The sequence below is a fragment of the Salmo salar genome, chromosome 20 (assembly GCF_965601325.2).
Source record: "Salmo salar chromosome 20, fSalSal1, whole genome shotgun sequence".
Taxonomy (NCBI): Eukaryota; Metazoa; Chordata; class Actinopteri; order Salmoniformes; family Salmonidae; genus Salmo; species Salmo salar.
Window position 1 is genome coordinate 20,670,893 of NC_138310.1, and position 288,003 is coordinate 20,958,895.

The window sequence follows — 288,003 nt, forward strand, 5'->3', positions numbered from 1 at the left end:
TGATCTTCAGGTCAGAGCTTTAGAAAGAGGTGCCGACTTCCTGACTTGGAATTCCGATTTGGGTGACCATTCAAAACGTATTTTCTCAGTCGGAGCTTGTTTTTTTCCAAGTTCCCAGTTGTCTTGAACTCACTAAAGTCTAAGATTTCCCAGTTCCAAGTTTCCAGTTGTTTTGAATGCGGCAGAAGTCATGCTGGATTGACAGCATGACCAATGTATTCAACCTTTTATGGCCCATGGTGTTGAAAGTTTATCCTTTTAAGCTTGGAAAAGAGACCCTTAAACCCAGACTTGGACCACACACCCACGCCGCTTGCAGTTAGCCCCTGATTCCTTCCAAACCACTCATTGTTGAATTTGCGATTTCCAACTTGTTGTGTAATGTTTATGTCCAATGGCCGATGAGCACCGATGCATTTTAGCTATAATTTCTCTTCATATGACAAGGATTGAAAGGATTTGCCAGTAGATTGTCAACTTGATTCATCATGATGACTGCTAGCTAAGATTTTGAAAGTATGATGTTGATATGATCAGTGCAATCAAAGCTATGGTAGATATAATGTGATTTGATGTAATTTTGTCTGTGGGCAATGACCTTGAGCCTTCTTGGATGGGCACTTCTAATGTAACTCTATGGCAGCACTAAAGGGGCTTGAATTTTCGAGCTCTATCCGTAGATTTTGGGGTGACATAATGTCCCCAGGAGTGACAGAAAACTGAGCCAATCACGGCGCAACTAGAGAACATTACCAACCTCTACCCTTCATATTTTCTGCTGGTTGCCCCACCATCACAGAAAGCACTGAGCTAGGCATGTTGGAGCTGCCTTACTCAAGAAAGCAAAAAAGAGACCATGTTTATATGTCGCTTTATTAACTCAATTATTTTTCTTTTATTTACATTGTTTGCAAACTGATATGTGACACGTATTAATGCCAAAATAACATGCGAAACAGGCAAATAAAATAAAAAATTTAAAAATATTTTATTTTTCTAACTAAACAAGTGGGGTTCAAAACAGGTGGGACTCACATGCCCTCAATGACGGGTCGCCACTGCACACTGCATCCTTGCAGCCTTGCAGACAAGCATCCGCCCAGTGCTGATCAGCCTGACTGCTTACAACAACAACAAAAAATGTGTGCACAGGATTTGTGTGTGTGTGTGTGTGTGTGTGTGTGTGTGTGTGTGTGTGTGTGTGTGTGTGTGTGTGTGTGTGTGTGTGTGTGTGTGTGTGTGTGTGTGTGTGTGCGTGCGTGCGTGCGTGCGTGCGTGCGTGCGTGCGTGCGTGTGTGTGTGCGTGCGTGTTTGTGTGTATGAAGACGGCGAGGACTAAAGTTCTTACTCCAGCTGTCCTGCCACCCACAAATCTCTGTGAATTGTGGCCAGTGGGTTGAACAGGCAGAGGAATGCTTTCATTTTGCTGCCTATGTACTGGAATGGCAACAATCAAGGAATTTAAAACATGCCCCTAATTTATTAATAGGCATCTGTTTGCTATAAGAGAGTGCTAATTAACGGCTATGATTGTGGAGGAGAAAAGACTTTGAGAGAAACAGGGGAGAGAGAGAGAGAGGGAGATGTTCTGTTTCACTTGCTTTGGCAATGTAAACATATGCTTCCCATGCCAATAAAGCCCTTTGAATTGCATGGAATTGAATTGAGAGAGAGAGAGAGAGAGCGAGCGAGAGCCATAATGTTTGTATTTAGTATAAATTGCTGTATTTGTTTGGTGATTTGAAAGGCAGGATAAATAGAATAAAGAATTTACTTTTCTGTTTACATTAGCTGAGTAGTTAGCCCCATATGTATGTGCCACTACTACTTGCTCCAGTCCTATGAAATGCATGGAAATGATTAGACGAAAAATATGCACTGCGGTGGTCACAGTTATTCTGGCAATCAACACAGGGAAAAATATTCAGTAAAAAGCCTCCCCTTCTTCCATTTTCCTGTCATTATACCTGCAAATTCACATACACCCCAGTTTTTATCTTCCTTATATAGCCATATATTCAAATCTCATCTTCCTATTATCACAATCTACATTTAAATACCTATTCTTTATCCCATAACCATGTTCACCATGTCCAGCTTCAGACGCAATCGTTAGGCAAGGGTAATTTCAGTGTAGGAAAGGATGAAACAGCGTCTGTGCCACCAGTAAGTACAGATAGTAACATTAGTATAAATCCCCTCGCACGGTCCCCGCAGCCGGACAACTTTCTCATGGCTTCTGGAGGGAAATGCTGTAGGAATGCTCAACCAGTGTCGCTCATTCAGCCGACAGAAACTTTCAACCGGTTCTCCCCATTAAGCGAGTCGGAGTCAGAGTCCGAGCCTTCTCTGGCTTCTACTCCTCCCGTTACGGGGTCTGAGATGCCGAAGCTTCCCACCATTAGCTCTGACAAATTGAAAACCCTAATCATTGGCGACTCTATTACCCGTAGTATTAGACTTAAAACGAAGCATCCAGCGATCAAACACTGTTTACCAGGGGGCAGGGCTACCGACGTTAAGGCTAATCTAAAGACGGTGCTGGCTAAAGCTAAAACTGGCGAGTGTAGAGAGTATAGAGATATTGTTATCCACGTCGGCACCAATGATGTTAGGATGAAACAGTCAGAGGTCACCAAGCGCAACATAGCTTCAGCGTGTAAATCAGCTAGAAAAATGTGTCGGCATTGAGTAATTGTCTCTGGCCCCCTCCCAGTTAGGGGGAGTGATGAGCTCTACAGCAGAGTCTCACAACTCAATCGCTGGTTGAAAACTGTTTTCTGCCCCTCCCAAAAGATAGAATTTGTAGAAAATTGGCCCTCTTTCTGGGACTCACCCACAAACGACCAAGCCTGGCCTGTTGAGGAGTGACGGACTCCATTCTAGCTGGAGGGGTGCTCTCATCTTATCTACGAACATAGACAGGGCTCTAACTTCCCTAGCTCCACAATGAAATAGGGTGCAGGCCAGGCAGCAGGCTGTTAGCCAGCCAGACTGCCAGCTTAGTGGAGTCTGCCACAAGCACAGTCAGTGTAGACAGCTCAGCTATCCCCATTGAGACCGTGTCTGTGCCTCGACCTAGGTTGGGCAAAACTAAACATGGCGGTGTTCACCTTAGCAATCTCACTAGAATAAAGACCTCCTCCATTCCTGCCATTATTGAAAGAGATCGAGATACCTCACATCTCAAAATAGGGCTACTTAATGTTAGATCCCTCACTTCAAAGGCAGTTGTAGTCAATGAACTAATCACTGATCATAATCTTGATGTGATTGGCCTGACTGAAACATGGCTTAAGCCTGATGAATTTACTGTGTTAAATGAGGCCTCACCTCCTGGTTACATTAGTGATCATATCCCCCGTGCATCCCGCAAAGGCAGGGGTGCTGCTAACATTTACGATAGCAAATTTCAATTTACAAAAAAAACCAATGACGTTTTTGTCTTTTGAGCTTCTAGTCATGACATCTATGCAGCCTACTCAATCACTTTTTATAGCTACTGTTTACAGGCCTCCTGGGCCATATACAGAGTTCCTCACTGAGTTCCCTGAATTCCTATCGGACAATGTAGTCATAGCAGATAATATTCAAATTTTTGGTGACTTTAATATTCACATGGAAAAGTCCACAGACCCACTCCAAAAGGCTTTCGGAGCCATCATCGACTCAGTGGGTTTTGTCCAACATGTCTCTGGACCTACTCACTGCCACAGTCATACTCTGGACCTAGTTTTGTCCCATGGAATAAATGTTGTGGATCTTAATGTTTTTCCTCATAATCCTGGACTATCGGACCACCATTTTATTACGTTTGCAATCGCAACAAATAATCTGCTCAGACCCCAACCAAGGAGCATCAAAAGTCGTGCTATAAATTCTCAGACAACCCAAAGATTCCTTGATGCCCTTCCAGACTCCCTCTGCCTACCCAAGGACATCAGAGGACAAAAATCAGTTAACCACCTAACTGAGGAACTCAATTTAACCTTGCGCAATACCCTAGATGCAGTTGCACCCCTAAAAACTAAAAACATTTGTCATAAGAAACTAGCTCCCTGGTATACAGAAAATACACAAGCTCTGAAGCAAGCTTCCAGAAAATTGGAACGGAAATGGCGCCTCACCAAACTGGAAGTCTTCCAACTAGCTTGGAAAGACAGTACCGTGCAGTATCGAAGAGCCCTCACTGCTGCTCGATCATCCTATTTTTCCAACTTAATTGAGGAAAATAAGAACAATCCGAAATTTCTTTTTGATACTGTCGCAAAGCTAACTAAAAAGCAGCATTCCCCAAGAGAGGATGGCTTTCACTTCAGCAGTAATAAATTCATGAACTTCTTTGAGGAAAGGATCATGATCAATAGAAAGCAAATTACGGACTCCTCTTTAAATCTGCGTATTCCTCCAAAGCTCCGTTGTCCTGAGTCTGCACAACTCTGCCAGGACCTAGGATCAAGGGAGACACTGAAGTGTTTTAGTACTATATCTCTTGACACAATGATGAAAATAATCATGGCCTCTAAACCTTCAAGCTGCATACTGGACCCTATTCCAACTAAACTACCGAAAGAGCTGCTTCCTGTGCTTGGCCCTCCTATGTTGAACATAATAAACGGCTCTCTATCCACCGGATGTGTACCAAACTCACTAAAAGTGGCAGTAATAAAGCCTCCCTTGAAAAAGACAAATCTTGACCTAGAAAATATAAAAAACTATTGGCCTATATCGAATCTTCCATTCCTCTCAAAAATTTTAGAAAAAGCTGTTGCGCAGCAACTCACTGCCTTCCTGAAAACAAACAATTTATACGAAACGCTTCAGTCTGGATTTAGACCCCATCATAGCACTGAGACTGCACTTGTGAAGGTGGTAAATTACCTTTTAATGGCATCAGACCGAGGCTCTGCATCTGTCCTCGTGCTCCTAGATCTTAGTGCTGCTTTTGGTACCATAGATCACCACATTATTTTGGATAGATTGGAAACCCAAATTGGTCTACATGGACAAGTTCTGGCCTGGTTTAGATCTTATCTGTCGGAAAGATATCAGTTTGTCTCTGTGAATGGTTTGTCCTCTGACAAATCAACTGTAAATTTCGGTGTTCCTCAAGGTTCCGTTTTAGGACCACTATTGTTTTCACTATATATTTTCCCTCTTGGGGATGTCATTCGAAAACATAATGTTAAATTTCACTGCTATGCAGATGACACACAGCTGTACATTTCAATGAAACATGGTGAAGCCCCAAAATTGCACTCGCTAGAAGCCTGTGTTTCAGACATAAGGAAGTGGATGGCTGCAAACGTTCTACTTTTAAACTCGGACAAAACAGAGATGCTTGTTCTAGGTCCCAAGAAACAAAGAGATCTTCTGTTGAATATGACAATTAATCTTGATGGTTGTACAGTCGTCTCAAATAAAACTGTGAAGGACCTTGGCGTTACTCTGGACCCTGATCTCTCTTTTGAAGAACATATCAAGACTGTTTCAAGGACAGCTTTTTTCCATCTACGTAACATTGCAAAAATCAGAAACTTTCTGACCAAAAATGATACAGAACAATTAATCCATGCTTTTGTTACTTCTAGGTTGGACTACTGCAATGCTCTACTTTCCGGCTACCCGGATAAAGCACTAAATAAACTTCAGTTAGTGCTAAATATGGCTGCTAGAATCCTGACTAGAACCCAAAAATGTGATCATATTACTCCAGTGCTAGCCTCCCTACACTGGCTTCCAGTTAAGGCAAGGGCTGATTTCAAGGTTTTACTGCTAACCTACACAGCATTACATGGGCTTGCGCCTACCTATCTTTACGATTTGGTCCTGCCGTACATACCTACATGTACGCTACGGTCACAAGACGCAGGCCTCCTAATTGTCCCTAGAATTTCTAAGCAAACAGCTGGAGGCAGGGCTTTCTCCTATAGAGCTCAATTTTTATGGAATGGTCTGCCTACCCATGTGAGAGACGCAGACTCGGTCTCAACCTTTAAGTCTTTACTGAAGACTCATCTCTTCAGTAGGTCCTATGATTGAGTGTAGTCTGGCCCAGGAGTGTGAAGGTGAACGGAAAGGCTCTGGAGCAACGAACCACCCTTGCTGTCTCTGCCTGACCGGTTCCCTTCTCTCCACTGGGATTCTCTGCCTCTAATCCTATTACAGGGGCTGAGTCACTGGCTTATTGGTGTTCTTCCATGCCATCCCTAGGAGGGGTGCGTCACTTGAGTGGGTTGAGTCACTGACGTGGTCTTCCTGTCTGGGTTGGCGCCCCCCTTGGGTTGTGCCGTGGCGGAGATCTTTGTGGGCTATACTCGGCCTTTGTCTCAGGATGGTAAGTTGGTGGTTGAAGATATCCCTCTAGTGGTGTGGGGGCTGTGCTTTTGCAAAATGGGGGTGGTTATATCCTGCCAGTTTGGCCCTGTCCGGGGGTATCATCGGATGGGGCCACAGTATCTCCTGACCCCTCCTGTCTCAGCCTCCAGTATTTATGCTGCAGTAGTTTATGTGTCGGGGGCTAGGGTCAGTCTGTTATATCTGGAGTATTTCTCCTGTCTTATCCGGTGTCCTGTGTGAATTTAAGTATGCTCTCTCTAATTCTCTCTTTCTCTATTTCTCTATTTCTCTCTTTCTTTCTTTCTTTCTTTCTTTCTTTCTTTCTTTCTTTCTTTCTTTCTTTCTTTCTTTCTTTCTTTCTTTCTTTCTTTCTTTCTTTCTTTCTTTCTTTCTTTCTTTCTTTCTTTCTTTCTTTCTTTCTCTCTCAGAAGACCTGAGCCCTAGGACCATGCCTCAGCACTACCTGGCATGATGACTCCTTGCTGTCCCCAGTCCACCTGGCCGTGCTGCTGCTCCAGTTTCAACTGTTCTGCCTGCGGCTATGGAACCCTGACCTGTTCACTGGACGTGCTACCTGTCCCAGACCTGCTGTTTTCAACTCTCTAGAGACAGCAGGAGCGGTAGAGATACTCTCAATGATCGGCTATGAAAAGCCAACTGACATTTACTCTTGAGGTGCTGACTTGTTGCACCCTCGACAACTACTGTGATTATTATTATTTGACCATGCTGGTCATTTATGAACATTTGAACATCTTGGCCATGTTCTGTTATAATCTCCACCCGGTACAGCCAGAAGAGGACTGGCCACCCCTCATAGCCTGGTTCCTCTCTAGGTTTCTTCCTAGGTTTTGGCCTTTCTAGGGAGTTTTTCCTAGCCACCGTGCTTCTACACCTGCATTGCTTGCTGTTTGGGGTTTTAGGCTGGGTTTCTGTACAGCACTTTGAGATATCAGCTGATGTAAGAAGGGCTATATAAATAAATTTGATTTGATTTTGATTTGATGTACAGTCAAACTCCTCTCTTAAACTTCTCCCATAAACACAACCAAACCTGTCTTCTCTCCTTTCTCATCTGACTAAAACCTCTACCTAGACCCAGGGCTGTTATGGTGACCGTATTACCGCCAGACCGGCGGTCACATGTCATGACAGCAGTCAAATTCCACGTGACTGTTCAGTCACGGTAATTAGGCTTTTCCAAGCTCTGATGCTGCTGATGGTCATTAGTAGCCTACCAAACTTGACAACTGCCTTGTACACCACACTCTATTGTCCCTTGAATCAACCTGACATCAATGCACATTTTTTTATTTCTTTGTTTAAACTTTATTTAACTAGGCAAGTCAGTTAAGAACAAATTCTTATTTACAATGACAGCCTACCCTGGCCCAACCCTCCCCAACCCGAACGACGCTAGGCCTTATGTGCACCGCGCTATGGGACTACCGATCATGGCCGGTTGGGATACAGACCGGGATCAAACAAGGGTCTGTAGTGATGCCTCTAGCACATTTCTATAGACTATACAATTGCAAGAGAAAACAGAGTGATGGCCTCTATTAAAAAGAGGAGGATGCTATCAGCTTTCTATAGGTTAGGCCTAGTATATTTATTTTTCAAACACATTGCTTCTCTTTACAACAGGAGTATAGCCTACCTGGCTGGCATTTAAATGAACCACGTGAAAAGCCTCCTCCATTCGCTAGTTAAGTATCATAGATGCATAGATGACATTAAAAAAAATTCTGCTGCCCCTGTTTTGAAACAGGTGCATGATAATGGTCCATTCTAAATCAAAACTAATTTCACACATATATTATTTTGTATAGGGTAAGACAAGATTAACAAGAATAGTGTGATGGGTGACAATATTAGGCTATTGTGAATTATATATTATCATTTGTGAATGATGCCCATCTTAAGGCAAGAAACACAACATGCTTTTTTTGCGACTTTTTCAAATCAGAGTCTCACACCTCATGAAGCCTAACCCATAGGCCTATATGTTTTTATAAGGTTTGCACAGGGTTGGGGAGTAGCGGGTTCATGTAATCCGTTACATGTAAGGGATTACAAAAAACAGCAAAAATATTGTAATCAGATTACAGAAACTAGATGATTACTTTTAAATTGCGAAAAAAATGTTTTGACACTTCTATGTTTTCTCAATGACATTCAAATCAGCATTGAAAAACGGTGCAAGTTTAAGTTTGTTCCACTTGTGCGAACCTGACCACAAGTCAGAGACCACTATGATGACACGCCAAATGGGTTTGATGGATCGCTGGAAAAGAGAAGGAATAGGCTTTTGTAGGCTACAGTCCAAGTTATGTCTTCCAATGGTGTGACTGCTGTCGGCATCCAAAGATCCAACTTGAGTAAACGCTTGGTGGTAAGGATAACAGCAGTGGTGTAGTCTACAGCGATACGGATATCACTTATTAATGATATCTACATAGCGCATTGATGTGAATCACACTGCTGCTCTCTCATTTAGCAATTTGCGCCTTACGGATTGTGGTTGTTGTGGATGGCTGTTCACAAATCTAAATGTGTATTTGAACCCAATAATGGTTGAATTCAAGAAGTTTAAGCTGCCTATCAATCATTGTTTTTGAAACCAGTGGACAGCCAGTGAAAAATGTGCTCTTGCAACAGCTGCATAGTGCGGGTCCCAGCCTATGGAAAAAAGTGGGGCTTTTATTGCTCAATCTAATTCATGCTGATAAAACAAATCCATAGGCCTAATAGACACATGCTCAAACTCGTACACTTTTGATAGACTTAAAAGGGACAGTCTGTAGTTGCTACATCAATTATTTCACTTACAGACATACAGATATATATACACTGCTCAAAAAAATAAAGGGAACACTTAAACAACACAATGTAACTCCAAGTCAATCACACTTTTGTGAAATCAAACTGTCCACTTAGGAAACAACACTGATTGACAATAAATTTCATATGCTGTTGTGCAAATGGAATAGACAACAGGTGGAAATTATAGGCAATTAGCAAGACACCCCCAATAAAGGAGTGGTTCTGCCGGTGGGGACCACAGACCACTTCTCAGTTCCTATGCTTCCTGGCTGATGTTTTGGTCACTTTTGAATGCTGGCGGTGCTTTCACTCTAGTGGTAGCATGAGACGGAGTCTACAACCCACATAAGTGGCTGAGGTAGTGCAGCTCATCCAGGATGGCACATCAATGCGAACTGTGGCAAGAAGGTTTTCTGTGTCTGTCAGCGTAGTGTCCAGAGCATGGAGGCGCTACCAGGAGACAGGCCAGTACATCAGGAGACGTGGAGGAGGCTGTAGGAGGGCAACAACCCAGCAGCAGGACCACTACCTCCGCCTTTGTGCAAGGAGGAGCAGGAGGAGCACTGCCAGAGCCCTGCAAAATGACCTCCAGCAGGCCACAAATGTGCATGTGTCTGCTCAAACGGTCAGAAACAGACTCCATGAGGGTGGTATGAGGGCCCGGCGTCCACAGGTGGGGGTTGTGCTTACAGCCCAACACCGTGCAGGACGTTTGGCATTTGTCAGAGAACACCAAGATTGGCAAATTCGCCACTGACGCCCTGTGCTCTTCACAGATGAAAGCAGGTTCACACTGAGCACATGTGACAGACATGACAGAGTCTGGAGACGCCTTGGAGAACGTTCTGCTGCCTGCAACATCCTCCAGCATGACCGGTTTGGCGGTGGATCAGTCATGGTGTGGGGTGGCATTTCTTTCGGGGGCCGCACAGCCCTCCATGTGCTCGCCAGAGGTAGCCTGACTGCCATTAGGTACCGAGATGAGATCCTCAGACCCCTTGTGAGACCATATGCTGGTGCGGTTGGCCCTGGGTTCCTCCTAATGCAAGACAATGCTAGACCTCATGTGGCTGGAGTGTGTCAGCAGTTCCTGCTTGAGGAAGGCATTGATGCTATGGACTGGCCCGCTCGTTCTCCAGACCTGTATCCAATTGAGCACATCTGGGACATCATGTCTCGCTCCGTCCACCAACGGCACGTTGCACCACAGACTGTCCAGGAGTTGGCGGATGCTTTAGTCCAGGTCTGGGAGGAGATCCCTCAGGAGACCATCCGCCACCTCATCAGGAGCATGCCCAGGCATTGTAGGGAGGTCATACAGGCACGTGGAGGCCACACACACTACTGAGCCTCATTTTGACTTGTTTTAAGGACACTACATCAAAGTTGGATCAGCCTGTAGTGTGGTTTTCCACTTTCAATTTGAGTGTGACTCCAAATCCAGACCTCCATGGGTTGATAAATTGGATTTCCATTGATTCTTTTTGTGTGATTTTGTTGTCAGCACATTCAACTATGTAAAGAAAAAAGTATTTAATAAGATTATTTCTTTCATTCAGATCTAGGATGTGTTGTTTAAGTGTTCCCTTTAATTTTTTGAGCAGTATATATACATATATATATATATATATATCCATTGATGCTTGAAGAATATAACTTAGAAATGCCTCATGAGCTTAGTTAAACTGTCACACTCCATGAGAACCCAAAATATAAACTTGTTTTTCTCCAATGTTTGTAAACATTGTAAATGTAAACAAACACTGTATTCCCTCATAACATGGTTAAAACAATAATTTTGATATCATGGATGCCCAGTCCTTGCATCCATAGCTCTGTCTATTAATCTGAGAGTGGTTACATTTATCCAGGCCCATCCCTCAGCTTTTTACCAAAACAGGCAGGGTGCCATTTTGTTATTGTTTCATCTGTGGATTTGCCCTTAAAACAGCTGAATATTATCAAGATATCAAAGTGGCACCAACAAAAAGGTAAACAGTAGGCCTATAGCAAATGCAGCATATGGCATTCATTTTTCACACGTAAATAACACTTTTCAGTAGTGCTCAGAGCATGCCATTCCATGAGAGCAGCATTTATTTTTCAACTACAATCAATGAGCCTAATCAGTCCTCCATGACAACACAATCATAATCAACAGAATAGGGCTGGCTAATAAGTCCTTAGTTTTGGGGTTATACTCAGGTAAAACAATTTGGATAATCTATACTTCCATATTTCTTCTTGAAGGTCAAGGGGTATGACATTTATTGGATCGACTGGAATTCTGATAGACTTTGGTTTTTAATGTAAAGATATCATTTAATCATATTATTATATGTAGATGGGTTAGAAGAAGCCTACATGACCAACCCATGAAGTAAAATGTAACATCCATATATGGCCAGCTATGTAAACTTTAACATGGATTTATCCTGCAATAGATGTCGTTCAATTGGTAACATACATGTATGTCTTCTTCTAATGCCTCTAATGCTTCTTCTTCTAATCCAAAAGTTACGTTATTGATTACAATTTTGGACAGGTAACTAGTAACTGTAATGAATTACATTTATAAAGTAACCTACCCAACCCTGGGTTTGCATCACAACTAAAGTGGCCAAATAACTTCTTAAAATAAAGCACATTAATCCGCTTTATAACGGTGTAGAGCCTAACTGTATGCATCAGGTGGGTTTCAAGTTTGAGAATAGCCGCGCTCCCTCAAATCGTTTGGAGAAAATATCCTTTCTATTTCATTCAGCTATGTTCTACTATAAAATATTAGAAAATAATAAGCAAATCTTGTCTGCTAAATGAACTAGTGTGGCACACAGTCATTTGGCATAGTCAGATCAAGGCCTAAGATATGTCCAACTCAGAGTATGCTATTCTGTTCTTCTGAAATAGACAACAAAAAATCCTATCACGTTTCATTAGACCTGTTTAAAATAAATCATGGATTTATTGTGATGGTTTAGGCTATATTACATGGATTTATTAGACTTTTTCAAGTGTAATTGTTCCAAAGGTCTGCATCAGTGACTTGTAGGCTATGTATAAAAGCCAGGAGATGCTAAATGTGTTTATGTTAATCAACAGTCAATTACTTTGAGACCGTCAGTTATTTGCTTGACAATAGCCCAGCTGACAAAATGTCATGACTGCCACAGCTCAACCTAGATCCTACTGTATGTGGAGTTAATAATTCATTTTGAGAGAGGGAGAGAGTTGGCTCTAATGTCTACCCTAGAAGACCTTGACTTCACAGACAGAAATCAGGCAGTGTTCTGCCATCAATGTGAGGAATCAGCCATCGGCTCTGTGAGGAAGTAGTGTCTTGCCTTCCCATCATCCCCACAGAGCATCAGATTAGATCAGTTTCTCCAAATCAATCAAATCAAATCAAAATGTATTTTGTCACATGCTTCGTAAACAACAGGTGTTGACTACCAGTGAAATGCTTACATACGGTGAAATGCTTACTGGCACTTAGCAAATGATGAGCCAAGAGGAACACACCAGCAGACTTGGCCTGAGGTAGCTATAGCTAAAACTCTCTCAGGTCCACATCTCTCCCACCCACCCACCCAAGCTTCGCAGACCTCCTCAGAAACTCTCACACCACAGCTGCTAGAGACCCACTAGAACCCGTGTTTGCACAGCTGCCGTGTTTCTTAGTCATTCGGCGTATTCTAGATCAGTCTTCTTGCTCGGCCAGTGGAAAATAACAACAGCTCTGGAAGACCCTGGGTTGCAGAGCTTCTGCTCGGAGGTGGAATCTAAGTCACTGAGCCCCAGGGTGTTGACAGAGGAATATGTGGACGTCCCAGGGGACGAGACAGGTTAAAGAAGGATTTTGAAGCATTGAGACAATTGAGACATGGATTGTGTATGTGTGCTATTCAGAGCGTGAATGGGCAAGACAAATATTTAAGTGCCTTTGAAACAGGGTATGGTAGTAGGTGCCAGGCGCAGCGGTTTGTGTCAAGAAATGCAACGCTGCTGCGTTTTTCAAGCTCAACAGTTTCCCGTGTGTATCAAAAACGGTCCACCACACAAAAGACATCCAGCCAACTTGACACAAGCATTGGAGTCAAAATGGGCCTGCATTCCTGTGGAACACTTTTGACAGTTTGTAGAGTTCCTGCCCTGACAAATTGGGGAGGGGGGGGGTTTGCAACTAAATATTAGGAAGGAGTTGTTAATGTTTTGTACACTCAGGGTATATGTTGTCTAGGTCTCAAATGTAATTAGGTATTGATTTCTTCTCCCCATCTCAATCAAAAATGTCTTCAAATGAAGACTTTATTTCCAAATCGATATATCCACACATTTTTCACATTTGTGTTTTTTCATCTGAAAGTATTGCTTGTGGGTACCTGCATGTGCGTGTTAAATATTCGTATTCTCCGATTTTTTTATTAATACATTTGTCATCAGTGGCAGCCCGTTTTTTTCATTTTAGTCTTCCAAAAATAAAGTGTTCAAACAAGCTGTTGAGTTGCATACTGCTCTGCCATCACTGTATTCAGCCAATCAGCAGCCACCACTGTTTTAAATGTGTATTAAAATGTGTTTTTTTGCGCAACGATATACACTCTGTGGCCAGTTTATTAGGTACACCACCCTGTTCACGTGGTTGTGGCTTGCTATTTAAAGCAGACAGACAGGCATTGAGGTATTCAGTTACTGTTAGATTTAACGTTAGAATGGGCAAAACGAGTGACCTAATCGACTTTGATCGTGGTATGATCGTTGGTGCCAGGCGCGCCGGTTCCAGTATCTCAGAAACGGCCAGCTTTCTGGGCTTTTCACGCACGACAGTGTCTAGGGTTTACCGAGAATGGGGCGACAAACAAAAAACATCTAGTCAATGGCAGTCTTGTGAGCAAAAACAGCTTGTTGATGACAAGAAGAAGTGGCTCCAGTTGGCACGCAATCACCAACACTGGATAATTGAGGAGTGGAGAAACATTGCCTGGTCCGACGAATCCTGGTTTCTGTTGCGTCATGCTGATGGCAGAGCCAGGATTTGGCGTAAGCAACAACAGTCCATGGCCCCATCCTGCCTGGTGTCAACAGTACAGGCTCTTGGCGGTGGTGTAAGGGTGTAAGGAATGTTTTTATGGCTGTTATGGCTGAATTATGGCTGTTCTGGAGACAAAGGGGGTACGACCGGTATTAGTGTACCTAATAAACTGGCCATAACAGTGCATATCCATTGTTTAGCTGGATTGGAATGTTTGTATCCTGTATGTTTGACTGTGATATGTGGTTGTCTCACCTAGCTATCTTAAGATGAATACACTAACTGTAAGTTGCTCTAGATAAGACAAAAATGTTTTACATCCAAATCTCATATTACTGTATTGAATTATTTGTTTATATACACTGAGTATACCAAACATTAGGAACACCTTCCTAATATTTTGACCTCAGAACGGCCTCAACTCCTCAGGGCATGGACTGTCACAGTTGTGTCAAGTTTGCTGGATGTCCTTTGGGTGGTGGACCATTCTTGATACACACAGGAAACTGTTGAGCGTGAAAAACCCAGCAGCGTTGCAGTTCTTAACACAAACCGGTGCGCCTGGCACCTACTACCATACCCCGTTCAAAGGCACTTACATGTTTTGTCTTGCCCATTCACCCTCTGAATGTCACACATACACAATACATGTCTCAAGGCTTAAAAATCATTCTTTAACCTGTCTCCTCCCCTTCATCTACACTTATTGAAGTGGATTTAACAAGTGACATCAATAAGGGATCATAGTTTTCACCTGGATTCACCTGGTCAGTCTATGCTGGAAAGAGCAGGTGTTCCAAATGTTTGTATACTCAGTGTATGATTGTTTTTTTATTGCTGTCAGAAATGTATAATTTGTACAGTTCTTTATAAAACATTTAGTTATTTGTTACATTTGACTGTGTAACACCTATCAGTACTTATTTTGGAAACAAACTCTTCAAATACAGGTCAGAGTTGTATCATGCAGTGTAGTTGTTGACTGATTTTTTAGCTGTTCTTTTCATGTTTTGGAGGTGACAGACAGCTGTGGAATATGCCGTGAGAGAAAGACACAGGATAGTCCTCAGGACCTCAGTGATGAGAGACAAATAATAATCACTTATCAAGACACATTTCACTCAGAGGCCAGTAAGTCAGAACAGATTATCAGTGTGGGAACTGCCTGCCTGTCTGTCTGCCTATCTCTCAGTACCTGCCTATCTGTCTGCCTATCTCTCAGTGTCTGCCTGCCTGCCCTTTCTGTTTGTCTATCTACCTGCCTGTCTGTCTGCCTATCTCTCAGTACCTGCCTGTCTGCCATTTCTGCTTGTCTATCTACCTGCCTGCCTTTCTGCTTGTCTGTCTGAGTTGCCGTACACAGGAACAAGAACAAGAAAAATGAGAAGTTAATGGCATCCCATTAGTGAAGGGATAGCGTTGGAAAATGAATGCACTTCCAGCCCAACCACATCAATCACAAATAGCAGAGGTTTCAACACCATCTCTCAGTGTGCCTCCAAACCCTCCTTCCCTTTCCTCTGCTGCTCAACACAACATATTAGAGCTTGATTTTCCTTTAACAATGTGTACAAGTAGTTCATCAAGTAGCTTGGATCTGTATCTGAGCCGCCTGATACCCTTTTGACATAGCTTGGAAACACTGAAGCTAGTGTTGGTGGTTCAGTAGAACTGTGGACATATTTTCTGCCCTAGCTGCTGTTTGAGAGCACATTCCCTGGAGTCTACTGGGTTCTAAACTGCAGCAAACTCCCACAATCTATCTGACCTAACCTGTCTGACTTGAATCCAGTCAGGTTGTCTTTTCAATGCAGCTGACCTGTAAAACACTTGTACCAGATAAGGAGGTGAGAAAGGCCCCACTTGTACAGAGACGACTTGTGCATTTAGCTCCTTTCTGTGATTCTTATCAGGCGTGGGTAGTATATCAAAATAGACAGTGTGGCGCCATAAAGAGAATACCATAGCATTATAAAAACACCAGCATATCAGGAGACACCTGTCCCCCTGAGAACATAAAATGATTTACAGTCAGAAGCCAGGAATCAATGGCACCATCTAGAAAAGTATTCGGGTCAAAGGAATGACAATAGTAGATAGGCTTGGATTTAGCGTTTTCTGATAACACTATTTGGGGCAATTCATCTTGAGGAGGGAGGGAAGGAGGGAGGGATTGTGTGATAGGGACTGTTTACATGGCCTGCACCAGCCTGGCAGGGGAGTTATGTTTTAAAGGGGTTGTACCACGCATACTCAAGGTCAAAGTGCGATTAGGTTTCCCTCTCGGCCCAGACTGCTGATAGGTGCTGTGGGATATGTAAACACTGCCACCCCCACACATTCTCACACACACTATATTTGTCAGAGGTAATTATAGGACTCAAAATATTCTCTCTTCCAATTGAGCTCCTTGATGATCTATTTTCTGTGTGTACTGACAAAATGAATTGTATCCAAGCCTCTAGTGGTATCTTTCCATAACAATAACATATTTTTAGATGGTGCCAGTGATCCCAGGCTTTTTCAGTTACAGATATTTGTATATTATTTATAATGAGCCCATTGATGTCTTTAAAAAAAATATGTTGTTTAAGTACTAGTATATTTGACTCAAAGCTCATTGCTAATATTACTATATCCCCTGCCAGCCTGCCTTCCCGCGTGCCTGCCTGTCTTTTTTAGGCTGGCATGTTTAAACTGCAGGCTGTCTGCCGTGCTGTGTTGACTGAGTCTTTTGGTTGGCTGGTCCAATCCAGTTGATGTGTTTGAAAAGCAGGCGGCAGCAGTGACAAGGAAAGGCCTGGTAATAAATGTCCCACATGGGAGTTAACTTTAGCCAACATGAGCTGGCAACTACTAGGAAGGGACAGAGACAGAGAGGGAGCGTGGTAGAGAGAGAGACAGTGATGGATAGAATAAAGGGGTTAGAGAATGTCCCTGTGTGTGAGACAGACACATAGCTTTGTCATACAATCTGTCATCAACAGCACACCAGTGCAGTATCACGCTATCATCTCTCGCTCACGTATACAACTGGCATACATGTCACAATCCAGCTCTGGTCCTGTCTAGACACACAGAGACACAGTCCGGCCTCACATGGACAGTGAGATCTCTGGGAAAAGGAAAGCAGACACTGAGAGGATAGTCAGAAAACACACTCCTCTCCCAGGGAAACTCCTTAAACCCTCCTTGGTATGATAATGGATTAAAGAGGTTAGGTACTAATTCTTATCATTCCTTCCTGGTTTCTGTGTGTGTGCTTGTGTGTGTATGTATGTCTGTGTGTGTGTCAACCACTCTCCAGTATTTCACATAAGCCCTGCATCTCAAGCGAGCGAATGAACCCAAGATAAAGCCCAATCAGTCTGGATAAAAGTGATAATTTCACAACAGAGTAAATTCTTAATGCCTGCTTTGATTTGATTTAAAATCTGTTAGTCACCTGGCTTTTGTGTGACAAGAGCCCGAGTTTGGATTCAATATGTAATTATAAGATCCAGAGAAAGCTCAAGATTTAGAGCCAGAAACCCTGCAGAGTCCAAAAATTGTTCCCTGTGTTTGTGGGCTGTCAGTAGTGGTGAGGCCTTAGGCTCCCTCGTGACACAGATCTATAGTTTCCCCGGCAGCAGCAGGCAGAGGCCAGGATAGGCCTAGAGTGGAGGGGCAGGGGTGGGGGGGTTTATAGACTTGGCCTCTCTCTCTCTCTCTGTAGTCTGCAATGACAGCAGCAGCGCTATATGGCCTCTTCTTCTCACTCTGTAGGTCGGGTTTGAAACCCTATACTGGCAACAGGAGTCACCTTCCAGGCATGGCACCCGGTTTACCCCCACCACCATCCCTATGACCTGCAGCCATAAGACCCAGGCTGGGGAGGAGAGGGGTCAGGACAGAAGAAAGAGCTGCAGCAGTGGTGTAAAGTACTTAAGTAAAAATACTTCAAAGGACTACTTAAGTCGTTTTTTGGGGTATCTGTACTTTACTTAACTATTTATATTTTTGACAACTTTTACTTTTACTCCAAACATACAGTACCAGTAAAAAGTGTGGACACACCTACTCATTCAAGGGTCTTTCTTTATTTTGACTATTTTCTACATCTTAGAATAATAGTGAAGACATCAACACTATGAAATAACACATATGGAATCATGTAGTAACCAAAAAAGTGTTAAACGAATCAAAATATATTTTAGATTTTAGATTCTTCAAAGTAGCCACCCTTTGCATTGATGACAGCTTTGCACACTCTTGGCATTCTCTCAACCAGCTTCACCTGGAATGCTATTGAAGGAGATCCCACATATGCTGAGCCCTTGTTGGCTGCTTTTTCTTCACTCTGCGGTCCAACTCATCCCAAACCATCTCAATTGGGTTGAGGTCGGTGATTGTGGAAGCTAGGTCATCTGACGCAGCACTCCATCACTCTCCGTCTTGGTCAAATAGCCCTTACACAGCCTGGAGGTGTGTTGGGTCATTATCCTGTTGAAAAAAATGTATAGTCCCACTAAGCGCAAACCAGAATGGAAGGCGTATCGCTGCAGAATGCTGTGGTAGCCATGCTGGTTAAGTGTGCCTTGAATTCTAAATAAATCACAGACATTGTCACCAGCAAAGCACCCCCAGACCAACACACCTCCTCCCCCATGCTTCACGGTGGGAACCACACATGCGGAGATCATCTGTTCATCTACTCTGCGTCTCACAAAGACACGGCGGTTGGAACCAAAAATCAAAAATTTGTAATCATCAGACCAAAGGACAGATTTCCACCGGTCTAATGTCCATTGCTCGTGTTTCTTGGCCGAAGCAAGTCTCTTCTTCTTATTGATGTCCTTTAGTAGTGGTTTCTTTGCAGAAATTTGACCATGAAGGCTTGATTCACGCAGTCTCCTCTGAACAGTTAATGTTGAGATGTGTCTGTTACTTGAACTCTGTGAAGCATTTATTTGGGCTGCAATTTCTGAGGCTGGTAACTTTAATGAACTTATCCTCTGCAGCAGAGGTAACTCTGGATCTTCCTTTCCTGTGGTGGTCCTCATGAGAGCCAGTTTCATGATAGTGCTTGATGGTTTTTGCGACTTTCAAAGTTCTTGAAATGTTCCGTATTGACTGTCTTAAAACCTTTTTGGGCTAGGGGGCAGTATTTTGAAGTCTGGATGACAAGTGTGCCCAAAGTAAACTGCCTGTTACTCAGGCCCAGAAGCTAGGATATGCATTTAATTAGTAGATTGCGATAGGAAACACTCTGAAGTTTCTAAAACTGTTAAAAGAATGTATGTGAGTATAAAAGAACTGATATAGCAGCAAAAACCCGAGGAAAATCCATCTAGGAAATGTGATTTTTTTGAGATGTGAGTGGTTTTCCATTGAAAGCCTATTGACTTTAGACATGGTTTCAGGCTTGTTTTCTGAAAAACGCCAAAGAAAAATACCTTTTGGTCAGGGGTCTATGGAATCATGCAGTACTGGTTTGCGCGCTCTTCGTTCTTTTTCCTTTCTATTGAATACGCTATTGTCCGGTTGAAATATTATCGATTATTTAGATAATTGACACTCTGAGGATTAGTTATAAACATCGTTTGACATGTTTCGATGAACTTTACCGGTACTATTAGGATGTATTCGTCTGCTTGTTTTGACCGCCTTTGAGCCAGTGGATTACTGAACAAAACGCGCCAACAAAACAGAGTTTTTTTTATCGAACAAAAGGACCATTTGTTATGTAGTTGGGACCCTTCTGACTGCAACGAGATGAAGATCTTCAAAGGTAAGGGATTTATTTTACTGCTATTTCTGACTTTCGTGACTCCTCTGCTTGCTTGGAAAATGTTTGTATGTGGGGCGCTGTAAGCGCGGCGCTGTCCTCAGATAATTGCATGGTATGCTTTCGCCGTAAAGCCTTTTTGAAATCTGACAAAGCAGCTGGATTAACCTGTTGGGTCTAGGGGGCAGCATTTGCACGTCTGGATAAAAAAAATGTACCCGATTTAATCTGGTTACTAATCCTACCCAGTAACTAGAATATGCATATACTTATTATATATGGATAGAAAACACTCTAAAGTTTCTAAAACTGTTTGAATGGTGTCTGTGAGTATAACAGAACTCATTTGGCAGGCAAAACCCTGAGACATTTTCTGACAGGAAGTGGATACCTGATGTGTTGTATTGACTTTAAACCTATCCCATTGAAAAACACAGGGGCTTAGGAATATTTTGGCACTTCCTATTGCTTCCACTAGATGTCACCAGCCTTTACAAAGTGTTTTGAGTCTTCTGGAGGGAGATCTGACCGAACAAGAGCCATGGAACGATGATGTCCCATTAGACACCTGGCGCGCGAGTTCATGTTGGGTACCCTCGTTCCAATACGTTATAAAAGAGTATGCATTCGTCCACCTTGAATATTATTCATGTTCTGGTTAAAAAAGGCCCTAATGATTTATGCTATACAACGTTTGACATGTTTGAACGAACGGAAATATATTTTTTCCCCTCGTTCATGACGAGAAGTCCGGCTGGCTTACATCATGTGCTAACGAGACGGAGATTTTTGGACATAAATGATGAGCTTTTTTGAACAAAACTACATTCGTTATGGACCTGTGATACCTGGAAGTGACATCTGATGAAGAGAATCAAAGGTAATGGATTATTTACATAGTATTTTCGATTTTAGATCTCCCCAACATGACGTCTAGTCTGTATCGCAACGCGTATTTTTCTGGGCGCAGTGCTCAGATTATTGCAAAGTGTGATTTCCCAGTAAGGTTATTTTTAAATCTGGCAAGTTGATTGCGTTCAAGAGATGTAAATCTATAATTCTTTAAATGACAATATAATATTTTACCAATGTTTTCTAATTTTAATTATTTAATTTGTGACGCTGACTTGACTGCCGGTTATTGGAGGGAAACGATTTCCTCAACATCAATGCCATAGTAAAACGCTGTTTTTGGATATAAATATGAACTTGATAGAACTAAAAATGCATGCATTGTCTAACATAATGTCCTAGGAGTGTCATCTGATGGAGATTGTAAAAGGTTAGTGCATCATTTTAGCTGGTTTTATGGTTTTGGTGACCCTGTCTTTGACTTGACAAAACATTACACACAACTCTTGTAAATGTACTGTCCTAACATACTCTAAATTTATGCTTTCGCCGTAAAACCTTTTTGAAATCGTAAAACGTGGTTAGATTAAGGAGATGTTTATCTTTCAAATGGTGTAAAATAGTTGTATTTTTGAAAAATTTGAATTTTGACATTTATTTGGATTCAAATTTGCCGCTCTTGAAATGCACCTGCTGTTGATGGAGTGCACCACGGGTGGCACGCTAGCGTCCCACCTAGCCCCAAGAGGTTAACAAGAAGTTAATCTTTTAACAGATGTATAACACTTGTATTTTCACTTGTATTTTCATTAATCTTTTAACTGATGTATAACACTTGTATTTTCATGAATGTTTATTATTACTATTTATGTAATTTGAATTTGGCGCTCTGCAATTTCACCGGATGTTGTCGGGGTGGGTCACTAGCGACACGCCTTGCCCAAAGAGGTTTTAAAGTAAGGATGGACTATCATTTCTCTATACTTATTTGAGCTGTTCTTGCCATAATATAGACTTGGTATTTTACCAAATAGGGCAATCTTCTGTATACCACCCCTACCATGCCACAACACAACTGATTGGCTCAAACGCATTAAGACTGAAATAAATTCCACAAATTAACCTTTAACAAGGCAAACCTGTTAATTGAAATGCATTCCAGGTGACTTGGTGTCTGCATGAAGCTGGTTGAGAGAATGACAAGAGTGCAAAGCCGTCATCAAGTCAAAGGGTGGCTACTTGGAAGAATCTCAATGTAACATATGCGTAACTGGCTGCAGGGAAGTCAGGCGCAGGAGAGCAGAATTGGGTAGCAAACGGAGTCCTTTATTATGGTGAACAAAACACACGGCACTAAGAACACTAAACAAATACGGGTTGACATAACCCGGCGCAAACCAGTATGACGTGCACATACACGTAACAACAAACACAGACATGGGGGAACACAGAGGGTAATATACATTCAGTCTGATGAGGGAATGTGAACCAGGTGTGCGGGAAAACAAGAAAAAACAAATGGAAAATGAAAGGTGGAGCGGTGATGGCTAGAAGAACGGTGTCGTCGACCGCCGAACACCGCCCGAACAAGGAGAGGGATCGACTTAGGCGGGACTTGTGACAGTACCCCCCCTTGACGGGCGGCTCCAGCAGCGCGCCGACACCGGCCTCGGGATGACCCAGAGGGCGAGGTGCAGGGCGATCCGGACGGCGACGGTGGAACTCCCGCAGCAGTGAAGGGTCCAACACGTCCTGCACCGGAACCCAGGATCTCTCCTCCGGCCCGTACCCCTCCCACTCCATGAGGTACTGAAAGCCCCTCGCCCAATGCCTCGAATCCAGAATGGAACGAACGTCGCCCACTCCCCTGGCCGGTCCTGGCAATAAGACCTCAGAAACCTACCCACATCCTGGTTAACTCTCTCCACCTGCCCATTACTCTCGGGGTGAAAACCCGAGGTAAGGCTGATCGAGACCCCCAGACGTTCCATGAACGCCCTCCAGACCCTCGAAGTGAACTGGGGACCCCGATCAGACACTATATACTCAGGCACCCCGTAGTGCCGGAAGACGTGTGTAAACAAGGCCTCCACAGTCCGTAGGGACGTAGGGAGACCAGGCAGAGGGAGGAGATGGCAGGACTTGGAAAAACGGTCCACAACGACCAGGATCGTGGTGTTACCCTGTGAGGGAGGAAGATCGGTAAGGAAATCGACCGACAGGTGTGACCAAGGCCATTGTGGAATGGGTAAGGGGTGTAGCTTACCTCTGGGCAGGTGCCTAGGAGCCTTACACTGGGCGCACACCGTGCAGGAGGAAACACAAACCCTCACGTCCTTAGCCAAAGTGGGCCACCAGTACTTCCCACTCAGACAGCGCACCGTCCGACTGATGCCTGGATGACCAGAGGAGGGTGACATGTGGGCCCAATAGATCAGCTGGTCACGGACAGCAGATGGAACGTACAGACGCCCAGCGGGACACTGGAGGGGAGCGGGCTCTGCATGCTCAATGTCCGTGTCCAGCTCCCACACTACCGGCGCCACCAGGCAGGAGGCCGGGAGTAAGGGGGTGGGATCCATGGGCCACTCCTCTGTGTCATACAGCCGGGACATTGCGTCTGCCTTCAGGTTCTGGGAACCTGGTCTGTAAGAAAGGGTGAAAACAAAACAGTGAAAAACATGGCCCACCTTGCCTGGCGAGTGTTCAGTGTCCTCGCTGCCCGGATGTACTCCAGATTGTGGTGGTCAGTCCAGATGAGAAAAGGGTGTTTAGCCCCCTCAAGCCAATGTCTCCACGCCTTCAAAGCCTTGACAACAGCCAACAGCTCCCGGTCCCCAATGTCATAGTTTCGCTCCGCCGGGCTGAGCTTCCTCGAGAAGAAGGCACGGAGTGGAGCTTCGGTGGCGTACCCGAGCACTGAGAAAGCATGGCTCCTATCCCAGCCTCGGACGCGTCCACCTCCACTGTGAACACCAAAGAGGGATCCGGATGGGCCAGCACAGGAGCCGAGGTAAACAGAGCCCTCAGGTGACCAAAAGCCCTGTCCGCCTCAGCCGACCACTGCAAACGTACCACCCCCCTTCAGCAGTGAGGTAATGGGAGCCGCTACTTGACCAAAACCCCGGATAAACCTCCGGTAGTAATTGGCAAACCCTAGGAACCGCTGCACTTCCTTTACCGTGGTGGGAGTAGGCCAATTACGCACGGCTGAAATGCGGTCACTCTCCATCTCCACCCCTGAGGTGGAAATGCGGATCCCTAGGAAGGAGACGGACTGCTGGAAGAACAGGCATTTTTCAGCCTTGACGTACAGGTCATGCTCCAACAGTCGATCAAGCACCCTGCGCACCAGGGACACATGCTCAGCGCGTGTAGTGGAGTATATCAGAATGTCATCAATATATACCACTACACCCTGCTTGTGCAGGTCCCTGAAAATCTTGTCTACAAAGGCTTGGAAGACTGATGGAGCATTCATCAACCCGTACGGCATGACGAGGTACTCATAATGCCCTGAGGTAGTACTGAACGCCGTCTTCCACTCATCTCCCGCCCGGATAAGCGCTCCTGAGATCTAGTTTGGTGAAGAAGCGCGCCCCGTGCATTGACTCAATCGCTGTGGCTATGAGAGGTAGCGGGTAACTGTACTTCACAGTGATCTGGTTTAGGCCTCGATAGTCAATACACGGGCGCAGACCTCCCTCCTTCTTCTTCACAAAAAAGAAACTCGAGGAGGCGGGTGAAGTAGAGGACCGAATGAATCCCTGACGCAGGGATTCGGAGACATATGTTTCCATAGCCGCCGTCTCCGCCTGTGACAGGGGATACACATGACTCCTGGGAAGTGCAACGTCTACCAGGAGATATATCGCACAATCCCCCCGACGATGGGGTGGTAATTGAGTCGCCTTGTTTTTGGAGAAGGCGAGAGCCAAATCGGAATATTCGGGGGGAATGCGCACGGTGGAGACCTGGTCTGGACTTTCCACCATAGTAGCACCAACGGAAACCCCTAAACACCTCCCTGAGCACAGTCGCGACCACCCCGTGAGAGCCCTCCGTTGCAATGAAACAGTGGGGTCATGACAGGCTAACCAGGGTAGGCCTAGCACCACAGGAAATGCAGGAGAGTCAATGAGGAAGAGACTGATTCTCTCCTTGTGACCCCCCTGCGTTACCATACCCAGAGGAGCGGTGGCCTCCCTAATCAACCCTGACCCCAATGGTCGACTGTCTAAGGCGTGAACTGGGAAGGGCATAGCCACTGGAACAATAGGGATCCCTAAACTATGGGCGAATGATCTGTCTATGAAATTCCCAGCCGCGCCTGAATCGACAAGCGTCTTATGCTTGGGGAATGCAGGGGAAAACTCATGAAAAGTAACATACAAAAACAAGTGTGCAACAGAGGGCTCTGGGTGAGAATGGTGCCGGCTCACCTGGGGTGACGCCAGAGTGCCCTGCCTGCTGCCTCAACCCCCAGAGGAACCAACCCGACACCAACCGGCAGTGTGACCTCTGTGGCCACAGATGGTGCACATGAAGGAACCTCCTCCGGTTTCCCTGAGTGCTGCACCTCCCAGCTCCATGGGTATCGGAACGGTGGTGCTGGGGAATGGAACCGACAGATCCCGCTCTGGATGTCCGTGGGTAGCCAGCAGGTTATCCAGCCGAATGGACAGGTCCACCAGCTGGTCAAAGGTGAGGTTGGTGTCCCTGCAGGCCAACTCCCGATGGACGTCCTCGCGCAAACTGCAGCGATAGTGGATGATCAGGGCCCTGTTGTTCCATCCCGCGCCGGCAGCCAGGGTCCGAAAGTCCATTGTGAAGTTCTGCGCGCTCCTCGTCCCCTGCCTCAGGTGGAAGAGACGTTCACCTGCCACTCTACCCTCGGGCGGGTGGTCGAAGACTGCCCGGAAGCGGCAGGTGAAATCCTCGAAGTGGTCCAGCGTCGCATTTCCTTCTCCCCATACAGCGTTGGCCCACTCCAGGGCTTTCCCCGAGAGGCACGAGATGAGGGCGGACACCCTCTCACAGCCAGAGGGAGCCGGGTGGATGGTCGCCAGATATAAATCCAGCTGCAGCAGGAAAACCTGGCAGCGTGCTGCCGTCCCATCACACTCCCTGGGAAGTGCGAGACGAATCCCACTGGAACCGGGTGTGGAGGGGGTGAGTAGTGGAGACCCCTGTTGTGCTGGTGGGGGCGCTGGAGGGACTCTCTGTCTCTCCCAGCGGTCCATCGTCACCGCCATGGACCGCGTGGTCCATGGCGGTGCTGAGATGGTGAATCAACACTGTGTGCTCCCGGACACGCTTCTCGACTCCGCTACCAGAGGTACCTGCTCCTGCTGACTCCATACTCGGGTGTGGAATTCTGTAACGTATGCGTAACTGGCTGCAGGGAAGTCAGGTGCAGGAGAGCAGAATTGGGTAGCAAACGGAGCCCTTTATTACGGCGAACAAAACACACGGCACTAAGAACACTAAATAAATACGGGTTGACAAACCAGTATGACTTGCACATACACATAACAACAAGCAATTCCACACACAGACATGGTTGAAACAGAGGGTAATATACATTCAATCTGATGAGGGAATGTGAACCAGGTGTGCGGGAAAACAAGACAAAACAAATGGAAAATGAAAGGTGGAGCGGCGATGGCTAGAAGACCGGTGACTTCGACCACCGTACACCGCCCGAACAAGGAGAGGGACCGACTTCGGAGGGAGTCGTCACACTCAAATATAAAATATATTTTGATTTGTTTAACACTTTTTTGGTTACTACATGATTCCATGACTGGTACTGTACTTTTTACTCCATATATTTTCCCTGACACCCGAAAGTACTCGTACATTTAGAATGCTTAGCAGGACAGGAATTGGTCCAATACACACTTATCAAGAGAACATCCCTAGTCATCCCTACTGCCTCTAATCTGGCAGACTCACGAAAAACAAATGCTTTGTTTGTAAATTATGTCTGAGTATTGGAGTGTGCCACTGGCTATCCGTAAATTTTAAAACAACTGAAAATTGTGCCGTCTGGTTTTCTTAATATAGAGAATGTGAAATTATTGATACTTAAGTATATTATAGCAATTACATTTACTTTTGATTCATAAGTATTTTAAAACCAAATACTTCTAGACTTTTACTCAAGTAGTATTTTACTGGATGACTTTCAATTTTACTTGAGTCATTTTGTATTAATGTATCTTTACTTTTAATTAACTATGACATTTGGGTACTTTTTCCACCACTGGGCAGCAGACACACATGCAGACACCAAATGCAGCTTACATATCCTGAAAGCAGGTTGGGGGCCAACAGATACCATTCCTGGTTCCTGCAGGACAATCTCATGGCACATGATCTAAGAACATTTCCTCTCTCATTTTCACCTGACTTTGGTCGAGTGGGTTCATTGGATAGGCACTTCCGTGACCTCCCTTAAATTTGGTTGACCCCTCCTGCACCTCCCTCTGTTGCCCCATTCTAAGGATTCCATTTCAAAAGAGCTATGCAGTGGATTCCCTTCATGATCATGAGGGCAAATGAGAGACAAGAGCGAGAGGAAAGGAGGGAATGAAGGAAGAAGAGAGTGAAAGAGAGAGGGAGAGAGGGAATGAGGGAGTGAGAGAGTAATGGGAATAGAGAGAAAGGGAAGGAAAGGGAGGTGGAGAGAGAGAGGGAAAGCGGAGGGAGAGAGCGTCCTCTCTTTCCCTGGTGGTCAGGCACCCATATCCGGTGGGTGGGTGAGGTGGGGGCTTTTTGCTGACTGTGCAGACAGTGGCCCAGAACCTGAGCCCAGCTCAGACCACCCGTACTGCCTCCCACCTGCGTCAGAATAACTCCCCACTCCAAACACTACACTAACTGCCATAGAAGGCCACAGAACCACGTTCCAAATGTGCATAGCTCAACGCGTGTACACGCAAACTGAGTTATGCATTTACAATTCATTATTTAAACATGTCTGTTTATTTTCTATGGTTATGCAATACTGTGGCAACAGGAGCAATATAACTGTATGTTCAAAAAGTTGTCATACTGTAACTTAATCCCACCCAACCACATAATGTACTGTCCAGCACAGCACACAAACATACATTCCCTTGAGACAAAAACAGCTGACTATCAACCTGAAAGATTACAAAAATGTCACCCAATATTTAAAATATAATCTGCATGCCAGTACATGAATATGTGAGCTCTAAGTTTTGTCCTTTTGCCCTGTATGACCCCTAAGCTGGTAAAGGTGACATATGCTGTCACACTATCAGTCCGCAGTTGTATATTCACAGCCAGTGAGTGGTCCCTGATGTAAGCTTACAAACATTAAATTCCTCCGAGTAACAGAATGCCCTGAGCGGTGTGATGCAGTTGCCAGCCATGGTGAAGGCTGGGAGGGCTATAAAAAGAGCAGTGCAAGTGAAAGGGCACACCCTCCCTCTCTTTCCCTCTCTCTATCTCTCATCCTCTCGATCTGTGGAGGACACATGGATCTGTAGAGATTGTGTTCGAGACAGCTAACTGTCTATGGGCTGTCTCTCACTTAGACTATAATATTTTTGCATTCTGTACAATAACATGTACATGAAAAAAACTACTGAATAAAAATACTGAATAACCCCCTTTGCGTCCTAAACATTGTTCAGAGACATACCGGTAATTTCAACATGCACCATATTGGAGACTGGTATCCCTTGGCAATGTGCATGACCATATTGGGGGGAAAAACACAAAGTATTACTGTCTGTGAGGCAGTAAAAGAAAAGAAAACCAAGGTTTGTGTGACTAGGTCTACTGGGAAGGGGAAGAAAGAGAAAGCCCGAGAGCAAGAGAGCGGTAAGGGGAGAAGGAGAGAGGGAGGGGAGGAGGATCGCGCTGTCTGCTGCCCATGTGGGTTGTGTGGAGGTGTTGAAATGGCCCATTGTGCCAGAATGTCAGCTATACAGAGTAGATAGGACTGAACAGAGATCTGTCCACAGCTTACAGCACAACTCCTTACCAGCTCTCCTGCTAACACAGCTACTTCAGGCTCAGTGGAAACACTTTCAGGCTCATTAGAGCAGCAAAACATTAGCAGATACACTATAAATACAAAAGTATGTGGACACCCTTCAAATTAGTGGATTCGGCTATTTCAGCCACACCCGTTGCTGACAGGTGTGTAAAATCGACCACACCCATTCACTCTCCATAGACAAACATTGGCAGTAGAATGGCCTTACTGAAGAGCTCAGTGACTTTCAATGTGGCACCATAATAAGATGCCACCATTCCAACAAGTCAGTTCGTCAAATTTCTGCCCTGCTGGAGCTGCCCCGGGCCAACTGTAAGTGCTGTTATTGTGAAGTGGAAACGTTTAGGAGCAACAACGGCTCAGCCGCGAAGTGGTAGGCCACGCAAGCTCACAGAACGGGACCGCCAAGTGCTGAAGTGCGTAGCGTGTATAAATCGTCTGTCCTCAGTTGCAACATTCACTACTGAGTTCCAAATTGCCTCTGGAAGCAACGTCAGCACAATAACTGTTACGCGGAAGCTTCATGAAATGGGTTTCCATGGCTGAGCAGCCTACGATCACCATGCGCAATGCCAAGCGTCAGCTGTAGTGGTGTAAAGCTCACCGCCATTGGACTCTGGAGCAGTGGAAACGCGTTCTCTGGAGTGATGAACCACGCTTCACCATCTGCCAGTCTGACGGACGAATCTGAGTTTGGCGGAAGCCAGGAGAACGCTACATGCCCCAATGCATAGTGCCAACTGTAAAGTTTGGTGGAGCAGGAATAGTGGTCTGGGGCTGTTTTTCATAGTTCAGGCTAGGCCCCTTAGTTCCAGTGAAGGGAAGTCTTAACACTACAGCATACAATGACATTTTAGATGATTCTGTGCTTCCAACTTGGTGGCAACAGTTTGGGGTAGGCATGACAATGACCCCGTGCACAAAGCGAGGTCCATACAGAAATGTTTTTTCGAGATCGGTGTGGAAGATTTTGACTGGCCTGCACAGAGCCCTGAACTCAACCCCATCAAACACCTTTGGGATGAATTGGAACTAGGCCTAACTGCTCAACATGATTTTGGAAGGAGATGTTCAACGAGCAGGTGTCCATATACTTTTGGTCATGTAGTGTAGCAGTTCAACAACAGGCAGTATTTCTCTCACGTCAGAGTAAAACATTTACCATTGCACTGACACAACATGCAGTCTTTTCAAGTTTAAAGACGTGGACATACTTTAATCTTGGTTTCAACCACATTTTTGAATGTATTGGAGGTGGACATTTGCATAACAATAGTTTCTATTTTTTATATTTTCCTTGGACATGAACGAGACCCAAGTGCATTTGTCATACCACAGCAACATATTGATGGCCATTGTTAAAAAGTTACAGGAATCTGCCTCTCTGAAATGCCACAAAAGCTAATGAAAAAAAAACAAACACAGCCAACATTGTTCTCCGGCTCTGTAAAAATGCCTATGGAGACATTATTGAAGGAAACCCCCTAGGACTGTGGGTGAGGAGGATTCAAGCTGTCTGGCAGCGAGGGGAGAGTACTGTAACAATAACTACAGTGGTGGTGGGTGCACAGAGATCCCCTCACAAAACACCAACCTCTTTGAGACTTGAATAAAGGTACAGATAGCAGTGGCACTGTAGTATAACGTCTCCAAGTTGAATAAAACGTCTTCGACGCGTACTGTTAAAGTCTATTTCATATCCTCATTAAATACTAACATGTACTGTAATAAAGCAGCTCTGACATTTTTCAATAGCTCCACAAGCTGAGCACTAACCTTTGAAACAGAAATCAAAATGATCAATTTTATGTTCTGGGAGACAACTTAAAGTGTACTCTAAAGGCTTGATTTCTGTCACAGCATGAACAGAGCAGCTCAGGGTAGCCTAATATGCATGTTAACCAACACACAGCATTGTGCAACAAGCCACAAAGCCGGGACGCAATATATTAATGGTCTGATTGCCATTAACTCTTCTCATGAATTGAATTTTTGGGAATCCTAAAGAAAACAGAGAATAGCCCAGTCCCCTACCACACCAGTATCAGTCAAATCTGCAGCCTAGTTCACAGTAATCTGAGTGATACGAATCGTACAGCACAGCCTGCTTTGTGGTAGGAGGCCAGGCCCATCCAGACTACACTACAGCACACAGAAGAGCAGAGTGTAGCTGTGTACAGTGCACTCAGAAAGAATTCAGACCACCTCACTTTTTCCACATTTTGTTACGTTACAGTATTTTTCTAAAATGGAAATAAAATAAAACTCTCATCAATCTACACACAATACCCCATAATGACAAAGCAAAAAAGGTTTTATGAAATGTTTGCAAATGTATAAAAAATAAATAAATAATGAAATACCTTATTTACTTTAGTATTCAGACCCTTTGCTATGAGACTCAAAATGGAGCTCAGGTGCATCCTGTTTCCATTGATCATCCTTGAGATGTTTCTACAACTTGATTGGAGTCCACCTGTGGTGAATTCAATTGATTGGACATGATCTGGAAAGGCACACACCTGTCTATATAAGGTCCCACAGTTGACAGTGCATGTCAGAGCAAAAACCAAGGCATGAGGTCAAAGGAATTGTCTGTAGAGGTTCGAGACAGAATTGTGTCAAGGCACAGATCTGGGGAAGGGTACAAAAAATGTCTGCAGCATTGAAGGTCCCCAAGAACACAGTGGCCTCCATCAATCTTAAATACAAGAAGTTAGGAACCAACAAGACTCTTCCTAGAGCTGACCGCCCGGCCAAACTGAGCAATCGAAGGAGAAGGGCCTTGGTCAGAGAGGTGGCCAAGAACCCAATGGTCACTCTGACAGAGCTCTAGAGTTCCTCTGTGGAACTGGGAGAACCTTCCAGAAGGACAACCATCTCTGCAGCGCTCCACCAATTAGGCCTTTATGGTAGAGTGGCCAGACGGAAACCACTCCTCAGTAAAAGGCACATGACAGCCCGCTTGGAGTTTGCCAAAATGCACCTAAAGACTCTCAGACCATGAGAAACAAGATTATCATGTCTGATGAAACCAAGATTGAACACTTTTGTCTGAATGCCAAGTGTCACATCTGGAGGAAACCTGGCACCATCCCTATGGTGAAGCATGGTGGTGGAAGCATCATGCTGTGGGGATGTTTTTCAGCGGCAGCGACTGGAAGACTAGTCAGTATTGAGGCAAAGATGAATGGAGCAAAGTACAGAGAGATCCTTGATAAAAACCAGCTCCAGAGCGCCCAGGACCTCAGACTGGGGTGAAGGTTTACCTTCCAACAGGACAACGACCCTAAGCACACAGCCAAGACAACACAGGAGAGGTTTCAGGACAAGTCTCTGAATGTCCTTTAGTGGCCCAGCGAGAGCCCGGACTTGAACCCGATTGAACATCTCTTGAGAGACCTGAAAATAGCTGTCCCCATCCAACCAGACAGAGCTTGAGAGGATCTTCAAAAAATAATGTGAGAAACTCCCCAAATACAGGTGTGCCAAGTTTGTAGCGTCATACCCAAGAAGACTTCAGGCTTTAATCGCTGCCAAAGGTGCTTCAACAAAATACTGAGTAAAGGTTCAGAATACTTATGCAAATGTGATATTTCAGTTTTAAATGTTTTATAAATTAGTAAAAAAATCTAAAAAACTGTTTTTGCTTTGTCATTATGGGCTATTGTGTGTAGATTGATGAGGGGAAAAAACGATTTAATGCATTTTAGAATAAGGCTGTAAACTAACAAAATGTGGAAAAAGTCAAGGGCTATGAATACTTCCCAAAGGCACTCTATGTGTAGTGCAGCTCTAATGGGGGGAGAAACAGCCCTCTGTTTAACATAGAAATTATGGAGCTCCCACCAAGCTCCAGCTATTTAAAAGCCACCACAGTGTTTCAGAATGGAGCCAAGAGAGCCTCAGGCCCACACTTCCTGTTAGGATCAAACATGGCTGCTCTCTGTCGCTAATTAGCAGAGCTCACTTGCACTTAACCCTGAATAATTACCCCACCTGGGAACCTGAAATACCTGCACATCAGCTGATATCCAAAAAGAACCACCACATATCAACTGACAACTACAGAGAAGGTTTTTGTCCCTGTGAAGGACTCAAGCACACTCAAGCATCTCTTTACAAAAACATACTTGAAAAGGAACTTCTAAAGTCCAATCAATCAAAGGAAGCATTAGACGGTTCTATACAGACAATTCAAAGTTGTCACTCACTCAGGCACACAGAGAGAGCCCAGAGAACACCTGACTGACTGACGCTGATCCCCGTGATCCCTCTGTGTGTGGAGAGGTGGGCGGTCTTGGCCCTGGTCTTGGCCTTGACAGACAGAGGTGAGCTAGGTAGGACTGGTCTGAGCAGCCCCAGAGGGTGTGGCGTGGCCCGCGGCAGCTCAGGACGTGTCACAAGGTGTTCAGCCCCAAGCCAAGACAGGACAGAGCAAACACAGGGACCACATCAAAGACTGGCGGCCAGGCCGGCGTGTCCCTGAACATGGGTTTGTTATTCTCTTCCAGAGGTTAATTACAGTGAGCCTTCAAAGGCCTGGCCATCTGCAAGGAATTTGAAAGTTTAAGTTTTAAATTCCAACCAAGCCAAAACGACAAAATAAACAGACCAATCCATCAGAATGCATACATCTAAATTACACTTCCCTTAATTGTTGTTTGTGGGGTAATGGCGAAGAGGGACGTGGTTGACGCATCCCTAATCCAATCATCTTCATCCCTTACCTCCAAAGGTTACAGAAGGTGAATATAATGTGCAAAGACTTGTTTGTCTCACCCCCATTTTCTTGCACAATGTGCTGGTGAAACTGTAAAGTCACATTTGAATTTGGATAGCGTGTAGCTTTCTACTGTAAATCACCACCATCATTATAATAAATAGTGAAGATGAAGGGTGAGTAGAGGAGAGGTAAGAGGGGAGGGAAAGGAGTGAAGATGAAAGAGGTAGAGGAGAGAAGAACAAGATGAGGAGAGGGGAGGGGAGCTATATGGAGGCTCCCACTCCCCAGGCCGACGGTGGTTTAATGTCCCGGGACGGGCAGGCTGGACCGTGTCATAACTCTGAGAGTTGCAACAGTGTATTTCAGGCCCCACTGCTGTCCCCGGGCTCCCTGGCAGCTCTCATTAGTGCTATGAATAGTCAGCTATTTGTGTTTGTGTAACTGAAGCCTGGTTCCTTTATGACTGTTTACCATGGTGGGAGTCACACTAAGGGCCACCAACCTATTGGGTGTCAGTCAGTAAGTAAAGGCTGTTCACTGCCCTCAGGGCTCAGCGCGCTCACACACACACACACACACACACACACACACACACACACACACACAAACATTCACACACACATACCACTTCTGTTTCCCCTAATGAGACGCACAGAGCTTTGAGACAACCTATGGGTGTGTGTGTGTGTTTGTGAACATGTCTATTTTTGTGTTTATTATGGCAAATGAATATGGGGAGTTGGCACGCCTATTTCCCTGCACAGGTATGTGTGTGTGTGTGTGTGTGTGTGTGTGTGTCTGTGTGTGTGTGTGTGTGCATCTGTGTCCCCGTGCATCTGTGTCCCCGTGCATCTGTGTCCTAGTATATCTGTGTCCCAGGTGCATCTGTATGTGTCCGTGTGTTCTACTCTGAATAGGGGTTGTCTTATTGCCCCCCCCCCCCCCGAGCACTGGGTGGAGAGCACACAGAGTGAATTGAGAAGTGGGTCCCTTGCAGAGCAACAAACCCAACCTCTGAGGGTTTTAATGCTTCCTGCTTGTTGTTTTATGTTTTAGATTAAATGGTGCCACATGCTGTCAATGGACTTTGACACATGTGGAGAATATTTTTGGTTTCTGGAGACTCAGGAAATCAATAAATACTGGAAATCAATGAAAATCCAGACAGCTCTGGTGGATTCATGAAGAACATGCAGTACTTGTCTAGTTAAAACTAGGGTGAAGGCCTCTCTGTCTTTGACTAAAGGGACATGTGGACAGACAGACATGGCTAAAAATATGTTCTACCTGCGTCACAATGGGAGCTTTGCACAAACTGGGGTGTGGTGACAGACTGACAGGGCCTATGACACCCAGGAAGGCACAGGTGTCACAACGTTGGGTGTGTATGAGTCACAGTCTGGTTCCGATCTGCACACCACCAGCCCATGGATGTGTGCTTGGCACCCATAAAAAAAACATCAACATGACCTGCCCTAGATGCCTGTACTGGCATGTTCTGACACACCACTGTGTGTACAGTAAATAGAGAGCAACAACAACCCAACATGATGGAGCTGATTTGCCTGGTATTACATTAAACACAAAGTACCTGTCAACTGAATAGATGGGCTGTGACTCAAATGCTCAAATGAATAGCAATAGAGGTATAGTTTTGCTCAATTATAAGCATACGGCTAACTACGGGTTCTACTTTGTGTTTTGTTGGGGTTCGTTCCTTGTTCCTTGTCAATCATTGGCTCACTGGTGAAATTAGCATTCAGACAATATCTTTAATTCATTAAATCAAAAACATTTATTAATGCAATTGCAGACAGAAGTTGACAACAGGAACATAGCCCGCATTTTTCTGAGTAAGTTCTGCAAAATAGAAAAGGTCCCAAGTTATTTTATTAAACCCAGAGTCCAGCCTTAGTGATGTCACTGCATACGTCATTACCTTCTACTCATCAGACCAAGCCCATGCATACACAGCTGTACAAACTTGCAAGAGAGATACAATAGTTCCAGTGTTTTCTAAGGGCTAAGCAGTAAATGTCCACTCCCCAAGTTGACTTATTATGGAATGTCTGACTAGTCTCTTATCTCTTACACTCCCCTGCAGAGTTCTGTCTCAGTCACACATTTCTCAGACCGTTTCTTTATAAGAGGCAGCGAGACTAGAAAACAACTGTGGAACAATATTAAACCTCTATAATGAATATATATATTGTTAATCTGTAGTCTAGGACCCTATAAATGTAAGGAGGGAGGGGTCTTATAACCCCTCCCCTTCTATTAATACAACATAAGCATAATCAATTATTATAATACATCAAACATTTGGTACAGCCCCTATCATGACCCCTAGGTGAACCCCTGACAGTTTCAATAAAAGAGAAGGGATTTGCTGAGACGTTTGTCACTGTCACCAATGTAATGCAGAAATTTGTTTGTCTTGCATGTTGTGCTGAACATTCACTTTCCCTGCCTGTAGATGGTAAACAGTACCAGCCCTCCTTCAAGGCCACGCGCTACTACTATTTATTTAGGAACTCCCATACTCTCCCACCGCCAAAATATCACATTATTTCGCTTTGTGTAAATAATAATACATAACAGGATATCCTGGCCAAATGATTGAAATGTAGAGGAATAGAGGAGGAATAGATAGCTCTCTCTAGCTCGGACTCTTATCCATTATCACAGTCAGTGAGGCACATATAAATCAAAGGACACATCTTACAGCGATCAATCTAACCAACTCTCCCCTAAGGAGGAGATTTCAATGAGTTGGTTTTGGAAGAGTAATGGCTTTAAATATATCTATCAGCTGCATCAGTAGTAAATCTTCATCATGTTTATGGGCTCTGAGTGCTGAGAGATCTGAGGGGGAAGAATGTGTCCTTCAAAAATCCCTCGACTCGGCAGTTCTCTGCTGTCTCTCTTTTAGTGGTGTACTGTAAGCTGCAACGCTGCATCAGCCACAAAGGCCTCGATTTCAACAATTGAGCACAAATACAAGCAAATGCGAAAGTAAACATCTGTGGTCCTTCTTTGAACTGTAGATGGCTGAAACACACCCACATACGGTACATATTTGGTGTACAATAGCTGGAAAACACTTACTTGTATTTTGATTTCCCACCAATTTACAATTTGGAGCAATTAAACTCAGCATGCTGCACCATTTTTGGGGCTGTAAGGAAGCAATTTAATCTCTTAGGAACCATAACCCTTTCACTCAGAGCAACACACTGGGGAACAGCACACAGACACTGGTTAGTTAACACATTCTAACTGCACCTTCAATAGCAGCCAACACTTCCATCACACAGAGCGAATAAATATATTTAGAAGGCCTAACAGCACAGAGTACATATGTTAACAGATCATGTTTTAGCAAGTTAAGACATGTTGCATAGTCAGAAATGTACACAGTAGAAGTTGATGCCAGATATTCACTATAGAAATAAAAGGCTGTTCATTCAACATGACACTGCATGTCCTCAAGTTGCAATGTACAGAATGTACAGAATGTACAGAAGGTACAGAATTTATATAACACAGATTCATGGTTCTCTGTTAGAAGGTCAAAACATGAAATCTCTGCAGTTGAGGGGGGACCTAGCCTCGGAAAGCTGCCTGATCCCGCGAGCTTACAGTCATGGCCAAAATTTTTGAGAAGTACACAAATATAAATTTTCACAAAGTCTGCTGCCTCAGTTTGTATGATGGCAATTTGCATATACTCCAGAATGTTATGAAGAGTGATCAGATGACTTGCAATTAATTGCAAAGTCCCTCTTTGCCATGCAAATGAACTGAATCCCCAAAAAGACATTTCCACTACATTTCAGAGCTGCCACAAAAGGACTAGCTGGCATCATGTCAGTGATTCTCTCGTTAACACAGGTGTGAGTGTTGACGAGGACAAGGCTGGAGATCACTCTGTCATGCTGATTGAGTTCGAATAACAGACTGGAAGCTTCAAAAGGAGGGTGGTGCTTGGAATCATTGTTCTTCCTCTGTCAACCATGGTTACCAGCAAGGAAACACGTGCCGTCATCATTGCTTTGTACAAAAAGGGCTTCACAGGCAAGGATATTGCTGCCAGTAAGATTGCACCTGAATCAACCGTTTATCGGATCATCAAGAACTTCAAGGAGAGCGGTTCAAATGTTGTTAAGAAGGCTTCGGGGCGCCCAAGAAAGTCCAAATCAAGTGACAGGACCGTCTCCTAAAGTTGATTCAGCTGCGGGATCGGGACACCACCAGTACAGCGCTTGCTCAGGAATGGCAGCAGGCAGGTGTGAGTGCATCTGCACGCACAGTGAGGCGAAGACTTTTGGAGGATGGCCTGGTGTCAAGAAGGGCAGCAAAGAAGCCACTTTTCTCCAGGAAAAACATCAGAGACAGACTGATATTCTGCAAAAGGTACAGGGATTGGACTGCTGAGGACTGGGGTAAAGTCATTTTCTCTGATGAATCCCCTTTCAGATTGTTTGGGGCATCCGGAAAAAAGCTTGCCCGGAGAAGACAAGGTGAGCGCTACCATCAGTCCTGTGTCATGCCAACAGTAAAGCATCCTGAGACCATTCATGTGTGGGGTTGCTTCTCAGCCAAGGGAGTGGGTTCACTCACAATTTTGCCTAAGAACACAGCCATGAATAAAGAATGGTACCAACACATCCTCCGAGAGCAACTTCTCCCAACCATCCAGGAACAGTTTGGTGATGAACAATGCCTTTTCCAGCATGATGGAGCACCTTGCCATAAGGCAAAAGTGATAACTAAGTGGCTCGAGGAACAAAACATCGATATTTTGGGTCCATGGCCAGGAAACTCCCCAGACCTTAATCCCATTGAGAACTTGTGGTCAATCCTCAAGAGGCGGGTGGACAAACAAAAATCCACAAATTCTGACAAACTCCAAGCATTGATTATGCAAGAATGGGCTGCCATCAGTCAGGATGTGGCCCAGAAGTTAATTGACAGCATGCCAGGGCGGATTGCAGAGGTCTTGAAAAAGAAGGGTCTACACTGCATATATTGACTCTTTGCATCAACTTCATGTAATTGTCAATAAAAGCCTTTGACACTTATGAAATGCTTATAAATATACTTCAGTATTCCATAGTAATATCTGACAAAAATATCTAAAGACACTGAAGCAGCAAACTTTGTGAAAATTAATATTTGTGTCATTCTCAAAACTTTTGGCCACGACTGTACATTAAAATCTGATATCCGTGCAGCGTTTAATGTTGGCTCGTGGGATCAGGTGGCTTTGCGAGGCTAGGGGGGACCAACATTGGAGATAATCAACGACACATCCTATACCACCGTCCACAAACATTTTCATATGAAATGTAAATTACACAGTGGAGCGAGGCAGAGGGATGGGGAGCGCCCCAGGGGCTCAGAGTGGAAACATCACACATTTTCAAAGAAGCAATCATGTTTTGCTCTAACATAAAAAATGTGAAATGTTGCCATTCACTCAAAATTGAGAGATTGAGCAAAGGTTTCCATTGGCTGATTGGCTGAATTGGCCAGTCTTACAGTTTCAGGCTAAAAAATTTCCCATTAGTGAATTGCTGACTTGCCATAACAAGAAAAAATTAAGGTAAGGAACTTGTCTGTCGGCTCTGCATTAAGACCAAAATTGGTTAAAGAAAATAGTGATAAATAAAAATATATACCAGTTTAATTTAAGGACCAAAATATTGACAGCTGTGCCATATAAATTGCAAAATTGTTGGAAAGAGACTTTGGATGTACCAATTCCATGGCACATGGTTTATGAATTGACAGGCAAAACGACACCGGATTCAAAACTTAGAATTGATTATAAAGAATGATCGCAACCAATAGAAGGTTGGTATATATATCCCCCATATATATATGGGGGATACAACCTCCCCAGCTCTGCAGATTTTGCTGTGACGAGGCAGAGTCATTAGATCCTTTATATTGGTACTGTCCATATGTAGCTTGTTTTTGGCCACAGGTCAAGGAATGGCTGAAGAATTGCAACATTTGCCTAGAGCTAACGCTGCACAAAGCAATACTAGGTGATTGGAAAAGTCATAGTCAATCGATCAATAATATAATAATTATTTTAGCAAAAATGTTTATCTTTCATTTACAATCTGTAGAAACTATGAGAATAGAAAGGTTCAGAATTTTTGTGAAGCATCACAGCACAGTTGAACAATATATGGCAAATAGAAATCCAATATGGATGGTGTTAATAGATAGATGGGAGGGGTAGAATGGAGCTGAAGGGTGGGACTAATAACAACAAGATAAGAAATGTAAAACATACGAGGTCTGTAAAATGTATACCTTGACTTTGTTGTCCTTAAGCTATTTTGCCACAACTTTGGAAGTATGCTTGGGGTCATTGTCCATTTGGAAGACCCATTTGGGACCAAGCTTTAACTTCCTGACTAATGTCTTGAGACGTTGCTTCAATATATCCACATAATTTTCCTCCCTCATGATGCCATCTGTTTTGTGAAGTGCACCAGTCCCTCCTGCAACAAAGCACCCCCACAACATGATGCTGCCACCCCGTGCTTCACAGTTGGGATGGTGTCCTTTGGCTTGAAAGCCGCCCCCTTTTCCTCCAAACATAACGATGGTCATTATGGCCAAACAGTTCTGTTTTTGTTTCATCAGACCAGAGGACATTTCTCCAAAAAGTACAATCTTTGTCCCCATGTGCAGTTGCAAACTGTAGTCTGGCTTTTTTATGGCGGTTTTGGAGCAGTGGGTTCTTCCTTGCTGAGCGGCCTTTCAGGTTATGTCGACATAGGACTCGTTTTACTGTGGATATAGATACTTTTGTACCGGTTTCCTCCAGAATCTTCACAAGGTCCTTTGCTGTTGTTCTGCGATTGATTTGCACTTCTCGCACCAAAGTACGTTAATCTCTAGGAGACAGAACGCGTCTCCTTCCTGAGCGATATGACGGCTGCGTGGTCTCATGGTGTTTATACTTGCGTACTATTATTTGTACAGATGAACGTGGTACCTTCAGGCGTTTGGAAATTGCTCCCAAAGATGAACCAGACTTGTGGAGGTCTACAATTTTTCTTCTGAGGTCTTGGCTGATTTCTTTTGATTTGCAATGATGTCAAGCAAAGAGGCACTGAGTTTGAAGGTAGGCGTTGAAATACATCCACAGGTACACCTCCAATTGACTCAGATGATGTCAATTGGCCTATCAGAAGCTTCTAAAGCCATGACATAATTTTCTGAAATTTTCCAAGCTGTTTAAAGGCACAGTCAACTTAGTGTATGTAAACTTCTGACCCACTGGAATTGTGATACAGTGAGTTATAAGTGAAATAATCTGTAGGTAAACAATTGTTGGAAAAATTACTTGTGTCATGCACAAAGTAGATGTCCTAACCGACATGCCAAAACTATAGTTTGTTAACAAGAAATGTGTGGAGTGGTTGAAAAACAAGTTTTAATGACTCCAACCTAAGTGTATGTAAACCTTCGACTTCAACTGTATATGTGTGTATGTATGTATATATATGTGTGTATGTATATTTACCCCAAAATATATGCGTGATTGAAAATGATGCAGACAATTACATTGATGGAAGCTACAGTCTATCCACAATATTAAAGCTGATCCACCCCCTAAAAAAAGAATCAATCAATCAGGGACAGACGATTATCTGCTGACAGAGGTATATCTTTCATCTTCACTCCTACTGAGATAGATAATATCTCTCAATCAACACACACGTCAAAGACCTCTGAGTGACGAACGGGCTTCAAGTCTTCAAGTCACAACTAAAGCGTCATAATTCACTACAGGTCCTATTACTGCACAACAACAAGGTAGTAAATACTGTTAAATACAGTGTTGCAAGCACAGATATGGAAAGGCAAATTCATCACGAGAGGCTCATTGACAAATAACATCAACTCCCACTGTAAAGGCATGGCAGGCAGCACAAGCCATAAACATATTATACTTTTTAATCAGTCAAAAGAAAAAAATGAACGTTCCTTGCCAAAACCTGCATATTAAATTCATTAACCACGCTCTTACAGTAGAATAGCACACAGAGAGCAGCATAAAACTTCAGTGGTTGTTTGAACTCCTCCCGTCCCATTTTCTTTGTGGTATTTTGGCTTTGTGAGGGATAATAAAGGCCTATTAAAATGGATCAGGGAAATGGATTGACTGGCACAGAATACAAAGCAAATAATAAGAAAATACTCTCCTCCTCTCCAAATCAAATAGGGCCGGAGTTCAAAGACAGGCAGAGTGCACGTTGCCGCCATATTCTGAGTTCTTTACTGCTAGCTTATGCACCAATCCTATTATGAATTTCCTTCATGGCCACCAAGAGGCTAACCTACAACGTGTTGTGAAAATATTATCACGGTACAGAGAAATGACCAGAGAGAGTGAAAGTAGGAAAGAACTTCCCCAATCCCGATTCCTATCTTCCTGTACTGGCTGCTCACATGTTCCTTTCTCACCTCAGTACTCAGAGGGAAAGGAAAGGCGATGGAGAGAGCAGCTGCTGGCTCTGCTGCTGTTGGCTGCCTTTTAGCACTGTCCTGGGGTCAGTTAGGGTCAGTGTGGAGTGGTAGGACGGTGGTTACAGTCTAACCTCGGTCTAGACTCCAGCCCCACACACCAGACCACACTCACTGCCAAAACCAGCTACTGAGCTGGAGCTCGATTTTGAATCCTCATATCCTGTTCAAATAGAGGGCATACTGTAGGCAAAAGCCATATACTGTAGCTGTGGCACATACTCTCTCAATTATTCATATTAAATCTTAATTAACTAGATTGCTCAGGCTTGTGTGTGGTTTTGAAGCCAGTAGACAGGGCCGCTCTGTGTCCAAATTAGGCTCTGATTCGTTACCATCCAGAGGGCTTGACCAGCTTTAGCTGACTGCTGTATACATTTCACCAGGTCTCCAGTCCTCCTCCTACTGCAGAGGCCAGACAGATTTCACTTCACCATGGTGATGATACTTCTTGAAATATGTCAACACAAATCTTCATATCTCAGTAATGATGATCAAATAATTTCATGTGTTCATATATTTTTTTTGCCCATTTTCGTGATACCAAATTGGTAGTTACAGTCTCGCTGCAACTCCCGTAAGGACTCGGGAGAGGTGAAGGTCGAGAGCCATGCATCCTCTGAAACATGTCCGCCAAGCCGCCTTGCTTCTTGACACACTGCTCGCTTAACCCGGGAGCTAGCTGCACCAATGTGTCGGAGGAAACCGTACAGCTGGCGACCGAAGTCAGAGTGCAGGCGCCTGGCCGCCACAAGGAGTCGCTAGAGCGCGATGGGACAAGGACATCCCAGCCGGCCAAACCTTCCCCTAACCCGGACGATGCTGGGCCAATTGTGCGCCGCCTCATGGGTCTCCCGGTCGTGGCCAAATGCGTCACAGCCTGGGATCAAACCCGGATCTGTAGTGCCACCTCTAGCACTGCGATGCAGTGCCTTAGACCGCTGCCCCACTTGGGAGGCCCATGTGTTCATTTTAAAGAACTATTGTTTTGAAATGAAATATTTCCCATGTAGCCTGTTAACTTTGATTTAAAGTATTACAGAACAAAGTATTACACTGACTGCAAAGTTAATACATCAGTAATATCATTGTTGGCATACTTAAAAGTTTGTCATTATTTTTGATTGATGTACAGATTGTAATGAATACTCAGGGAGAAAAAGGTGTAGATATATACGCGCAGAGCGCGGCAGGTGTTTATTTCACCTTCGCAGAAGGCAGGAATCGTGGTCACAGGCAGGCAACGGTCATACACAGGTAGGCTAACAGGCAGGTGAATCAAAACTAGGACTGAAGGCTATAACTGGTTCTCACAAATGAGCTAGGAAAAGGATTAGTAGAGTCAAAACTTGCATCAGAAATCCCTGACATTTCCCAGGTGAACCGTAATATTTTCCAAGCATGGATATGAATGAAGGGGGGCTATGGGTTACGATACCTGGCATCGGAGGAGTAGGGATAGGCTGGCGGAGAAGATGGCAGATTTCCTCCATACGCTCCTCTTACTGGGTTAGGCGCCGCTGAAGCTCGGCTGAATCCATTCCGTTTTAGGTGAGGTAGATGTCCACCATTGTTCCTGTACCCAGGAAAGCAAAGGTAACTGAACTAAATGACAATCACCCCGTAGCACTCACTTCTGTCATCATGAAGTGCTTTGAGAGGCTAGTTAAGGATCATATCACCTCCACCTCACCTGACACCCTAGACCCACTTAAATTTGCTTACCGCCCCAATAGATCCACAGACGATGCAATCGCCATAGCACTGCACACTGCCCTATCCCATCTGGACAAAAGGAACACCTGTGTGAGAATGCTGTTCTTTGACTACAGCTCAGCGTTCAGCAACATAGTGCCCTCCAAGCTCATTACTAAGCTAAGGAGCCTGGGAATGAACACCTCCCTCTGCAACTGGATCCTGGACTTCCTGACGGGCCGCCCCCCAGGTGGGGAGGGTAGGCAATAACACATCTGCCACACTGACCCTCAACACAGGGGCCCTTTAGGGGTGCATGCTTAGTCCCCTCCTTTACTCCCTGTTCACCCATGACTGCGTGGCCGCGCATGACTCCAACACCATCATTAAGTTTTCCGACTACATGACGGTGGTAGGCCTGACCACCGATGATGATGAGACAGCCTACAGCAGGGATTCCCAAACTTTTTGTCCCACGACCCCATTTTGATATCTGAAAATTCTTGCGACCCCAACCATGTGAAAAAAATTATGTAGCCTAATTAACAGCCAATGTTCACTTTTTTATTTGGGGCTATGGCAATCAATAGAAAAACATTCTAACAGTATTTCCGATTGTCTTCTCAACGCACCACATAATTTTAAGGTGGGGCTATGACCGTCAATGGCAAATCTTATCTCACCACCACAAATGAGATTTTTTTTAATTTTTTGGTGGTGTGCTTGATGCATGTCGCATCGGAGATTGTCAAAGTCAAGTGGCATGGTCGACAGCTGTCTGATCCAACCTGGATTGATGTTTGGTTTTAATGCAGATGAGAGCACTGAATCCAGCTTCACACAGATATGAGCTGGCAAAGGGTACCATGAGTTTTATGGTGCTTTCAAAACAATGTCAGTGATCTTCAGGTCGGAAAGTCAGAGTTCTAGAAAGAGGCCCGAGTTCCAGAGTTGGATGATCATTCAAAACTATTTTTCCCAATCGGAGCTCTTTTTTTTCTTCGAGTTCCCAGTTGTCCTGAACGTACTGAAGTTGAAAGTCAGGGATTTACGAGTTCCCAGCTGTTTTGAACGCTGGAACAATACTCAGAGGGAGACAGCAGGGTAAACCCTTTGAGCCAGGAACCAAAACTCATCCGTAGTGACCAGTGAATGCATTCGGTCACATGACAGCTCAATCAGCTGTTCGATTTCACTTACCGGCATGACAGCAGAGCCAGGATCACAGCCAAACGGATTGGGAAGTAGGTCCCAAAGCACTCTTCCAAGTCTTGGAGGTGAGCAGTCATCACTCGTGTGTGACACTTACTGATGCTGTTTTCTGTTTGAAACATGCACAGTTCGCTTTAGAAAGACTCCATTTCCGATAAGAACTATTTAATCTGAATCCACTAATTCAGTCACTCATCGGTAGAATGTTTTTGTATTTTTTTTTACTTGCGTTCAGTAAATTCAGTTTCCCAAATACAGTTGAAGTCGAAAGTTTACATACACTTAGGTAGGAGTAATTAAAAATCGCTTTTCAACCACTCCACAAACTTCTTGTTAACAAACTATAGATTTGGCAAGTCGGTTAGGACATCTACTTTGTGCATGACACAAGTCATTTTTCCAACAATTGTTTACAGACAGATTATTTAACTTATCATTCACTGTATCACAATTCCAGTGGGTCAGAAGTTTACATACACTATACTACTGTGCCTTTAAACAGCATAGAACATTCCAGAAAATGATGTCATGGCTTTAGAAGCTTCTGATAGGCTAATTGGCATCATTTGAGTCATTTGGAGGTGTACCTGTGGATGTATTTCAATGCCTACCTTCAAACTTTGCTTGACTTCATGGGAAAATCAAAAGAAATCAGCCAAGACCACAGAAAACAAATTGTAGACCTCCACAAGTCTGGTTCATCCTTGGGAGCAATTTCCAAACACCTGAAGGTACCACGTTCATCTGTACAAACAATAGTACGCAAGTATAAACACCATGGGACCATGCAGCTGTCATACTGCTCAGGAAGGAGACGTGTTCTGTCTCCTAGAGATGAACGTACTTTGGTGCGAGAAGTGCAAATCAATCCCAGAACAACAGCAAAGGACCCTGTGAAGATGCTGGAGGAATCAGGTACAAAAGTATCTATATCCACTGTAAAACGAGTCCTATATCGACATAACCTGAAAGGCCGCTCAACAAGGAAGAAGCCACTGCTCCAAAACCGCCATAAAAAAATCCAGACTACGGTTTGCAACTGCACATTGGGACAAAGATCGTACTTTTTGGAGAAATGTCCTCTGGTCTGATGAAACAAATATAGAACTATTTGGCCATAATGACCATCGCTATGTTTGGAGGAAAAAGGGGGACGCTTGCAAACCGAAGAACACCCTCCAAACCGTGAAGCACGGGGGTGGCAGCATCATGCTCTGGGGGTGTTTTGCTGCAGGACGGACTGGTGCACTTCACAAAATAGATGGCATCATGAGGGAGGATAATTATGTGGATATATTGAAGCAACATCTCAAGACATCAGTCAGGAAGTTAAAGCTTGGTCACAAATGGGTCTTCCAAATGGACAATGACCCCAAGCATGCTTCCAAAGTTGTGGCAAAATGGCTTAAGTACAACAAAGTCAAGGTATTGGAGTGGCCATCACAAAGCCCTGACCTCAATCCTATAGAAAATGTGTGGGCAGAACTGAAAAAGCATGTGTGAGCAAGGAGGCCTACAAACCTGACTCAGTTACACCAGCTCTGTCAGGAGGAATGGCCAAAAATTCATCCAACTTATTGTGGGAAGCTTGTGGAAGGCTACCCGAAATGTTTGACCCAAGTTAAAATATTTAAAGGCAACTCTACCAAATATTAATTGAGTGTATGTAAACTTGTGACCCACTGAGAATGTAATTAAAGAAATAAAAGCTGAAAAAAATAATTCTCTATTATTCTGACATTTTGTCATTCTTAAAATAAAGTGGTGATCCAAACTGACCTAAGACAGGGAATTTTTACTAGGATTAAATGTCAGGAATTGTGAAAAGCTGAGTATAAATGCATTTGGCTAAGGTGTATGTAAACGTCTGACTTCAACTGTATGTTTGTTACATAGGCAAGGAGGCACATTTTATTTTTATTATACAGAAAGTCAACCGAGTCTGTTTTTCTTACATCCATTGTGAATGACAACATTTCCTCTCTCAACGCGAATAATCTTTCTAACACTCCCCCTCGATAACCACCAAGCCTCGGTGTGAAAGAAGAGAAGTCCGTCACTGGCCGCGGGCAGCGTTTGGTACACTAATACCCTGACTACAACGCTTGCGTCACGTGTGCTCGCGTTGCAAAATACATTTTGAAATCTATGTTATTCAATTATTGCACCCACACTGCTCACGCTGGTCAACGAGCGTCTGCGTTGCCAAGGGCTAGAATAGAAGTCCTTTCTATTTCTGACAGCAGATCACGCTGCAAGTCCTGCCTCTCCCATCTCCTCATTGGTTTATAGAAGCAGGTACCTACGTGCCATCTCCTCATTGGTTATACCCATGTGGGTGATTGAAAGACGAACTGTGTTGCCGGTTGTCGTGGTAATACTATGAAAGTTTAGATGCCAATCACCATATAAGTTCAAAGATGAAAAAGCCTGGAAGAAGGAGATATGGCTAGAAACGATTCGGTTGACCGTTATATGTGTGGATTAATTGTCGGAGTAGAGAACCTTGTGCATTTCAGGTAAAATAACAACTCAATGTTTATATCCCAGGACAAATTAGCTAGCAACAGCAATCTAGCTAAATAGGACAAATTAGCTAGCAAGTGCAAGCTAGCTAAATTGCCATACATGTTTAATGCTTTTCAACCTGTCCCCAAATTAATGTAATTGGTTCAGAGTTTGTTTTGATATTTTAACCTGCGTGTCGTGATCGCATTTGGTGTGGGGGGACAAAATACATTTAAGCACGATGGCGCATGATGGCGCCGGTTTGGGTTCCATGTAACACACACACATTCATCGCGCCTCCCTGCTCCGTTATCAGCTATGTTAACAATGTGGGTCAACACACAAGTTAACTTCCCTATCTTAGTACATACATTTCTCACTTTATTCTTACCTCCCGTCAGTAGCAGTTTATGGTATAAAGAATATACAGACAAGCGTTCATGTTTAATTTAAGCAACGTTTATTGTACTTATCAATGTTATGGATGAGCGCTTTGTTTGTTTGGTTCTGTTCCTCTCTCTCCAGCTCTGTAGCTTCCGGGTATGCTGGGATAAGGACCAGAGCTACGATAATTGGGCTGGCTTTGTGGTGCCTGTCCCAAATGGCTCGGTCATGTGAATGGGCATATTGGAAGACTCCATGACATTAGGGTTGGGATTTTGTAAATGTGGTATATTGTATCATGAGAAACGTGTTGCAATGTATATAATTCATTATGTTTAGCTGAGTGGAAAATGTAGGCTTTGATGAAGGTAATTGCTTAATTAATTAGTGCTGGGTATGTTCTGATGGGAGGGGCTTCCCCTACAAAAGGAGCCTCTCTTTCAGTTCAAGGGGGGACCATTTTGGATTGAACCAGCAGATACAGCCATAAAAGACCAGATGACTGAAGGAGTAGTTGGGGGACAAGAACCACACTCAACCATGGTAGCCCTTTCCAGCATCTTTTCACCTGCCTTGAGAGGAGGGACGAAGACCTCGAGCAGGAGTTCTGGGGCCTACGCCAATCTATCCTCACAGCTCCTCACCAAGCGGAACTCGTCAGTGAGAGCCCAAGATTGGGTCTGCCAACACAAGGACGACAAAGGCTCGATGCAACAGGGACTTCAACTCCACAGCAGGGGGAGGACATTGAAAACTTCCTGCTGAGGTTTGAGCGAATGGCTAAGACGTGGCGGTGGCCGGAGGTAGAGTGGGCCTGCAGGCTTGTCCCATTGCTCATGGGCAAGGCCTTAGAGGCTTACACAGCAATGGATGAGAGGTTGTCCAACGTCTGCAAGGGCTTGAAGGAAGCGCTGCTGTTGAAGTTCGACATCTCTCAGGAGACCTACCATCAATGCTTCAGAACTGCATCGACGCCATCGGGTGAGTCGCCGACAGAGACGTACCACCGCCTCAAGGGCTTCTACCGACGATGGGTACGAACGGAGGAGAAGACACAGGACAAGATCGGTGAGGTCGTCATCGTTGAGCAACTTCTACAAGTTCTACCACACAAGTTTCAAACCTGGGTCTGAGAGCACGAGCCCAAGGATGGGCTTATGGCGGCCAAGCTTGCACTGCAGTACCTTAATACACGTAAAAGGGGCCACCATGACCTGCAGCACCCTCTCCAAGGAGATTCCGAGACACAAGGGACATCAGAGATGCCAGAGATGGTGGAGGTAACTCTGGGGAGTATGTGTCTGGGAGGAGGGAGGTAAGGGATCATGCAGTTCACTCTGATGGCAAGGGGTCTGACCTGTTTTTACTGCCGACAGCAGGGGCACAAAGCTTCAATCTGTCCACTATGTAAAGCAAAGCTCTCATGTTAACTGTTATGTGCCCAGAGAGGGGGATGGTATTCAGAATAGACAGAGTGGGAAAGGGTCAGTCTTGGTACCTGTAAAAGTAAATGGTAAAAGTCTTACTGCAATGATTGACACCGGCGTGTGAGTATAACAGAACTGATTTGGCAGGCAAAACCCCGAGGACAATCCATCCATCCATATGAGGTCATTGGACTTTTCAATGCTTTTCTATGGGAAAGTCTAATAATTAGGACACAGATTGCAGTTCCTATGGCTTCCACAAGATGTCAAAAGTGTTTAGAAATTGTTTCATGCTTGTTTTTTGAAAAATGAAAAAGTATTCGTATTCTTTCGAAGTATCCCTCAGAAGGGCACTAATCTTTTGGCGCACGTGAATGGGTGCGCGCTCCTCGTTATCTTTCTTCGGTATTGAACACAGGTTATTCCGTCTTAAATTTGATCGATTATTTACATATTAGGGTACCTGAGGTTGGATTAGAAATGTTGTTTGAATTGTTTGGACGAAGTTTACAGGTAACTTTTTAGATTCCTTTGTAGGCATGTTGGGCGAGTTGGAACAGGTGTATTTCTGAATCAAACGCGCCAATAAACTGACATTTTTGGGATATAAAGAAGGACATTATCGAACAAAACGACCATTCATTGTGTAACCCTTTGGATTGCAAAAAGATGAAGATCTTCAAAGGTAAGTGATTTATTTTATCGCTATTTCTGACTTTCGTTATGCCTCTGCTTGGTTGGAAAATGTTTGTGGCGCGCTCCGGTGAGGGCACGCCCTTGGTTATTTATCTCCAGGAATGAACATACTATTTTCCGTCTTAAATTTGATTGTTTATTACATATTAGGGTACCTGAGGATTGATTAGGAACGTTGTTTGACTTGTTTGGACAAAGTATATAGGTAACGTTTGGGGAAACCGGTGGATTATTGAATGAAGCGTGCCAACTAAACTGACTTTTTGGGGATATAAAGAAGGACTTTATCGAACAAAACGTCCATTCATTGTGTAACTGGGACCCTTTGGATTGCAAAAAGATGAAGATCTTCAAAGGTAAGTGATTTATTTTATCGCTATTTTTGAGTTTTGTGACACCTGTGCAGGTTATGAATTAATGTTAATGCAGGAAGTGGGTGAGGCGCTGTCCTCAGACGATCACATGCTATGCTCTTGCCGTAAAGCCTAATGTAAATCCGACAAAGTGGTTCGATTACCAAGATTCTAAGCTAAAGAATGGTGTATAACACTTGTATTTTATTGAATGTTTAATATTACTACATTTGTTTTTGGAATTTCACGCTCTGCAATTTCACCGTATGTTGTCGAGGTGGGACGCTAGTGTCCCAATGATCCGAAAGCAGCTAACAATGTGGGTCGACACACAAGTTAACTTCCCTATCTTAGTACATACATTTCTCACTTTATTCTTATGCTGGGATAAGGACCAGAGCTACGATAATCAGGCTGGCTTTGTGGTGCCTGTCCCAAATGGCACGTTAATGTGAATGGGCATATTGGAAGACTCCATGTACTAGGTCCGTGTGGCTCAGTTGGTAGAGCATGGTGTTCGCAACACCAGGGTTGTGGGTTCCCACGGGGGACCAGTTGTGGATTCCCACGGGGGACCAGTATGGGGAAAAAAAATGTATGAAATGTATGCATTCACTACTGTAAGTCGCTCTGGATAAGAGCGTCTGTATCACGTCCTGGCCAGTATAAGGGTTAATTGTCATTTTAGTTTGGTCAGGACGTGGCAGAGGGTAATTGTTTTATGTGGTTCAGGGTGGTGTGTTAGTTAGGAGGGCGTTTGATTTATTATTTCCGGGTTTTGAGTTATGGTCTATGTTGATATATTTCTATGTGTAGTCTGGTTGATCTATTTCTATGTTGAGTTAATTGGGGTGGACTTCCAATTGAAGGCAGCTGTGTGGTGTTGCCTTTGATTGGAAGTCCTATATTAGTTGGGTGTGTTTGTCTGTGTATTTGTGGGAGATTGTTCTGTGTTTAGCCTTGTGCCTTGCCAGACTGTCTGTTGATCGTTCGTTCTCGTGTTTGTTATTTTTGTACGTTCATTCTGAGTTAATAAACGTCAAGATGAGCTTACACATACCTGCTGCGTTTTGGTCCTCCATTACCAACGACATTTGTGACAGTCTGCTAAATGACTAAAATGTAAAATGTCAGTAAGGGTGGGATTTTGTAAATGTCTTATATTGGTATATTGTATCATGAGAAATATGTTGCAATGTATATGATTCATTATGTTTAGCTGAGTGGAAAATGTAGGCTTTGATGAAGGTAATTGCTTAATTAATTAGTGCTGAGTATGTTCTGATGGGAGGGGCTTCCCTTACAAAAGGAGCCTCTCGTTCAGTTCAAGGGGGGACCGTTTTGGATTGAGCTGTTGATGGGGGCAACATTGTTTTTAAGGTGTCCCCATAATGTATACTTTGGATGGCAGTACTGTTGTTTTTCTTCTGGATTCACTATGTAAATAAAGACCCTTGCACAGAAGTACTTTTTTGGCTCCGCCATCTTTTGCGGCTCCGCCATCTATTTGATAGAGGTTAGGTTTTTCAGTTTAGCCTTCTGGCCTACTCTACGTGACATACAACCTTGAGTACATTTACATGCACACTAATAATTCGATATTAAACAGATTATGGCAGTAGGCAGATTATGCAATAGTCACGTAAACACCGTACTCTGTTTATCTTAATTAATCGACGTACTGTCAAAATCAAAGTATGCAACCATTTTCAAGTGTTGCCATAGATTTTCAAGTAGATTTAAGCCAAAACTGTAACTCAGGAGCATTCACTGTCTTCTTGGTATATTTGGCCTTGTGTTTTAGGTAATTGTACTGCTGAAAGGGGAATTCATCTCCCAGTGTCTGGTGGAAAGCAGACTGAACCAGGTTTTCCTCTAGGATTGTGTCTGTGCTTAGCTCCATTCCATTTATTTTTTCAACTTAAAAACTCCCCAGTCCTTAACGATTACAAGCATACCCATAACATCATGCAGCCACCACTATGCTTGAAAATATGGAGAGCGGTACTCAGTAATGTGTTATATTGGATTTGCCCGAAACATAAGACTTAGTATTCAGGACAAAAAGTGAATTACTTTGCCACCTTTTTTGCGGTATTACTTTAGTGCCCTGTTGCAAACAGGATGCATGTTTTTTATTACTTTTTATTCTGTACCGACTTCCTTCTTTCACTCTGTGTCACGGCTGTCAAAAGGATCGGACCAAAATGCAGCATGTTTGTAGTTCCACATCTTTATTTATTCGTGAAACGTAATGCAATACACTAAATACTTGAACTAACAAAAACAACAAACCGTGACGCAGAGAAAAAACACACTCCTCAAAATATAATCACCCACAAAAACAGGTGGGACAACATCAGCATAAATATGACCTCCAATTAGAGACAACGACAACCAGCTGCCTCTAATTGGAGATCATACCAAACAAAACCAACATAGAAATACAAAACTAGAAACTGAACATAGAAATACAAAAAACAGACAAACACCCCGACCATCTCTACCATAGAAAAGAACAACTTACTATGGTCAGGACGTGACAGTTCCCCCCCAAAGGGGCGGACTCTGACCGCACAAAAAAAAAAAAAAAAAACATCAAAACCCCCCCAACAACAAACCCCCCCACACAACAAACCCCCCCCCAACAACAAAACACAAAGGGAGGGTAGGGTGAGCAACTAATGTCTATGGCGGCTCATATGCAGTACCCAGAACATTCTTATCCTGCGCCTCCCCCCATGGAGGCGGCTCGGGTTCGGGGCATAACCCCCACTCCACCCACTGATCCCTCTGCTTCTTTACCACCTGACCGTGGATCGTCGTCGAAAGAACCGGACTGTAGATCATTGCTAGAGGTTCTGGGCTGTAGGCTGCCGCTGGAAGCTCTGGGCTGCAGGCCGCTGCTGAAGGCTCTGGGCTGCAGGCCGCCGCTGAAGGCTCTGGGATGCAGACCGCCGCTGAAGGCTCTGGGATGCATCGCTGCAGGCTCCGGACTGGGAGGCGTCGTTGGTGGCTCCGGACTGGGAGGCGTCGCTGGAGACTCCGGATTAGGGAGCGTCGCTGGAGGTTCCGGACTAGGGAGCGTCGCTGGAGGCTCTGAACTGGGAGGCGTCGCTGGAGGCTCTGAACTGGGAGGCGTCGCTGGAGGCTCCGGACTGAGAGGCATCGCTGGAGGCTCCGGACTGAGAGGCATCGCTGGACGCTCCGGATTGGGAGGCGTCGCTGGAGGCTCCGGACTGATAAGCGTCGCTGGAGGCTCCAGACTGAGGAGCGTCGCTGGAGGCTCCAGACTAGTGAGTGTCGCTGCAGGTTCTGGGCTGAGATCCATCTCAATAGGATCCGGACTGTAGGCCGTCTCAGTAGGTTCCGGACTGTAGGCCATCTCAGTAGGTTCCAGACTGTAAGCCGTCTCAGTCGGTTCCAGAGGTGATAAAGGATGAGCTAGCCACTCGGGGGTTGCTGGTGGACTCCATTCCTGCCTGCCCTGACCTTGAGCCTGCCTGCCATTCTGTACCTTTTGCCTGTCCACGACCATTCTCTTGCCTACCCCTTTTGGATTGTTAATAAACATCTTGGACTCTAACCATCTGCCTCCTGTGTTTGCATCTGGGTATCGCCTTGTGGCCTTATAGTACAAACTGGCCATGACAGACCCAGCAGACCTGGACCAGCTCCACCACGCTGTCTCCCTGCAGGCAGCCACCATTGGGAGGCATGAGGAGCTACTTCAGGACCTTCTGGAAGGGCTTCATTCCCTGATGGAACTCCATGACCAGGGGTTTAAGGCTATTATGGAGCAAATCAGGGAGTTAGCTCATAGGTATCCTACCACCTCTGAGAACCCCCAACCACTCAAACTTTTACCCTGTGAGTGGTGAGTTTGTACAGCCTGCCCCGGCTCCCCAAGAACCCCGCTTACCTCCTCCGGAGCGATACTCTGGGGATCCTGGTACCTGCCGGGGTTTTCTTTCTCAATGCTCTCTTATTTTTGAGCTACAGCCATCTTCGTTTCCTTCGGACCGATCTAAGATAGCATATATTATTACACTAATGTCGGGAAAAGCACTCTCCTGGGTGACGGCTGTTTGGGAGCAACAATCCGCCATTTGTCGTCATCTGGAGGATTTTATGGCAGAGGTGAGGAAGGTGTTCGATTCTCCGGTATCCGGGAGAGAGGCGGCCCATAAACTGCTGTATTTACGTCAAAATTCTCGGAGTGTGGCAGACTACACTGACTTTCGCACGTTGGCCACCAGAGAGTGCCTGGAATCCGGAGTCCCTTTTAGATACCTTCCTTCACGGACTATCTGAGGAGATAAAGGATGAGCTAGCCAACCGGGAACTGCCGGTGGACCTCGATTCCCTCATTGCCCTCACCATTAAAATTGATGGACTGCTTAGGGAACGCAGAAGTGAGAGGAGGTCTGGCCTGGGTCACACTTGTTCATCCACAGTGGCTCGCTCATCTTCAAAGGAATCTGGAAGTCCCCGAAGGCTATTTTTCCGAGAGCATCCGAAGCCACCCAAGCTCCCTCAAGAATCATCAGCGACGGGTGAGTCAGATACTCCGGAACGTATGCATCTGTGTCTGCATCTGGGTCTCGCCTTGTGCCCTTATAGTTTTGAAGTCAACAGCTTTTCATTTTTATTTAATTTGTACAAATTTAGAAAAACCTAATTCTACTGATATTATGGGGTATTGTGTGTAGACCATTGACAAAAAACTATTTAATCAATTTTAAATTCAGGTTGTAACACAACAACATAGCGAAAAAGTCAACGGGTGTGAATACTGTACAGTCGTGGCCAAACGTTTTGAGAATGACACAAATATTAATATTCACAAAGTCTGCTGCCTCAGTTTGTATGATGGCAATTTGCATATACTGCAGAATGTTATGAAGAGTGATCAGATGAATTGCAATTAATTGCAAAGTCCCTATTTGCCATGCAAATGAACTGAATCCCCCAAAAAACATTTCCACTGTATTTCAGCCCTGCCAGAAAAGGACCAGCTGACATGTCAGTGATTCTCTCGTTAACACAGGTGTGAGTGTTGATGAGGACAAGGCTGGAGATCACTCTGTAATGCTGATTGAGTTCGAATAACAGACTGGAAGCTTCAAAAGGAGGGTGGTGCTTGGAATCATTGTTCTTTCTCAGGAGGCTGAAGATATTTGGCTTGTCACCCAAAACCCTGACAAACTTTTACAGATGCACAATCGAGAGCATCCTGTCGGGCTGTATCACAGCCTGGTACGGCAACTGCACCGCCCTCAACCGCAAGGCACTCCAGAGGGTGGTGTGGTCTGCACAATGCATCACCGGGGGCAAACTACCTGCCATCCAGGACACCTACAGCACCCGATGTCACAGGAAGGCCAAAAAGATCATCAAAGACAACAACCACCCGAGCCACTGCCTGTTCACACCACTATCATCCAGAAGGCGAGATCAGTACAGGTGCATCAAAGCTGGGACCGGGAGCTTGAGAAACAGCTTCTATCTCAAGGCCATCAGACTGCTAAACAGCAATCACTAACTCAGAGAGGCTGCTGCCTACATTGAGACACAATCACTGGACACTTTAATAAATTGATCACTAGTCACTTTAAACAATTCCACTCTAAATAATGCCACATTAATAATTAACATATCTACATTACTCATATCACATGTATATACTGTATTTTATACCATCTACTGCACCTTGCCTATGCCGCTCGGCCATCGCTCATCCATATACGTATATGTACATATTCTCATTCACCCCTTTAGAGTTGTGTGTATTAGGTAGTTGTTGGGGAATTGTTAGATTACTTGTTAGATTTGTGTGTATTTGGTAGTTGTTGGGAATTGTTAGATTACTGCACTGTTGGAACTAGAAGCACAAGCATTTCACTACACTCGCATTAACATCTGCTAACCATGTGTATGTGACCAATAAAATGTGATTTGATTTTGACTGTTGGAAAAGCATTCCAGGTGAACTTGGTTGAGAGAATGCCAAGAGTGTACAAAGCTGTCATCAAGGCATCGGTGGTTATTTGAAGAATCTCAAATATAAAATATATTTTGATTTGTTCAACACTTTTTTGGTTAATATATGATTCCATATGTGTTATTTCAGAGTTTTGATGTCTTCACTATTATTCTACAATATAGTAAAAATTATGAAAAACCCTTGAATGAGTAGGTGTTCTAAAACTATTGTCCGGTAGTGTAGATGTGGTTGTGTATATGTGTCAGTGTGTGCATAAATGTGTGTGTGTTTGGAATGGTGCAGTAAATAAGCCCACACCGTGTGCATGAGTGTGTGTGATGTGGCAGTGTATCTGTGTGTACAGGTTGGGACCGGGGAAACATCTAAACACAGGCTGTTTACCCACATCTGTGTTGAGCAATAGCTGAGGGATGTCTGAGTGCAGATGGGCCTCTTACACATTGGATCCTGCCCTAAGGGCCTGCCTGGCTGGGGGAGTGACTGGAGAACAACTGGGTGTATCAGTAGAGAAAAGCCTGACAAGATCATACCAAACCAAACTACACCTCTGGCACTCCTAGCAGTATCAGATCAGACCAGTCATGATTGTATACACAGTATGTTCGTCATGATGCATCACCATTTTACTTTGATATTCAAGAAAACTCAACATCTGTATGACTGTAATGATGCTGGCTCCAGGCAGGTTGAGATCTATGAGGGGTTTTAGTAGGCCCATGCCTTGTGATGTTTGGAGGTTTGTGCTATTGGCCCACTGCTTCCAAAATGTGATGGTAAAGACTTGAGGAATTTGCTTTCCTTTCATGTTTTTACTTGGCAGAGCTTTTCCCCAGACACTTCCAGTCAAATATGCCACTGAAAGGAAAGGCTTCAGATTATCTCTCTTTTCTACCACAGTCTGCAGCTTAACTGGCAGATAACAAACACTGAGGTACGAAGCCTGACACATGGAACCCACATATGGACAGAAAGACAGAGAAAAAAAATACATGTATTTCTGCTAATACAATATCCCTCTTCACATGACAAGAGACATGACAAGGACAGGAAGGAAGGGAGCATCAGAACCAGAGGACAAGCAAACAATACATCCCTGAGTTCAGAGGTCACACTGAAGGAGAGAGAGAGAGGTTTTGACAGGGGGACTGAGAGTGATTAGAGAGCCACCACTAGCTCTAAGGGATCTAACAGAGGGCTCAATCAGCTCACAGCCCATGCTGATTCAGTTATTCTACTCCAACTCATCAGTGGCTCCTTCAAAAAACACTCTGTGCCACCACCCACAGCTTACAGCTCGAAAGACTTTCAGAAGACTTCACTGTGGCTTATGGTGCTGCAGTCTACAGTAACTTTGTTTCTTAGACTAAATAGAAATATTGCATTGTTGCATCATGTTACAAATATACACGATATATGCAACATTTCTGGACTCGGCTATTTCGGCCCCACCCGTTGCTGACAGGTGTATAAAATTGAGCACACAGCCATGCAATCTCCATAGACAAATGTTGGAAGTAGAAGGGCCTTACTGAAGAGCTCAGCTTTCTATTTGACACTGTAATAGGATGCCACCTTTTCATCAAATTTCAGCCCTGCTGGAGCTGCTCCGGTCAACTGTAAGTGCTGTTATTGTGAGGTGGAAATGTCTTGGAGCAACAGCTCAGCCGCAAAGTGGTAGGCCACACAAGCTCACAGAATGTGACCGCAGAGTGCTGTCCTCAGTTGCAACATCCAAATTTCCTCTGGAAGCAAGGTCAGCACAAGAACTGTTAGTCGGGAGCTTCATGAAATGGGTTTCCATAGCCGAGCAGCCGCACACAAGCCTAAGATCACCATGGGCAATGCCAAGCGTCTGCAGGAGTGGTGTAAAGCTCGCCGCCATTGGCCTCTGGAGCAGTGGAAACGCGTTCTCTGGAGTGATGAAACACACTTCCCCATCTGGCAGTCCGACAGACAAATCTGGGTTTGGCAGATGCCAGGAGAACGCTACCTGCCCCAGTGCATAGTGCCAACTGTAAAGTTTGGTGGAGGAGGAATAATGGCATGGGGGTGTTTTTCATGGTTTGGGCCAAGCCCCTTAGTTCTAGTGAAGGGAAATCTTAACGCTACAGCATACAATGACATTCTAGACGATTCTGTGCTTCCAACTTGGTGGCAACAGTTTGGGGTAGGTGCATTCCTGTTTCAATTTGACAATGGCCCAGTGCACAAAGCGAGGTCCATACAGAAATGGTTTGTCGAGATCGGTGTGGAAGAACTTGACTTGCCTGCACAGAGCCCTGACCTCAACTCCATCGAACACCTTAGGGATTAATTGGAACGCCGACTGCGAGCCAGGTCCAATCGCCCAACATCAGTGCGCGAACTCACTAATGCTGTGGTGGCTGAATGGAAGCAAGTCCGCATAGCAATGTTCCAACATCTAATGGAAAGCCTTATCAGAAGAGTTGAGGCGATTATAGCAGCAAAGGGGAGACCAACTCCATATTAATGCACATGATTTTGGAATGAGATGTTCAACGAGCAGGTGTCCACATACTTCTGGTCATGTAGTGTATATTGCAAATATACATTTTTATTTTATTTATTTCACCTTTATTTAACCAGGTAGGCTAGTTGAGAACAAGTTCTCATTTGCAACTGCGACCTGGCCAAGATAAAGCAAAGCAGTTCAACACATACAACAACACAGAGTTACACATGGAATAAACAAACATACAATCAATAATACAGTAGGAAAATCTATATACAGCATGTGCAAATGAAGTAGGATGTTTAATGTGAGTCTTGAAGGAGAGTTTACAGTCTAACCAGACACCTAGGTATTTGTAGTTGTCCACATATTCTAAGTCAGAACCGTCCAGAGTAGTGATGTTGGATGGGCGGGCAGGTGCGGGCAGCGATCGGTTGAAGAGCATGCATTTAGTTTTACTTGCATTTAAGAGCAGTTGGAGGCCACGGAAGGAGAGTTGTATGGCATTGAAGCTCATCTGGAGGTTAGTTAACACAGTGTCCAAAGAGGGGCCAGAAGTATACAGAATGGTGTCGTCTGCGTAGAGGTGGATCAAAGAATCACCAGCAGCGAGAGTGACATCATTGATGTATACAGAGAAGAGAGTCGGCCCGAGAATTGAACCCTGTGGCACCCCCATAGACTGCCAGAAGTCCGGACAACAGGCCCTCCGATTTGACATACTGAACTCTATCGGAGAAGTAGCCAGGTCGATGAATACGGCTGCATAGTAATGTCTCTTATCGATGGCGGTTATGATGTCATTTAGGACCTTGAGCGTGGCTGAGGTGCACCCATGACCAGCTCTGAAACCAGATTGCATAGCGGAGAAGGTACGGTGAGATTTGAAATGGTCGGTAATCTGTTTGTTAACTTGGCTTTCAAAGACCTTAGAAAGGCAGGGTAGAATAGATATAGGTCTGTAGCAGTTTGGGTCTAGAGTGTCTCCCCGTTTGAAGAGGGGGATGACCGCGGCAGCTTTCCAATCTATGGGAATCTCAGATGTTACAAAAGAGAGGTTGAACAGGCTAGTAATAGGGGTTTCAACAATTTCAGCAGCTAATCTTAGAAAGAGAGGGTCCAGATTGTCTAGCCCGGCTGATTTCTAGGGGTTCAGATTTTGCAGCTCTTTCAGAACATCAGCTATCTGGATTTGGGTGAAGGAGAAGTGGGGGAGGTTGGGCGAGTTGTTTTGGGGAGCGCAGGGCTGTTGACTGGGGTAGGAGTAGCCAGGTGGAAAGCATTGCCAGCCGTAGAGAAATGCTTATTGAAATTCTCAATTATAGTGGCTTTATCGGTGGTAACAGTGTTTCCTAGCCTCAGAGCAGTGGGCAGCTGGGAGGAGGTGCTCTTATTCTCCATGGACTTTGCAGTGTCCCAGAACTTTTTTGAGATTGTACTACAGGATGCAAATTTCTGTTTGAAAAAGCTAGCCTTAGCTTTCCTAACTGCCTGTGTATATTGGTTCCTAACTTCCCTGAAAAGTTGCATATCACGGGGGCTATTCGATGCTAATGCAGAACGCCACAGGATGTTTTTGTGCTGGTCAAGGGCAGACAGGTCTGGAGTGAACCAAGGACTATATCTATTCCTGGTTCTACATTTTCTGAATGGAGCATGCTTATTTAAGGTGGTGAGGAAGGCACTTTTAAAGAATAACCAGGCATCATCTACTGACGGGATGAGGTCAATGTCATTCCAGGATACCCCGGCCAGGTCGATTAGAAAGGCCTGTTCGCTGAAGTGTTTTAGGGAGCGTTTGACAGTGATGAGGGGTGGTCGTTTGACCGCAGACCCATTACGGATGCAGGCAATGAGGCAGTGTTCGCTAAGATCTTGGTTGAAAACAGCAGAGGTGTATTTGGAGGGTGAGTTAGTTAGGATGATATCTATGAGGGTGCCCGTGTTTACGGATTTGGGGTTGTACCTGGTAGGTTCATAGATAATTTGTGTGAGATTGAGGGCATCAAGCTTAGATTGTAGGATGGCCGGGGTGTTAAGCATGTCATTTTGATCATAATACTGTAGCAGCCTTGTCAAATTAGATGTTGTTTATTCTTTCTGTTTCTCTCCCTCTTAAGGGAATGTCTAATCTAACTGACACCCAATACATGCACGCACACACAGACAGACATTTCTTTCTGAAACTAGGGGAATTCCTCCAATCACATGGAGCCCATGGCAGACATGGGTGGTATTTGCTTGTCATTATAACCCTGCAGGCTGGAGTGCAAACACAAAGCACCCTGGGAAGCACAACCAGCCTTATGCAACAATATATGTGTGCTGTCAATCTGACACAAGACAGAACATTAACCCTCAATGAAAACAAATTATTTCACAGAGGTACAAAATAATCTTCAAGACAACATGTCTATAATGTTTTTAAAATGTTTAATGTAGGGTTGAGCTTCACAGATCCATGCCATAAATCAGAATAGGAAGTAAAATCACATGATTTGTTATGTTTAAACTAAGGGCGGAATCCTTTTTGAGTATCTCTGTCAGATGAATATTGCCTTACACTCCAGGGACCACAGTAACAACAGTATCATCAGGGGGGCAAATTTGGTTTTAGAAGTGGGGGGGCATATATATTTATTTATTTTGTATTTATTTATCCAGTCAGATAAACACTCCAAACAGCCTACCCGACAGCTCGGAGGCGTCCGCATGGTCATAAAGCACACCGTTTCATCATTTTGTATGACATTTCAATGATAAAATTGTGGGGGGGGGGGGGCAAAAATGCAATTTCAGAATGTGGGGGGACATGTCACCCCCGTCGCCAGTGAAAGTTGCGCGCCTGAGTATCATTAATGTTATACTTGTTGGGCTGGGAGTTCTCCATTGACAAACAAAAAGAGTGATTTGTTTCCCACCCTTGGCTACCTGAGTCGACACCCACACATCTCCAAACAGAGAACCTGTGCAAACACATTGAGAAAACAGGCCGTGCCATTGTCAGGAGGAGGAACAGTGGGAGTTTGTTTCTGTGCATACGGAGCCGGGTGAAAGGTACATACCATTCTGTGGAGATATGGAAATGAACATGTTTTAATGGTAATGAATGAAAGGGAGAGGAACTGAATTTGTGTTCTTATACAAGCACCTATTATCTTTCTGTCCTTTCGGCCCCAACATGGACCACGTCACCTCCACTACATTCATCTCAGTCACATGGTACAGTTGTATTTACTCTCCTGCTAATCCACACACCTCGCTTTGTCAACCAACCACAAAGTCCATCATTCCATTTCCATTTTTTAGATCTAGACGTCTATTGAGTTGACACTCCTGCATTGAGGGCTTTGTTTGGTCACCACAGCCACAGTACATTGACGTTTGTGAACTGACTGTGAGGACCTAACTAAGTACACCATTGGTAACTAATTGCACATAAATGGTAATTAGTTGTTGACATTTGGTACCTAAAAAAGTCCAAAAACCAACATTGCAAATTCAGAACATACATTCTTATACCAAATCACACTGTGAAAGTTAGCTGTGTAAAACAGACAAACCCAACTGTTTTTTATATCCATCTCTTCATTCAAAGACTCAATCATGGACACTCTTACTGACAGTTGTGGCTGCTTCGTGTGATGTATTGCTGTCTCTACCTTCTTGCCCTTTGTGCTGTTGTCTGTGCCCAATAATGTTTATACCCTGTTTGTGCTGCTACCATGTTGTGCTGCTGCCATGTTGTGGTGCTACCATGTTGTTGTCATGTTGTGTTGCTACCATGTAGTGTTGTCATGTGTTGACGCCATGCTATGTTGTTGTCTTAGGTCTCTCTTTATGTAGTGTTGTGGTGTCTTGTCCTATATTATTTTTTTTATGTTTTATCCCAGCCCCCGTCCCCACAGGAGGCCTTTTACCTTTTGGTAGGCCGTCATTGTAAATAAGAATTTGTTCTTCACTGACTTGCCTAGTTAAATAAAGGTTAAATAAAAAAAATTTAAAAAAAAACTGTAACACAGTAAATAAAGGCCATTCCCTTATTGACCTATTCTCTGTTCAAACAAAATCACAGGAAGCGGTCGGTCAACAGGTGAATCACTGACTACAGATAAGTGTGGACGAGCTCGTTGCATGCGACGCGAACAGCTGTGAGGCCTGAGGGCACTGCTCAGCTCAGCTCTGATGCTATAAAGGGGAAAAGCAACAGGGCATGGGACACAGCACGCAAAACAATATGCTGCCATCAATTTGCTTTGTTCCGCAGACATAATTTAGAATAGATATGTTTACAAGTCAGTTAAAACACATGGTTGTCTACTCTCAGTGAATGAATATAACTGTCAGATACTCTACTGTTCATACACAGGTAAACACTTAAACATTTAAACACGCCCACACAGTCAGATACAGGAGAGTGCATACTTGCAAACAACAAGCCAGCTCTGTGCGGTAGGCGTATGGTCAGGGCTGGATCTTCTCTATAGAAAGAAGGGGTGGGGGGTGTTTTGTTGATGAAGGGGGAGTAGAGGAAAGTCAGGTTAGCGTTTTTTGTCATGAATATTGTTCTGGAGGCAGCTCTGCAGAGTGATCACTAGCTGGCACAGCCACAAAGACATAACATCTGATTTTAAACCTAACCCGAACCTTAACCACACTGCAGCTGGCCCATCTAGCGGAAATTGCTCAGTTCTGCCTCAAGGATAAGACTCATCCCAATAAAAGTCACCCTGCAGAGTACAGAGTATCCCCAGCCCAAAACTTCCAGCTCTGCCCAGGGGTCTCCAAACATTAAAACCAGATGCACTATCCAGAGCAGGGAGGTGCATTGTGAATCGGATGGTATATTTAGAAAGTGCCAGTGTCATCCATCATGGAGTCAGTTTTAGATTACACTCTGACTACTGCTCCTTATACATCAATCTACTGTGTTCACAACAAGCTCTCCGTTTCAGACTTCAACAAGTGGGTCAAACAGTGTGGTAGTGTGCAGCCACACCACACAGGCTCCAATAGAACAGAGGTTCACACTGAACAATCGACTAGTGTTATGTGTACATTGTGCGAAAAGCAAAGTCTAAAATGAACACCTGTATGCTACATGCCCAGGATACACGACTGGACAGTCTGAAGAGAGAGGCACGCTGTGTGTGTAGAAACCACAGTGACGTCGCCACTGGTTGAGCCAGGATGGCCTCGCAGTGGTTTGTTTACATTGACAGCTATTCCAGACAGCACATGCATGTGCATGCACGTGCGCACTCACACACGCACACACTCAAATTCAAGCCTTCACTTTTCTTACAATTATCATTTATTATTTCTCTGGTATTTTGTCACTCTCACACACAAACACACGCGCACACACACACTCACACAAACTCACACACACACATTTCTAAAAACATGTTTTCACTTTGTCATTATAGGGTAGTGTGTGTAGATGGGTGAGAGAATAAAATCTATTTAATCCATTTTGAATTCAGGATGTAATACAACAAAAATGTTGTTGTAATAAGTCAAGGGGCACGAATACTTTCTGAAGATACTTTAGATGCCCCCCCCCCCCCCCCCCACACACACACACACACACACACACACACACACACACACACCACACACACACACCACACACACACGCACACACACACACACACACACACACACACATACATATGCCTGTACTGTGTTCCAGTTCCACCTCCACACACTTGGCTTGGCACTTGGCTGTGAGCACAGACAGTGGGCTAGCTCAGTGAGAGTGATACAGAGCGCGCGTGTGTGTGTGTGTGTGTGTGTGTGTGTGTGGTGTGTGTGTGTGTGTGTGTGTGTGTGTGTGTGTGTGTGTGTGTGTGTGTGTGTGTGTGTGTGTGTGTGTGTGTGTGTGTGTGTGTGTGTGTGTGTGCGCCAGGGGCTGTGAGGTGGGGAGCAGGATGTGAGTGATTGCCCTGAGAGCGCAGGAGGAGGGATGATGGAGCACACAGGGATGAATCACTAGCAGGCTGCCTGGCTTCATAGCTTCATGGTTTCACTCGCCCCCCCACCCTCTCTCCTCCTGTCGGAGACAAATGTCAAGCCCCCCCAGGGTTACCCCCCATCTCACCCCCCGGTTCCCCGGTTTGGAACCCAAGAGCAAAGGTCCTATCCTGTATCAAAAACTCCACTCCTGATTCTAGACCAAAACCGCCCCTATCATAGCCTGCACAATCTGGTCAGAGACATCTGCGGCCAAGTAATGAGCTACTCCAAATACTTTTAGTTATACTTTTTCAGTTTTAAAGCTTTCCCACTGCTGTGTTGCTACCACAGGCTGCGGAGGGGTATACAGTACAGAAGACATTACATACTGTACTTCTGTCCAAACATAACAGTCTGCATACAGCATACATACCTAAGTATGATGCCCACAAAACATGCTCATATTCTGTGTGCAACAAGATCTCATAGTTTCCCTTCAAAATTCGACGTATTATGGATGAACGTTTATTTTTTTACTCATTAATTCTGCATGGTTACAGGGTTGAAACAGAAACAGCTCAAAGGGTTTTAAGTTTAGCTAATAATTCTGAGTGATTAACCCCTACGGGACAGTTGAGCTAATGTAGGCTGATGTGATTAGCATGAGGTTGTAAGTAACAACAACAACAACAAAAATCCCAGGACATAGACATACTGTATCTGATATGGGCAGAAAGCTTAAATTCTTGTTAATCTAACTACCCTGTCCAATTTACAGTAGTTATTACAGTGAAAGAATACCATACTATTGTTTGAGAAGAGTGCACAATAATGAACTTCAAAATGTATTTATAAACCAATTAGGCATATTTGGGCAGTCTTGATACAACATTTTGAACATATATGCAATGGTTCATTGGATCAGTCTAAAACGTTGCACATACAATACTGCCATCTAGTGGCCAAATAATACAGTATGGCCTTTCTCTTGCATTTCAAAGATTTTGGTACAAAAAAATATATTTTACAAGATCTAATGTGTTATATTTGCCTACATTCATTTCACATTTCCACAAACTTCAAAGTGTTTCCTTTGAAATGATATCAAGAATATGCATATCCTCGCTTCAGGTCCTGAGATACAGGCAGTTAGATTTGGGTATGTCATTTTAGGTGCAAATTGAAAAAAAAAGGGTCAGATCCTGAAGAGGTTAAGGGAGCCTTTTCAAATGCCCGAAATTGCCATCTATTTCTAGTTATAAGCCTGCTGTGTCTTGGTGCATTATGGCTAATCTGTGTCAAATCTCTTGTAATCTTTTAAAAGCATGGGGATCACTGGGATGCGCTCTTTTGAACATGGAATACCTGTATGATGACATGACGCTGCCACAAAGACACACCTGACACAGTGAACTCCTGACTACTCCCACAGCAAAGGCTACACTTCCTGCCACAGCTCCACTCCTTCACAATAATACTAGGAGTATGAAAACACCCATAAGCAAACAAGTTGACGTGTGCAAGCTTAACATTCATCTAAAATCATAGATCTTAGACAACAAAGCAAAACACAGATTTATCATAGTTTTATAAGGACCCCAAAACACATCATGCATGATTTCCTGGCAATCTGCTGTAATCACCATGGAGAGCTGCTGAACCATCAAAGACACAATCAACTTCCCTAGACACACACTCCCTCTTCTGATGCTCTGAATTGTGTATTTATGGTCTGATTTCCATGTTGGCAGGGTTGATGTTGGTAAGAGTAACTGTATGCCTATGGGGGCACAGACATTTATGCTAGGGGGAACCTTCAACAAGGGTTCCATTCTTTATCCTGCTGGACTGTGAAGACTATCCTGACGGTTAGAGCTCTCAGCTCCTCGGTAGCTCCATACTCATATAGTTACTGGGAGACATACAGCGTTCCCACCCTGTCCCCACCCAGTCCTGAAATATACTGGGCAAGACATTTATACAGTATACACACACAAATGCACACACACACGCATGCACACACACAATTTGAAGAGAAAATAGGTCATGCAAACTATCAGGTGCTGGCATAAGATGCCAAATGCAAATGCTTGTTTCCAAAGGAGCATTACTCTTGGGACATTGATTTTGGTCATGTCATCATACAAATACAGTAATTACTCCACTAAATACCTTCGTCTTGTGTCTTCATCTCCTCCTTCACCAGTCTATAGGGTTACAGAGTCCAATCTCGTCATGCTGCTTCTATCCTGTGAGAAGAGTGGACAGGTATTTCCATTGAATGATACACATTCACCTCATTTAATCTGACTCTAGGGGACTTGCCAGAGTTTAATGGCATTCTGGATATTTGTTCCACGGTAATAGAGAACAGAAACAATGCACAGAAAGGTATAATATAACAACAACAGACAAACAAACAACTCAATGTATCCATACATGATATGGTCACAAGAGTTTAGAGTGATAGTGCATTATACATTTAAAGGCATGAAATTAACACAATTGATCAATTCTTTTTGTAGTAAATTGCACTGCTTATTGTAGCTCATATGCTATTCACGACATGCTCTCTTTATTGTATAGCTACCCTCACAATATTCCCACTTTCCCTGAGTTACTGAGTTATGACAGTATTATAATACAGTATGCTATAATAGTGTAGTCAGCATCAGTCAGACAGCCACAACCAGCCTAGGAGGAGCAGTGAGGACGTACGTGCTCGCCCTGTCGGCGGTGTCTGGAACTGATCCAGATCATCAGGGCTGGATTTGCTCCAGGTGCAAAAATGCTGTCAGGCTCATTAAGAGGGACCTCTCCGAGATCCGGCTATTCAGTTCAGCGCAGAGCAGAGCTCTAAACGGACAGATTACTACCAGATAGACTGCCGCGTTAGTGAGCGATTTTTTTTTAATGAATTCCATTTCTCTTTGGGTCGATTACGGACTATAGAGCGACACTATAGAATTGCTGGTTAGGTGTGACGGAGTTTTTGGAGTTTACCTTTTAGTTTATCGTTTGTCAAAATGATTTGAGAGTATTTGTTTTGACGAAAATACTGTTTTCCGACGGCCTGGTGGAGAAATCCGTTACCTGAGGATAACAAATCAAAGGTTTGTGAATGATAAGCCTAATACTGGCACAAAATGACAAGATAAGTACGTGGCAGATTAAAGTTATGGTTTTATAATGGAATAGCAATATTCAGAAATTATTTTGCATTTTGTTCTTTTTCAGAAATCTGCTTTAAACGAATAATTGTACCAGGGATTCCCCGTCTCCGAATGAAGGGATTTGTGCGCATTTTCGGTTGCAGTCTTTCTAGAAAATTGGTTGACTCATCATCGCCTTGAGTGCCTTCGCCTGGTTTTTGTTTTGAGCTCTCCCAGAAATGGTGGGACACCTACATTTACAAGCTATGGATGATAGTCTGAAAGGAAAGAATCGGGAGGGACTGCTTGACAGTCCGGATTCGGGACTCCCTCCGAGTCCAAGTCCGCCCTTCTATTCGCTGTCTCCAGGTCTGCTCGAGTCGCGCTCCGGGAGATGTTCAACGCCAGTCGAGAACCATGGATACTATAAAAAGGAGAGCAAAGGCAAACTGGTAAGCAACAGTTGATACGTTGTTTTGATAGCTTACAAGTGCTGCTGGCTCTGCGCATTGTGCATAATTCCCCATAAAAAGCAGATAAAACCCCTGAATTTGTATGATCAAGACAAGAGAGAAATACACCTATTTAGCCTCTGACTATTGTTAAACCATGTGTCAGTTGCTGTAACCGTCGTGTACGTATGTCTATTCATGTTTTGTTTTGGGCAGAAACATGAACTAGCATATTGCCTACCTACTCATAAACATATGGTAGTCCTTTTACTACAGGAATTTCACTGGTGAACACACATAATGCTGCATCAGAAAATGTCTAGGCCTATCTTCAGAAATCAAATAGTTTTAAATGATTATGACATGTCTTCACTGGAATATTCCTTGGATTCCTGAATCTAAAAGAATTATAAACACGTTGTTAGAGATAATGGATATTGATAGGCATTCCCTCAGATCACACATGTAGGAAACAAATGTGTTTTACATTTTTTTTTTAAAGGACTGGGTGAAAAATAAGCAGAAATGAACTAGGTTTCTCTGTAGTAATGTGTTTCATCTGTAAAAATGGATTCCATTGTTTGCAGGGATTTTGTCATCTGTAATGATTAACTTTCCACTGAATAAAAGAGAAGCCGTGTTCAAAACATCCTGTTAATGTTTCATAAAAAAGATAAGCATCAACCTGTGTACTTTCCAAGAAAAATCTAAATATCTCAGAAATATCAATTGTATTGATATTTTCTTGTCTCTTGAGTGAATATTTAACAATATAGAGTCAAGGAGGAATGTTACAAGAGTCACAGAGGATGTCAAACATCCCTCTGTCTGTCCCATTCATGATGGAATACTTTGCAAGTCAATGGCAGCCCACGGTTGACGTAACCCATAGAAACAAACAGAAGTTTCAAGCTGTATTAGTCGTATGTACGGGATACACATGGGATACACCGTCCAACAAAATGCTTACTTGCAGGTTCCTTCTCGACAATGCAACAACAGTAAGAAATAATAAAAGATAAGAATGTAAATGTAAAGAACATTAAAATAAACTCTAGGTCAGTGTGTAAAGTGTGAGTATGTGTGGTGGTAGCAATGGGAGAGGGGACAAAACCGTGTGATTGTGATTAGCTCCTTGTGTCTGTTGTGGTCGCCGTTAGTGACAACTCTCAGGTCAGTCACCTCTAGTCGACCACACTGCTTCTACTCAAACAGTATAAATACCTTATAACCTGGCTGTACTTTCTCACAGCAGCCAATGCCAGCTTGGAAACTAGACAGCCCATATAGGCATATGCTTTGGCATGAAATCCTCAATAAATACCCCCAGTGTGTCTGGTGCCTTAAACTTGGGAAAGGGCACACGAGTTATTTGTTATTATACTGAACATGAATGTAAATGCAACAATTTCAAAGATTGACTGAGTTACAGTTAATAGAAGGAAATCAGTCAATTTAAATACATAGATTAGGGCCTAATGAATTTATTTCACATGACTGGGAATACAGATATGAATCTGTTGGTCACAGATACTTTCAACAAAAAAAAACAGTCAGTATCTGGTGTGACCACAATTTTCCTCATGCAGCGTGACACATCTCCTTCATATAGACTTTATCAGGCTGTTGATTGTGGCCTGTGGAATTTTGTCCCACTCCTCTTCCATGGCTGTGCTAAGTTGCTGGATATTGGTGGGAACTGGAACAGGCTGTTGTACACGTCGATCCAGAGCATCCCAAACATGCTCAATGGGTGACAAGTCTGGTGAGTATGCAGGCCATGGAAGAACTGGGACATTTTCAGCTTCCAGGAATTGTGTACAGATCCTTACAACATGGGGCCGTGCATTATCATGCCGAAACATGAGGGGATGGCAAGAAAGTGGGCCTCAGGATCTCATCACGGTATCACTCTCTGCATTCAAATTGCCATTGATAAAATGCAATTGTATTCATTGTCTGTAGCTAATGCCTGCCCATACCATAACCCCACCGCCACCATGGGGCACTCTGTTCACGACGATGACATGAGCAAACCGCTTGCCCACACAATGCCATACACACTATCTGCCCAGGACAGTTGAAACCAGGATTCATCCATGAAGAGCACACCTCTCCAGAGTGCCAGTGGCCATTGAAGGTGAGTATTTGCCCACTGAAGTCGGTTGCATCGCTGAACTGCAGTCAGGTCAAGACCCTGGTGAGGACAACGAGCACGCAGATGAGCTTCCCTGAGACAGTTTCTGACAATTTGTGCAGAAATTCTTTGGTTGTGCAAACCCACAGTTTCCTCAGCTGTCTGGGTGTCTGGTCTCAGACGATCCCACAGGTGAAGAAGTAGGATGTGTTCGTCCTTTGTTGGCATGGTTACACGTGGTCTGCGGTTGTGAGGCCAGTTGGACGTACTGTTAAACTATCTAAAACGACGTTGGAGGTGGCTTATGGTAGAGAAATGAACATTCAATTCTCTGACAACAGTTCTGGTGGACATTCCTGCACTCAGCATGCCAATTGCATGCTCCCTCAATACTTCAGACATCTGTGACAAAACTGCACATTTTAGAGAGGCCTTTTATTGTTCCCATTGCGAGGTGCACCTGTGTAATGATCATGCTGTTTAATCAGCTTCTTGATATGCCACACCTGTCAGGTGGATGGATTATCTTGGTAAAGGAGAAATACTCACAAACAGGGATGTAAACCAATTTGTGCAAAAAATTTGAGAAGCTTTTTGTGCGAATGGAACATTTCTGGGATATTTTATTTCAGCTCATGAAACATGGGACCAACACTTTACATGTTGCGTTTTTATATTTTTGTTCAGTGTATTTGATCAAGAAATGCAATTTGTGTAATGTTGGTTAAGAAGAATAACTTTCGTTTTATCAATCTTTTGCTATGATTTGCGTGAAATGTAGTATTCCCATTGAGGAACAAAGGTCGATTCTATTAACTCCTAATTTAACTGTCAAAGGAACATGTTCATACAGGTCTAGATGGCATTTTGATGTGCTTTTAGCCAGCAGCCTACTCCACATGCAGTACAATACTGTAGACTGGAGTTGCGTGACACTGGTTTGTTGAGGCCTGAAAGGAGATATGGTTCTAATCCCCTGGATGTGGGGATTGGTGGAGCTCCCCTGCTTTGTGGTTTCTCCTCATAAAAGCAGCTTTGATAGGGGCTGAATCTGCTTTTGGTTCCAATACCTTTCATGGGATTGTGTGTATGTATGGAAAAAAATCAACCCATTCCATTAGTAAAGGCTTTCAAAGCATTTTTATGTGCGTTTGAGCTGTTTGCGTTTATATACAGTACGTGCATGCTTGGTAGTGGCAGACATTCATGCACTTGCATGAAGAGTTTTTCCGCAGTTCTAATCTTGTGGTGGTTTTGTACGCAACCTAAGAACAATCCCAAAGTTGTATTTTGAGGCACACATGCTTGCAAGAGCAGTTGCAGGCTGTTACATAAGCGTTTCATGACCTCTGTATTTTAATTGAAACACAGATGAATGCACACACAGACACACACACACACTATGGTTGTCACGATACCAGTATTGCGATACTGCTATACCTGATTTTCCGTGGCAAAAAAGGAAAACACAAGGCAGACTAAACTCTTTGTACCTGCTGTATCTAAAATATTGTGTGCTATAGCTTGGACAATAAACATGTGATTCTGTGTGACAATGTAAGGCTGCTTGTTTCCAAATGTAGTCCACTTCATGTTTTGTTTCCTTGTCACAATACCTCTGAGTATCACAATACTGGTATCGTGACAACCCTAACACACACACACACACACACACTGTGTTTGTTGCTAAGCATATACTATGGATGCATAAACAGCATTGAAATGTAGTTATTTTGTGGTTACTACTAGACCCTGAACTTGACAAGTAGCAAGTTTTCAACAGAGGGAATGACTACTGTAGCTCTTAGTGCTGACATTTGGATCCCCTTGTGTAGACATTACCCTGTCACAGTAAAACCCCAACATTACATTCTGGTTATTAGACGGTTATAGCTCAATATGATGACTTTCCATCTCCCTGTCTCTGTATAAATAACCACTTTGGTTCCTGAGCTAACGTTGTTGTTGTTGTTTTGGGGGGTAGATAAGTTCCAGCCCAGTCAAGGAGCTAAGTCAGGGCTATAACTATCGCTGGATTAGAGTGTAGGACAGAAAGGAGACCCGTGTCGTGTGTCATTAGGTTCTAATTCCAGCTTTAGAGTTGATATTGATAGTGATGCTGGAGCTTGACCATCTCTACTCTCTCTACTCAGTCGGCAGTTTACTGTGTGATGATGGGCAGAGTTTTTCCTGACTCCAGGTTCTCGTGATCTACCTCGATTGTGTGCGAGTTGCACTTTGAGTGTCTATTGTACTGTATGTAGCCTGTGCTTGGCTGCACACCACGTTGACTGGGTGGGTAGAGTTGTGCTTCCGGGGAATGAGTTCCGTATGTGTGCTGGTGCTGCCTGGGTACAGTAGATGGAGGGGCCCCTAGCCTGGAGCCCACCTACATTCACAAGTATGTTTATACTTTCAAAGGCGGCCAACAAAATGCATTCCCCTGGATAAACAGCCAGGATGCTGCTCCTGCCAGAGAACAAAAGACAAGCCAATCACAGTCTTTTCATTTGATGATGCCACACTGTGCCAACAGCACACAGTGGAAATGAATCCATTTACAGGGATTAACATCAATGAGGGTAGCATGGTTATTGGTTACAGCAGAGGTTAAGTGGGGGTACAGTACTGCCCTGAGTGAGGTTTTGTCGGGTGCTGATTTGGGGGTTTGGGTAAGACGTGAGCTGTGTGCTGCACAGATTTGGGCGGCACCTCTGCTGTGCCTTCGGCTTGTTCCGAGCTGTTAGGGAGAGGTGAGGTTGGAGAGATGCATCCGAACTTTAACGTAACAACTTTGCTCTATCGAAACTTTTGAAACGAGAGAGAGAGAGAGAATTCAGGAAGTTTGTGTTTGGAGAGGTACCATAATTACACTTAAAAGCATCAGTTTGACATCTTAAACTCTCAACAAAATGTGTATTGTCTGAATGGCATGTTGACTGGATGTCATGCTTGCCTCTGGGCTCAGACAGCAGCACTGTACATAGTTGGCAAATGATTTAGAATTTGCTAACTGATTCCAGAAGCGGTAGCTACAGTGTATGGCTTTGTGCTTCTGACTTTATTGATCTCTAGGCAGACGGTGGGACAGGACAGCAGAGGCCTTCTCGTAAGGTCTCTCTGAGTCAGTATAATAGGTGTTACAAGTGATCCAAGCCTGGAGCAGAGGTATTTGACCCTCTGATTACATAGTCTAACCAGGTTGTCATATCCTATACTGTGTTCTGCTGTACTGTATGTGAGACAAACTCTGAGATGCATACAGTGCCCTAAGGTTGACAACACTGACTACAAGATTCCATCCATTTAGAGTCAATTGAAATCAAATGAACTTCAAATCCATGTATGTATGTGACCTCTGGGACAGGGGTTGTTGTATAGAGCAGACAGACAGTAGCCTCTCCTGTCTTGGACCACCATGTTGGCTGGACTGGAGGCTCTCTGTGGTGTGATTTTAGTGAAGGGGAGCAGAGCGGTTCTGATGGCTTGAGCAGTGACCGTGCCCAGGTCCAGGAGACACAGAGGCGGTGGGACGCTCTCAGCTAACCCACTCAGTTACACAACATGCATACAGGCCGGCTGGCTGACTGGCTGGCTGCCTGGCTGACTGGCTTTGTTAGTCCTTACTGAAGCATACCACTAGGCTGCTGTGGGAGCGCAGTGAATTTTTTTTTTTTACAGCGACTGTAACACTTCATATCGCCTTGTCCCTCTATGTAATTATCTGAATGAAAACAGGAAGTGGTGTACTATTATTTTTGCTACTTGTTGTGTAGACACCACCTACTCTTTCTAGCCAGGCTTTGCTCATCTATTGTAGCTGTGTTGTGTGAATGCTGGGGGAGATGGCACAGAACTCCTCATGTGGGAGGTCCTGTTCTAGGTGTATTGAAGAGCCTGCATCTTTGCCAGCTAAATAAACTGTTGTCTATATTAGGTAGAGAGCACTAGTAGTGTATCAGTAGTGGGATCTCCCAGGACAGTCTATGTTGACACCCACTCTTGCCTGAAGAATGGATTCTGCCAACTTACTTCCCTCTTCAACATGTCAGACATTTCCCCTCACCACCAGTAGGTTAATTTTTACACATTAACAGGGGGTAATGTGATGGAGTTATAAAAATGGCCTACCTAACCTCATACCTAAATCTTCCCCTAGCTGCCGTACCTTCTCCTGAACTCAACGGGGACGGACCCGAGGACACGCATGTACCCTGTGTTCTTTGGTGAGAGCATCAAGGTCAACCCCAAACCTGAAACAGAGATCAAGTGAGTGACCCTTCACCAAACCACACAAATACCACAGAAATTGAAGGCAGCTTTTCTCTACCCTACTCAGTATTCACCTCTTAACAGCGCCATCTAGTGATCAGCTTCTATACTATTTCCTGCCTAATCTATTTCTTAATGTATTACTCTTCAAAGTACTTTGGTACTTCAACACTTAATCCCATGTTTTTGGTTATACTCTCCAGGTGTAACTCTGAAGTGAAGTACGACTCAGACAGGCACTACCGGGACCAGGTGTACTGCGCTCCCGTTCCCACGGTGACTTCCTACAGCGAGATGGTGGTGGCCGTGCAGAACTGCACCTGGCGGCGCTACAAGTCCCAGGTGTACCTAGAGCCACGTCAGAGGCCCCTGCACTACCAAAGCACCACCATTGTGTACCCCAAACATGCCAAGAACACTTACCGCACCACGCTCAACTACAACGCTACGGGTTCCCAACGGTGGTTTGTCTCCACCGTCCAGCTGAAGTCCAGTGAGGACAGCAGCCCCTGCATCATCTACGCTGAGGACCTCTAAACCTGATCTCAGACCTGACCTGCCTGGCTATTCCTACTGTTGTGGACTGGATACACGCAGAGGCTGAAAGACAAGTGGACAAACAGGAAGACTGATAGACTGACACACAGAGGGTGGTAATATTGCATACTGTATAAGGAATATTGTAGGGGGAGTACATCAAATCACAAAGGCCTTTAATGAGTTGTCCTTCATGTTAATTTGTCTTGTGGGGCAGAGCGCTGCCAGTCTGTAGCCTCTTCTCTCCAGGAACACCTCTGGGGTTGATGGTACCATGTTACACACTTTATTTGACTGTAAAGATTAATTATAGAAATGGACATATTCATGCTCAAAAGCTAACATGTGAATCCACACAGATGCATGCAAAGCAGTCTAATAGCTTGGTTGCACTTATTTTAACATTGTGTAAATTGTGGGTATTCTGAAAAGAGGGGGAAACCGAAAGATTGGACCAAAGATTTTGTTACAAAGTAGATTTCACCCTAGTAGTAAGTAATGTCCTTGTCACATCCTCATCAGACTCTCAAACACGACTCCTGCATTAGGTCTACAACACTGCATCGTTCTCATCCCAACAAGTGTCTTGAGGGTGTCACGAGCACATCAGTGTCGTCTCTCAAAAGATGCCCAGTGACGTCAAACTCATCTCTGCGGCTTTGCTGTCTTGCTTTGACAGACACCAAACCACATCTTCATGACAATAGACATTAGGGACCTCAAACTCTAGAATGTGCCTTTTTAGTCTGATAGACACTGAGGCATTTTAAAGCTAGAATCCTTCATTGAAACAATAACAAAGTGGTCACTGTGTTTTGGTAAAAAGCTGAGGGATGGGCCTGGAGAAATGTAACCACAAATTCATAGACAGAGCTATGGATGCAAAGACTGACTCGTTTTAACCATGTTTTGAGGCTTTACAGTGTTTACGTTTACATTGTTTACAAACATTGGAGTAAAACAAGCTTGTATTAAGGGTTATGGTATGACAGTTGAACTAAGTTCATGAGGCATTTCTAAGTTATATTCTTCAAGAATCAATAGGTGTATATATCACTAATTTAAAAGTCTAAAAATGGATGTAGCAACTAAGGATTCTAGCTTTAAATGAAAACATCACATTATCCATGCCATGTTCTACAACAAATCAGAAATGGAGTCTGAGGCACCTTCAACAGCAGGCACAGAGTCAAGGTTTCTGTTCTAGATTGCCTCTGGTGAAGGAGATGCTTGTTGTCACTGCCATAACTACAAGTCAACCTGCCAGTTGGAAATGCCAACGTTGGATCCAGAGAAGAGGAGGGAGAGCAGAGCTAACCCGAGGAACATTTCTATTTTAAGACATGGCTAGCTCTAGCCTCTGATATCCAGGTTGTTTGGCAGACTGGTAAACACGACCATAAAAATCCAAACATGTTACTCTCTCCAGCACACTGTTGTTATATACAGGATAGTGAAATGGGTGGCTTAGATTTATTCACAGCTGTCAGGTGTTGTAGGAAAATAATATAAATTCTTATTTGTATTAAGAATTGCCAGATCTCGCTCACAACGTTTTTTTTGTCTGTTTTATATATATGGATTATGGAACCTGGTAAATATTGAACCGTGTATTATGAATTCAGATCTCTTACCTCCATTTTTTTTTTAATCTCTACTTTATTTCATAGAAAATTTGCATTTTCTACTTTTAATTTACATCTTGAGCTACTTTTGTAATGAAGAAAATGTAGGTGTTGAAAATTGACAAAGGAAGGCGTGTTTTATACACTAGAGAATATGGACTGAAGAAAGTGAGAGAAAGTGGAGAGGCTCTGTTTTTGGAGGCTTTCTTAAGGGTCAAGATGTTCTGAATATTGAGGTCTACTGTAACTGTTACAAGTGCAACAGCAGCTTTATAATACTGATGGTTTGAACCATAGGTATTACAGTCGCTGGTACAGAAAGAGGCCGTTCAGTGGAAAGATTGCTGTGGATTTCTGTGATGTGCAGGTGGTATGTGAGAAGTCATGAGCTATACGATTGAGGTGATGAAAGTCTAAGGGTTTCAAAGCATTTGGTTGTTTTGTTTAAGATACTTTCGAATTAATGATGTTAGTGTTTCCTAACGGTTGATTTTGTTCTTGTAAAATACTTTCCTGTTGTATATGTGGCATCGAGGCACTTCATAATTCTCTTTATATTTTTGTATATTTCCTGTGTCAATCATCTTTTTTGTTTGGGGAAAATAAAAAATTATTTAATTGAATAAAAATCTTTTAATTGAATAAAAGATAAAATACCAAAACCCAAACTGCACTATGGTCACGTGTATTTTCAGCATTTTCTTTTCAGTATATTGAAAGAGCCTAAAAGCCTGGAACAAATCTGCAGTGTAGACAACCTAACTTCAATTCACAACAGAATTCCCACGGCATGTCCGAAGTTAAAGAGAGGGCCAGGAACAAACAATGCATACAGCTCTATTATTAAGATCTTCACCACAAAGGAAAGGAATATCATTTCTCCAGCAGCAGTACAGGAAAAAGAAAGTTCCACAGACGTAACGCGCCAGGGAAAAGGTCACACATTAAATGTGGCGCAACTTCTTAACTGTTTTCAGGTTCTGCCTGGTTAGGCAACTAGATTCAACCGTGGGCTCATTTTTGTGGGTGGATGGCGGGGGGCTGAAACATAATTAACAAAGAGATTGTATATGATAATAATCATTTCATACCTTGATTATATTGAGACACGATCACGTCTAATTTTTTATTCATGGGAATACTTGACCAGATTTCCTAAATTAAACACATTTTTAGCTGAATTCCTGGTGATTTTTACGTATTTCTTTTTACCGTATACAAGTAACTCAAGCATTATTCCGTCCAATTAATCCATCCTATTAATATCCTAAATATCCAAGTGATACTAAAATAACAGCACATCTCCTCTCTCCTTTGGCGTAGGGCACGTAGAAGGGGTTGGGTGTGTACCTCAGAGCCCCATGGTCTCCTCAGTAACACAAATCCACCAGCACCTCCTCCCTCACTCTGAAGCTAATAGCACCAGACAGAATGAAGATGTCACACAGGAGCTGTGACTGGGGCTTGGGTCCAACCAAGACTTTACAAACTAAAGGCTCGACTCCCAATTGTTCCTCTAGCTAGTCAGTGGTGAAATTGTAGGTAGTCCCAGCAGAGAAGGAGAGAGGGATAAACATGGCAACATTAGAGTAGTTGGTATCATCTATTTAGAAATAAATATATGGCTCTGGTATGATCCAAAAGTGCTCCATATAAGAATTTACTATACTATTATTCCAGTAATAACATGGGTTGAAGTCCATGATGGTCGACCTTTTGTACCTAAATGGAGGAACAAATTCACGTTAGTCACCTTCAGGAGGTTAATAGAGTTCACTCTTACCCCTTGGGGATTTATTAACTCGGAGTCATCCGTGATTCACCAAACAATATTTTGAAAGAAGAAGCTAAGTACTTTAACCATACAGTGCATTCGGAAAGTATTCAGACCCCTTCCCTTTGTCCACATTTTGTTACATTACAGCCTTATTCTAAAATCAATAAAACATATTTTCCCCACTCATCAATCTATACGCAATACCCCATCATGACAAAGTTAAAATAGGTTTGTAGAAATTATTGCAAATGTATACAAATAAAAACAGAAATACCTTATTTACGTAAGTATTCAGACCCTTTGCTATGAGACTTGAAATTGAGCTCTGGTGCTTCCTGTTTCCATTGATCATCCTTGAGGTATTTCTACAACTTGAGTGGAGTCCACCTGTGGTAAATTCAATTGATTGGACATGATTTTGAAAATCACACAACTGCCTATATAAGGTTTCACAGTTGACAATGCATGTCAGAGCAAAAACCAAGCTGTGAGGTTGAAGGAATTGTCCGTAGAGCTCTGAGACAGGATTGTATCGAGGCACAGATCTTGGGAAGGGTACCAAAAAATGTCTGCAGCATTGAAGGTCCCCAAGAACACAGTGGCCTCCATCATTCTTAAATGGAAGAAATTTGGTACCACCAACACTCTTACTAGTGCTGGCCGACCGGCCAAACTGAGCAATCAGGGGAGAAGGGCTTTGGTCAGGGTGGTGACCAAGAACCCAATGGTCACTCTGACAGAGCTCCAGAGTTCCTCTGTGGAGATGGGAGAACCTCCCAGAAGGACAACCATCTCTGCAGCACTCCACCAATCAAGCCTTTAAGGTAGAATGGCCAGACGGAAGCCACTCCTCAGTAAAAGGCACATGACAGCCCGCTTGGAGTTTGCCAAAAGCCTCCTAAGGGACTCTCAGATCATGAGAAACAAGATTCTCTTGTCTGATGAAACCAACATTGAACTCTTTGGCCTGAATGCCAAGCGTCACGTCTGGAGGAAACTTGGCACCATCCCTGCGGTGAAGCATGGTGGTGTCAGCGTCATACTGTGGGGATGTTTTTCAGCTGCAGGGACTGGGAGACAAGTCAGGATTGAGGGAAAGATGAACGGAGCAAAGTATAGAGAGATCCTTGATGAAAACCTGCTCCAGAGTGCTCTGGACCTCAGACTGGGGCGAAGGTTCACTTTCCAACATGACAACGACCCTAAGCACATAGCCAAGACAACACAGGTGTGGCTTCAGGACAAGTCTCTGGATGTCCTTGAGTGGCCCAGCCAGAAGCCGGACTTGAACCGGATCTTTTTAAAACAAGCAATAGAAAGCTGGTTGCAATTTCATTTTAATCCACCAGAAAAGACATATTCCACTTTATTTGGATTGGCAAACCAGACAAAATGAAATGGGACTATTTATATAATGAATATGAATTCAGAGGGCAAATTAAAAAAAATATTCAAGCATTGGATCTGTCACTAAAGGCTTCAATTATACAAAAACTATACTTTAATCCAAACTGGTTCTCTCGTAGATTAGTAAGAATGGCTCACCCCGTGTTCAAGAATGGCCTTTTTCCCTTCATTCAAATATTTGTTTTGTCTTTTCTGGCGGATTAAAATGAAATTGCAACCAGCTTTCTATTGCTTGTTTCAAAAATAGAGATATTTTGAAAATTACTTTCGGTTATTACTTTTGGATATTTGAAAATTAAATAATCTCGAAAATATCTCTATTTTTAAAACAAGCAATAGAAAGCTGGTTGCAATTTCATTTTAATCCACAAGAAAAGACAAAACAAATATTAGAACAAATATTATGGTTAAACTCAAATGTCCTAATTGATAATAAATATATATATAATAATATATATTAATTGTATAATATTTGTAAATTATATCATAAATAGGACTGGTGGAGTTATGACACACGTGCAGTTAACAAAAATATATGGAAATGTCTGCTCTATCCAAAATTACAACCAACTAATTGCTGTGGTAGCCATGCTGGTTAAGTGTGACTTGAATTCTAAATAAATCACAGACAGTGTCACCAGCAAAACACCCTCACACCATCACACCTCCTCCTCCAAGCTTCATGGTGGGAACCACACATGCAGAGATCATCCGTTCACCTACTGTGTCTCGCAAAGACATGGCGTTTGGAACTAAAAATCTCAAATTTAGACTCATCAGACCAAAAGACAGATGTTGTTTCTCTTTTCTTATTTTACCTGTTTACCTGGTATTTTACCAAATAGGGACAATTTCTGTATACCAAACCTACCTTGTCACAACACAACTGATTGGCTCAAATGCATTAAGAAGGAAAGAAATTCCACAAATTAACTTTAACAAGCCACACCTGTTAATTGAAATGCATTCCAGGTGACTACAACATGAAGCTGGTTGATAGAATGCCAAGAGTGTGCCAAGCTGTCATCAAGGCAGAGGGTGGCTACTTTGAAGAATTTCAATTATAAAATATATTTTGTTTTGCTTGAAACTTTTTTCATTACTACATGATATGTGTTATTTCATAGTGTTGATGTCTTCACTACTATTCTACAATGTAGAAAATAGTCAAATAAAGAAAACCCCTTGACTGAGTCGGTGTCGAAACTTTTGACTGTTACATATACCGTATATGGATATATATTTGCGCCCATCTCAGTGAACTAATCCATTGCGGAGGCCTAGACTAAAAGCCAATTTATGCTTGATTCGAAAATGTGGTCAGAGGCTCCATATGGAGGGTGTATTGCAATAGCGGAGCCTCCAGAGGCATCAAGAGGCCAAATCCAGCAGTCAAGGACAACAGCTGGAAGCGCAAGAAGTATGAATGCCCTGACTTCTGCTGAGGCCATATCACTGTAAATGCTGCATGGCCAATGCAGACGTTGGATTGACCATGTGCCAAGATGCCCAATGCACTTCTCTCTGCAGAATGCGCTCTCCCACCAATTTGTGCACATTCATATATTTTATAACTTCAATGTGTGAATTGTTTGCATTTGATTGTTAGTGTATATCAATTCCCCATTACATATATCACCAGTAGTACATTTGCCGTTAATTCCTACAATTTCTAATATACAATGTTTGTTACTTTGGTTAATGGTCATTTATTTTAATGCATTCAATATTATTATTCCAGTCTTCCTGTTCTCATTGTCTGAGTGGACACATTGTGATTTAATTCCACTTTCGAGTACTGTCAATGTAGTAATTGTCTTTTGTTTGGAGCGCTCCTGTCACTGTTGAGTAAGGACGCTCAGGCATAGAAGTAGGCCTGTAGGCTACCTGTTCTGCGCGCAAATGTAGGCATGTAAATGTGCCAATTTGGCAGTGGTGTAAAGTACTTATGTAAAAATGCCCTAAACTACGATTTAAGTAGTTTTGGGGGGTATCTGTAGTTTACTTTACTATTTATATTATTGCCAACTTTTACTTCACTACATTCCTAAAGAAAATAATGTACTTTTTACTCCATACATTTTCTCTGACACCCAAAAGTACTCGTTGCATTTTGAATGCTTAGCTCGACAGGAAAATGTCTTTATTCACACACTTATCAAGAGAACATCCCTGGTCATCCCTACTGATCCTGATCTTCGCTTGTAAGTGTTGGACCGTGCCCCTGTCTTTTTCATAAAAAATACAACAAAATTATGCTGTCTGGTTATCTTTACATAAGGAATGTGGAATTATTTATACTTTTACTTTTACTTTTAGTAAAATATACTTTAGCAATCACATTTACTTTGATATTTAAGTATATTTAAAACCAAATACGTTTAGACTAGGTGAATTTTACCTTAATAGAAAATGACTCTATTAAAAGTATCTTTAATTTTGCCCACCGCTGACATTAGGTGATCTGATAGTATTTCTGATCGGGTTAATGCCACACCACTAATGACCTGTGGAGCTTCTCAAAGTCATGTTTTCTTCACCTCAAAAAACAAGCAAACGAAGACTGTTTTTACATCCACTGAGAATTCCAATACTTCAATGTAGTTGAAAAAACGTACTAGCCCTCTCCCTTTTGATATCCCCTCATTGTGAAAGGGAAAAATATCATGCTCTGATACAGTGGAAACGTCATAAAATAGGCCTCTTATCAATGCTTGACTTGGGTTCGGTACTGAAATGGGTTCGGTACTCATTTTGGGTGCTGGTACTGTTTATATCTAGGTGCATGAGCTCCACAATAGTTTGGAGTTAATATTCTATAAGAGGAACAGGAGCTCAAGCATTATACAATTGGAGTTCAGGTGCCCAAGTCAAGCACTGCTTCATATCCCTGTGGCAAATAACCTACAGCTGTGTTTGTCCCGAGCTCACTGGCACGGGAAACTCTGAGGGCCCAGAATATTTTATACAATTGTTGCTGGCGCGCAAATTTCTGGCCAGACCCAAGTTAATAGTTTATAGTTCGTTGCAGACAGGCCATGGGTAGCAAATGTGATTTTTAGGATATTTATTTTTAATCAGGATATTTTCTACCTTCAGGCGGCAATGTTTTTATTTGTTGGCTTTATGTAGGCTATTCTTACATAGTTGGCAATGGAAATAGAAGGGACTTTTTAGGTGTGTATGATTTTCATTTAGATCTGGATAGAATGTTGATTAACCACATGACAAGGATTTGCACATATGAAGACTTTATTATAAATGAAATGAAACTGTTCAACAAAAATGTGCATATGAAAACCATAACTGGCATTCCACATGAGAAAGATTGCCGACTCATCCTGTAGCCTATTATCGCAACTTCAGAAGAGTAACGGCAGAATCTGCGAAAGCCAGCAGGAGCGGGAGGAGAATAGTTGGGTCAAGTTACGTTTTTTTTTTTATTCAGTTGATCTAGATCTTTGGCGCCCTCGAGGCATCAAAGAGTAAGATTAAAGTAGCAGACACGCTCAATGCATGTAGTTGATTTTATTAAAATAGGGTGTCTATATATGGAAAAATAAAAAATGTCGAGCAATCGATTGGTCAGAAGACCAGTCGACCAACATTTTTTTTAGTCGGGGACAGCCCTAATGTGAACAGAAAGGTTCAGAACTTTTGGGAAACATCACAGGACAGTAGAAACATATATGGCAGCTAGAAATCTAAACTGGATGGTGTTCAGAGATATATGGGAGGGGTTGAGGGTAGCTGAAGGCTGGGACTAAAAACAAACAAAATATAACTAATGTAAAATATACTGTCAGTGAAATGTATGTAGTATGTATAAGCTGGAAGTATTTTTGTCCATTAGTGTACTCCAATTAGGGGAGGGGTGGTAGGGTTTGGGGAAATAAAGGAAAATATATAACAAATAAAAATCACAAGGTCTGGACAGTTAGTGAAGGATAAATGACCTTATGTCCTCAGATCACTGCATTTAACCCCCTCATTAACCAATCATTTGATTGGCAATGTGACATCCCTTTTCCTGTGTTTAATGGTACTGTGTGTCAGAGAAGTGGTGTGTGGCTTAACTATGCAGGCAGCTCATCGTCACAACACCCACATCCAATAAGAGTTTAGCACCCACTTGTGGTCGCTGGTTTCCACTGCATGGAGTATAAAAAGGTGTTCCTAATGTTTGGTATTTGGTATATGCTTGGTATACTCAGTGTATTTACTGTGATCATAATCTTTTTTTTATTTCACATTTATTTAACCAGGTAGGCCAGTTGAGAACAAGTTCTCATTTACAACTGCGATAGAAAAATCTATATACAGTGTGTGCAAATGTAGAAGATTAGTGAGGTAAGGCAATAAATAGGCCATAGAGGTGAAATAATTACAATTTAGCATTAACACTGATAGATGGGCAGATGATGATGTGCAAGTAGAGACACTGGGGTGCAAAAGAGCAAAAAGATAAAAAACAATATGGGGATGAGATAGTTGGGTGTGCTATTTACAGATTACCGATCACTGTACCTGTACACAGCCAAACTGGCCGGCTGTCATGCAGTAGCAATTGAGCCTGGGAACGAGGGTACTGTGATCATAGTTCCTGTTTCCCTAAGATATATGACGCAGACAGCTATAGTCTAATGCTTTTACTTTCGTTTTAAAAGGTAGACTCAGCAAAATTACCTTGCCATGAGCAGCACCGCAGATCATTGAGATGAGCGAGATGCAAGACTTTGCTCTCAGTCACACACCCTACGCATGTGTACGGGTTCACTTCACGTGGTAGACAGGAAACTAAAACAGCTGAGAAGTTGAGTGTCGCGCTTCAACACTCTTGGTCAATTTCTGCAACAACTAACTACGCAGTTTACTTTCTCCATCTACGTCATATCGCCAAGTCTGCTTCTATTAAATAGGCTATTCAATCGTGGATAATATACATTTAACACATTTACATTTAACACTGTAATAAATTACAGTCAAAGTATACAAAAAGACAGCATACGTTTCAATGGCAATAAGCTTTTTATTTAAACATTAAGGCAGTGTTTTTTTTATTTTCATTGTTACACTGCTTTCCACAAAGCTTGCTGGTGGGCATGTAGAATTAAACAGTGTGAATAGTTTTTATGTAAATACCAACCTTGCAGCAAGCCACATAAATATTTACATCTTTTCAGTTCTATATACAATCCTTGCTATTATACAGTGGGTTATAATAATACAAAAAGAAATCATTATGCACAATATGGTTGAACATTTATCAATGCCAATCCCTCCCGCCCACCCTCGTACAATACAGGGATCGTATCCGCCATTCGACAAAATCGTTTTTCGTTCGTCTTGAATCATCCTTTTCATTACAAATGAAACGCTAACTTCTAGCACGGAGAGTGACATGACAGTAATCAAAGCAAGCAGTGTAAGAACAAACAGAAACCAGAGGGGGAAAACATAAATCATTAAAATACACATCAGTACATTTCAAACGGATTCTAGTTTCCTCTGCCATTTATTTAGCTAGCATGTAGATATGGTTCTGACTTCCTATCATGTCAAAATGTACTGTCACTTTGCTCTCCCAACGACTTCATGAATAGTCAATTGATAAAGTAGAGAGGCTGAAACTCTTACCTTCTGTTTTATTGGGCCCAGTTAAAAACTTGTAATTTGAGCTCCACCTTGACTGACTAGATCTAAAACATGACCAGTTTAGGTAGCCAGGGTAAGAAACTTTAGTAATCCAGTGAAGATGAAGGGGGAGGAGAGCACAGGCAGTCCAACAACTGTTACACATGTTCATTACTAACAAGTCTCCATCATGACTAACTCAACCCGCTCTCAACTAGTGGACCGGACAGGAGAACACACCGCGGTCGCCCTCAACAACAGTCACACTGAGAAGAGCTGTGCTTCTCTTGCTTCAACACTCAACACAAGCCATGAACACTGTCATATACCACATCAACAACAAAGAGATGGCCTTTAAAATGGGGGAAAATGTAAAATCACACATGGTAAATGAACACCAACTGTTGGACTTTAACCTCCTCTGAATCAGGATCCTGACAGAATATGTGACAGTTAAGAGCTAAGGCTGTGACAGATTTAGAAAAGAAATCAAGAGGGACGTTTCATCTGCTCTTGGTTTCAACATTTCCCTGCATGGACACGTATAACCCTGGCATGAAGAAAAATGACAGGAAAAAAAAGAAAAAAAAGAAATTGTGCGTCACTTGGTAACTTCAGTACTGTGTTATGTAAAATAAATGGCACTTAACACTAGAAATATCTTATAACTGTACAAAATCAGGTCTAGATAAGAAGGTGCATCTGGCCTGGCATAAGGCAGAGCTCCTCTTCCTCTAGACAGTAAAAGATCAGAGGTCAGACTGCCACAACAGGCAGCCCCTAGAGACATTAGGAGTTCATTCCAAGAGACGAGCTTCCAGCAGGCCAGCTGGGGTTCACACTACAGCCACAGCCGGCACCGCCATGGACCAAGGGGCATAGAAACATAGATGGCTTTTATTTGTCACCTCTTTAATGCAAGCAAATTCCAACTCGGATGCTGGGAAATTTGCCCTAAAGCAGCTTTAAGGTTGGTCTCCACCCACTCAAAGCGGACTAGGTAATGTTTCACTAGAACTGTGATTGTCGCTTGAGTTTGGGAGCACTAAAGAATGTTGGTGGCAAGACCAAATGAAACAGATGTTAAAGGAGGACGCCTCCACAGTAGGATTCTACACTCTTCTCGAGTCCATTCTCGCCTGCCCGAAACAGATTCCTAAAAATGCCGTTGTGAACAAATTGACAACTAAGTGCTTAACATCCAAAAACATTCTCAACAAACACAGACATGGTTAATATAAAAACAGTGAGAAAGTGTCACATGTCTCCTTAGTGCCATCCATCACACCCACAGACCGCTCTCTCTATTGGATGTCTGGAGACCATATGCCACCACCGTCCTCCAATAACATTTCAAATGTATGATGACATCAGCAATGGACAGCATGTATACCCTGTAAACCCCCAAAGATAGATCATTGAAAATAAGAGATAAACTGACACCATCAAAACATTCACGATCAAAAGTACTAAAGGTCTCAGCTCACTTTCAAACACAGGACTGGACTGACTGGATTTAAAAAGGAGAAAAGAAAATAAAGACCTTGTTTTCCTGTGTTGGTTTTCTCCTCCTGTCCATCATCTGATGCATTCTAACAGTAGTAGAAATGCACAGGCTGTCTGAACTCAGTGTCCACAGTACTGTACAATAGATGGCATGCCTGGCTACATGCCTGTCCGCCTGCCCTCTGCACAGTGAAATGACCCAGTGTAGGAAGACCGCTTCCCTAGCAGACCTCTCCAAACAGAACTCTGTGTGGTTCACACCCTGTCCATGGGGTCACTGGCGCAGAGCGAGAGAGACAGAGAGACAGACAGAGAGAGAGAGAGACACTTCTGTGCTGATGCATGTCCACTCTGGTTGGGTTTGCTGGTCAGAGGGGAGCAGCAGGCTTCTCCAAGTTGAAGATCCAGGTTGAATCCCTGTTCAGAGCCCTGACATGGCCGAACAGAGCAGGTTTCCTGTATAAGCAGAAGACACATCCATCCTTGACCAGGGCAAGTGAATCCCTCCGCAGGCCAAATTAAAACACATGAGCATCAGATTATGGGGCCGTACCAAGTCCCTTCCACAAACCGTAGAAGACACTAGAACAGTATACAAACAAGCGCATGAGTTGATGTGTCCGTATCAATAAGGCCAGTAAGAGGGGGAAAATGAAGTAAAAAAGCAAGTGATTTGTCCTTTAGAGTAGTCCTGGAGTGACTGCATACACTGAAACACTAACACATGGAGCAGCAGTGTTTCAGCACACCCCCATCGGTGCTTGTGAACGTCAGTCAGCTGTGTGAGATGGGAGGCCCAGAGGTCAGGTCCTGTCGTACTCCCTTGCTGGGTGGAGATGGAGCTGTAGAGTGGAATAGTGTGTGTGTGTGTGTGTGTGTGTGTGTGTGTGTGTGTGTGTGTGTGTGTGTGTGTGTCAGGTGTGTGCCTGCAGCAGCAGTGGAGGTGGTTAGTTGGCGGGTGCTGTTCTGTTCCATGGCAGGGTCTCTCACTCACTGTCAGACAGGGTCTCTCACTCACTGTCAGACAGGGTCTCTCACTCACTGTCAGACAGGGTCTCTCACTCACTGTCAGACAGGGTCTCTCACTCACTGTCAGACAGGGTCTCTCACTCACTGTCAGACAGGGTCTCTCACTCACTGTCAGACAGGGTCTCATACTGAGAACACAGCAGGGGCTTAGGCTCCTCCTCCCAGGACCGGCCCTGGCCCTGAGCCCCTAACTGGCCAGAGGGGGTGGGGGAGGGGTTTGACACCGGCATGCCACTTGGGAAACGCATGGTCAGGGGGTTACACGGGAAGGGTGTGGAGCCTGAAAGAAGAAGAACAGCAACAATAAATCCTTGAGTACTGACCATGATGCCATAGGTAGCAGAATGCCATTCACAGGGTTTAAAGGTGATGGGTTTCCTGTCTTTGATACAGTTGAATATGAGCAGTGAGAGATGAGATGTTGATAGAGGTGAGAGGTGCAGTGAGAGATGAGATGTTGATAGAGGTGAGCGGGGCAGTGAGAGATGAGATGTTGATAGAGGTGAGAGGTGCAGTGAGAGATGAGATGTTGATAGAGGTGAGAAGTGCAGTGAGAGATGAGATGTTGATAGGAGGTGAGAGATGAGATGTTGATAGAGGTGAGATGTTGATAGAGATGAAAGGGGCAGTGAGAGATGAGATGTTGATAGAGGTGAGATGTTGATAGAGGTGAGATGTTGACAGAGGTGAGATGTTGACAGAGGTGAGATGTTGACAGAGGTGAGATGTTGACAGAGGTGAGATGTTGACAGAGGTGAGATGTTGACAGAGGTGAGATGTTGACAGAGATGAGATGTTGATAGGAGGTGAGATGTTGATAGAGATGAGATGTTGATAGAGGTGAGATGTTGATAGAGGTGAGATGTTGATAGAGGTGAGATGTTGATAGAGGTGAGATGTTGATAGGAGGTGAAAGGGGCAGTGAGAGATGAGATGTTGATAGAGGTGAAAGGGGCAGTGAGAGATGAGATGTTGATAGAGGTGAGAGGGGCAGTGAGAGATGAGATGTTGATAGAGGTGAGAGGTGCAGTGAGAGATGAGATGTTGATAGAGGTGAGAGGGGCAGTGAGAGATGAGATGTTGATAGAGGTGAAAGGGGCAATGAGAGATGAGATGTTGATAGGAGGTGAGATGTTGATAGAGATGAGATGTTGATAGAGATGAGATGTTGATAGGAGGTGAGAGATGAGATGTTCATAGAGGTGAGATGTTGATAGAGATGAGATGTTGATAGGAGGTGAGAGATGAGATGTTCATAGAGGTGAGATGTTGATAGAGATGAGATGTTGATAGGAGGTGAGATGTTGATAGAAGGTAAGATGTTGATAGAGGTGAGATGTTGATAGAGGTGAGATGTTGATAGAGGTGAGATGTTGATAGAGGTGAGATGTTGATAGGAGGTGAGATGTTGATAGGAGGTGAGATGTTGATAGGAGGTGAGATGTTGATAGGAGGTGAGATGTTGATAGGAGGTGAGATGTTGATGAGGGAGGTGAGATGTTGATAGAGGTGAGATGTTGATAGAGATGAGATGTTGATAGAGATGAGATGTTGATAGAGGTGAGATGTTGATAGAGGTGAGATGTTGATAGAGGTGAGATGTTGATAGAGGTGAGATGTTGATAGAGGTGAGAGATGAGATGTTGATAGAGGTGAGATGTTGATAGAGGTGAGATGTTGATAGAGATGAGATGTTGATAGAGATGAGATGTTGATAGAGATGAGATGTTGATAGAGATGAGATGTTGATAGAGATGAGATGTTGATAGAGATGAGATGTTGATAGAGGTGAGATGTTGATAGAGGTGAGATGTTGATAGAGGTGAGATGTTGATAGAGGTGAGATGTTGATAGAGGTGAGATGTTGATAGAGGTGAAAGGGGCAGTGAGAGATGAGATGTTGATAGAGGTGAGATGTTGATAGAGGTGAAAGGGGCAGTGAGAGATGAGATGTTGATAGAGGTGAGATGTTGATAGAGATGAAAGGGGCAGTGAGAGATGAGATGTTGATAGAGGTGAGATGTTGATAGAGGTGAGATGTTGACAGAGGTGAGATGTTGACAGAGGTGAGATGTTGACAGAGGTGAGATGTTGACAGAGGTGAGATGTTGACAGAGGTGAGATGTTGACAGAGGTGAGATGTTGACAGAGATGAGATGTTGATAGGAGGTGAGATGTTGATAGAGGTGAGATGTTGATAGAGATGAGATGTTGATAGAGGTGAGATGTTGATAGAGGTGAGATGTTGATAGAGGTGAGATGTTGATAGAGGTGAGATGTTGATAGAGGTGAGATGTTGATAGGAGGTGAAAGGGGCAGTGAGAGATGAGATGTTGATAGAGGTGAAAGGGGCAGTGAGAGATGAGATGTTGATAGAGGTGAGAGGGGCAGTGAGAGATGAGATGTTGATAGAGGTGAGAGGTGCAGTGAGAGATGAGATGTTGATAGAGGTGAGAGGGGCAGTGAGAGATGAGATGTTGATAGAGGTGAAAGGGGCAATGAGAGATGAGATGTTGATAGAGATGAGATGTTGATAGAGATGAGATGTTGATAGAGATGAGATGTTGATAGGAGGTGAGAGATGAGATGTTCATAGAGGTGAGATGTTGATAGAGATGAGATGTTGATAGGAGGTGAGAGATGAGATGTTCATAGAGGTGAGATGTTGATAGGAGGTGAGATGTTGATAGGAGATGAGATGTTGATAGGAGGTGAGATGTTGATAGAGGTGAGATGTTGATAGAGGTGAGATGTTGATAGAGGTGAGATGTTGATAGAGGTGAGAGATGAGATGTTGATAGAGGTGAGAGATGAGATGTTGATAGAGGTGAGATGTTGATAGAGGTGAGATGTTGATAGAGATGAGATGTTGATAGAGATGAGATGTTGATAGAGATGAGATGTTGATAGAGATGAGATGTTGATAGAGATGAGATGTTGATAGAGATGAGATGTTGATAGAGATGAGATGTTGATAGAGGTGAGATGTTGATAGAGGTGAGATGTTGATAGAGGTGAGATGTTGATAGAGGTGAGATGTTGATAGAGGTGAGATGTTGATAGAGGTGAGATGTTGATAGAGGTGAGATGTTGATAGAGGTGAGATGTTGATAGAGGTGAAAGGGGCAGTGAGAGATGAGATGTTGATAGAGGTGAGATGTTGATAGAGGTGAAAGGGGCAGTGAGAGATGAGATGTTGATAGAGGTGAGATGTTGATAGAGATGAAAGGGGCAGTGAGAGATGAGATGTTGATAGAGGTGAGATGTTGATAGAGGTGAGATGTTGACAGAGGTGAGATGTTGACAGAGGTGAGATGTTGACAGAGGTGAGATGTTGACAGAGGTGAGATGTTGACAGAGGTGAGATGTTGACAGAGATGAGATGTTGATAGGAGGTGAGATGTTGATAGAGGTGAGATGTTGATAGAGATGAGATGTTGATAGAGGTGAGATGTTGATAGAGGTGAGATGTTGATAGAGGTGAGATGTTGATAGAGGTGAGATGTTGATAGGAGGTGAAAGGGGCAGTGAGAGATGAGATGTTGATAGAGGTGAAAGGGGCAGTGAGAGATGAGATGTTGATAGAGGTGAGAGGGGCAGTGAGAGATGAGATGTTGATAGAGGTGAGAGGTGCAGTGAGAGATGAGATGTTGATAGAGGTGAGAGGGGCAGTGAGAGATGAGATGTTGATAGAGGTGAAAGGGGCAATGAGAGATGAGATGTTGATAGAGATGAGATGTTGATAGAGATGAGATGTTGATAGAGATGAGATGTTGATAGGAGGTGAGAGATGAGATGTTCATAGAGGTGAGATGTTGATAGAGATGAGATGTTGATAGGAGGTGAGAGATGAGATGTTCATAGAGGTGAGATGTTGATAGGAGATGAGATGTTGATAGGAGGTGAGATGTTGATAGAGGTGAGATGTTGATAGAGGTGAGATGTTGATAGAGGTGAGATGTTGATAGAGGTGAGATGTTGATAGAGGTGAGATGTTGATAGAGGTGAGATGTTGATAGAGGTGAGATGTTGATAGAGGTGAGATGTTGATAGAGGTGAGATGTTGATAGAGGTGAGATGTTGATAGAGGTGAGATGTTGATAGGAGGTGAGATGTTGATAGGAGGTGAGATGTTGATAGGAGGTGAGATGTTGATAGAGGTGAGAGATGAGATGTTGATAGAGGTGAGATGTTGATAGAGATGAGATGTTGATAGAGGTGAGATGTTGATAGAGATGAGATGTTGATAGAGGTGAGATGTTGATAGAGGTGAGATGTTGATAGAGGTGAGATGTTGATAGAGGTGAGATGTTGATAGAGGTGAGATGTTGATAGAGGTGAGATGTTGATAGAGGTGAGATGTTGATAGAGGTGAGATGTTGATAGAGGTGAGATGTTGATAGAGGTGAGATGTTGATAGAGGTGAGATGTTGATAGAGGTGAGAGATGAGATGTTGATAGAGGTGAGATGTTGATAGAGGTGAGATGTTGATAGAGGTGAGATGTTGATAGGAGGTGAGATGTTGATAGGAGGTGAGATGTTGATAGGAGGTGAGATGTTGATAGGAGGTGAGATGTTGATAGGAGGTGAGATGTTGATAGGAGGTGAGATGTTGATAGGAGGTGAGATGTTGATAGAGGTGAGATGTTGATAGAGGTGAGATGTTGATAGAGGTGAGATGTTGATAGAGGTGAGATGTTGATAGAGGTGAGATGTTGATAGAGGTGAGATGTTGACAGAGGTGAGATGTTGACAGAGGTGAGATGTTGACAGAGGTGAGATGTTGACAGAGGTGAGATGTTGACAGAGGTGAGATGTTGACAGAGGTGAGATGTTGACAGAGGTGAGATGTTGACAGAGGTGAGATGTTGACAGAGGTGAGATGTTGACAGAGATGAGATGTTGATAGAGGTGAGAGATGAGATGTTGATAGAGGTGAGATGTTGATAGAGATGAGATGTTGATAGAGATGAGATGTTGATAGAGGTGAGATGTTGATAGAGATGAGATGTTGATAGAGGTGAGATGTTGATAGAGGTGAGATGTTGATAGAGGTGAGATGTTGATAGAGGTGAGATGTTGATAGAGGTGAGATGTTGATAGAGGTGAGATGTTGATAGAGGTGAGATGTTGATAGAGGTGAGATGTTGATAGAGGTGAGATGTTGATAGGAGGTGAGATGTTGATAGGAGGTGAGATGTTGATAGAGGTGAGATGTTGATAGAGGTGAGATGTTGATAGAGGTGAGATGTTGATAGAGGTGAGATGTTGATAGAGGTGAAAGGGGCAGTGAGAGATGAGATGTTGATAGAGGTGAGATGTTGATGGAGGTGAGATGTTGATGGAGGTGAAAGGGGCAGTGAGAGATGAGATGTTGATAGAGGTGAAAGGGGCAGTGAGAGATGAGATGTTGATAGAGGTGAGAGGGGCAGTGAGAGATGAGATGTTGATAGAGGTGAGAGGTGCAGTGAGAGATGAGATGTTGATAGAGGTGAGAGGGGCAGTGAGAGATGAGATGTTGATAGAGGTGAAAGGGCAGTGAGAGATGAGATGTTGATAGAGGTGAGATGTTGATAGAGGTGAGATGTTGATAGAGGTGAGATGTTGGAGGTGACAGGGGCAGTGGGGGGGCAGCAGTACCTGTGGAGGAGGGCCGGTCCTCCCAGACACGGTTGGTGACGGGCGTGCGGCGGTTGGCATCCCCCTCAGAGTGGACAGAGGACACAGAGGAGGGTCTCTCCCCCCCTGACAGGCCCGGCCCGGGGGATTTGGCCTTCCGCCCGTTAGAACGCCCGCTGCCCTTTGGTTTCCCCCCACCTACACAAAGAGAGGGAACACAGCGCAGCCCTGTGGTTTAGTGGCCAGGTCTATTCACATTTATCGACCATACATCTGAAGTTACAACTGTGAGAATCTAGTCTAGCAAAGCTGAATGAATGAATAATTCACTTGATTTGTTACACATACATTGCTGTTTCATAATGGAAATACTGAGCCCTCCGAACACCAGTACATACAATCCACCCAACAGTAGCTTATGACAGAGGGAGATTTACGAGGTAATATCACACCTTGCAGTGAGTAAGAGTCCTCCGTCCGTCCATCAGCGGGGAGCATAGCGGCAGGCACACTGGCAACCATGGGGTTAATAGCATTGGAGGAGGGAGGGCGCTCCTCGGCCTGGTCATCATAGTTTCCCATCAGGGCTTTTCTGATAATGGCCTCCAGCCCTATGGTGTTACCGGACACCTCGGGAGCCGGGTGGCTGCGTATACTCACAGGTCCTGAGAGGCAGGAAGTGGCAGGGGGAAGTTAGAGAGGGCATTGAGTAGCGGGTGAGAGAGAGGGAGCGAAAGAGAAACATAGATAGAGGAGATAGTTAAAATAGAAGACAAATGGAAAAGGGCCAACATGAGAATGGAGGAGTGAGGGAGAGAAAAGGAAGACGGGGACAAGAGAAAGCAAGAAAAAGGGCGTGAGAGAAAGAGAGTGGAACAGCAGAGAGGGGAAGAATAAACCAGTCAGCACATCCTCAGAGAGATGGAAAGAGACATGTTGGTTTGTGCTGACGCAGCTTTCAGTCTGTCAGTGGGCATTATGTAGGTTATGAGCCTCCAGAGGATAGCCACAGGAGAGAGAGGTGATGGACTCTAAATAACATCCAGTATGTAGCTACTGTTCTCTCCAGTCTCCTGTGAGTAGCCTAGCTGATGCACATGCTCCGGAGCCGCAGCCAAAAGCCTAGCTGTGTCAGCTAGGGCCCATCAGGGGAACGTGGCCGTATGTATACCAACTGGAGGAGAACCTCTCTACTGTACCATGCTGATCTATACCACAACAGAGTCACATAACAGAAAATCTGGCTCACATCTACTGTGCATAAATCACAGAAAAACTACTACTCTAAGCACGTTATACCACAACATTGTGGTTGAGAGTAACAATAATCCACCTCCCACCACTAATATCCCACGATCATTTCAAGAAATCCTGTATCTTACCTGCAGTGGTAGAGGCAGGCATGTTGAATATCTCTGTTCCTGGCTGACCAGGATCTGGATGTGGAAACAGTATTTTTAGAGCATAGTCTCTTTGTCTATGACTACAGTATCTACAGTACCAATGCTGTATGCGGTCACTGTGGTGGTGGGACTCACTGAACTCGGCGTCACTGCCGACCACAGTCATCTTCTTGATCATCTCCTGTTTCTTGGACTTGACGATGGCCGAGGTGCTCTCAGTGAGCTTGCTGAAGAAGGCTGGGGGCTGGGAGGTGCTGGGAGGGGAGCGAGAGCCCATGCTGTGGGGAGATGACCACATCTAGTTAGCGTCCGGAGAACTACTGTTCTACTGCTTCCTACACTACGGCTATTACCCACCCTTTTTTTTTTTTTTTACCAAGAGTAGTCCAGAGAATGTGGTAACAATGATTTCTTTCTGTGTGAGGAAGGGAGGTAGGGTGAGACCATACCCCTGCTCGTTGGGGTAGGAGGCCCCTTGCGTCTCTGGTTCAGACATGGCTCCGGCAGGGGACACGGGCTCAATGCCGTCTGTAGACATATTGACAGGTGACACCTTGGGCTGAGGAGGGGACCTGGGAACACACACACGCTAATGAGCCACTGTGGTCTGGCTGAGTATACACAGTCATCTAAACAATATTCAAGATCAATTCATGTCAGTATCTGCATTTCCACATAGGATTAAACGTAGTACATAACATGCGACACCCATAGGAAGATACAGAGCGGTGCCATATACAGCATAAAATCTGGGCAGTACCTGTCTCGGGCACGATCCCCTCCGGCTCCCTCTGGAGTGTAGCGAGGCCCCTGGCTGGGCTCCTGGGAGGCAGGTGGGGCCTGGGGGGCGCTGGTGGTCCGGGTCAGGTCCAGGACAGAGTTGTTATGGTAGGACTGCTGCATATGGACCTGCTGCTGGGTCTGCCGGGTGTAGTCCTTGGTGATCACCTCCTGTTCCCCACACACATCACAGACACAGGTCAGACACAGAATCTCTCCTTCCGTCCTGTCTGCTTCTCATTCCTACAGACTTTAAGAACTGTACGGGAAATCATCTTTAAGATGGTAAATGAAACAGTGATATAATATAGTAAAATATATTTCTGTAGTTGTGTGGGGGCTTACACTGATGTGCTGGGCCAGGGTGACCACCCTCTGGCTGCTTTTGACCAGGGGGGACTGGGGCTGCTGGCCCGGGGACAGCCTCTCCTCAGAGGGAGGTCGGTACAGACCATGCTGCTCCATGGGCATCATCTTCTGCTGAACTGAGGGGACAGGACAAAACACACACACACACACACACACACACACACACACACACACACACACACACACACACACACACACACACACATTAAGCAGCACCACCATGTACACACAGAGGGACAAAGAAGGTGAAAATTCAGTTTCCTGGGTCAGTTTGAAGAGGCAGCTTACAGAAAGTCTAACTACAGCGTATTAGTATTCCCTGTTTCTAAAGGTGAAAAACTGACGAGAGCTTGTTGTAAAATTATAGAATAAACAAACAAATATATATATTTATTAAGTCCATTATGTGCACAGCATACGGTGTGCTCGATAAACATTGCGTGAGTGACACATCTGCTGTGCATAAGAGCTCAACGGTAGTTTTCCTGCTGCAGAAATCCTCTGTCTCTACAAAGTGTTGTCAGCCAGTGGCGTTGGATGTGTCAAGCTACTTCAGAACACTACGGACTTATTTATATATTGAACTCTCCTCAAAGGAGAGAAGCATAAATCACTGACAAGCTTAGCGGTGACATAAAATGGCAACTCAATACTAGTAAGGTGTTCTTAATGTTTTGTACACTCTGTGTGTGTGTGTGTGTGTGTGTGTGTGTGTGTGTGTGTGTGTGATATATATATATATAAAACGCACCTCTCACAGCATGTTATACCACAACACTCATCTGACCTCGACATGCACACACTTTCCCTATAGGCATGTCATAAATATTGATGTGGCACATAGCTTTACAAATGGAAAAACAAGAAAACAATATTGCATTTCTAAGGATGGAAAAGTCGCGTTAAGCGGTTTGCATGTGGAAAAATCTGAATAAATTACAGTGAGGCGTAATAAGGACATGCAGAGATTTGGGGGCCAGAAGCTGCAGCACCCCCCTCCCCCAGGATCTTTTTATGGGTCTCTCCACCACCCGTTACGCCCTCTCCCTGCCCCCCACCTCGACCACCCACCTCCAGAGGAAGATCAACGCTGTCTGGAGCCCCGGGGAGGTTGTTTGTCTGTCTGGTGGCTGGTGGGGCTTTATTCTCGTGATGCACCCTGGCAGGCTCGCCTGACTGTTTCCTACTACACTTCACACTGGTTTATATTGAGACCGACTGACACACACGACCTAAGCTTTCTCTTTTGTCATTTAGGTCATCTAGCTAGCAATATCTTCGCCTTATTTCTGGAACATTTTGTGAGGCGAGTATCTGTAAGGGAGGTGTCATTACTAACTATGAATCAAATACTTACAGAATTACTATATCATAAACCTTCTGCTAAAATTACATTAATAGATCGATAACTAGGCTACTTTATTTAGTTTCTAATATGGAACTCCTGAATACTACAGGTGAACTAAGTTTGCAATATGAGGGGGGGAGGGGTGCCACATGGTAAAGACAGCCACATCCTCAATAAAAAGGAAATTAAAATAAGCAGCAATGAATGTTACGCTGAAATCTTCCAACCACTGAACCATCTATGATCTCTCTCCAAGGAAATAGCAATTGGGTTCTGTATTTGTACCATAATAAATGGTCAATACATAGTCATTTAATACAAATATATAGTCATTTAATATTAAAAATGAGCTGGTTAATTTGATTTATCCAGCGCGTAAGCTGCTTTCATCTCCTTAATATTCTGTCCAAGTAAGCTCTAGTTTAGACTTCTCTTCTGCTCAATGTCAAAACGTGTTAAATAATAATTAGATGGTCACGTTTGGATATATATTTTTTTATAGTTCTCTACGTTACACAAAAAAATAGCATAGCGTAGAAAAGAACACAAAAAAATAAATATGTAAAAAATAATTTGGACTGATTTGATAATGCCCAACCACCACAGCGTGCAATAGGCCACAGACAGACGAGGGGAGGGTCTGGGTGATGAGGGGACCCTGGGATCCAGAGCGTCTTACCATCACTGGCGCTGTTGGCCACGAGCGAGCCCGTCTCTGGCATTCCCGTTTCACAAGAAATTTGACGCATGATAATCGCGTTTATGAAGTTGGCCGCAGTCATGGTGGTCTTACCGAGTGATCGGAGCTCTTGTTCCTGAACGGACATCGGTTTGTTTTGAGTCTTTTCCCTACTAGGTGTGCCACTTTCTCCGCGGCCAGCAGCGTTATCCGACTGGGGGGGCAGCAGGTGAGGGGGGGGGCGCCCTGAGTGGTGAGAGGCTGAAGAGCCCTGGGGGTAGGGGCTGGGGTAACCCCCTTGGTTAGGGCTGGCCAGCTTGGGGTCAGATTTGCTGGAGGATATAGAGGGCCCATGTTGGTCTTGGGTGTGTTTGGGAAGGCCTCCCCTACTCTTGCTCCCATCCCGGCCCATTTCCTTAGAGTCCATGCTTTGTTGGTAGCCGTAGCCTGGGTAGCGATTTGAGCCTGGCATGGACCTGTGAGAAAAACAAAATCACTAAAACAGTCAGTAAACATGCCAACCACAGATGAACCCCCACCACAGTCTGCACATCCCATTTAGAAGAACCACAGAAGAAGGCACGTGCAGTAGGAGATACTTAGCCATTTATCCAACCATGTATGTCATGCATGTCACCAAGCAGGTTACCTTAGCACAGATGGGTTGTTGTGGTCGCTGACAGGCAGACTCTTGCCCCCAGTGTTGTGCAGGACACTGGGCCTCTGCTGGACACTGTCCTGGGTGCGAGGGGACACCGGGGAGTGCTGGTGGCCATAGCCAGAGTGGGAGGAGGGCCTGACACTACCACCTGAGCTGTGCTCTGTGCCTGAGGGAGGGAGGGTACAGATACATTACACACAGCACAGAGCTCATATCACCTCATAGAACAACAGCATAGACATCCAACACAGACCATGTGCAGTAAATGTACTACTATCATGGTAATAACATAATAGTGTAATAATTGAATAGACAGACAGGCAGTGAGTGGGTCTATATCTTTACACACCTGGTCTCCAGATGGGGGCGTGTTCCACGTTGCCGTGAGAGATCCCCTTCTCTCTGTCCCTGTCCCGCTCCCTCTCTCGCTCTCTGTCTCTGTCCCGTCTCTCGCGATCCCTCTCTCTCTCTCTCTCCTGTTCCCTGTCCCTCTCGCGGTCTCTCTCCCGGTCTCTCTCCCGCTCGCGGTCAGCAGAGGACGGTGTGCCGTGCTGCTTGCTCATGTGTTGGGGTCCAACTACACAGCACAGGAGAGACACAAACAAAACACAGATGAGTCCGTCACACAGCATCACATTTAAAACACAGAACGCTGGCTGGTGTAGAGTCCAGTCCAGTACCTGGTGAGATGGGAGAGGAGGTGTATGGCTGGCTAGGGAAGGCTCCAGGAATGTAGGTGATGCGGTCCATGGGGGAGCCGGAAGACCCTGCAGAGGGAGGGACCAGGACAGGTAAGTGTGGCACCTGAGACAGATCGATGATCCCTGGGAACAAGAAGGAAAAACATCACTAGTCAAAACTATAGACTGCGCTACACTACACTGGTCCAGCTAGGCTACTTTTTGTGTGTGTGTGTGTGTGTGTGTGTGTGTGTGTGTGTGTGCGTTTGCACCATGACCAGAGTGAGGCTCACCGCGCGGGGCAGCAGAGTAGGGCAGTTGGAGGGGCTGGTCCCGTGGCGAGAGCCCCCTCAGCAGGTCTGAGCGCTGGGCAGCCATGGCGGCTGCTGCAGGCCACTGGTGCATCTGCTGGGAGGTGATGTAGTCGTTGAGCAGCGTCTGGCGGTTCTCCAGGGCCGCCGTGTCGGGGAAGCCCCGGATCAGGTAGGGGTAGGGGTGAGGGTAGCCAGGGTTAGGGGCCAGGTGGCGAGGCAGGTAGTAGGCTGCTAAATGAGGAAGACAAAGAGACCATATAAAGCCATCATATAGTCACGTACACCCTCCCCCCAACCACACCCCTCCAACAGACAGAAAGAGCAGGTATTGAAGGAGCTCCTACGTAGAACTGTACAGTGGACACGAGAACGGTCCAGTCGTGTACTATGTACCTGGGTCGATGGGGATGCCCTGACGCAGGGCAGCAGGGTCAAAGGCCAGGGGGATCTGACCTCGGTACACGTCAGCCCCCAGACCCTGCAGCAGACGCTCGTACGACGCCAGGGACGCCTGTTGTTGGGCCTGTTGTTGGGCCTGCTGCTCGGCAACGCCTGGCAGCGGTGACTTGCCGGAGCTCATCTCCCTAGGGGTGGGTGTGGACTTGCGCTCCTGAGGCTGGTTCTTATTGGAGCCTGTACCACACAGAGAGGAGAGACGGGAAAGAGAAGGATGCTTCACAACACAAACACGGTGGGCTTCACATGAGCTCTTTTCATTTCAACCCAGGGCGAAAAACAATCAATGCATCACCATCAGACAGGTTCTACGACAGTGCACAGTCCGGTGTCGGTGTGTGACATACCATCATGCTGCCGCTGGCCTGATTCTCTGGACAGGGGGGATCCTCTGTGAGAAGGCCCAGTGTAGGGAGCCCTCATGCCACCCTTGGGTTCCTCGTAGCGAACGGGGCTTTGGTGGGCCTTGCCACCTTGGTCGCCCCCCATGGCCAGGGGCGAGGAGCGGGCCATGGAGCTGGCCGTGCTGACCACAGCGCTGGGCCGGCCCTTAGGACCTTCCTCATAGCGGCCCCGCTGCTCAGGCCCCCGCATCTCCAGGTGGGAGGGCATGCCGTAGTGGGAGCGTGGGGAGCTGGCGATGATGGAACGAACATCGTGCCCCTTCCTTAAGCCACCCTGCTCCTGCTTCATAGGAGCGCCCTGAAAAAAGGAAACACTGAATATCTCTACCAATAGGGACTTGTCTTGCTTTTATTTCCCTGACGCACAGTGCATCTACAGTGTGGCGGTCCACTCACCTGTGCTATGATGCCATCTTTGCCAGCCTTGGCCATCATCATGACTTCGGGCATCTGTCGGAGCTCCTCTCTGGGGATGAGGTGGATGGATCGGCCCCCCTCCTTCACGGTGGGAACCATGCCGTCTCGGCCCTTCATTGGGTCAGCCATCTGGCCAGGCCCTCGGGGCGGGGAGCCCTCTCTCTTCATCTGCTTGGGCTCTCGCCTCATGTAGCCATCCTGGGGTTCCAGGTGACGGGGGATACCTGGGGGGAAGAGGAGGAGGGGTGGAACACAAACACACAGGAGTTCAAATTTGAAGTGAGACTGGAACTTTATTGACAATTAACTTCTCTTGAGTGATTGTACAACTACGCGAGGTGACCGTACCCTGATGCAGTGTATGGAATACAAATAAATAGTGAGTCTATTTGCTTACCCTGTGAAATGGAACCACGGATGTGGTGGGTCGGGTGTGGGCTGTCTCTCTCATGGGGCATGGCTCTACCCATCAGACCTGAAGTATGTGCGGGAGTGAAGAAAGAGTAGCATTTTTTACATCCTTGTAGGACTCTAGTCTATGTAAAGTACATGCTAGAGCTCTTAGAGGGTAGCGGACTCCTCAACTTACCCTCACAGTTGGCTGCAGACAGAGAGTCCCTCATGGGCAGCCCCCTGGAGATCCCTCCCTCCATGACATCATAGGGGCGCTTCAGCCCCAAGATCTCCCCAGGCTGGCCCCGGCCGTCTTCTTTAGGGTTCTGAGAGGGTAGGCCTGAGGAGAACACACCACAAACAACCGTCAACACAGGGCATTGAGAGGTGGCTTTAACTCTTCAAGACTGAAGGCGATGCCTCTGTTCCTGTTGTTACAGTATGTACACTACCGTTCAAAAGTTTGGGGCCACTTAGAAATGTCCTTGTTTTCAAAAGAAAAGCACATTTTTGGTCCATTAAAATAACATCAAATTGATCAGAAATAGTGTAGACATTGTTAATGTTGTAATTGACTATTGTAGATGGAAACGGCAGATTTTTTATGGAATATCTACATAGGCATACAGAGGCCCATTATCAGCAACCATCACTCCTGTGTTCCAATGGCATGTTGTGTTAGCTAATCCAAGTTGATCATTTTAAAAGGCTAATTGATCATTAGAAAACCCTTTTGCAATTATGTTAGCACAGCTGAAAACGGTTCTTTAGACTAGTTGAGTATTTGGAGCATCGGCATTTGTGGGTTCGATTGCAGGATCAAAATGGCCAGAAACAAAGATCTTTCTTTTGAAACTCGTCAGTCTATTCTTGTTCTGAGAAATGAAGGCTATTCCATGCGAGAAATTGGCAAGAAACTGAAGATCTGGTACAACGCTGTGTACTACTCCCTTCACAGACAGCGCAAACTGGCTCTAACCAGAATAGAAATAGAAGTGGGAGGCCCCAGTGCAAAACTGAGCAAGAGGACAAGTACATCAGTGTGTCTAGTTTGAGAAACAGACGCCTCACAAGTCCTGAACTGGCAGCTTCATAAAATAGTATCTGCAAAACACCAAACTTATTGCTTCTTTAATCAGAACAACCGTTTTCAGCTGTGCTAACATAATTGCAAAAGGGTTTTCTAATGATCAATTAGCCTGATCAACTTGGATTAGCTAACACAACGTGCCATTGGAACACAGAAGTGATGGTTGCTGATAATTGGCCTCTGTACGCCTATGTAGATATTCCATTACAAATCAGCCGTTTCCAGCTACAATAGTTATTTACAACCTTAACAATGACTACACTGTATTTCTGATCAATTTGATGTTATTTTAATGGACAAAAGATGTGTTTTTCTTTCAAAAACAAGGACATTAAGTGACCACAAACGGTTGAACGGTAGTGTAAGTGTAGTAGCATGGTGTTTCTAGAAGGTTAGAGAACTGACGGTCATAGGTGAGGATGTGTCCGCTGATGCCCTCATAGACCACGTGTCCTTTGGACAGGGCCTCGTCCCGCTCCCTCTCCGCCCTGCTGGGATTGTCTTCCGTGATCAGACGGGTTATGGTCCCCTTGTACAGAACGTCAGCCGGGGTGCCCTGTGGAGGGAGGGACAAACGCAGAGGAACACAACAGCCGATCACCCCACAAGATACAGCAGATGTCAGTTTAACCCTTTCATTGCTCGTTGTTGTAAGATGCATATTTGTTCTGAATGTTCATTTTTTTTATTGTGACAGCTCTGATGATTAAGATCATACGGAGCGTTTATCGTGCACTGATGCCAATCTGACAATTGTGTGGCAATTGTTATGCGCGTGGATGTCACGTTACGATTCAACAATGGCAGAGCTTTATGTCCCGATCGCTGCTGCAACAAAGCCCACGCGCTAAACAAATTGAATTGCTCACTACTATACCAGCGGCAGCGTAGTCACATAAGAACACAATGTGTCTCAGACAATAATCCCCACACACTCTGCAGTGCTAACAACCAGGTGACAGAATGGCAGCAGCGGGTTTGGTCCGGGCTATTGAGTCATGTCTCTGGCACACTTTCAGTGCGAGTCAGATTTGCGTCATGGCTAGTGAGGGTTTACGTAAGCCTGCTGGGAGGCTGAGAGAGAGAGAGAGCGCGCACGGGCCCCCCCCAAAAAAACGCCTTTCGTGAACTAACACTTTTTTTCTCCCACCCGTACTAGCTCTGACTTTGCTGATGGCTCCTTTATTGAGGGAAAATGTACATACTATAACTGTGATATGTGTCCCTCCTAGCTGCCTTAAAATGCACTAACTGTACGTCGCTCTGCTAAATGACTAAAATGTACATGTCAAATGATATTCGAGGGGGGGGGTAGGGGGATAGTGACGTCAGGGGCCAGACCACAAGTGTAGGGTTTGGGCTCGATCTCACAGGATCGAGTGGCCTTGACAGACACAAGCACCCTTCCTATCTCCCGTATCTACCCTCAGCATCCAATGTCATCAAGGGAGATGCGAGGGACCTACGCACCCAATGCCACAAAGCTTATCTGCACACACACACACACACACACACACACCTCATTGACAGATAGGCTTTCACTCTGCCTAGCAGTCAGCTAGACAAACAAAGGAGCCGCCGTGTGACATCCCCACCCACTCTGATTATATACGACCTCTCACCTTTCCCTCAGTTATCTATCTGGGCACATATAATCTCATCCCATTTCCAGGCCAGTTGGCTGAGGGAGTTATTACATCAGGCTGAAGACCGTGCGTATCAGTGACGGGGCTTAGCGAGTGGAGAGAGTAAACAGATAAATCAAGTAGGGAACAGACGTGGTACAGTGTGTACCTGTTGCTAGGGCGACAGGGAGCAGTCAGAGCCACGGTTATGTCACACCAGTCAGGATCAGCAGGGAGATCCTGCCTGCCTGTTGCCACAGCCTTTACCCAGCCTTACTTTCCAGCCTGGGCTCATGACCTCTCAACACGCCTGTGTCGTTGTCCTCGTTTCATTTGGAGACGTACAATAAACAGTCCGGTGAGAATTTTAGGCCAAAGCTGTTAGTCATGATAATAAGTACGGCCCAGTTAGCAGAAGCACAGCGTTGAGGTCGGTGTGTTGCTCTTACCTGGGTGATGGAGCCTCCTCGGTAGGAGATGGGGGAGTCCTGGTGAACTCTGGTCCCTGGGATGCCCTTTGTGATGCTGCCCCCCTGCACCGCTGGAATGGACCCTGTAAATTCAACACATCCAGGAGAACAAAGTCAGGGCTTTACACTGGCATGGAGGTCTGTTTATGCACCAATAACAGAGCAGAGAATCCGTATGAGCAGAGAACAGAACCGACAGAGGGGTGTGTAGTCTATCTAGCTGTGAACTCACCACGTCCAGCGTTGGCGTCGTGGGGCGCCCCCTGCGTGGACAGGTTCTCTGCCTGGGAGGACGAGCACCGCGGGGACAGCTGCTCCTGCTTCACCACAGGGTAGGGACCTGGTGTGTGCGAGTCAGAGGGGGACAGTGTGAGATAAGAGCAGAGAGGAGAGTGTGTCAGTGCAGAAAGCCCAGGACACCCAAACGGAGAATTGAAGGTTAGGACAAGAAGAGGGCAACTCACCAGCAAACCAAGGCTGGGAATGCTGCACCCACTCCAGACACTTGGACTCACCCACTTTCCTCTGATCCATCCAGGACAAACCCATCTGTGCAGGGGGCATCTTCCCATGGTCCATCCCGTGAGCCGGGCTATGCAGCTGCACTGGGGTTCCCTGCGAACCACAGAGCAACAACAGTGACCATAGTGCATGGCAACACTCCATTCACTTTCCCCATAACTTCTAAATGGGTGCTACGGTTCTCTGGAGAAACGTTAGTGTACTGTACCTGTGTGATAGACCCCCCTGGCTTGTTGGAGGAGATGAGAGGGGGTGGCTCTGGCATGTGGAGGGGGCGCACCGCTGCCATCCTGATGCCATCCTGCTGCAGACCAGGGGGTCCAGAGAGGCCAACCTGCTGGAAAGCTGAGATCACAGACAGATACTTTTATATGGATACAAGATTGGATAGGAAATAACAGTTAAAGGGGATTGGCTAAGGATAGCGCAAAGCAAGGGGGCATAACAGTGAAATGGGAGCTGGCACCTGAACTACAGGGGATGAGGGCCTGATGATGCTGCCCTGAGGACAACAAATTCAACAAATATTTCCCAACAAAGTACGGTATGGGAGTCCTTGTGGTTAGAGAGGGCTTGTAGTGGAACTCACAGGAGTTATAGTGGAGCAGGTGTTGATCGTGGCTGAGCTTGGCCATGTCTCGAGGGGACATTGGGTAGGGGGACATGACAGGCCGGCCCAGGGTAGTGGCCCTCAGGTCCTCTGGCCCCACCGCCTGCTTCTTAGGGTCTCCGTGAGGAGAGAAGGCCCGGGACTTATCTGTAAGACGGGACACACAAACACACACTCAGCAACTAGCCAATCCTGGCCCTTACCAACACTTTCTGGAAGCCGAGAGCCATCCCTTGGCCAGCACTAGCTTGTTATGCTCCTCCTTATTATCATCATCATAGCAAGGAGCGCAGCCAGCCACACAGCAACGCTGCTCCACACAGCCATCCCTTGTGTTTAGAGTACAAACACACTGCCAAACCCATTGCTAGTGTTTAGTGTACACACACACAGTCAAACCCCGCTAAGGAAGTGAATTTAGCTAGGCGTGTGTTGGCCGAAGGGGTATGAGTTAGGGATAGAGCAGGGCGGGGTGTGAACCTACGTAATCCGTGAAGTAGAGTCTGCAGCCACCTCTCGTTTCCTTCCAGCTCTGCAGGGACACAGACATACTGCAGCTGATCACATACCCGGTACTCACATCATCACACTCATACATACACTCACACATGTCCATGTGACTCGAATCCCTACACACATAGGCTACCTCCTCAGTTTACTGTATTGTGACTCACACAGAACCTCTTCCCCCCCCTGCCACTGGGCTGTGTTTTCTCCAGGGTTCCTAACAACAGGAGATCCTCCGGTAGTTACATAGGCCCTGGTCCCGGGTTACCTCGGCTTCTTTAAGGGCTCCAGATGGAAACTCTTCAGTTCATCTTGTGTCAACATCTTCTAAATAAGACTAGGTCTAGCAAATAACATGGAGCACAGCTCTCAAAGGATATCCAAGACTGAACTCAACAACCCGACACAGATCCCGCTGCGCGGGGATACCAAAGATCAATACCAGCACTACACCAAACAGTGTAGAACTGACATAATTCCCCTCAAATCAGCACGTAGCCTAATGATCTAGAGCCAAGGGAGTTGGGTTTAGACTGAGCAGAAGGATGAGAGGAGATGAAAAGAGAGAGAGAAGAGCGAGAGAAGAGAGGGAGAGAGAGAGAAAGAGAGAGAAGAGGGAGAGAAGAGAGAGAAGAGAGAAGAGAGAGAAAAGAGAGAAGAGAGAGAAAAGAGAGAAGAGAGAGAGGAGAGAAGAGAGAGAAAAGAGAGAGAGAGGAGAGAGAGAGGAGAGAGAGGAGAGAGAAGAGAGAAGAGAGAGAGGAGAGAAAAGAGAGAGAGAGGAGAGAGGAGATAGAAGAGAGAGCTGGTGTTCGTACCGTCCTTGTCGCTGGTGGAGGGGCTGCGTGGGCGGACGCGGGGGCTGCTGATGTTGTGGGGGTCTCTGTCTCCCTGCGCTGGGTAAGGGTGCTGTTTGCTGGGCTGACCTGCATGCTGCTGCAGTTTGGCCTCCTGGGAGGACTCTCCATGGGCCATGGTGATCTGCTGCTGGTAGAGAGCCAGGGCATGGGGGGGCAGCACGGCCTTACCAACCCCACCCCGCGGGCCACCCTCCGGGATCTGGGGCATCTACATAAACAGTAGAGAGGCATGGTGAGTAGCTGATACACATACAAACACTAACCTTACACACATCCAATGACCCTGTTCCTCTTATTGTTTTCCTTAATGTCTGGCATCTTGTTCCTCCTCTGGGTCAATCTATCCCATCTGCTCCAGATGGCCTGCTTATCTAATACAAATATGTCTTTATCATTTTACCCGCCATGTTGTTATCTGTGGAAGCAGCAGTATTGTCATTACAGGAGGGCTGGCCTTAATACTACTGACGGGTAGAATGACCAGGCAGGACTTATCTAAGCATTTATATGTGACTGTATACCAGGCAGGACTTATCTAAGCATTTATATGTGACTGTATACCAGGCAGGACTTATCTAAGCATTTATATGTGACTGTATACCAGGCTGGACTTATCTAAGCATTTATATGTGACTGTATACCAGGCTGGACTTATCTAAGCATTTATATGTGACTGTATACCAGGCTGGACTTATCTAAGCATTTATATGTGACTGTATACCAGGCTGGACTTATCTAAGCATTTATATGTGACTGTATACCAGGCTGGACTTATCTAAGCATTTATATGTGACTGTATACCAGGCTGGACTTATCTAAGCATTTATATGTGACTGTATACCAGGCTGGACTTATCTAAGCATTTATATGTGACTGTATACCAGGCTGGACTTATCTAAGCATTTATATGTGACTGTATACCAGGCTGGACTTATCTAAGCATTTATATGTGACTGTATACCAGGCTGGACTTATCTAAGCATTTATATGTGACTGTATACCAGGCTGGACTTATCTAAGCATTTATATGTGACTGTATACCAGGCTGGACTTATCTAAGCATTTATATGTGACTGTATACCAGGCTGGACTTATCTAAGCATTTATATGTGACTGTATACCAGGCTGGACTTATCTAAGCATTTATATGTGACTGTATACCAGGCTGGAGTCATTAAAACTCGTTTTTCAACCACTCCTCAAATTTCTTGTTCACAAACTATAGTTTTGGCAAGTCAGTTAGGACATCTACTTTGTGCATGACAAGTAATTTTTCAAACAATTGTTTACAGACAGATTATTTCACTTATAATTCACTGTATCACAATTCCAGTGGGTCAGAAGTTTACATACACTAAGTTGACTGTGCCTTTAAACAGCTTGGAAACCTGTCTCCTAGAGATGAACGTACTTTGGTGCGAAAAGTGCAAATCAATCCCAGAACAACAGCAAAGGACCTCATGAAGACGCTGGAGGAAACAGGTACAAAAGTATCTATATCCACAGTAAAACGAGTCCTATATCGACATAACCTGAAAGGCCGCTCAGCAAGGAAGAAGCCACTGCTCCAAAACTGCCATAAAAAAAGCCAGACTACGGTTTGCAACTGCACATGGGGACAAAGGTCGTACTTTTTGGAGAAATGTCCTCTGGTCTGATGAAACAAAAATAGAACCGTTTGACCATAATGACCATCGCTATGTTTGGAGGAAAAAGGGGGACGCTTGCAAGCCGAAGAACACCATCCCAACCGTGAAGCACGGGGGTGGCAGCATCATGTTATGGGGGTGCTTTGTTGCAGGAGGGACTGGTGCACTTCACAAAATAGATGAGGGAGAAAAATGATGTGGATATATTGAAGCAACATCAAGACATCAGTCAGGAAGTTAAAGCTTGGTCGCAAATGGGTCTTCCAAATGGACAATGACCCCAAGCATACTTCCAAAGCTGTGACAAAATGGCTTAAGGACAACAAAGTCAAGGTATTGGAGCGGCCATCACAAAGCCCTGACCTCAATCCTATAGACAATTTGTGGGCAAAACATAAAAAGCATGTGCAAGCGAGGAGGCCTACAAACCTGACTCAGTTACACCAGCTCTGTCAGGAGGAATGGGCCAAAATTCACCCAACTTATTTTGGGAAGCTTGTGGAAGGCTACCCGAAACATTTGACCCAAGTGAAACAATTTAAAGGCAATGCTACCAAATACTAATTGAGTGTATGTAAACTTCTGACCCACTGGGAATGTGATGAAAGAAATAAAAGCTGACATAAATCATTCTCTCTACTATTATTCTGACATTTCACATTCTTAAAAAAAAGTGGTGATCCTAACTGACCTAAGACAGGGAATCTTTACAGGAATTCAATGTCAGGAATTGCTAAAAACTGAGTTTAAATGTATTTGGCTAAGGTGTATGTAAACTTCCGACTTCAACTGTATATGTGACTGTATACCAGACTGGACTTATAAATCCTTAGATAAGTGACTGTATATCAGGCTGGCTCTCATATGCTCTCCAAGGATGGAGAAGACTAAGATACAGGTTGCAGAGCCTGGCGACAGTGTGTAAAGAGACGAGGGGTCAAGTGGTAAGACTCACAATAGGGGGGATGGCCGCAGCCCTCTGTTTGAGCTGCTTCAGGTCCATGGGCTTCTGCAGGGGGGAGGAGATGACCCCATCATGAGCATAGTTTAGAAGGCTGGGACGGTTTGGGGACGTCATCCTGGAGAGAAAAATAAAAAGGGAGGGAATGAAGAGGAAGGAACGAGAGGGAGAGCAAAGGGGAGGAGGAGGGAGGAAAGAGAGAGGGAGAGAGAGAGCAAAAGTGTGCGAGAGGGAGAAAGAGAGCAAAAGTGTGCGAGAGGGAGAAAGAGAGCAAAAGTGTGCGAGAGGGAGAAAGAGAGCAAAAGTGTGCGAGAGGGAGAAAGAGAGCAAAAGTGTGCAAGAGGGAGAAAGAGAGCAAAAGTGTGCGAGAGGGAGAAAGAGAGCAAAAGTGTGCGAGAGGGAGAAAGAGAGCAAAAGTGTGCGAGAGGGAGAATGCGAGAGCGGAGCGCGAGAGGGAGAATGCGAGAGCGAGAGCGCAGAGCCAGAGCCCGCGCGGGGAGAGAGATCGAGCGCCAGAGCCCGCGCGAGAGAGAGAGAGATCGAGCGCCAGAGCCCGCGCGAGAGAGGAGAGGAGAGATCGAGAGCCAGAGCCCGCGCGAGAGAGAGAGAGATCGAGAGCCAGAGCCCGCGCGAGAGAGAGAGAGAGAGATCGAGAGCCAGAGCACGCGCGGAGAGAGAGAGATCGAGAGCCAGAGCCCGCGCGAGAGAGAGAGAGAGATCGAGAGCCAGAGCCCGCGCGCGAGAGAGAGAGAGATCGAGAGCCAGAGCCCGCGCGAGAGAGAGAGAGAGATCGAGAGCCAGAGCCACGCGCGAGAGAGAGAGATCGAGAGCCAGAGCCCGCGCGCGAGAGAGAGAGATCGAGAGCCAGAGCCCGCGCGCGAGAGAGAGAGAGAGAGATCGAGAGCCAGAGCCCGCGCGCGAGAGAGAGAGAGATCGAGAGCCAGAGCCCGCGCGCGAGAGAGAGAGAGAGAGATCGAGAGCCAGAGCCCGCGCGCGAGAGAGAGAGAGATCGAGAGCCAGAGCCCGCGCGCGAGAGAGAGAGATCGAGAGCCAGAGCCCGCGAGAGAGAGAGAGATCGAGAGCCAGAGCCCGCGCGCGAGAGAGAGAGATCGAGAGCCAGAGCCCGCGCGCGAGAGAGAGAGATCGAGAGCCAGAGCCCGCGCGCGAGAGAGAGAGATCGAGAGCCAGAGCCCGCGCGCGAGAGAGAGAGAGATCGAGAGCCAGAGCCCGCGCGAGAGAGAGATCGAGAGCCAGAGCCCCGCGCGAGAGAGAGATCGAGAGCCAGAGCCCGCGCGCGGAGAGAGAGATCGAGAGCCAGAGCCCGCGCGAGAGAGAGATCGAGAGCCAGAGCCCGCGCGCGAGAGAGAGATCGAGAGCCAGAGCCCGCGCGCGAGGAGAGAGATCGAGAGCCAGAGCCCGCGCGCGAGAGAGAGATCGAGAGCCAGAGCCCGCGCGCGAGAGAGAGATCGAGAGCCCGCGCGCGAGAGAGAGATCGAGAGCCCGCGCGCGAGAGAGATCGAGAGCCAGAGCCCGCGCGCGAGAGAGAGATCGAGAGCCAGAGCCCGCGCCGAGAGAGAGATCGAGAGCCAGAGCCCGCGCGCGAGAGAGAGATCGAGAGCCAGAGCCCGCGCGAGAGAGAGATCGAGAGCCAGAGCCCGCGCGAGAGAGAGATCGAGAGCCAGAGCCCGCGCGAGAGAGAGATCGAGAGCCAGAGCCCGCGCGAGAGAGATAGAGATCGAGAGCCAGAGCCCGCGCGAGAGAGATAGAGATCGAGAGCCAGAGCCCGCGCGAGAGAGAGAGATCGAGAGCCAGAGCCCGCGCAAGAGAAAAAGAATGAGGGAGGTAACTAGAACACACTTTCTCATTCAGTAGCCTGCCAATGGATGTACCACACATTCCTTAATATGGCCATAGCCGGGCTTCTCTTATTTACTTTTCCCATAAACACGGATTGACCCTGAGCAGAACCTCGCACTATGAAAACACAAAGAGAGCAGAGGGTCTGACTGCTTTTCCATCCCACAAGCCCAACCACCCATCCCCTACTCACAGATACTCCGGAACACACACATGAACACCCACTCACACACACAATGACAGAAACTGGGGCGCACACACACACACTCCCTCCCATTGTTTGCTTTGGCACAGAGGGCAACGTTCCCCTAGGCTCTGCCAATACATGCAGTCTGCTGTCATGGAAAAAACTGAACAAATACTCTGCAAACACTGCAGGACGAATCCCCACTTCTGTCAGCCCACATCTTTGACACACACACACACACACACACACACACACACACACACACACACACACACACACACACACACACACACACACACACACACACACACACACACACACACACACACACACACACACACACACACACATTTTAGAACTTGGACCATAAACCGAAAATTATCAACACCGACCCAACCGGCAATTTAGAGGACATTTTACTGATAATGATAATAAGTTGCCTAAAAAAAATCTGCTAATATAGGCGATTGCTAACAGGACAATTGAGCTACAGCATTCAAAGCAGTAGTAGTGGTTTTAAGGGTAATACACTGAACAAAAATATAAACGCAACATGCAAAGTGTTGGTCCCATTTTTCATGAGTTGAAATAAAAGATGCCAGAAATTGTTGCATGTTGCGTTTATATTTTTGTTCAGTACATAAAAAAGTAACTGTGGTGCAATTCGTTAAAAACTTTGCGTTCTATTTATCGTTATAGATCAGTTTATTTAGCAGGACAGGGAATTTTGTCCATATCACCTAGCTCTAGTACATATGCACACACCCACAAAGGCCTTAGGAGTTTATGGTTGATGATAGTTGTAGAGTATTGCCACAAATTGCCTACAACTCCTTCACCCAGCCCTAAGCCCCACCTGCAACCCCCTCCACCCAGTCCCGAGCCCTTCACCTGCAACCACTCCACCCAGCCCCAAGCCCCCACTTGCAACCCCTCCACCCAACCCCGAGCCCTTCACCTGCAACCCCTCCACCCAGCCCCAAGCCCCCACTTGCAACCCCTCCACCCAGCCCCAAGCCCCCACTTGCAACCCCTCCACCCAACCCCGAGCCCTTCACCTGCAACCCCTCCACCCAGCCCCAAGCCCCCACTTGCAACCCCTCCACCCAACCCCGAGCCCTTCACCTGCAACCCCTCCAACCAGCCCCAAGCCCCCACTTGCAACCCCTCTACCCAACCCCGAGCCCTTCACCTGCAACTCCTCCACCCAGCCCCGAACCCCCACCTACAACCCCGCCACCCAGCCCCCACTTGCAACCCCTCCACCCAACCCCGAGCCCTTCCCCTGCAACCCCTCCACCCAGCCCCGAACCCTTCACCTGCAACTCCTCCACCCAGCCCCGAACCCTTCACCTGCAACCACTCCACCCAGCCCCAAGCCCCCACTTGCAACCCCTCCACCCAACCCCGAGCCCCCACTTGTAACCCCTCCACCCAGCCCTGAGCCCCCACCTGCAACCCCTACAACCAGCCCCAAGCCTCCACCTGCAACCCCTCCACCCAGCCCCGAGCACTCCACCTGCAACCCCTACAACCAGCCCCGAGCCGTCCACCTGCAACCCCTACAACCAGCCCCGAGCCACGACCTGAAACCCCCTCCACCCAGCCCCGCACCCCCACCTGGAACCCCCTCCACCCAGCCCCGAGTCCCCACCTACAACCCCTCCACCCAGCCCTAAAGACCCACTTGCAACCCCTCCAACCAGCCCTAAAGACCCACTTGCAACCCCTCCACCCAGCCCTAAGCCCCCACCTGCAACCCCTCCACCCAGCCCTAAAGACCCATTTGCAACCCCTCCACCCAGCCCTAAAGACCCATTTGCAACCCTTCCACCCAGCCCTAAGCCCCCACCTGCAACCCCTTCACCCAGCCCTAAGCCCCCACCTGCAACCCCTTCACCCAGCCCTAAGCCCCCACCGGCAACCCCTTCACCCAGCCCTAAGCCCCCACCGGCAACCCCTTCACCCAGCCCTAAGCCCCCACCTGCAACCCCTTCACCCAGCCCTAAGTCCCTACCTGTTCTTCTCGGTGTTCTCCGACTCCTCCACCTCGTCAGCGCTGCAGGTGGCGCTAGAGTCACTGTCTGCATGGGAGCCCGTCTTGGGCTCGTGGTCCCTCTTGGAGCTCTTGGAGGAGCTCTTGCTCTCCTCTGCCTCTGCAGTGGGGGGCTTTCTGTCACTGTCTGTGGATTCACTGGGCAGCTCCTTACTACCCTCCCCTGCTTCAGTCTTCACCTCCTGCTTGATGGCCTTGTCCCCATCTCCTGGGGGCTTTTCATCTCCTCCCTGGACCATGTGGGAGCCTGAGGCCTCCTTGTCCCCAGGTTTGGAGCCAGCCTTGGCCCTACCGCCACCCTCCTCTTTAGCCTTGCTGTCCTCAGAGGAACGCGGAGAGGGCAGGCTCTCAGTGTCCGAGCTGTTGTTAGCCCCACCTGGTACAGGAGAGAGAGGAGAGTGAGCACGTGAGAGACAAAGGGAATACCGCATATATTATATGGGCTGCCTGGCTACAGTAAATCATGTTATATCCTCTTGTCCTCCATCTCCACCTCTCTTGTGCCCCTTCTTTCTCTGAAACCAGATTTATAAAGTGCCACTTTTACACCTAATCAGGTTTCACTGTACAATGAGGGAGAACACAAAACCCAATTGTGATGAAGGAAATCCCCTGGGGCTTCCCAGCTCTATTATGGTAACAGACTATTGGTGATTGTGTACCAACAAACTACTACTGTACATTATTCCCAGGGTCTGATAATGTTCTCCATGGTTACTAGAATGACGAGGCATAACAATAAACAGTCTTGTGAATTTGGTCTAAAATGAGTCGACGGTCCGTTATCAACAGGGTATTTAAATGAGTTGACCAGAAATATGAGCAATCAGCCAGGGTCCAAAAGAAAATCCTAGAATTTACAACCAAAAAAACTCAGATTTTGCTAGGTAGACGACCGCTTCTGTAAATGTTTGCTACAGAGCAAACAACTACTTAAATAATTTATCTAATGTCTTAGCTATATGTTTCTCATTCCCATACGCTCACGTGGTTAGGCTGTCTTTCTATTCTCACATCCAACTCCATGTTCAACACAGACATTCTTGTGATGCTGTTAAAAGTCCATATTGCACTTCATTCATTCTCCCTTCAGCACTCCAGAGATTTCTAAATCAAGAAACACTGCCATCACCACAAAGATATTACCTTCAAATTGATTGAAAATGGTTTCATAAACTAGTCTTAAAGTGTACATGGCTGCCTTCTGATCAGTCCATGTGAATGAGTGATTGCGAGTTTGAGTATTGTGACAGTGCTTATAAACTGTTGGTATATTGACAATGGGGTCCCTGTGCTCTCTGACATTGATTATTGTAGTGTGTGTGTGTGTGTGTGTGTGTGTGTGTGTGTGTGTGTGTGTGTGTGTGTGTGTGTGTGTGTGTGTGTGTGTGTGTGTGTGTTCCGACCTTCTCCATCCTCGGGAGCTTCCTCCTCGTTGCCGCTGGCCCCGGAACCCTCCATCTCCTCTTCCTCAGCAGCAGACGGGGCGCTGGCCTCTTCACTTTGTAGAGCTTTGCCTTTACGCCGCGCCTTACGCTCTCTCTCCTGGGTGAAAACCAACACACACTAAATATCGCAGGCTGGGAACAACACACTGATAACCACGAGGTAAATGTGCCTACTGCTGTCTGGCACTTAGAGAAATGGCCGGCTTGGTTGGTGCATTACTTAGCTCAGACTATAGGTTCTCTTTCAAGTTGATCATTTAACTTAGGGATGAGCAACTCTGATGAGGGTGGGGGGGCCACAAACAAAAATCAGAACGGGGGCTGCAGTTGCTCGCGGGTCTGCGTACCCCCCCCCCCCCAAACACACACTATGAGCAAAACATTTTAGTGGCCCCCCCTCTTGACAGTGGAGATCTAAACATTTATATGTTTTAGAGTTCATTTTGTGCAATTCTGAATGCTTAACTAGTCCTTTCCCAACAATTTGACCATGACAACAAGTCTAGATAGCTGGCCGCTAAACTAACTTAGCAATCTAAAATAATTTAGCTGACATGGGCTAATTGACTGACTATCAGTGACTGACATAAGATAAAAACCGCTGATGCACAACCACATTTCTAAATTGTACTTGGTGTATTTTACTATTCTAACTCACAGAATCACCCAGACTGAGTTCCCCAAAAATAAAATAAAAATGTTATTGTATTTTTTGGAGGGAATTAACGCGAGGGCCTTCAAAATGTTGCCATTCCCTGATTTACGTGTTTTAGCATGAAAGACAAGACATTACCGATTTCATTTTATGCTGCTGCAGAATCTCATCCAGTTTCTGCCTTTTCTTGTAGTTGAAGTAGAAGTTCTTGCATTGTGACACAGTTTTGGAGCCCACCATCTTGGCGATGGCCGACCAATTCCTACCATACTGGAGAAGACCTGGAATTAACATGGACGGGGATTAGACCACAGCACAGGCAGAACACCTAAGACTACATGAAGAATGCCCATCTGTCAATAAACATCTGTCCGTTCAATCCAACATGAACAGACAGACACCACTTCTACTAGTCAGCAGTGTGGCTCAGTGCAATGTGCTGTTCTTAGATTTGACAGGACAGGTTCAGCTAACTAATGACATCACTAATTGTCACCACTGGGCTGGGGTCATTCTCTGTCACATTATGTGAAACTTTGAAGTCACCCAGTTCTAGGAAAGACTGGTCCTTTACCCAGTCAACCACATGATAGCATCTTACACAAGAGTCTGGAAGCCTTGCTGGGCCCAGAGCTGCCTGGGATAGATCAACCTGTCATGGGACACACCACTCCTGCTGCTGGTGTGTGTGTGTGTGTGTGTGTGTGCGTGTGTGATACACAGACAGAGAGAGAGACTGAGCAAGAAAAAGAGAGAGAGAAAGAGTGTGTTCAAGTTGACTGCATCTGTGATGCATTGTGGGTTGATTGTGACTGACTGATAAATATTAATAAAGTAGTTATTTATGATGCAAGGTGATTTGTAGATTAGTCAGTCGGCAGTCTCCTGCAATGGAAGCTCCAATGTTGAACAAGCCCAATGTGTGTGTGTGTTTCAGTGTTTCTCCAGAGTCTCCAGTAAGCTAAGGTCAGCTCATTAACAGCAGACACTGTAAGGAGCTTACACCGCCCACTCGTTTCCTGTGCCAGCCTGACAGCTTCTGGCATGAGGACAGACTCACGGGCCAGGTTGCGCTCCGTTATCAGTGAACATGGACCCAACAACCTCCTGGGACGACAATGGACATGGGTTTATAGGTTCCAAGATATTGCCTCTAAACGGATGCAGTGGGACAACAATCTGACAACAACCACACGATAAGACAAGCCTTTAGAAAACACCAGCCTGCAGCTCATATCCATATTTAACTAAAGTTTACTACAGATTAGATATAGCATCTAAACCACAAGTGTATCAAATACAGATTACAATACCCTCCAGGAATATGAGGAACAATAACACTTCATGGAATAGAAAGTAGAAAGAGGTGAGAGCATGTTACCATGAAGTTACTGCTTCCATGAGATTACCCATATACACGCAAACACGGCCTCAGTCCAAGTCTTGCCTGTCATATTCCCTCTCAGGGCCTTTGTGCATGGACAATCCGGCAAGTGTTAAAAAATAAACTGGGTATTTCATTTGAAATATTCATTACAGGCATGGAAGGCAAAGCAGGAGAGATGCGAGAGAGAGAAAGGGACAGAGCCGCTCGGCCGGGCTTGTTCCGAGAGAGAGGAACACGTGATTAACATCTATTAAGCTTTTACAGCCTTCTCCTTTTACAGCCCAGAGCATACAAGTCCAGCCAGACACCCTGCTACGTGTCACACCACACACACACGCAGACACTTTGCTCTACCTAGTGAACCTGAAGCAATGACACTGCAATTCATTCACTGAAAGTCAAGGGTCACTTTGTTACGACTCCATCTCACAGATCCGGTCCATTCAGTTTAACCAGAGCACAGGAACAATCCAAGCAGCTCTAGATCCATTAGCCTCAGGTCCCCGGCTGGTGGACAACACATAAGAGGAAGCAGTATCCCAATAATGAAGCTGCTGCTCAAATACATCAGGTGGCAAACTCCCTCAACCAATCATGACCATCCATTTCCATAAGCTCCTCCCGCCTACGGCCCAATCAACACCTAGCTGGGCCGGGGAGTGAGTGTCCCCATTCTCACGTGCCTGTCACTCCAGCCGTCCCTTGTGTCCCTGGTCTGTATCACGCTATCGGCCGTCTGATCTCCGCAAAGGCAGGCAGACAGGGTGGGAGGCAGGCTGGAGCTTCCTGGTGATTCCACTCCGGAGGGGCAGAGAAAGAAAACAGCTAGGTTCCAGCTCAGCCTCCACACCCCTCCTCCTGCTGGCCTGAAACTGGAGCCGGTGTCAGGTTGACATACTCCGCTCCTCGCCTCTCCCTCGCTTTTTCCTGGATCGCCCTTTGTCCCCCCCCACACGCTCTTTCTCTGTCAGGGCTAGTCCATTGCTCTCAGCCGTGTCTTTCCCCAATGGCTGCCGTCTGGGAGGACTTTCCGAGGAAAGTGGGACTGTGGGATGGTGCTACGTGCTCAGCCTCTCTCTCTCCTCATCTGATCTCTCCTCTATCTCTCCCCGTTTACCCCTCTCACCCTCCCCCCTCCCACTCACTCGGCTAGCAGGCAGAGCTGCACACACAGACATCCACATAAACACACAAATGCATGCACTGGTACACATTCACTCAGCCTCTCTCTCTCTCACTCACTAACACATACACACAGCTAGTCCGAGGGTAAACAGAGAAGAGAGAAAGGCAGTGCGCGAGAGAGAGCAGGGGAGTTGAGCTAGGACAATGGAGGAGAGAGAGAGAGAGAGAGAGTTGATGTTGATACCATGAGAAAGCATAAAGGGTTTCACATTTTTACTGACTGACCTGCTTTTCATCTTGAATGTGACCCCTCTCCAGTCTAGAACAACACCGAGAGAGCAGAAATAAATAAAAAAAATACGCTTCTTCCACAGCTACTGCCAATTAGGGCCTTTGCCATCTCCTCCCATCTCAGCATACACTGACTGGGAGCCCAGAGGAGATGAGAAAGAGGGAGAGAGAGAGAGAAAGAGAAAAAGAAGGAAGGAGAGTGAAAAAGAAAGAGGAGAGAGAAGAGAGAAAGAAAGATGGAAAAACGAGAGTGTGAAAGAGTGAAAGAATGAGATGGAGAGAGGGGGGAGAATCCTGTAGACTGATCCAGCCCAGAGCACAGCAGAACACATCAGAGAGAGCAGAACAGAGCAGAGAGCCAGCTCTACCTGCTGCTCCTTTAAATGGACCTGTACAGTACTGTACACTACAGCAGGCGGTGGGAGAGAGGGAGGGAGGGAGAGACGATTACCCAGCTGCCTGGCTGCCTCACTGTGCCCAAGCAAAGCCCGCCAGATTAGAGCACTTACATAAACGCTAGCCAAGGAGCACACACACACACAGGTCTTATCGCTCAGCACTCCTGTTCCCCATAAGCCTACCTTAACTACACACACACACACCCCACACAAGCACACAGGGATACAGAGAAGAAAGACACGAGACAGAGGCTTTCAAAAGCTCTGCCATCCCTTGTTAAAGATGCCAGGCTTTATGACCAGAGAAGACAGTGGTAATCCATCAGAGTGCGGCCATGGCGAAATGTTGATCGCCTGACAGGCGCTATAAATGCCTTTATCTTTTTAGCAAGATGGGATAAACACATTAGCATGAGGAGGTGTAAGCCTCTTTAATACATATACAGGTCAAGCTCATGGAAGTGGTGTGTGCATCTTGACAGCCGGGCTGGCAGACTACTCAGGCCAGGGTTAGGGGAGCGGGGCTGGGGGGCTACTGGGCTAGCCTACATATGAGGAGCCATGGAGAGGGAAGCCCTTTTGGCAGGCATGGGTATCACTCATGGTTACTGGCAGATGAGAAATGGCGGGGAGGTAAAATATCCCCACCCCCTCAGATGGGGGCCCTGTGGTTGTGGTTATATAATCTCTTCATAGAAGCCCAGCTCCCACCGGGCTGCAGGACTAATCCCCTGGGATGGAGAGGTCCACTAATCCCACTGCGAGAGAATGGAGTTGAAGACATTAACCAGGATTACTACTCAGGGCCATGTTCCAAGGGCCAGCGCCAGTCATCACAACAGCCCCCCGAGACCGAGTCTGCAGCAGGAGAAATAACACCCAGTACGACAGACAGACAGACAGACAGACAGACAGACGGGACAGACAGACAGACAGACAGACAGACAGACAGACGGGACAGACGCGACAGACAGACGTATCTGCTGTAACAGACTTCTGCCTTCAGTTGTACATTCATGGTATCAGAGGAACTTCTTGATTAAAATCCGTATTACACAACAGATAGGCTACTGTTCTGCAAGATTAGAAGACAGGTTCAAGTCATTAACAGAACTGAAAATCATAGAGAATCTTTGCCACTTCATCTAAACACGGCCACAAAACAAGAACTAAGGCTCATGGAGAAACCACATGTCGTCAGATATGCAAACGGTAGCGGAGGTTACAAGCAATCATTTTCACACCCAAACATGAAATAGACAAGAGCACTCATTTATATCTTCTTATCGCCTCCAATATAGTAACAAGTACAGTGGCTGATCATAGCGTTTCAAGCAACGATCTCAAAAACGCATAACACAAGCACAGTGAAAATATTCACCAGACATAAACAAAGTCACAAATAGGCTTAAAATACTCTGAGAAAATCCCAAACATTTGAAAAATTGGAAAGATCAACAAATCCTGTGTAATACACCAGACGGAAATCCCTCTCCCGAACAGGGTCACTGGAGGAAACGGAAAGGTCAGTCAATCATTGACTGAGCTGTAGACTGAGCTGTGAGCAGCGCATGCAACATAACGCCAACTGCGCTACAGCAAACAGACAGGCAAAACCCACGGCCGTCTTTGGTCTGCAGGGCCCACAGTGGGGAAACCCCCTCCCACCCAGGCGAGGCCAGGTTGTATCTTCAGTCAGACAATCAGGCCGTTATAAAAAGTGTTAGCCGGCTCCTGCAGCTGAAGCTGTTCTAGCTAGGGACCCGAGGGTGGCACTTTTACAGCAAGCGTCATACACGGCCCTGAGTCAGACAGCGGAGCAGCAGAGTGGAGCCCTACACAGCGCTGCAGACAGACAGGACCCAGCAGCACGTGGCTGCAGCCTAGCCTATCTCACAGGAAGTCGCAGGCACATGCACTTGTCACCACTTTCCAAAAAAATAATAAATGAAAAAACACCGCCAAGCCTACGGGTGGTTTTGTCTTTGACGAGGAAGATCTTTTGAATGAATGGCGCTGCCGGGTTCTATTTCACACACAGAGGTAATATGTTTCTTGGTTGATTTGTACCTTTTTTGGCGGTTTCCATCTCCTCTTCAGTCCAGCGAGAGCTCTCATTCATCTCCAGATTGGCTGAAAGGGAAAAAGCAGAAGCCCCAGGTTAGAGCGCGGAGTGGGCAGGAGGGGGAGGGGAGGGGAGGATCCAACAGACAGAGAGAGAGAGAGAGTGACAGAAAGCAAGGCAGAGAGCGAGAGGGAAAAGAAAGCGAAGAGAGAAAAGCTAGGGGGGCAGGGTTGCCTTTGCTCCTTGCTGGTGCAGCCGGTCAACAGAGGTTGTTTGTTTAAGAGGTAGGAAGCAGGAAGGCCAGGAGAACGTCAGTTAATGATTATAGACATAAGAGGCTGTTCTCTCTGTCTACAGTAGAGGCCAGCCGTACCCTGGCAGAGTCGAAGAGACTGGAAAGAAGATGAGAAAGAACGAAGAACAGAGAAGAGCTGCAGTTCCAGTGCTGTTGTGTCCTCTCAGTGAGGCTGTGAAGGGCACAGTAACAGCAGGCGAGGTGGGGAAGGGGAACAAGCCCAGTAACAGTGAGGAAATGAGAGTGACCCGAGCTGCTGATCAGAACAGAGCCCCTCTGGCTGGCTCAGACCACCTGGGGATTCCCTGGGACTAACCCACAGCAGAAGCAACAGCCAACTAAAGTGCTGAAACATCAACACTCGGATCGCCTGCAGCTACAGGTGTGTGTGTGTGTGTGTGTGTGTGTGTGTGTGTGTGTGTGTAGTGTGCTAACTGTAGAGGGAATAAAAACTGAGGCAGGAGTATTGCTGACTTACTGGGTATTTTGTCATGAAGTATTATTTTACCACCCATTATCAGCCTTAGGAATGTCTGGATCCAAGTCATTATGTAATGAACCAGAGAGCAACACAGGCAGAATAAGTACATGTAATTTCTTTACACAAGGATCCATTTACTGGCATTATATCTCCTGTTTAAGCAAGAAATAATCTTAAAATGGCAGCTTCTAACTAACTAACCAGAATAGTAAACACAGCCAGCAAAGTAATTGGTCGACCACATGCACAGTCTGTTCCACAAGGCAACCAAAAGGAAGGCACTGGCTGTTGTTGGCGACCCCTACCACCACCTACACCCTCAGCTTGAGAGGCTTCCCTCTGGCCGGCGCTTCCGAATGCCCCTGGCCAAGGCGTTTCAAACATTCATTAACTCCTTGTGGACTACTAAAGGCAATATAAATTGTATTGGTATATGTATTTATCTATCCAGTGAAGTTGGGGCAGCAGTCAGTTGTGAGTGAATGTTTAACATCAATGTCCTATGTTTTTAGTGTATGCAGTATGACGGAGTGACTGATTTAAATGTGTGTGACGTGAGAATGTATTCGGATGTGATCCTTTTAATGTGAGGTGATGCCAAAGAAAAATGTCCATCCTGGATGGACAATAAAGTTGTATTATATTCTATTCCCGGCCAAGGTCTGTGTGTTTAAAAGAGTTTGGAGAAAGAGCCACAGTGCACCCTTGTGGTGTGGGATATGACAAGGGAAATAAGCACACAGCAATGAGAGCAGACTGAACTGACTGACAGGATGTAGGATAGGAGGGCTGTTCTAGCGCCAGCAGGTATCAAACCATCCACACTCTGTGTGATTATATGCTCAGTTTCAATTAAATCAGGTGGACCTACTAAACAGACGTGCTTCAGCAGTATCCTGGCCATATATTTCATTAAAACACCTCCAAATCAGGCCACAAACACAGCCATGAAATGTTTCTCAGAGAGATCCTGGCTCTTTCGGTTTATGTGTGTAGCTAATATCAGCACAGTGATGAAACTCTTCTCAGGTGAAAACAGCAGTGTGTGTTAAAGACCATGAACACGCCGTAAAAGACATCAGGCAGCAGTGTAGACTATAGTAGTAGAGTGAGACGTACCTAGTTCGCTGCTGAGCGGTGGCGTGGCGGTCTCCTCCACCTCGCTGGTCATGGAGCGGGTAACGCGGCCCTTGCGGCGACCCTGGCTGTTGGCCGTGCGTCGACCCTTGAAAGCCACCGTGGGCTCTTTGTCCTCCCCGTCCTCGCCGGAGGTGTCGTCCCTGCAGGGGGAAGAGTGTCAGTCAGTCACACCACCTTCATCACCCTCCTCTTCCTCACTGCCTGGCCTGCACTGCACATGTGTACTGTTGAGTTTGTTAACTTAAAACCTGATAAAAAGTGCAGATGTTTGTCTGGGTAAAACACACACACACACACACACACCTCGAGGCTCAGGAGAGCGACGTTTTAAGTTTAGCAAGCAAGGCAATATATCCTGTCAGCGTCATGACAGGCCAGTGATTTTGTAGCCAGTGTTCTTCAATTCATCTTCCCCTGGTCTGGCATCATTTATCTTCTAGAGGCAACCTGCTCTGCTGCCTGGCCCACTAAATATAGAAGTGCCAGCTGTGCCAACCAGGGTGTTGTGGGAGTCAGGGACTCCTCAGCCCAGGTACTGGAAGCACTGCAGATGCTTAATCATGATCAACAACACTCAGTCAGGCAGGGAAACACCTGTTCAATGTTCTGTCAGTCAGTAGCACTGAACAACAACCTATCCAACCGCCTCTCCATTCAGAGCTGGGGGCTTAGCTACGCTAGAAGATTGGACATGATTATAGAATTCCATCCTTCACTGTTCTTCCTTGTGAAACATGCGAGTCAACATGAGGACAACACCACACTGCGGTGAGTGCGCTCTCCATGTTCCGCTGCTCTGCTCACACAGATTGCAGTGTTCAGAAGCATCCACTGATTCCCCCATGCTCTCCTTCACACTGGCACCGTGCCCACGGAGATGCCAGGGCAGTGTCACGCACAGCACACTCCAAGCTCAGGAGACTAGCTGGATTATTGTAGCAACAGACAGTACGGTAATGGTGTTTCAACCATGCCACTTTTAAAAGAAAATAAGTAAGGAATCTTACAAATGTGACTTTTAGTAGCCTCTTGGGAGTGAGAGAAGAAAAACAGGAAAACAGCCGTTTTTTAAAGGGGGAAAATACAGATTTTTCACTGGATGGAAATTCTGGCTGAAGGTGGAGGAGTAACTAGTCAGGGTTGAAAAAAGCTCCATCTGATGATTACCTTTCCAGATCTAGTCAGGGCAGCCAAATCTAACTCCCACTCCATTTCCAATGAACAGACATGGACCAATTCAGACGTGATTTAGTGCAGGGTCGGGGGAGGGGGGGTGAACTGAACATACTTTAAAATGACTAAAACCACATCTAAACTGTGTAGAAATTATAATGGCCCTACATTTATACCGTTTCTTGACTGTGTCCAGCTCGCTAATAGTCACTGGAATGAAAGCTTCACAATCAGGGAGCACCGAAAATTTTAAAAACGATGGATGTTGAACTATTTTCTGCTAATTTCGACAGCAAGTAAATATAACACATCTTCTGTGCAGCCCTTCAGACCTCGTTGAAGACCGAATGCGGCCCCCGGGGAAAAATAAGTTTGACACCCCTAAATTTAGAGCGAGACAGAATGCAAGCAGACTCACTTCATTACATCCTCCTTGTCTTCTCCCTCAGTCTTCTCCTCATCCCTCTCTCCTTCCTTCTCTTTCTCTTTCTCCTTCTCCTTCTCCTTCTCCTTCTCCTCCTTGTCCTCCTGGCTGCTGCGGTTCACCTGCAGTTGTTGCTGCTGCTGCTGCTGGCTATGCTGTTGGGGTGGAATACAAGACAACACACTTGTCACAAACATGATCCCTGGTGACTTACAGATATATAAGCACATGTAAAACATGTATAAGAACCTATATAGAAACACACAAACACATACATGAGCCATGTAGTAGTGTTGAGGTCATTCTGCCATGCATGCCAGTACGTACACCACAAAAACAACGCATATGCCTTCATCTGGCGCCCACAACCACTTCCTCTTCCACTTCCTGTCTGGGCTCAGGGTGAGGGTTCATATCATGAAAGAAATGCTGCAGACTGCCAAAGTCTGGCTACTAACACTGGTATAACTGGTGGTAACTACACTTATTCATGCATTGGAAAGCACAGTTCCCTAAGTATATGGGAGGTGTGCTGTGTGTTAATGGTTTAATGAAAGCACTGTAAGTAAATGGATGTCTAGCTAAAGCCTATTCAATCCCTCTCATGTCTACTCTAATAACAGAGGCATTACATCCAGCTCTGGACAAGGAAACACAAAAAGATGGAGAGCAGGCTACATCAAAATGGACCATTCTCACAGAGATAGCATAACTCCATTTAAACCATGTCACCAGATTTAATGTTTCCTCTCTCTCAAAGATGAACTCAACGCAAAAAAACAACAAATAAAAAGCCATAACTCAATAACAGCACTGAGTGACCCACTAGTGGATAAACATGGTTAGAGTTTTGTCTCACTCCCTCCTCCACTTGGGACCTGGAGACTATAAACAGCAGTCTAATCATCTCCATACACTATCACGATCTCCATTTGTTCCCTCTTAGCCCAGTGTCATGCACCTAAAACAGATCGAAAAACAAAAACACAGCCATTTACAGGAGTCTTACATGAGTCAGACCCAGGCAGCCTGCTATCTATGGTCTGCTTTGCTTTGCAACAGAAGAGAACAGACTCAATAAGGCGGGGCGTTCATTAGCTTTTGTGTTGTTACTAGTACGTATTGTTGTGTGCTCCCATCCCTCTTGTACTCACTAACGTTATCTGTTTTGACCCTGTGGAGACGTTTCTCTGCTCTCCCTTCCCCCACCCCTTCTACAAATCTCTCACTCGCTGACTCCCTCTCTCTCCTCTCACACACTCCTCTGTCTCCCTTTCTCTCCCTGTGTTATTAGCGTTAGCCCCAGTGCGGCTAACGAGCTAACGAGCTGAGCGTCGGCTAGCTAGGTAATAATCTGAGGTGTCTCTGGGAGAGATTAGGAAGAGACACTGCCAACCGGCTGATGCCCACAGGAAAGGTCACTGGCTAATTAATGGCCCGTTTCATTAGCGCCCACCACACTGCACCCACACACTGCAGCGCCGCTGGAGTTTAACTGCCTAACACCTGATCTGGGTCTAAGTGATAGCTGGGCGATCATTAGCAATGGAAACAACCTGTTAAAAAAAAGTTACGTCGATAGACACATTAGTGCTGACACGAGGGGGGGGGGCAAAACGGCAGGTGTCACATTCAAGTTCAAGTTTTATTAGTCGTATGTACGGGATACACATGGTATACATCATCCAACTAAATGCTTACTTGCAGGTTCCTTCTCGACAATGCAACAACAATAAGAAATAATAAAAGATAAGCATATGAACATAAAGTAAATGGCTCAGTAGAATAGGATAAACATTTTAGCATAAGTATAATACAGGAAGGCACCATTTATAGTCCAACATTTACACTTGTATTGGGGAATATGGGGATAGGGGGCAAGTGTATGAACTGATTAGTATAATGAGAGTCTGGTAGCAGCAGTTGTGATGTGTGTGTAGCATGAATGTGTGTGTGTGTGTGTGTGTGTGTGTGGGGGGGTGTAGCATGAGTAATTGGTGTGCTGCTTGCATGACGACCTATCCTCTACTGATCCCACTACTCACAGAGCCCCATGGCTGTTTTACCTCTCCATGCAAGTGGTACTCAACCCACTATTCTTCTTTTTGTCACCAATTTTGGAATATCCAATTGCGATCCAATTATGATCTTGTCTCATCGCTGCAACTCCCCAACGAGCTCGGGAGAGGCGAAGGTAGAGTCATACATCCTCCGAAACACGACCCGCCAAACCACGCTCTTTAACGCCCGCCCGCTTAACCCGGAAGCCAGCCGAATCAATGTGTCGGAGGAAACACTGTTCAACTTACGACCGTGAGCCTGCAGGCGCCTGGCCCACCACAAGGAGTCGCTAGAGCTCAATGAGCCAGGTAAAGCCCCCCCGGCCAAACCCTTCCCTAACCCGGACGACATTCGGCCAATTGTGCGCCGCCCTATGGGACTCCCAGTCACGACCGGTTGGGACACAGACTGGGATAGAACCCGGGTCTGTAGTGATGTCTCACTCCATGCACAATGGAGTGAGGCGGCACCGCCTTAGACCGCAGCGCCGCCTTAGACCGCAGCGCCGCCTTAGACCGCAGCGCCGCCTTAGACCGCAGCGCCGCCTTAGACCGCAGCGCCGCCTTAGACCGCAGCGCCGCCTTAGACCGCAGCGCCGCCTTAGACCGCAGCGCCGCCTTAGACCGCAGCGCCGCTCAACTGACAACCGTCTTTCACCTTGAGAATGCCTGAAGTGGTTTGGTTAGTTTCCGTAAGGTTCTAGGTACAGTACCTGGCTCCTGCCACGGCGCCGATAGTTCCTGCGCACAATGTTCTTGTAGTTCTCGTTCTTTTTGGTCAGGTAGTAGAAGAGGACACTCTCTGCCACCGTCTGAAACAAAATAACATTACTAGGACCTCATCTCCCAAGCAGGATGACAACACAAGACTACTCAGGTGTCAGAACTTGGGGTCTACCACTGTGCATGGAGTGAGGGGGGAAGGGTCTTCCCAAATGTACCTTTCTCTCCAGGAAAGAAGCAATCAGCCCAAAGTTTTTTGGGTGCTGGATGAACCTGTGAGCACAAAGCAGACAGAGATACATATTTAACACTTTATATCAAATGAATTATCTAAAGGCACTCTGCCTTTTGATATGCAGGTAAATTGTGGAGAATGACGTATGTGTAGTTTGCCTGATGGGAGAAGAGGCTCCCATCAGCGATGACTTCAGTCACACATCCATCTCTCCAGAGATATTTCACTCTCTATTATTCATCTAAAGCATGCTCTCATCCACACTAACATACAGCTCCTTCACCAGACTTCTATCAGTGCATCCTACCTGACATTACTTTACATTTTACATTTTTATATTTTAGTTATTTAGCAGACGCTCTTATCCAGAGCGACTTACAGTAGTGAGTGCATACATTTCATACATTTTTTTTTTCTTCCCGTACTTTATATCCCAATAGGAAAACATAGCCAGTACTGAGCATTGCTTCCATCTCTCCCAACTCTCTCTTACTGAGGGTTGAGGCTGAGAGGGTTGAGGCTGAGAGGGTAAGACACTTCACTGTGCAGTCTGCAGCAGCAGGCATCACATCCACATCTCTCTCTCTGCACCGGGGCAGCATTCACAGTCTCTGATCTCCATCTGTGGTTTACGTTTGGCTGGTTGATATATCCTCTCATTTCTCACAGAGGGAAGATTCACTTCCTCAACAACTCCCGGACCTTTGGATAGGTCACAGACATTTCTATTCCAAATCTCAGCCTGACCAAACCACCATGCATGCCACTTCTCACTGCTCTCAGAAACACAAAACGATGCTTTGTCTACTACTGCACAGCACATAGCTCTGCCATTCTATGCAGTGTATTTCTACGTCTGAGTGAGTGACTTACTTCTCACGGAAGGTGTCCTTCTCCTGCTCGCTCCACATGTTCATGACCTGCCGGTCCTTGTACACCTTCATGGGGTCGTCCATCAGGCCGTTCATGTTGATGAACTTGATACGTTGCTGCTCTGCGTCAAATAGCATGGGAGGGATGACCGCCAGCTGACGCATTTGCTTCTCGGTGTTCTGACACAAACACGCACCCGCACACACGTGTAAACACACACACACACACACAATCAGACAAACAGACAAAATGTCTTGGAGTGAGTAGGCTGTTAGTGTACACCAAAGCAGAGCTTTCCAAATACAGGATGCTGAGATAAACACAGTGCACAGAGGCAACGGTGGTGACACAAGCGCAACAATCGTGTTGTGTTAAGTGTGTAAGAGGTCATGAGATTTAGAGGAAGTTTGAAGTCAGGGAGGAGGAGGGGGAAGAGGGCGATGCTGCACGCCTAGGGTGAGCAGTCAGTGCTTATCCAGGCCTGGGCTGACCTTATAGATAAACACTGCCCCTGTACTGTACTCAGTGTGATGACTAGCCCTGTTATTCACAAGCCAGCTCTGCTTGTCCTGTGGAACACTCACAGCAGGGGCCCTGTGGCTGACATCTCTCCCCCTTTCATCCTCAGCATGCCTTTCAGAGGGGAGGGAGGGAGGAATGAGGGTGACTGGGGTAGAGAGGAAGTGACACCTCTAACCACTGTGCAGAGTTCAAACTCAACGGTTGTGCAAGTGGCAGAGCTACAGTCTCTTTACTCTGTGTGTGTGTGTGTGTGTATCTACACTGTCTTCAGAAAGTATTCATACCCCTTGACTTAATCCACATTTTGTTGTGTTACAGCCAGAATTCAGAATTATTCTAAACTCATCTACACACATTACCCTATAATGATAAAGTGAAAACATGTTTTTGGAAAATGAAATACAGAAATATATCCCATGAGTATTCACACCCTGAGTCAATACTTGTTAGAATCACCTTAGGCTGGGATTACAACTGAGTCTTTCTGGGTAAGTCTCTAAGAGCTTTGCCCATCTGGATTGTATATTTGGCCTTGTGTTTTAGGTTATTATCCTGCTGAAAGGTGAATGTCTCCCAGTGATTGTTGGAAACCAGATTGGACCAGATTTTCTTCTAGGATTTTGCCTGTGCTTAGCTTTATTCCATTCATTTGTATCCTAAAAAAACTCCCTAGTCTTGCTGATGGCAAGCATACACATAACATGATGCAGCCACCACCATGCTTGAAAATATGAAGAGTGGTACTCAGTGATGTGTTGGATTTGTCCCAAACATAACGATTTGGATTCAGGACAAAGTTAATTTCTTTGCCACATTTTTTGCAGCTTTACTTTAATGTCTTATTGCAAACAGGATGCATCTTTTGAAATATGTTTAACCTGTTTAGGATAGGGGGCAGTATTTTCATGGCCGGATAAAAAAACGTACCCGATTTAATCTGGTTATTACTCCTGCCCAGAAACTAGAATATGCATATAATTAGTAGATGTGGATAGAAAACACCCTAAAGTTTCTAAAACTGATTGAATGGTGTCTGTGAGTATAACAGAACTCAAATGGCAGGCCAAAACCTGAGAAGATTCTATATGGGAAGTGCCCTGTCTGACCATTTCTTGGCCTTCTGTAGCCTCTATCGAAAATACAGGATCTCTGCTGTAACGTGACATTTTCTAAGGCTCCCATAGGCTCTCAGAAGGCGCCAGAACGTGGAATGATGACTTTGGGTTTTGGAAAGTTGTCATTCTGAGAACAATGACACTGGTGCGCGCGTGCATGTGACGACTCAATTTTCTACTTTCAGTGTTTGAACGAAAACAACGTCTCCCGGTTGGAATATTATCACTATTTTACGAGAAAAATCACATAAAAATTGATTTTAAACAGCGTTTGACATGCTTCGAAGTACGGTAATGGAATATTTTGACATTTTTTGTCACGATATGTGCCGGCGAGTCACCCTTCGGATAGTGTCTTGAACGCAAGAACAAAACGCAGCTATTTGGATATAACTATGGATTATTTGGAACCAAAACAACATTGGGTGTTGAAGTAGAAGTCCTGGGAATGCATTCTGACGAAGAACAGCAAAGGTAATCCAATTTTTCTTATAGTAAATCTGAGTTAGGTGAGTGCCAAACTTGGTGGGTGTCAAAATAGCTAGCCATGATGGCCGGGCTATCTACTCAGAATATTGCAAAATGTGCTTTCACCGAAAAGCTATTTCAAAATTGGACACCGCGATTGCATAAAGTTCTGTATCTATAATTCTTAAAATAATTGTTATGTTTTTTGTCAACATTTACTAAATTACTTACGATAAACTCACCGGAAGTTTTCGGTGGGTATGCTAGTTCTGAACAAAACATGCTAATGTAAAAAGCTGTTTTTTGATATAAATATGAACTTGATTGAACAAAACATGCATGTATTGTATAACATAATGTCCTAGGAGTGTCATCTGATGAAGATCAAAGGTCAGTGGTGCATTTAGCTGTGGTTTTGGTTTTTGTGACATTATATGCTAGCTTGAAAAATGGGTGTGTGATTATTTCTGGCTGGGTACTCTCCTGACATAATCTAATGTTTTGCTTTCATTGTAAAGCCTTTTTGAAATCGGACAATGTGGTTAGATAAATGAGAGTCTTGTCTTTAAAATGGTGTAAAATAGTCATATGTTTGAAAAATTGAAGTTTTTGCATTTTTGGTGTATTTGTAATTCGCGCCACGCTATACCATTGGATATTGGTGAGGCGTTCCGCTAGCTGAACGTCTAGATGAGTGGTTCTTAACCTGGGTTCGATCGAACCCCAGGGGTTCGGTGAGTCAGTCTCAGGGGTTCGGCGGAGGTCAAGACACACACCCGACTCTCACACCCGACTCATATGCGTGTGGAATTAGCCCTGTTTTTGCAAGAGCACCAACATCGTCATGCAGATTGCTTAAAAAATTCTGAGTTCATTCTCATTTTAGCGTACATGGCTGATATCGTCGCAGCTCTCAATCATCTCAATCAACAGACGCAGGGCGGTGGAGTCAACATCATCGAAGCGGAAGAAAACCTGAAGGCTTTTCAAAAAAAGCTACCGTTATGGAAACGACGAACAGAGAACGATAACGTCGCAAACTTTCCCCTGCTGGACGACTGTGTAAGTAAGATCGAAGATGTATCTGGAATCGGAGACATTTCTGTACCTGTGGAACTGAAGCAAGCAATTGCCACGCACTTAGATGAGCTTACAAAGTCTCTCGACGGATACTTCCCTACAAGAGAGTCATATCCAGCATGGGTGAGACAGCCGTTCACGTTTAGTGTTGAGACAACAGATGTCAATGATGAATACCTCGATGAAATCATTGAAATTCAGCAGAGCCAGGTTCAACAGCAACTCTTCAGAACAACAACGCTCAACGTTTTGGTGTCAACAAATGGTAACGTACCCCGTTATTGCTAAGAAAGCTCTGGAGATTTTCATACCGTTTGTTACAACATATCTTTGCAAGCAATCCTTTTCGAGGATGCTGGACATAAAAACGAAGAAAAGGAACAGACTTTGTTGCGAAAATGACATGAGAGTGGCACTTGCCAAGGTGAAGCCGCGCATTTCTGAACTGGTCTCTGAAAGGCAACAGTAGAAGTCACACTGATTTGCAGTAAATATTCATAATGTTTTTGTTTTTGTGTGAAAATCATGTTTTAATGGTTTTGTTCTTTGAACAATGATGTTGATGCACGGTTCATTTTGTGCACCAGTAAAATATATACCTATGTTTTGAATTTTATTTTTCCAATTAAGAGGGGTTCGGTGAATGCGCATATGAAACTGGTGGGGGTCAGTACCTCCAACAAGGTTAAGAACCACTGGTCTAGATGTAAGAGGTTAAAGTCCCAATTGACCTCAAAGTAAAATCCTTTAGTGGTTTCCATCCTCCCCGCCAACTGTGTTCGGAAGGACGCCTGTAACTTTGTAGTGACTGGATGTATTGATACACCATCCAAAGCAAAATTAATAACTTCACCATGCTCTAAGGGATAAGACAATTTAGCAATTTGTTAAAAAAAATTTTTTAATAAAAACATTCCACTGACATTATGGGATATTGTGTCTAGGCCAGTGTCACAAAATCTCAATTTAATCAACTTTAAATTTGGGCTGTAACAAAATGTGGAAAAAGTCAAGGGGTGTGAATACTTTCTGAAGGCACTGTATCTGTCTGGATCACACATCAAAATCAAATCAAATTGTATTAGTCACATGCGCCGAATACAAGGGGTGTAGACCTTACAGTGAAATGCTTACTTACGAGCCCTTAACCAACAACGCAGTTTTAAAAAAAATGAATACGAAAAATAAATAAAAGGAACAGTAATTAAAGAGCAGCAGTAAAATAACAATAGCGAGACTATATACACAGGGGGTACCGGTACAGAGTCAATGTGCGGGTGAACCGGTTAGTCGAGGTAATTGAGATAATATGTACATGTAGGTAGAGTTATTAAAGTGACTATGCATAGATGATAACAGAGAGTAGCAGCAGCATAGAAAGGGGGGGGGGGGGGCAATGCAAATCGTCTGGGTAGGCATTTGAATAGATGTTCAGGAGACTTATGGTTTGGGGGTAGAAGCTGTTTACAAGCCTCTTGGACCTAGACTTGGCGCTCCGGTACCGCTTGCCGTGCGATAGCAGAGAGAACAGTCTATGACTAGGGTGGCTGGAGTCTGACAATTTTTAGGGCCTTCCTCTGACACTGCCTGGTATAGAGGTCCTGGATGGCCAGTGATGTACTGGGCCATACGCACTACCCTCTGTAGTGCCTTGCGGTCGGAGGCCGAGCAGTTGCCATACCAGGTAGTGATGCACCCAGTCAGGATGCTCTTGATGGTGCAGCTGTAGAATATTTTGAGAATCTCAGGACCAACGCAAAATCTTTTCAGTCTCCTGAGGGGTAATAGGTTGTGTTGTGCCATCTTTATGACTGTCTTGGTGTGCTTGGACCATGTTAGTTTGTTGGTGATGTGGACACCAAGGAATTTCATGCTCTCAACCTGCTCCACTACAGCTCCATCAATGAGAATGGGGGCGTGCTCGGTCCTACTTTTCCTGTAGTCCACAATCATCTCCTTTGTCCTGATCACGTTGAGGGAGAGGTTGTTGTCCTGGCACCACACGGTCAGGTGTCTGACCGCCTCCCTATAAGCTGTCTCGCCGTTGTCGGTGATCAGGCCTACCACTGTTGTGTCATCGGCAAACAAATTATGGTGTTGGAGTCGTGCCTGGCCGTGCAGTCATGAGTGAACAGGGAGTACAGGAGGGGACTGAGCATACACCCCTGAGGAGTCCCTGTGTTGAGGATCAGCGTGGCGGATGTGTTGTTACCTACCCTTACCACCTGGGGCGGCCCGTCAGGAAGACCAGGATGCAGTTGCAGAGGGAGGTGCTTAGTCCCAGGGTCCTTAGCTTAGTAATAAGCTTTGAGGGCACTATGGTGTTGAACGCTGAGCTGTAGTCAATGAAGAGAATTCTCACATAGTTGTTCCTTTTGTCCAGGTGGGAAAGGGCAGTGTGGAGTGCAACAGAGACTGCATAATCTGTGGATCTGTTAGGGCGGTATGCAAATTGGAGTGGGTCTAGGGTTTCTGGGATAATGGTGTTGATGTGAGCCATGACCAGCCTTCCTTACAAAGCACTTCATGGCTACAGACGTGAATGCTACAGGTCCGTAGTCATTTAGGCACGTTACCTTAGTGTTCTTGGTCACAGGGACTATGGTGGTCTGCTTAAAAAACAATTGGTATTACAGACTCGGACAGGTTGAAAATGTCAGTGAAGACACTTGCCAGTTGGTACTGCGAGCATGCGCTGACACGTTCTGGCCCTGCAGCCTTGTGAATGTTGACTTGTTTAAAGGTCTTACTCACATTGGCTGCAGAGAACGTGATAACACAGTCATCCGGAACAGCTGGTGCTCTCATGCATGTTTCAGCTGGTGCTCTCATGCATGTTTCATGCATGCATGTTTCAGTGTTATTTGCCTCGAAGCGAGCATAGAAGTAGTTTAGCTCGTCTGGTAGGCATATGTCTCTGGGCAGCTCTCGGCTGTGCTTCCCTTTGTAGTCTGTAATGGTTTGCAAGTCCTGCCACATCTGACGAGCATCAGAGCCGGTGTAATACGATTCGATCTTAGTCCTGTATTGATGATTTGCCTGTTTGATGGTTCGTCGGAAGGCATAGCGGGATTTCTTATAAGCTTCCGGGTTAGAGTCCCGCTCCTTGAAAGTGGCAGCTCTAGCCTTTAGCACAGTGCGAATGTTGCCTGTAATCCATGACTTCTGGTTGGGGTATGTACGCACGGTCACTGTGGGGACGACGTCGTTGATGCACTTATTGATGAAGCCAATGACTAATGTGGTGTACTCCTCATTGCCATCGGAAGAATTCCGGAACATATTCCAGTCTGTGATAGCAAAACAGCCCTGTAGCTTAGCATCTGCTTCATCTGACCACTTTTTTTATTGACTGAGTCACTGATGCTTCCTGCTTTCATTTTTGCTTGTAAGCAGGAATCAGGAGGAGAGAATTATGGTCAGATTTGCCAAATGGAGGGTGAGGGCAAGCTTTATACGCGTCGCCGTGTGTGAAGTAAAGGTGGTCTAGAGTTTTTTTCCCTCTGGTTGCACATATAACATGTTGATAGAAATTTGGTAAAACGGATATAGGGTTCCCTGCATTAAAGTCCCCGGCCACTAGGAGCGCAGCCTCTGGATGAACGTTTTCCTGTTTGCTTATGGCGGTATACAGCTCATTGAGTGCAGTCTTAGTGCCAGCATCGCTCGTTGGTGGTACGTAGACAGCTTCGAAAAATACAGATGAAAACTAGGTAGATAGTGTGGTCTACAGCTTATCTACCTCAGGCGAGCAAAACCTCGAGACTTCCTTAGATACCGTGCACCAGCTGTTGTGTACAAATATACCTAGTCTTACCAGACGCCGATGTTCTATCCTTCTGATACAGCGTATAACCAGCCAGTTGAATGCTGATAATGTCGTTGTTCAGCCACAACTCCGTGAAGCATAAGATATTACAGTTTTTACTGTTCCGTTGGTAGTTTAATCTTCCTCTTAGGTCGTCGATTTCATTTTCCAATGATTGCATGTTAGCTAGTAGAACGGAAGGCAGTGGGGGTTTATTCGATCGCCAACGAATTCTCAGAAGGCAGCCTGGCCTCCGTCCTCTTTATCTCTGTCTTCTCTTCACGCAAATGACAGGGATTTGGGCCTGTTCCCGGGAAAGCAGTATGTCCTTCACGTCGGGCTCATTAAATAAAAATAAAAAAGCTTCTGCCAGTTCGTGGTGAGTAATCGCTGTTCTGATGTCCAGAAGTTATTTTCAGTCATAAGAGACGGAGGCAGCAACATTATGCCCCAGAATAAGTAAAAAAATTTAATAAATCAGTTACAAACGACGCAACAAAAAAACGAACAAAAAAACCCCCACATTTGGTCAGGAGCATGTAAAACGTCAGCCATCTTCTCCGGGCCATGATACTAAAAAGGCCACATCACATGCTTCCTGAACTAGTTATAAGTGTTACGCAGCTACAGTAACTGTCATTCAGCCTCACGTGACAAAGAAATTGGTGATTGAGAGGGTCAAGCAACACGCATGACAAGAACACTGTATATTCATGAGTGAGAGAAAGGGCACTAAAGAGGGAGAGATATAGGGAATGACGGGTCCAGAAGAGAAAGACGATGGAGGGAGAGGAAAAAAGAGGGAGGTGAAGTAGTGTAAGAGCTTTTGTCTATTGTCCTTGAGAACTATGACAAAATCATTGGTGTTGGGTGATTTTAATATTCATGTTGACAAAGAGACCGACTCCAAGACCATTGAATGAATGAATCTTTTGAGCTCTATGGACTTTATCCAGCATGTTACTGGGCCCACCCATCACCACGGCCATACTCTGGACCTGGTTATTACCAAGAGGCTTTCTATTGACATATCCTCTACACTTCATATTGCTTTATCTGATCACCACTGTGGATTTTTTACTACCTTGTTGCCCATAGCACAGGGTAATGCTGAACACATTATTAAGAAACACCATCTTACCTCTGAAGTTACTCCGTCACCTATCCTGACTTCCTCGTGACGATTTAGTTGATAACTTTAATAGCAAATTCAGGGCAACCATTGACGCCATAGCTCCAGTAAAGTTGAAAAAGGCCACATCCAAATGTAGAGGCCTGGATGAGTGAGGAAACTAATCAATTGACGATAAATTGCAGAAAGGCATAGCGGAAGTGGAGGAAGTCAAAGTTTCAGGTCCATTATGATATTCTGAGAGAGAAACTTGGCATATATAACAAGGCAATTGGAAATGCCAGACGGGCAAATTTTTCTAACTTGATCACTAATAATCAGAATAATTTGAGTGCTCTTCTCGACCATTGATGGCCTGATAAATCCTACCCTCGCAAACCTGTGAACTTTCCTTTGTGGCATATTTCAGATATAAGATAAACGTTAGGCTGGGTATCAGTCAAGCAAGACCTGATGAGAAGTTTGATATGTGCTATAGCCTACCACGCAAAGGCACTATGGATTTATTTTCCCTGGTTGACACAGATGTGCTCAGGAAAGTGATATCACAACTTAAGACTTCTACCTGCCTTCTCGATCCTATCCCCACCACCTTCAAAACAGTTTTTAATGCATATCTGAAGAACTGCAAGGTATTGTTCCTCACTTTGTTCACAGGCGAAGCACAGAAAGAGAATCATGTTTTAATTCACAGGGAATAACACTAACACCAGGTAAAAAACCTAGGTATATTTTAGATTCTGAAGTCAATTTCAAATCCCACACTAGGAATGTGACCAAAACAGCTTATTACCACCTGAGGAACATTGCCAAGGTGCGTCCGTTTCCCTCTCAGGCTGATACAGAAAGACTCATACATGCTTTTATTACAAGCAGGGTTGACTACTGTAATACTCTCCTGTCTGGTCTACCCAAGAAAGCCATTCGTCAACTGCAAAACATACAGAATGCTGCAGCACGGGTACTGACCCGACAGAAAGCACACATTACACCGGTTTAAAAGGTCTCTGCACTGGCTGCCTGTGAGTTTTAGAATTCCTTTTAAGATTCTTCAACTGTTTTTAAATCAATCCATGATTGTGCACCCCAAAGCTGTGGGTGCGAAACTGTGGACATATTTAAAAGAGATCTTTAAAAAAAAAAATAATATTTAGCTTTGCTTTTCCTTCGGGTGCCTTTTAGTTCAGTTTTTATTGTTATTCTTTCGTTTTTTATCCTCTTATGTTTGTTGTGCAGTAAACCATTTCATTGTTTTTATTTGTTTTTCTCCTGTGAAGCACATTGTGTTGCTTTCCATGTCTGAAATGTGCTGCAGAAATAATGCTTGATTTGATTTGGAAGAGCTCACCTCTTGCTCTGATATGCCGTCGATGATCTCAGAGACCTCATGTTCACTGCGGGCTGAAGACGAGGCCAATCCCCCTCCACGCTGCCCCACCCGGCTACTCCCCACCGGGGGAACACAGAGGACATGTCAACACACTGCATGTACAGGAGTGGATATCCTCCTTCTCTGACATCATACACACACACTTCCCTCCATACTGTAACCAAGTAACAACTCAACGTAATCAGATTGGAATCACTCCATCTAATGTTTTGACAAATGCAGTAAACTAGACTCCCAATCTAGTATATGAAGGCGCAGGAAGCCCCAGGCCTTGACTCACCTCTGCATGCGCTCCTGCAGCTCCCTCTGCTTGCGGATCTCAGGGAACTGTTTCTCGTAGTACTCGCGCACCTTGCTCTCCTTGGCCCGGCGCCGGGGGTTGTTCTCAATGCGATCCACCTTCTTCTCCCAGGCCTCCATCAACTGGTCATAGCGCTGGCAGAACTTCTGTTCCTGAAGGGGGGGGGGACTTCATACAACCAACTCCTCCAAAATACAAATTGTGTCCCTTTTTGCGCCATGATGTGCTGTGCTTCTGCAGGGACTGAGTCTAATCTTGAGTCATGGCCAGAACGGAGCTCCATGTTTTCCCAGCTGCTCGGCGGGGCAGGCTGTAAAGCAGACCATTAACCCTGGAGGAGACACAGCTCTCTGAGGCCTCTTAAAACAGCTGCCCATGTCTTTTCCAGCTTGCGCTCCCCTCTCCAGCCTGGAGCTGGCCTGGAACCTCTACTTACACTACACACCATGACTGGTGGATATATGACCCTGCAGCACATGGGCCGGCAAATAACACCATGGGGCGGTAGGTGTGCCTCTCTATAAATTACAGTTTAGATATGGTTTCTGCATTTAGGGTTAGTGTAACTGTGAAACTATTAAATTATTCCCAATTCTCCTGCTTTGTTGAGGATGTCATTTTCTGATGTGAAACATGGTTATTACATATAATGTATCCCTGTGGAAATATATTCCACAGGAAAAGTAAGGGCTTGATTTGTGGTAAAGACTTTCTGTCAGGGCGGGTGATTGAGGATGTCTGCCTAACTCTGACATCAGAGCCTGGACGATCGATGGCAGGGTTATTTTTAGCGCCGCCCGCTGCCTTGGTCCTGCTCAATCACTGACACACAGACAGAGCGAGCGAGCAGTGTCCTGTAGCATCTACCATCTCTGTACCATCTACCACCACCAGACAGGAAGCAGACTTGATGTGACCGAGAAGAAGAAAGTCCTGGGAGAGCTGAATCACAGCGAGACATCTCCTTTATTCAGTTTTTTTACCTTTCATTTTTCAAAAGCCGAAGTAGCTACTGCTACAGTGTTACTAAAGAACAGGCACAAGGGCCCAGAGCTCCTTTCCCTTTAGTCTGTGGATCATGGACACACTTCAAGGAGCTCCTTGGCCCAGTTAACATCTAGTCATCGGTCATAGAGCAGTCCCAGCAGAGAAGCACACTGTTCTGTACTCACCCACTGCTTACGAGCATGATTTCTCCTCTTGAAGTAAAGAATGAGCTTCTTCCTCATCGCCTGGTTTCTGTGAAGGTTGAAGAAAGGAGAAAGAGGGATACATAGGAAAGATAAATGAAAGGGACAGTAAGACAGAGAAGATTGATAGAAGGAAACAGAGGAAAATCAACAAAGATTTGAATACAATTTTATGGCAGTTTGGGAAAAATGTGTATTTCTAACCCGCAAAGTGTAGCTTACACGTCCTGCTGTCCAGGTATGAACTTTATTACAACCCCCACACACACAGGCACACAATTCCGGTCCCTAAATCGATAAACACCAAATCGTTTCAAAGGGGGGGTGGGGTGGACAGAAAGAGGAGCCAGACTTTTAAAGTTGGTCTGGCTCGGCCCGGGAATGGCGAACCAGCCAGAGTGCTTCAAATAAAGGCCAGGGCAGTAATCTGCTTAGGCAGCTGCTTCATCCGTTCTCTCGGCCTTCGGTGAAAGATGACGTTTTATTCCTGTCAGTTGTAAGGTCACGTGCCATCTAATTCACCGTGAGTCACATCAGCTAGGATCCAGGCCCCCAGGTCACAGGCAAGGACAGACAGACAGCAGGAGGTAAGGAAGGCTGTACTAGTGTGTGCGCACGCACGCACGCACGCACGTCAAGCAGAAAACAGCACAGAGGCAGTCTAAAGATTCTGTAAGTGGACACGGTGACCTCCTCATCACAACATAAAGACACTGCCATCATCACGTTTCTATATAACCAAACATCTAAATTCATATTAAAATAAACACATACTGAGACCAATATGAACATTGATTCACACACACAAAAATCACTCAGTGTGCATAGACAATACAGGCGGAGATACTAGATCGAATACAAGACGGACTAAAACAAAACACAGACAGAGTTCTATACTGACGTTAGAGGTGGACAGGGGAGAAGCAGGCAGTGTGTGTGTGTGGTTTGGAGGGGGATGGCTACTGTCTAGGGGCTGGAAGGTCATTCTTCACACCTCCGAGCTGTGACTTCACCAAATTTCCATGCGTGCCACACTCTGCCCACACCGCTCTAACATGTGGGCTGACCTGTGAGTCAGAGATATTTATGCTGTTGTGGAAACCAAAATACCTTTCATGTAAGACTGAATGTAATGAGTTGGGAACTGGGGTGGTTGTCCATACTTGACGGCCAGCTTGGATGCCATAGTCACCACACATGCCTGTGTGTGTGTGTGTGTGTGTGTGTGTGTGTGTGTGTGTGTGTGTGTGTGTGTGTGTGTGTGTGTGTGTGTGTGTGTAGCAGAAGGCAACAGCACAGAAGCAGTCTAAAGATATTGTAAGATGACATGGTGACCTCTTCATCGAAACATGTTCCTATATAAACAAACAGATTCACTCTCCCACACACTCAGACACGTACAGTGCCAGTCAAAAGTTTAGACACACATACTCAATTCCGAGGGTTTTCTTTATTTTTACTATTTTCTACATTGTAGAATAATAGTGAAGATATCAAAACTATGAAATAACACATATGGAATCATGTAGTAAAAAGTTTTAAATCAAAATAAACTTTGCACACCCGTGGCATTCTCTCAACCAGCTTCATGAGGTAGTCACCTGGAATGCATTTCAATTAACAGGTGTGCCTTCTTAAAAGTTAATTTGTGGAATTTCTTTCCTTCTCAATGCGTTTTGGCCCAATCAGCTGTGTTGTGACATGGTTGGGCTGCTCTACAGATGATAGCCCTATTTGGTAAAAGACCAAGTCCATATCATGGCTAGAACAGCTCAAACAAGCAAAGAGAAACGACAGTCCATCATTACTTTAAGACATGAAGGTCAGTCAATATGGAACATTTCAAGAACTTTGAAAGTTTCTTCAAGTGCAGACGCAAAAACCATCAAGCATTATGATGAAACTGGCTCTCATGAGGACCGCCAGGCTCAGAAATTGCAGCCCAAATAAATGCTTCACAGAGTTCAAGTAACAGACATCTCAACATCAACTGTTCAGAGGACACTGTGTGAATCAGGCCTTCATGGTCAAATTTCTGTAAAGAAAGCACTACTAAAGGACACCAATATGAAGAAGAAACTTGCTTTGCCAAGAAACACGAGCAATGGTCATTAGACCGGTGAAAATCTGTCCTTTGGTCTGATGATTCCAAATGTGAGACTTTTGGTTCCAACCACCGTGTCTTTGTGAGATGCAGAGTAGGTGAACGGATGATCTTTGCATATGTGGTTCCCACCAAGAAGCATGGAGGAGGAGTAATGGTGCGTTGCTGGTGACACTGTCTGTGATTTATTTAGAATTCAAGGCACACTAAACCAGTATGGCTACGACAGCATTCTGCAGTGATACGCCATTCCATCTGGTTTGCGCTTAGTGGGACTATCATTTGTTTTTCAACAAGACAATGACCCAAAACACACCTCCAGGCATTATGGTTTGGGATGAGTTGGACCGCAGAGTGAAGGAAAAGCAGCCAACAAGTGCTCAGCATATGTGGTTACTCCTTCAAAGCTGTCATCAAGGTAAAGGGTGGCTACTTTGAATAATGTCAAATTTAAAATATATTTGATTTGTTTAACACTATTTTGGTTACTACATGATTCCATATGTGTTATTGGACGATATACTCTGAGTGTACAAAACATTAAGAACACCTTCCTTTTATCCTCAGAACAGACTCAGTTCATCGGGGCATGGACTCTACAAGGTTTCGAAAGCGTTCCAGAGGGATGCTGGCCCATGTTGACACCAATGCTTCCCACAGTTGATAACACAAACCGGTGCGCCTGGCCCCTACCACCATTACCCATTCAAAGGCACTTAAATATTTTGTCTTGCCCATTCACCCTCTGAGTGGCACACATACACAATCCATGTCTCAATTGTCAAGGCTTAAAAATCCTTCTTTAACCTGTCTCCTCCCCTTCATCTACACTGATTGAAGTGGATTTAACAGATGACATCAATAAGGGATCATAGCTTTCACTATGTCATGGAAAGAGCAGGTGATCTTAATGTTTTGTAATGTTTAAATCGAATATTAAGATATTTAACATTGATGATGCATCGTGAAGTGCAAGACTATACTCTATTTGAACTTGACAAATCAAAACCGTGCCGTTTTATCAGCTAGGCTATATCAATATCTTGAAAAATAAGTCTAAATTAATTAACTAAGCCTCATTTTCTTGCCATATTAAGATTATTTAATGAGAACGTGACTATTATGTCATAAATAAGCACAACTGCACAGTCTGGAATTATCTTGTCATTAACTGTGTTCATCTTTTATTATGCCTCATTTACATATTTTTCAGATAAAAAAAATGTGGTCTTGGAATCAGAAAAATCTTAATTAAATAGCCTTGCGCACCAGAATAATATAATAAACTGATCAAATGAATGCATCATCAACCATCTATTTGACATTGGTAAAGTTCTCTCTATAATTTCTGCTTCTCTTGCGGAGCGTGGACGTTTAGTGAGTGAACGGGGACATTTTCTGTGCAAAATTTCTGGTTTGACTGGTTTTAAGGACTGTGAAAACGATCCAACATGTTTCTGATAGTACTGTATTTCAGTTCGTCTTGGAATTAATATTATAATAGGCTACATGTGAGGCCTACAGTCAGTGTCCAGACTTCAGTTACTATTCCTGTTCCCATCTGAACTTCAAAAGGTGCGCAAACCAGGGGGTGCGGCCACGCCCCGCAACCCCGTGCCCCTACTTATGCCGTCTCTGGCTGGCAGGCCAGACCAGGGCTGAGAGATGAAGTCGTATAAGGACAGAGATGGCATTGTGCTCCGGACACCAGGTGGTGGAGGGAGAGATTAGCTGCTCTGGTCCGTTTCTAAAGTTTCTTTTGTCCAATACTAAGCATGTACTGTATTCCTGAGAAATGTAGAGGTGGTGTCCATGAATCCAAGCTACTCATCTTTCTTACCAGGGACAGGTGCCAAGGTTATCAAACCGGTTAGGGGCACAAAGAAGTCAATTGTGGTAGATCAAAGCTATTCTGCGGTATTTAACACGCACACACACACACGCACGCACACACGCACGCACACACACGCACGCACACACACACACGCACGCACACACACACGCACACACACACGCACACACACACACACGCACACACACACACACACTCACGCACACACACACTCACGCACACACACTCTACTAATTGCTTTGAGGCAATAATACTGATCAAACAGTGCAAGGATCAAACGGAGCAGAGACAGAGTGGCAGTGAGGGTAAGAGGTCAGGAAGTCTGGTGGCATACCATCTAACTCATTCTCCACTGACAACTAAGAGCTAAACCTCAAGCGGCCATTTTACTTAACACATTTGCACTTTCTGCATTACATTTATAAGTTAAACTTAAGTGAATGATTTTCATTTTATGACTGTATAAAGTCATTTACGCAGAAACATGATCTCAACGGGTTGTCACAGAAAGCACGGTTAAAGAATTGTTTCAGCACATTATCACGGCTATAAAGACTCCATACACGTGGTCGACGCCACGTGATTCCCTCTCTGTGGCCGTTTGTTGGGATGGGAATCTCTGGGGCACATGAGGGGCGCAGTAATGGCATTTAGGACCATAGCAATCACACTGAGCCTACAGCGACAGATGACATAGACATAAACACGCACACACACTAACATAAACCCAGTCCCTTTCCCCAGAGGGCGGGCTAACTTACATTTTGATGTTCTCATGGTACTGCTTGGTATCTGAGGGCTGGTTGTACAGAGGCTGGGAGAGAGAAGAAACAGATGAAAAGGTTAGGTGATGCTGCCAGAAGTGAGAATCCTGTTTCACAGCAGCAAGGAACATCAACTCTAGAGGGTTAAACATACTGTTTACAACTTCTACACTACTTCCCTGCACACTGCAAAGTTACTACGCTAAATGCAGCAACGCAATTTACCCATTACATTCTACCTACAAGATGTTGAACAGAGTCTGACATAAGACAAATGTTGTGAATTCATACTGTTTTATACATGTTTTATCAACAAAACCGAGAAAGGTCTGTCAAAAGGTTTTGGCTCACATTGTGTACACGGTTCTCCCCGAAGAATGTAAGTTTTGTTATCATTTAAGGCAATGTTTTGCTCTAGATTGCTGGAAATGGCAGTTACAGATGTTAAAAAAGGGGAAAATATGTTGAGTTTACCCCCACCCGGACCTCCCCCCGGCGTACTCAGCAGTACCACCTTAAAAATTCCTGGGGAAAACCCTGGTGTACCACCATTCAATAACTCAACCATTATATTCACTTATTACTGAATATATTATTAATTCAATCAATAGCCCATATAAATCAATGTCTATGAGACAGAGTGAAACAAAGCTCTTTGCTCCATGACAGTATATAACTGTTAATGCTGTGCCAAGCTGACAACGACAAGCAGTGGGCACAACGAGGACATGACACCCTAGTTCAGCCCTTCTCAACAGACTGGACTGTACAGAGAGAACAGACTCATAAGCGAAGAAAACCATCTTTGTGTACAATTTGTATTAGTTTTGCCACAAAACAAACAAAACATATTTTTATTTCCCGACACAAGGGAGCTTAAAAGTCGATTAAACCAATTAACGACAAACACCTTCCAATGGGTCAAACATTTGAATCTGAACTTGTTGTTCTCCACTAGATTTTCAGCTGCTCACGACAAAACTCTTCTGAAGCGAACATTAGGTATTATTGTCAAACCCAAATCAGCTTATAAAGAGCAAGTATGATGTCTGACTCCCACTGATAATATACAGTACTGTGAGTAAGATCCTCTCTTCCAGACAGCAACAGCTCATTGATGAAACACTGGCCGTGTCTGGCTCCTAGCCATCAGAGACAGACAGCGGCATCATTCTGCCCGTCCATCTCTCACGCTCATCCCTGAACAGAAGAACGAAACCCACCTCGGCCGTCTCCAGGGCCTGCTACACGCCCTGCTACACATGGCCATCTTTCAATTCCGACAAACTCCTCCCCCTCTTTCTTTCTCCTCCCTCTAACCCTTCTCCCCTGCTACTTGTCCCTCCTCCCCGTGGTCAAATAATACAAGTTGTTAGATATTTTATTCAGATGACCATTAAGAGGTGAGAAAACAGCAGAGGCTCACCAGTTCTACTCGAGGTCCCAGTCCTTCCAGAATCCAGTGAGCTTCCTCTGCCTTTTTCTGAGGAGAGAACACACAAACATACTCAGCACATATCAACTACAAAGCCTCACGTCTCCCATCACCAAGGCAACGCAGCAGCTTGCTCACTCAATGAATGACGTTTGGATGGGCACTGTGTTCAGCAACTATTTTTAGAGCTTTTAACACAAGGCAAAAACTGGATCTGCTCCCTCTCTCTTCTCCTACCGGAGAAAAGATTACTCACCTCCCCGGGCACACACTGAGGGACAGAGAGGTAGAGCGAGAGCAAGCAGGTGAGGGAGAGTGGGGGAAGAAGAGCAAGAGAAAGAGTGAGACACTGGGACAGAGTGCGCACAAGACTGTATGGCTGCAGTGCTTCTCCATAAGGAACATCTGATAAAACAGAGAAAGATCTCTCCTTTGCAGTGCACTCAGGTTGAGGTTTCACTACACAAGCTTAAGAGATAAAACAGAACTGGTCGGCAGTGATTGTGAAGAAGAGAAGCACAACCCCATCTCTGTACCTCTATCACAGATGACCTCTACTCAGCTGAGCTCTATACATTTATATTTAGCCATGTCACGTGCTGTGTGCAGTGTCCCTGAATGTTGTTCTGGAGGCAGCTCTGCAGAGTGGTCACTAGCTGGCACAGCCACAAAATCTGCTTTTTTTCCAACCCTAAGCACACTGCCAACTCTAATGCCTAACCCTAACCTTAAATTAAAACCAGAAATCACATTTTTGTTTTCATCTAGCCCATCTAGCAGAAATTGCTCAGTTCTTCCTCTAGGGCAAGATGCATAACAAACGTCAACCTGCTGACCTCTCTCTCTGGCGCTGTCGCCCTCTCTCTCTGGCGCTGTCGCCCTCTCTCTGGCGCTGTCGCCCCTCTCTCTCTGGCGCTGTCGCCCTCTCTCTCTGGCGCTGTCGCCCTCTCTCTCTGGCGCTGTCGCCCTCTCTCTCTGGCGCTGTCGCCCTCTCTCTCTGGCGCTGTCGCCCTCTCTCTCTGGCGCTGTCGCCCTCTCTCTCTGGCGCTGTCGCCCTCTCTCTCTGGCGCTGTCGCCCTCTCTCTGGCTCCCCCCCATGGTCGTACTTTTTTCTTTCTTCCTTCCTTTGTTTCCGATGCTTCCTCATCACAGAGAAGGCATAACATTCTGCAGATGACTAATATAACTTTTTTTAAGGACTGTTTAATAAACAGCAATTAACAAGGCTTTAATCCTGAGTGAGAGAAGAGGGAGAACTGGAAACGTCTCTACATGTTGCCATTTCCTGATTAGGACTGTTCCCTTTATGTCCACCATATTGTACTGATAAAGACTTACAATGCAGCCTATACATCTGCCATAAATTGTATTTGTCAGATTAAGGACATCAAAGACTATACTCAAGGGCATTAGCAACAAAGGGGATAAAGGTGTAAACTAAATGAAGAGGGGTAATGACAACACCGTGTTGATCAACATGGAGCTTTGACATGCTACAGTTCCTCCTCAAATCCATCTCAACCAATGACATCTGACATGAGATTACCAGTGATTGTGAGTGAGGCCAGTCCACTTCCAACATGCCCCTAGCGCTTAGACAGGAGGACTGGCACTTGAACAGAAAACTAACTGCGCTGCTCTTTCCCAACAGAAGTCAAAGAAGCATTTTCCGTCGAAAGAAAATTGAAATATTGGTTACATCATAATATATACGAAATTGTGCAGTAATTTCTGCAATAAAATGCTAATTAATTACTTAAAAATCATACAATGTGATTTCGATTCTGTCTCTCACAGTTGAAGTGTACCTATGATAAAAATTAGACTTCTACATGCTTTGCAAGTAGGAAAACCTGCAAAATCGGCAGTGTATCAAATACTTGTTCTCCCCACTGTATATACAGGGAGTACCAGTACCAGATCAATGTGGAGCTATATACAGGGAGTACCAGTACCAGATCAATGTGGAGCTATATACAGGGAGTACCAGTACCAGATCAATGTGGAGCTATATACAGGGAGTACCAGTACCAGATCAATGTGGAGCTATATACAGGGAGTACCAGTACCATATCAATGTGGAGCTATATACAGGGAGTACCAGTACCAGATCAATGTGGAGCTATATACAGGGAGTACCAGTACCAGATCAATGTGGAGCTATATACAGGGAGTACCAGTACCAGATCAATGTGGAGCTATATACAGGGAGTACCAGTACCAGATCAATGTGGAGCTATATACAGGGAGTATCAGTACCATATCAATGTGGAGCTATATACAGGGAGTACCAGTACCAGATCAATGTGGAGCTATATACAGGGAGTACCAGTACCAGATCAATGTGGAGCTATATACAGGGAGTACCAGTACCAGATCAATGTGGAGCTATATACAGGGAGTACCAGTACCAGATCAATGTGGAGCTATATACAGGGAGTACCAGTACCAGATCAATGTGGAGCTATATACAGGGAGTACCAGTACCAGATCAATGTGGAGCTATATACAGGGAGTACCAGTACCAGATCAATGTGGAGCTATATACAGGGAGTATCAGTATCGCATTGGGATAGGGTGCCTCTTACTGGCCCTCCAACACCACTTCCAACAGCATCTGGTCTCCCATCCAGAGACTGACCAGGACCAACCTTGCTTAGCTTCAGAAGAAAGCCAGCAGTGGGATGCAGGGTGGTATGCTGCTGGACATACAGGGGACCATCTGGAGTCTGTATGATGAGTGGGAGAAGACCCCCTACAACGATATACCATTGCAATCTACACAATCATTTTTATACAGTTGTGTGTATGCATGGAGCAGTGCTCACCACTAGGTGGACTAAGAGTATTGGAAATTAATGTTTTAACTACTACTACATAATATCCTACTCATCAAAACAAACTACATTGGTAGACGTAAACCTGTATGACATTTTTACATTCCATTTTTTTTTAAATTTAATTAAAGACAAAAAAAAGAAAATGCTTCACCTGCTAAATGATGCTGACGTTTGGCAGACTACACAATCAGACAGGAGGACTTTGCCTGGTATTTCAATATTACTGGGAGGCTAATGGATGAATACCTTCTAATACAGCCTTTCCACCTCTCTACTGACAGTAGAATTTGACGGTGCTGTCGAGCCAAGTAATAGCAATGACAGAGCTCAGAGTTTTATCTCTTCACAGAATATCAATCATGGTCATAGCAAAACAAAACACGTTCCATGTGCCCTTCAAATTGTTAATTAAGTTCTCAAACAGCAGGATTCCTATTTTTTGAGGGAGAAGCAGAGTGACAGTATACCATACTAGTGTTTCATCATCAAAGAGCTGTCAGAGACTTTCTCTGCACTTCATCCAGATGCTCCCACTCTACTTCCTCCACAGCTTCCGTCTCAATCTCAACCCATTTCTGTGACACCAAAAAGATCACCATCACGCCAACAACTAAAGGCCATAATGATGATGGTTGGTTACATGCACACAATTAGATTGTGGATAGTCAGATTCATTTAATATAGTTTAAAATGTTTAGATGCTTTGCAAGAAGATCACATTCCCTAATAATCCTGTTTACACGGACACATCTGAAATCAGGCTACCTGACGGGATTGGTGCAGGAAATCCCCAATCAAAATAAACATTCTATAAACGTAATGTAAAATAACCGTGTTATTTTTGTGAAGCCTACTTGATTCAGAGTTGGGACATATAAAGTTTGTATGTGAAAACTATTTCTAAGAGGCATTCTGTCAGAATTCACTTCACAAGCGCATAAGAGGGAGGCTTGTGCTACGGTACATGCACAGATCAAAAACACCGCCGGAACGCCGATTAAGCTGTTCACATGTACTAATAATTCTAAAGATTTCTCAGAAAACCAGCTGTTTTAATCGGTTTATGCCTACGTCGATTTTGACCTTAGGCTGATTAAGATAAGCACGACTATTGCCATAATCAGTTGATTTTCGAATTATTAGGGTGCATGTAAACGTACTCAATGAGACACAGGGGAGAGCTTGCTATGTGTATTCTAACATTAGCCAACAGTGACGTTATTAGCACTGATTACAGCAATTCCAGCCCCAAGCACTGATTGAGATGCAGATAATTACACAGAGAGAAAGCAGTAAGTGTGTGTGTGTACGATGGTACTGACCCTGTTTTCGTCGTAGATGATCTGCACCAGGCTACGGTGCTTGGCCTCGCTGGGTGGAGGGGAGATCATGGACCGCTCCGGCTCCTGGGGCTTTGCTGCCTCCTCCTCTAGCTGTTGCTACAGGTCACACACACACACACACACCACACACACACACACACACACAGACACTCAGGGTTACTGGTGTACAGTGTGCAGACAAGATGTCCCTTTAAATCAGATTGGGAGAGAAGAACATGCAAGAGAAAGATGACAGATAAAAGGTTATGATCACAAGCCCTGAACAAAGGCAAAAGGCCCGATCCTGCAGCACCTTTGTGCTTCTCTGTTTGCGTGGAGAAAGGTTACTCAAGTAGTGTGTAGCTCCTCCCCCTCTTGCTCCTCATCTCCAGCAGTGATGAGCCTAACTGTCCTATTAACTGTAAATAGCTTAACACTTGAACATCCTGTTTAAAAAAAAAACAGATAAAAGAACACCTTACTGCACAAAGTGGACTGTGAAGAGATGCAGCCATTTTATATATCTTGTGTTGTAATTTGCACTGTACTATATATTAAACCTAGATAGTGTGTATGTACTGATATGTAGGCTGTGTGACGTTTTAAATCTATGCATTTCGGTCCATGACTAAGAATGTTCTGTACTATGTATCATGTCCTGTTTCATGTGGACCACAGGAAGAGTAGCTGAAGCTTTTGCAGCGGCTAATGGGGATCCGTATGAATACCAAATAGGACAACGGTCACTTATGTTTGATTTTGTAAATAAAACAAATCTGAAGAAAAAAAGCTACATCCTGGTACATTGCTCAGTTGTCAGAATTTTACAATCACAAACAGAAATGTATTTAGAGGCTGTTTCCCTGTTGTTGTTTTTTACAGCGATTACTACCTTAAGGGGCCAAGACAAAATCTGCTGCTTTCCTCACTGAATGAATGACGTCAACGGATGAATGGGGGCGACAGAAACCCGAAACTGACCATTGAGACGTGACTTCCCAGTTGAATTTAAATGGACTGAATGTTGAGCGTGAGGGCGAGGAAGGTGATTGAATTTGAATGATCAAATGTGGGGTCTTCATCTGATTCGGACGTTGACGTTGAGCCTCCCGTGCCTGAGCCTGTGAGAAGCTGTAACTGGACTGTATTACTTACTATAAACTCTTTTACTAGTCAAATCTATAAATACAATTGATCAGATGTATTACACTAATGTTTTTATTGGAAGGGAAACAAAATAGGCTATACATGTTGCAGTAAGCCTTTGTAGAATAATACAAAACAGATCCCTGGCTCTATCCAAACAAATGACTCGTTTTAATATCTTTTCATGAACTATATCCACGAATAGACGATTTCGTCATGCAATTCATCCTTTACAATTGTTTATGCACAATTTATTAAGCGTTGGTGCCTTGTGGGTTGCTATGAATCTGATGTGTATGCTCAAGGGGATGCCCGACAACATTCTCAAGCGGGTACTTATAGGCTGAAAGGCCCATCGGTTCTAGTGTTAACCCTCTGATTTACTGGACCCAGGGGAGTTAACTTACCACCACAGAGATCCTATTAAATTACAGTATTCTAATTCTGTTTACCACAACATGGAGTAAACAAAGCCAGGGCCGGCCCCATGCCAGAGAAGAGAGCGAGTAAAGGTAGAACTGAGAAGACAAAGCATTTGGGGGCGATTCCACACCAGTGGGAGCGGAACATATTTTTGGTATCTCAGAATGTTCTGGCAATTCCCACATAGAAACTTCATTGGAAACAAGGCGTTTTTAAATTCCTTTTCACATTTGAATCACAAACCATTTGAGAAAATCGTGATGAAAGAGGCCATTTTAGGCCCTTTTTAGACCTATACGCTTCCAGTATGAGCCTATGATCTGTAAACTGTACATGATACAGATAACATCTTGGTGTAATTATACTCCTTATAGTATGCTCTGAGTCAGAAATATAGAGTATGCTTTGATTCTGAAGGGGTGGGGGAATCACATTCATTTATTAAACATAAAAAATATGAATCTCAAAATGACCCTTTATTTATTTGGTTCATTTTAAGACATATTGTTTGGAACAATATACTCTACATGTAAATCAAATTTCCCGAATGGGCTCTCTGCTAATTCTGAAGGTATGATCAATTTTATCAGCACCACCAACACAGTGAATGGGAAAATGGATTCAAAGAAAACTCCCTCTGCTGGTTACTTGCTGAACTTGCAATTCTAAAGGAGGGCTATGATTGGTTAATGGCTTATAGTGTCCATTTGTATGTATAAAATGGGTCATATCATTAAAAGTACCACAGAGTCCATTCTGGAAATTTGACATGTTTGTAGAGTAAAATATATATTTTTTTAAATAAGTAAAAACCAAAAAGGGTAGTTGAGATATTAATATTTTTTAGGAATGTGAAAATGTGCATTTCAGAATCCAGACCTACTCCCTTTTTGAGAGAACACTAAGGAGTATATTAACACCTATATGTTGTCTGTATCATGTACGGTTCACAGATCAGTGTCTTACTGGAAGCATGTATAGGCCTAAAAAGGGCCTACTATTGCAAATGTCATCATGAATTGCACAAAAATTGCTTGTGATACAAATGTAAAAAGCATGTTAAACATCTTTCCTCCCAGTTAAGCTCCTATGTAACAATTGCCAAAACATAGTCAAAGCAATGGCACAGTGGTCATGGCAGCGTCCATTGAACTGATCCATTACGTTCACAACGTGTATTAAGTGGTGACATTATGGACTCCTCAGTGCAAAGGCACAATCGTAGATCACCAATAACTGACATAATAACGGTTGATTACATCTTCAAGTAACATTTCTGAAGTGGAATAAATGTATGATGCTCCAATAAACAGGATAGGTAAGTAGGAATAATAAGACATTTGGCATAAACAGACTAGGGGCAGTGTTGGTTGTATGTGGCTGCAGGTCTGTTAGTGGCCTAGCCAGGGGTGTTAGTGAAGCAGCTTCACTGGGAGCTGGGACTCCCTGTCAGTGTGCTGCCTGCTGTGCTGGGAGGTGATCTACACTAGAGCCAGTCCCCTTCTTCCCTCCCTTCCCCTGAAAGAGGCCAGGGGCTCAGCAGGGGGAGAGAAAGCTGGCCCTGGGCCCCCAGAGGATCCACAGCAGAATGGCGCGTGATGGATCATCCTGTGCCCCAATCGGGCTGGATAAGCATCTGGGGAGGAAAACAAACATTCGCAGAACCCCCTTCTCTTCCTAAACCCACCATGGAGTAAAATAAAATAAACTAGCCGTCCTGAGCCTGGCTGACACAACACAGGCTGTCTGTAACCTGATCCCCAGCCCCACACTCTGCCAGAACTCTTTAAATAAAGTTTTACCACACTACTTAATTGCTCCAGATGTTTTAATGCTTGGAAAGCTGTGTGGAGGAAAGCACTATGGCAGGGGGAGGGGGGGTGAATAGTTAAAAAAAGAAAACATCCATTAAAAAAAAAACATAGCGTGTGTTGAGGGAAGGGGAGGGGGGTTTGATTTATTTTTCTAGGTAGCAGAGCTTACTCTCTCAATCATTCACTGGGCCTCACCACGCTCGCTCTCTTCTCTGCTGCCGCCCACCGCAGCCCATCCCTCCTCCGCTGGCTCGATTTTTTCAAACTTATAGGCTATTCACAATAAATAAATAAATTAAATTAAATATATATATATAGAGAGAGAGAGAGAGAAATAAATACGCTTTGTTGTACAATTAAAAGGTCAAATACACTGCAAACAGTCAGCAATAATCTAATGAATTTAGGGGTTATGAAGATATACCTAGGCTGAATATAAGCCTTCCACAACCATTAACCTGCTTCGTGCAATAATCACTGATCTGGCTTTTAAGTCGGTCTATGAAAATGACCTTTTTTATAAATAGAAATGACCAGAACCATGCCTAATGCACATTCACTAATAATGACTAACTTGTAGCAGGCATTAGGCTAGAGAGAATTAACCCAGGTCTCATGAACAAGCTCTCAAGCACAAGTCCACATGTTAGTGAGTAGCCAGCTTAGGATTTCCAGTTTAACCAACTTGGATCTATTTTCTAGCTAACAAAGTATAACAGTTGAGTTGTTATGAACACACCCTTCTGTCCTTCAACTGTTTGAACAGCATGCTAGCCTATCCACTTTGTTCAAATGTTGAAATCAAGTGGCCTACCTCATTTCTCAGAACAAGAATGAGTTGCCAATTCCTTTTATAACCGTTTTATGCTTATTGCACAATTATAAAACAGACTGGACAGCTAGTATAACAGTCTTTGGCTAAAATGATATTAGCGGTACTTGAATGTGTGCGACAAACTGAGCATTCATTTTCCCGAATCCGTGTTCATTGATACGGTCGTTTTAGTAGTTTCTGCTTTGTGCGCAATTTGAGTAGTTGAACCATAAAGGGTATTGTTAGATAAAGGTTAACTTCTCCTCTACTACAGTAAAATAATGTCTCAATGTGTTTCGGTGTCCATAGGACCCATTCTGTTGGACCAAACCTCAAATGCAAATAGCGAGTTGAAACCGCTTGTCAGAGAGGAAGAAGTGATCTCTCCTCTTTGTTATTGTGAGCGACAGGGGCTTGGTGTGTGTAAACCATAGAGGAAGGTTTCACTCTCACTAAAATCCATCCAAAATAAGCCCAACGCGTTTTTATGGCCTTATTTTGGACCTAAGCTTGTCACCTGCCTTCCCGCCTTTGGGACAATGAATCCCATTATTAGGGAGGAGACATGTGCATGTCGTCATTATATACAGATCTCTGGTGTAAATGGGAAGGTGCACACAGCACAGAAGGCGCAAAGGAGACGAGACCTAAAAGACAACATTAGAATAAGCAGACATAAACTCTAATAAAAGAAAAAAAGAAAAAAAAGAAAATACATTCTTGAGATAGAGGCATATTGGAATATTGGGCAAAAACTAAATAGAATTAATCAAATGAATTGGATATATCGCCCAGCCCTACCCTTTCCCCTCCCACAGCGGGTCATGTCATGGGTTGCAGGTGGCCTAGATTTAAGAAGAAGCATGTTGAGTGCCAGCCAGAGAAGAGACGTGAGATGGGTAGGGAAGGCTGGAGATATCGGCACGCTTGCGTAGAGTGGATGGTCTAGGGTGGTGGGGGTTGGAGCGAGGCCTGTGACTAATTCTATAAAACATGATGTGGCAGGCAGCCAAGAGGGAGACGGCGAGGAAGGAATACGAGTGGTTAAACAGTCACAAAACCTCCGCCATAATCCTCCTCTCCCCCGGGGGGAGCTGTTATTTATGGCTTGTGGATTTTTTTTACCTACATTTCTCCTAAAAAAGGAAGAGAGGAGAAAGTTAAAGGAGAAGAGAAAGTAACTGCCATGAAGCAGAGCACTGTGGCAGGCTGAGTGAGCCCTAACTACAGTAGTAGCTCAGTACAATAATTACAGCAATATAGCCATGTCTGGGCTCAAGGCTTTACTGTGTGAAAACCCACTGAAGACAGGCAATGAGAGGGATAATGGATTTAACCACAGATGGGAGCATTTTCAGGAAGACTGCTGGAACTGTCAGAGAACAAGCTGACAGTAAACACACAGTGTAGGCCACGCACTGTCAAAGAAACATTCAGGCTCAATGAGCAATAATGACACAGATAGACACTTAGGTCATCCTTAGAAGATAAAGTATATAGATCCTGTCTCAGCCTCCAGTATTTATGCTGCAATAGTTTGTGTGTCGGGGGGCTAGGGTCAGTCTGTTATATCTGGAGTATTTCTCCTGTCTTATCCGGTGTCCTGTGTGAATTTAAGTATGCTCCCTCAAATTCTCTCTCTTTCTCCTCTCTTATCTGGGGGACCTGAGCCCTAGGACCATGCCTCAGGACTACCTGGCCTGATGAATCCTTGCTGTCCCCAGTCCACCTGGTCATGCTGCTGCTCCAGTTTCAACTGTTCTGCCTGCGGCTGTGGAACCCTGACCTGTTCACCGGACGTGCTACCGTGTCCCGGACCTGCTGTTTTCGACTCTCTCTCTCTCTACCGCACCTGCTGTCTCTAACTCTGAATGATCGGCTATGAAAAGCCAACTGACATTTACTCCTGAGGTGCTGACCTGTTGCACACTCTACAACCACTGTGATTATTATTATCTGACCCTGCTGGTCATCTATGAACGTTTGAACATCTTGGCCATGTTCTGTCATAATCTCCACCCAGCACCCCTCAGAGCCTGGTTCCTCTCTAGGTTTCTTCCTAGGTTCTGGCCTTTCTAGGGAGTTTTTCCTAGCCACCGTGTTACTACATCTGCATTGCTTGCCGTTAGGGGGTTTTAGGCTGGTGTAAAAAGGGCTTTATAAATACATTTGATTGATTGATTGATTGATTGATTGATTGATTGATTGATTGATTGATTGATTGATTGATTGGAGATACCTGACTGCAATTGGTACCAAATCAAAAACCATTATCTAAACACAGTCTCATAATTACAAACAGACAAGCACCAAACAAACCGTAGTGAAGAGGACCTATAACCCATGGTTGTACGGTACCTGTACCTGTTTCTTGCGTAGCTTGCAGATCTGTTGCTCCACCATCGTAATCTCCCGGTCCACACGATCCATGTTCTGGATGAGCTCCTCCTTGGAGAAGCGGGCGGGCACCAGGTCCAGATCAGGGTCCATCTGGGCCGGGCTTACGGGGGAGATGGGCTCCAGCTTCCCCATGGAGCTGCCCCGGTCCTGGAGGGAGATAGAGGTGACATTGAGTAGTGGTTCCCAAACTTGGGGGCGGGGCGCGAGGGGTTCCAGAGTAAGTTTAAAGCCGGACTGAGTGTCCCTCCCCCGCAGAAAAAGGAACTCAGTCCGGCTTTAAACTTACTCTTGAAAGTTGTAATAGTAGAATACAAAAGGTGCAATTTCAAAATTGGGCAGTGCATCATCAGTTCCTCTTGTCATGTTAGTCATTGCATAACTTAGAGAGCCATGTATAACTTGTCAGAAATGTCCAGATCAACTAGCCCATGTCAGCTAAGGTTTTTTTGTTTTTTTGCCAATAGATATTGGTGTAATTTTTTTGTCACTCAAATATCACATGAATACACAGACATGGCAAAATGTATAGAATTGCAAGAAAATTTGCTTTGAAACTACAACATGTTCTTTGCACCGATGACAATATGTGTGGAATTGCAGGAAATATGCCTTAAACCTGCTGAATTTTCTTCACCAATAAGAGGGGTCTGAACAGTTTGTCATGAACAGTGCTTGTGCACACAGAATTATGTGTGTGATGTTCCCCAATACTGGAAAGGGGGCCCTGAGGGGAAAAGGTTTGGGAACCCCTGACAGAGGATGTTAACTCATCAGTTTATAGGTGTTTCACAATACTGTTTACTTAGTCCATTATGCATATTATCAGGTTGCTTGGCAAACAGAATACAAAGTATACAGTTAAAATGTGAACTTCTAGAAAGGCCTGAACACAGATGGATGCAAATAGATGGATCCATTCCTATGTTTAGATTGCAGCCATCGATTAGACAGCAACACTAAACTGGCCCAGCCAAATTCAGTAACTGGTTTAGAGGCAACAATGACATGCTGCATCTCTGTCTCGGTCTTTCTCTCTCCCTCTCCCCTCTGTGTGTAGTCTGTGACATGGTTTACTCCGATAGACACGTGATCTAAACACCCTGGTTACATCTCCTTTGGGAAGGCAGTGGCATGCTATGATAATGAAGTCTTCTGGGTAATAAAAGCCTGTGTCAGTGTCTCAGTTACTAGACCACACTAACGAATATTAAATCAGACTACAACCAGGTATATTCTAAGAACACGGAACCTGGCTCTGTGAGGATTTTTGGTTTGATTTGACGGATGAAATACACAGTTCCAAGGACTTTCCCGGGGGGATCCCTTCTGTACATAGAACTGAATGGATGGGCTGAGTTGAACCTTGGATCCTGAGATACCCACTTAGCTGCATAGTCTAGTGCAGGGATCATCAACTAGATTCAGCCACTGGCCGTATTTATCTAGAGCGTATGGTCAGGGGGCTGAAACATAATTACAAATAATTTGGAGACTGCAAATTGACCGCAAGAAGCCCAAACAGATATAATATTACCTAAAAAAAAAGTCCTTTCCAACCTTGTTTACATTTGTATACTCTCACATACACTAAATGACCAAAAGTATGCGGACATCTGTACATCAAACATCTTTGATTTTACACTGCTGCTACTCGCTATTTATTATCTATGCAAAGTCACTTCACCCCTACCTACTTGTACAAATTACCTTGACTAACCTGTAACCCCGCACATTGACTCTGTACCCCCTGTATATAGCCTCGTTATTGTTATTTTATTGTGTTACTCTATTATTTTTTACTTTAGTTTATTTAGTAAATATTTTCTTAACTCTTTAGGGATAGGGGGCAGCATTTGGAAGTTTGGATGAAAAGCATGCCCCGAGTAAACTGCCTGTTACTCAGGCCCAGAAGCTAGAATATGCATATAATAAGATTAGAATAGATTAATAGATTTGGATAGAAAACACTCTGAAGTTTCTAAAACTGTTTGAATGATGTCTGTGAGTATAACAGAACTCAAATGGGAGGCGAAAACCTGACAAAAATCCAACCAGGAAGTGGGAAATCTGAGGTTTGTAGTTTTTCAAGTGATTGCCTATCCAATATACTGTGTCTGTGGGGTCATATTGCACTTCCTAAAGCTTCCACTAGATGTCAACAGTCTTTAGAACTTTGTTTCAGGCTTCTACTGTGAAGGGGGAGCGAATAAGAGCTGTTTGAACCAGTGGTCCGGTTGAAAGCCTTTAGTCACGCGCGCAGCCGTGGGCATGAGCTCCGTTCCTTTTCATTTCTAAAGACAAAGGAATTGTCCGGTTGGAATATTATTGAAGATTTATGATAAAAACATCCTAAATATTGATTCTATACATCGTTTGACATGTTTCTACAAACTGTAATGGAACTTTTTTGACTTTTTGTCTGGACTTAGTGCCGGCACCTTGTGCATTTGGAATAGTGAGCTAAACGCGAACAAAAAGGAGGTATTTGGACATAAAGATGAACTTTATCGTGGAACTGGGATTCCTGGGAGTGCATTCCGATGAAGATCAAAGGTTAGTGAATATTTATAACGCTATTTCTGACTCCACAACATGGCGGGTATCTGTATGGCTTGTTTTGGTGGCTGAGCGCTGTACTCAGATTATTGCATGGTGTGCTTTTGCCGTAAAGCTTTCTTGAAATCTGACACAGCGGTTGCATTAAGGAAAAGTTTATCTTTAATATACTGCTCAAAAAAATAAAAGGGAACACTTAAACAACACAATGTAACTCCAAGTCAATCACACTTCTGTGAAATCAAACTGTCCACTTAGGAAGCAACACTGATTGACAAATTGCACATGCTGTTGTGCAAATGGAATAGACAACAGGTGGAAATTATAGGCAATTAGCAAGACACCCCCAATAAAGGAGTGGTTCTGCAGGTGGAGACCACAGACCCCTTCTCAGTTCCTATGCTTCCTGGCTGATGTTTTGGTCACTTTTGAATGCTGGTGGTGCTTTCACTCTAGTGGTAGCATGAGACGGAGTCTACAAACCACACAAGTGGCTCAGGTAGTGCAGCTCATCCAGGATGGCACATCAATGCGAACTGTGGCAAGAAGGTTTGCTGTGTCTGTCAGCGTAGTGTCCAGAGCATGGAGGCGCTACCAGGAGACAGGCCAGTACATCAGGAGACGTGGAGGAGGCCGTAGGAGGGCAACAACCCAGCAGCAGGACCGCTACCTCCGCCTTTGTGCAAGGAGGAGCAGGAGGAGCACTGCCAGAGCCCTGCAAAATGACCTCCAGCAGGCCACAAATGTGCATGTGTCTGCTTAAACGGTCAGAAACAGACTCCATGAGGGTGGTATGAGGGCCCGACGTCCACAGGTGGGGGTTGTGCTTACAGCCCAACACCGTGCAGGACGTTTGGCATTTGCCAGAGAACACCAAGATTGGCAAATTCGCCACTGGCGCCCTGTGCTCTTCACAGATGAAAGCATGTTCACACTGAGCACGTGACAGACGTGACAGAGTCTGGAGACGCCGTGGAGAACGTTCTGCTGCCTGCAACATCCTCCAGCATGACCGGTTTGGCGGTGGGTCAGTCATGGTGTGGGGTGGCATTTCTTTGGGGGGGCCGCACAGCCCTTCATGTGCTCGCCAGAGGTAGCCTGACTGCCATTAGGTACCGAGATGAGATCCTCAGACCCCTTGTGAGACCATATTCTGGTACGGTTGGCCCTGGGTTCCTCCTAATGCAAGACAAGGCTAGACCTCATGTGGCTGGAGTGTGTCAGCAGTTCCTGCAAGAGGAAGGCATTGATGCTATGGACTGGCCCGCCCGTTCCCCAGACCTGAATCCAATTGAGCACATCTGGGACATCATGTCTCACTCCATCCACCAACGCCACGTTGCACCACAGACCGTCCAGGAGTTGGCGGATGCTTTAGTCCAGGTCTGGGAGGAGATCCCTCAGGAGACCATCCGCCACCTCATCAGGAGCATGCCCAGGCGTTGTAGGGAGGTCATACAGGCACGTGGAGGCCACACACACTACTGAGCCTCATTTTGACTTGTTTTAAGGACATTACATCAAAGTTGGATCAGCCTGTAGTGTGGTTTTCCACTTTAATTTTGAGTGCGACTCCAAATCCAGACCTCCATGGGTTGATAAATTGGATTTCCATTGATTATTTTTGTGTGATTTTGTTGTCAGCACATTCAACTATGTAAAGAAAAAAGTATTTAATAAGATTATTTCATTCATTCAGATCTAGGATGTGTTATTTTAGTGTTCCCTTTATTTTTTTTAGCAGTGTACTATGCATAACACTTGTATCTTTCATCAAAGTTTATGATAAGTATTTCTGTAAATTGATGTGGCGCTCTGCAAATTCACCGGATGTTTTCGAGGCACAACATTACTGAACATAACGCGCCAATGTAAACAGATTTTTGGATATAAATATGACCTTTATCGAACAAAACATGCATGTATTGTGTAACATGAAGTCCTATGAGTGCCATCTGATGAAGATCATAAAAGGTTAGTGATTAATTTTATCTCCATTTCTGCTTTTTGTGACTCCTCTCTTTGGCTGGAAAATGGCTGTATGTTTTTTTTTTGTGACTAGGCGCTGACCTAACATAATCGTATGGTGTGCTTTCGCTGTAAAGCCTTTTTGAAATCTGACACGGTGGCTAGATTAACAAGAAGCAAAGCTTTAATTTGGTGTGTTGGACTTGTGACTGTATGAAAGTTAAATATTTTTTATACATTTGTTTTAATTTCGCACTCTGCCATTTCACCGGATGTTGTCGAAACGTTCACTCTCACCCCTACCTACTTGTACAAATTACCTTGACTAACCTGTAACCCCGCACATTGACTCTGTACCCGTACCCCCTGTATATAGCCTCATTGTTATTTTATTGTGTTACTTTTTATAATCTTTTACATTAGTTTATTTAGTAAATATTTTCTAAACTATTTCTTGAACTGCATTGTTGGTTAAGGGCTTGTAAGTAAGCATTTCACGGTAAAGCTGCTGTACTCGGCGCATGTGACAAATAAGATTTGATCTCATTCCAAAATCATGGGCATTAAATGGAGTTGGTCCCCCTTTGCTGCTGTAACAGCCTCCACTCTTCTTTGAAGACTTTCCACTGGATGTTGGAACATTGTTGCGGGGACATCCTTTCAGCGGGGACATCCTTTCAGCCACAAGAGCATTAGTGAGGTCAGGCAATGATGGTGGGCGATTAGGCCTGACTTGCAGTCAGCGTTCCAATTCATCCCAAAAGGTGTTCGATGGGGTTGAGGTCAGGGCTATGTGCAGGCAAGTCAAGTTCTTCCACACTGATGTCAACAAACCATTTCTGTAAGGACCTCACTTTGTTCACGGGGGCATTGTCATGCTGAAACAGGAAAGGGCCTTCCCCCCAAACTGTTGGCAGAAAGTTGGAATCAGAGAGCCGTCTAGAAAGTCACCATTCTGTAGCTTTAAGATTTCCCTTCACTGGAACTAAGGGGTCTTGCCCAAACTCTGAAAAACAGCCACAGACATTATTCCTCCACCAAACTTTACAGTTGGCACTATGCATTGGGGCAGGTAGCGTTCTCCTGGCATCTGCCAAACTCAGATTCGTCCGTTGGACTGCCAGATGGTGAACTGTGATTCATCACCCTAGAATAGGCATTTTCACTGCTCCAGAGTCCAATGGCGGCGAGCTTTACGCCACTCCAGCCAACGCTTGGCATTGCGCATGGTGATCTTAGGCTTGTGTGCGGCTGCTCGGCCATGGAAACCCATTTTATGAAGCTCCCAACGAACAGTTCTTGCGCTGACGTTGCTTCCAGAGGCAGTTTGGAACTCAGTGTTGCAACCAAGGACAGACGATTTTTACGTGCTACGCACTTCAGCGGTCCTGTTCTGTGAGCTTGTGTGGCCTACCACTTCGCGGCTAATGCAGTTGTTGCTCCTAGACATTTCCACCTCACAATAACTGCACTTACAGTTGACCGGGGCAGCTCTAACTGGGCAGAAATTGGACAAACTGACTTCTTGGAAATGTGGTATCCTATGACAGTGCCACGGTAAGTCACTGAGCTCTTCAGTAAGCACATTCTACTGCCAATGTTTTGCTATGTAGATTGCATGGATGTGTGCTCAATTTTAATCACGTCAGCAAAGGGTGTGGCTGAAATAGCCGAATCCATTCATTTGAAGGGATGTCCACATACTTTTGTATATATAGTGTATATCCCTCCAGTACGCATGGGAATAATTTGAAATAGATTTCCCAAAAAAATGTAATCACTTGGAACTGATTTTCTTTATTTATGTTTTGCTCAGAAAACTTGAGGGCCAAATAAAATAACCCGCGGTCCAAATTCATCACACAGGCCACCAATTGGGGAACCCTAGTGGTCTCAGTGGTATTGCTGATGCATGTCTGCAGGAGGAGGGTTTTGCTTTGTGCTTGGTCAGCAGGCGAGGTGCGCTCTGTCCCCATTTCAACTAACTTAAACATACTGTACTGTATACAGTAGGGACAGGCAAAGAGGACTATAGTCCATAATTGTTCAGTGTAGCTTGTCATTTTACAAGCATGGACTAGGTATTTGACGGTTGTAGAACTGTACATCCTAATCTCAGCCAAGGATGAGAGAAGCAACACTCCAAAGGTTATTCATGTTACACGTATGGGAAGTGTGAGCAAACAAATAAAGCTTAGCTGAAAAGAACTATAGCATCTTAAACCAACAACTCCCAATAAGCCACTGATCCCCCAATTGTAAACCCCCGCCAACACACCGTGAGTGTGTGTGTGGGGGAGACAGCGAGAAAATAGAAGTGTCAGTGAGTGGGAACCATGTTTCCTCCTGCGTAAGGTATGTGTATAAAGAGAGTGTTTGATCCAGCTTCGGGTTTAGTTCGGTGTTATTTTTAAACTGCTAAAATGAGCATTATAACACTAATCTGGAGGAAGCACGCAGGCTAAATCTAGCTGCTCTCTAGACCTACTCTAGCTGAAATGTCACCGGGAGGAAAGGGGTTGAACGGACGGGCTGGGTCTGAAATGGCGAGGCTCCAGGCTGCTAGTAATACACGTCCATCACATCAGACACACACAGTCCTACCAGTGCCTTTTTTTGGCTGCTAAGCGTCTCCCTTTCTAATCATAGATGTGGCATGCTGCTACAACCCCTTGTTATAGGTTATAGCTTAAAGGGGCAAACTGCAGTTCAAACAATAAGGAAGTGGTCACTAGCTTGTACTGGAGGCGGTCTCAGTTCCATCACTCTGAGATATTATGTAAAAGCAGAGACTGGCTGAGATGAAAGAAGAGATAGCGTGGGTTAGGAAAATATGTGATTGTGCGTTTATACTTTGAAGGAAAATCCTTGATATAATGTCTATAGAAAAGGCAATGTAGGAGGATGAAATTGTAGTCCTACTTCAATGAAAACTGAAATATCATATAAAATGGTAGGTACAAGGTAAGACCTTGAGAACAACGGTCTGAAAAGCTACCAGTCTCAGCTCTGCAACCTCCTTTACTATACCAGAGTTTGGTCAGGAGGGGTTTCAGAGGGCTATCTATCTAAAAGAGGGTTAGTTCTCCTGGGCTTTCAAGTGTCAAGACCCACACCATGTCTAGGACCTACATCATGACTGTCCTCTGTTCTTGTGAAGAGCAACACGTCTCCACACACTGCTAGCAGACAAAGTGTGAAAATAAGTGACCCCGATGTTAAAGCCTGTCCCCACTGCACGTCATATACCCTGGCTAATACCACTCAAACTCAACCAACTTTAACTCGACTGTGTGTACGTGTACAGTCGTGGCCAAAAGTTGAGAATTACACAAATATTAATTTTCACCAAGTCTGCTGCCTCAGTTTGTATGATGGCAATTTGCATATACTCCAGAATGATCAGATGAATTGCAATGAATTGCTAAGTCCCTATTTGCCATGTAAATGAACTGAATCCCCCAAAAAAACATTTCCACTGCATTTCAGCCCTGCCACGAAAGGACCAGCTGGCATCATGTCAGTGATTCTCTCGTTAACACAGGTGTGAGTGTTGACGAGGAAAAGGCTGGAGATCACTCTGTCATGCTGATTGAGTTCGAATAACAGACTGGAAGCTTCAAAAGGAGGGTGGTGCTTGGAATCATTGTTCTTCCCCTGTCAATCATGGTTACCTGCAAGGAAACACGTGCCGTCATCATTGCTTTGCACAAAAAGCGCTTCACAGGCAATGACATTGCTGCCAGTAAGATTGCACCTAAATCAACCATTTATCGGATCATCAAGAACTTCAAGGAGAGATGTTCAATTGTTGTGAAGAAGGCTTCAGGGCGCCCAAGAAAGTCCAGCATGCGCCAGGACCATCTCCTAAAGTTGATTCAGCTGCGGCATCGGGGCACCACCAGTACAGAGCTTGCTCAGGAATGGCAGCAGGCAGATGTGAGTGCATCTGCACACACAGTGAGGCGAAGACTTTGAGGATGGCCTGGTGTCATGAAGGGCAGAAAAGAAGCCACTTCTCTCCAGGAAAAACATCAGGGACAGACTGATATTCTGCAAAAGGTACAGGGATTGGACCGCTGAGGACTGGGGTAAAGTCATTTTCTCTGATGAATCCCCTTTCAGATTGTTTGGGGCATCCGGAAAAAAGCTTGTCCGGAGAAGACAAGGTGAGCGCTACCATCAGTCCTGTGTCATGCCAACAGTAAAGTATCTTGAGACCATTCATGTGTGGGGTTGCTTCTCAGCCAAGGGAGTGGGCTCACTCACAATTTTACCTAAGAACACAGCCATGAATAAAGAATGGTACCAACACATCCTCGGAGAGCAACTTCTCCCAACCATCCAGGAACAGTTTGGTTACGAACAATGCCTTTTCCAGCATGATGGAGCACCTTGCCATAAGGCAAAAGTGATAACTAAGTGGCTCAGGGAACAAAACATCAATATTTTAGGTCCATGGCCAGGAAACGCCCCAGACCTTAATCCCATTGAGAACTTGTGGTCAACCCTCAAGAGGCGGGTGGACAAACAAAACCCCATAAATTCTGACAAACTCCAAGCATTGATTATGCAAGAATGGGCTGCCATCAGTCAGGATGTGGCCCAGAAGTTAATTGACAGCATGCCAGGGCAGATTGCAGAGGTCTTGAAAAAGAAGGGTCAACACTGCAAATATTGACTCTTTGCATCAACTTCATGTAATTGTCAATAAAAGCCTTTGACACTGATGAAATGCTTGTAATTATACTTCAGTATTTCATAGTAACATCTGACAAAAAAATATCTAAAGACACTGAAGCAGTAAACTTTGTGAAAATTAATTCTCAACTTTTGGCCACGACTGTACACACACACAGTACATGTGCAATGAATGCATGCCTGCTGAGTGAGCACAGGCTTTAATAGAGCGTGTGTGCTGTATGTGCAGTGTGTCAGCGAACATACACTGAGTGTACAGATTATTAGGAACACCTGCTCTTTCAATGGCCTTATTGAGGTCACCTGTTAAATTCACTTCAAAATCAGTGTAGATGAACGGGAGGAGACAGGTTAAAGAAGGACGTTTAAGCCTTGAGACATGGATTGTGTATTTGTGCCATTCAAAGGGTGAATGGGCAAGACAAAATATTTAAGTGCCCTTGAACGGGTTATGGTAGTAGGTGCCAGGCGCACTGGTTTGTGTGTCAAGAACTGCAACGCTGCTGCATTTTTCAGGCTCAACAGTTTCCTGTGTGTATCATGAATGACCCGCCATCCAAAGGACATCTAGGCAACTTGACAACTGTGGGAAGCATTGGAGTCAACATGGGCCAACATCCCTGTGGAATGCTTGAGACCTTGTAGTCCATGCCTCGACATATTGAGGGCAAAAGGGGGTGCAACTCAATATTAGGAAGGTGTTCCTAATGTTTTGTACAGTCAGTGTATGTGCAACAATTGAAAGGAGCAGAGAAAACATCCTGTTGTTTTCATGTTAGCAGGTGTTCATGAGATCACATAATTTAGTCTTGTAAAAAACAGAGCGAGGTGCACAACTCCTCTTAGCCTAGGTTACATTCTGAAGTAGGATTCATTTTGTGTCAATGGCAATGCTCGAACCCACAGAAACAGGAGACCCTTAAATTTACTCACAGCAAGTGCCACTAAGTGGGGGTTAGCCTAAATCACTCAGACGACCGTGTGAAGCCTGACCTTCCCTGACCATAAAAACAGCCTGTGCCAAAAGCTAATCAGTACAGATTCAGAGCTGCCAGTAATGACTGACAATACACAACCGATCAGCAAACAGGAGAATGTGGGGGAAAGGTGTCCAGGGAAGGGGGCAGCACGCACGCACACACACACACAGGCATGTGACTATGACATCCAAGCTGGCAGTCTGGCATAGACATCAAAGGTATTTGGTTTCCACAACAGCATAAATATCTCTGTCAGACTGACAGGTCAGCCCACATGTTAGCGCGGTGTGGCACGCATGGAGATTTGGTGAAGTTACAGATTGGAGGTGTGAAGTAGAGGCCTTCATGGGTCCAAAAAGTTGGAACTGTTCCGAAATTGACCTGGGGCTTTTACACCCGGACCCGATATGCATAAGTAAAAAACATTGACAGACACCCATTCCGAACGGACCCGAGGACAACTACACTCGTTCCATATAGACCTGGTCGGCTCCAGACCCAGTACAATCAGAGTGGGGGAAGCAGCAGAAAAGGCTATTTTAAGCAACTTAATTAAATCGGAGAGAGGTGCTGCTCTAGCAGGGGCCATGCGGGCTGTGTGTGTAGGCTACCTTGACTGAGCGAGTGACACGGGGAGCAAGCAGGGAGGTAGAGACGAGACAGCAACTAACCAAACCGACTCGCACTATGGGTAGACTAATAGTGCCCATAGCTAGGTTATTTATCATCCAATATGATTACGTAGTAGAACCTGTCTTGACTGCAACAAAAAGGGAAAAGCTAGTTAAGCTAGCTAGCCTATTTTAGGCTGCATACGCTTTCTTGTCCTACACAACTCCATTCAGAATATTAAGTAGCATCCTACCTGTTGGCTCTTGTTCGTTGTAGTCTATCCTTCAACTTTTCATTCCATTATTTTAATTCCAAATCGGGATTAGATACAGATCTCTCTCGAAACTATTTAGAATTCTGGATTGGAACCCGCTCGGGTTTTCGGGTACAGGTGGATCCGTGAAGACCTCTAGTGTGAAGAATGACCTTCCAGCCCCCAGACAGTAGCCCTCCCCCTCCAAACACAAAGACAACAGACCTACATATGTTTTAATAAGACCATCTTTGAGAACTAACAGCCACCAAAATAAAAACTAGACAGTCAGGGAGAATCTAAAATGTAAAACATGTTATGGCATGGGGCCCCAATTGATTTTATGTGAGTCACTCAGATAGCTTAAAAACAAGGCATTAGCTTTGAAACTGCCATTTCCCTCTCAGGCCCATGACAAAATGTGTAAAATCACAGAAAACTGACTTTAAAACTGCAGCCAAGAGGAGGACCTCCAAAGCCATCGTGATGAGATGGGATGAAATGACAAGGCCCCAGGCTGCTAGTCATACATGTGCATCACATCAGACACACGCAATGCTACCAGTGCCTTGTTGGCTGCTAAGCGTCTCGCTCCCACCCCCGCTAACTTAGCCACCGCTGAAAAGAAATCCTTAGGGCAACACCGCACACACACAATCATCATGTACGCTGCTGCTACTCTGTTTATCATATATCCTGATGCATAGTCACCTTACCCCTATACACATCTACCTCCATCACTCCAGTATCCCTGCACATTGTAAATATGGTACTGGAACTGACCCTTCGTGTGTGTTTTTGTGCTACCTTGGGTTTGGAGCTGGCGAGAAAGGCATTTCACTGTACTTGTGCACGTGACAAATTGAAATACCTCATCCCTATTCTGTTCTCCAAGGGCTGGTCACCAAGCAGAGGCTTAGACAGCAGACGGCCTTCCCTCCATCTAATCCATCTCTCATTGAGGAGAGAAAACAAGACTCATTGTGCTGGGTGGAAGTCTGTCACGCTGTCGTGGAACTACGCCTGTGGATCTGCCTGGACTCCATTACATATCAAGACACAGCAGTGGTGGGAATCTGTGATTGACTCAGCCTGAATTTAAAAACAGATTCAATTGTGCGTCACACACACACACACACACACACACACACAATACCCCATAATGTCAAAGTAGAATGCTGTTTGAAAATATTACATATAAAATAAAAAATGAAAAGCTGAAATGTCTTGAGTCAATAAATATTCAATCCCTTTATTATGGCAAGCCTAAATAAGTTCAGGAGTAAACATTTGCTTAACAAGTCACATAATAAGTTGCATGGACTCACTCTGTGTGCAATAATAGTGTTTAACATGATTTCTTAATGACTACTTCCTCTCTGTACCCCACACACACACACACAATTCATTTTTATTTATTTAACCTTTACTTAAACAGGGAGTCACAATGAGATTAAAAATCTATTTTACAAGAGAGCCCTGTACACATTACAATAAAAACAGATATTAAAACATACGTGTATAAAACAATATAATTCAGCACACAATTAACAAAAATAAAAATGTACTAAAAGCAATCGCATTCAACTACATAGAGGTCCTCAATCAATCATTTAAACTGCCTGAGTGACACCAGTACATCTAACTGCAGTGAACTCCACAGATTGTTCTACAAATTAGGGGCAAAAAAATAAAACACAGATTTTCCTAAATCTGTGGAGATAAGGAATGGATAACACTCCCTTCTCTGGTGTTACACATTCCTGTGAACGGGTTTGGTAACTTCTGATTCTTATCTTAATTAATGAAGTTACATATGGAGGGAGTTTCTGTAAGATTGCTTTGTAAATTAATCAAAGATAATGCAGCTCTCTTCTTACAGACAGAGGTCCATCCCACATTTTTATACAGACGACAATGATGGGTCCTTTTAAAACAGAGGTTGCCGCACGCATGTAAACAATATCACCAAAATCGAATACAGGGAGAAGCGTTGCTTGAACAACCTTTCTCCTATTTTTAATACTAAGGCATTTCGATATAAAAAAAACTATCTTGGAACTTAGCTTCTTAGTCAGATTAGACGGGTAAAAAAAACAAAAAAAAACATTGAATATCCCTTTTGAGCATGGTGAAGTTATTAATTACACTTTGGATGGTGAATCAATACACCCAGTCACTACAAAGATACAGGTGTCCTTCCTAACAGTTGTTGGAGAGGAAGGAAACCGCTCAGGGATTTCACCACGAGGCCAATGGTGACTTTAAAACCGTTACAGAGTTTAATGGCTGCGATAGGAGAAACCTGAGGATGGATCAATAACAAGACTAACCTAATTGACAATGAAAAGCAGGAAGCTTGCACAGAATACAAATATTCCAAAACATGCATCTTGTTTGCAACAAGGCATTAAAGTAATACTGCAAAAAAATGTGGCAAAGCAATTCACTTTGTCCTGAATACAGTGTGTTATGTTTGGGGCAAATCCAATACAACACATGGCCACTATTCATATTTCAAGCATAGTGATGACTGCATCATGTTATGGGTATGCTTGTAATCGTTAAGGACTGGGGAGTTTTTCAGGATAAGAAAAATTTAACTGAATGGAGATATGGCAAAATCCGAAAGGAAAACCTAGTTCAGTCTGCTTTCCACCAGATACACCTTTCAGCAGGACAATAACTTAAAATATAAGGCCAAATCTACACTGGAGTTGCTAACAAAGATGACAGTGAATGTTCCTGAGTGGCCTAGTCACTGTTTGGACTTAAATCCGCTTCTAAATCTATGGCAAGACCTGAAAATGGTTGTCGAGCAATGATCAACAACCAATTTGACAGAGCCTGACGAATTTTGAAAATAATAAAATGGGCAAATATTGTACAATCCAGGTATGGAAAGCTCTTAGAGACTTACGCAGAAAGACTCACAGCTGTAATTGCTGCCAAAGGTGATTCTAACATGTATTGACTAAGGGGGTTGAATGCTTATCTAATCAAGATAGTTTTTTTTCCCCCCACATACTTTTTTTGTTTGTTTCCAAACGTTAGAATTGGTCTTCCACTTTGAAATTACAGAGTATTGTGTGTATATCATTGGCAAAAAATGACAAATCAATATTAATCCCACTTTGTAACAAAACAAAATGTGGAAAAAGTCAAGGGGTGTGAATACTTTCCGAAGGCACTGTATATCCCCGTTAGACAGGCTGCTGCTATTATACAGTCTAGTCTGCTCTCCCTTTTCCTGTCGCTCTGTCTCTTACTCCTCCCTTTCCCGTTTCCCCTTCATCTGTGCCTCTCTCTGTATTTGCCCTTTGCCTCTTTGTTCCCCATCCCCCGCGCTCCTCTCGTTTTGCTCATTCTTTCCATACAGTGGTTGTATCTGACAACACTTATATAATGGCTTCACAGCCCTCAGCACTGAGGAATTACTAGCGTTCCTGAATATTTCCCAGCTAGCTTAGAGAATCTGTGTGTGTTTTGCAGTCTTCCGTTATTGGCATATCTATTTACCATTCCTTGGCTGGCTGCCTCCCGTAGCAATTTGAAGTGCTCTGTACCATGTCAGGAACATCTCACTAGACTAGCAGCATCTCTGTTCTTCACTGTGATGCTGCTGTTTTCATCTTCCTCTGCTATGGTGCTTCATCCTGAGAGGCCCATCAAATCTAGGTCAGCAGCTCCATTATTTATTAATTGTTTGTTTCACAGCTAGCTCATATTCCCCACTCAGAATCCCCCTCCCAGTCCCAGCTCACATTGTGGTGTCTAATAATACCCTGGCTGCCTCCAGAGGAAGATGCTGCCACTCAGCAGGATCTCACGCAGCACAGTAGAGGGTGTGATCGATGTCCTTGTCCTTGCTGCTGTCCCAACAGGCAGGTCAGGCCAGGGATGACTAACACTGGGTAGAGCTAGGGCTGTTACGGTGACCGTATTACTGCCACACCGGTGATCACAAATCATCATCGCAGTCAAATTCCACGTGACCATTTAGTCACGGTAATTATGCTTCTCCAAGCTCTGATGCTGCTGATGGTCATTAGTAGCCTACCAAACTTGCTAACTGCCTGGAACTCAGCACTATTGTCCCTCTAATCACTCTGACATCAATTCAAATGTTTTCGATAATCAAATCAAACACTTCATGACAGCGCATGAGCTCATGTTGAGCAACATTTCAATAGGCTATGCTATTGTGTGAGAAAACAGAGTTTTGATGGCTTCCATTAAAAATAGGATCCCATTAGCTTTCTATAGGCTAAGCCTACTAGATTTATTAACTTCCCTAATAATAAGCACATTGCTTGTCTTTACAACAGGAGTATAGCCTACCTGGCTGGAATGAAAATGAACCACGGGAAAAGCGCCTTCCATTTGCTATTTAGGTGCATAGATAAGTATTTCTTCCCGCTGCCCCTGTTGCCCCTGTTCTGAGACAGGTGCATGATAATGGTGCATTCTAAATCAAAACAAATTTCACACATACACTTAATAATATATGTAAAGACAAGACTAAATCAAGAATAGTCTGATGGGTGACAATATTAGCTTATCCCTTGTGAATGATGCCCAGTGTCTGCAGTAAGGAACGAAACATGCTTTTTTGTGACCTTTTCAAATCATAGTCGCACACCTCATGTAGCCTAGCCCATAGGCCTATACGTTTTGATAAGGTTCGTATCACAACTAAAGTGGACAAATAACGTGGCCAAAATAATTAAGCACATTAATCTGCTTTACAACCGGTGTAGAGCCTAATTGGCATACACCACCGGTCAAAAGTTTTAGAACACCTACTCATTCAAGGGTTTTACTTTATTTTTACTATTTATTGTAGAATAATAGTGAAGACATCAAAACTATGAAATACCACATATGGAATCATGTAGTGACTTAGCGCCATATAGCCACCCTTAGACTTAGTGACAGCTTTGCAGACACTTGGCATTCTCTCAACCAGTTTCATGAGGTAGTCACCTGGAATGCATTTCAATTAACAGGTGTGCCTTGTTAAAAAGTTAATTTGTGGAATTTCTTTCCTTCTTAATGCGTTTGAGCCAATCAGTTGTGTTGTAAAAAGGTAAAGGGGGTAATACAGAATATGCCCTATTTAGTTAATGACCCGGTCCATAATGGCAAGAAAAGCAACAACAAAAAACAAAAAAAATGCAAAAATACATAAAGAACAGCTCAAATAAGCAACGAGAAATGACAGTCCATTACTTTAAGACATGAAGGTCAGTCAATGCAGAAAATGTCAAGAACTTTGAAAGTTTCTTCCAAGTGCAGTCACAAAAACCATCAAGTGCTATGATGAAACTAGTTCTCATGAGGACCGCCACAGGAATGTCAGACCCAGAGTTACCTCTGCTGCAGAGGATAAGTTCATTAGAGTTACCAGCCTCAGAAATTGCAGCCCAAATAAATGCTTCAGAGTTCAAGTAACAGACACATCTCAACATCAACTGTTCAGAGGAGACTGCGTGAATCAGGCCTTCATGGTCAAATTTCTGCAAAGAAACCACTACTAAAGGACACCAATAAGAAGAAGACTTGCTTGGGCCAAGAAACTGGAGCAATGGACATTACACCGCTGGCAATTTGTCCTTTGCTTCCAACCGCCGTGTCTTTGTGAGATGCGGTGTGTGTGAACGGATGACCTCTGCATGTGTATTTACGACCGTAAAGCATGGAGGAGGTGGTGTGATGGTGCTTTGTTGGTGACACTGATTTATTTAGAATTCAAGGCACACTTAACCAGCATGGCTACCACAGCATTCTGTAGCGATACGCCATCCCATCTGGTTTGGGCTTAGTGGGGATATCATTTGTTTTTCAACAGGACAATAACCCAACACACCTTCAGGCTGTGTAAGGGATATTTTACCAAGAAGGAGAGTGATGAAGTGCTGCATCAGATGACCTGGCCTCCACAATGCCCGGACCTCAACCAAATTTAGATGGCTTGGGATGAGCCTGACCGCAGAATGAAGGAAAAGCAGCCAACAAGTGCTCAGCATATGTGGGAACTCCTTCAAGAACTGTTGGAAAAGCATTTCAGGTGAAGCTGGTTGAGAGAATGCCAAGAGTGTGCAAAGCTTCCATCATGGCAAAGGGTGGCTATTTGAAGAATCTCAAATACAAAATATATTTTGATTTGTTAAACACTTATTGATTCCATGTGTTATTTCATAGTTTTGATATTTTATTCTACAATATAGAAAATAGTAAAAGAATAAATAAGGAAAACCCTTGAATGAGTCAGTGTTCTAAAACTTTTGACCGGTAGTGTACATAGGCGGCGCGTGAGTTTCAAGTTTGGGGAAGATAATTTTCACCATAAAAATTCACTTTTATAATAAAGTATTACATGCATAACTGCATTTGCGATCACATTTGAGAACAGCATTTTCCGCTAATTGATTGCATTTTGGAACATTCGCACATATAGCCTGCTGCTGTGTGTGCATTGCTGCGCTTATGTGAAGAAATAGCCTAATTGTTTATCAACATTTGAAGCTAAAACCTTCTGATCTGTTGCATCAGCCTCATTGCTTTTAAATGTTTGTGGTTGTATTAATTTTGGATCTATCGCATCCAACAACTGTCCCAGCGTATGTTTGGAATACTTATTTATTGCACAGAAGGACAAGTTGACCAAAAGAATATCAACTTTTGTACTATGGGGGATAGTAGAATAACATAGGCTAGTGCTGTTTGTTAGGCCTACTCATCTTGTTGGCTGACAAAAAGTAGGTTAAAATGTAGACAGTTCTTCTAACATCAACATGGACTCGGGACTCCCCGATGTGTCAGTCTTCACTTCTAGCCTACTTCTTAGCTGTGAGAAGGCCCTGATCATGTGACGGGCATTAGCTAATACGAATTGAGATATCTGAGAGAGCCAAGTGAGCGAGAGGTGCTTCGTATGGCAGCCGGGGGAAGGGAATTATAATGATTATATTCTTCCCAGGGGCACAACGGCCACTTTGGTCGCAAAATGCATAGATTTTTTAGGGGGCATTACAGCCACACAAGGGGGTTGTCATCGGGAAATTCGAGGCCTGGTGAAAATATTATCAAGTGCTTATCAAATTGTGAATGAGAGACTGATGAAGTGTGTGCAGCCTGCACAAGAAACAACTCAGAGCCTTTTATGCAACTTTAAAAACAAAAAAACATTAGAGTTGCATCATGCAGCCTTAGAGTGTATTAAACATCAAAACATACAGCCCAACATTTGTATCTCAACTAAAGTTGCATAAATAACTTATAAATAGCATATAGGAGGACCTGTTTCTTTGTTGAGCGCTCAACACAGAATAGCCGCATGTGCGCACTTCCCTGGCAATCATTTGGAGAAAATGTCCTTTCTATTTTATTCAGCAATGTTCAATTGTATTCTTCATACTATATAAAAAAAAATAATTGTGCCACGCAATTCTAAGCAAATCTTGTCTGCTAAATGAGCTGGTGTAGCCCCCAGCCATATGGCATAGCCAGATCAGGGCCTAACATAAGGACAACTCAGAGTATGCTATTCTTCTGAAATAGACTACATTTGAATTCATATCATGTTCCTTTAGACCTGTCTAAAGTAAATCATGGATTTATTGTGATGGTGTAGGCTATATTACATGGATTTATTAGACTTTTAAAATGGTGATGTTTTAAAGGTCTGCATCAGTGGACTGTAGGCTATGCGAGGAAGCCAGGAGATGCTAAAACGTGTTTATGTTCATTAACGGTCAGTTACCGTGAGACCGCCAGTTATTTTCTTGACAATCACCGCCACAGCCCTAGGTAGAGCAGGCCAGTTTTCGCACTGAGGCAAAGCTCCTTCTCTTGCCCCTTATTCAGAAATGGACTAAATTGACTAGAAATTATACATCCTCTGGAATAGATTTGCAAAAAGGCCAAAATTACTATTCTGCTAACATTTGACGTGTAGAAGACACCAACAGGACATAGCTAGCGAAACAGCAACAGTAAGTGTGGGTGTAACAACATAGCGCTCCGGGAACAATCTTTATTACTAACAACTCCCACCGACGCCAGATGGTAGAGTATGAGTGGGAACAATCATTTCTTCAGTGCTTTTTCAGAATCACCTTCCAGGTGCCATGACTTGTTGATGAGCAGAGAAACAGTACTAGCAGAGTGTCATCCACTGTGTAGATGACAAATGAAGGGAGAACAGAGCGGTGAGCAGCACAACCTTCCCCTGAGCCTCTGGCCTAGAAAACAGAACCTGTAGAAAGCAACACACACTGACTGTACCAGCCCTATTCATGGAACACATTCTCAGAGCAGCTAACATTCCACACATCTGTGTATGTTGCCACTTACCATAAAACTTTAATTAAATGCAGTCTCAAATAGCAGCTTGTCCCTTTTAATAGCCAGGAATCTGCACGCATTTCAGCAAATAATTGCCGGTTTCAAACAAAATACGGGATCTAAATACATTTTTATGAGTGAATTTCATTTGAGTACCAGAAATACTTTTTAAGCAAAATCGGGGATGTATGATAGGCAGTCTTCGCAAGTCTCATTTGCGATGGATTTGTTATTCTAATGTTTATACTGGTCACAAACAGTGTGGTAGTCTTTTCAACAGTTTATCGAGCAAAAGCTTCCTGCACTAAGGAAATAGACGCCTGGATCAAACAGAAGGCGGTCTCTAAAAAGCGCCGATTGTGTTCCGTGACTGAAGCAAATAAACGCATGCGCTATTCATTTAAGACACAGCCAGCACCAGTGCAGCTAAAGCAGAGCACAGTTATTGTGGAGTAGGTCAGGACCTCTAAAAGTGAAAGGCAATCTGCATTACTTATGACTGGCTCACCTCCATCAAGGAACTGATCCCTTGCTGAAGAGGAAATATTCATTACCATAGCTGCTATGTTATGCATTTACACTGTTAAACCTATGCTTTTGGAGGGTTTCTGTGACCCAGCAGGCACATAGAAAAATATATTCAAGCCGGTACACAACCATTCCTGGGAGAGAAAACACAACAGCACAGCTACTTCCCACATCACTGCTTGTTTACTCTGGGCATTTAGTAGCTATAAATAACCACATACCGTGTCAAATGACTCCCCACACCATGCTAAATAACCACTTAACCTCAGCCAGCCAGGCGAAATGTCAGCACAGTTAAGAGAAAGCTGTCCAATCCAAATCAGCACTTTGAACCAAACCAATCAAAGTAGGAGTACATTTCCTAAGTAATCAACACTGACCTTTGACATGTCCTCTGCCCCTCCCAGAGGAAGTTGTGGGCGGTGGGCTGAGTGCCTCATGAGAGACTCCGGCCCCATGTCCAGCCGAGGACGCTTCATCTCAGCATATTCCACCTCTGATAGGTTGTTGGGATCGGGCAGGTATATGTGCTCATAGCGGATGTGTTGCTCCTGACCTCTGTAGGGACAAAGACAGAAAGACAGGTAAACGACTAACATCTGTAAGTATGGTATATCAGACTAGGAGGAAGTCAAGCCAGCAAACTGGCACCATAATAGTTCTGAGCCGATGTAATAAAATGACCACTGGATATTCAGAACTGTACATTTGTTAAATCAATTCACACAGATCAAGTTCAATGTTGCGGGGCATGAAATAAAAGCCCTCTATTTAGGGCTGGGCGATAAGGCCAAAATATCATATCATATGGTATTTTTCAAATTTGACGATATTTTATGCTTTGATGAATAAAAGTTGTACATTTGCATAATGAGTAGTGCGTGATCCTAGGGTGGCAACACATATATTCTAAATAATTTCAATGGATTTTTCACCATTGATTATTTTATACTGTTCAATTCAACTTCAACCTAAAATAATTTCCTGCATTTCCATCAATTTCTGCATTTCCTGCACTCATCTGAGATCATTTCCACACTGCCACGATATGGGCAAAAATACTAGGCCTTATTTTAAACCAAATGTTGCAATTGCGATTTAGATCAAAACACTTGTGACCTTTTGGAATCATGGAAATAGAATGTTTATTATAATTCTAGTTAGAATATAAATAATAGTGGGCACTTTGAATACAGTGTTGTTTGACATGACAACGAATGAAAAGGCCGTGGACGAGTTATTGTGACAGGGTAGAAACCAAAATGATGTTCAGTGTTCCCTAGTGGACCCTCTAGTCTTTGGCTACATTAAATCTTTATTCATGTAGCCAACATATTCATGCTTTGCCTATTCCTCTTTGATTTAGAAGATACTATTGCACAAACAACATGCTGATTTAGGCCTCCACCAGCACTGGTATCAGACTGTATGAGCTAGCTACGTTTGCTCTGACTCAGTACTTTTATAAGCTAGTTAGTTAGCCAGATAGCCACTAATGCTAATGGGTAGTTAACACGATTTAGTTTAACTTGCTAAGAAAATACAAACTAGCTGTTTGCAGATGTAAGAAACACAAACAGATATTGTAATTATTGAACGCTTGTGGATTTATATTAAGATCAAAGTGGAAATAACATTGTTGCATGTGCTGCATTGACCATGCAGACTGAACGAAAGAGTCTCGTGGTCAAGCAACAACAAATGTTCTCCTTGAGTGACAGAGCGTGGGACAAGGTCTGTGTGGAAAGCGGCATGGAAAGAGAGAGAGCGATGACTCAAGTAGCCGAGTAAATTATAAAAATGGACGTTACACACGGCGTATCACATTTAACAAACTAAACATTCAAATACCATTATAGAAAGTAAAATAAAAACGCAAACTGGTCCATACATCAATACCGGTACATAGTAAAATACGGTATACCGCCCAGCCCTTTCCTCTATTAACAAAATAATGTTCCATTGTGTATTATATGACCCATTACAGTGATATAGAGTTATTCATGGTCATTGTGTATTATATGACGTATTACAGTAATATGGAGTTATTCATGATCATTGTGTATTATATGACGTATTACAGTAATATGGAGTTATTCATGATCATTGTGTATTATATGACGTATTACAGTAATATGGAGTTATTCATGGTCATTGTGCTGAATTGATTTCTTTTTTTAGGAAGAGCGATTCTAGACGTCACCGTCTTGAGTGATTGCCAATATCCATTCCTAAGAGCTCCTCCACCCCCTCCGTACAATGGTAGAAGTGCTTTATCACTTGAGAACACCACTCTGCTACATGAAAAAGTGGCAATCCATGAAACACTCAAAGCAGATAATGGTCCTCGGGGAGACGTGGAATTTGACAACATGACCATAATGATTAACTTATCCATTTGTAAGGCCAACACGGTGAGTGGTCTAAACAAAGGAAATTACACAAGAACAACTAGGCCTATCCCACTCACTGCGTGACCCACTTATGGCAGCATACAGGCCTTGCATATTTCTGGTCCCTTCTGTACATATGCCTAGGTTTACACAACTGATGCATTCCATGTCTGCACACAACCCCAGGGCGATTAGCTAAACGTTTGTGGTCATAATGACCCAAAATATTACTTGTGTCTGTACAGTACGACCAGATAAGCTAAAGGCTCAGTTGGTAGAGCATGGCACTTGCAACGCCAGGATTGCCGGTTCGATTCCCACGGGGGACCAGTACGAACAAATATGAAAAATGTACTGTATGCACTCACTAAGTCGCTCCTGATAAGAGTGTCTGCTAAATTACTCAAATGTAAAAATGCAAATGTAAAAACCCATGACTTAAACAGAAGGAGCAGCATAGTTAGTTATTGGACTGGAATACTGAGGCAGATCAAACAGACACCAAAAGTGTCAAATGACAGTTCTGTAACCTACCTTCCGACTGCCACTACTAATACACTACACTAAAACACAGCATAAAGCCTAGTTGCTCTTCTATCTTTTTGAATTGTAAAGTGGTCACTACTCACTAGGGCCACACACACACACAGACACCCAAAACAATGACTGACCTCTCCTGCGGCCCTTTCCCTGCAACATCCCTGTACTGTAGCTCCGAACCAGAACAGAGCTGGGTGGCCTGGAATGCTAACAATTAGATGGCTAAAATCATGGGTGGAAGGGAGAAGAGGGGAGCAGAGATGCAATACGATAGGTCGTGATCTGCTGTACGTGTGGTTTTAGACTCACAGTACATTCAAACAAGCAAAAACGTTATAAATAAGGGTCTGGAAAAGCAGGCTGTGTCCTTCAATGTTCAGTGAAATGAAAGGCTTTGAATATTCAGTTCCCTACTAATCTCGTTCCCAGACACATCCGCCCAAATGTGTGAAGAGTCTGGTGGACCATCGAGTCAAACTTGGCCTTCGTTAGCCAATAGAGAAAGACCGGGAGAAACTCCTGGCACATAGATTAAGGCAAATAAGCCAATGCCTACCAACCATTCATCTCCCACAACACCTTCCCCCTTCCCCCCCTGTAAACTAGCACACCACAAGCACAGAGCCCCGCCTTGCAGTTGTGTGAGTCGCTAAAATTAAATGACAAAAACTCCCATAGAATTCTATGGTCTCTCCCACTAAGGCCAACTTTGAATCGTTGATGTAACATGCTTATATACGCAATAGCCTGGGGACGAGGTTAGTTCACTACATACATCAGTTAAGGTTAATGACTTGGTAATGGTGCTCTGTTCCATATTAGGCCATGATTTTCTAAAAACCTGCCCTTGAGGCATTCTTAGGTAGATGCTGGAATGTCAGTGACAAGACTGCCAATGTCAAAATGGAAGTGGCTTCTTAGGGGTGGGAAAGACCAACTGGGAAACACAACCACAATTGCCAGTGCAGAGCCACAAAGGACTACTGTGTGATTTATTTTAGTGCCAGTGAGCAGAAAGCGTTTCTGTCTTCCAGGGTGCCACTGGTACTATAATAATTTAGCCAGGATCTGCTATATTCTCCCCAATGACTAGACCACTGGAATGTTGCAGTTACATATTACACAATCCTGAATCTGCATGTGAAAGGTGTCATGGGGTGGCCTGGACTGAGAAATGACAGAAGTTCTGGTGTATACTTGCTTAAAGGGATAGTTTACCCAAATTACAAAATGACATATTGGTTGCCTTATACTGTAAGCAGTCTATGGACAAGGTATGACAGGAATCCATGCTTTGGATTGGTTTCCCTGGCACTGCTTCCCCATTCAAGTCATGGGACCGCTACTATTATTCTTTTTGTTCAAATCATCGATAAGTGACTTTGTTGAGCTATACAGTACATTTTTTGTTACATTCGGATGATTTGGTCACGACGCATGAAAAATGCTAATAGCATGACTTCTATGAGATTTGGGAAATGCCCCACAATTACCATACCTTGTCCATAGACTGCTTACAGGGAAACCAACATGTAATTTGGGTGAACCATCCCTTTAAACAGTGATGCAAAAAAATAGGTGGCAAAGAATGAAAATCCAGATGGTGTGTAAAAGCCCTTCCCCCTCACTCCCCTTTTAGACACACACCCCTCTGATTGCCATAGAGGCTTGGCACTTACATAATCACATCATCAAGCTCTGTAGCTATTTTATATTCCTCCCTTTTCCCTCTCTCTCTCTCCCTCTCTCTCTCCAAGCTTATGCATGAGCGTGCAACATAATCTGATCCCTGGGGAGGATTTGACAGGAGTAAAAAGGGGTAGAGGGGTGAGGGACATCAGGGAGGAGGCGGTGCGCAGCGCTGTGATACAATACAACAACGTCTCCATTAGTCTCTCACTGGCTCGGGTCCCCTTATGAGCAGAGCACAGATCATGCGTGCCGATAGCGCCGCGTTATCGTGGAAGCACTACGCGTTTGTGCCTTTGCCAATCTCTCCACTACCATCCCCCCCGAGGAAAAGCTGCAGCTGTGCAGAGAGCAGGGGAGGCTGGGAGAGAGAGTGGGCCAGGGGTAGAAGCTCCATGGCAGGGACGGGGAACTGAAATGAGTACAGGAAGAGAGAGACAAAAAGGAGAGAACATCAAACAGAAAAAACGGGATTACCAGTCGACTCCGCAAACTAAACATCAGAGACAACTGTGTTTGATAGTTGATTTTTTTTTTTAAATCTCAGGATAACTTCTATGTGACGCAATTGCCTAGACTGAGTGCTGTGCCTTGAGCAAAACAACACAGTAAGGAAAGGGAAAATATTCCACTAAAGCGTCCCTCAGAGAATTTGTTAAAATAAGCATAGTTCAAGACTAAGGTTATCATCATCATCTTTCCTCATAGAACAAATCAACAGATGCCCTGATCCTAGCACATCACTCATGCTTGCTCATCTATTCTTTAGACACACCAAGGTCTCCTTTTGCTTTCAAAAGCACTTAACTAAAAGACTAATGCTGAGAAGAAAAGAAAGTTCACCGACAGCCCTGCTCCATTCATTTCAGGTGACCTCGTACAACCTCCGAGGCTCCTGGTACACACAGCCCATGGGCCTAGATTAGGCACCTAAACATTTTATTTTAAAGTGGTTTCTGCTGCTCTACAGTAAAAGCCATTATCCCTGATGGGATTTAAGAGGCCAATAGGAAGAAGAGACATAGTATGTGTGAAAGACTGAAAGTGTATGAAAAGCACACAGAGAGGATACTGTTTTGCTTAGGGAATCAATTTGTCATCATGCAGTAGATATAGCCTATGAGATTTCTATAGAAGCTACACGTGTGTAGTGACCTGCAATTTGACAGTGATATATCCTACATCAGCTATAGTTTAGGTTTTTAATGCTAGTGGGGAATGATAGAGGAAGGGAGTTATGATTGGATGTGTAGGGGCCAGAGCCAATACTAGGCTATAAACCGGTTTCCATCCAACCTTTCTATGCGAGTAAAGTACACCTGGAATAAAACATTTCACAACAGGCCTGATGGAAACAGAAAATGTGTAGGTAAACTTATGACAAAACGGTATGCTAGACAAGGTTGGATCTTTTTGTGTGAGTAAAATGAATTCTGAGAGAAATGTCAGTGGAAACGCTTTTGTTGATATAATAACTATCATCACGCAATGACGTGTGTGGTCCTCCCACTACAACTTACTGGGAAAGCATGCGGTTTATTCGGCTACAGATTAAACATGTTGTGATGAACTTCACAGGGTGGTGAAAGTGCAAGGTGATCTTGATGCTCCCGAGGGCTCCCGAGTGGCGCAGCGGTCAAAGGCACTGCATCTCAGTGCAAGAGGCGACACTACAGTCCCTGGTTCGATTCCAGACTGAAATCCAAGCTGGTGATTCCAGGCTGGTGACATGATGATCGATGCTTGACTGCCGTTTGACAAATAAAAATATGTTCGCTCTTATCCATATTAATCTCATCAGGAAGACTAGCCTACCCGCACAGTATCTACGAGGTGTTGGCTAAAGTGCACCTGCCAAGACCAGAGCAGACACATTTGCTATTTAACGCAACAGTTTCTGTGACAAACCGATCAGTAGAGTTGAAAATGCAATGGAAACACATTGAACATTTTATTTTAATTCAGTACACCCCCACCTCTAACATTTAAAAGAAAAAGTACATTGTGTCTGCACTGTCATCACGCACTGATTTCTATCTGCAACAAGTCTGTTTGATGGAAATGCACCACTGCTGGGAAAATGTTCTTTATGCAGATTTTAGAATAGTCGCATGAAAATCTGTCGCCGACTCAATGGAAACCTAGCTTCTGTCTAACTTTTCACTTTGAATTTCATTCCTTATTCATCCTTCTAATATGAATGACTTGTCTCAATGAGGAGGATGCTCAGACGCCAAATATAGCAGAGTGCCTAGAACTATGCTGCTGAAGTGAGTACCTGGCATCCCAGAGGGCAAGAGACTGATGCTTTGCCAAGGACAGATTCACACTATTCAGAATAGGTGTGTGAGACGGCAAATTCTCAGGGTGGAATCTCAGCCCACTTGAAGTAATGCTGAGCGTTTAGGCCTAATGCTCGACTAGGGACTCACAAGCTGATGTCTCTCCGCAAAACCTGTCAGGATGCTCTCGATGGTGCAGCTGTAGAACTTTTGAGGATCTGGGGACCCATGCCAAATCAATGTCCTCTTGGGATAATGACGAGAACTGTGTGGTGTTCATTTGTGCTGACAGAACTAGTGGAGTCCTCTACTGTACCCAGAAAGAAGACAGGGCAGAGAACTAGTGGTCAAGGAAGGACACAATGCTCCCTGGGAAATGCTGCATGGGCAGGTTCTTCAATAACAAAGTCCCAGAGAGCCAGTAAGCCTGTCTGACTGATACTGAAAGACAAGGCACAGCCAGCCACACACAAACGGTTGGCCGCACACTGCTACACATTACACACACGCGGGCACACACACTGACACAACTACCATCTGGTGTCGGCCAATGTGTCCCCGTAGCATTCCTGAGGGTAATGTTGCCTAACTCACTTGACATCCACTTGAGACAGGGCCTGCATTACAACCACAAAGAAAGATGTGCAGGTGGATTTCTAGAGAGGTGAGGACAGTGAACTAATACAAATGAATATGAAGACCTCCCGGAGGGCCACTGCTACACAGCGCTGCTTTGACAGCCATTTGACTAGTATCCAGTTGACCTCATGAGAAAAACACTTCACTTCAGTTGCATCCTGTACTTTTTTCCTAGCTAACATATGCAGGAATATTGGCTAATTCAATCAACTGAAGAAAAAAAACAAAAACACTTTGCACTCGAGGCCTTTCATCTGTGTGATATGCAAACAATTACGCATATAAATAATTCATAACCACTCGTCAAGACGACGCCTCAGAAAAAGCATGACTATATAATGAATAAACCACTTGGGTAGATATAAGACCTGAGTCTTCTGAGATGCGCTACATACATTGTAATGCTGTGTCTGACATGGCTCTACTGTAGAAAGCTACCAACAACCAGGCTACATTACGCTCCAGTCCAGAGCAGCTCAGCACCACACTTTACAATGGAAAGACTTGGGTGTGCCAATTACATTAGGTTTGCATAAACTTAGTAAAGAGGGAGCACAAAACATATTGGCTCTGAGGGTTAACACTGAGAACTGTGACAGAAAAACGCTGAAGGAAAGTGTTTTGCCTCAAGATGACCTGATTTTCTCTGCTGCTGTGTCTGTCAAAGGATTCCATGAAGATGAAATAAGCATGCCAACATCTGAACACCCATCACACTAGAACAAATTGTGTTCTTAAAAAAAATGATTTAAGGTGATGACCAAAGGTGACAGGGGCTTCTAGGAATGTCCGAGATCAAAGAAACCCATGTGCTAAAATACTTGAGAGGAGGGGGGGGGGGGGGGGGGGGGTCCTTGGCCCTGAGGAAGAGCAGGGTGTGTGTAATTATGTCAAATAGTAGTACAAAGTAGTAGCCAGCTACGTACCTCTCATTCCCTGGCTGGAACTCGGACAGCAGAGAGGGTCTGCGGCGGTGGGGCTGAGCCAGGTGGGTGCTGTAGTCCCGAGAGTGAGGGTGATAGTCCACCAGTCCCACATCCTGAAACATACAACACAGCAACACATGAGGAGAGGACAACTGGAACATAACTGTACACAAAAGAAAAATAAGAAATCAGATCTGAGACAGCAAGACAAGTCTATGATGGCGTGTTTCAACTCTCACCAATGTTTTTTCACTTATTCCCTCGTTTTCTCCCTCTACCTCCCTGGTCATTACTGTATAATCCTCTCTCTCCATTTCCCTCACACATATGAGAGAGTGGCCTTCTCTACACGTGCACCTCTCTCCCTGAGCTGAGGGATTGACTGTGGGGAATGGACCGTCTGTCTGCCCTTATCTCCTCCTCAACGTGATGACGAGTTGGAGTGGTGGGGGTGGATTAACAAGCAGGCGCAGCTGTGGGGATCCTGGGGGGGGTAACCCTTGGATTCCCTCCTTATAATAGAGAGAGAGGCTCAAGCCAACATGGGACATCACGCCACAAGATGAGCGTACGTACTAGCTAGGGGCCTCTTGCGGGAAGTCTACCTCTGATCCGGTAAGCCAACCATCATAACCATTATGAAATGAGGGAAGATGTGAGGCCATCATTGAGAAACCCTTAACATGATTCCACCATTTATTTATTTCACCTTTATATGAGCCCTGCATGAACACATCAATGAACAAGAATTACACTATACATATCTATATACACACACACACACACACACACACACACACACACACACACACACACACACACACACACACACACACACACACAACACATGAAAAGCAAACAAAACAATCATATGAAAACACACATTCTTCAGTAAGAAAGGCCCTATAACATACGCCCGATTTGCCCAAGAGGCAACAACCATGACAACATGAACTTTCAACTCTACATCTAATAAGGGAGCAGGTTCTAGGGCGTCACGCCCTGTGCGCGCACAACAGTGAGGCCTCAGAACGTTACTGTTAGAAAAACACAACCTTGGGCCCCTAGGGTCGTGCTCCCTCCATCGGTGCAGCATAATTCTCTGTTGACAAAATCACTGCTAATGATTGGGAGCCAGGGTAACATCTACAATTATACGCTCAGCTTTTCATGTGAAGGTGCTAAGTACCAGTGTTCCTGGCTTCAGCGAAAACCAGCCCAGAGTTTCCCAGGGCGCTTACCGTGTGTGCCCGTGCCAGCTGCAGTGGTAGACTGGCAGGGTTTGGCAGGTGGCGGATGTCCACAGCCCTCCGGCCCTGAGGCACAGACTGGGGGTGGGAGGACATACTGGTGGAGCCGCTTCCTCTAAAGACAGGAAGTGGGTGGGGCTGTAGAGCAGGCGCTGTACATCATGGGTTGGGACCTGTACGGAGAAGAGAACAGCAAGGTGAGACACTTGTCACTTACAAGTCAGGACAGTTGACCACCCCAAATCAAGCCACTTTGAAGTCAGACATTCTAATCAGGGCTTTAGGAGTCTTTGGCACAGATATCAGCTTTCTGCAGAACAATAATAGCCTAATCCTTCTAGTAGATTGAGAAGGGTGAAACACTGTTTGGCCACCAGCTCTTTTGGAACAGTTACAGTTGAATGTTTCAGTGCATCCCGGTTTAAGTGTCAGTACATCTCCTCGGCAGCTGCTAGCACTTTCACCGCTCCTGAGGGAGGGGACTGGGAGATCTTGCACCTGCTTGGCCGGATACATGGCTCCCTGGCCCTGCACACTGAATGGCCTTCTGTCCCTTGCACTGGAGGAGCTGTCTATGAACAGCTAAGTCAAGCAGCTAGTTGATAACCTAATGCCCAGGGTTTAACAGGGATTTCCATGCACTGTATGTACACTATGTTAAGACATGGATGTTCCAACACTAATTAAGTTTTAACGCCAAGGACATTTCACCAAACGGCAGCTAATGCACTTCTAGTGTGAAAGAGATGGATTCAAATGGATTGTGATACAAGTGCTCAGTGCTGTGTTTGGTTACTCCCCCACAACCACCTTGTAAAAACCTCAGGGTAGTGCTGAGTTATTAACCAACATTTCCAGGGATGTAACTCCACCAATACGCATCTGTCCCAGGTTCAAATGTTTAAGACGCGAGTGCATTGGTGTGCGGGACCCAAACCGATCCAAAATGTAGAATGCTTGGTTCAGAAAATCGATTCAAACATTACGAATCGCCGGTTCACTAAAATGTTTTGCTCATATTACTTTCTTTCTACCTTCCGAAAATAACGAATATTTTGTGACAACTAATGCGTATTTTTTTTTATATGTAACCTTTAACTTGGCAAGTCAGTTAAGAACAAATTGTTATTTACAATGATGGCCTACACCAGCCAAACCCGGAAGACGCTGGGCCAATTGTGTGCCGCCCTATGGGACTCCCAATCACTGTCGGTTGTGATACAGCCTGGATTCGAACCAGGGTGTCTGTAGTGATGCCTCAAGCACTGAGATGCAGTGCCTTAGACCTCTGCACCACTCAGGAGTTCTTTCCTTCAGTGTCGAACTAAGCATGTAACTGTGTTGTTGACAGTCATTGATCAGCAAGTCATTTTTCTTACCGAACAAACCAGGCAACATCAGTTGCTTAATCAAACTGAGCACTGTGTGCTGCTCCGCACGCAATATTAGGCTTTGTAATTTGCTAGGTTATTATCAAATACGCTGTTGAAAATGGTGTTAAACCAGAATAAAGTAGCCTAAGAAACCACCTGAGACGCGACTCATCTGGCATACCTGCTGATCGGGGCTAGATTACGTTAAAAAAAAAATAATCTGATTGTTAAGGTTCACCATCAGTAACAGTTTCAGTAGTTTTGCTTTAAACAATCAGTGTACACTACCGGTCAAAAGTTTAAGAACACCTACTCATTCAAGGGTTTTCTTTATTTTTACTATTTTCTACATTGTAGAATAATAGTGAAGACATCAAAACTATGAAATAACACATATGGAATCATGTAGTAACCAAGAAAGTGTTAATCAAAACAAAATATATTTTATATATTTAAGATTCTTCAAATAGCCACCCTTTGCCTTGATGACAGCTTTGCACTCTTGGCATCCTCTCAACCAGCTTCATGAGGTAGTCACCTGGAATGCATTTCAATTAACAGGAGGAGGAGACCAACAAGACATGAGAACAAGCAGACCTAAAAGTTCATAAAAACGTAAAATAAAAAACCCTGATTCCTGTAATATCACACAATTCAAGCATAGCCAGTATGCAGTGATAATGTATTGGGCCTATAGCACAAACCTCATTGCTACAGAACAGCTTTTAATAGGTTAATGTTGGATAGGCTTACGTTTTTTAGCAGACTAAAATCCCCTCCATGGTGTAGCAAATTGGTGGAGTAGTCAGAAACATCGTTCACCATGAAATCTGAGCGGTAGATTGGTTTGGTGACCACTCCTGTATCACATCGGAGCCCATGTGTATCCAGGGGTCACATTAACACGGGATTGTGTGTTACACGCAGAAAATGCATGATAAAACACAGAAAAAATATCTTGCTGCGTTTGTAACATTGTTAATTGCTTGTTATTGTAAATGACTCCCTCTGCAACTGGATCCTAGACTTCCTGACGGGCCACCCCCAGGTGGTAAGGGTAGGTAACAACACACCCGCCATGCTGATCCTCAACACAGGGGGCCCTCAGGGGTTCATGCTCAGTCCCCTCCTGTACTCCCTGTTCACTCATGACTGCACGGCCAGGCACGACTCCAACACCATCATTAAGTTTGCCAATGACACAACAGTGGTAGGCCTGATCACCGACAACCTATAGGGAGGATGTCAGACACCTGGCCGTGTGGTGCCAGGACAACAACCTCTCCCTCAACGTGATCAAGACAAAGGAGATGATTGTGGACTACAGGAAAAGGACGACCGAGCACGCCCCCATTCTCATCGACGAGGCTGTAGTGGAACAGGTTGAGAGCTTCAAGTTCTTTGGCGTCCACATCACCAACAAACTAACATGGTCCAAGCACACCAAAACCGTCGTGAGGAGGGCACGACAAAACCTATTCCCCTTCAGGAGACTGAAAAGATTTGGCATGGGTCCTCAGATCCTCAAGGGTCCTCAGATCCTCAAAAGGTTTTACAGCTGCTCCATCGAGAGCCTCCTGACGGGTTGCATCACTGCCTGGTATGGCATCTGCTCAGCCTCCAACCGCAAGGCACTACAGAGGGTAGTGCTTAAGGCCCAGTACATCACCGGGACCAACCTTCCTGCCATCCAGGACCTCTATACCAGGCAGTGGCAGAGGAAGGCCCTAAAAATTGTCAAAGACTCCAGCCACCCTAGTCATAGACTGTTCTCTTTGCTACCTCACAGCAAGCGGTACCGGAGCGCCAAGTCTAGGTCCAAGAGGCTTCAAAACAGCTTCTACCCCCAAGCCATAAGTCTCCTGAACAGCTAATCAAATGGCTACCCAGACTATTTGCACCCCCGCCCCTACGCTGCTGCTACTCCGTTATTATCCATGCATAGCCACTTTAATAACCCTACCTGCATGTACATAATTACCTCAACCGGTGCCCCCGCACATTGAACCGGTACCCCCTGTATATAGCCCCGCTATTGTTATTTACTGCTGCTCCTTAATTATTTGTTTTTCTTATCTCTTACTTTTTTGGTTGGTATTTGGTCAAGGGCTTGTAAGTAAGCATTTCACTCTAAGGTCTACACCTGTTGTAATTGGGGGCATGTGACAAATAAAATTTGATTTGATTGAGCGGAAGTCAGTTCTCTAGAGAGAAATCAAATAATTCATGAGAGAAACCTAGTCAAGAACTATGTGAGATGCTGGGCTGAAGGGAGTTGTAGTTTTCATTAAGCAAATATTCAACCTAGTTCAGCGCAGAAATGCGGTAATTAACTACAATGACCATAATCCTTTGCGCTTGTTCTTTCCGGCTCGGACTGAGATGGCTACACTTTTATGCCTGCTACATTGGGTTAGATGGATAGACCACATGAATGAGGAATGTACACAATGACGAGAGGGACAAAGACTGTTTGTGAAAGTATGCCTTATTTACTTATGAAGAACTAGTCAAATGGTGGTCAGACAGCTCTGCAGCATGCTTAGGCAGGATAGAACGTTATCTGGCTGCTATTGCCTGAGCAAAGATGAGATGATGACTTTTTTCATTTCTTTAAGTCATCAAATAAAAACTAAACGGAACCTACCCAACTGAAAAATGGTATTATTTCATAGTAATTTCATATTTTTCTATTCATGTCTACACACAATGTGGACCTGACTGAGACAATGGAATATTTTCAATGTTTTAACACTAACATTCAATGTTTTAACCCTAACCCATTTTTGGCTTTTGAATTTCCATTAAAATATTTTTTTTTTGCTTTTTAATGTCATTATTTCAACAACAAAAAATATATAATCAAAAATTGAAAACCATGATTATTCGTTTTTAATCTAACCAAAACCGAACTGACCTCAAAAAGCACTAACCGTTCAGCATTAGCTCAGGGACAAGATCTCCTATCCTCCTTGGTGATGAAGAAATGTAAATAAAAGAGTGGGAAGAGAGGCATAATCCTCTTACAGATTTCATGCCTCTTACAATACACATCAATGAGAGAAAATAGACTGAGGAAACTACTTTAGCTATAGAACACAGCAGCAAATAGTCTATACAGCAGAGATTTTGTGACACAGTGAGTGTGTGTACAGTACCAAATGCCCTGCAATCAAGGATGGTTTGTTATTGCAGAGCACACTAACAAAACTGAAAGAGGAAGATCACGTTTAGATTCAGACGCATTCTCTCTCACACACCCTTGTATTTTTTTTTAGTAATAGGGAGTACTCCTAACATCTGACCTGTGAATCTTGCCAAAAGAGGCATTAGGACACTTGCCATTTCCCTGGGCCGCTGAGGAATGGTGTTCCTGGTAGCTCAGGTTTCACCACTAATCTGTGTGGGGTGCAGTCTACACATGGAGGGCAGTGCGTATTGGCTGCCAGAAATATGGCCTAACAACATGTGATGTTTCAGTGCCTTGGCTTTCAGCAACCACCCAAACCAGAGCGCTCTCTCTCACATACCATAGATACAAGGCATAAATATTTGCAGCTGAAGAACTTTAAACTGTACAATATTACTTCCCAGTAATCTTGAAAGTCAAGTCATCATGAAACCCTCCTCTAACCTGCGATATCAGCTATTAAATTAAATTCCATCATACTTTATTACTGGTTCGATTCCAGGGTGTATCACACCCAGCCGTGATTGGGAGTCCCATAGGGCAGCGTACAATTGGCCCAGCGTCGACCGGGTTTGGCCAGGGTAGGCAGTCATTGTAAATAAGAATTAGTTCTTAACTGACTTGCCTTGTTAAATAAAAATATATATACACTACTGCTCAAAAGTTTGGGGTCACTTAGAAATGTCCTTGTTTTTCAATAAAAGCACATTTTTTGTCCATTAAAATAACATCAAATTGATCAGAAATACAGTGTAGACAATGTTAATGTGGTAAATGACTATTGTAGCAGGAAACGGCAGATTCTTTATGGAATATCTACATAGGCCCATTATCAGCAACCATCACTCCTGTGTTCCAATGGCACGTTGTGTTAGCTAATTGATCATTAGAAAATCATTTTGCAAGCTGAAAACTGCTGTAATGATTAAAGAAGCAATAAAACTGGCCTTCTTTGGACTAGTTGAGTATCTGGAGCATCAGCATTTGTGGGGTTCGATTACAGGCTCAAAATGGCTAGATACAAAGAACTTTCTTCTGAAACTCGTCAATCTATTCTTGTTCTGAGAAATGAATGCTATTCCATGTGAGAAATTGGCAAAAACTGAAGACCTGGTACAACCCTGTGTACTACTCCCTTCACAAAACAGCGCAAACTGCTCCAACCAGAATAGAAAGAGGAGTGGGAGGCCCCGGTGTACAACTGAGCAAGAGGACAAGTACATTAGAGTGTCTAGTTTGGGAAACAGACACCTCACAAGTCCTCAACTGGCAGCTTCATTAAATACTACCCGCAAAACACCAGTCTCAATGTCAACAGTGAAGAGGTGACTTCGGGATGCTGGCCTCCTAGGATGCTGGCAAAAATGTGCTTTTCTTTCAAAAACTAGGACATTTCTAAGTGACCCCAAACTTTTGAACGGTAGTGTATATGAGCATAAATATGAGTTTGTAATATTGATGGGCACCAAAATTATTTTTCAAGTCCATTTCTGCTTGATACCTGGTATGTCAAATTGCAGTGTGTTTTTTTGTAAATCATTTTTTTAAATAAATAAACTATGCAATTTATGTAACACAAATGCTATTTCATCTCAATGGTGCTTGAGCTTTATTTTCAGAAAATATTTTGGATGTTCAACACTTATAGACCCAGATTATATATATATTCATGAAAACAGTGACCCAAGTCTCTCCAGTATGTGAGTACAGTGAGAGAGTGTGAGAGAGAGAGGGAGGGAGGGAGAGAAAGAAATTGAGCTGCAGTTCCGAGGTAGACACACTGACTATTCATAGTATGTTCAAGAATTCTAGTGACGTAACCCTTTTGGACCTCACTATCTGCCACATTGAAGAACTCCGGGTTAAGTGAATTATCACTTCTGCCTCTAATCAGCAATCATAGGATTCATTCATGCTCCTTAGATGCCAATTTTCTGTCATGGTCTATAGACCCCCTGAAGTGCCTTGGCCACCCCATGTATAAAACTCTAGTTCCACCACTGCTAACTTGCCAACCATGGTCCCATCAATATCAAAATGCACAAATGCACAAAATAACCTAAGAAATAGTTAAATTACCAGAGGTCCTCACGTAAACCATTATATTAGGCTATTATATTACTGGGCTATATCAGCCAATAGGTTAGACGTAGTTTGAAGAGAGCAGAGTTGGAGACTTGCACTTTCTCTTCAGCTACGTTTTATAACATCGTTTTTAGGAGTGGGACGATTTTCAGATGTAGACAAGTATGATGATCAATATTAGTTTCTAGGCAACGTAGTAAACTATAAACTAATCATATTTAGGATGTACATTTCCTTGGAAAGATAACTGCCCTGTGCGTCGCCGTCCATGATTTGCCTACTATAATTTAATTGAGATCACACGCACACCTGATCTCACAGATATGGCTACTGAACTTGTAGCAGCAAGAACGATGAAAGCAGACACTTGCACTTTCTCTAAAGCTACATTGTGCATATAGGATATAGTCTACCTTTGAGGAGAACGATTTGCAGGCAGAGACAAACGGGCAATCATTTCAATGGAAAGATAACTGCCACGTGATTCTCCGCCCATGCATAGGCAGAGACCACACAAAGGCCTACTGTAGGCACACTTGATCTTTCACGCCCAACTAGGAGAGGTAGGCTACTTAACTTGAAGCAGCAAATTCAGTGTGTGAATAACACAGTAGCCAAACCGGCCGCACGCGAGTGCCATCGTGCGCAAATTGATTTTGTCCCCCCCACACCAAACACGATCATGACAGCAGATTTAAATATCAAAACAAACTCTGAACCAATTATATTAATTTGGGGACAGGTCGAAAAGCATTAAACATTTGTGGCAATTTAGCTAGCTTGCAGTTGCTAGCTAATTTGTCCTATTTAGCTAGCTTGCTGTTGTTAGATAATTTGTCCTGGGATAAATTGTTGAGTTGTTATTTTGCCTGAAATGCACAAGGTCCTCTACTCTGACAATTAATCCACACATAAAACGGTCAACCGAATAGTTTCTAGTCATCGCTCCTCCTTCCAGGCTTTTTCTTCTTTGGACTTCATATGGCGATTGTCATAGTTACCACGACGATCGACCGAACTCAGTTCATCTTTCAATCACCCATGTGGGTATGATCAATGAGGAGATGGCAGTGGGTATCTGCTTCTATAAACCAATGAGGAGACGGGAGAGGCAGGACTTACACCGCTTTCAGCTTCACAAATAGAACTGACTTCTATTTTAGTGCTTGGCAACGCAGACGCTCGTTGGCGCGCGCGAGCACTGGGGGTGCAATAATTGAATAACATGTTCATGAGCGGTGTGGTCAGCATGTTATGCGACAAAATGTGCTTCTAATAGAATAGGTAGGCTAACGTATACAAAACAGAAAGACAACCGTTTGCAAATAATCTGCAGGACAACAAAAATATTTTCATCCCAAAATTGTCTGTCTGACCACCCGTAGCATGAAAAAGGCAGACTGCGCCGCAATGATCTCTGTCGGGACCCACTGGTATGCAAGTACGTGGGAATGCAGCCCTCTACCATAAAGCACAGTGTCTATGAGGAGGGTTAAAACAACCAATGTACTAGCCTCCTCCTCATTCTGCCCACGGTGTTTTCTCGCCATTGATGACACAATGAGGAGCACTACCTGCTCTTCCTTCCTGTCTCACTATCTGCCACACAGTTTTACTTGATTTCACAGTTACACGATGGCAGCGTTGGTCTGCTGGTGAGGAACAGAGGGGCTTTATGCACACAGATGCCACGAGAATGGCACGCTACAGTCTCACACCAATGGGCCACGGAGAGGGGAGCGCACAGCAGTCTCCTGGCAGCTTCACTCACTGTCATAATCAATCAGTAATCAGACATGGTCTTGGACCATTACAAGCGAAATCTGCAAAGTCATGTTCTCAAAGCCCCAAGTATTTCTAATTTTCTTAAGATCACTGCCGAGCTTGACTACTCTCTTGGACTTGTATTGGATTTTAGCTATCAACGTTAGCCTAGATCACTACAACAAATCCTTGCCCTCCTAATATTCATATCAATACTGGTAACAAACATTTCACAAACACGTTGGTGACATTTTTGAATTAATGTGAAGTGTCTTTGAGATTGGCTGTATTCATACAAAATGGTCAGATCTGGGAACTTCATTAAAAAAGATATTGTTAAACAGTCCTGGGATGAACTCCTGGTGAAAGAGCTGTGGGGAAAAAACACCATCTCCCATAAACCCTGTAATGAGAAAAGAGCTCAACCAAGGCAAAAAAGGCAAACAAGACAAAGAGGGCTGGGAAAAGCTTTCCTCCGCAGCGGCCTCCCTTAGATGAACGTAAAGGGGTTTGAAGTCAGTCACAAGACCTTCAGGGAAAAAAACATTGAATCAAACTGAGTGAGCCGATACAAATAAAAAGCTTTGACATAAACACAGAGCAAGGCCTTCCAGATGGGAGGCTAAACACATGCACTGGCACAGCTACAGACACCCACAGGCAAGCAACTGGCTCACTGCCAAGCAACTGGCTCACTGCCAACACTGCTTGGATGAACTCTGTCACCCCACTCTCCTGCTCTATAACTCCCCTTCTCACTCCCTCGCGCTCTCCAGCTCCACTAGTACAGAGCTAGAGTGAACCTACTTCTGCACTAGGCTACATTTAATCTCTGCATTTTCTATCCTCCCCATTTTAGGAATGGCTTTGTGAATACAAGCACACACACAGAGACTGGACCTATATAGGCTAGTTCTGCCAAGAAGGAGAGTTGGAGCATGACTTCAAACAATGACTTTATTATTCTGGAAATGTACACGCCAGTCATATCTGTGGAGAAGACAGACAAGACCTGTCAAGCCTTCGAAGAGTGTGCCTGGAATTTGTCAACTTTATATTGATATTTTCTCTAATAGTAGCCAACGTATGACTTGAGGGCATATTTTCAGGAACCAGCTAGAGCTTGGTACTGTCAATTCATAGCAATATGAGAGATTAAATAGATGTTCTATTCCATACCAGTGTGTTGACTTTTAAGGCTACATGGAGTTTTGTTTGAACATTTAGGCCTATTTAATCTGTCCTTACATCAGCAAGAACTTTACTTAGGCTACTTGAAAGCATCAGGGCTCTACAGTGCAACCATTTTACTCGCATATGCCCCTAAATATTTTGCTGTGCGACCTGGAATTGAAATATTTTTCATTGTGCTCCTAAATTTGTGTGAGCCTGCGCCTACATTTTTCAGAGTAGACCCCTGCATCATGCTATAAACCTACTCCTGTTTATTAATCCAGCTCAGCTGGTCTATACCAGTTTAATGTAACTGCTTTCTGTTATTAGTCGTCTATCTCACAAAACCTCCTTGACTTCATGTATTTATGATCTGGTCTGTTGATGTTCTCTTACACATAGGCCTATTTCCTGTTCCTATTTGGAAAGCCTGGATTACAAATGACTAACAAACAATCAAGCACTGTTCTTAGACATTATCTTTATCTCACACCCATAATTGCACAATAAACTCCACCACAAAGCCAAGCCCTTCAATTCTTACCACTGTGAGAAGGCAGATGAGTGAAATAGTAATGGGCATCAGCCCGTCGTTTTGGTAACAGCTACAGGAGTGTGTTAAGTTAGCCATGGAGGGCGGAGGGGAGGTGGGCTGCAAGGACTCTCAGGCCAGGAATGTGGCACCCTGTCAGGTCTCATAAGGATCTCTCTCTCCGTACCCTCATTACCAAAGGGCCCTGGCCAACGCAATGGTGTCTCACTCACTCACACACACAGACACACACACACTTGATTGATACACGGTTACCGCAGAGAACAATGACATGTCCTTGTGGTAATCTGCTCATATTGTAGTTGCAGATTTAAATCATGGTATGAAGCAACTCTCCAGTCATCTATTTTCACACACTTAGAGGAAATGTGAACACACGAAAGGGCTGAGTGATCACGTCACAGCATATCATTGCCTTAATGTCCTTCATAAGAAACCAACACATTTTCTTCACTGTTACTGGCAGTGTAACATGGCTTGTTGAAATCCAATAAATAACTTCTTACTGCTGGGCCAGCTAGCATTGAAGGCTTGTTTTGGGTGCTAAACCTGACACGCTCAAACTCTCTTACGCTCTCACCTTTGACATGAAAACAAAGCCATGCATTTAAGCCATTGAAGGCAACGCCAGACAGAACTTTGTAAAAGTATGGATACTTTTATTTACTAGATGTGCACAGGTAGGAGCCTAGTGATGCGCAGCTTGAACGATTCATTCTTTTTGAACAACTTTTTACTGACTCGAGAGTCATGATTGGTCATTTGAGATGTTAGTTTGACCTCGTTAAAAGTATCAAATAATCTTATTGGTATGCCAAGCTATCACAAATGTACATCGTTTGAAGCACACTTTTATAATTCTCAGTCACAAATGACAGTTCCAATAAGCCCCCTACACGCTCAGAAAAAAGGTACCGAATTGTACTTTCAAGGTCAAATGGGGGGGGGGGTATATTTGTGTGTAACCTGTTAAAAAGTGTCTGGTGTGAAATGGAAATCTGTTTTTTTGCATGTCCCACTCCCGAGACACCCTCGGAAAGTGGGTTCATGGCCAGGAGTCAGTCATTATTGACGGTGACCCTGGAGCAATTAGGGTAAAGTGTCTTGCTCAAGGGCAGATCGACAGAATTTTCAACCAGTCAGCTTGGGGATTGGAACAGGCAAACATTTGGTTACATCTATTGTACCATTAGTTATTAGGCACATAGCTGTACCCTTGCAGTTCATACCAACAACATTTCACCCTGTCACACGGTCCCGTGTGGCTCAGTTGGTAGAGCATGGTGTTTGCAACGCCAGGGTTGTGGGTTCGATTCCCAAGGGGGACCAGTACGGGGAAAATATCCTTTTTTTTTTATTAAATAAAATTATGAAATGTATGCATCTGGATAAGAGCGTCTGCTAAATGACTAAAATGTAAATGTCATGCCTAACTTGCTGACAACCTGCTGCTTCAGAGGACCGAAAACACTGGAAAGAGAACACTCTTCCTTTACCATATATGTCTTTATATAAGAAAATATTGATAAATGGGAAGAAATAATTTGAGCTGTTTTTAGATTGACGTTGCTAGCTACTGTACTTATTTACCTCAACCTGCTAGAAAGCTAAATAAAACTCTCTCGCTACTGTTGCTAACATTAGCTAGCTACTTTAACTGTTATTGTAGCTTTCTGTTTGCATGTAGCTTGCACTTGAAATGGCATCACTCTGGGAGATTTTATTTTATCTTTCCAACCAGGTGAAGTACTATGAAAGGCGCCACTGACAAGAAGAGCAACATTCAGAGAAATTCAGGGTAACGTTAAGCAGTTAACTGGACAGACTTAGTTACGTACAACCATTTTCCAACAACCTTTTTACATCTAGCTAGTTGGTCATCTACATGTTGCTAGCTATACATATAGTTCAGTGGAGGCTGCTGATGGGAGGATGGCTCTGATCAATCAAATGGATAGGTGTAAGCAATTATGGTAATTTCAAATACCCTTAACTTCATTTGGGTAGGGGGCACTATTTTCACCTCTGGATGAAAAGCATGCCCAAAGTAAACTGCCTGTTACTCAGGCCCAGAAGCTAGGATATGCATATAATTGGTAGATTTGGATGTCTGTGAGTATAACAGAACTGATATGGCAGGCGAAACCCCGAGGACAAACCATCCCCCCCAAAGAAAATTCAGCTTACCACTATTTTCAATGGCTAGTATTTTAATAATAAGACCAAGTCCTCCCAGATTGCAGTTCCTAGGGCTTCCACTAGATGTCAGTCTTTAGAAAGAGTTTCAGGCAGTTTTTTGGAAAAATGACCCAGAAATGTTTGTTTTTCTAGGTGGCTCCCATTTTGGCTTCAGTGTTTCCAAGCGCGTGGAGGAAAGCGCGTTCTTTCTTATCTCCGGTAATGAACATAAAATTTAAAGACGGAGAATACTATCGTTTATTTGCGTATTAGGATACCTAAGGTTTGATTATCAACGTTGTTTGACTTCTTTGGAAAAGTTTATTAGTAACGTTTGGGATTCATTTTGTATGTATTTTGATGGAGGGAAACCGAGTGGATTATTGACCGAAGCGTGCCAGCTAAACTGAGTTTTTATGGATATAAAGAAGGACTTTATCGAACAAAAGGACTATTTGTAATGTAACAGAGCTTTTGAAGTGCCAACAGAAGATCTTCAAAGGTAAGGCATACATTATATCGCTATTTCTGACTTTCGTGTCGCAACTGCCTAGTTGAAAATGATTTGTCATGCATTTGTATGCGAGGCGCGGTCCTCAGATAATCGCATGGTTTGCTTTCGCCGTAAAGCCTTTTTGAAATCTGACACCTTGGCTGGATTAACAAGAAGTTAAGCTTTATTTTGATGTATAACACATATTTTCACGAATGTTAAATATTTGAATTTAGTATTTTTGAATTTCACGCTCTGCAATTTCACCGGATGTTGGCCAGGTGAGATGCTACCGTTCCACGTACCCTAGAGAGGTTAACTAGATGTATTCGCTAGACAGACACCGAGAGGGTTGGGGGGGTGGGGGGTGAGAAAGGAAAAAAGTGAGAGAGGAAGACAGAGAGAAACAGAGAGAGAAAGACAGCAGTGCAAACGTACTTAGACTTGAGTATTTCAACAACTCTTCCAGATAACATGCTGATCAGACTGCACACACGCGTGTCCGTCATTGCACGCATGTTGATTTTGTCCACCCACACCAGACGCAAATCAGGACACGCAGGCTGAAATATCAAAACAAACTCTGAACCAACTATATTCATTTGGGGACAGGTCTAAAAGCATTAAACATTTATGGCAGTTTAGCGAGCTAGCTTGCTCTTGCTAGCTAATTTGTCCTAGGATATAAACATTGGGTTGTTATTTTACCTGAAATGCACAAGGTTCACGAATCCGACAATTAATCCACAGATAAAAGGGTAAACCGAGTTTGTTTCTAGGAATCTCTACTCCTTCAGGGTTCTTCTTCTTCTTCTTTAGACTTTATATGGCAGTTGGTTGTGGTAATGCACCTTAAAGTTGGTTGCCGACTGGAATGTGGACCTCAGTTCATCTTTTCAAATCACCCAGGTGGGTATATGCTCCTAAAAACCAATGAGGAGAAGGCACGTGGGTATATGCTCCTAAAAACCAATGAGGAGATGGGAGAGGCGGGACTTGCAGCACGTCAAGGGTCACAAAAACTTATATTTTAGCGCCTGGCTACGCAGATGCTCGTTGACGCGTGCGAGCAGTGTGGGTGCAATGATTGAATAACGTGTGTGTACATTTATTTTGCAGCGCGCGCGACGCAAGCTGTGTGGTCAGCATGTTAGGCAATCATATGTACCTACGGGGGAAGGATGGCCAACCACACAGGAGGGTGATTTTTACTAAGGAGGAGAAGGAGGCCATGCTGACCGAGATGCATGCTGGCCATTTGGGAGTGAAGCACATGATTGCCAAAATCAACCTACACTTTTGACGGGGAATTGTCAAGGTGGAGGAAAGCTGGGCAATTGAAATACCTTTTGTTTATCAATCACATTCTATTATATATCAGAAAGGATTATGATTTCAATGAATGTCATAGGAAGGGTGGGAGGTAATTCTCCTTGCACACAACAGCAGCATCCAGGCCTCCACCGAGTACGGACGGGAGCTGCAGCTGTTGACTGAGGTAAACAATGCAATTGTATATACAATTATAGCATCTATTGTAGTCTTTCAAATGTTCATTGACTTGGTGTTGTTTGTCTATTGCTATTTTTGTATAAGGTACTTTCAGATCACTGAAACCCCACCTGATGTGGTGGAAGTTGTCGAACCAGATCAGAACGCCTTCGAGGACCACCTTCAGGCACGGACTGAGAAGGTTTTTGAACAGGAAAAAATGATTGTCCGCGGTTAATTTATTTTCTGGCCCTCCAAGAGATATGTAAGAAACGTATTTGTAATATGAAATATAAATTGCATTTATTCCTATTATCAATCAAGGTGAGACTGAACAAGGCACAGGAGAAACAGGAGAGCTACCGGAGCAGAATCAAGAACGGGACCAAGTGCTACGACATCCAGACAATTGACTTGGTTTGGAAGGACAAAAGGAAGGTGAGACCTGGGGAAACCTCGCTGCTCTTTCGCTCCTAGCTGGGGTCAACATCTGTTAAGGTGAATATAAAAATTCTCAGACAATAACTATTTGCATTTGCACACAAAATAACCTAGTTTTAGTTTCCCTAACACTGATATTTTTCTCTTTGTCTTCCTAGGGTTACCTCGGTGGAAGCCAACCATCTTCTCTAGTTGGAGAATTGGATGGTCGACCACTGAAAGCACTGACGCCCTACACGTCGGTGAAGCCCAACAGACAAAGTATGTTAAGCTTTTGTTGACATTTGAGAAAGCAAGAAATGGTCGTTATGCTGAGCTTATAAAAATGTATAATATGCCAAGTTTATAAAAAAAATGCTGAGCTGATAAAAACCTCAAGTTACCTCTCCAAATGACTTTAGGAACATCGACTGTCCGAGCCCCCACAGGAGATCCATCCACCCAATGTCCTCCATTATTAACCACCCTCCAACTTTTCATTCCATCATCTACAGCTACTGTTATTGTCATGTTGTCATCATCTGCAAAGAAAGTGTCCTTGCTCTACCATACTGGGCACATAATATGTGAGATACACAGATTAATTTAAATCGGGGTAGGGGGCAGTATTTTGACGTCCGGATGAAAAGCGTGCCCGTAGTAAACTGCCTGCTACTCAGGCCCAGAAGGTAGGATATGCATATTATTAGTAGATTTGGATAGAAAACACTCTGAAGTTTCTAAAACTGTTTGAATGATGTCTGAGAGTATAACAAAACTCATATGGCAGGCAAAAACCTGAGAAAAAATCCAACCAGGAAGTGTGGAAATCTGAGGTTTGTAGTTTTTCAAGTGATTCCCTATCCAATATACAGTGTCTGTGGGGTCATTTTGCACTTCCTAAGGCTTCCACTAGATGTCAACAGTCTTTAGAATGTTGTTTCATGCTTCTACTGTGAATTGGGAGAGAAAAAGAGCGCTTGGAATCAGATGACTGAGAAAATGACATGAGCTCAATCGCGCGCACTCCCGTGAGAGTTAGGTGTGTTCCTTTTCGTTTCTGAAAAAGGAATCGTCCGGTTGGAATATTATGGAAGATTTATGATAAAAACATCCTAAAGATTCTTTGACATGTTTCTACGAACTGTAATATAACTTTTCGTCTGAACTTACTGCGCGAGCACCGAACATTTGGATTACTCGACTGAACGCGCAAACAAAATGGAGGTATTTGGACATAAAGATTAACTTTTTCGAACAAAATGAACATTTATTGTGGAACTGAGATTCCTGGGAGTGCATTCCGATGAAGATTAAAGGTAAGTGAATATTTATGTTATTTGTGAATTCTGTTGACTCCAAAATGGCAGGTATCTGTTTTCATGTCTGAGCGCTGTACTCAGATTATTGTAAAGTTCGCTTTCGCCGTAAAGCTTTTTTGGAATCTGACACAGCGGTTGCATTAACCTCTTACATCTAGACGTTCCACTAGCGGAACACCTGCTCCAATATCCAATGATGGGCGTGGCGCGAAATACAAACTCCTCTAAAATCCGAAAACTTCAATTTTTCAAACATATTACTATTTTACAGCATTTTAAAGACAAGACTCTCGTTAATCTAACCACACTGTCCGATTTCAAAAAGGCTTTACAGCGAAAGCAAAACATTAGATTATGTCAGCAGAGTACCCAGCCAGAAATAATCAGACACCCATTTTTCAAGCTAGCATATGTCACAAAAAACAAAACCACAGCTAAATGCAGCACTAACCTTTGATGATCTTCATCAGATGACAACCCTAGGACATTATGTTATACAATGCATGCATGTTTTGTTCAATCAAGTTCATATTTATATCAAAAAACAGCTTTTTTACATTAGCATGTGACGTTCAGAACTAGCATACCCCCCGCAAACATCCGGTGAATTTACTAAATTACTCACGATAAACGTTCACAAAAAACATAAATTATTTTAAGAATTATAGATACAGAACTCGTCTATGCACTCGATATGTCCGATTTTAAAATAGCTTTTCGGTGAAAGCACATTTTGCAATATTCTCAGTAGATAGCCCAGCCATCACGGCTAGCCATTTAGACACCGACCAAGTTTAGCCCTGACCAAACTCCGATTTACTATTACAAAAGTTTGATTACCTTTGGTGTTCTTCGTCAGAATGCACTCCCAGGACTGCTACTTCAATAACAAATGTTGGTTTGGTTCAAAATAATCCATCGTTATATCCAAATAGCGGCGTTTTGTTCGTGCGTTCAAGACACTATCCGAAGTGTAAATAAGGGTCACGAGCATGGCGCAATTCGTGACAAAAGATTTCTAAATATTCCATTACCGTACTTCGAAGCATGTCAACCGCTGTTTAAAATCTATTTTTATGCCATTTTTCTCGTAAAAAAGCGATAATATTCCGACCGGGAATCTGCGTTTAGGTAAACAGACGAAAGAAAACAAGGCATGGGGTCGACGCGGGCACGCGCCTGAGTCTCACAGTACTGTAACCAGCCACTACCCAAACGCGCTACTTTTTTTTTTTTCAGCCAGAGCCTGCAAAGCCACGATTCAGCTTTTTGCTGCCTTCTGAGAGCCCATGGGAGCCGTAGGAAGTGTCACGTAACAGCAGAGATCCTCTGTAATGGATAGAGATAATCAAGAAGGGCAAGAAATTGTCAGACAGGGCACTTCCTGCATGGAATCTTCTCAGGTTTTGGCCTGCCAAATGAGTTCTGTTATACTCACAGACACCATTCAAACAGTTTTAGAAACTTTGGAGTGTTTTCTATCCAAAGCTAATAATTATATGCATATTCTAGTTTCTGGGCAGGAGTAATAATCAGATTAAATCGGGTACGTTTTTTATCCGGCTGTGAAAATACTGCCCCCTAGCCATAACAGGTTAAGGAGAAGTTTATCTTAATTCACTTGTATAATCATCTTATAATTTATCTTGTAATTCACTTGTATCTTTTATCAAAGTTTATGATGAGTATTTTTGTAAATTGATGTGCTCATTCACCGGAAGTTTGGAGGCAAAACCTTTCTTAACATTACACGCCAATGTAAAATGGGGTTTTTGGATATAAATATGAACTTTATCGAGCAAAACATACATGTATTGTGTAACATGAAGTCCTATGAGTGCCATCTGATGTATTTCTGGTTTTTGTGACGCCTCTCCTTACTTGGAAAATGGCTATGTGGTTTTTCTTGTCTAGGTGCTGTCCTAACATAATCTAATGCTATGCTTTCGCCGTAAAGCCTTTTTGAAATCGGACAGTGTGGTTAGATTAACGAGAAGATTATCTTTAAAATGGTGTATAATACTTGTGTGTGAGAGAAATCTGAATTATGAGATTTTTGTTGTTTTCAATTTGGCGCCCTGCTATTTCACTGGCTGTTGGCGAGGTGGGACGCTACCGTCCCACATACCCTAGAGAAGTTAACTAAAAACACTAGCACTGCAAACACTCAGAACAAAGAGAGCAGCAGTGCCTGGACTTTGCAGTCTCCCTCTTCAAGTCCCCCTTCCGAGACTGGCTGCCTGTTGAGAACAAGTGACAGGCAGAACCTCCCACCCACACAGCAACCACCTCCTCCATATTCCACACCAGAATTCAGTAGTTTAGTCTACCATTGCCAAGTGACAGTACAACAAATCTGTGAAAATAAATTAATGAAACTATTGTACCAAAAAATATTAAAGTTTATGTATTACAACCTTAAATATTGCCAGGTTGGTTTTCACAGCGGTTTCACAAGGTGTTCATTATTGTAAGTTATCCTTTGATGGTATTTATTTGTTCCACATTATTGATTGTTGTATCTTAGGGCCTTTCGATCGATCGATCGATAGATATATATATTCTACCACAAGGGTGCACTAATGAGAAATCATAAGAGGACTACTGAAATTACATTATTTCAGTGTAGATATGGGAAGGGCAGGTTAAAATAAAAACTGTATGAATCAAACAGATTTGCATATGAATGGAGTAGAAATTAGCTGATTTCGTGATCTGTAAGGTAAGTAACTAATGTGTCAAGCAGATTATACGTTTTCTTTGCCATTTCCAAAACGTAGCAACGTTTAAGACATGGATTTCATGTTGAAATGTTAACAAGGTACCCAAAAGTAGTTCGAAGTAATGTTTTCATTTTATTAGCTAAACAAAAAACTTGTTTAACCTGTTAGGGCTAGGGGGCAGTATTTACACGGCCGGATAAAAAACGTACCCGATTTAATCTGGTTATTACTACTGCCCAGAAACTAGAATATGCATATAATTATTGGCTTTGGATAGAAAACACCCTGAAGTTTCTAAAACTGTTTGAATGGTGTCTGTGAGTATAACAGAACTCATATGGCAGGCAAAAACCTGAGAAGATTCTGTACAGGAAGTGCCCTCTCAGACCATTCCTTGAGCTTCTTGACTCTTTTTATTGAAAACTTAGGATCTTTGCTGTAACGTGACACTTCCTACGGCTCCCATAGGCTCTCAGAACCCGGGAAAAAGCTGAATGATGTCGAGGCAGCCCCTGGCTGAAAAACATTAGCGCGTTTGGATAGTGGTCGGTCAGAGTACTATGAGACTGAGGCGCATGCACGAGGGGATCCCATGTTTTTATTTTCTCTCTCGTTGTACTAAAACACAGATTCCCAGTCGGAATATTATCGCTTTTTTACGAGAAAAATGGCATAAAAATAGATTTTAAACAGCGGTTGACATGCTTCGAAGTACGGTAATGGAATATTTAGATTTTTTTTGTCACGAAACGTGTCGTGCGCGTCACCCTTCTTTACACTTCGGATAGTGTCTTGAACGCACGAACAAAACAGAGGAGATTTGAACATAACTATGGATTATTTTGAACCAAACCAACATTTGTTATTGAAGTAGAAGTCCTGGGAGTGCATTCTGACAAAGAACAGCAAAGGTAATAACATTTTTCTTATAGTAAATCTGACTTTGGTGAGGGCTAAACTTGGTGGGTGTCTAAATAGCTAGCCCTGTGATGCCGGGCTATCTACTTAGAATATTGCAAAATGTGCTTTCACCGAAAAGCTATTTTAAAATCGGACATAGCGAGTGCATAGAGGAGTTCTGTATCTATAATTCTTAAAATAATTGTTATGCTTTTTGTGAACGTTTATCGTGAGTAATTTAGTAAATTCACCGGAAGTTTGCGGGGGGGTATGCTAGTTCTGAACGTCACATGCTAATACAAAAGGCTGTTTTTTGATATAAATATGAACTTGATTGAACAAAACATGCATGTATTGTATAACATAATGTCCTAGGCGTGTCATCTGATGAAGATCAAAGGTTAGTGCTGCATTTAGCTGTGGTTTGGGTTTATGTGACATTATATGCTAGCTTGAAAAATGGGTGTCTGATTATTTCTGGCTGGGTACTCTGCTGACATAATCTAATGTTTTGCTTTCGTTGTAGTCTTTTTGAAATCGGACAGTGTGGTTAGATAAAGGAGAGTCTTGTCTTTAAAATGGTGTAAAATAGTCATATGTTTGAGAAATTGAAGTAATAGCATTTCTAAGGTATTTGAATAACGCGCCACAGGATTCCACTGGCTGTTACGTAGGTGGGACGATTTCGTCCCACCGACCCTAGAGAAGTTAAACAGTGAAATTGTCACGGAAATCAACCTTGTTTTCATAGCGATGACGAAAAGATCGTAATTTAGGCTGTAATGATCTCCAAAATTCTAATCATTAGGTCATCACACCGTTGATATAGCACCGTTGATATAGCAAAGGAAGCTAATAGTTTATCAAATTCCATTGTGAAGCAGAGGGGGACACTTTTTGGCCGGGAGACATTATTTGGCATGACAGGCCCCCAAAAGGCTAGGGCCAGCTCTGTATGGATGTGGGTACACAGCAGCCCCTCATGATGAGTTCAGATTTTTTGTGGCCCCCACCCCTATAGCTGTCTGTTTACCACCACAAACCAATGCTGGTACTTAGACCGCACTCATACTGGCAGTTCCATCACCTGCAACATCCCAAGTTAGCCCCTGCTCACCTCTGACAGGATATGAATCTGCTGTCACCCCACAGCATATAACCGGCAACAGGAGGCTGCCATCTAAGTGTCAACACCTACCACACACCCACCCATAACAACGGCCATAATGCGTCAGAGAGAGTGGTAGAAACACCTCCCTAAGCCAGGCTATCACACCTCTCATTCTGCATCTGACAGAAGATACATATTCACACAAGGATCTCAGCGGTCACAGCGGCTAAGCTCGCTCTCAGTAATCCGCTTTCACATTTCAGAACTCAGCAAACATTTTTTATTTATTTTTTTATTTCACCTTTATTTAACCAGGTAGGCAAGTTGAGAACAAGTTCTCATTTACAATTGCGACCTGGCCAAGATAAAGCAAAGCAGTTCGACAACATACAAAAACACAGAGTTACACATGGAGTAAAACAACATACAATCAATGAATGCAGTAGAAAAAAATATATATATAAAAAAAAAAAATAAGACTATATACAATGTGAGCAAATGAGGCATAGCCTCATAGCCTACTGCATGGTCATTTTCTCATTTTACTGGCGTGTTGAACAATATGCTAAGTCAATGAAGCAATCTGTGACTGTTCTAAATGCATTATCTTATTCGGCTCCATGGAGCGACAACATTCAACATTCTGACAGCACAGACTGCCAGGAGAAAGTATAGCCAATGGCACACATCAAGGATCCTGTTGCTTTGTTTGATCCTGTTACCCAAAGACATGAGAATATTAAAGTACCTATGACTATGGAAAAGGACTACAACCATTCTAATACTACAAACAGGACTAATTACATCCCACAAAACTGTTGACAATGTGGAACATATCTGAAAGAAAGAAATGGAGACAAGAGCTGTTCTTAGACCAGTGATTGGCTAGCCTGCACCTCCAGATGTGCTTGCCCAGCTGTATCCTGAATGCAGAGCAGAGTTACTTTACTGCCTGTTCCCGCACCTGCCGTCCATCTCAGACACATGGTGTGGATTACATAAGGCCCTCCAAGCTCCCATGACCAGAGCTGGGCCTTCACACTCTGCCTCAGCCAACTATGAATCCCAGTAACCATGGCGGTCCAGGCATTCCACAGTGGAGGTGCCGAGACCCATCAATGAATGTTTGGTTTGTTAAATATGATATGCTGTGTGTAACGTCCATTTTTATTAGGGATGCACGATATATCGGTGAGCATATCGGAATCGGCCGATATTGGCTAAAAATGCCAACATCGGTGTCGGCCCGATGTCTAGTTTAACGCCGATGTGCAAAACCGATGTCAAAGCTGACGTGCCATACCTATATAGCGTAGGTAGATGACGTAATGACGCCACGAAAAATACAGCGCTACATATAACAAAAGCAGAAAAATACTAAGCGCACACACCCACAACAAATAAACAAGTTCAAGTCGAGCAGTCATTTGAAAGAGTAAGAAGATGTCATGAGACAACTCAAAAGGCGAAATCCATTAATGCCAAGATAATGGAATTCATTGCCCTTGACAATCAACCGTTCTCTGTCATGGATGATGTTGGCTTTCGCCGACTGGTCGAGCACCAGTACACACTACCAAGTAGCCGCTATTTTCCAGATGTTGCCCGACCGGAGTTACACAGTATTGTTGAAACACAGCCATGAGCTACTTGCTATGGGTGTCACTGCTGTTAAAACTTACAAAAGTACTCGAGGCTGTGAACAAGAGATTTGGTGGCATTCTCTGAGCCTCTTTACTGTGTCGCCACTAGAGGTCGACCGATTATGATTTTTCAACGCCGAAACCGATTATTGGAGGGCCCAAAAAAACTGATACCGATGAAAAATTTTTTTTACATGTATTTATTTGTAATAATGACAATTACAACAATACTGAATGAACACTTATTTTAACTTAATATAATACATCAATAAAATCAATTTAGCCTCAAATAAATAATAAAACATGTTCAATTTGGTTTAAATAATGCAAAAACAAAGTGTTGGAGAAGAAAGTAAAAGTGCAATATGTGCCATGTAAAAAAGCTAACATTTAAGTTCCTTGCTCAGAACATGAGAACATATGAAAGCTGGAGTCTTCAATATTCCCAAGTAAGAAGTTTTAGGTTATAGTTATTATAGGACTCTCTCTCTCTCTCTCTCTCTATACGATTTGTATTTCATATACCTTTGACTATTGGATGTTCTTATAGGCAGTTTACTATTGCCAGTGTAACAGTATAGCTTCCGTCCCTCTCCTCGCTCCTACCTGGCTCGAACCAGGAACACATCGACAAAAGCCACCCTCGAAGCAGCATTACCCATGCAGAGCAAGGGGAAAACTACTCCAAGTCTCAGTGAGTGACGTTTGAAAGGCTATTAGCGCGCACCCGGCTAAATAGCTAGCCATTTCACATCGGTTACACCAGCCTAATCTTGGGAGTTGATAGGCTTGAAGGGGTGGGTATAATTTGTGGAACGTTCCAACAGGAATCTGTTCCAAAAAACGTAAAGTAAAAGGTTGCCAACCAACAACGCATACAAAGTAGCAATGCATACAAACCTAGCTAACTAGCTGCCGAATAGGCATCAACTCACCACATAGCTTATTCTTAATGTTTGTCCATAGGCAACCAGAGTGAGGACAGACATTTTTCGGAATAAACGTGATGAGTGAAAAACGCAATGAAATAGACCATTCCCTACCCGGTATCTTATTCTGCCGCTATACAAATTTGTATGCGTTGTTTTTTGGCAACCTTGTTATTTACGAAGTTTTTGGAATAGATTCCTGTTGGAACGTTCCACAAATTATACCCACCCGGCTTGAAGTTAAACACAGCTTGAAGCACAGCGAAGAGCTGCTGGCAAAATGCACGAAAGTGCTGTTTGAATGAATGCTTACAAGCCTGCTGGTGCCTACCACCGCTCAGTCAGACTGCTCTATCAAATCATAGACTTAATTATAACATAATAAACACACAGAAATATGAGCCTTAGGTCATTAATATGGTCGAATCCGTAAACTATCATCTCAAAAACAAAAGTTCTCTCTTTCATTTCATCTAACGGGTGGCATCCCTAAGTCTAAATATTCCTGTTACATTGCACAACCTTCAATGTTATGTCATAATTACGTAAAATTCGGGCAAATTAGTTCGCAACGAGCCAGGCGGCCCAAACTGTTGCATATACCCTGACTGCATGCAATGAACGCAAGATAAGTGACACAATTTCATGTTAAAAGGCAATATTAACTAAATATGCAGATTTAAAAAATATATACTTGTGTATTGGTTTTAAAGAAAGGCATTGATGTTTATGGTTAGGTACATTGGTGCAACGACAGTGCTTTTTTCGCAAATGTGCTTGTTAAATCAACACCCGTTTGTCGAATTAGGCTGTGATTCAATGAGAAATTAACAGGCACCGCATCGATTATATGCAACGCAGGACACATTAGATAAACTAGTAATATCAACAACCATGTGTAGTTAACAAGTGATTATGTTAAGATTGATTGTTTTTTATAAGATAAGTTTAATGCTAGCTAGCAACTTACCTTGGCTTCTTGCTGCCCTCGCGTCACAGGTAGTCAGCCTGCCATGCAGCCTCCTCGTGGAGTGCAATGTAAGGCAGGTGGTTAGAGCGTTGGACTAGTAACCGGAAGGTTGCAAAAAACGAATCCCCGAATCCCCCCTGAACAAGGCAGTTAACCCCCGTTCCTAGGCCGTCATTGAAAATAAGAATGTGTTCTTAATCTGACTTGTCTAGCTAAATATAGGTCTAAAACAACAACAACAAAAAAAATACAAAAATTGGCAAATCGGTGGACAAAAATACCGATTGTTATGAAAACTTGAAATCGGCCCTAATTAAATCGGCCATTCCGTATAATTGGTCGACCTCTAGTCGTCACCATGCTCGATGCTAGGTACAAGGGTCGCTACTTCGATGCAGACAAGAAACAGGGTTCATGTGAAATACACAGCTGGACAAGATGGAAATGGACACAGTGACCTGCGCACCGAGGAGGAGAGGCCACGGACAGACAGAGCTGGAACTTCACTGCTTGACATGTATGATGAAATCCTGGTTGAGAATGAAATGACTGAACAACAAAACAAGAAATAGGTTTTGATTATGTTTTACTGGTAATGGGGACAGACGTAAATGCCAACAAAATAACTTTTTGGTCAGTGTGGTGTATTTATGCTGCAGTAGTTTATGTGTCGGGGGGCTAGGGTCAGTCTGTCACATTTGGAGTATTTCTCTTGTCTTTTCCGGTGTCTTTTGTGAATTTAAATATGCTCTCTCTAATTCTCTTTCTCTCGGAGGAGGACCTGAGCCCTAGGACCATGCCTCAGGACTACCTGGCTTGATGACTCCTTGCTGTCCCCAGTTCACCTGGCTGTGCTGCTGCTCCAGTTCCAACTGTTCTGCCTGCAGCTATGGAACCCTGACCTGTTCACTGGTTGTGCTACCTGTCCCAGACCTGCTGGAACCCTGACCTATTCACCGGACGTGCTACCTGTCCCAGACCTGCTGTTTTCAACCCTCTAGAGACAGCAAGAGCGGTAGAGATACTCTCAAAGATCGGCTATGAAAAAGCCAACTGACACTTACTCTTGTGTTACTGACTGTTGCACCCTCGACAACTACTATGATTATTATTATTTGACCATGCTGGTCATTTATGAACATTTGAACATCTAGGCCATGTGCTGTTATAATCTCCACCCGGCACAGCCAGAAGAGGACTGGCCACCCCTCATAGCCTGGTTCCCCTCTAGGTTTCTTCCTAGGTTTTGGCCTTTCTAGGGAGTTTTTCCTAGCCACTGCTGCATTGCTTGCTGTTTGGGGTTTTAGGCTGGGTTTCTGTACAGCACTTTGAGATATCAGTTGATATAAGAAGGGCTATATGAATACATTTGATTTGATACCTTTATTTAACCTAGAACAGAGCCACACTGATGCATAACAACTCTCAGACCAAAATACACTGCTCAAAAAAATAAAGGGAACACTTAAACAACACAATGTAACTCCAAGTCAATCACACTTCTGTGAAATCAAACTCTCCACTTAGGAAGCAACACTGATTGACAATAAATTTCACATGCTGTTGTGCAAATGGAATAGACAACAGGTCTTCCCTGTGGCTCAGTTGGTAGAGCATGGTGTTTGCAACGCCAGCATGGTGTGTGCAACGCCAGGGTTGTGGGTTCGATTCCCACGGGGGGCCAGTACAAAAAAAATAAAAAAATATAAAAAAATGCATGAAATGAAATGTATGCATTCACTACTGTAAGTCGCTCTGGATAAGAGCGTCTGCTAAATGACTAAAATGTAAAAATGTAAAAAACAGGTGGAAATTATAGGCAATTTGCAAGACACCCCCAATAAAGGAGTGGTTCTGCAGGTGGAGACCACAGACAACTTCTCAGTTCCTGTGCTTCCTGGCTGATGTTTTGGTCACTTTTGAATGCTGGCGGTGCTTTCACTCTAGTGGTAGCATGAGACGGAGTCTACAACCCACACAAGTGGCTCAGGTAGTGCAGCTCATCCAGGATGGCACATCAATGCGAGCTGTGGCAAGAAGGTTTGCTGTGACTGTCAGCGTAGTGTCCAGAGCATGGAGGCGCTACCAGGAGACATCAGGAGACGTGGAGGAGGTCGTAGGAGGGCAACAACCCAGCAGCAGGACCGCTACCTCCGCCTTTGTGCAAGGAGGAGTACTGCCAGAGCCCTGCAAAATGACCTCCAGCAGGCCACAAATGTGCATGTGCATGTGTCTGCTCAAACGGTCAAAAACAGACTCCATGAGGGTGGTATGAGGGCCCGGCGTCCACAGGTGGGGGTTGTGCTTACAGCCCAACACCGTGCAGGACGTTTGGCATTTGCCAGAGAACACCAAGATTGGCAAATTCGCCACTGACGCCCTGTGCTCTTCACAGATGAAAGCAGGTTCACACTGAGCACGTGACAGACATGACAGAGTCTGGAGACGCCATGGAGAACGTTCTGCTGCCTGCAACATCCTCCAGCATGACCGGTTTGGCGGTGGGTCAGTCATGGTGTGGGGTGGCATTTCTTTGGGGGGCCGCACAGCCCTCCATGTGCTCGGCAGAGGTAGCCTGACTGCCATTAGGTACCGAGATGAGATCCTCAGACCCCTTGTGAGACCATATGCTGGTGCGGTTGGCCCTGGGTTCCTCCTAATGCAAGACAATGCTAGACCTCATGTGGCAGGAGTGTGTCAGCAGTTCCTGCTTGAGGAAGGCATTGATGCTATGGACTGGCCCGCTCGTTCTCCAGACCTGTATCCAATTGAACACATCTGGGACATCATGTCTCGCTCCATCCACCAACGGCACGTTGCACCACAGACTGTCCAGGAGTTGGCGGATGCTTTAGTCCAGGTCTGGGAGGAGATCCCTCAGGAGACCATCCGCCACCTCATCAGGAGCATGCCCAGGCATTGTAGGGAGGTCATACAGGCACATGGAGGCCACACACACTACTGAGCCTCATTTTGACTTGTTTTAAGGACACTACATCAAAGTTGGATCAGCTTGTAGTGTGGTTTTCCACTTTAATTTTGAGTGTGACTCCAAATCCAGACCTCCATGGGTTGATAAATTGGATTTCCATTGATTCTTTTTGTGTGATTTTGTTGTCAGCACATTCAACTATGTAAAGAAAAAAGTATTTAATAAGATTATTTCTTTCATTCAGATCTAGGATGTGTTGTTTAAGTGTTCCCTTTATTTTTTTGAGCAGTATACATTCTCCTCAAACTTTCTGAAGATCTCCCCACATATATCTACCTCTCAATATAATAAGTCAACTCTCCCTAGGGCAGCGTTTCCAAACTCATATTGACAAAGTTGTTGCGGCGATGGGAAGAGGCATGTCTGTTATAAAGAAAGATGTCTTGTGTTTCGGATGCTCTGCCACCAGAGGTACACGGCAAAAAACAAGTTTAGCTTCAAAAAACAGATGTGATGATTTGATGGTGAGAGAAGGCAGAGCTAAAGTAGCCCAGACTTCCTCTCTGATCCATCACAGGCCAGTATCATTGATCAGACACACGTGTTAGGATCTGATGGCCACTTCTCCCACACCATTACACAATGAGTAAGTCCGTTTTGTATGGCCCATTGCTCCAGGTGGGTGGAGAGTGTGCAAAGCTGTCATCAAGGATAAGTGTGGCTACTTTGAAGAATCTCAAATATTAAATATATTTTGATTTGTTTAACACTTTTTTTGGTTACTACATGATTCCATGTGTTTGTTCATAGTTTTGATGTCTTCATTATTATTCTACAATGTAGAAAATAGTAAAATAAAGAAAAACCCTGGAATGAGTTTGTGTGCAAACTTTTGACTGGCACTGTATTTCAAAAAGGAGGCAAGGAGAGGATGGAGGAGTTAGCAAAGCCAATTGAGAATCTCCCTGAGAGTTCACCACGTCCAGCCCTCCACAGACACACCCTCCCCATACCTCACATAATATACACAAGCTGAATATACACTGGAAAACAAACATACAGACAGCCTAACCCCTCTCACGCATATTCTCATACTCAAGAGATCCTACACATAAGCATTCAAAAATACACATGCATATAAACTCAAGCTAATCACACAGTTAAATAACATGCCTAACCCTCTCCCTACCCCAGGGCTCTGAAGTGTGACCAATTTGGTTGCATATGCAATGAAATATTGTTGCGGGCCGTTCGAAAACTATTCGTGGGGCCCTTAACCATTTGTTTAACACTTTGTACAGTCATGTTTGTTACCTTATTAGCTAGCTAGCTAGCTAACAAGCTGGTAACTTTACCAGTATATTATATGCAAACATTTTAGTTTTTTTATAATAAACATATGTATTTACAGGGTTACATATTAGTTTCTAGAGCACAACGTGTGCTTGGGAAGTAGCTAGAATTAATATAGGCTATATTTCAATAGATTTTAACTTTTTAAAGTGGGGCGCACCAATTACATGTCTTCATTTAGAGCCCCTTCCCCACCACCAAACGTAGTCCACACACAAACAGTAGTTGTCCTACAATGCTGACATCTGGTGCATCACTTACCACAGCCATTTCTAATCTCTGTTCATCCTCTCTGTACATTTGATTATGGCTGTCTGTGTGTAGGCCGTCTTCAACAAAAAAAACTATAAAATGTTTCCCAATAAATTAGCCTAGGTGGTCATACTAATTAAAAAACCAAAATTAAAAACAATGAGCCACAACAAACCAGTAGATTTACAGTCAGCGAGGCATGTCTGTGTTAACAAATTGATCATTTCAGATTATGCTTTCATTGGATTGATTAAATTGAGGTCTGAATATATCTTACATTTGAAGAATGTAATGAAGTCTGTGGCTCGGTTCTGAAAACAGGTTTATTAAACACTACACTGAGGGTTTGATTAAGTTCACAGAGGATTATGTCTTCAAAACACATCTCTGACACTAACCAGGTTTCCATCCAACCTTTTTATGCGAGTAAAGTATATGTCGGATAAAAACAGGCTTGATGAAAACAGCATATTTGTCAGTAACGTTTCCAAAAACAAAAAACGCTAGACAAAGTGGGATCTTTTTGTGTAACATGAATTATGCAAGAAATGGCTGTGGAAACACTTACGCGCAACTTTTGATATAATCACCATATAGAAGTAAACTTGGAGTCAGGCGATATGTTTGTTGTCCTCCAACTACTACCTGGGAAAGCATGCGGTTTATTCGGCTACAGATTAAATAAATGACGAACTTCACAGGGTGGTGAAAGTGCACGGTGATGAGCTTGATGCTCTTTTCCAATAAATATCGAGGGTCTTATTCTGGTGACATGATGATGGATGCAGTTTGACAAATAAAATAATCTCACTATTTTGTCCATAACAATGTGATTTAGGCTTTACCCACACTATCTTCCAGATGGTGTAGAGTGCAGGTACCAGGACCTGAGTGGGCACAATCATTATATAAAACAACATGTTGTGTGACAAAAGCCATCAGTAGAGTCAGAAATGTGATGGAAACCCATTTCACTTTTTATTCAGTACATGGGAATTTAACTGCAAAAGTTATTTATGTGCACCATGTCATCATGCACATCCTTTAATCCACAACAAATCAATTTGATGGAATATTCTCTGGTAGGAAAATACGCACATTCTTTTTTAATACAGATTTTTGAAAATACGCATAAAAATCTGGCCGCCAATTGGATGGAAACCTAGCTATTGGCTCTAACTTGCATGATATGTAACATGTCACAGGAACAAATACGAAACTTCTCGGTCTTAAACAATGCTTTGAAAGGTTTGTGTGGTGGAAATTTCTGCTTTATGACAAGGTGTTATGATACAGATTGAGGACAGCTCCAATATCAATAACATGGCACATGCAGTAACGGAAACCATGAATAACAAGGCACACCCAGTGGTGGATGTCCATGAACGAATGCAACAAAGATTACATGGGCCTACCCAGGTGACAGTCAGTTATGAATAGGCTTAAGTAATTCTATGCTACACACTCTGCTAGACTACACACTCTGCTAGACTACCTCTGTGTCCCATCATTTCATATTCACATGTTGAACAAAGCTTTCACACACTGCTCGTTCCAACTGCTTGAGCGGCAGACGTTGACTTGTTAGCATGGCATTACAACAGGAAACTGTGTGGAGAATGATAAGAGTGATACTACAACCCCATGCTATGTGAGGAAATGGCCTGAGATAGAGACCAACCAAACAGACATCTACAATGGGAAGGGGGTTAAGCGTGTCTGGCCTCAGTATAACCACTCAAAAGGCAGCCAACATTCTAGGGTTGGGCGGTTTTACGATTGCGTCGTCTATCAACCATGTGTGACAGCCATCGTCGATAGAGACGACATCGTGTTGTCACAAACGATGGTTTAGCATATTTGAATTTGACTGCACCGCTGGAGTCTGGCAGCGCACAACCACGCAGCGCGACATGCCAAATGTCCTATTCCCCCACTTGCCATAGTCGAATAAATTTCAATACATATGTCGTAGTTATACTATCAACATAATGCAAGAGAACAATGTAGATTGTGCAAAGAGCGGAGAGCACCAAAGCAGATCAAAATGTCAGAGGGTCTAACGTGTTGTTCCCCCTCTCATGGGCCTTTTGCAACGGACGATTCATTGTCAGGCTTATCGTCTTAAAATCTGGATGAACCCCTTTTTCTCCCCCAATCAATTTGAACATGACTTGTTGGCCTATGCATAGCCAACTCTTTCATGATCAACCATCGACAATCTATAGGCCTAACGGAGTTCCATCACAGAAAGTTGTTCGCAAATAGCCTAAATAAAAACATAGCTAGTAAGGGTGTGCCGACATGGCTATAATCGTATTGGTAACCGTATCCGTAAATCAGTTGATAGTCGGATCGGATGAGCTGTTTTAATATGCCTTTGTAGATGTTGGCAGTATACCTCCCTACACGCTTTCACTGCAGACAAAGCTGCACATTAGTAGCAGCGTGCGAAGGAGGGTGTCACTCAGTTTGCTGTCACTCTGTTAGAATGAGCATGAGCGTTTCCTCTTCCCCCACCCCTCTACCCTTGTCCCACCTGTTAGATATTGTGCACATTGATAGCAAACATCCTCGTCATGTGATTTATCATAGTAGCAGGCAGCAGCAATCTAAATGATCAGACCGAAGATTCAAGGAAAAATGAACGGGTGAAATTACGAAGTGAGTGGACGGAGAAATACAGCTACACTCCATCCAATCAAATCAGCAGGATCAACGTACAGCCCGCCCTTCATCTTCACAGACAGGCAAACTGACCAGAGTCATGTAGACAATGCAGAACCTTGCACATGACTGACTGACATGAGAAAAATGCGTGCTGGCAGCCAAAAATATACTAACAAAATCATTACAAAAAATACTTGAATCATAATCGTATGCACAACATTTCCAATATCCAATATGATACTCGTTTTGTAAGACTACCCAGCAAAACCCTAACAGCTATTATAGTAATAATGAGAGAGAACAAACAATTGCAAGATAGACTAATGGATTAGGAAGTTAAAACAAACCTGGTACGTTTCTGCTTTACTTGACCAAATTGTAGGCAAAATAAATTGTGTCGTCAGAAAATCCCTCCTTACTTGTTGTGCCAATTTTGAGTGTTAGTGTAGCCTACTTCTCTACTGTAATGAATGAAGTGACCGAGAGGAGAATCCACTTCCCTTATGCAACTGAAGGAAACTTGTTTTGCCTTATTGATGTATTGGAATAGTACAGCATCGATCTGGATTCTAAAGTTTACAAAGTGGGATGAGAGCAAGTTGCAACATTTGCCTAATATCTGTAGCCTCTCTTTACAAGCATTTCACCATTTAAATAGTTGTCCATTGAGGACCAGCTGAAGACCTCTCCCACCAAACAAAGAGAGCCCTCTGCCCAGTCTGCTCTAATGAAAACTCCTCTCCATAAATCCTGCTCTGGCCCTGGTGAGCTCCACACAGTGACAGGCCTAGGATCAGTCTTGCCGCCAGACCCCATTAACCCCTGGGCCAGCCTCAGGAGCAACCCCCCTCTAGACCCCTCCACTCTTTGTGTAACGAGTTCCACAACTGTGTCCAAAATATGTTGGAGACAGCTGTGTGTGTGTGTGTGTGTGTGTGTGTGTGTGTGTGTGTGTGTGTGTGTGTGTGTGTGTGTGTGTACACTGATCACCATAGCCTTCACTAAGTAATAGGCATTGGAATTGAAGCATTTGTGACTGCAGGTTACTGGATCAGTTGCTGCTCAGTTGATGTAGAAAAAGTATTACATTTTTTTTTTTTTACTGCAGAGTAAAGTAAAAATACAATTAAGCTAGGTGAAGATATATTTTGTTGCCACAGTGACAGACAAACTTTAATAACAGCAAACCAGAAAATTTGATTTCAGGATCAATAACCTCAAGAGCTTCTAGCAAACCACAAACACTGCTACTAACCAATAAACATGCATCCACAAAGACTGAGATTAACCTTGGTGCAAGAACATATACAGCCTTGCCTAAAAGAATGCATCGCCGAGTTTATAACAGGCTTAAGCCTATCCACATTGGAGGGCCGCAAAGCTATTTTCAAAAGCCGATAGAGTATCCTGCATTTTCTGGAGAATATTGACAGGGCATAAGCATCCCAATTTGAAGTAGAAGCCTTCGGTGTGCTTTGTCTTAGCAGTGAACCGGGCAGCCCTTCTTCTCACATGTCCGTCGTAACACGAACCAAGATCTTTCCATTGTGCAATCTCAGTCAACTCTAAAATACGTATCTACACAACATCAGGCCAGGAGCAAAGCGGCTGTGTCCAACTTAATGCCACTTTGATTGTGAGATTCATTAAGAGGCTTCTCTCTGAGCCAGCTGCAGTGAATCGTGCCACTCTGTCGGACCGATTGAGTCAATCATAACATGCGCCTTGCACGGAATCAACCAGGTGCAGTCTACCAGGAAACCAGTGAGCAAGAAATGCCAGACAGCTGTTGTTACTCATTCAGTGAGAAAGAAGGATGGGAAGAGGGAATAGGCCTGGGAGGCAGTTTCACAGTGACTGCTTCATATTTCCCTCTGTGTTCTGCATGTCAACTCAAGTGTTTACAAAGTTGTGCCAGGACATACCACCCTCACGCCACTTCTATGACATTATGTTTATGTTGCAATGCGGCCAATCTGGCTTGACATTATGGGGAAAGTCCATAGGAAAGATACATGCTTTATATATATATATATTTCACAGGTGCAGTGTTTGTGAATGGATCTGAAGAGCAAGCTTAATAACCTTCAGTAATTGCTAATTAGACTGTCTGTTATTCTCAGCAGTGCTTCCAGTGTGGCTCAGAATGAGCAACACTAGGCAGATAATGCTGCTAGGCTCTGAACGAGCTACTCATCATGCAGAAAGGACTTGCTCTTATAAGCAAAACACACATGTTTATACATCGTATATAAACCCAGTAACCCACCATGTCAGGGACATCACCTGACTTGAAGGCTACTCATCACAGCCGGCCCCCTGGACTGTGTTCCTCATTGGGCTCCTAGGGGCCGTGCCCCTCTTTCCGCGGTTATGGTTCCGGAACTGACACACCCACTAAATTTCAACATGCTGGTCGCGTGGTTCCAAACATCGAATCGGTACAAAAATCCCCAGTGTGAACCATTAATTCAAAAAGTAAGAAATTGCATTTAAAAAATTGATATACAAAAGTCAAGGGTACAACACTGCACATACCAGAGTTAGTTGAGAAACAAACTACTCATCCCATACAGCATTGCGGCCTGTACCATCCAATCACAGAGCAGATACAACTCACGTGATCTGTTAGCGAACACGCGATGGCACATAAGGGCTGCAGTCCAAACACGTTATTGTTACCCCCCTCAGCCCTTGTGCTAGCCACTTTCTCTTGGGGGAATCGAAACCGGATGCAGTTTGATTGCCATCTTAGGTGGAGGTCCAATTCACAACGTTGCCTCCTCAGCCCTCGATTTAGCTTGAGGTAGCGAGTGAAGAACTTTGGTCACTTGCGGGGTTGATATGACCCACAATTTAATGCAAACTGTAGTGACATGTCAAACTCTTGTGGCAGAGAAGTGTCAAATTTAATCAACAAGGCTGCATTTTCGGCATGTCAGAAAAAACTGTGGCGCTAGCTTGCTAAAAAATATATATAGACGAGATTGATTTTAGCGTCGGCAAATTGGCTTAGTCTCGCCGGGAAGAGCCTATAGAACGTAGCTAGATTCATAAACATTTTTTGGAATTCTGAATTTTATTGGAATAAATTACTAAACTATAAAACTAGCTAGCCAGCTGAAAATATTTGGCATGCGTCCCCAGATCCTCAAAAAGTTCTACTGCTGCACCATCGAGAACATCCTGACCGGTTGCATCACCGACTGGTATGGTAACTGCTCGGCATCTGACCGTAAGGCGCTACAGAGGGTAGTGCGTACGGCCCAGTACATCACTGGGGCCAAGCTTCCTGCCATCCAGGACCTATATAATAGGCAGTGTCAGAGGAAAGGCCAAAAAATTGTCAGACTCCAACCACCCAAGTCATAGAATGTTCTCTCTGCTACCGCACGGCAAGCGGTACCGGAGTGCCAAGTCTAGGACCAAAAGGCTCCTTAACACCTTCTACCCCCAAGCCATAAGACTGCTGAACAATTAATCAAATGACCACTGGACTATTTACTCTTCGTACACTGCTGCTACTCTCTGTTTATTATCTATGCATAGTCCCTTCACCCCTACCTATGTACAAATTACCTTGAATAAACTGGACCCCCGCACATTGACTCGGTACTGGTACCCCCTGTATATAGCCTCGTTTGTGTCACTTTATGTGTTACTTTGATTATTTTGTACTTTAGATTATTTGGTAAATATTTCTTAACTCTTCTTGAACTGCACTGTTGGTTAAGGGCTTATAGGTAAGCATTTCCCTGTAAGGTCAACACTTGTATTCGGCGCATGTGACAAATAAAGTTTCATTTGAGTCACTGTAGCTAGCTACCTGACAGGAGTGCTAGCCAGATAAATAGGCTTACTAGGTACATTAATAGCTTCAGGTTGGTTGTTTTTAAGCTCAATTTTACGATTTCCACCAAGGACGTTGCCTCTCCAATCGTCACTCCCCCTCGCATGGGCAAGGGACACTTGTATCTGCTCTGTGATTGGACAATACAGACCACAAGGATCATGGCTTGGTGCTCTCTGAAACATTAACTGAAGTTAAAAACACAATTTCTCAACACAGAGGTTGAAACATTCATAACCGATGTGCACTACTTCATCATATAATTATTTTTGCAATCTCTGTAGAAAATAGAACGTCTTTGATGCACAGCAATATCACTATTGCTAATATTAGATTTCACCACAGGTTGAGGATTCAGAATACACGTCTGGAACTCCTCATTGCAGCCCTATTCACAGTAACAGCAGAGTGGATAGTCCCAGCCCACACCAGAGGCAGTCAGTCAGTCCCCTCCCAGACAGCACACAGCTCCAGCACATAGTGGTTTGGAAAAGGACCTGTATTGTCTGCCCTGCTGTGACATCATGTAGAACTTACTGTATACTAACCCCCCCCCCCCCCCCCCCTTTCTCCATCGCTTTTCCTCTAAACAATGGCTGCTGCTATTTCAAGAATATTTCAAAAGCACGACGCAACAGCTCTTGACTTAAGGTACATTCCAGTGGTGTTCTGGTTTAGCTCTTGTGGTGTGACTTAAGGAAATTGACATACCGGTATTCAACATAGGCCTATGCAAACTGAGGAATTGGGAATTTACATCTGAAAAGGTTTCGCACAGTGACCTGAAGATTTCTTCCCCTCTCAAAGTGTACAACAGACTTGTATAGCCTACTAGCTATTCCCTCTCATCTAGTTCCATTACGGGTTTCATAATGCTAGCAATACTGGGACTAGTAGTAAAACTGTCTGCCACGGTCTCCCTCCGGCCCCACACTGAGCACGGGATAATCTCTGCCCCCATTACCCAGTTAGACAAGGGGGGGGGGGGGGTATTTTGTCACACAAACAGTTATCCCTTCCCCATGCAAACCACTGGACTAACTGAGTCCAGATGACAGGCAGGGTACCGTGACTGCTCTGAGGCTGGACTTAAAGGAGGCTAAACCACCTCTTCTCCCACTACCATGGATTATCAGCCGATTTAGTGATCTCAATCCCTGATTGGAGCAGATGATCCTATTTAATAGAGGAGTCAGACTGGACTGCACTTCAAGGTGGGATTTCATGCAGACAACATATTCAGACACAGAAATCCTCTCTACAAGATTTAAAGACCAACAACACACATCACTGATGAGGGGTTACAATAAAGAGGTTATCCCACCTCCTCAGTTCCTTATCAGTCTTGAGCAGGGAAGCATTCAATAATGCATCAATAAGCACAAAATAAATAGGCTATAATATGCTTGATGTACGATGATGCATGATATAATCAAATCAGAGGAAACCATCAAGGCAGATTGTATCCGTATTGCAGCCAAACCTAACTTAAAGCATAGCTTTTTAACAAAACAAACTGTTCTCTACCCACTCTTGCAGTGAACAACATTTGATATTGGATGTTAAAACTATTTAATCTATGCCATGCATTTTAACCCAAAATGCCAATCAGAGCAGCTTGGCCTTGTTCAATAACCACCAGCAGCATTTTATATTATTCAAATATATGCTGAATGGCATTTGGAGCCAATGTCCCTTTTATTATTGTAATTAAACACTTGGCCTGGGCTCTGGCATTTAATACTACAACAGAATTCATGCAATTGACCTTATTAACTATGGTCTGTTCCTCAAAAGGGCCAATACAGAAATAAAGATCTTACCCCAATTTCATGCGCTCTCAAATTATGTTGACAGTGCAATTGCACTCTGTTTATATTCATCAATCAAGATGTGGTCTTTGGCAAAGCATGATCTAGCCTGATTGACATTTGAGTCAGTCCAATAAGACTTATGTTCAGCAATATTCTTGATATGTACAGGTAACTGCCAAAATAAAGGAAACACCAACATAAAGTGTCTTAATAGGGCATTGGGCCGCCACGAGCCGCCAGAACAGCTTCAAAGTGCCTTGGCGTAGATTCTACATGTCTGGAACTCTTATCGGAGGGATGCGATGTCATCGTTCCACGAGAAAATGCATAATTTAGTGTTTTGTTGTTGGAAAACGGTCTCAGGCGCCACTCCAGTCTCCCATAAGTTTTCAATTGGATTGAGATTTGATGAGACACAATCACACACCCTTTAAAAACCCCTAGGTTCCTTTGAAACCCCTCTTTCAAAGTCACAGATCTCTTCTAGCTATGGTAGCCAAAATAATGGGCAAGTTAACTTTTTTATACATGACCCTAAGCATAATAGGATGTTAATTACTTAACTCAGGAACTACACCTGTGTGGAAGCACCTGCCTTCAACATAATTTGTATCCCTCATTTACTGAAGTGTTTCATTTTTGGGGGGCAGTTAGCCTACCTGTAGAGCGAACTATGGTAGCCTATTTCTAAAAGAGACTCATATTCATGTAGCCCCCTCATAGACCCCTTATAGTAGATAAATAAATCAATAAATTATCCGACAGAGAGCACTGACTGACCTTTTGTCCCCCTTCAAAACAAGTGTTGTTTTCTGACCATGATCGTAGTAGTAGTAGGGTTTTGGAGGTTGACTGAGGTGAGTCAGGGTTTGGGTTAAGTATTCTCGCTACCTCTATCATTACATGAAATATGCCTTTGTTCATTTCTTTATGAATGTCTCTGTGCAGTACAACTTTCACTTCTGCCCAACTTTCAGACAGGTCATAAAAAAGTAGGCAAACAAATAATTTGACAGGCAAACATGTTCTATAGTTAGTTACCTACCTTACTTATACATTTCGAATAATATGCCAACAAAACTGTTGGTGTAAAAGCACGCCAAATCGTCGCCGCAGTACGCTTCTAAATTAATTCGGCAGTCAGGACCCCTAACGTTAACAACAACCAACGTGAATCACCGCGCAGTGTTGATAAACGTATCACAAATCAATTAATCTGGCCATAGGCGTAACTGATTAATTGTGCCCAGTGCCCACTATCAAGGTAGCTAGCCAAATGGATTAAATACATTACTAAAACACGGGCATTTCAGAAGATGCCTGGTTGGTGACAAACGCTTACTAGCTAGTTAACTACTTTAGGTACCCTGCTAACTATGCTACCTAGCTAATGGTTTGTTGTTTTATGACAAGGTCTAGTTAGTCATCAATTTACATAATCCGAGTTTGCATTAGTTTTCTAGAAAGGTTCGCTATACCATCAAGTATATGAAATGATGTATGCTTGTTAGCGATCGAACATTATTTATATGATACGGTCAACTAGCTAGCTAGTTAGCTGGCTAGCATTGTTTAGCGCGGTGTTAGCTAGCTAACTGACTCGAAGCTAACAAATGATAGCTACTGGTTTGGCTAGCTAGCTGGAGCGTGTCAACCTTAGCAGCAGTACGGGTAAAATAGCTAACAAATAAGGTGACCATTTTACCGTATAATTCCAGTCTTTGTATGTTGTTCCTAATGTATTAGCTAGTTTCCGCTTTTGGTAGGGGTTTATTTTTTCCAGAAGTAATCCACATGAAAGAAGAGTTTTCGTTCTCAATCGCTCCACTCCTTTCTACTTGCGGCAAATGTCGCGTCTACTCCATAGACTATAAAAAATACTCTCCCCGAGAATGGTGCTGAAACGCCTCTCTTGATTCAGGTCTTTTGATAGGTCGCATGTTCTCGCGCTCTCTTGCTCTTTCCTCTCAAACTCTCTCGTTCAATCAGCTAAGTAAGCCTTTGCCCTATTTAGTGTTTCTCGAGTGCCTAATATCTTATTTTTTATTTAGATTTCTCGTGTGTTTTTGTTCTACCTTATGTTCTTGTTAGTATTATATTGTTATTGATTACTGCATTGTTGGGTTTAGAGATTGCAATAGAGGCATTTCGCTGTACTTGTGCACGTGACATTAAACAACTACAAACTTGAAACTAGAAAATAAACAAATAAGAGCACAGATTTTCAACTTAATCTGATGCTGCTATTTTGAAAAGACCAACAGTGTGAAAGAGTCTCACCCTCAAATTAGTTAGACAGACACATAGCTAATAATTTGTAGTAAAATAATGACCTTTCACTTATCCTATATTGCTTGTAGCCTAGCAAGTCAAATAAGGAAAATAAGAAATTAATTCAGAGAGGGTAAACAACCATGGGCAGAGGTGAGCTTTTCCATTTGAGAAATGTAGGCTATGCATTTAGAGTTAAAATAAATTACACCTCCCTCTTTCCCCACACACAGACCCCCCCCCCCCTTCTCTTTCAATTCAATTTCAATTTAAAGGGCTTTATTGGCATGGGAAACATGTTTACATTGCCAAAGCAAGTTAAATAGATAATAAACAAAAGTGAAATTAACAATAAAAAATGTACAGTAAACATTACACTCACAAATGTTCCAAAAGACTCTCTCTCTCGCAGACATACGTTTTTTCAAATATCCATGACCTGTGGAGATTGCATAATGGGTCATTCCTCCTCGTGCTGTGGCACTTCAGGACCTCTACATCTGTGCTGTTTGATGCCCAGCGAGGGAACAAGCTGTGAATACAGCGACTAACATTGAAAAATAGTATTTGGGAGATCACAGCATTCCATGCTGTGGGCTTAGCAGATGATGTAGGTGAAGGCCAGTGCCCTGTTAATGATCTGAAACCATTCACCTCTGGCCCTGCATGAACACCCACCACTACATAGTCTCCATCTAACATCTAACAGTTAAAAGACACGTCAGTTACAATTGAGGGACTTTAGACTTAGATCATTTCTCAGTGAGAGAGTGAGTTTGCCCTCTGAAAATAAATCCCTGAAAATATTATTCACCTCTTAATCCTGGATTCGGTAAAGCCTAATGTAATCTATTTTTCTATTTCCATTCTCAGATGTGAATTATGTCATCCAGTTTAAACAGCCACTGGTGGTTTGGAAACAGTATTCTCTCTAACTAACTAAACGCTACAGTATATCCCCCAGTTTTTCACATTTGTGTTTCTTCATCAGAAAGTATTGCTTATGGGTACTTTCATGTGTGTGTAAAATATTACTGTTCTCAGATTTTTTATTAATAGATTATAGATGTATATGAAAATTAGTTTTTTGTTGTTGTGCAAAATGCTATATATCCATTGTTTAGCTGGAATGGAATGTTTGTACCATGTACTGTATATTTGACTGTGATATGTGGTGTTCTCACCTTGCTGTCTTAAGATTAATGCGCTCACTGTTAGTTGCTCTGGATAATAGCATCTGCCAAATGACTAAAATGTCAAATATAAATGTTTTACATACAGATCTCATATTACTGTACTGAATTATAAATAAAATTATGATTTTTTTTTAAATATTGATGCCACCCACCACTGCGACCTGTATGCTCTCGTCGGCTGGCCCTCGCTACATATTCGTCGCCAGACCCACTGGCTCCAGGTCATCTATAAGTCTTTGCTAGGTAAAGCTCCTCCTTAGCTCACTGGTCACCATAACAACACCCACCCGTAGCACGCGCTCCAGCAGGTATATCTCACTGTTCATTCCCAAAGCCAACACCACATTGGCCGCCTTTCCTTCCAGTTCTCTGCTGCCAATGACTGGAACGAATTGCAAAAATGGCTGAAGCTGGAGACCTATATTTCCCTCACTAACTTTAAGCATCAGCTATCTGAGCAGCTTACCGATCGCTGCAGCTGTACACAGCCCATCTGTAAATAGCCCATCCAACTACCTACCTCATCCCCATATTGTGTTTATTTACTTTTTTGCTCTTTTGCACAACAGTATTTCTACTTGCACATCATCATCTGCACATCTATCACTCCAGTGTTAATTTGCTAAATTGTAATTACTTCGCTACTATGGCCTATTTATTGCCTTACCTCCTTACTCCATTTGCACACACTGTATATATATTTTCTATTGTGTTATTGACTGTACTTTTGTTTATCCCATGTGTAACTCTGTGTTGTTTGTGTCGCACTGCTTTGCTTTATCTTGGCCAGGTCGCAGTTGTAAATGAGAACTTGTTCTCAACTGGCCTACCTGGTTAAATAAAGGTTAAATATATATATATTTTTTTTAATAATAAAATATATATCATTTGTACTTTTCTTTATAAAAAATGTAGTTATTTGTTACATTTGACTGTTTAAAACCTTGCAGTACTACTTATTTCTCAGAGAGTGAGGCAGATATATAGCATTTTGAGAGAAAAAAACATGATTATTTGTTTCTCTGAAATGAAATCATCAAGTGATAGATTTTAAACAAATACATGTCTGTCATTGAACAACCCCATGACATGATTAGACAGTGACAAAACACACCAATCTCTTTGATAATTTCTTTAAAAAATAAAAGCTAATTTATCAACAATTTGAAAATGGATACATTGTGTTTTGTTAAAATAACTCTTCACTTGTTATTGTCACATTGGGAGCAGCAGGTTTTATCTGACCTAAATGTCAGCTTTCAGCTTTAGCCTGCTGCTCCGTGATGTCAGATGAGATTGTTTTTCTTCCCTGTGTTTTTCTTTCTGCTTTGTGGTTTGGGAGACCCCCTCTAACCACCACCACAAACACCATCTATCTCTCCATCCAACCGTCACAGAGCAGGGAAGAGCTCTGTTTACTTCAGCTGGGCTTTCTGTACCCTGACGTGTGTCTCACTAATCTAACTCCATCTTTCCAATGCTCAATTAATCAGCTGAACGATAAAGTACAAAGTGTTTTCAGTTGCCAGTTTTGATGGCAACAGCTGTGCTTAATCAGAAGCAGGACTCCGCCACCCGCAGTGCTAACCTGGTGTTGAGACAGTCTAAAGGGGTTTAAATGGTTTTCATTATTATTGTACCTTTCCTGATGAGCATAATATTCACTACATTTTGCATAATAAATAGCAAAGAGGTGACTGGTTGGGCATTGAAAGGCACACAACGATTTAAACTTGTTTTAAATTATTTTTTATAATTGTTAATAGTCAGAAAACCAGACCAGAGTTTATTACACAAACACAAACAATAGTGACAACAGTAGTCATTTACAACCTGCCTTGGAGGGAGCCAATTTATTTCTGTTGTTATATTTTCAAGTGAATCAGAAAAGTAAAAGCTTGTGTAGAGTGGTTACATCTGAAGACTAACATCCTCTCAATATGACTCCACCAGCTCCACACCCTGGAAATATGGATTTCAAAGCTTCTCCGTGGATAGATGCACCGAAGACAGTCATCAAGCAAATAAAATAAATGATGAACAACTGAAAATCCCTGGGAAAAGAAAGGGAGAATGAAATGTCAGATGAATGAAAGCTTTGAGCAGAGAGGTAAACCCTGATTAAAAAAAATGGGCTCTCAGGAGAGAAGCTGGCAGCTGGAGTTTACTCGGTTAATTTAACCCCCCTCAATGGAAGATCAGCTTTGATATCAAATCTCCTCCAGCCAAACTGTCACCCATTATAATGGATGGCCAGTTCAGAACTTCTGCTATGTTCCATTGTATTGTGCTATACAGATGCAGTATCTTAATTTGATTATCCTGTTGTTGCAGGAATGCTAATTTCTAATGTATACAAGGTTTAAAAAGGCTTCTAAAGTTTGTAATTTCCACTTTAAAATTTAAGACTTGATTTTCCCTAATAAAAAATGTAGCAACCCCTGCAAAAAATGTCCATTAATTATAATCCACATTTCCTGTTGCGGCAGGATTATGTTCCTACTGTGAGAAACTGGGTCAAATTAAGATATGGCATCTGTAATGCAGTATTTCCTGTATCATAACAATTGTGAATGAGACCTTGATGACTGATGCTCAGTTTTCATTTTCACCGTCTACATATCCATCCCCATGTTGCATTATCACTTCTTAGAAAAATTCTGATCTAAATGAGGTGTGAGAATGTTGTCAATTGTATTAGAATGGTTTCAATGGGCTGGGAAGTCTTTTTTTTTTAAATAGTGTAGAACTAGCAGTTGCTATTTGTACTCTTCTTACCAAAGCCAAACCAAAGTACTACAATACAAATAACAATTTCCAAGCAGTGTTTTAATATATTCTCATATCATGAAGTCCCTTATTCTAAGAAGTAATGTGGCTCAGCTTAAATGTGATTTTTAAATAGTGGTGATGGATTCTTTGTGGCATCTGCTTCTATATATAGTGTCAGTATAATTACATGCCAGGTTCTTGCTTGGACTGTGATGTACATTTCAGGCCCAGGCATAATTCATTCTGCCAGTCCTGGCATTTATTATAGTCACAACGGAGCCTGGTCAAGCATTCTAGGAGAATTATCTTTCCTCTCAGATAGACTGAGACAGAAAGGGGATGAGAGAGCGGGACTGGGAGTGATTAAGGGAGAGAGAAATAAAGGGAGAGAGATGAGAAAGGTGATTGTTGACTGGATGAATTGTTAAAATGCTGTCTTCAAGAATGTCTTAATTCTTCGAGAAATGTTTGGAGGAAGCATCACCTACCGCACATCCGTTCCTATAGGCCAGGGTTCCCCAACTGGCGGCCCGTGGGTGATATTATATGGCCTCCCATTTTTTTGGTTGTTGAATTTTTGTTGTTGGACATAAAAGATTGTAAAACCACCAGAAAATCGGCTCCAGTGATTTACATTTAGGAAATCTGATCCCAAGTATTCCCACACATAAATAGAAAGACATATGTGATCGTATCCCAATGTAATCAAGGTTTGAAATGATTCTGTTTTTGTCAAATACTACATCTGTTTGTGCTTCTTGCTGTCAATTATCAGTGTATTATTATTGTTATTTATAATTATGTTCCGGCACCCTGACCATCCGCTGAAGAAAAAATCAGTCTGTGTCTGAATGTAGATGGGGACCACTGCTATAGGACAACTCACTTGGAGATCAGAATTATTTTTGTGCTCAAAGCAGATATAAAAGTACTTTAAAAAAAGTTCACATCGTAAACCCTAATAGCTCTTGCTACTTTCTGAGAATACCACAACAAAGGAGAACTTATAAAGAGAAATGGCACTATTCCACTGAAGAACTCAATGACTGCCTGCATTGTTGAAATTCCGCCCCAGCTTCCCGTGTCTGTCTCCACCTGGACTGCTGCCAATGTACTCTTTTCTCCATTTTTTCTGTTCCTTCTTTTTATCAACATCATGTGTTACTTTTACTATATGACCAGATTCATTCCAATCTGACAAAACCAGAAGTTTAGCAAATTAATAATTTTCCTTAGAAAGCCACACATGTTGCAGAATGATGAAGAGTATTTTTTGATTGATGTAATAAATACAAACATTCACAAATATTCCAAAATATGCATTGAGCCACTATGAAGGACTTTCTCTGGTATTTTGTATAGTGCTCAATACATCTTAAATCTCTTGATATCTGTGTGGCTGTGGTGGTTGGCGTGACAGAGACAGATATATTCACACTTGTCACAGGTCCAACTGAACCCCTGTAATGAAATTGGCAGCGTTGCTGAGCTCTTCTCAGTGGACCATCTGTTAGCTTGCATGTATCCTTGCAGAAAACCAGAGTGGACCCTGTCAGGAGAGATTCCAATATCACAGTTGTGACATTAATGTCCTCCATGAATTGCTGAAATAACCCATTCCTCTTTCAAATGAAAAAAGCATGTTCGCAAACTATAATTCACAGTTTTTGACCAATGCCAGTTTTTACTTTCTACAAACGAGCTCCAAGTTCAAGGGAGGATCTACAGTATAACATATGTGTTATTGTTTTCAAATGGATTGGAAGTCTTGGCAGTAACACTTGGAAAAATAATTCAATATATAGAGGAAAGCCAATGCAAACAATGAAACAACCTAAAGGCCTATCAAACAGACAAAACCAAAACATTCACTTCTCAGAAATGTAACAGAATTGAAATACAGTATATTATATTGGGTGAAATCAGGCCATGGAGTATTGTTGCCTTACTGTGAAGCTTTTTAAGCACACCATCTCTTTTTCCAATCAAGATATTTGTTGTTGAGCCCTGCAGTCATGTTTTGTTTGTGGCTGATGGTGGTACTAGCTCATCTTGTGGCCTCAGATACCACAGCCAAGATGGAAGATGTTTGTCAGCTATTAAACCACAGTGTCAATTACAGACCCCAAACATCTATCTCTGGGTGGATGAGTGGCATGGAAATGTACAATTCCCCTGTAGTAAAGATAAGAGTTCGATTAGCTTGTTAGCCACCCCAACTAGCACAACAAGGACACTGGGGGACAAAGCTGGCGCTGGCTCCCGGTCCACACTAAGTGGCCAAGGCAAAGCCATAAGCCCAGAGGTGAATTGCTGCTACTCAACCAACTCAAACACAGCTCTGTTCTGCTAAAGTGCTGAGGTGGTTCTCACTCTCCAGAGCCAATCAGATCAGCTGCAGCCCTCCATACTGGATTAGAAGTCTGACTGACTGCTACTATTCCCTCTGACTCTATACCGTTCTAAACACATGCTATCTATCCAGCCCTTTGTCACCTTGTTGATAGTTTGCTGTGTGTTCACATGCTTTCCATATCCTGACTTCTCATGAAAGAAGGCTTTGGCTAGAATCTGTACACAGGAAAATGTGTGTGGGCGGGAGAGAGAGTACATGCACTCTGAGAAAATAGGAGGCTAAAGAAAGAAAGGGGGATGGTGAGAAATAAATACAGAGGGGGGGGGGGGGGTAGTGAGAGAATAGGAACAATTTGAGAGGGTGAGGGAGGGAGAGAGAGGTTCCAGAAGAGAGCAGAACCCCCATAAATAAAGATAATGAAATGTCGGTTGAGTCTGGAGAGAGGTGGAATGGGTGGCTGGCTCTCACCCACACTCTGATTTATCCTCAGTGTCTCTGTGAGCACAGCAGGGAGATTAATTAGCTCACCTCATCAATAACTGCAGTGGAACTGGAGAAAAGGCCTGCTTTCCATGCCGTCGCCCACCCCAGGACCCAACTTTATAAGGCACGCTCAGTGGGGGAGGGGGAAAGGCCAGTGTAATGTAGTCACACTGAGAGAGAGTAACGGATCTCAGCTCATGGAGGAAGAAGGGAGGGTGTAGCTCAATATACAGAGCACATCACTTCAGTGAGCCTATACACACACACACACACACACACACACACACACACACACACACACACACACACACACACACACACACACACACACAAAGACCACATGACAACCACACCACACATTATTTGCCACTATTTTCAGTCACTGGTAGGACAGTGAAAGACAACAGTAACACTAAAGGATCTGTAAGATCACACGATTACACAGGGAAATAGAACTAAGCAGAACTTGACTGTCACAGGCTGAAGGTTAACAAGTTTCACTTACTGTACTGTATGTCTTCTCTGTGGTTTAAATGGGAAGCTGTATGGTCTTCACAGAATTGGTTTTTGTGACCAGAGCTGATTTACACATTGCTTATATAAGGGATCATGAACAATATGTCCTCAGATTAAGTCTAAAGGTTGCTTGCGAATATGTGGGCAATTCCTAGAAGGATGGTTGAAGATAACAGAGGACTGGAATAAAACATATCATATACTGTATGTTATTAGGCCATGGAAAGTGTGTTTCATCTAACAAGACATCTGAGAGCATAACCCTGCAGATCTTTTAAATTGTTAATCTGTAATTAGTATAAGGCATTATCGTCTGGAATTAATAATACAATTATTTCATCTAGTGCACTAGAGATCAGAGATGCAGTGTAACGGCGGTTGCAGGGAGTAGACCAAGGCGCAGCGTGTTGAGTGCTCATCATGGATTTATTGTACTGAGAACACATAAACAAAGAAACAAAAACCGACAGTCAAACAGTTCTGTCAAGTAAGCAACACTAAACAGAAATGAACCACCCACAAAACCCAAAGGAAAACAGGCTGCCTAAGTATGGCTCCCAATCAGAGACAACGATATACAGCTGTCCCTGATTGAGAACCATACCCGGCCAAAACAAAGAAATACAAAACATAGAAAAAAGGACATAGAATGCCCACCCTAGTCACACCCTGGCCTAACCAAAATAGAGAACAAAAACCTCTCTATGGCCAGGGCGTGACATGCAGAATGGTTTGGGCCAACAGTTCTGTCCAGCTTTCTTTTTGTGTGGGATAATTTTAACCAGACTCCTTTTATCACAGGCAATAAAAAGTCAGAAAGGATAAAGAGTACAGGTACAAAAAGCTTAGGATACGTACTGTAAGTTACCTCACATACAGCTTCAGAACTGATAATTGGGATCAAGTTAATTTGTCATATGCGCAGGATAAAATATTTACACGTTTTTTTGCATTGTTTGTAACTTATTTTTGTACTTATTTTGTACATAATATTGCTGCTACTGTCTCCTATGAACGAAAAGAGCTGCTGGACATCAGAACAACGATTGTTCACCTCAAATTGGACAAAGATTTTTTTTTATGAGTCCGACGTGAAGAATATACTGCGTTCTCGAGACCAGGCCCAACCCCAGTCATTTGCGGGAAGAAAAGATGAAGAAAAAGGGAGCGGAGGTCGTGCTGCCTTCTGAGAATTCGTTGGCGAGTGAGTAAACATCCACTACCATCCGTACTATTGGCCAACGTGCAATCACTGGAAAATAAAATGGATGATCTGTGAATAAGAATATCCTACCAACAGGACATTAAAAACTGTAATATCTTATGTTTCACCGAGTCGTGGCTGAACGACGACACATATACTATAGAGCTGGCTGATTATTCCGTGCATTGGCAGGACAGAGAAGCTACGTCTGGTAAGACGAGGGGCGGGGGTGTGTGTCTACTTGTAAATAACAGCTGGTGCGCGATTTCTAATATTAAAGAACTCTCGAGGTATTGCTCGCCTAAGGTAGAATACCTCATGATAAGCTGTAGACCACACTATCTACAAAAAGAGTTCTCATCTATATTATTCATAGCCGTCTATTTAACATCACAAATGGATGCTGGCACTAAGACTGCACTCAACGAGCTGTATAAGGCCATAAGCAAACAAGAAAACGCTCATCCAGAAGTGGCACTCCTAGTGGCCGGGGACTTTAACGCAGGCAAATTTAAATCCGTTTTAGCAAATTTCTACCAGCATGTCACATGTGCAATCAGAGGGGAAAAAACACCTTTACTCCACATACAGAGACGCGTACAAAGCTCTCTCTCGCCCTCCATTTGGCAAATCTGACCATAACTCTATCCTCCTGATTCCTGCTTACAAGCAAAAACTAAAGCAGTGACTGGGCCAGACGGATGGCCGCTAGGCCAGACGGATTACCAGGATTTACTCAGAGCATGTGCGGACCAACCGGCAAGTGTCTTCACTGATATTTCCAACCTCTCCCTGAACAAGTCTGTAATACCTACATGTTTCAAGCAGACCACCATAGTCCCTGTGCCCAAAGTAAGAGCAGTTGCTTCAAATACCTCCAACAGATCCACAGATGATGCAATCTCAATCGCACTCCACACTGTCCTTTCCCACCTGGACAAAAGGAACACCTATGTGAGAATAATGTTAATTGACTACAGTTCAGTGTTCAAAATGCTGTTCATTGACTACAGCTCAGAATTCAACACCATAGTGCCCACAAAGCTCATCACTAAGCAAAGGACCATGGGACTAAATATCTCCCTCTGCAACTGGATCCTGGACTTTCTGATGTGCGCCCCCAGGTGGTAATGGTAGGCAACAACACATCTGCTTTGCTGATACTCAACACTGGGGACCCTCAGGGGTGTGTACTTAGTCCCCTCCTGTACTCCCTTTTCACCCATGACTGCGTGGCCAAACACGACTCGAAGAGCATCATTAAGTTTGCTGACAACACAACAGTGGTAGGCCTGATCACCGACAACAATGAGACAGCCTATAGGGAAGAGGTCAGAGTTCTGGCAGTGTGGTGCATGGCAGTGTGGTGCCAGTACAACAACCTCTCCCTCAATGTGAGCAAGACATAGGAGCTGATCGTGGACTACAGGAAAAGACGGTCCGAACAGGCCCCTATTAACATCGACAGGGCTGTAGTGGAGCGAGCCGAGAGTTAATGTCCACATTACCAACGAACTATCATGGTCCAAACACACCAAGATAGTCGTGAAGAGGGCACGACAACACCTTTTCCCCCTCAGGGATTTGTCATGGGTCCCCAGATCCTCAGAATGTTCTACAGCTGCACCATCGAGAACATCCTGACCGGTTGCATCACCGACTGGTATGGTAACTGCTCGGCATCTGACCGTAAGGTGCTACATAGGGTAGTGCGTACGGCCCAGTACATCACTGGGGTCAAGCTTCCTACCACCCAGGACATATATACTAGGCGGTGTCAGAGGAAGGCCCCAAAAATTGTCAAAGACTCCAGTCACCCAAGTCATAGACTGTTCTCTCTGCTACCGCATGGCAAGTGATACCGGAGCGCCAAGTCTAGGACCAAAAGGCTTCTTAATAATAGCTTCTACCCCCAAGCCATAAGACTGCTGAACAATTAATCAAATGGCCACCAGGACTATTTACATTGACACACCCCCCTCCCTTTGTTTTTATGCTGCTGCTACTCGATGTTTATTATCTGTGCATAGTCACTTCACCCCTACCTACATCTGCAAAATAACTTGACTAACCTGTACCCCGCACATTGACTCTGTATATTTGTTTTGTGTTACTTTTCATTTTACTATTTTTACTTTAGTTTATTTTGTAAATATTTTCTTAACTCTTTCTTGAACTGCATTGTTGGTTAAGGGCTTGTAAGTAAGCATTTCCCAATAAGGTCTACACCTGTTGTATTCGGAGTATGTGACAAATAACATTTGATTTGATTTGATACACATGGTCGACAGACAGTATAACGAAATGTTTCTCTTAGCGGGATATGAATCACGGACATTTTACTCTCATTCGCTCTATCTCTCTCTCTCTCTCTCTCTTTCTCTCACCATGCCTTTCACACACTCACACAAAGACACAAGCTCAAAGGAATGACAGTTCCTTATGATCTAACCACACTGAGCACATCAAAGCCTTGACTTGTGTGTGTGTGTGTGTGTGTGTGTGTGTGTGTGTGTGTACTGGTTGAGGCTAGTCCTTTATGTGCTTTGTGCGGTGAGATCACAAGGTACTGTCAGTCTGTGCGTCAGGATGGAGTAACACTCCCTGAGGGAAGAGCCTTTCAGGAGATAGAAGAGAAAACCAGCTAATCACACAGGTTAGGTAAAGCCACAAATAGAGTTAGCTTGGTGACATTTTTATCAGTCTCCTCCTTTCTATATTTAATATAAAAGGATCCAAGGCCTGGAGTGGATTGAGATCTCTATTCACAAGGAGAAGAGAAGGCATCTTAAAAGTCAATAAGTGGGTTTTGTTTTTAACTACTGTGTTGTTTTGCACGCTTTGTACAAAATAATAAAATGCAGTACTACAGGATATTTCTTAACGTAGCTCTTTATTAGCTAGCTACAACGGGCATGTTCACTTATCTCCAACCATGATCAACTGACCATGACATAACCATCTGGGTGGTCTTAACCAATCATAGCACAGTATGATACGGCGGTAAAATGCATCCAATTGTAATTCAGTATGTTTACACATATGAATATTACATCCCCCTTCTTTTAAAACATTTTTTTTTTTTACATATTCTAAGCGTTTCTTTTGAATACATGCTCTGTAGTTTGAACTCAATGTAAGTAACCATTTATATTGCATACTACACCAACTGAATCAACATTGACTCTGAAACAATGATCCAACATACTGTTTCTTTTCGAAATAAGGGATTCTCAGCAACTCAGTTTTCACTGTAGAAATTACATCTTAACATGTCAAATAAATACAATAGCAAAGCATTTCAAGTGAACTTTCACAGGTCTAGGACAGCTCTGGGCTTGACCTCTCTTCCTGACCTTGTGCGATATGATGCTGAGCATGCTTCTGTGTCAGTCAACAGCTCTTGTGGTGTTGCAGGTAAGTGTGGTGTATGTTGTGCTGTGTGTGTGTTTAGTCCATCACGTTCTCTTTCAGGGTAACAGTTCATCTCATCAGTGTGTTGTTCTTTTGTGTTCAGTAGGCGACGACGATTGCGGCGGTACACCGCTCCTTCTGCGGTGCGGACGTGATATGAACGTTCAGTGTCAGCTGGCTGGATGACGACTGATGGCTTCCAGTGGCCATGCTCCTGGATTCTAACTGACTCTCTGTCGATCAGTGGTGGCAGTGGTCTCGCTGACCTGTCGTAGTATCGCTTTTGTTGTTGTTGTCTCCGTGCACGTTTTTTATGCATTTCCTTGTAGCTGATGACCTCAGGTTGCAGCTGCTGGTTGGTGCTGGGAAGGGTTGAACGAAGTCTGCGGCTCATCAAAAGCTGGGCCGGTGATTTGAAGTTGTCAACTGGAGTGTTGCGGTATTCGAGGAGACTGAGGTAGGGGTCTCTCTTGTCTGCTTTTGCTTTGTCCATGAGTGATTTAGCAATCTGCACAGATTTTTCAGCAAGGCCATTACTTTGAGGGTAATGTGGGCTTGTGGTGACGTGTAAACTCCCATGCTTTTGTAAAGGATTCAAACTCATTTGATTTGTAAAAGGGCCCATTGTCAGATATTAAAGTCTCTACAATGGCATGCCTGGCCAAGGCTGCTTTCAGCTTGTGTATCACAGCTGCAGATGTGGTGCTGTGAAGCTTGTCGAGTTCGAAGTATCTGCTGTGGTAGTCCACTGTTACGATGTAGTCCTCGTTGTTCCAGGTGAACAGATCGGTTGCCACGACCTGCCAGGGTCGGTCTGGGATATAGTGAGGTAACATTGACTCTTTGGTGTTTGAGGGGCGTCGTTCAAGACAGATGGTGCATTTACCAACAATGTCCTCTATTTGTTTGCACATTCCGGGCCAAAACAAAATGTCCCGTGCTCTCTGTTTGCACTTTTCCATGCCCATGTGTCCAGCATGGATCTTTGTCAAAATCTCTTCTCTGAGACTGGTAGGAATAATGATTTTCTCTCATTTGAAAATGATTCCGTTGATCTGTGATAGTTCATCACGATGGTTCCAGAATTCTGAGACGCTCTGAGGGCATTTTCTCCTCTCCTCAGGCCATCCATCCTGTATGACTTTCCTCAGCTGTGTGAGTTGTGAGTCCTTTTCTGTTTCTGCTTGGCTCTCCTTCAGCTTTGTGTCACTAACTGGTAAGTTGCTGTACACAGTGTGCACTTGCATGTCCATGCCTTCACTGAGGCTGCTGTCCTTATAGGTAAGAAACTTCCTGGAGAGTGTGTCTGCGACAGGGCTGTCTTTGCCTGGACGGTGAGTGTTTGTGAAGTCGTATTTTCATAGTTGAAGGATCATTCTCTGTAGCCTTGGCGGGGCTGCGGCTAGTGGTTTCCTCATGATTGACTCAAGGGGCTTGTGGTCGGATTCCACAATGACTTGTCGTCCACATACGTACTGATGGAAATGTTTACATCCGAACAGAATGGCGTAGAGCTCCTTTTCGATTTGAGCGTAGTTGATTTCACAGTCTGTGAGAGATTTGGAAGCGTAGCCGATGGGCTTTCCTTCTTGCAGTAACACTGCACCTAGTCCATACTTCGACGCATCCACTTGGAGTCTAAGCTCTTTGTTGGGGTCGTAGTAGGCAAGGATTGGTCCTGGTTCTCTCGTGATCAAGTCTTTCACATTCTGGAAAGCAATGTCGTGTTGCTTGTGCCAGAGAAACTCACTAGACTGCTTTAGCAGTTGATGCAGGGGTGCATTAGCATTGGAGAGGCTGGGTGCAAACTTGGCTAAGTAGTTGACCATGCCAAGCACTGTTTCCAGCTCTGCACGGTTCTTTGGTGGCTCCATTTCTTTTATGGCTGTGATCTTCTGTGGATCTGGCTTGATTCCATTCGCTGTGAGAAGATGTCCGAAGTAGCTGACCTCTGTAGCGCCGACTGTGCTCTTCTCGGGGTTGAGCCGGACTCCTCTCTCGCGGGACCATTGCAGCATCGCACGGAGGTTTCGGTCGTGCTCCTCTTTGGTTCGACCATAGACAATGATGTCGTCCACAATTGCCACAACTCCGTCGAGGCCTTCGTACACTTCGTTGATCTTTCGCTGAAACTCGTCTTGGGCTGAGATAATCCCAAAAGGCAGGCGACGGAACCTGTAGTGTCCAAACGGTGTGTTGAATGTTGTGAGCTTAGATGACTCTTCTGTGAGCTTGATAGCCCAGTAGCCTGATCTAGCGTCCATGACACTGAAGTAGTGTGCTCCCGCTAGCTTGTGTGATGCCATCTAGCGTTGATAAAGGGTAATGGGGGCGTTTGATAGCCTTGTTCAAGTCTCTTGGGTCGAGACATATTCGGAGCTTGCCTGTGCGTGGTTTCTCCAACACCACAAACGCGTTTACCCAGTCAGTCGGTTCTGTAACCTTGGTGACTATGTCAGATTGCTCCATGCTCTCCAACTCTTTCTTCAGAAGGGCACGGAGAGTAAGGTGAATCTTTCTCAGTGGGTAGACCACAGGGGTTGCGTCTGGGTCAAGGTGAATGCTACATTCTCCTGGGAATAATCCTATTCCTGTAAAAACATCAGCAAACTCCTCCAGTACATTTTCTGTCTCTACTGGTGCTGTCACTGATAAAACTAGCTTGATGAGGTCAATGTCTAAACATGCTTTAAGACCTTGCACTGCAGGTGCTCTAGTGTCAACAACGTAAAAGTCCAACATCATGTCACTTTCCTTGTATTTGCATTTGAAAGTGCATGTGCCTTTTACTGGGAGCTGTTCACCACCATAACCAGTCAGTCTGCGCGTGGTGGGCTGTAGCTCGCACTCAGATGTCAAGCTGCGGTACTTATTCAGAGGAATAATGTTTACTTGTGCACCAGTGTCTAGTTTGAACTTTAGCTTTGTGCCTTGTGTTCCTATCTCAATGTCAGCAAAGGCTTGCTCTGTCTCTGATATTTGACTTTTCTGTGTCACTTAATCAATAAACAGTTCATCAGCGTTTGACTCTTTGATTGACATTTCATCTTCACTCACTGTGTGTACTGTTTTTCCACGGTAAGCTCTGCACACTTTTGCAAAGTGATTCCATTTACCACATTTAGTACACTGTTTGCCTTTAGCTGGGCAATTTCCTTGTTCGCCATGCACCTTGTATGCACAATATCCACATGTTTTGGGGCGTTTTGAGCCTGTGTCTCTCTGTTTCGGAGTTATGTCTCTCTCCGTTCTTAAACGCGCTCTCTGTGCACCGGAGGTGTGCTTTGATGTCTGCCTGACTGTGTGTACTGCTTGTTCATGTGATGCGCTCGTGCTGCCACGCGAAATGCTTTTCATCTGAGCCTGTGCTAGCTCGTGAGATCTGGCTATGTCAATAGCTTTGTCCAGCGTTAGCTCAGACCCGACATTCAAAAGTTTCTCTCTCACTCACGGTGAGTGTATTCCAAATACAATACGGTCCCTGACCATCTCATCCTTGTTTGCATAATCACAGTCTTTCACAAGCAGACGCAGTTCAGTCACAAACTGTTCAAAAGACTCGCTAGCTCCCTGTACTTTCTCATGGAATTTGTACCTAGCGAAAATCGTATTTGTCTTCGGCACAACATATTCTTCAAAACGATCGTAGTATGTTTTCAGTACCTTTGATTCAGCCTCGGTAAGTGTCCATGTGTTGTAAATATCTCTCCCTTTTTCACCGATCCAGAGGAGCAGGTAGCTGTACTTTTCCTCTTCTCTGTCCTTCAGAGGACCCGCGAACATTAGCTCCACATGCTGTTTGTACTTACACCATGCATCGGGTAAGTTTGGAGACTCTCAGTCCTTTCGAGGTGAAGGAACTCCAGAAAAATCCATCTTTTAAGACCTTTTACTCTGACATCATGTCTTGTTTTGCACGCCTTGTACAAAATAATAAAATGCAGTACTACAGGATATTTCTTAACGTAGCTCTTTATTAGCTAGCTACAACTAGCATGTTCACTTATCTCCGACCATGATCAACTGGCCATAACCTAACCATCTGGGTGGTCTTAACCAATCATAGCACAGTATGAAACGGCGGTAAAATGCATCCAATTATAATTCAGTATGTTTACCCATATGAATATTACAACCACTGCTCAGTACACACACTGCTCTAGACTGTGATGCACCCTATGCAGCTACAAAGTCAAAGAGAGTAATGGGCCTAGCTGTCACGGCTGTCTAGGACCAGTGGAGATGTGGAATCAGGAGCAGGAGACAGAGGGCCGGAGCAACTGTGTTTTAATAATAATAGCAACACGCAATAGCCGTAGGGCACAGGGCGCGTGGCGAAGTCCGCCAGGGGAAAACACCTTCCCAAAATAAGCGCACTGAAAAGAAAAAGCGCACGGGGCGCAGCCCGGCAATATAATAGACAATAACAGTTTTCCAATCGCAACTGTCCTGAGTGGACAATAAACAATCCCGCACGAGAACCCCAACTGAAAATACACACTAAATAACCCCCCACTAATGACAAACACAAAACAGGTGCAAGACACAGACAAAACCAAAAGACACAGAAACAACGATCGGTGGCAGCTAATAGGCCGGCGACGACGACCGCCGAGCGCCGCCTGACCGAGGAGGGGCGCCACCTTCGTTAGATACTGTGACACTAGCCTGCTGCCACGACTTCCTCCGAAGTCGGTCCCTCTCCTTGTTTGGGCGATGTTCGGCGGTCGACGTCACCGGTCTTCTAGTCATCGCCGATCCACCTTTCATTTTCCATTTGTTTTGTCTTGTCTTCCCACACACCTGGTTTCAATTCCATCAATTATATGTTGTGTTTTTAACCCTCTGTTCCCCCCATGTCCTTGTCCGTATTGTTTTTTTGTAAGTGCTTGTGCACGGTATGTCTGGTGTGCGTCGGGTTTTGTACCCATTTATTGATTGTTCTGTTTTCCGGTGGTTTTAGTTTTTGCTCTCCTGCGTCTGACTTCTCTCTCCTCACTCGCCCTACACCTCCTCTTAAACAGACCAGAGCTCTGCTGTTCTCTCCTCAGGAGCTGTCTGTGAGTCACAGCAGCCAGCCAAACACTCCAAGCTCCACAGGACAATGGAGAGACCTTGGCTATTTTTAAGCCCCACCTTTGCTAGACCAATCTAATGTGCCCTCTCCCAGCCATAGCCCTCACTACTTTTTCTTTATATTTCTGGGTCTCAGTGGAGCTGAGCTGCTAATGCGCTCTTTCCGTATGAGTGGAAGTTTCTGTGTGTGTGAGTTACATCTGGAGCAGACAGGTCTCCCGGCTACTGAAACACAATGTCGACACGACTTGGCTTCTGCAATGGTCCAGTTGATCCCTAAAAGTTCTCTGGTCTCAGAACAAATAAATGAATGGAAATAGTGCTGCAGTGCAATATCATAGTTGATATAGTGCTGAATTCAGTGGAGGCTCCTTAGAGGAGAAAGGGGAGGACCATCATCCTCAGTAAATTTCATTATGTCTAAAATTATAAAACATTTAAAAATGTATCCTTTTTAGATACAACTACACTAAATATAATCACATGTCACCAAATAACTGATTACAGTAGCCTCAACAGCACTCTGTAGGGTAGCATCATGGTGTAGCCGGAGGACAGCTAGCTTCCGTCCACCTCTGGGTACATTGACTTCAATACAAAACTTAGGAGGCTCACCCCCTTCCATTGACTGACACAGTAATTATGCCAACATCCAGAGGACGTCCTCCAGCCTATCAGAGCTCTTGCAGCATGAACTGACATGTTTTTCACCCAATCAAAGGATCAGAGAATTAATCTAGTACTGCAAGCATAAACTACAGCTAGCTAGCACTGCAGTGTATAAAATGTGGTGAGTAGTTGACTCAAAGAGAGAGAGAAAGATAATAGTTTAACAGTTTTGAACAAATTCATTTCTTCCAAAATGAAGGAGGATCAAGAGAGAGAGAGAGAGAGAGAGAGAGATTGTCATTTGTTTTTACTTTCACTTTCACTTACTTAGCTAGCAAATGCAGCTAGCTAGATTAGCCTACTGAAACACCCTGCTCAAACAGAGGGATGCAATGTTAGCTAGCCGGCTATGACTTTCCAACACAACAGTGGAACTCTTCCAAGTCAAGGTAAGCTTTTGGTATTACTAATTTATTGCCACCGGGGCCCACCTGTGTAACTGCTCACTGTCTGTACACTGTAACGTTACTGCATGATTGTAGCGGGGTTACTAACACGTTAGTTATATTAGCTATGTGTAGTGGTTTGGCTTGGAAAAGTTTTTTCGCCTGGTCACATACAGCTGATGTGTTGTGCGTTGAAGTCCAGAAGCGAAGTGAAGAGCTGAGAGTAGGAGAGCGCATAGGTGCGAAAAGGAATACAATGTGGCTGCCATGAAAGTGAACTGTGTTTATGTGTGATCAGGGGTGTATTCGTTCCGCCAATTCTGTTGAAAAACGTTTCTTAAACGGAAGCAAACGGATAACATACCGAATTTGTCTAATAGAAACTCTGGTTTGCCACTGTTGGACTAATGATTACACCTTATATCAGATAGATGCAGGCAAGAGTGTGCAAGACGGTGTTGTATGTGTAAGGGGTGCGTACTGGCGGCAGAGAAGTCAGGTGCAGGAGAGCATAAACTGATTTACAATGGCGCAGTTTAATAAATAAAACCACCGTTAACAGTACATTAAATCAATGGGTACAAAACCCGTCACACACCAGCATAACGTGCACAAGCACTACAATAAACAATTCCAGACAAGGACATGGGGGGGAACAGAGGGATAAATACACAACATGTAATGATGGAATTGAAACCAGGTGTGTGGGAAGACAAGACAAAACAAATGGAAAATGAAAGGTGGATCGGCGATGGCTAGAAGACCGGTGACGTCGAACGCCGCCCGAACAAGGAGAGGGACCGACTTCGGCGGAAGTCGTGACAGAATGTCACTGTCTGTCCATGTGTCACTGTCTGTCACCTCAAATTTTTCTCTCGACCTATGTGCACCTACATTGTAAACTTTAATTCATAGGTTAGATAGTAGAAACCTCATGATGGGTATAGGGTAAATTTGACTATCATGTAGTAGCCTAAACCTATCACTGTTACATTGAACTGAGTGAATTTAATATGAATGAGAGTCATCCAATATGCTGTAATAGAAATAAGGTCATGCTCATGAAAAAAAAATGGTCCTCCCTCATCTTAAACGGCACTGACCGCCACTGGCTGAATTACATGTAAACTGATATTTGTTACACATTTCTCTATGTTTTGATTATGGATAAGTTACCCCAAACTAATATCTATGAAAGGACAATACATGAGGAAAGAAGTCTTACTCTCACTTTCATTCAAAATGAAATGTCTGGCATCAACACACACACACACATCCCTATTGCCATGGGATGTCCGGGAGGAAGAGGGAAATATCCTATTCAGCAGCTGCTGTCAGTCTCTGCTGACATCAAAGTCACAACTAACACACACACAGCCCAGCTAGAGAGGGAGGAAAAGTACTCTACAAAACAACCTACTCAACCAAGCACCTGTCAGCTTCTTGGAAAAACGTTGATGCAGGAATGCATGATCCTCTGAGAGTAGAGCCAATGAGACAGAATACAGACAAAACATGCATTGATTTCATCATTGTTTCTGAATTTTCTTATTTGTAGAGATTTCTACAAATAGATCATACTGATAAACTTTAATACATAAAGTGATGTATCATTACAATAGATAGTTATTATAGAATATTATATGTCAATTATGATCACACTCCTCAATCCCTCATGTAACTGAACTGGATACGGGAACAAAATACACAACTGCCTTGTGGCTATCTAACGTTGTTATATTTTTATTTTTAGTAATTTTATTTTAACTTTATTTAACTAGGCAAGTCAGTTAAGAACAAATTCTTATTTACAATGACGGCCTACCAAAAGGCAAAAGGCCTCCTGCGGGGACTGGGGCCTGGGATTAAAATAAATAAATAAATACAATATAAATATAAGACAAAACACACATCACAACAAGAGAGACAACACAACACTGCATAAAGAGAAACCTAAGACAACAGCATAGCAAGGCAGCAACACATGACAACACAGCATGGTAGCAACACAACATAACAACAACATTGTAGCAACCCAACATGGTAGCAGCACAAAACATGATAAACATTATTGGGTACAGTCAACAGCACAAAGGTCAAGAAAGTAGAGACAACAATACATCACACAAAGCAGCCACAACTGTCAGTAAGAGAGTCCATGATTGAGTCTTTGAATGAAGAGATTGAGATAAAACTGTCCAGTTTGAGTGTTTGTTGCAGCTCGTTCCAGTCGCTAGCTGCAGTGAACTGAAAAGAGGAGCGACCCAGGGATGTGTGTGCTTTGGGGACCTTTAACAGAATGTGACTGGCAGAACGGGTGTTGTATGTGGAGGATGAGGGCTGCAGTAGAAATCTCAGATAGGGGGGAGTGAGGCCTAAGAGGGTTTTATAAATAACCATCAACCAGGTCTTGTGACGAGGAGTATAGAGTGCAGTGATGTGTCCTATAAGGAGCATTGGTGGCAAATCTGATGGCCGAATGGTAAAGAATGTCTAGTCACTCGAGAGTACCCTTACCTGCCGATCTAAAAAGTATGTCTCCGTAATCTAGCATGGGTAGGATGGTCATCTGAATCAGGGTTAGTTTGGCAGCTGGGGTGAAAGAGGAGCGATTACGATAGAGGATACCAGGTCTAGATTTAACTTTAGCCTGCAGCTTTGATATGTGCTGAGAGAAGGACAGTGCACCATCTAGCCATACTCCCAAGTATTTGTATGAGGTGACTACCTCAAGCTCTAAACCCTTAGAGTTAGTAATAAAATCTGTGGGAAGAGGGGCATTCTTCTTACCTAACCAAATTACCTTTGTTTTGGAGGTGTTCAGAACAAGGTTAAGGGTAGAGAAAGCTTGTTGGACACTAAGAAAGCTTTGTTGTAGAGCATTTAGCACAAAATCTGGGGAGGAGCCAGCTGAGTATAAGATTGTATCATATGCATAAATGGATGAGAGAGCTACCTACTGCCTGAGCTATGTTGTTGATGTAAATTGAGAAGAGCGTGGGGCCTAGGATTGAGCCTTGGGGTACTCCCTTGGTGACAGGCAGTGGATGAGACAGCAGATTTTCTGACTTTACACACTGAACTCTTTGAGAGAGGTAGTTAGCAAACCAGGCCAAAGACCCCTCAGAGATACCAATACTCCTTAGCCGGCCCACAAGAATGGAATGGTCTACCGTATCAAAAGCTTTGGCCAAGGAAAAAAAAATTGCAGCACAATATTGCTTAGAATCAAGGGCAATGGTGATATCATTGAGGACCTTTAAGGTTGCAGTAACACATCCATAACCTGAGCGGAAACCAGATTGCATAGCCGAGACAATACAATAGACATCAAGAAAGCCAGTCAGTTGATTTTTGACAAGTTTTTCCAACACTTTTGATAAACAGGGCAAAATAGAAATAGGCCTATAACAGTTAGGATCAGCTTGATTTCCCTCTTTAAATAAAGGACGAACTGTGGCTGCCTTCCAAGGAATGGGAACCTCCCCAGAAAGGAGAGACAGGTTAAAACGGTTGGAGATAGGCTTGGTGATGATAGAGGCAGCAACCTTAAAGAAGAAAGGGTCTAAACCATCTGACCCATATTTTTTTTTTTTGGGGGGGGGGGGGTCAAGTTTAAGGAGGTCCTTTAGCACCTGGGACTCAGTGACCGCCTGCAGGGAGAAACTTTGTAGCGGGGCAGGGGAAAACGAGGGAGAAGCATCGGAGATAGTTGCATTAGAAGGGGTGGGAGATGAGGAAATGTTGGACGGGCAAGGAGGCATGGCTGAGTCAAATAGGAATCCTGACTTAATGAAGTGGTGATTAAAGAGCTCAGCCATGTGCTTCTTGTCAGTAACAACCACATCATCAACATTAAGGGACATGGGCAGCTGTGAGGAGAAGGGTTTGTTCTCCAGGTCTTTAACCGTTTTCCAGAACTTCTTGGGGTTAGACCCACAGAGAGAGAACTGCTCCTTAAAGTAACTAACTTTGGCCTTCCGGATAGCCTGAGTGCACTTATTTCTCATTTGTCTGAACGAGAGCCAGTCAGCTTGAGTATGCGTGTGCCGAGCCTTTCGCCAAATGCAATTCTTGAGGTGGAGTAACTGTGCAAGTATTCCAGCTCACATAATCAAAAACAACTTATGTTTGCCTGTACAATAGTGATTCCCCTCAGTATGACACGACCAAAGAACAGCCTGAAAAGCCTATTTACAGTAAGAGGAAACAGAGCAATGGAAAAAGCTGAGTGGTCATCTTAACAGTGTAACAAAATAGGAATTTAGTCCTCTGCTGCCAGAGGTAGTGAGTCACATCCAAGTGGAGAGATTGTCTTTGGATTTGGGAGAGGGGGAGGTGTGTGTGGGCAGAGTTTCTGTTGTATACCAAGAAATAAATCTGTCCTCCTTGGAAAATCCTCAAGGCCTTTGAGGCTGAGGAAGCAATGAGAGGGAAAGACAGTAGTGTGTGTGTGTTGTGTGTGAATGTTTGTGTGGTGTATGTGTGGTGTGTGTGAATGTTTGTGAGGTGTGTGTGTGGTGTGTGTGTGGATGTTTGTGAGATGTGTGGTGTGTGTGAATGTTTGTGTGGTGTGTGTGTGGTGTGTGTGAATGCTTGTGTGGTGTGGTGTGTGGTGTATGTGAGTGTGTGGTGTGTGTGAATGCTTGTGTGGTGTGGTGTGTGGTGTGGTGTGGTGTGTGGTGTGTGTGAGTGTGTGTGGTGTGTGGTGTGTGGTGTGTGTGAGTGTGTGTGTGGTGTGTGTGAATGTTTGTGTGGTGTGTGTGTGGTGTGTGTGAATGCTTGTGTGGTGTGGTGTGTGGTGTATGTGAGTGTGTGGTGTGTGTGAATGCTTGTGTGGTGTGGTGTGTGGTGTGTGGTGTGTGTGAGTGTGTGTGTGGTGTGTGTGAATGTTTGTGTGGTGTGTGTGAATGTTTGTGTGGTGTGTGTGGTGTGTGTGAGTGTGTGTGTGGTGTGTGTGAATGTTTGTGTGGTGTGTGTGGTGTGTGTGAGTGTGTGTGTGGTGTGTGTGAATGTTTGTGTGGTGTGTGTGGTGTGTGTGAGTGTGTGCTAACGTCAGCTGTAATAGACATGTATTTTTTTATCATATTAATAATTGGTGCCGAGACTGCTGGCAATAATGTGCCAATTCTCTGGCGTTTCCTCATAGGGGTCAGAGGTGCTGGGTGATTAACACACAGGATATGACCTTTAACCCAGAAGCAGTTCCTTGCAGCATTAATCTGAGTCAGCCAGCATTCAGCTCTGATAATGGCATGTTAATTGATGACACTCTTTTGAGATGAGTCAGCCAACACCACCGCTAGGCACGATGGTTGACTGGTTAACCCCTCACACACTGGCCTGCTCTCTCTCTCTCTCTCTCTCTCTCTCTCTCTCTCTCTCTCTCTCTCTCTCTCTCTCTCTCTCTCTCTCTCTCTCTCTCTCTCTCTCTCTCTCTCTCTCTCTCTCTCTCTCTCTCTCTCTCTCTCTCTCTCTCACTCACTCACTCACTCACTCACTCACTCACTATCACTCACTCACTCGGTCACCACACACACATGCACACTCACACTCACACAAACAAGAGTCTGAGTGAAATATGAAGCATGTGTACAGATAAGATCTCTGTAAAGCCTGCATGATTACAGTGTAAAGTCCTTAAAAAACGATCATACTTACCCTTACGATCTGCATGATTAACTGATATGCAGGTTCAATATCCAACATTGTTTTTAAAAAAAAGCTATGTTTGGGTGTCATGGTAGTCCTAAGTAGAGCTCTTAACAATGTAATGTGTACTTTACTTCAGAGTACACAGGAACAGTAGATGATTTATAAGCTCACTGGTACATACCAACATACCTGTGTGCATGTTTTAGCAAGCTGCACGTCAAATTCTCTCTGTCTTTCCCCCTCCCTATCCCTCTCTCTATCTTTCTGTAATATACCCATTCATATCATACGTATGCAGGCTATATATATGATACACCCAAAGGACTCCCACTGTCCCAGTTGGAGTAATACATATAACATTAAATATTTCTGCTTTTGTCTTTAGTTAAATGTTGCCATAAAACAGTTTGGGACGGCTCAGAGTGCCTCTGGTCCAGATACTAGACCCCACGCTGCACGACAGGGAAGTGTGTGTGTGTGTGTGTGTGTGTGTGTGTGTGTGTGTGTGTGTGTGTGTGTGTGTGTGTGTGTGTGTGTGTGTGTGTGTGTGTGTGTAATTTATGTGTCGTGTCCTGTCTCTGTGGGAGCTCAGAAACTAAACCGCAACCCCTTCCTTCTCACCTCTCTGACAAAGCTACTTTCTGTGTGTGTGTGCTTGCGTATGTATGTGCATTTGTGTGTGTGTACGTACATACCTGAGTGTGTGTGTGTGCGTGTGTGGTAGTTGGGGAGTTTCCCTAGACAGAAAATATGAAAGAGGTGGTGACTTCAGTCTGTGCATCCAACCAGTCAACATTCCTAGTTTTCAGAATGTGTAGAATGTGAGTACATAACGGACATTAGGGCTATTGTATTTATTGTTTTTATGAAAGATATGTATGTCATTTCATGTAACTCAACCGGCAGGTCCCCATTTCCAGTCAGTTCAGTTGTAACACTGAAAAGTCCTAATTTATCCAGAACACACACTACCGTTCAAAAGTTTGGGGTCACATAGGATGTCCTTGTTTTTGAAAGAAAACAAAAAAATTTGTCCATTAAAATAACATAAAATCGATCAGAAATACAGTGTAGACATTGTTAATGTTGTAAGTGACTATTGTAGATTTTGAATGGAATATCTACATAGGCGTACAAAGGCCCATTATCTCCAACCATCACTCCTGTGTTCCAATGGCACGTTGTGTTAGCTAATCCAAGTTGATCATTTTAAAAGGCTAATTGATCATTAGAAAACCCTTTTGCCTGTGCCACTAGAGATTCTGGGTTTGAGTCCAGGCTCTGTCGCAGCCGGCCGCGACCGGGAGGCTCATGGGGCGGCGCACAATTGGCCCAGCGTCGTCCTGGTTAGGGAGGATTTGGCCGGCAGGGATATCCTTGTCTCATCGCGCACTAGCAACTCCTGTGGCGGGCCGGGCGCAGTGCACGCTGACCAGGTCGCTAGGTGTACGGTGTTTCCTCCAACACATTGGTGCGGCTGGCTTCCAGGTTGGATGGGCATTGTGTCAAGAAGCAGTGCGGCTTGGATGGGTTGTGTTTCGGAGGACGCATGGCTCTCGACCTTCGCCTCTCCCGAGTCCGTACAGGAGTTGCAGCGATGAGACAAGACTGTAACTACCAATTGGATACCACGAAATTGGGGAGAAAAAAGGGGTAAAAAATACAACAACAACAAAAAAAGAAGAAAAAAAGAAAACCCTTTTGCAATTATGTTAGCACAGCTGAAAACTGTTGTGATGATTAAAGAAGCAATAAAACTGGCCTTCTTTGGACTAGTTGAGTATCTGGAGCATCAACATTTGTGGGTTCGGTTACAGGCTCAAAATGGCCAGAAAAAAATAACTTTCTTCTGAAACTCGTCAGTCTATTCTTGTTCTGAGAAATGAAGGCTATCCCATGTGAGAAATTGTCAAGAAACTGAAGATCTCGTACACCCCTGTGTACTACTCCCTTCACAAAACAGTGCAAACTGGCTCAGAATTGAAAGAGGAGTGGGAGGCCCGGTGCACAACTGAGTAAGAGGACAAGTACATTAGAGTGTCTAGTTTGAGAAACAGACGCCTCACAAGTCCTCAACTGGCAGCTTCATGAAATAGTACCCGCAAAAACACCAGTCTCAACGTCAACAGTGAAGAGGCGACTCTGAGATGCTGGCCTTCTAGGCAGAGTTGCAAAGAAAGAGCCATATCTCAGACTGGCCAATAAAAATAAAAGATTAAGATGGACAAATGAACACAGACACTGGACAGAGGAACTCTGCCTTGAAGGCCAGCATCTCTGAGTCGCCTCTTCACCTTTGACGTTGAGATTGTTGTTTTAATTGGCTGGTGAGTGTAAATATAGATGTTTGCTTCAATCACTTTCACATGCTGTCATTTATGTACAGGACAGTTTAAAAAATGTGCACGCCCACACTCACACACACACACACACACACACACACACACACACACACACACACACACACACACACACACACACACACACACACACACACACACACACACACACACACACACACACACACACACACTATACAAAGAGAGTGCTTCCCCCTCGCATTAATCTTTCACATTTATCCCAGCAAGCCTGGAATTCACCTGGGCAGCTCATGTTGCATATCAACACTTCCATTTGTGCAGTGTGAGTCTTCAGTAGGTTAGAGGCAGGCATGCACACTCCCCTTCCGTCTCACAGCCCTCCAGGCAGTAAATGATTCTGTCAGTGAGGCTGGTGCTCGTTATCGACATGCTCACAGGCTGGAAGTAGAAGTCTCAACAGCCCCTATCTACACAGCAACACACCACAAGACCAACACACCACAAGACCAACACAGACAGCCACGCAACAACACACCACAAGACCAACACACACAGAGACAACAACACACCACAAGACCAACACACACAGCCACACAACAACCCACCACAAGACCAACACACACAGCCACACAACAACACACCACAAGACCAACACAAACAGCCACACAACAACAGCAATACTACTATGTGTAACGGAACTAAGAATGTATGTAACTAAGGTTCTATTTTCATACACTAAAATACCAATACAAGCCAAAGGAAATATAATCACATGTAATAGAGCTAAACGTTTATATTCAAGACTGAACTTATCCTTCTACATGGCAATACCAATACAGCTCTAAGAGAGAATAGGCAACACCAAAACACCAACATAGCCACAATATATGGTCAGGCATTTGGTGACATAAGTGTACAGCCATTACGATCATCTGAATTAAGGCATGCTTAAAGAATGCTAAGTATATTATGAATGTTCATGACCTCCCCTGTGTGTTTAAGACAAGCTTACACCACAATGAGTCACAGTTTTCATGGAAAACTCCTCACTGGTGGTGTACTGCGTCTACCTCAGAGCTCCCTTAAATAGGAGCAGCTTCAGCAGAGTAACAGCCTCCTCACACTAAATTCCCTCCGTCTTGACTGGCTCATCCTGGATATTGCCTAGGCTTTTCTAGACCCAAGATACACAGAGACAAGAGATTTACGTTCCTCTGTCTGCACATTGGACAGGATTGTTCGTGCCCCTCCTCAATCAGTTGACGAGGTCACCTTTAACAGAGCATAGACCTCCATGGAGGAAGTAGAAGCATGTAGCAGACTGCATGCTCAAAGTTATTTTAGAGACCCTCTCTTCTCCTCTGTAATTCCAGCCTGTGGTGACTGCTATCAGAGGGAGATTTGTGGATGTGGTTAGACCAGAATAACAATACTCAGATTAATGACCTCTGTTCAGCTCAGCTTCCTAGGTACATAGTAATTCATGGCTGTTTGTGGCAAGGTTGCATATCTGGGTGTGAGTGTGTCTATGTTAGGGTTTGTTTGTGTTTGTGCATCTGGGGACGCTATGACAGTTCCTAACCTATGAGATTTAACATGGTGTGCCAGAGGAGAGTCAATTGAGTACAATGTACTGAGTGTACATACTGTCCTGTCAAATCCTGCACTGTACTGAAGAGTACTGCAGCAGGGTTGCCTGGATTCTCCATGCAGAGCCCTGATCATGAGATCCACCTCCATTATCTCCCAATCCAACACACCTGTTTCCCCATCATGGCCGTGACGTTCCAGGTATCGCCCAGAATTCCACTAAAAGATCTAGCATCTAGAGTGCGTGCCCAAATCGATCCAGTTGCCGTAGAAATAAACACAAGAGCGGAATCCGGCTCATCATTTTGCATGCAGAATACAGGACAGACATGACAAGGATGCGGTCAACGAGTAGTACACCACATACTGAAGCCAGGGGCGGAAATCCCGGGGGGGACGGGGGGGACACGACCCCCCCATCCTGGGAAAAACATGATTTGTCCCCCCAATATATCACTGAAACATAACTATGGCATTTAAATAATATGAATAATATGCAATGAAAGCAAGTGTGCTGATTATAGACACTTAATAGCGCGTTTTTAAGTTTCAAAAGATTGCGACCCCCCCCACCCTTTGCCTCACAATGGTTTGATCCACTGCCAGTTCCTTAGCTTGCTAGGTAACGTAGAGGTCGTATCTACTGTCTGAAAGGCACTCAATGCACGTAACTGACGTGAGGTTAATCCAGTCAATCGCGCACACACACTAGCTGAATATGCAGAGCTAGCACTCAAATATTAACTATTAAGCTAGCTAGTACCTATTCCATTTATGTGGCGTCGTCAAAGATGGAATCTTTGCTATCGTCAATTTATTCCAAGATCAGCATGCATGTAAGTTAGTGCTTCAAAGTCCCTGTGATAAGGTTAGCGATAAACTGAACAGAACTACACTCTTCTACCATTGTTTTAAATATATTTAATGGTCTCGTTGCAAAAGCTAAATTGTCGCAAGGGAACTTTTATATATTTTATTTCACCTTTATTTAACCCGGGTAGCAAAGATTATAGCAAACACCACTGAATTGGTGCTCGCTAGCTTTGCAAATTCAGCTATTGTTAGAAGCCAGCCAATATGAAACAAACGATTAAAATTACAAAAGGTTGCAGCATATGTTGTGTAAATGGTTAACTCATACAGCTGTCAACTCATGTCACTGCAATCCGTTTCACATTTGCTAGCTACCTTTTAGATCAAAGCCCATATAGAATGATAGAAGATAAGATGATAGAAGCCCATCTCCTACTGTAAATAACCTACATACTGTGTGTGTGTAGCCAGCCAGGTAGAAAAATGGCAGAAAAATGGCAGAAAAAAGACGGACATCAGAGTATTTTTCAGTACACCAAAACGCAAAGTAAGAACCCTAGTAGCCTAATATCTCAGACTAGTTGACAAAATGTTCATAAGAAAGAAGTGAAATGCTAATGGAATGTTTCACAATGATGTCATTAGGCAGAGCCTGCAACAGATGGCACACAGACAGCAGAGTTGGGGACAGATATGCAGGGACAGACTGGCAGAGACAGGGAGTCTCAGGTAAGTTTGTTGAGTCTTTGTTTGGCAACATTATGAAAGGTTCTCCATTTTTTTTACTTGTAAAATAGGAACATAATTGGAAAATGCCATGGATACCCCCACTCTCAACTTAAACTGGTGACTGAACTAAGATTTGTTAAAGGCAATGGTATTGCTGTTGTGATTAGTTGTGTAGTTTTGGGTACCGGTAGTTAGGAGTACGGCAAACACCTTATTTCTTTGGTTCCTCAATATACATTTACCATATTACAACGTAGGCTATGTGTTACAGCACTACTTGTGGTGTCCCCCTCAGGAATTGCTCTTGAGAAAATGTAATGTAATTGTCCCCTCCAAAGTTGATATCAGATTTTCGCCCCTGACTGAAGCTGCATTCTGCACTGAACATGTGCTGACCATGCAGTGGCTAGGCATCAATCATGCACTGACACCAAACTGTCCACACACTGACCATGTGTGCAGTCACATGCATCCTACTATATAGCCTAGTGCTTGGTATAAAACATTATAGGATTGTCCAACATCAGTCTGTGTATTATATCATCCCCACAGCTTCTACCCCCAAGCCATAAGACTGCTGAACAGTTAATCAAATGGCTACCCGGATTATTTGAATTGACCCCCTTTTTTACGCTTTTATTATCTATGCATAGTCACTTTACGTACAAGTACATATGACCTCAATGACCTCGACTAACCCGTACCTCTGCACATTGACTCGGTATCAGTAACCCCTGTATATTGCCTCATTGTTGTTATTTTATTGATACTTTTTGTTTGTTTGTTAGGGGGTAGATCAGCTTTAATATTGCAAATAGATTGTAGCTTCCATTAATGTAATTGTCTGCATCACTTCCAATCCCCCATATATTTTTTTGGGGAAAAAAATTCCAGAAAATTATGTCATGGCTTTAGAAGCTTCTGATAGGCTAATTAACATCATTTGAGTCAATTGGAGGTGTACCTGTGGATGTATTTCAAGGCCTACCTTCAAACTCAGTGCCTCTTTGCTTGACATCATGGGAAAATCAAAAGAAACCAGCCAGAAGAATTGTAGACCTCCACAAGTTTGGTTCATCCTTGGGAGCAATTTCCAAACGCCTGAAGGTACCACGTTCATCTGTACAAATAATAGCACGCAAGTATAAACACCATGGAACCACGCAGCCGGCATACCTCTCAGGAAGGAGACGCGTTCTGTCTCCTAGAGATGAACGTACTTTGGTGTGAAAAGTGCAAATCAATCCCAGAACAACAGCAAAGGACCTTGTGAAGATGCTGGAGGAAACATGTACAAAAGTATCTATATCCACAGTAAAACAAGTCCTATATCGACATAACATGAAAAGTCGCTCAGCAAGGAAGAAGCCACTGCTCCAAAACTGCCATAAAAAAGCCAGACTACGGTTTGCAACTGCACATGGGGGCAAAGATCTTACTTTTTGGAGAAATGTCCTCTGGTCTGATGAAACAAAAATAGAACTGTTTGGCCATAAGGACCATCGTTTTGTTTGGAGGAAAAAGGCAGAGGCTTGCAAGCCGAAGAATACCATCCCAACCGTGAAGCACGGGGGTGGCAGCATCATGTTGTGGGGGTGCTTTGCTGCAGGAGGGACTGGTGCACTTCACAAAATAGATGGCATCATGAGGTAGGAAAATTATGTGGATATATTGAAGCAACATCTCAAGACATCAGTCAGGAAGTTAAAGCTTGGTTGCAAATGGGTCTTCCAAATGGACAATGACCCCAAACATATTTCCAAAGTTGTGGCAAAATGGCTTAAGGACAACAAAGTCAAGGTATTGGAGTGGCCATCACAAAGCTCTGACCTCAATCCTATAGAACATTTGTGGGTAGAACTGAAAAAGCGTGTGCGAGCAAGGAGGCCTACAACCTGACACAGTTACACCAGCTCTGTCAGGAGGAATGGGCCAAAATTCACCCAACTTATTGTGGGAAGCTTGTGGAAGGCTACCCTAAACGTTTGACCCAAGTTAAACAATTTAAAGGCAATGCTACCAAATACTAATTGAGTATATGTAAACTTCTGACCCACTGGGAATGTGATGAACAAAATAAAAGCTGAAATAAATCATTCTCTCTACTATTATTCTGACATTTTACATTCTTAAAATAAAGTGGTGATCCTAACTGACCTAAGACAGGGAATTTTTACTAGGAATAAATGTTGGGAATTGTGAAAAACTGGGTTTAAATGTATTTGGCTAAGGTGTATGTAAACTTCCGACATCAACTGTATATACATTTTATGGACACAGTCTATTTTACAATGGTTCTATTTTGTTTGTTTTACTCCTGTCCTTACTCAAACCTCAACATCTCCCATCTATTACTTTTTTAACTTTAGTTTATTCAGCAAATATTTCATTACTTTGCATTGTTGATTCAGGGCTTGTAAGTAAGTATTTCACAGTGAGGTGACAAATACATTTGATTAATTCCACTTCAGTCCATGAGTGAGGAAGAGAATGTATGTACAATCCATTCACAAATACAGCCTATTACTGCATGCTGTAGGCAATTACCATGCGTGATATGCAAACACTGACTCACCACCAGAACTCACTGTTTAGCTTTAAGGAGGATAATTACGGTAAACTGATGATGAAACTCAAGGCCTCTCTCTGCCGTACCCTCATCCAGGATTTACCCAGTAGAAAGGAGAAAAGATTGAAGACAGAAGAAGAGAAGACCAAAGAGGTGGTTTGATAGCGAGCCATCAGTGGGGGCGGATCAGGACAAGATCAATGGGAGTGATGTGGAGTGCAGGAGGCAGCAGGAGATTTGAGCCAGGCCAATAAATAACATCCTAGTGAGACAGCCATCTCCTGGGACCCCAGGGCTGCAGACAGGGCCCCTGATTACTACTTCAGAGGGGGGATGGAAGAGCTGTCTGCACAATACACCTCTGAACCTGAGCCCTCACTCACTCTCTCTCCTCCATTTGTTGAACATTCATCTTTCAGCATGTGTGTGAGTTTGTTTAGGGGGTGGGTGACAGGGGGATGGAGGGTGGGTGGGTGAGGACTGGGGAGGGAGGGGAGAGAGGCGATGGCTCATGTTTTTTTACTCCTTCTCTGGACCAGCACGATACCCATCCCCCCTCAACACTATTCGATCGTTCTATCCCCAGGCTCCGTGGCCCACTGTTGCTGTTCCAGTGAGTGTGTATGGTGAGTTAAACATTAGCCATTGCAGATCTCCTTCCCCAGAGCCAACATCAAGAGCGGTCTTCTCCAAGGTCTGGCTGCCATGCACGGAGAGTCTTATCCATTCTGCTAGCATGACAGCTGGCGCCTAGGAGCCAATTGTACTTCATTTCACTCATTGAAAAGGGTACTGCAGTGCTCTAAACTGACACACACACACACACACACACACCTCATTGTGTCAACCTGTCAACTTGCCTCCCTGCGGCACAAATGTGCAAATTTTCTCGAACTGTCCAAATTCTAAATCACTTGCTGCTCAGAAAAGAGGTGTCTTTTTCACTTTGTGTCCCTCGGGTTTATCATCATACAATTTCACACAATTTGATATAATATAATGTATTGTACAGGGAGTTCCAAATAGATACAAGCAACACTTGTGGTAGCGTTTTTTTACAATGGTAAAAATAGATTGTGACCCCTTGTGCTCTGGGCACTGCTCCCTTCAAAACATCCCTACAGATGTAGGATCTTATTTTGATCAACTTGTTGCAGAAGAACTTTTCTGCAATGCAGAACACTTAAAACTTAGAGTGTATTTGAGGTTTAAAAAGGCTTCTGAAGATTGTAATTTCCACTTTGAAATTTCAGACTTGATTTTCCATCACGAAAAATGCATCAACCCCTACAAAAATGTCCATTAATTATAATCCACATAATAATTCACATTTCCTGTTGCTGCAGTACTACTCTTCTGCTGTAGCAAACTGGCTAAAATTAAGATCATACATCTGTAGATATTAACTGAGGCATTTTATTTTACCAGGTAAGTTGACTGAGAACACATTCTCATTTACAGCAATGACCTGGGGAATAGTTACAGGGGAGAGGAGGAGTGAGCCAATTGTAAGCTGGAGATGATTAGGTGGCCATGATGGTATGAGGGGCAGATTGGGAATTTAGTCAGGACACCGGGGTTAACACCCCTACTCTTACAATAAGTGCCATGGGATCTTTTAGTGACCACAGAGAGTCAGGACACCCATTTAACGTCCCATCCGAAATATGGCACCCTACACAGGGCAATGTCCCCAATCACTGCCCTGGGACATTTTTTTAGACCAGAGGAAAGGGTGCCTCCTACTGGCCCTCCAACACCATTTCCAACAGAATCTGGTCTCCCATCCAGAAACTGACCAGGACCAACACTGCTGAGCTTCAGAAGCAAGCCAGCAGTGGGATGCATGGTGGTATGATGGATTACAATGTATGTTCCTCTCTCAGTTACTAGATATATTAGATTAAAGTTGGGAATGGATTTGGCATGCCCCAATGAGAGATAGTACCTAGTTAGGAAGTGCAATTCAGGTCAAGTGACTTGGCTGTCTTCCCTGGCCTCAGTGAATGAATGATATGAAGTCTAAAAATAGCCAAACCACGTAGGACAGCAGCGCCAACGAGATCACAGGCAGGTTTAGTGAGTGACTGCAGATTAGAGGAGAGACGGAGGGAAGTGAAGCTGGCTCTGGACTGATGCTGCTGGTGTGAAGCAAGCTGATCTGACTGGGCCACACCTCACTGAAAGTTATCACTAAGAAGAAAGATGGCTGAAATAACTTCTCTGTACCAGGGTTGGGGTCAATTCCATTTAAATTCCAGTCCATTCAGGAAGTACACTGACAGTCCAATTCCAATTCTCTTCAATGCTTCTTAATGAGGAAAATTTTAACATTTTGGAAATTGGTTTACTTTCTGAATTGACTGGAATTGAAATGAAATTTACCCCAACCCTGCTCTGTAGTCATACGACCTTTGCTCTGACAAATGTCATACCAGTAGCAGAGGGGGTGAGAAACAGAGAGTGAGAGTGAGAGTGAGAGTGAGAGTGAGAGTGTGAGAGAGAAAGAGAGAGAGAGAGAGAGAGAGAGAGAGAGAGAGAGAGAGAAAAAAAACCCAGAGGGAGCAGAAGAGAGGCTCAGATAAAGTATGTCTCAGTGGTACCTTTAAAGTAATAGGTCTGTCTTGTCCTGGCCACAGGAGCCACCTGCTGCACCCACAGGATAGACAGACGACAGAGAACAAAGCTGTCTGACTACAGGGACAGACAATAAATACAATAGGTAGAACATTCCACCCATATCATATGGGTTTTATTCTTTAGATGTCTAGCTATCATATGCAATGTTTTACTCCACGATCAATAGAAGAAGGAATTGCAATGACGTACTAGCAGTGTAAGCTGTCTCATCATTATCAATGCACGGTATGTTATTATAATTTAAAAAACCTATTCAGAAATGGCATACGTATATTGATATGACACACACCACATATAGAGTTATTAGTATTGGTAGCCTGTACGACATGAGGTGCTGTTTTACCAACCCCATGGTACGCACACAGAGGGGTAGCAATTGGTTTCCATGACAACCCTTCGTTATGGCTGAAGGTCTTTGAACGTCACACCAAAGTAGGCTTTGTTCAGTAGCGATGATCTGCATCATTGGAGGTTCATGATTAGCTGGGTCTCTGTGATCAGAGACTGACTGACCGTCCAATCAGGGCATAGCGGAGTGTGCCAAGCTAGGTAAATAGATAGGTATTGTGTTTCTATTACTAGGATTAAGGTAAAATAGAATAGTACAGAATAGAATAGATTGTCAATGTCAGGATAGGTATTTTCCTTTATCGTCAACTTACAAGAATTACAGGAACATCACAGGGACAGAGGGCTGCTTCATTCCTGAGTGATTTCCCCCCCCCAATGTACCTCTAAATGTATTCTGCTCAGGCAGTATCTGGGTCTCAGACAGACGTCAACAAAAGCCCCAGCCATGTTCATGTTGCTAACCTGACTGAAGCATTAGACTAATAATGATAGTAGCTCTCTGACTGGAATAAGGCTCATTGGCAAGGCTTTCCTCCATGTCTTACACAGCTCAGGGCTTCGCTTTCACGGCTCTGTGAAACAGAGAGACAGCACACAACGGTAAAAGAGCACCCGATCCCACTGTCTCTCATATTTGACACCATTTAGAGCATTTTGAGAGGGCCCTCCTGAGGTAAACACTTCATAGGACGTCTGCCCCACGCCTGAGCTGAAAAATGAAACTGACTCTGACAGCTCCACCAGCTCTACCCAGCACTGCTTTATCTACTCCAATTGCACGCGGGAGACACTTTCAATGGAAATAGAGATATCAAAACACAACACTACACTAAAGTGCTGCCATGGTGGCGTCCCTGAGTGGAACTTACAGTTGTAAAACCTCATTTTCACTGGCTTCTAGGTCAGAGCTCTTGCATCATTGCTCAGTTTTAAAAGGGAATGAGAAATCAACTGAAAAGCAACAGTCAGCCATGTTTCTTTTGTATATGATTCAAACAGCTAGGGATGAAAATGAGCTATTACAATAATAGAGATGTACAACAAACACACAATTCTGCATTTCATCACTCTCTATCTCTGTCAGGTAGACGCACATGTATGGACGCACACACACACACACACACACACACGCACGCACGCACGCACGCGCGCGCGCGCACACACACACACACACACACACACACACTCGGGGGGGGGGGGGCAAGAGCACATGCACGCACACACACATACACTCGGGGGTATGATATGAATGAATCGGGTAAAGTGCTGTGATCCATCTACTGTCCTTAACCCCACCATGACAGCTCCTGTCCTCTGAGGTCTGCTACACCACCTCCTCCTCCAGATTTAATGGTACCAGCCATTATGGCCCTCAGAGGTTTCCTGTGTGGTGCTGTATCTGATTTTATGTCTTGCCATAAAAATCCTCCATCATTGGCTCTGCATTGACCTGCAGTGAAATCCTCCCTCTATCATCACTCTTAACCACAATGACCCATATTACTCTCTTCATGTCTGTGTTGGTTACCTGCCTAATGTGCAATCAAATGTAACCATGAATTTGACATTGAGAGAGCAGCAGCACCCCCTGAAAAAAACAGAACAAAGAATATATATTATAAAATGTAAAAAAAAAAAAAAAAACAATTCAGAAAAGTAGTGAGCCTTTGTTAGTATTAAATCAAATCAAATTGTATTTGTCACATGTGCCACACATGAGTAGACCTTACAGTGAAATGCTTACTTACGAGCCCCGAACCAACAATGCAGTTAAAAAAAATACGGATAAGAATAAGAAATCAAAGTACCAAGTAATTAAAGTGCAGCAGTAAAATAACAATAATGAGACTATATACAGAGGGGTACCGGTACAAAGTCAATATGCGGGTGCACCGGTTAGTTGAGGTAATATGTACATGAAGGTAGAGTTATTAAAGTGACGATGCATAGATGATAACAACAGAGAGTAGCAGCGCTGTAAAAGAGGGGGAGAGGTGGGGGGGCAATGCAAATAGTCTGGGTAGGCATTTGATTAGGTGGTCAGGAGTCTTTTGGCTTGGGGGTAGAAGCTGTTTAGAAGCCTCTTGGACCTAGACTTGGCGCTCCGGTACCGCTTGCCGTGCAGTAGCAGAGAGAACAGTCTATGACTAGGGTGGCTGGAGTCTTTGACAATTTTTAGGGCCTTCTGACACCGCCTGGTATAGAGATCCTGGATGGCAGGAAGCTTGGCCCCGGTGATGTACTAGAACTTACGCACTACCCTCTGTAGTGCCTTGCAGTCGGAGGACAAGCAGTTGCCATACCAGGCAGTGATGTAACCAGTCAGGATGCTCACGATGGTGCAGCTGTAGAACCGTTTGAGGATCTGAGGACCCATGCCAAATCTTTTCAGTCTCCTGAGGGGGAATAGGTTTTGTCGTGCCCTCTTCACGACTGTCTTGGTGTGCATGGACCATGTTAGTTTGTTGGTGATGTGGACACTAAGGAACTTGAAGCTCTCAACCTGCTCCACTGCAGCACCGTCGATGAAAATGGGGGGGGTGCTTGGTCCTCTTTTTCCTGAAGTCCACAATCATCTCCTTTGTCTTTATCACGTTGAGGGAAAGGTTGTTGTCCTGGCACCACACTGCCAGGTCTCTGACCTCCTCCCAATAGGCTGCCTTGTTGTTGTCGGTGACCTACCACTGTTGTGTCATCGGCAAACTTAATGGTGGTGTTGGAGTCGTGCCTGGCCGTGCAGTCATGAGTGAACAAGGAGTACAGGAGGGGACTGAGCACGCACCCCTGAGGGGCCTGAGCATGCACCCCTGTGGGGCCCCTGTGTTGAGGATTAGTGTGACGGATCTGTTGTTACCTACCCTTACCACCTGGGTGCGGCCCGCCAGGATCCAGTTGCGGAGGGAGGTGTTTAGTCCCAGGGTCGCAGAACTTTGAGGGCACTATGGTGTTGAACGCTGAGCTGTAGTCAATGAATAGCATTCTCACATAGGTGTTCCTTTTGTCCAGATAGGAAAGGGCAGTGTGGAACGCAGTAGAGATTGCATCATCTGTGGATCTGTTGGGGCGGTATGCAAATTGGAGTGGGTCTAGGGTCTCTGGGATAATGGTGTTGATGTGAGCCATGACCAGCCTTTCAAAGCACTTCATGGCTACAGACGTGAGTGCTACGGGTTAGTAGTCATTTAGGCAGGTTACCTTAGTGTTATTGGGCACAGGCACTATGGTGGTCTGCTTAAAACATGTTGGTATTACAGACTCGGACAGGGAGAGGTTGAAAATGTCAGTGAAGACACTTGCCAGTTGGTCAGCGCCTGTTCGCAGTACAAGTCCTGGTAATCCATCTGGCCCTGTGGCCTTGTGAATGTTGACCTGTTTTAAGGTCTTACTCACATCGGCTGTGGAGAGCGTGATCACACAGTCTTCCGGAACAGCTGGTGCTGTCATGCATGTTTCAGTGTTATTTGCCTCAAAGCGAGCATAGAAGTAGATTAGCTCGTCTGGTAGGCCTGTGTCACTGGGCAGCTCTCGGCTGTGCTTCCCTTTGTGGTCTGTAATGGTTTGCAAGCCCTGGCACATCCGACGAGCATCGGTGCCAGTGTAGTACGATTCGATCTTAGTCCTTTATTGACGCTTTGCCTGTTTGATGGTTCGTCGGAGGGCATAGCAGGATTTCTTATAAGCTTCCGAGTTAGAGTCCCGCTCCTTGAAAGTGGCAGCTCTAGGGGGCAGTATTGACACGGCCGGATAAAAAACGTACCCGATTTAATCTGGATACTACTCCTGCCCAGTAACTAGAATATGCATATAATTATTGGCTTTGGATAGAAAACACCCTAAAGTTTCTAAAACTGTTTGAATGGTGTCTGTGAGTATAACAGAACTCATATGGCAGGCAAAAACCTGAGAAGATTCTGAACAGGAAGTGGCCTGTCTGACAAGTTGTTGTTCATCTTGGCTCTTTTTATTGAAGACTGAGGATCTTTGCTGTAACGTGACACTTCCTACGGCTCCCATAGGCTCTCAGAGCCCGGGAAAAAGCTGAATGATATCGAGGCAGCCTCTGGCTGAAACACATTATCGCGTTTGGCAAGTGGCCGATCAGAGGACATTGGGCTTAGGCGCGTGCACGAGCCAACCCCGTGCTTTATTTTCTTTCCTCTTTTTACATAAACGCAGATTCCCGCTCGGAATATTATCGCTTTTTTACGAGAAAAATGGCATAAAAATGTATTTTAAACAGCGGTTGACATGCTTCCAAGTACGGTAATGGAATATTTAGAATTTTTTTGTCACGAAATGCGCCATGCTCGTCACCCTTATTTACCCTTTCGGATAGTGTCTTGAACGCACGAACAAAACGCCGCTATTTGGATATAACAATGGATTATTTGGGACCAAACCAACATTTGTTATTGAAGTAGAAGTCCTGGGAGTGCATTCTGACGAAGAACAGCAAAGGTAATAACATTTTTCTTATAGTAAATCTGACTTTGGTGAGTGCTAAACTTGCTGGGTGTCTAAATACCTAGCCCTGTGATGCCGGGCTATCTACTCAGAATATTGCAAAATGTGCTTTCACCGAAAAGCTATTTTAAAATCGGACATATCGAGTGCATAGAGGAGTTCTGTATCTATAATTCTTAAAATAATTGTTATGCTTTTTGTGAACGTTTATCGTGAGTAATTTAGTAAATTCACCGGAGGTTTGCGGGGGGTATGCTAGTTCTGAACGTCACATGCTAATGTAAAAAGCTGGTTTTTGATATAAATATGAACTTGATTGAACAAAACATGCATGTATTGTATAACATAATGTCCTAGGTGTGTCATCTGATGAAGATCATCAAAGGTTAGTGCTGCATTTAGCTGTCTTCTGGGTTTTTGTGACATTATATGCTAGCTTGAAAAATGGGTGTCTGATTATTTCTGGCTGGGTACTTTGCTGACATAATCTAATGTTTTGCTTTCGTTGTAAAGCCTTTTTGAAATCGGACAGTGTGGTTAGATTAACGAGAGTCTTGTCTTTAAAATGGTGTAAAATAGTCATATGTTTGAAAAATTTAAGTTTTTGCATTTTTGAGGTATTTGAATATCGCGCCACGGGATTACACTGGCTGTTGAGTAGGTGGGACACAAGCGTCCCACCTAGCCCATAGAGGCTAGCCTTTAGCTCAGTGCGGATGTTGCCTGTAATCCATGGCTTCTGGTTGGGGTATGTACGTACAGTCACTGTGGGGACTACATCATCGATGCACTTATTGATCAAGCCAATGACTGATGTGGTGTACTCCTTAATGCTATCGGAGGAATCCCGGAACATTTTCCAGTCTGTGCTAGCAAAACAGTCCTGTAGATTAGCATCTGCTTCATCTGACCACTTTTTTATTGATCTAGTCACAGGTGCTTCCTGCTTAAAATTTTACTTGTAAGCAGGAATCAGGATGACAGAATTATGGTCAGATTTTCCAAATGGAGGGCGTGGGAGAGCTTTGTATGCGTCTCTGTGTGTGGAGTAAAGGTGGTCCAGTGTTTTTTTCCCTCTGGTTGCACATTTAACATGCTGAAAGAAATTTGGTAAAACAGATTTAAGTTTCCCAACATTAAAGTCCCCGGCTACTAGGAGCGCCACCTCTGGATGAGCGTTTTCTTGTTTGCTTATGGCGGAATACAGCTCATTCAATGCTGTTTTAGTGCCAGCCCCTGACTGTGGTGGTATGTAAACAGCTACGAAAAATACAGATGAAAAAATCTAGGTAGATAGTGTGGTCTACAGCTTATCATAAGATACTTTACCTGAGGCGAACAATAGCTCGAGACTTCCTTAGATATCGTGCACCAGCTGTTGTTTACAAAAATACATAGTCCGCCGCCCCTTGTCTTACCAGACACCACTGTTCTATCCTGCCGTATAACCAGCCATATGTATGTTGATAGTGTTGCGTTCAGCCATGACTCCTTGAAGCATAAGATATTACAGTTTTGAATGTCCCGTTGGTAGTTTAATCTTCCGCATAGGTCATCTATTTTATTGTCCAAAGATTGCACGTTTGCTAGAAGAATGGAAGGAAGTGGGGGTTTATTCGATAGCCTATGAATTCTCAGAAGGCAGCCAGCCCTCCGGATCCTTTTTCTCCACCTCCTCTTCACGCAAATCACGGGGATCTTGGCCTATTCTCGAGAAAGCAGTATATCAGTCCCGTCGGGCTCGTCAGACTCGTTGAAGGAAAAAAAGGATTCACAGTCCTGATATCCAGAAATTATTTTATGTCATAAGAGACGGTAGCGGCAAGATTATGTACAAAATACGTTTTAAAAAAAAGTTACAAACAACGCAAATAAACAAACAAAAAAACACAATCGGTTGGGGGCACGTAAAACGTCTGCCTTCTTCTCCGACGTCATTTTTATTTTTAGCGGACCGATATATACATCTGTAGTTCAAGCAACAACCAAAAATATTCAGCATCTCCACTTTCGCAAAAGTTATATAATTAAGAACAGTATCTTGCAGGATTCAGTAGTTGGAATTGTAAGAGTTGTTTCCCTGTCCCTTTCTCTGAGATTGTCATTATATTGGAATCCAGAAAGAACAAACCCTTTTCCTCAAACTAGTGATGCAGGATTATGCAGTCCCTGGGGTTATATCTGCGGGCTGATGGCGTAGGGTCATTAAATATTGTGTGGCTGTAGGGCAGGTGGGTGGGAGGCGGGTTAAATAAAGAGAAACAATACCTTTAAAAAATCCATAAATGTATAACTACTGTGCAATTTATATAGGCTACATTGAGGTTTTTCTTTCATTTTGGCTAAACTTTAGGGTTTAACTGTGTGCATGCCAAATAGCCTACACAGCCAATCGCCAAAGCTTTTGGGAACGGGCAGAAAGCCAAATAATGATTTAACGGAGGCAAAAAGGACATTGTTGAAGTTTAAATCAATAACACAAAGACTGCAAAAGGAGAGTTGAAAACAAGAGGAAGGGCCAGAAAAGTAATGTTTGGAAAATATTTGGTGAAGTGTTAAAATAGTATGATAGCAGTGCCGGCTATGTTGAGTGATGATTGTAAGGCGCTATACACTTTCAACAGTCACAAGACGGGACTTCATATAGGCCTATAGCATGTCAAGGGAACTGCAGCCTACTGTTTAGATGGGTTAAATGGAAACTGAAATCTGGACACTGACTGTAGGTTTATAACCTCTCACATAGCCTTAATAACTCTTGCAAAATGAAGCATTTCTTGCAGTAAAATGATACACAAAATGTAGGCAAAATCTGATCTAGCAAACAGGAATGGATAAATATGATTTGTTTATTTCTGCATCTTGAAAGAATGCAATGCTCAGTTAGATAAAACCTGTAGAGGTGCTGTCTTCATCATCAAAGCATCATAAAAGTTGACAGTATTTCAATCACATAAAATATGCATCGAAGCCAAACGGAAATCAAATCAAATCAAATTTATTTATATAGCCCTTCGTACATCAGCTGATATCTCAAAGTGCTGTACAGAAACCCAGCCTAAAACCCCAAACAGCAAGCAATGCATGTGAAAGAAGCACAGTGGCTAGGAAAAACTCCCTAGAAAGGCTAAAAACCTAGGAAGAAACCTAGAGAGGAACCAGGCTATGAGGGGTGGCCAGTCCTCTTCTGGCTGTGCAGGGTGGATATTATAACAGAACATGGTCAAGATGTTAAAATGTTCATAAATGACCAGCATGGTCAAATAATAATAATCATAGTAGTTGTCGAGGGTGCAACAAGCACGTCCGGTGAACAGGTCAGGGTTCCATAGCCGCAGGCAGAACAGTTGAAACTGGAGCAGCAGCACGGCCAGGTGGACTGGGGACAGCAAGGAGTCATCATGCCAGGTAGTCCTGAGGCATGGTCCTAGGGCTCAGGTCCTCCGAGAGAAGAAAGAAAGAGAGAAAGAGAGAATTAGAGAGAGCATATTTAAATTCACACAGGACACCGGATAAAACAAGAGAAATACTCCAGATGTAACAGACTGACCCTAGCCCCCCGACACATAAACTACTGCAGCATAAATACTGGAGGCTGAGACAGGAGGGATCAGGAGACACTGTGGCCCCATCCGATGAAATCTTATCAGAAACACCTTGGGTCGTTTTCAAAACCTTCTTTTCCCTAACAACTGGTAAAATTGATGTCATTTGGACATTTTGCACAGAAAATCACATTATTGTATTTTCTCAACAGTCCCTAAACCTCTTTGCTCAGCGAAAGATTCAAGTGAAAAATCTATTACATTATTAGTCTTCTAGGGTAACATATAATGACAAAATAGAAGCTACATGTATCTAATTATAGACAAGTTGACTAACAAATAGTCTACTAAAATGTTGGAAATTATAAGCCGAAACATACACTACATGACCAAAAGTATGTGGACACCTACTTGTCGAACATCTCATTCAGAAATCATGGGCATTAAAATGGAGTTGGTCCCTCCTTTGCTGGTATAACAGCCTCCACTCTTCTGGGAAGGCTTTCCACTAGATGTTGGAACATTACTGCTGGGACTTGTTTTCATTCAGCCACAAGAGCATTAGTGAGGTTGGACACTGAAGTTGGGCGATTAGGACTAGCTTGCAGTCGGCGTTCCAATTCAATCAAAAACGGTGTTCGATGGGGTTTAGGTCAGGACTCTATGCAGGCCAGTCAAGTTCTTCCACACCCATCTCAACAAACCATTTCTGTTTGGACCTCAATTTGTGCATGAGGGCATTGTCATGCTGAAACAGGAAAGGGCCTTCCCCAAACTGTTGCCACAAAGTTGGAAGCACAGAATTGTCTAGAATGTCATTGTATGCTGTAGAGTTTAGATATGCCTTCACTGGAACTAAGGGGTCTAGCCCGAACCATGAAAAACAGCCCCAGACCATTGTTCCTCCTCCACCAAACATTACAGTTGGCACTATGCATTCTGGCAGGTAGCATTCTCCTGGCATCCGCCAAACCCAGATTTGTCCGTTGGACTGCCAGATGGTGAAGCGTGATTCATCACTCCAGAGAACGGGGTGTCCACATACTTTTGTATATATACAGTTGAAGTCGGAAGTTTACATACACCTTAGCCAAATACATTTCAACTCAGTTTTCACAATTCCTGACATGTAATCCCAGTACAAATTCCCTGTTTTAGGATCACCACTTTATTTTAAGAATGTGAAATGTCAGAATAATAGTAGAGAATGATTTATTTCAGCTTTATTTCTTTCATCACATTCCCAGTGGGTCATAAGTTTACATACACTCAATTAGTATTTGGTAGCATTGCCTTATTTGGGTGAATTTTGGCCCATTCCTCCTGACAGAGCTGGTGTAACTGAGTCAGGTTTGTAGCCCTCCTTGCTCGCACACGCTTTTTCAGTTCTACCCACAAATTTTCTATAGGATTGAGGTAGGGCTTTGTGATGTCCACTCCAATACCTTGACTTTGTTGTCCTTAAGCCATTTTGCCACAACTTTGGAAGTATACAGGGGCTCATTTTCCATTTGGAAGACCCATTTGCGACCAAGCTTTAACTTCCTGACTGATGTCTTGAGATGTTGCTTCAATATATCCACATCATTTTCTTTCCTCATGACGTCATCTATTTTGTGAAGTGCACCAGTCCCACCTGTAGTAAACCACCCCCACAACATGATGCTGCCACCCCTGTGTTTCATGGTTGGGATGGTGTTCTTCGGCTTGCAAGCCTCTGCCTTTTTCCTCCAAACATAACGATGGTCATTATGGCCAAACAGTTCTATTTTTGTTTCATCAGACCAGAGGAAATTTCTCCAAAGAGTATGATCTTTGTCCCAATGTGCAGTTGCAAACCGTAGTCAGGCTTTTTTATGGCGGTTTTGGAGCAGTGGCTTCTTCCTTGCTGAGCAGCCTTTCAGGTTATGTCGATATATGACTCATTTTACTGTGGATATAGATCATTTTGTACCTGTTTCCTCCAGCATCTTCACAAGGTCCTTTGCTGTTGTTCTGGGATTGATTTGCACTTTTCGCACCAAAGTACATTCGTCTCTAGGAGACAGAGCGCTTCTTCTTCCTGAGCGGTATGACAGCTGCGTGGGCCCATAGTGTTTATACTTGCGTACTATTGTTTGTACAGATGAACGTAGTACCTTCAGGCAATTGCCCCCAAGGATGAACCAGACTTGTGGAGGTCTACAATTTTTTTTCTGAGGTCTTGGCTGATTTCCCCATGATGTCAAGCAAAGAGGCACTGAGTTTGAAGGTAGACCTTGAAATACATCCACATGTCCACTTCCAATTGACTCAAATGATGTCAATTAGCCTATCAGAAGCTTCTAAAGCCATGACATAATTTTCTGGAATTTTCCAAGGTGTTTAAAGGCACAGTCAACTTAGTGTATGTAAACTTCTGACCCACTGGAATTGTGATACAGTGAATTATAAGTGAAATAATCTGTCTGTAAACAAATGTTGGAAAAAATGACTTGCCAAAACTATAGTTTGTTAACAAGACATTTGTGGAGTGGTTGAAAAACAAGTTTTAATGACTCCAACCTAAGTTTACATTTACATTTAAGTCATTTAGCAGACGCTCTTATCCAGAGCGACTTACAAATTGGTGCATTCACCTTATGATATCCAGTGGAACAACCACTTTACAATAGTGCATCTAAATCTTTTAAGGGGGGGGGGTTAGAAGGATTACTTTATCCTATCCTAGGTATTCCTTAAAGAGGTGGGGTTTCAGGTGTCTCCGGAAGGTGGCGATTGACTCCGCTGTCCTGGCGTCGTGAGGGAGCTTGTTCCACCATTGGGGTGCCAGAGCAGCGAACAGTTTTGACTGGGCTGAGCGGGAACTGTGCTTCCTCAGAGGTAGGGGGGCCAGCAGGCCAGAGGTGGATGAACGCAGTGCCCTTGTTTGGGTGTAGGGCCTGATCAGAGCCTGAAGGTATGGAGGTGCCGTTCCCTTCACAGCTCCGTAGGCAATCACCATGGTCTTGTAGCGGATGCGAGCTTCAACTGGAAGCCAGTGGAGAGAGCGGAGGAGCGGGGTGACGTGAGAGAACTTGGGAAGGTTGAACACCAGACGGGCTGCGGCGTTCTGGATGAGTTGTAGGGGTTTAATGGCACAGGCAGGGAGCCCAGCCAACAGCGAGTTGCAGTAATCCAGACGGGAGATGACAAGTGCCTGGATTAGGACCTGCGCCGCTTCCTGTGTGAGGCAGGGTCGTACTCTGCGAATGTTGTAGAGCATGAACCTACAGGATCGGGTCACCGCCTTGATGTTAGTGGAGAACGACAGGGTGTTGTCCAGGATCACGCCAAGGTTCTTAGCACTCTGGGAGGAAGACACAAGGGAGTTGTCAACCGTGATGGCGAGATCATGGAACGGGCAGTCCTTCCCCGGGAGGAAGAGCAGCTCCGTCTTGCCGAGGTTCAGCTTGAGGTGGTGATCCGTCATCCACACTGATATGTCTGACAGACATGCAGAGATGCGATTCGCCGCCTGGTTATCAGAAGGGGGAAAGGAGAACATTAATTGTGTGTCGTCTGCATAGCAATGATAGGAGAGACCATGTGAGGATATGACAGAGCCAAGTGACTTGGTGTATAGCGAGGGGGGACACCAGTGGTGAGAGAGCATGGTGCGGAGACAGACTCTCGCCACGCCACCTGGTAGGAGCGACCTGTCAGGTAGGACGCAATCCAAGCGTGGGCCGCGCCAGAGATGCCCAACTCGGAGAGGGTGGAGAGGAGGATCTGATGGTTCACAGTATATGTGTAAGTGTATGTAAACTTCCGACTTCAACTGTAGTGTATCTAAATTAGGCCCCAAACAATCCTGCACCCCCTGTAAAAAAAAATTCCATCCTTACAAACTACTTAATTTAAATTTACATTAGTTTATTGTACATAGGCTGGTCATCTAGGGTCGTACCTGGAGACTTTCCATCACCATGAAGAAAAACAATGCACAATACAGTAATTGAGTACTGGAAAACATATATTTAAAAAAGAAAATGTAATCTTTATTTTAACAGGGAAAACAGATTGAGACCTGGATATCTTTTAGGGCTGTGCCCTGTGTAAACATGTCGACATGTACAGTTTTAGGCATACAGACAAGAACATTTCAAACATACAAAACAAAGACACAATTCAACAGAAACAATCACAGACAACATCATATTGATCCTCCATAACATTTTTGAAATGGGCAAGGGACACCAGAGTGTCTAACTTAAGTTGGATCTGCAGTTTGTTCCATAAATAAGGTGCAAAGGAACTAAATGCAGTCCTACCCAACTCTGTGGAGCCGCAGGAGTCTGTAATGTAATCTACATCTGTGATCTGGTTTTAAAATTAGTATATCTAGTGGAGATTAATGATGATATATATGGAGGTAAACAAGAGAGCATGTTGCTCTCGCCTCACAGATAGAGAGGCCCAACCCACATGTTGATACAGGATACAGTGATGAGTTTTGTAACTATCACCCGTGATAAACCTGAGTGCACAATGGTAAATAGCATCCAGTGGTTTTAATGTGTTTGCCGATGCATGCATATAGATAACATGCAGATAATAGATAATATCACCATAATCTAAAACGGACATAAAAGTAGCCTGCACAATTTGTTTTCTATTTACGGCGGACAGACAAGCCCTGTTTCTGTAAAGGAACCCTATCTTGAATTTGAGATTTTTTCCCAATTCAGTAACATGTTTTTTAAAAGAAAGCCTATCATCTAACCATACCCCTAAGTATTTATATGCAGAGACCTGTTTGATTTGAGTACCATCCAAGCTAGTGATTACAAAAGTGTTTCTAACTGAGAGTTTAGACCTAGAAAAAAACATGACATTTTGTTTTCTTAGCGTTTAAAACAAGTTTAAGCTGTAAAAGAGACCCCTGTAGTATCCTAAAATCAGACTCCAACTGCATTAAAGCTTGGTCCGCTGTTGGAGCAATAGAGTACATCACTGTGTCATCTGCATATAAATGGAATTTACAATATCTGACATCATCAGCAATGTTGTTTATATAAAGTGAGAACAATAGTGGGCCAATTATTGAACCCTGAGGGACCACTTTAAGTAACTGTAAGGGGTCAGACTTGACCCCGTCGACCATGACGGCCTGAGATCTATCTATAAGATAGTCATAAAACCTAAAATATATATCAAGCAATTATTTTTATATTCCACAATTATCAGATTAACTGTTTTGTACAGATTATCAGAATCAAGTTAGAAATGCTGGTAAATACTCAAATACATTTAGTAAAAAAGAAATCTCACAAAATTAGTGCACTGGGACTTTACCAGTCCTGTATTAGCGGACTGATTTGGACTAATATAGACATCTTCAGCACGGGCATTTTTTTTTTCTTCTGCACCCCCACTTCAGTCAAATCGCAGCACCCCCAAACCCAAACTACTTCCGGCGGGTATGGGTACATCATAGCAGAGGAGTTCCAGAGAAAGACCAGCTCAGCCCATCTACTGTGTGTCCCTATTCCCCCTGTCCTCTGTTCCACATCACCTACCCTGTCCCTGTTACGGTTTGTTGTGGCAGAAGACTGGCCACAAAGTGTCAAATGGAAGGAGTGATGGAGGAGGGAGGTGCAGACATGGGAAAGATGCTAGAAAAGCATTGATACATTTCTGAAAAAGTGCCTGATAAAACCCAAAGCTGACACCACAGTGCCCCCTAGCGGTGCAGCAAACACTTGCATCACTCCCACCACTGATCTGTTCACACCACAGGAGGTTGGTGGCACCTTAATTGGGGAGGATGTGCTTGTGGTAATGGCTGGAGTGAAATAGGTTTGAGACATTATGAGCCGTCCTCCCCTCAGCAGCCTCCACTGGTTCACCCATATACTGTACCTTTAGAAAAAAAAAGAGTATTACCCCTTTTCTATTCATATGCATATTGCTCTGTGGGGAAGTAGCTGATGACTAATAACAGGACACAAGACAGTCACGAGGAGGTAACGATCAATTTGATGCTACACATTGTACTGTACCTAAAATAAATCCACAAGAGGGTGACATACATAGCATGACTAGGTATTTCTTAAAACCAAGTAGCATTTTCCCACACTTCTCAAAAAAAATATATAGTGATTCCATTAAGTAGGCAACCAGCTGACTGACTAAGGGTGCATTCGTAAATTCACTCTGGCCATCTAATCGGATTTCAGAGCACTCTCGTCTGAGTGTGCCAGAGCGCAGAATAACTGATGAATTTACAAATGTGCAACACCTGTTGAATATGACCAGTGTCAATAAACATTGGCAAAAAAACATAACAGTTACAGTCACTAGGGCCTCCCGAGTTGCGCAGCGGTCTAAGGCACTGCATCGCAGTGCTAGAGGCGTCACTACAGATCCGTGTTCGATCCCAGGCTGTGTCGCAGCCAGCCGCGACCGGGAGACCCATGAGGCAGTGCACATTTGGCCCAGTGTCGTCCGGGTTAGGGGATGGTTTGGCCTGCTGGGATGTTCTTGTCTCATGGTGCTCTAGTGACTCCTTATGGTGGCCGGGCGCATGCACGCTGACTTCAGTCACCAGCTGTATGGTGCTTACGGGTAGAGCGAGCAGTGTGTCAAGAAGCAGTGCAGCTTGGCGTGGTCGTGTTTTGGAGGACGCATGGCTCTCGACCTTTGCCTCTCCCGAGTCTGTACGGGAGTTGCAGCGATGGAACAAGACTAACTACCAATTGGGGAGTAAAATAACTGTTAGAGTCACTAACTCCAGATAACATGTAAACAGCCTAACCATCTATGCCAGGGTGAGTAAAATGGTCAGAGTGATGTGTTCTCTCATTTGTGTCTGGAAGTAGCTAGTGAGCTAGGCAACTTTAGCCAGTTAGCTTGACTGCCTTTGCGAATCAACCCTTCTCCACAGCCAGAGCGTCCAGTGTGCATTCTAAATGCTCCCAGAGAAAAGCGCTTTGAATGTCTGAACAGACAATCTGAAAAAGCTCTGAATTTACAAAACAACCCAGAGCACACTGACACACTGGAGGCAATTTACGTACACACCCTAAATAATCGACTTGAAAGTAGCCAACACAGTCAAGAACATGCTTTTGGAGATATACATTGACTATGGAAGAAGAATATGTAAGTGAAATATTGTGGAAGGTAGATTGTTATAACCCCCTTTTTAACCCCCTAGAGCACGATGGGACAAGGACATCCCGGCCAGCCAAACCCTCCCCTAACCCAGCCAATTATGCACGACGCAGTGCCTTAGACCGAAGCGCCACACAGGATGACCTAGATTAATTTTACGTTTAGAAGTGTTAGTGTTTTTACTAAATTAGCTCTGAGAGCTTTGGCTGTCTGAGCTTTTGGGTTCGCACTAAAGGCTACTTGGCTTAGACCTTGGCTATAGCCTAGGGATACGTCCCAATAATATCTCCTTTCTACTGAAGTGTACACTCATTCTCTACTTTCCACAAATATAAAGATTGGATTGGTGGAGGCATGAGCTAGAGAGGGAGGATGCACATTGCGTACCAAATAGCACCTTATTCCCCATGTGGTGCACTTCTTTTGACTAAAGCCCTGGGGAGCTAACTTAAGGACACTTCTTTCAAGGTTAAATTGGTACATAGAAAAAGGTTAAGTGAATGTGTTTCTATGGATACAACTCAGCAATCACTAATGGCTCAGGGCTTTGATGTGTGATTACATGTTTCACAATGACAATTAGCAGGAGGACTGAAATCCTCACTTTTATCCTTCTGCTGGTCAATGCAACGCACCTGTAGTACTGAGATGCAGCCATATTACTATACATGTGAATGGATCAGTGTCCGAAGCACCCTAACACAGGCGTGAGGCATAAAATGAACAGACCAGAAGCAGTGATTGTGGTTCCTTTGCTTTCGCATTGTTTACTAAATGGGACTTCTTTCGCCATAAAAAATAAATTCAGTACAGGGAACGTCCAACGCGGAAACACCAGCGTAACAAAACAAATAAACATAAACTAAGCCGTTGACCAAAAGTCCGTGGCCAAAAAGCGAAAGCAAAACAACAAACGGTTACTCCTGTCTTAGACTATCATCTACAGTCGTGGCCAAAAGTTTTGAGAATGACACAAATATGAATTTTCACAAAGTCTGCTGTCTCAGTTTGTATGATGGCAATTTGCATATACTCCAGAATGTTATGAAGTGTGATCAGATGAATTGCAATTAATTGCAAAGTCCCTCTTTGCCATGCAAATGAACTGAATCCCCCCAAAAACATTTCCACTGCATTTCAGCCCTGCCACAAAAGGACTAGCTGGCATCATGTCAGTGATTCTCTCATTAACACAGGTGTGAGTGTTGATGAGGACAAGGCTGGAGATCACTCTGTCATGCTGATTGAGTTTGAATAACAGACTGGAAGCTTCAAAAGGAGGGTGGTGCTTGGAATCATTGTTCTTCCTGTGTCAACCACAGTTACCAGCAAGGAAACATATACCGTCATTGCTTTGCACAAAAAGGGCTTCACAGGCAAGGATATTGCTGCCAGTAAGATTGCACCTGAATCAACCATTTATCGGATCATCAAGAACTTCAAGGAGAGCGGTTCAATTGATGTGAAGAAGGCTTCGGGGCGCCCAAGAAAGTCCATCAAGTGCCAGGACCATCTCCTAAAGTTGATTCAGCTGCGGGATCGGGGCACCACCAGTACAGCGCTTGCTCAGGAATGGCAGCAGGCAGGTGTGAGTGCATCTGCACGCACAGTGAGGCGAAGACTTTTGGAGGATGGCCTGGTGTCAAGAAGGGCAGCAAAGAAGCCACTTCTCTCCAGGAAAAACATCAGGGACAGACTGATATTCTGCAAAAGGTACAGGGATTGGACTGCTGAGGACTGGGGTAAAGTCATTTTCTCTGAGGAATCCCCTTTCAGATTGTTTGGGGCATCCGGAAAAAAGCTTGTCCGGAGAAGACAAGGTGAGCGCTACCATCAGTCCTGTGTCATGCCAACAGTAAAGCATCCTGAGACCATTCATGTGTGGGGTTGCTTCTCAGCCAAGGGAGTGGGCTCACTTACAATTTTGCCTAAGAACACAGCCATGAATAAAGAATGGTACCAACACATCCTCAGAGAGCAACTTCTCCCAACCATCCAGGAACAGTTTGGTGACGAACAATGCCTTTTCCAGCATGATGGAGCACCTTGCCATAAGGCAAAAGTGATAACTAAGTGGCTCGGGGAACAAAACATCGATATTTTGGGTCCATGGCCAGGAAACTCCCCAGAACTTAATCCCATTGAGAACTTGTGGTCAATCCTCAAGAGGCGGATGGACAAACAAAAATCCACAAATTCTGACAAACTCCAAGCATTGATTATGCAAGAATGGGCTGCCATCAGTCAGGATGTGGCCCAGAAGTTAATTGACAGCATGCCAGAGGTCTTGAAAAAGAAGGGTCAACACTGCATATATTGACTCTTTGCATCAACTTCATGTAATTGTCAATAAAAGCCTTTGACACTTATGAAATGCTTGTAATTATACTTCAGTATTCCATAGTAATATCTGACAAAAATATCTAAAGACACTGAAGCAGCAAACTTTGTGAAAATTAATATTTGTGTCATTCTCAAAACTTTTGGCCACGACTGTACACATAACAGTTAAAGGAGGAACGCTTCTCTCTACCTAAAGCCTGCCTAGGTTAACAGAGAGACAAGGTGCCCAGTCACAGAAGTTCTCTGAGGTAGGAAAAACCGACATCCTTACAGGTTCCCGTCTCTACTCCCAATCCTCCCCTAGCTCCTCTCCTGGCACACCTATATAGAGGAAGACAAAGCAATTAGTGGGCCGAGCTGTGTACTAATTGGCTTTACACCGAGTACCTATCCCTATGACGACGCTATCGTGTCGTCTTCCTCCGGCTGGTCACTGAACTCACATGCCTTCCCTCCCAAGATCAACCCAGAGGGGCGTGCGCCAGACGAGACCTCCGGGTCTTGACGGGATAGCGCGTTTGCATTGCCGTGTGCTCTCCCCGATTGGTGAACCACCTGGAAATTAAAAGGTTGAAGTGACAGGAACCATCTTGTTATTCGGCTGTTCGTGTCTCGCTTACCTGCCACCCACTGGAGGAGCGCATGATCCATGACCAGCCGGAATCATCTTCCCAGGAGATAGGAATTCCAGGGCCCACTTAGTTGCCAGTCCCTCTCTCTATCTCTATCGTACTTCCGCTCCCTGTTGGACAACTTGCGGCTTATGTATAGGACGGGAATTTCCTCCACCACGTCCCCTTGGGACAGAACATCACCCAAGCCGGTGCTGGAGGCGTCGGTGTGATAAGTGTCTTTGAGGTGGAGGACTTGGCTTCCCATGTCCATGCCACCCTCACCAGGTTCCTCTTCTTTGTCATGTTGGTCAGTGGGGTGGCGATGGTGGCGTAGCTTGGGATGAACCGCCTGTAGTACCCCATTAGGCCAAAGAACGAGCGGCCCCCTTCTTGTCCCTGCGCTGCGGCCACTCCTGGATGGCCTGGTTCTTCTCCACCAGAGATTTGATCAGACAGCTGCCGATGGTGTAGCTGAGATATTCAGCCTTGTTCAGTCCCAGGTGGCACTTTGGGTTGGCTGTCAGGCCGTCCGACCTCCAGGCTTGCCAGCACAGAGTGCAGCTGGTGGAGGTGGTCCTCCCAGTCGTCACTGTGTATTACCAAGTAATCAATATAGGTGGCGGCGAAGGCCTGGTGAGGACGTAACAGCATGCCCAAAAGCCTCTGGAAGGTGGCAGCCGCTCCGGGCAAGCCGAAGGGGAGGCAAACGTTTTGTGTCGGTCTTCGGGGGCCAGAGGAAGCTGCCGGTACCCCTTTGTGAGGTCAAGGGTCGATATATAGCAGGATCTGCCAAGCCGCTCGATCAGCTCATCGATCCTTGGCATGGGGTAGGCGTTGAACCTAGAGATGGAGTTGAGGGCTCTGAAATCGTTGCAGAAGCAAATAGACCCATCAGGTTTCGATAGGGCTGGACCATTTGATGACCCCCATCTTCAACATCTCCCTCCCCTCTTTCCATCTCCCGGCGTACCTCTGGTACCCTGTAGGGTTGGAGATGGACCTTCTTCCCTGGCTCAGTGGCTATGCGATGGCAGAGCAAGGAGGTCTGCCCCAGAATGGGGGAGAAGGCCCGTTGGTTCTGGTGGACAACCTTTAACGTCTCGCGTCTGCTGAGCCGTAAGAGTGGTGCCAAAAGGCACCTTTTCTGGCAGACGTTCCTCTCTGTCTGCCTTAAGTCCCATCACCTGTGCCTCTCATTCCACATAGGCTTTCAACAGGTTGATGTGGTATATCTGCTGAGGGCGCTGTCATCCAGGCTGACTCACCCTGTAGTGGACGGGGGAGACTTGCTCTGTCACCTCATATGGGCCCTGCCACTGAGCCTGGAGCCTGTGTTCCAGCGTGGGAATGAGGAAGAGTACCTTATCTCCTGGGCAGAACTGTCTCGGCTGGGCCGTTCTTTTGTACGAGCTTGGTTATGTGTTCCCTCACCACCGGTCATATCACTGCCATTCGGTCCTTCATGAAGGTGACATGTTCGATGAGGGAACAGTACTGGCAGGGCTGGTTCTCCCAGGCAATCCTTAGCCAAATCAAGGATGCTGCGACAGGGCCGCCCATACAGCAGCCCGAAAGATGAGAAGCCTTTGGACGCCTGGGGGACTTCCCGGAGCACAAACATGAGGTGGGGCAACAACATTTCCCAATTCTTCCCGTCCCAGTCCACCACCTAGCGTAGCATGCTTTTGATGGTTTTCTTCAGCTGTTTACACAGCCCGTCCGTCTGGGGGTGGTACACACTGGTCCTTATTTGTTTGACCTGGTATAAGTGACAGATCCTTCATCAGTCTGGACATGAACGGTGTGCCCTGTTCGGTCAGGATGGTGGCCGGGAGGCCCACTCGGGAGAACATGAGATACTGTTCCTTTGCTATGGCTTTCGTTGCCATCGACATTTTAAAAAAAGTACCTTTATTTAACTAGGCAAGTCAGTTATTAGCTTCTTTGGGACATGGGGGCACTATTGAGTAGCTTGGATGAACAAGGTGCCCAGAGTAAACTGCCTGCTACTCATGTCCAGAAGCTAGGATATGCATATTATTAGTAGATTTGGATAGAAAACACTCTGAAGTTTCTAAAACTGTTTGAATGATGTCTGAGTATAACATAACTCATATGGCAGGCAAAAATCCAACCAGAAAGTGTGGAAATCTGAGCTTTGTAGTTTTTCCAAGTGATTGCCTCTCAAATATGGAGTGTCTGTGGGGTCATTTTGCACTTCCTAAGGCTTCCACTAGATGTCAACCGTCTTTAGAACGTTTGAGAGAATAAGAGCTGTTTCAATAAGTGGACTAGGCTGTGGCCAATGAGTTGGTTACTGCGCGGTCCCGCGGGCGCACCGTTCCTTCTTTTTCCTCTGTAATGAATACGCTATTGTCCGGTTGGAATTTTATAGAAGATTTATGATAAAAAGACCCTAAAGATTGATGCTATACATCATTTGACATGTTTCTACAAACGTAAATCTAACTTTTTAAAAACTTTTCGTCGTGACATTTCGGCGCGCTTCCTATATTTGGAGTAGTGGACTGAACGCGCGAACAAAAAGGAGGTATTTGGACATAAATTATGGACTTTATCGAACAAAACAAACATTTATTGTGGACCTGGGATACCTGGGAGTGCATTCTGATGAAGATCAAAGGTAAGTGAATATTTATAATCCTATTTCTGATTTTAGTTGACTCCAAAATGGCGGGTATCTGTATTGCTGGTTGTTGTTGTCTGAGCTCTGTACTCAGGTTATTGCAAAGCGTGCTTTCGCCGTAAAACTTTTTTGAAATCTGACACAGCGGTTGCATTAAGGAGAAGTTTATCTTTAATTCTTTGAATAACAGTTTTTTATTTTATCAACGTTTATGATGAGTATTTCTGTAAATTGATGTGCTCATTCACCGGAAGTTTTTGGAGGCAAAACATTTCTAAACATTACACGCCAATGTAAAATGGGGTTTTTGGATATAAATATGAACTTTATCGAGCAAAACATACATGTATTGTGTAACATGAAGTCCTATGAGTGCCATCTGATGAAGATCAAAGGTTGGTGCTTAATTTTAGCTGTATTTCTGTTTTTTGTGACGCCTCTCCTTGCTTGGAAAATGGCTGTGTGGTTTTTCCTTCTTTAGGCGTGTAAAATTGTTGTATGTTTGAGAAATTAGAATTATGAGATTTTTGTTGTATTGAATTTGGTGCCCTGCTATTTCACTGGTTGTTGGCGAGTGTGTCCCGCAGGTGGGACGCTAGCGTCCCACAGATCCCAGAGAAGTTAAGAACAAATTCTTATTTTCAATGACGGCCTACATCAAGGGAATAGCCTCTGGGAACTTTGTTGCCTAGTCCACCACCACCACCAAGATATACTCATGTCCGCGCGTCAAACGCAGAAGGGGTCCCACCAGGTCCATGGCTATGTGCACAAACAGGGTCTCTATAATTGGGAGAGGGATAAGAGGGTTACGGTATGTTCGCTTGGGAGCAGTGCGTTGGCAAGTGCCACAAGATTTGCAATACTTAGCGACATCTTGGGTAATCCTCGGCCAATAGAAACGCCCCAACAACCGTTTGGTGGTCTTCTCCCTGGTGAGGTGCCCCCCTAGTACATGTGTAACACTACATCTCTGTATGAACGGGGCACCATTAACAGATCCTGTTCCACATCTCTACGTTTGACCAGCCAGTACAAGAGACCCCACTTGATGGCGTAATAAGGAGTGGTTACCTCACCTTCCGAGCCGATACTCCTCCCACCAACCCTCTCACCTTCCGCATCGCCTGGCTGGGTTGGGAGGTTCCAAATTGGCCCATTAGCTCTTCCAACAGGGTGAAGTTGTGCGTGTTGGGGCCAAACCCCTTCCTGGTGCTCTCCCTCGATGACTCCTGAAACACCTGGCATAACTGCTCCCTCTGGAGCTTGTCAACTTGACTCAGGACAGGGGTCTGGTTAGATCCGGCTCCCACGAGTTGCTCTCGTACCCCCTCCAGGTGTCTTCTTCCGTGGTCTCCTGGAACAAGTACCTCAGACGATCATCGGGGGATTCTCCTTCCCCCCGGTCTGACGAGGAATCCCTGTTGCCCTGCCACGCCTCCTTAGCTTCATCTTGTTCCTTCTCCTGCGGTGTGCACGTCGAGGGCGTCTCCGGGTGGGCTCTGAGTGCGCCAGTGCTTGGTGATTAGAGTTGTCCTGTCTCTGTGCTCTATCAGGGCCATTCCCTCGCCCCGCCTTCCTCCGCAGAAGCTCGAACAGGTGGCAGTTCCTCCCCAGTAGCACCGGTACCTTAAATTGGGGATCAACCCCGACGATCAGGGTGGTCTTCCCGGCAGGGGTATGAAGCTGACTCGGGCTGTGTGGTGGCGTTTGGTGTCCCCTTAAATGCAGGCTACAGCGGTTTCCGCCTCGAAACGGGGCACGTTGGCCAGGACCTCCTCCCGTACCAGAGATACCATGCTTCCCGAATCCAGGAAGACCTCCCAGTCCATCCCTCTTACACTCACTGGCACACTCCAAGCTGGGGCCAGCTCCACATGCCAATATACCTGTGGCGCGGGAAATTCCACCTGGTCACGGGAGGTGGCTGATGATTCAGTGGACATAGGGACGTCTAAACTGGGGCAGTGTCTAGCCATATGTGTTGCACTTGAAACACTGTATAGGGTCCTGAGGCGTGGCCTTCTAAAACTCTTGACTATGGGGCTAGGTACTGGCCTGGCCTCGCCGACCCTCATGCTAGCCATGGGGCGAACCACTAGAGTGGTCTTCTCACTCCTGCTAACGGCAGCAAGGCTTTTAGTAGACAAGTATAACTCAATGCACTGGACTAGGTGGTCAACTAGCTGGATTTGCCTGACCGACTATCCTCTGCATGGTGACGGGTAATGCCCTCAAACACTTGTCTATGACCAGGGTTTCTAACATTTCGGCCATGGTTTGTGGGGCATAGCCACCGACTTACCAGACGGATAAATTAGTAGAGCTGACCCCTCGGTGACGCCTCTTCGGTGTACTTCCAGTCATGAAACCTCTGGGCCCAGTCTCTGGGGTTCAGCTGATAACGGGACTGAATCTCCACCTTCAGACGTGCATAATCCGCTGCAGCCCCTTCCTAAATGTTGTAGTACGCCGCCTGGGGTTTGCCTGTGAGCAGGGGAGCCAGGGGGCCTGCCCATTTGTCCTGAGGCCATCTCGCTCTCTGTGAAGGTCAGAAGGTAGGCCTCCACATCGTTGTCCTCCGTCAGACGTGGAATCAGTGCGTTGACGATGGGCATCCTACGGTCCCTGGGAGATGGGCGGTCTGCTATTACGGACCGGAGGAGGTCTAAGGTCTCCTGTTGGGCGATGACGCAGGCCATTAGCTGACATAGCAATTCTTCGCTCATGCCTATCAGCGGGCAAAGTGGGCTTCAGGGAAATATATATATATATTATAAATCACAGCCACCGGAAAGGTTGTGGTGTTGCCCGCATTCTCCACCAGTTGTGAATGGATCAGTTTGCCCAAAACACCCTAACACAGGTGGGAGGCATAAAATGAGCAGACCAGAGGCAGTGGTTGTGGTTCCTTTTCTTCTGTATAGTTTACTAAATGGGACTTCTTTCGCCATTAAAAATAAATTCAGTACAGGGAATGTCCAATGCTGAAACACCAGCGTAACAAAACAAATAAACATAAACTAAGCCGTTGACCAAAAGGCCATGGCCAAAAAGGGAAAACAAAACAACAAACGGCTACTCATGTCTTAGACTATCGTCTACACATAACAGTTACAGGAGGAACACTTCTCTCTACCTAAAGGCTGCCTAGGTTAACAGAGAGACAAGGTGCCCAGTCACAGAAGCTTTCTCTGAGGTAGGACAAACCAACATCCTTACAGGTCCCCATCTCTACTCCCAATCCTGCCCTAGCTCCTCTCCTGGTGCACCTATATAGACAAATACACAAAGCAATTAGTGGCCCCAGCTGCGTACTAATTGGCTTTCCACTGAGTACCTATCCCCTGAGGAGGGTGCTATCGTGTCATCTTCCTCCGGCTGGTCACTGAACTCTCACATACATTACTTGATCATGATAAGATTGCTTTTTTCCAGAAGGGTATTTTCTATATCTATAAACAACTAGGAAATTACAGACATCATAAAAGGTAAGCATGAGAAAGACATCTAGGGGGGCAGGGAAAATGTATGAATTCACAAAACATTATTCAAATGAACATTCCCCAAATAATTGATAGCTGTTGAAGATGTCAAAGACATTGTTAGATTAGATCAGCCAACAGGCACCCAGGGGGATTCCCAAGTGGGACACTGTATGCCAAAGTGAAAACCCTTTCACAATGCTTGTATACTCTGCAACAGGCTTTAGTCAAAGCTAAACAAATGATTTCACAGAATGGGTAGAGCTCAAGTCCAAGGGGAAGAACTTCTGGATGAAGCTGACTCCAGTACTGTGCTTCTGGAGAAAGCTGACTCCAGTACTGTGCTTCCAAAAGAAAGCTAACTCCAGTGCTTTGCTTTTGGAGCACACTGACTCCAGGGTTCTGCCTGGTTCAACCCTGAACTCATCTTCAGCAAGTAGGAGTGAGTCACCCATAGCATAACCCAGTTCATCTGCTGTTCCTAGAGGACATCATTCATCTGGTTCTGCAGAAGAGAAAACACTTGAGACCAGAGCAGATTATACTCATAGTCAGAACTCTCCTCTGCTTAGTAAGAGTGAGGCTATACTGCAAGAGGTCAGTCAATTCAATTGGAGTTGGTGCTTTCCGCAAATGCCAGAGTGGGAACTCCCAACCTTTACTGGTTCTCTGTGATCCAAACCTGGAGCCCTGCACCAAAGAGATCTTATCTCAGATTGTGACCGTGTATAGGTCAGAAATGTCATACTTGGAATCCACATCCAGTGTTGTAGAAAGTTCCTCTTACAACTCCCTTGAAATCTGTGACTTTTTCGATGGTATCATGTCTTACCTAGAAGACATGCCCGTGTCCAGTTCCTCATAGGATTGTTAACCCCGCCTAAGTCATTGAGAAGCTCTCAAGTGAAAAGTTCCAGATGAAGGCAAGCAACTAAGTCAGAAAAATACTGATCAAATCCATCAATAGCGTCCCCAGAAAAGTTGGTTCAAGCCAGACAGATTCTCAGATATTGCCAACTAACATTCACCATTTCCTCGAAGCATACAGTTTCAGCTGCTTCTACAATGTTATGGCAGGCAGGCAGGCAGGCTCAATGCTTAAACAGTGATGAGAAAACCTCAGAGGCCACTGAGGCTGCAGCTGTAAATTCCCATTCTGGTGTGGAAATATCTGAGAAGAAAATCTGGTCAACTGCATAGGACTATTTACCACAATGTGAAGGCAAAGATGAGGGATTATTTGTCATTGCAAAGACAAGCCAAAGCCGCAAAGGCTCAAGCCAATAAGACCCTCAGCCATATTCTGGTTTCCATTCAGAAAGAACTGTCAAAAACGGTGACTGCAGGGGAGCTTTCACAAATAAAGAAAATGGTTGTAACTATGCTGGAGGACGTTAAGAAGATAAGCAGTGAATGTGGTGAGAAACTGGTCTATCAAGAGTCACGGTGGTCTTCCTCCTCGTCATCCTCATCTACCAAATTATGAAAGTCAGAGTGGGAATTTTCACTCCCTGGCACTCTCTCCCATCCCTTCTGAGTTACCCGACAGTACTGCTCAGCCCATTGTAAGATGCTCAGTCATTGAAATTAGAGAATATACTGTACTAATCCAAAAACATTGGTGTGTGATGCCAGAACAAGCATGTCTGCGATAGTGGATACCATCACAAAGAAGGTATATCCAGAGGAATAAGGGCAGGTTACATTTCACCCGGATCTGACAGCTGAAATAGCTGGATATACTGGAGGAACTCATATCTCAGTGTAGGATTGGTGCTCTCTACTGTGATCTCTACCACCAAGTCAACCGCATCATTTCTAAGAGCAACTTGGCCCCTCTGGTACTGACAGTGCCGGCTGGAACGAGTGCATCTGATACGGTCCTTGCGAAGCTGAAGAGGAATGACAAGAAAGTGGGGAAGCTTACAACTTATGTGCTGGTTTAGCTGTTTGCAGAGGTGTCAATGAGTTTGGCTCAGGGAGCCAGGGTGTCTGCCAGGGTTTCTGAAGATAGAGTTTTATGCTCTTCTTCTTCATCAGTATTTAGTGACACAATCAGTGTCTTTACCAAGTTATGGTAAACCAGGTCATGGACTCTGTGGTTTCTGATGCACAAAGTAGAGGGTCCTCTCCAACCAAATCTCTAACCACGTTAACTGATGAAGGCAGTCTATTGAGTGGCAAGTCCTCCCCTTGGCTGTCTATCTCTAGCTCCATTATGGCATCAAGTGAGACCGCCAATGCAGCACGAACCTTTAAGGCCTACATGGATGGAGAGGAAGTGGAAACCTGCAGTTGTTCTTGTGTAGCTCAGAACATTGTCAGGGATGATATGTCAACCAGCCCAGACATGGTCAAAGATTTCCCACTTCCAACTCCATCTTCTGATAACAGACAGTGATGATGACTTCACCGGCCTCATCAGCATGTTAGTGGTGAGACATCTAACAAAAATCCAAACCCCAACAGAGGAGTACACAGTTGACATTGCACGCATGTCACGAGACCTAGTCCCAAAAGTCATGTCTGTCTTATGTGCATGGTCAGGCTGTTCTGAGACCCAAGCACATCCCAAGAACCTGAGGATTCATAAACTCTACAGGGCCGTCAACAAAAAACTGTTGGAGGAGTTTGGCTCTGAGAAAATCCCTCAACTGGCTGTGTCGACTCAGAACTCTACATTTAATAGGATTCTTATCTTTGAGTGAAGAGTTTCTCCACAGATGTAATGAGGCATCGATGGCAGCCTCAAGAACATCGTTCAAAGCCACCAGGCCTGAGGCTCTTCCTCTGGCTGAGGATGTGAAGGCTACTGTCTATAGGCCCTATAGGACAATAAGCTATAGATGCAGGAAGTGTCCTTTCCTACAAAGGCTGAGCAGAGTGACAATTAACTTAAAAGGTACTGCAGACTTGTTTA

At 44.1% G+C, this 288,003-nt stretch overlaps 2 protein-coding genes across 14 annotated transcripts; one reads left to right on the forward strand and one right to left on the reverse strand.

The window, feature by feature from the left end:
* The first annotated feature begins 67,616 nt into the window (after positions 1-67,616).
* On the forward strand, positions 67,617-77,689 carry LOC106579920 (refilin-A). Its single transcript, XM_014160320.3, has 4 exons — positions 67,617-67,959; positions 68,084-68,450; positions 74,747-74,856; positions 75,063-77,689. The coding sequence occupies exons 2-4, from the start codon at positions 68,238-68,240 to the stop codon at positions 75,394-75,396; spliced, it is 657 nt and encodes a 218-aa protein (XP_014015795.1). The 5' UTR covers positions 67,617-67,959; positions 68,084-68,237; the 3' UTR covers positions 75,397-77,689.
* Positions 77,690-85,214: 7,525 nt separating this feature from the next.
* Positions 85,215-225,744, reverse strand: LOC106579918 (nuclear receptor corepressor 2). 13 transcript variants are annotated; one of them, XM_014160309.3, is made up of 47 exons: positions 225,543-225,744; positions 186,640-186,821; positions 185,399-185,511; positions 177,310-177,487; positions 156,947-157,129; positions 150,386-150,502; positions 146,215-146,271; positions 144,786-144,838; positions 140,051-140,117; positions 138,858-139,030; positions 138,536-138,629; positions 129,063-129,241; positions 128,173-128,227; positions 127,945-128,043; positions 125,166-125,326; positions 123,554-123,714; positions 121,664-121,726; positions 116,531-116,673; positions 115,696-115,834; positions 114,251-114,665; positions 110,184-110,307; positions 107,538-107,787; positions 106,700-106,747; positions 106,195-106,362; positions 105,814-105,950; positions 105,548-105,698; positions 105,316-105,423; positions 105,063-105,166; positions 103,394-103,544; positions 102,095-102,238; positions 101,903-101,980; positions 101,485-101,729; positions 101,032-101,386; positions 100,622-100,861; positions 100,208-100,459; positions 99,915-100,058; positions 99,584-99,811; positions 99,223-99,400; positions 98,574-99,049; positions 96,523-96,662; positions 96,158-96,348; positions 95,847-95,969; positions 95,533-95,675; positions 95,377-95,430; positions 94,447-94,659; positions 94,016-94,192; positions 85,215-88,654 (listed from the first exon to the last, which is right to left on the reverse strand). In XM_014160309.3, exons 2-47 carry the CDS (start codon positions 186,742-186,744, stop codon positions 88,476-88,478), a joined length of 7,356 nt encoding a protein of 2,451 aa, XP_014015784.3. In that variant the 5' UTR covers positions 186,745-186,821; positions 225,543-225,744; the 3' UTR covers positions 85,215-88,475. The 13 variants fall into 13 exon arrangements, with proteins under 13 accessions (XP_014015784.3, XP_014015783.3, XP_014015786.3 ...); XM_014160308.3 differs by having other exon boundaries at positions 138,536-138,632; XM_014160311.3 differs by having other exon boundaries at positions 129,063-129,229; positions 156,941-157,129.
* Between the last annotated feature and the right edge of the window lie 62,259 nt (positions 225,745-288,003).

Excerpts from the sequence above, each read along its gene's own strand:
- LOC106579920 (XM_014160320.3), top strand. The coding sequence starts at position 68,238 with ATGGTGGGACACCTACATTTACAAGCTATGGATGATAGTCTGAAAGGA. Across the intron at positions 68,451-74,746 it reads AGGAGAGCAAAGGCAAACTG|CTGCCGTACCTTCTCCTGAA; the intron begins GTAAGCAACAGT and ends ATCTTCCCCTAG. Across the intron at positions 74,857-75,062 it reads AAACCTGAAACAGAGATCAA|GTGTAACTCTGAAGTGAAGT; the intron begins GTGAGTGACCCT and ends TATACTCTCCAG.
- LOC106579918 (XM_014160304.3), bottom strand. The coding sequence starts at position 186,744 with ATGTCCTCCCACCCCCAGTCTGTGCCTCAGGGCCGGAGGGCTGTGGAC. Across the intron at positions 139,031-140,050 it reads ATCATGCTCGTAAGCAGTGG|GAACAGAAGTTCTGCCAGCG; the intron begins GTGAGTACAGAA and ends CCCCCCCTTCAG. Across the intron at positions 105,951-106,194 it reads CCTGCTCCACTATAACTCCT|CTTTCCAGCAGGTTGGCCTC; the intron begins GTGAGTTCCACT and ends CTGTGATCTCAG.